Source organism: Lagenorhynchus albirostris, chromosome 19, assembly GCF_949774975.1.
Source record: "Lagenorhynchus albirostris chromosome 19, mLagAlb1.1, whole genome shotgun sequence".
Taxonomy (NCBI): domain Eukaryota; kingdom Metazoa; phylum Chordata; class Mammalia; order Artiodactyla; family Delphinidae; genus Lagenorhynchus; species Lagenorhynchus albirostris.
In genome coordinates this window covers 41,326,443-41,536,391 of record NC_083113.1, presented here as the reverse complement: position 1 = coordinate 41,536,391, position 209,949 = coordinate 41,326,443, and the positions used below count along the sequence as shown (strand labels likewise).

At 49.7% G+C, this 209,949-nt stretch overlaps 15 protein-coding genes, 1 long non-coding RNA gene and 3 other non-coding genes across 61 annotated transcripts; 9 read left to right on the top strand and 10 right to left on the bottom strand.

The window, feature by feature from the left end:
* Positions 1-5,100: 5,100 nt before the first annotated feature.
* Positions 5,101-25,011, bottom strand: SLC9A5 (solute carrier family 9 member A5). Of its 8 annotated transcripts, none has more exons than XM_060129769.1 (17): positions 24,879-25,011; positions 20,840-21,122; positions 19,513-19,676; positions 19,284-19,362; positions 18,789-18,966; positions 17,990-18,210; positions 17,314-17,516; positions 16,997-17,086; positions 16,829-16,899; positions 15,951-16,080; positions 15,376-15,464; positions 15,088-15,214; positions 14,845-14,913; positions 10,880-11,050; positions 10,273-10,342; positions 9,469-9,603; positions 5,101-6,549 (listed from the first exon to the last, which is right to left on the bottom strand). In XM_060129769.1, exons 1-17 carry the CDS (start codon positions 24,885-24,887, stop codon positions 6,077-6,079), a joined length of 2,562 nt encoding a protein of 853 aa, XP_059985752.1. In that variant the 5' UTR covers positions 24,888-25,011; the 3' UTR covers positions 5,101-6,076. The 8 variants fall into 8 exon arrangements, 6 of the variants coding, with proteins under 6 accessions (XP_059985752.1, XP_059985753.1, XP_059985750.1 ...); XM_060129770.1 differs by lacking the exon at positions 24,879-25,011 and adding an exon at positions 24,474-24,666 and having other exon boundaries at positions 20,840-21,142; XM_060129767.1 differs by lacking the exon at positions 24,879-25,011 and adding an exon at positions 23,928-24,205 and having other exon boundaries at positions 20,840-21,142.
* A 666-nt stretch (positions 25,012-25,677) lies between these two features.
* FHOD1 (formin homology 2 domain containing 1) lies at positions 25,678-41,952 on the top strand. Of its 5 annotated transcripts, none has more exons than XM_060129762.1 (24): positions 25,678-25,955; positions 33,965-34,071; positions 34,448-34,719; positions 34,843-34,910; positions 34,988-35,093; positions 35,170-35,264; positions 35,533-35,644; positions 35,730-35,824; positions 35,922-36,065; positions 36,197-36,330; positions 36,460-36,630; positions 36,768-36,791; positions 37,168-37,221; positions 38,087-38,202; positions 38,290-38,882; positions 39,217-39,372; positions 39,579-39,761; positions 39,847-39,966; positions 40,056-40,217; positions 40,545-40,735; positions 40,830-41,022; positions 41,104-41,269; positions 41,344-41,544; positions 41,618-41,952. In XM_060129762.1, exons 1-24 carry the CDS (start codon positions 25,755-25,757, stop codon positions 41,698-41,700), a joined length of 3,747 nt encoding a protein of 1,248 aa, XP_059985745.1. In that variant the 5' UTR covers positions 25,678-25,754; the 3' UTR covers positions 41,701-41,952. The 5 variants fall into 5 exon arrangements, with proteins under 5 accessions (XP_059985745.1, XP_059985747.1, XP_059985744.1 ...); XM_060129764.1 differs by having other exon boundaries at positions 25,679-25,955; positions 34,448-34,512; positions 36,412-36,630; XM_060129761.1 differs by having other exon boundaries at positions 25,679-25,955; positions 36,412-36,630.
* A 110-nt stretch (positions 41,953-42,062) lies between these two features.
* TMEM208 (transmembrane protein 208) lies at positions 42,063-44,955 on the bottom strand. 2 transcript variants are annotated; one of them, XM_060129791.1, is made up of 6 exons: positions 44,820-44,955; positions 44,092-44,187; positions 43,274-43,333; positions 43,056-43,192; positions 42,450-42,534; positions 42,063-42,350 (listed from the first exon to the last, which is right to left on the bottom strand). In XM_060129791.1, exons 1-6 carry the CDS (start codon positions 44,823-44,825, stop codon positions 42,213-42,215), a joined length of 522 nt encoding a protein of 173 aa, XP_059985774.1. In that variant the 5' UTR covers positions 44,826-44,955; the 3' UTR covers positions 42,063-42,212. The 2 variants fall into 2 exon arrangements, with proteins under 2 accessions (XP_059985774.1, XP_059985775.1); XM_060129792.1 differs by lacking the exon at positions 43,274-43,333.
* Positions 44,925-66,465, bottom strand: ELMO3 (engulfment and cell motility 3). Of its 11 annotated transcripts, XR_009536920.1 has the most exons (21): positions 66,097-66,465; positions 65,924-65,964; positions 65,753-65,825; positions 65,519-65,569; positions 65,137-65,306; positions 64,953-65,052; positions 64,699-64,850; positions 64,539-64,617; positions 64,152-64,409; positions 63,931-64,062; positions 63,727-63,828; positions 63,512-63,620; positions 63,267-63,403; positions 63,003-63,166; positions 62,777-62,889; positions 62,577-62,681; positions 62,390-62,472; positions 62,217-62,303; positions 54,545-54,659; positions 45,619-45,677; positions 44,928-45,061 (listed from the first exon to the last, which is right to left on the bottom strand). XR_009536920.1 is itself a non-coding variant. In XM_060129777.1 (20 exons), the coding sequence occupies exons 1-19, from the start codon at positions 66,172-66,174 to the stop codon at positions 54,579-54,581; spliced, it is 2,115 nt and encodes a 704-aa protein (XP_059985760.1). In that variant the 5' UTR covers positions 66,175-66,464; the 3' UTR covers positions 44,925-45,061; positions 54,545-54,578. The 11 variants fall into 11 exon arrangements, 10 of the variants coding, with proteins under 10 accessions (XP_059985760.1, XP_059985761.1, XP_059985759.1 ...); XM_060129777.1 differs by lacking the exon at positions 45,619-45,677 and having other exon boundaries at positions 44,925-45,061; positions 66,097-66,464; XM_060129776.1 differs by lacking the exons at positions 44,928-45,061; positions 45,619-45,677; positions 54,545-54,659 and adding an exon at positions 61,793-62,129 and having other exon boundaries at positions 64,152-64,274; positions 64,359-64,409; positions 66,097-66,460.
* LOC132509151 (uncharacterized) lies at positions 45,012-59,819 on the top strand. Its single transcript, XM_060129793.1, is given in 8 exon segments — positions 45,012-45,067; positions 46,962-47,143; positions 48,206-48,307; positions 56,749-57,048; positions 58,201-58,275; positions 58,277-58,699; positions 58,891-59,108; positions 59,176-59,819. Coding segments are annotated over 7 exon segments (1,383 nt in total). The 5' UTR covers positions 45,012-45,067; positions 46,962-47,110; the 3' UTR covers positions 59,408-59,819.
* Positions 66,466-66,590: 125 nt separating the features above from the next.
* Positions 66,591-73,122, bottom strand: E2F4 (E2F transcription factor 4). Of its 7 annotated transcripts, none has more exons than XM_060129788.1 (10): positions 72,953-73,122; positions 72,427-72,536; positions 72,124-72,285; positions 71,759-71,802; positions 70,989-71,050; positions 70,467-70,764; positions 69,775-69,972; positions 67,876-67,923; positions 67,619-67,663; positions 66,591-67,515 (listed from the first exon to the last, which is right to left on the bottom strand). In XM_060129788.1, the coding sequence occupies exons 1-10, from the start codon at positions 73,085-73,087 to the stop codon at positions 67,400-67,402; spliced, it is 1,218 nt and encodes a 405-aa protein (XP_059985771.1). In that variant the 5' UTR covers positions 73,088-73,122; the 3' UTR covers positions 66,591-67,399. The 7 variants fall into 7 exon arrangements, 6 of the variants coding, with proteins under 6 accessions (XP_059985771.1, XP_059985772.1, XP_059985769.1 ...); XR_009536921.1 differs by having other exon boundaries at positions 67,459-67,515; positions 67,876-69,365; XM_060129789.1 differs by lacking the exon at positions 67,876-67,923.
* Positions 73,123-75,058: 1,936 nt separating this feature from the next.
* EXOC3L1 (exocyst complex component 3 like 1) lies at positions 75,059-80,459 on the top strand. 3 transcript variants are annotated; one of them, XM_060131462.1, is made up of 14 exons: positions 75,059-75,249; positions 75,451-75,597; positions 75,809-75,984; positions 76,066-76,285; positions 76,829-77,441; positions 77,521-77,638; positions 77,774-77,899; positions 77,999-78,099; positions 78,302-78,412; positions 79,158-79,287; positions 79,412-79,534; positions 79,619-79,786; positions 79,863-79,987; positions 80,061-80,459. In XM_060131462.1, exons 1-14 carry the CDS (start codon positions 75,138-75,140, stop codon positions 80,248-80,250), a joined length of 2,460 nt encoding a protein of 819 aa, XP_059987445.1. In that variant the 5' UTR covers positions 75,059-75,137; the 3' UTR covers positions 80,251-80,459. The 3 variants fall into 3 exon arrangements, with proteins under 3 accessions (XP_059987445.1, XP_059987443.1, XP_059987444.1); XM_060131460.1 differs by having other exon boundaries at positions 75,060-75,597; positions 80,061-80,456; XM_060131461.1 differs by having other exon boundaries at positions 75,061-75,597; positions 79,619-79,774; positions 80,061-80,433.
* LOC132509891 (uncharacterized) lies at positions 78,310-80,538 on the bottom strand. 2 transcript variants are annotated; one of them, XR_009537158.1, is made up of 3 exons: positions 80,372-80,538; positions 79,665-79,782; positions 78,310-79,553 (listed from the first exon to the last, which is right to left on the bottom strand). It is a non-coding gene; the product is annotated as an uncharacterized LOC132509891 (long non-coding RNA). The 2 variants fall into 2 exon arrangements; XR_009537159.1 differs by lacking the exon at positions 80,372-80,538 and adding an exon at positions 80,048-80,364.
* Positions 80,539-80,730: 192 nt separating this feature from the next.
* On the top strand, positions 80,731-88,587 carry MATCAP1 (microtubule associated tyrosine carboxypeptidase 1). Its single transcript, XM_060132169.1, has 7 exons — positions 80,731-80,815; positions 83,411-84,036; positions 84,118-84,261; positions 84,543-84,675; positions 85,597-85,902; positions 86,007-86,104; positions 87,126-88,587. Exons 2-7 carry the CDS (start codon positions 83,467-83,469, stop codon positions 87,291-87,293), a joined length of 1,419 nt encoding a protein of 472 aa, XP_059988152.1. The 5' UTR covers positions 80,731-80,815; positions 83,411-83,466; the 3' UTR covers positions 87,294-88,587.
* Positions 88,588-88,967: 380 nt separating this feature from the next.
* Positions 88,968-92,682, bottom strand: NOL3 (nucleolar protein 3). 4 transcript variants are annotated; one of them, XM_060132175.1, is made up of 6 exons: positions 92,289-92,682; positions 91,962-92,023; positions 91,747-91,861; positions 89,677-89,979; positions 89,203-89,526; positions 88,968-89,107 (listed from the first exon to the last, which is right to left on the bottom strand). In XM_060132175.1, the coding sequence occupies exons 4-6, from the start codon at positions 89,969-89,971 to the stop codon at positions 89,100-89,102; spliced, it is 627 nt and encodes a 208-aa protein (XP_059988158.1). In that variant the 5' UTR covers positions 89,972-89,979; positions 91,747-91,861; positions 91,962-92,023; positions 92,289-92,682; the 3' UTR covers positions 88,968-89,099. The 4 variants fall into 4 exon arrangements, with proteins under 4 accessions (XP_059988158.1, XP_059988157.1, XP_059988156.1 ...); XM_060132174.1 differs by lacking the exon at positions 91,962-92,023; XM_060132173.1 differs by lacking the exons at positions 91,747-91,861; positions 91,962-92,023 and having other exon boundaries at positions 92,289-92,680.
* A 346-nt stretch (positions 92,683-93,028) lies between these two features.
* Positions 93,029-98,246, bottom strand: HSF4 (heat shock transcription factor 4). Of its 2 annotated transcripts, none has more exons than XM_060132178.1 (13): positions 97,662-98,246; positions 96,921-97,029; positions 96,704-96,831; positions 96,488-96,612; positions 96,146-96,221; positions 95,939-96,003; positions 95,317-95,413; positions 94,940-95,093; positions 94,591-94,714; positions 93,975-94,080; positions 93,811-93,876; positions 93,614-93,683; positions 93,029-93,339 (listed from the first exon to the last, which is right to left on the bottom strand). In XM_060132178.1, exons 1-13 carry the CDS (start codon positions 97,782-97,784, stop codon positions 93,188-93,190), a joined length of 1,395 nt encoding a protein of 464 aa, XP_059988161.1. In that variant the 5' UTR covers positions 97,785-98,246; the 3' UTR covers positions 93,029-93,187. The 2 variants fall into 2 exon arrangements, with proteins under 2 accessions (XP_059988161.1, XP_059988160.1); XM_060132177.1 differs by having other exon boundaries at positions 94,591-94,818; positions 94,940-95,067.
* A 134-nt stretch (positions 98,247-98,380) lies between these two features.
* FBXL8 (F-box and leucine rich repeat protein 8) lies at positions 98,381-102,600 on the bottom strand. Of its 2 annotated transcripts, none has more exons than XM_060132167.1 (3): positions 102,152-102,600; positions 100,437-100,613; positions 98,381-99,705 (listed from the first exon to the last, which is right to left on the bottom strand). In XM_060132167.1, the coding sequence occupies exons 1-3, from the start codon at positions 102,457-102,459 to the stop codon at positions 98,733-98,735; spliced, it is 1,458 nt and encodes a 485-aa protein (XP_059988150.1). In that variant the 5' UTR covers positions 102,460-102,600; the 3' UTR covers positions 98,381-98,732. The 2 variants fall into 2 exon arrangements, with proteins under 2 accessions (XP_059988150.1, XP_059988151.1); XM_060132168.1 differs by having other exon boundaries at positions 98,381-99,612; positions 102,152-102,597.
* On the top strand, positions 102,291-107,405 carry TRADD (TNFRSF1A associated via death domain). 2 transcript variants are annotated; one of them, XM_060132170.1, is made up of 6 exons: positions 102,320-102,370; positions 103,503-103,533; positions 104,820-104,978; positions 105,872-106,149; positions 106,227-106,434; positions 106,573-107,405. In XM_060132170.1, exons 2-6 carry the CDS (start codon positions 103,512-103,514, stop codon positions 106,881-106,883), a joined length of 978 nt encoding a protein of 325 aa, XP_059988153.1. In that variant the 5' UTR covers positions 102,320-102,370; positions 103,503-103,511; the 3' UTR covers positions 106,884-107,405. The 2 variants fall into 2 exon arrangements, with proteins under 2 accessions (XP_059988154.1, XP_059988153.1); XM_060132171.1 differs by lacking the exon at positions 103,503-103,533 and having other exon boundaries at positions 102,291-102,370.
* A 1,817-nt stretch (positions 107,406-109,222) lies between these two features.
* Positions 109,223-112,580, top strand: B3GNT9 (UDP-GlcNAc:betaGal beta-1,3-N-acetylglucosaminyltransferase 9). Its single transcript, XM_060130562.1, has 2 exons — positions 109,223-109,749; positions 110,087-112,580. Exon 2 carries the CDS (start codon positions 110,113-110,115, stop codon positions 111,319-111,321), a length of 1,209 nt encoding a protein of 402 aa, XP_059986545.1. The 5' UTR covers positions 109,223-109,749; positions 110,087-110,112; the 3' UTR covers positions 111,322-112,580.
* On the bottom strand, positions 112,151-140,425 carry PHAF1 (phagosome assembly factor 1). 3 transcript variants are annotated; one of them, XM_060130558.1, is made up of 16 exons: positions 140,146-140,356; positions 134,322-134,404; positions 130,245-130,328; positions 125,446-125,489; positions 123,536-123,615; positions 123,207-123,301; positions 122,269-122,366; positions 122,067-122,179; positions 118,748-118,881; positions 118,275-118,358; positions 116,061-116,143; positions 115,609-115,652; positions 115,190-115,233; positions 114,980-115,038; positions 114,283-114,355; positions 112,151-113,640 (listed from the first exon to the last, which is right to left on the bottom strand). In XM_060130558.1, exons 1-16 carry the CDS (start codon positions 140,207-140,209, stop codon positions 113,554-113,556), a joined length of 1,269 nt encoding a protein of 422 aa, XP_059986541.1. In that variant the 5' UTR covers positions 140,210-140,356; the 3' UTR covers positions 112,151-113,553. The 3 variants fall into 3 exon arrangements, with proteins under 3 accessions (XP_059986541.1, XP_059986544.1, XP_059986543.1); XM_060130561.1 differs by lacking the exons at positions 125,446-125,489; positions 130,245-130,328 and adding an exon at positions 140,385-140,425 and having other exon boundaries at positions 140,146-140,261; XM_060130560.1 differs by lacking the exon at positions 130,245-130,328.
* LOC132510542 (U6 spliceosomal RNA) lies at positions 116,474-116,580 on the top strand. Its single transcript, XR_009537346.1, has one exon. It is a non-coding gene; the product is annotated as a U6 spliceosomal RNA (small nuclear RNA).
* A 1,494-nt stretch (positions 140,426-141,919) lies between the features above and the next one.
* Positions 141,920-141,992, top strand: TRNAR-CCU (transfer RNA arginine (anticodon CCU)). Its single transcript has one exon. It is a non-coding gene; the product is annotated as a tRNA-Arg (tRNA).
* A 6,325-nt stretch (positions 141,993-148,317) lies between these two features.
* On the bottom strand, positions 148,318-207,958 carry CBFB (core-binding factor subunit beta). Of its 4 annotated transcripts, none has more exons than XM_060130274.1 (6): positions 207,637-207,933; positions 207,322-207,408; positions 202,715-202,831; positions 175,106-175,222; positions 164,822-164,948; positions 148,318-150,705 (listed from the first exon to the last, which is right to left on the bottom strand). In XM_060130274.1, exons 1-6 carry the CDS (start codon positions 207,712-207,714, stop codon positions 150,683-150,685), a joined length of 549 nt encoding a protein of 182 aa, XP_059986257.1. In that variant the 5' UTR covers positions 207,715-207,933; the 3' UTR covers positions 148,318-150,682. The 4 variants fall into 4 exon arrangements, with proteins under 4 accessions (XP_059986257.1, XP_059986256.1, XP_059986255.1 ...); XM_060130273.1 differs by having other exon boundaries at positions 164,853-164,948; XM_060130272.1 differs by lacking the exons at positions 148,318-150,705; positions 164,822-164,948 and adding exons at positions 169,877-174,630; positions 204,716-204,876 and having other exon boundaries at positions 207,637-207,681.
* TRNAW-CCA (transfer RNA tryptophan (anticodon CCA)) lies at positions 188,727-188,799 on the top strand. The gene has a single exon. It is a non-coding gene; the product is annotated as a tRNA-Trp (tRNA).
* Positions 207,959-209,949: the final 1,991 nt, after the last annotated feature.

Genomic DNA, 209,949 nt, shown 5'->3' with positions numbered 1-209,949 from the left:
TACGCTGGTGGGACGCTCACGGGGTGGGCGGAGCGTTGCCTCGTGCTCGCGCTCCCTTGGGCCCAGCCGACCCTGGCGCCCCCCTCCCCCCACCACCCGGGGACTTGCGCGTCCGCTCCCTCGCTCGCCCGCCCGCCCGCCGCGCTCACGCCCGGGGTACGCGCCGAGGGGAACCCCGAACCCGGGAGGCCAGGCAGCCAGAGCCCTCGAACGTACCACACCGCCGCCTCGACGGCGGGTACGGCGCGGCGCCTGGCGTTGACGGGCGCCGCCTCCTGGCCGCGGGGGCGGGAACGACCGCGGCAGAGGACCGGGCGCCACGCCGCACCGCCTCCTGGGGGCCGGAGGACGCAGCCACAGCCCACCCGCCAGGCCCGACGGCAGCCGCCTGAGCCGGCCGGAAAGAGCGAAAACGCGGGCTCTCGCAGCGTCCCCGGCCCATCCACCCCCTTGTCCCCCGCGGGCCCGGACGCCTCAGCTTCACCGCCCTCCCCCGCGCCGCCGCCCAAGACCCCGCTGACTCTGACTTAGCTTCTCAGTTCGCCGGTTGGGGCAGCGACCAACGGCCTTCCCACCGCGCCTGCTCAGCGCGCCGGAAGCGCTCCTCCGCTGGGGAAGGCGGCGTAGGTGCGCGAGGGTGAGTGAGCAAGGGGTCCGCCTGGGGCTGAGGGAAGGGGCTTGCAGGGTGGCGGCGTAGGGGAGGGGGGCGCTTCTGCTCTTGAGTGCACGCAGGATGCGGGGAGCCCTACCACAGCCTCCCTCAGCAAGACAAGGAGCACTCGTTCCTGTCAGCTGGGAGAAGAAAAGTGTGGGCCCAGGGGCCCAGGAGGCCTCTAGGAAGACACCCTAAACCCAGGCCAGCTGCTTGGTGCTGCTGGCAGCCAATAGGGGTATCTTCATGGAGGGTGGGAGGGAGGGGCCCTTCCGTTGCAGACCCCATCTTCCTTCCAGTCCTCAGTCCCAGGCACCAAGAGCCAGGTTCTATTATCCCATGATGGGCTGCTGTTTGGGTTAGAGAGAAGGAGGAGGCAGGGAGGGGGCTCTGTGGTGGGAGCTGACCCAGACCTGCCAGGAATCCACCAATCCGCCAGGGCCAGCCCCACAACTCGCTTGCGCTTGCGTTCCTGCACTTCTTTCATATACACTGCCTCCCCAGCCCCACACCCCTCCCACAAAATCCCACCGAGGAGGCTGAGACTGAGGTCAGGATTCTGGAACCAGAGGACCAGCTCTGCTCTTCCACTTACCTGATGGGTGAGCTCCAGCAACTCAGTTGTCTTTGAGCCTCATCTTTCTCACCTGTAAAAAAAAAAAAGGAAGAAAAAAGAAAAGAAAGTCATTCTTTCCTCCTGGGATTGCCCCGAGAACTAGGAAAGATCCTGTATGTCGAAGGTCTCCTTGCTGCCAGCTCTTGGGCGGTGTTCGTGTCCTGCCCCTCATTTCATCCTCAGTTGGGGGACCCTGAACTGGTGAAAGTCACTTGGACAGTTGACCTGTGAGATCTCTCCCAGCTCTGAGGTGTGAAGTCCCTTTGGTGCATGTGGGCCTGCTGTATCATAACATGCTTAGGCCCTTGGTTCCTTGTGGGGAGAGGGCAGTGGGTGCAGTGGCTTCCCTGGCTCTAAGGTAGTCACCTCCTTCATGAGCCCAGGGAGGCTGCCAGAGGAGGGAACCTGGGCATCAGAAGCAGGCACAGAGGGAACAATAGCCATCCTCCCCTCCCCACCGCTGCCACGTCAGCACCAAGTCCAGGTTCTCAGAGCAGCTGCCCAGGAGCCTTCTTCATGAGGGCATCTGGCTGTGAGTGAGGAGCCTTGGAGTTGTCCTGCTCCATCCCCAACCCCCAGCAGGCCCTCTCATCCCACCCTCCTCTAGCTTCAGCGAGCATCAGGACCAACCTTGGCTCCCTCCCCAGCTGTCCTAGAGCCGCCCCACTGAGTCACTGCCTCCAGCTCCCTCCCTCCCCTTCTGCTGCCCACTGTCTGCCCACCCCCACCCACCAGCCAGGCCCCCTGTGAGCCCTAAGAGCTGGTTGGACCTGCTGGCAGGCACATGTACCCCTCCAGTGCTAAGAGAGACCTCAAGCCACAGGCCATAACTGACCCCAGCACCCCTGAGCGCAGGCAGACAGACTGATTCAGCAGCAGGGCCAGGCCTTGGTTTATTCACTGTACATAGAATGTATGCTGTAAGCTTTGCGAAGGCAGAGACTGTGTTTTATCCACGTCTATACTTCTAGCACCTAGCACAGGGCCTGGAATAAATGTTGAGGGGTGCCTGAGACTGGTTGCACTACCCCTGTCCTCCTGAGGTTCCCCATTTATGAGCCAGGTGTAAACCAGAGTCGCAAATGGAGACGGATTCAGAGGCTCGGTCTGAAAGGGATGCAGAAGAGGCAAAGAGCTGCAGAATGCACAGCCCCAGGATGGCAAAAATACAGATAGAAATGGGGACAAACTGAGCCTAGTGGGGAGCACTGGGGGCTGAGCCTGGAGCCAGCCTGTGCCAATGACCACAGCAGGCTCTGTGGGCTGAGCTTGCAGGACTGAACAATGACTCATGGGGCCCATCTCTGTGGCTCTCCTGGCAGCAAAATCTACTCACAGCAGCCTTTTCCACTGAGATCATAAAATGGGGATAGGCCTCCCTCCCCTGCCCCTTCCCCAGCCTTCCCTCAGCTTTGTATTTCTTACCAACATGACTCAACCAAAAATGAAGTGGGAGCTCTGTGCCTCAAGGAGCCTAGTGATAAGAGATCCACAATCATTGCCCTCTTTCCATCCCAAACCTTGCATACCCTTTTTAGTACTGCCCCAGACAGTTAAGTTGACAGATACCCTAAACCCTCCAGATCTCTCTCACCTCTGGCCTGAATAACTCCAGACTCCTTAGTGTGGTCTTCAAGACCTTCTAGAGGCATCACAGCCTTCCTGACCAGCTCTTACACAGGCCTGGAAAACTCATCTGATCACAAGTCTTGTCTCAAACTGTCTCCTGTACCTGGTATGCCCATGTCCATCTCGCCAGGTCAAAATCCTTCCTCCTTCAAGGCACTGGAGGCTACTTCTGCCATCCTGCCTAGTCAGGTGGTGACTTGCTTGCTCTCCTGTATCCCAGGTGCTTGCCTCCTCCCGGCTGTGGTCACCTGCTTTCTTACCTCAGTCTGCTCATCTCTGACCAACCCTATTTGCCTGGAAGTCCCCCCTTTCTTTTACCCAGCTCCAGGCCCAGGAGCCCCTCTGCACCCCCCTCCCCTACACCATCAGTTGTCTGATGATGGGGATTTTATTTCTAAACCTTTCTAATCTCGTAATTTTTGAAGGATGTGGTGTCTGGACCACCTTCCTCTGGAGACCTGGTTAAGATTACAAATGGCTGGGCTCCCGTAGACCTGCTGAGTCAGAACCTTTGGGGTAGGCCCAGGAATCTGCGTTTGACAAGCTCCCAGTGATACTGAGGTCTGAGAATGGCTGCCTGCCCTCTTCAGCACAAGCACCTTCACATCCCTGGGCTGCTGGAGGAGCCTCCCAACAGGTCTTCCATTTCTAGCCTTTCCTCCTACCAACCCTTCCTCCACGTGGGGTTTCACACATCCTCCACCTGGCACCAGCTACATTCGAGCTCCCTAATGCGCATCACTGCCCACACTCCCCAGATCATAATTCTCCAGACTGGCTTTCTGCCACCTCCAAAACTCAGTGGGGTTACCCCACCCAAGCCTTTGTGTCCCTGGCTGGTCTGTCCCCAGCACATCACCCACTGCTCCTTGCTTTTCACCATGTGTGCTCCAGATATCTTTTATTCACGCTGCTCTTCCCACCTAGAATGCACCCATGCAATTTTGCCCATGTTGTCAGAGCCCCTCCACACACACACACACACTCATGCTCCTCCCAAAGCCCTCCCAGATTTCCTCAAGGCCTCATATGTTCCTTGGCTTGTAGTGTGACACCAATGATGACAAACATAATCCCTTACCATGAGCCAGGCTGTGTACTAGGTTTTTCCATTTCATCAGCTAATCCAGACAGCAACCTTATGAAGTAAGTATGATTGTTACCTCATTTTAGAGATGAAGACACTGAGGCTCAGAGAGAATATGTGACATACCTAAGATAACATAGCCAGTGAGTGAGAGCTGGGACTAACCAGCTGGGCCTTAACACTGCTGACTATAAGCAGTGTGAGGGCAAAGCCTACAAGTCACTCTTCCTTCTCTTCACACCTTCCCCAGGCGTGACACAGAAAAAATGTTGACTAAATTTGTAACCTTTGCAGTGTGTTGGGTCCTTCAGATCTGTAAAGATTACGCACAGGGTGGTGATTACCTAGGGCTAGGCAGAGGGTGAGGAGTGACGGCTGATGGTAGTTTCTTTTGGGGACAATGAAAACATTCTAAACTAAGGCTGTGGTGAGGGTTGCACAACTCTGTGAATATGTTAAAGACCACTGAACTGTACATTTTAAGTGGGTGAATTTTATGGTGTGTGTGTTAGGTGTCAATACAGATAGATACTTTTTTTTTTTTTTTTTTAATTCTCCAGCACAGTGGAAATTGAATCTGGGTCTGCTGTTATCAGGGATTTCTGTCCCTAAATGTTTCTGGACCCCACAGTATCCAATTTGTGTCAGAAACACTCAAGGTAACCAGCTCCCTTGAGATTGTCCTCCCACCCGCCAGGTGCAGAACACTTCTGTTCATTTGTCCTACACCTCCCTCCAGGTGTTTAAGGAAGGCTTGTCCGGTCCCGGTGTGTGGTGGCTGCATCTTTGGGCACCTTGGCACCTGACCTCTGGGGTCTCTTTTCCTACAGGTTGTTCCCATTTTGTGGACTCCCAGTTCTGTGACCCTGTGCCCATACAGCAATCCCCCGGACTGCAGGCATCCTGTAAGGTGACGTATTGGGAAGGAATGGGAGAGGAGGGAGGGAGGGCCATAGGGCCTAACAGTCCTTCCCAGGACCCCAGGACCCCCCTCCCCATTCTCTATCCAGGAAGCCCTGGGGCAGGGAGTTGGCAGTTTCCGTCTCCCTCACCACCGGCCCTCTTGCCTCCTGCCCACACCCCAGAACCCCCAGACACATGGACACAGGACACGCATCCATCCAAGAGATGTTTAATGTATCTTAGGTTCAAAGTACAAAATACAGGGCAGGCGCTAACCCCAGGAAAGTCACCTGCCACCCAGTCAGCCCCTTACCACTGCAGCCAGACATCCCAGCCCCAGAGCAGTGGAGCAGTGGCCCTGGGATACCTGGCTCCTTTCCTGTTTGGGGAATAACAAGGTGACAATGTGGGTGGGAGCCCAGAGACCATCGTCTCCCCTCCTCATAAAACCCAGACCCAAGGATCTGAAAGGTCCAAACTTGGACACAGAGCAGCAGATCCCTCAGAGTAACCCTGGCTAAGAAGCAGCCCTCTTGTGAACCCTGGCCCAGCCCTGTGGCCATAGTCCTGGAAAAGGAGGAACTATTGCCCCAGTGACTGGCAGCAAAGGGAAGGAGATAAAGCAAGGAGTGGAGACAGATTCCCACTGCCCTAAACAAATTGATTATGGGTAGCTGACCCAACAGGGCAGCAAAGCCTGCTGCACCTCCCACCCCATACCCTCTGAGGACCAGCCCCTCGTGGAGCCTTCTGCCAGGGTCCTGTCCTTGCACTGGCGCTAGGGAGGAGATGGAGGGCAGGAAAGGCCAGTGTCAGCTGAGGAATGATGCCCTTGCTTTGGGGGCAAGAACATCTGCGTAGAGTCACCCCATGAGGACCCTCTGGGGAAGGGGCATCAACTACCTGCATCTCTGGGCCTTGCCCCTAGAAGCTCTGGACTGGGTCTTGAGCCAGGGTAAGGGCCTTACTGAAAGGGAAAGTGGCAGGAGTTAGAAGCAGGGAGGGTGGTGAAAAAGGTCCCTGTGAGGACCAGCCCAGGAGACCCTTCTGACCTGCCCCAAGGGAGCCCAGTTGCTACTTCAGTCCAGGGCCCTCTAGCCCCATGTCAGGTTGAGTGGGCTCCTCTGCCCATTGTGCAGGGAAGGTTTCCACAGGGGCTCGGCCCCCTGCTCCTCCTCGAGTCCCTGGGCTACAGCCGGCCACCTCTGTTGAACTGGATGCACCAGTGGGAGTTGGCGGTGCCTGGGCTGAGATGAGTGTGGTCCTCGTGTCCCATGAGGGGCTGCAGCTCCTGCTGCTGGGGGATGTCAGCGCTGCTCTCGCTGTGAGAGCGGCCAGCCTTGGCCAGGCTCGTGGGAAAGGCAAAGCTAGGGCGTAGATCAGAAGGCAGGTTGAGAGGGGCCTGGGGCTCTTCAGTGACCAGTGAGCGGGGAGGCAGGCGGGTCATAGGTGGGGCCTGGGTACAGGGCGGGGATGCCAGGCTCTCCAGGGACGAGATGCTTTGGTTCCAGCCTGTCTGCATGTCCACAGGCACAATCTTGGTGGTCTCTGAGGACACGTAGACTGCCAGGTCCCCCTGCCCACTCTTCCAGGGCAGCTCCTTCTCTGCACAGGTTGGGGAAGGGGGTATGATGCGTGGGCTTGGACACACCTCAAGGCTCCCTGGGGACAGAGTACACATGCACTCATTACCAATCCAGTGGAATCTTTCTCAAGTATAAGCACACTTTCAATAAATCAGTTCACTCCACAGTTGCCACATAACACCCACGTGTGCAGTTTTTTGATGCATGCCTTGCCGCGTGGAAGCGCCACAGCTCGTTTTGCTCCCCATAGTATGCCCAGCACCTAGCACAGGGCTGGGCATATAGCAGTTGCTCAACAAATACCTATTGAACAAGTGAAAATAACTAAAGCAAGAGAAAGCGGGATCAAGGCAAGAAAAAACCCATCTACGATCAGCCCTCACCCAACTTGCAGTGCTAGTCTTAAACCACATCCTGCCAAGCCCCATCCCAGGGTGAGACAGCAGCGGAGTGAGGAAGATCTTGAGGCTTGGCCACTGGGCTCCTTGCCTGAGTTCCCACCACAGCCCTTTGGTGCGACAGAGTCCAGGAGTGTGAGCTCATGTGAACCTAACAACAGGCTAAAGCTGTGCCGGCGAGGGGGATGCCAGAGCACAGGGGACCTGAGAATCCCAGAACTGCTGGCAGCCAGCATGGAAGGCCTGGCCGCTGCATTACAGGAAGTCTGAGGTTCTGAAAGAGGAAACCTGGGAAAGAGCAGCCCTCTGGCCACCTACCACCCCTTGTTCTCCAAAGTCAAGCTCAATGCCTTGTGTATAATAGGTGCTCAGTATGTGTCTGCTCATTGATAAAGTCCTGAGCACTCCAAAACTCTTGACTGAGTATGTTATGAAATGTATTAATTCTGTGATTGAAAGTAAAACTACCTCTCTTGAAAGACTTGGGATGCTGGATTGAATTTTAACAACAACAAAAACTAAACGAAAAACTTCAGTGTTGGGCTTCCGTGGTGGCGCAGTGGTTAAGGATCCACCTGCCAATGCAGGAGACATGGGTTCGAGCCCTGGCCCGGGAAGATCCCACATGCCATGGAGCAACTAAGCCCGTGCGCCACAACTACTGAGCCTGAGCTCTAGAGCCCGCGAGCCACAACTACTGAGCCCACGTGCCACAACTACTGAAGCCTATGCGCCTAGAGCCCGTGCTCCACAACAAGAGAAGCCACGGCAATGAGAAGCCCGCGCACTGCAACGAAGAGTAGCCCCCGCTCACCACAACTAGAGAAAGCCTGTGCACAGCAACGAAGACCCAACACAGCCAAAAATTAATTAATTAATTAATTTTAAAAAAAAACTTCAGTGTTCACCTTTAGAGGATGCTGGGGAACTAACTGTTGGTATGAAAACTGATAAATAAAATGAAAAATTCAAGCATTTATCCATTCTTCCCTATGTGAACTGTACCTCAAAGTAACTAAGTAATTGATGAAGGGAAGTTTTTTTTATAGAAGAATTACTGTTAATCAATGCAGATGAAAAAAGAGACATAGACTATCACCACTGTGCAGCCCCTAATGAAATGCTGGATCTGGCAGTGATCACCAGTGGCTGCCAAGACTGTCTGATGAAAAGTTGACAGGGAACTTGATAATGGACGGATCAAGCCAACAACAGCTAAATCCAGTTATCAACGTTAACCTCACAAAAAGAGAGACACCCAGATGCTTCCTGGTGTGATGAATGCAATAGGAGGTACAGCATCACCACCTATGAAGTATGCTTACCAGATCTGATCTGGATTTAATTATTGGTTTAGAGGAAATATAAGGGTCAGTGAAACATATTAAATGATGCTTTGGGGATGCAATCAGCAAAATCCAGACAAGGAAAGACTGGGGGACAAAGAATCAGGTTATTTCAATAAATCCAGTGGAAGAAAAAAGGTATTGGTGGGGGGAACCTATAAATCAGGGTTTTTCAGACTTGACATTATTGACAGGTTGGAAGAGATACTTTGTTGTAGGGGGGCTGTCCTGTGCATGGTAGGATGTTTACCAGCATCCCTGGCCTCTACCCACTCACTGCAGAGGTAGCCCTCCAGCTGTGACCACCCAAGATGTCTCCAGACAATCCCCTAGAGGGCAAAATCCCTCCACCACTACCCTCTTAAGAATCACCGCTGTAGATTAAAAGAGACTTATCAACAGATTTCATGGGTGGGTCTTGTCTGGATTTTTATTTGAACAAACCTACTGTAAAAAAATATTAAGATAATCAGGGAAACTTGAACACTGACTGGATATCTGATAACAAAGATTTTGGATATGATAATGGTATTGTGGTTATATTTTTAAGAAGAATCTTTATCTTTTAGAGATACATGCTGAAGTATTTTTTGATAAAGTGATAATGATATTTGAGATTTGCTTCAAAAGAATCCAGTGAAGAGAGGGGCATAGTGAGGGGTATGGATGAAATAAGATTGGTTAGGAGTAGATAATTATTGAAGCTGGCTGGTGGATAGATGGGAAGTTTATTTTACTATTCTGTCTATTGTATATTTTGAAATTTTCTATAATATGTTTTTTAAAAGACACCTAGGGTGCTTGAGCCAACTCAGGCTCCTCTCTCAGGTCAGGCTGCCACCCTCAACGGGTCTGTACCTGAGGGCTGGTGTGCTGAGCATGGGTCACAACGGAGCCTGGTGTTAGGTTTGCTTGTCACCTCGTGTTTCTCGCCAGAGAGTAAAGGGAGGCGGCACGGCAGTAAAAAGGCTTTGGGCTTTGAATCGGGTGGGTCAGGTTCAAATTCTGGTTCTGCTGGCTCTGGACAAGTCCCAAATTCCTTTGAGCTCAGTTTCCCCATCTTGGTTGTTGTGAGGATTGAATCAGATCATGTATGTCAGGTGTCTGACATAAAGGAGATGCCCAGTAAATGCTGGTTGGTGAATAAATGAGCGAATAGGAAGAGGTATTGTCTGGAGTAGGGCCATCAGTGAAGGGGGAGGAAACCAGCTGCACAGTTCCAGAGGGAGGTAGGCGGGAGGAAGCCATTACCTGAAACTTTGCCCTCTTGGAGAACCTCACTGGTAGCCCGAGCCACAAAGATGATCCCTTCATCGTCCTCCTTCTCTGTCTCCGAACTGTCGCTGTCCTCCTCCTCCTCAGACTCTACGGTTAATATCACAGCAGCTGGAGAGGGACAAGAGCCGAGTGGGGTTGGCCACCAGCAGCTGCCTCTTGGTACTGCACAACCCCAAGCCGGACCCCCTGTCCACCCAGGTAGAGCCCGCAGTTGGCAGGGACACCTGCTTTGTCCTGTGGCTGTTACAGCACTGGCCTGTGGAGTTGGGTGTTTGAGAGGAAGGGAGGTGGGGCTGCAGAGCTGAAGGAGGCAACAGGGAAAGCCAAGTCCTCAGAGGAAACCATAAGGAGAGTCACACTTTCCAGCTCCCCCATCATCTCTCAGCCCCAGATCCCATCGTCAACTGGAAGCACAAACATCTGGAGGGCTGGAAGGCCCATCAGTGTGCAGCTCATCCAAACTCCTGGTTTTATAGACGGGGACACCAGGGTTCACCCATCCTTCAAGGCCCAGACCAAGCTCCCCCTTTTATGACACCTTCTCCAAGTCCTCAAGGCCTGTAACCTGTAGTTAGCTATCTGATGTCACAGATGTCTAATAACTGCTTAGATATGTTCAGCTTTGAAATCAAGTATGCCCATCTAGTCCCTGAGGGGAAGAGCCCCAGTTTATGGTATTGAATGCTGTACAGAGGAGGTCCTACAGGCTTCTGGCTGATGGGCCCCTGCCCTTTCCCTCCCTATCCCATCCTCAACTCCACCCCACTCCCTGCTTGCCTGTGTCCTGGAAGCCCAGGTCTCGAGGAGGTTTCCCATTTGTAGCCTCCGTGTTAGCCATGCCATCCTTCTAAGGACCAAAAAACAAAAAACCCTAAGCCTCTGGCCCTGGCTCCAAACTCCAACCCTGTCGTCTGGTGGGGTCAACAGGACAGGTCTTCCTGATGCAGCAGGGAAGGGAATCTGTCAATCCCAATGGTTCTACCATCCCTTGACCCCACCCCCACCCCCACCCCCGCAAGTGTGGAGTCTGACATGCCCCAGCAAGGACACTCAGTACGTCAGCTTGGGCTGAATAAGGAGCTCATGGAGTCCCCCCAACGAGGAATCTGCCTTTCTCCTGCCCATTTCACCTCTGGTAGGTGGTCCTGCTGCCTCCCAGCATGTGACCACATGGACAAGAGGCTGATCTCCTTCTGAAGCCCTTGCCTTCCCCTTCTGGGGCTCCAGGAAGATGCAAAAGGGAACCCGAGCTGCTGCAGCCCCCAAGTCCCTGAGAATTATCCATCTAGGGGGGCCCCCTAGGCTGGATTCCAATACTTGGGAGCTCAAAACTGCGTGCCGTCAGCCTGCAGCTGCAGACAGGAGTCCCAGAGAAAGCACATGCCTTCTTGCGGCCGGCCTTGCGGGGTCGTGGCTTGCTCTTGGTGAAGCAGATGTTGTGCTTGGTGGACTTAAAGGACTCCAGCCGCCGCTTCATGTTCTGCTGGAAGACCTCCTTGTCCTGGCGCTCCTGCGCATCCTCAGAGATGAAGTGGCGGCTGCAGCTGGCTTTGTACTGACAATGACAGCCCCGCCCTGCCGTGAGGCTGGGTGTCCTGGCCTCCCACAGGGACCCCAGGCCACAGCCCCATGTTCACCATAGCTCCTGCTGGCCCACTGTTGCCAGAACTAGCCATGGATTGAAAAAACAAAACAAAAAATACAGTAGGGACGCAGCCAGACTCTATACTCTCTATATGCTCAGTTCACTGGGGGAAAACTTTCCTTTATCCCAGAACCTGTTTCCTCAAATTTGGCTTTCCGTATTCCCTACTGCCCTCTCCCAGTTCTCTCTGATCTGACGTGACAAGAGGCAGGGGACCCTGTGTCTTGTCCCTCAGGGCTACTGTGAGGCCAAGGGGGGCATTTCCTTCTTTGCACCTCTGTTTATCTGAGCCTGGTCCACATGCCTGGCCCATTTGCCTCCTTTTAACTACACAGGACTCTCTGTCCAGCTGGAACTCTCCAGCTAGCCAGTTCTCCAGCCACCACCGTGACTCCGCAGGCTGCACTTTGAACTTCCATGACTCCCTCTCTTGATACCTTCGACCCCCTCAGTCCCACGATACCTGAATTGGTGTCCAGTTCAGGACCACCCCCATCTCCTCTTTCCAACTCTTTCTCATAAAGACCAAGCCCACTACACACTCACTTAGACTGTCTCCACCTCTGCCCTTGACTGCCGAGAGGCCTTTTCATTACCTAGTGGTAACCCCCCAAAGTACTGCCCGCATGTTCCCAATCATTTGTCTTGCCTCACATCCCCAGTCTGGTCCCTTTCCTTTGCCTCATATTTCATGCTTCCCTGAGCTGGATCTAAGAGCCCCCTTTAAGTCTCCTCCCAGCTGCCCTCTTCTACACGCTCACACAGAGGTGCCCCTCTCTCCTGGGTATGCGGGGGCCCAGCTCCTTCACAGGGCTTCTCACTCCCCAACCCAGGCCTCCGCTTTGCTTAGCTCACTCCCTGCCTCCAGCAGTTCCCTGCTCTGCTCCCTCCTCCCTCCCGGTCCTCCACTCCTGCATCTTCAATCCTTCCATCGACACTGGCCCCCCTCCCTCTGCTTTTAAGCATGCTCCTGCCCTTACCTCCTTGAAAAAGGCCTTTCCATTGATACCATTGCCTCGCTTTTGCTGCCAGACTTTTACACTTACATTCTGACACTTCCCCTAGTACCCATTCCTTGACTATCAGAGAAACAGCTCCATGTACATGTATAGCTGATTCACTTTGTTATAAAGCAGAAACTAACACACCATTATAAAGCAATTATACTCCAATAAAGATGTTAAAAAAAAATAAAAAAAGAAATGCAAACTAAAAAAAAAAATACAGCTCCAGGGGGGTTTGCCTGATTGCAACTTCAGTGTGCTGCTTTCTCCCTGGTCAGCAGTGCCATGGCCTCTGGTTAGGCAACATCTGTGCAACGTCCAGCCCTCCTTATGCCCCAGGCCTCCGAGACACCATCTGCTACTGCCCCTCCAAGGGCTCCTCCTCTCTCCTCCGCTGGCTCCCCTTCCTTTTCTTACATGTGCATTCCTCAGTGTTGTCCTTGGCCCCCCTCTCTCCCCTCTAAATGCCCTCCCCAGTGAAAGTGTCCTCTCTCAGCGCCAGCTAGCCCAGGGATACATCTGTGTTTCCCAAACATCAGCCATCAGACCAGCTACATGTGAATCCCCTCAGGGGACTTATTAAGAGCAGATTCCTCATCCCATTGCACACTACAGGATCAGACTCTCCAGGAGAAGCCAGGAATATGTATTCTAGCAAGCTCCCTGGGAAATTCTGATGTAGCCAGGCCAGGAAATCTCTGATACAGATTGCTTCCAAATCTTTACCTCCAGCCCGTATCTCTCTCCTAAACTATAATCTTATGTTTCTAACTGCATACTAGATACTTCTGTCTCTCTCTGATGATATTTCTGTGAAGAACATGAGGAATTATGGTGTTCTGGCATAACTAAGTGGATTTAGAACTGGTTGAGTAACCATACCCAAAAAATTCTTGATCAAGGTCAGTCTGGAGGAAAGTCTTTAGTAGCATGCCACAGGGCTCTGTCCTCAGCTCTATCCTGTTCAACATTTGTATGTTGATTTTGATGACTGCAAAGTTAACAGGCTTAGCAAATTTCCCTATGATGTGAATCTGAGGAGATATTTGGTGGCAGACATGGGATCCAAACAATGGAATGATGGACTAAATCAAATAAGATGACATTTAACAGGGATAAGCACAATCTTAATCCAGTTTTTTTTTTTAATTGACTTCACAAGAACTGGTTGGACTGAACCATTGACCAATCTTACACACACACATCCACAGACAGTCAGTCATTATGTACTTCCTGATGTAATACAATAAGAAATACACAGCACACCTATCGAATGTTCCTGAATACAACCGGGCCTCCAGATTTAACTACCAAAAAATACAGTATGTAGAGGAACGTGTTAAACACCACCACTGGAATACAATCAGAATCTGTAAAATGGAACATTCTCTGAGATAATGGATCCAGTTTCTTCAGTAAGTAAATAATGAGAAAAAAAGGAAGACAAAACTATCACCGATTTTTTTTAAAAAATAGAGACATGTTTACTAAATGCAAACTGTGGACTTTATTTGGATCCTGACTTGAACAAACCAGCTGGAAAAAGGTATTTATTGACCACTGGCTGGATATTTGAGGTGAGAAGGAATCACTGTTATTTGTTGTAAGTGATAAGGGTACTATGGCTTTTTTTTTAAAGAATTCTTGCCACCTAGAGATACATATGGAAATAGTTAGAGATGATATGATGTCTGGAGTTTGCTGTAAGATAATAAAGTGTAGCTGGGGCGTAGGGGGGACAGAATGTAACAGAATTGACCATGCATTGAAAATTATTGGAGGTGAGTGGTGGTTAAATGAGTTATTCTCTCTAGTTTTCTGAACGACAGAAATTTTCCGTAAGAAAAAAGTAAACAAAACCAAAAAACAAACAAACAAAAAATCCCACAGGTTGGATGCAACAGGGTTTAGTCATTAACTGAGGAAGACATGGTGGGTTGCCTGACTGTAAGGACAATATGGGGCCTCAGGGTGGTGAGCCAAAGCTGGAGGGATTCTGGGCTGTGGGAAGAGAATGGCAAGTTCCAGAACTAGAAAGGTGAAAGAGCCCCTGTGCCAAACCCAGGCCACAGCAGTGAAAGCTCAGAGTCCTAACCACTAGACTACCAGAGAACTCCAAGAGCCCTCATTTCTGATGACTAAAGAAGACACACCAAGGACAGGAGCTGCTGGCCTGAGGGCAAGGAGGCCTGTGTGGGAGGAAGACGTTTTGAAACCTTTGCAGACTTACTCTGCAGAGCTGCAGAGAGTCAAATCAGGACCAGTGGGAGAAAATTAAAGGAAACCAATCTGTCTCAGCGGTAGAAACAGCCTTGACTGTTAAAGCTGCCAAGAATGGTAACAGCTGGCTTCTCATTTCAAAAAGGTTCAGGGTAATGGCTTGCTGCCCCCTTGTGGGGTTGCAACAGATTCCTTCCTGTATGGGTTGGGCCTTTCCGACCCCAAAGCTTCCTGACCTGCATTGGACTAAACTCACATTACCTAAAACAGATGTCTGCCTCCCCCAGGTTAAGGTAGTCCTGCAGGCGGCTTCCTCAGCACTCCTGTTCTGTGACCCCATCAAGCCCTCTGTATCTCCTGCTCTCCCCTTCCTGGCTGATCACACAGTTCTTTGTGCTCCTCTCCCTTCCGACCACCCAGGTCTAATCCACAGTGGTTCACTCCAGCTTCCCAACTGGCTCTCCCAGCCTCTCAACTCACCCCCTCCAGTTTGATCTGCCCTCTGCTACCAGAGAAGACATTCTTAAACAGCTCTTGTAACAGGCCAACCTTTCTCAAAACAAAAACAAAAAACTAAAGGTTATAACCAACAAGATGAAGCCCACACTCCTCAACTGGGCATCCACAGCTCTCCACAAGCTGGTGCCAGCTGCCTCTTGAGCCTTCCATTGTGGCCTCCCCAGACAATGCTCCCCCTCAGAACTCGGCCCTGCCTGTTCTCACCCTGTAGCGAGGTTTGTAAAGGCCTCCACAGAGCAGGTGGTGCATCACAGCATCCTCACGGTCCCGGCCGCTGCGTACTGTGTCAATCACCTGCAGATCCAGACATGCTCCACTGCCACTCTCCCTCCTGCAGGAGGGAGGAGACACGTGTGCTAGGGACGGGCCAGGAGGCACAGGCCAGGGGAAGGGCAGAAGCAAAGGTGCTCACAAATCTTGCCCAGAAGGGATTCAGAGAGAGGGCGCAATAGAGAGGAGCTTGAGGAAGGGGAAGGGGGCTCAAGGACTTACAGCAGGTTGGTGACAGAGGTCTCTGCCACAGAATTGCGGCTGGGCATAGAGGGCAGAGTGAGCCCGGTGGAGGACAAGACGTGGCCTCCCTGCAGGGGCCAAGTCAGAGGTCAAAATGGCAATCAGATGAAAGGTGGCCCAGACAATCAGAGGGTAATAAAAAGAATAACAATGGTTAACACACTTTGCTCTTTTGAAGTTCCAGGGACTGTGCTAGGCACTTTTTATACTGATTCTACAAAACTCTGACAGAGGTACTTTTACTCGTGCTTTCTTAACAGTTGAAACTGAGGCTCCGAGAGGATAAGTGACTTACCCAGGGTCACAAGCGTGAGATGATAAGAACTGAACCACATCTCCTGACTCCAGAGTCCAGCTGTTTCCCACCTTCCTGTACTGCCTGTTAGACTCTACATGTCAGCATCAGGCCAGGCCCGTTCCTGCAGCTGCCACTTCACAAGACTATGGAGTCTGCTGGGAATTCCCAGCTCCCTGCTCAGGGCCTGCCTGCTTGTCACCGCTTCCTGCCTTGCCCTGCTGGCCACCTGCCCACCCACCATTGTCTGCCGGCCCACCTGGTCCACGAAGCTGATGGCATCCCGGATGTTGAGTCTGTAGTACACATCCCAAATCTGGTCCCGGATGCGGTAGGCTGACCGCCGCATCAACAGCTGACTCAGGTACTTCTTATCAAACTGCTCCCACCTACAGAGGATGCCAGGCCCGGTCCTGAGTGCCATCCCCAAGGCCTGGGCGGCTGGCCCTTCCTCAGACAGGGCAGGGGCACCGCCAGCGCTGGGCCTATGTCTCTTGGTGTGGGCATCAGTCAGGGAGAATCTTGAAGCTGGTCCCTGCCCTTATGGAACTGACAGTGTTGTAGGAAAGCCTGACATTAATGAAGTTATTACATATAACTGTAAAATTACAACCATGGTAAGAACTATAAAGGATAATTATAGAGTATGATAGGGATTTGTCCTAGTCAGGGAGGCCAGGGAAACCTCCCTAAGGACTTGATGCCTGTGGTAAGATCTGAAGGATGAATAGAGGTTAAGTAGGTGAGAGGGAGGCAAAGGAATGTTCTAGTAGAAAGAACAACATGTGCACAGGTCCCAGTGGCCAGGGCCGGGGGAGCATGGTGGGTTCTGAGTTTCGAAAACAGGGTTCATTTCATTGGCAGACAGATAGTCAAAGACACAGCTGAGCACAAAGCGGCTGGTGTCTGGAGGTGCCAGACCATGCAGGGCAGAGCTGCGCAGGCCTCACTGGGGAGCCTTGTCTTATCCTGAGAGTACTGGGACACCAGTACTGCCAGTACTGCCCGAAGGGCTTCAGGAAGAAGTTGCCCAGCCTGAGCCTGACTGTGTCCCTCCTCAGAAGTGTGCACATCCCCCATGCTGCCCTGGCTGGTGAGGCTGCCGCTGCTGAAGGAGCCTCGGGGCAGCTCCCTCACCTGTCCCTCCAGTAGTGATAGCCATGGTGCCCCACAACGTCCTCCACTGCAGCCAGAATGTGGTCAAAAGTCTAGAAGGGGGGTGGGTAGGGGGACCGGATCAGGACTCTGCTCAAAATAGGAGAAGGGAGAGAGGGACAGGTGGAGGGATGGGGTTCTGGTACCCACGTGCTCATGCAGCTCCTGGTTCAGGGTAGGTTTGTGATGCTCACTCCTCTTCACCTTCAGCCACTTGACCAGTGGCTTGATGGTCAGGCCCTACGGACAGGCAGCCAGTGAGCCCTGCCCTGTCCAGTTCCCTGCTGCCTTTCCCTCCTCATAGTTAGGCTTCAGCTTCTGTATCCCCACCTCACTGCACTCAAGGTCTGGGAAGTCAGGCCCCCCTGCCTCCCACAAGAGGAAGAGGAGCCCCTCTCCCATAGGCTCTAAGCCTCCCCCAGGGCCTGCCAGACCCTCTCCCCATCCAGCCTCGTGGGCGCTCCCACCTGCACGATGACTGTGAAGAAGACCACCACAATAGTGGTGGCTACAAAGTAGTCCTTGGCAGGGATCTTGGTCCTGTCCAGGAGGATGACGAGAGCGAAGGCCACAGCCCCCCGCAGGCCCCCATAGGACATCACCACCTGGTCAATCTTGTCCAGAGGGACCAGCCGGAACTGATTCAACACCCACGTCTGCAGGACTACGCCTGCAGCAGGAGGGAGGCCAGTGGGAGCAGGGTGTTGGAGGGCACGCCTGCAGCAGGAGGGAGGCCAGTGGGAGCAGGGTGTTGGAGGGCACGCCTACAGCAGGAGGGAGGCCAGTGGGAGCAGGGTGTTGGAGGGCACGCCTGCAGCAGGAGGGAGGCCAGTGGGAGCAGGGTGTTGGAGGGCACACCTGCAGCAGGAGGGAGGCCAGTGGGAGCAGGGTGTTGGAGGGCACGCCTGCAGCAGGAGGGAGGCCAGTGGGAGCAGGGTGTTGGAGGGCATGCCTGCAGCAGGAGTGGAGGGCACTGGGCATGGATGGCACCAAGTATCTGGGCTAAGGTCTGACAAGGGCTGGGAGGGGTGAGCAATAAGGGGAGGCTTAGAAATTGTTGACAAGGATGTGGACTCAGACTGGGAGATGAGCTGGGAGGGTGGGCAGGAAGGAGGGTGGGAAAGCAGAGGGTGCCGGCAATACCGAGGGCTCGGAAGAACAGGATGAAGAAGAGGGTGCCCAGCACCAGCCCAGAGTCCCAGGCCCACTTGGAAGAGTCCACGGCCGAGATGCCAAGCAGCATGAAGATGATGGTCTCAGCGCAGCTGGCTAGAGTCTTCATTGTGTACTTGACAGCTGTGCGGGACTTATGGGAGATGTTGGCCTCCACGTACTTCTTACAGCCCAGGCCACACATAGTCACCCTGGGAGAGGAATGGAGAGTCAGGGCGAGTGAGGAGGGGCCACAGGAAGCACAGCCCTTGGGGTTTGAGCATGCACAGGAGAGGGTGTTGCCCATCACAGGATGTCAGATTCTCAGAGCCAAAGCCCAGGGAGGCATGGAGACCATCCAAGGGTAGGTAGTGGTGGTCCTGGGATAAAAGGGTCCGAATCTCCAGGCTTCCCTCTCGGTGCCTTCTGGAGGGGGAAGGTGGGAGAAGCGTGCTCTGACTAGCGCACCGTGTGAGGCGCCTTTCAGAGTTCTGTGGCCACCAGAGCCAGTAGCACCAGGCCTCAAAGTCCACTTCCAGCTCAGCCTACACCCCAGAGAGCACTTTAAGCAGAGGAATTTTGGGTTCTGGGGTGCCCAGGACAGCCCTAGAGGCAGGTCCTGGAATGTTACCTGAGGCTTAGTATCTCCCCAGGGGAGTCTGAAGCTCCCACTCCCACAAGGGCTCAGGGAGACCTATGGACTCCTCCGGGTCCTGCTTCTGTGCATGTGAGGGCGACCATCTCCAGTGCCCCCTCCCAGCTGCCTGCCTGCAAGGCCCCCAGGACTCACGCAAGAATGGCGGAGAGCGAGGCCATTTCAGCAGTAAGGTAGGCTGCGTAGGCGAGGAGGAAGACCAGCAGAGGCTCGATGATGCGGACCCGCTTGGTGAAGCGTGTGGTCAGGGCCAGGAGGAAGGCAAAGACTAAGCCCACGGCTGCCCCGCCCAGACTGACCACAAACAAGGAGGCTGGGGGAGGAGTGGGTTGTCAGCATGACCCCTGGCCCGGACCCCACCAGGGCTGACAAGACTGCTGCCTGGCAGGGAGTGGAGGATGATGCCCACTGTGCATGCCCACTGTGCTCCCCAGGGGTCAGGGTCCCAGAGCTAGGATTCCAGGAAAGGCCCTCCTTCTCAGGTTCTCAGGGCCCTATTTCTCCATACATGAGGGAAGGGAATGAGGCAACCCGAGCAGCGTCCTCTGTCCTGACGCGGTGGGGGGCAGGGGCTCAGCAACCCAGGGGAGGCAGACCTCCAGTGCCCGCCAAGAGGGAGGAAATACTGACCGACTCCCTTCAGGTAGTCAGTGGCCTGCACGTTGGCAGAGCCCATCTCCACAAAAGAGTTGCAGACCTTGTACAGCACCTAAGCGAGAAGAGGAGCATCAGGAGCGGCGGGGGGAGGTGGCAGCCTGGACTGCGTGGAGACGGCGAGGCAGGGCCCGGGGAGGAGTGGGGCCTGGTCAGAGCATGGCAGCCTGGGGTCAAGGAACGGCAGCGAGCCAAGCGCTCTCACCACAGTAACTGCATCGTTGAGCAGGGACTCGCCGAAGACGATGATAAAGAGGGTCTCGTTGACGTGCACCTCCTCAAAGACAGCCAACACGGCCACGGGGTCCACTGCTGAGATGAGGCTCCCGAACAGCAGGAAGTCCAGCAAGCCAGCCTGCACTCTAGGGGCTTTCGAGGGACAGATGAGGGACAGCAAGTGGTGAGGTACTGAACTGCCTACAGCAGTCCCTGTGACAAGCCCAGACTCCAGCCCCACTGTTAAAACAAGTAGCCCCAGAGAGGACCTGGGACAGTGAAGAGAGCGTCGGCCTGCAGGTCAGGAGACCTTAGGTCTTGAGCCTAAGGCCTGCCTTTGCCACTTACCAGCTCTGTGATGTTGGCACTGTCATTGTCACATGACTTCTCATAGGCCATGCCTCCTCATGTGCCTGCCTAACAGTACTGCTGCAAAAATCACGCAGGAGATGGCTACGAGAGCTCTATGTAACCTGGAAAGCTAAGGTGACACTGACAGTAAGAACTGCAGCAACAGTAATAATAACCACCAGCAGGTGGAAATTGGCTGCTGACTGGCTTTATTCGGGAGAAGAACGAAAGAGAGTGCTTTCTCCCACACCGGTGGTTCTCAGCCTAAGGAATTCGACACGTCTGAATTATCAACATTCAGGGTTGAATGGATTTGGGGGCCAGGGAATGAGGAAGAAGGGAGCAGGACAGGGCAGCCTGAAGGCAAAGAGCCTCAGGAAAACAGACTTCTGCTCACTTTGGACCTGATACCGAATGAGTTTAAGGGCCTCTATTTCCTCATCCATTAAAGTGGGACAAATTATAACCCCAGCAAGGTTGCTATGAAGAGCCAGTGGGATGAGTAAAGAGAGAACACCCAGTGTAGTGTCTTGCATTCTGTGGATGTATAATATGTATTTATTAAAAATAATAATAAAAACAGAAAACCACCCTGATGTGACCTGGGCAGAGCCCTCACAGGAAAGGTGAGCTGTGCCTCAGGGGAGCCAGGCTGGCAAGTGGCAGTATGGTATCAGGGCAGGAGGCAGTCAGAGTCCCAGCCTTGGCAGCCCACACACAGCTGGGAGCCAGGCCCCTACTCAGCTGTCATCTGCAGAAGCCCAGACTCATCTGGCAGGGACCTAAATGAAGGCTGAAGGCCCATCTGGAGCATTGCCTCACACTCCAGTTGGGAGGGACCTAAGATGGAGCTCTCAGGGCATGGCTGTCATCAACACAGGATCTTCAGAGCTGGAGGAGAAGGGAGTTGGGTGATGAGGCTGGCATAGCCTCCCGCTACCAGTCCAGGTCTTAAGGTCACTCACCCACAAGTCCAGCCTGCTGCAGGCCCCAGAGGGCAGCACCTGTCGTGAAGGCATTCCAGAGTGTGCCCACCACAGCGTAGGTGAGGATGGCGCCCAGGTTGTCAAAGAATAGCCGGCTAGGCATGAAATAGCCCGAGTCCAGCACGATAGGAGGCAACAGGAAGAGGAAGAAGGTGCCTGGCTCCAGCTGGTATTCAGCTTTCTTGGCCACAGCCAAGACAATGCCCCCCAGCACCAGTCCCAGCAATATCAGCAGGCAGCTCTCAGGGACCAGAGACGTCACCTTCCGAGACAAGTGAAACACTACAATGCAAGAAGAGGGCAAGAGGTATCAGCTTATGGGATGCGTGCGCGCGCGCACACACACACACACACAGTGGCCTATAACCTCCCAGTCTTAGAAGTTTATTCAAGGTCAAGACCCCTGACACTGGGACCAAGGAAGAAGAAACATTCAGGACTGCTAGAATCTCCAGCCTCCAGGGCTTCAAATCCCCCACTGCAGCCGAAGTTGTCTGTTTCTTGGTGCTCATGTCATGGTAACCTAGACCTTTGCTTACTTTTTCCACCTCTGGAAATGCCCCCTCCTCTCTACCCTCATCCTTGAAGGACCTCACCTTTCTCTGATCTCCCTTATCCATTGCCATTATTTGAATCTCAGCAAATACTAGGTATATTTTTATGCATAACTCAGCTGTAAAAATCAGGACCTCTGGAGTCAGGCTGCCTGGGTTTAAAGCCTAGCTCTTCTATTTACTAGTTCTGTGACCTTGGAGCAAATAACTTCACCTCTTTGACTTTCAGTTTTCCCATCAGTAAAATGGGGATAAAAACAGTAATGATCTCATAGGATTGTTGTGAGGTTTAAGTAAGGCAGTCTACTCAAAAGCACTTAGCCCAGTGGTTTACAGTAAGCACTCTATAAATGTTACCTATTATTATATTATTGTGCCCTGCCTCTCGAGCTAGACCATAATGCATAACATACCTCCTAGGAGCACTGTAGACCTCCTAGCCCAATGTGCTTTTCATTATATAGGCTCACTAAGGACTCAGTAGTTTAAAAAGCATTAAGTTTAGCAGTCAGAGATCCAGTTCTTCTTCTGGCTCCATTCCTTCCTAATTGTGTGATCTCAGGCAAATTATTTAATTTACCTGAATTTCAATTTCTTCTCCTGTAATATGGGAAAAGATGCCCATCACACAGGGTGAGGATAAAATGATATAGTGTGAATTTTCCTAGCAGAATGTCAGACACATAATAGGATCTCAGCAAATGTTAATTCAATATGACTCTGGGAGAAAATAATGACAGATCTGTCCCTAGGAAAGAAGAGGAGGTTTTCTAGCGCTATTGCCACTCCTACCTTTGCCTCCTAATATAAACTGTTTTGGCTTTCCCTTGGGACCTGAGACCAGACAATCCCCAGACAATCCCTAGAGTGGTGGGTAGTGAGGGAAGCCTCTGCGTTAGGCTGTGTGAGACCCAATGCCAAGACAGTGCCCTTTGGAAGCTGTACCCAGAGAGCCTAGGGCAGTGCCTGGCACATGGTGGGATCTACATAAATATTTAGTGAATAAAAGGAAAAAAAAAAATCTCCTGGTAATGAAGCTGGGGGAAGGTATCTCTGAACATTCTACCCATCTCCCCTGCCCCCATTCCCAAGGATTTTGTTTTGTTTTGTTTTGTTTGATGAGAAAAAGGCTCTCTTCTACCTCCATAGGAGATGTCATCCAAGCTAGAAAAAGCACTATGATTTATGGGGGAAGCTACAGTCATTGCTGTAAACCCTAAATAAGACAGGAACTCTCCAACTGGCAGACTTCTCAGCAAACCCAATTCTTGGCTCCCAAATCTGAGGCTCCTCCCACCTTGCTCTCATTGCTGCCAGGCCCTAAGGTGAGCTCAGCCATAGCTCTTCCCACACTCATCCCTACCTTTGGTCCCCCTTTCCTCTCCTTCAGGGACTTTATTCCATCCTTATCTCCAGAGCATGTATTAATCCCAGTAAAAACCCTTCACAAAAGCTGTTCTCTGACAGCACTAGGCTCCCTGAGGGCATTTCAAGCCCCATTTTCCATTATTAATGGGCTGCCACAGCAGAGTGGAGAGTTCTTCTGTTCCTGCCCAGCCCCCACCCCCAGCTGTGTCCCTGGGGGGAGAAGGGGGCAAATCCTAGACTGTGTGATTCCTACATGAAGACTGTATTGGTGAGACTGGAGTACAGGCTGTGCCTGCATAGATGGGGAGTGAGTAGCAACGGCTCAGCTATAATTAGTCACCCCCACAGCAGAGCCTGCACAACAGGGAGAGGGAGGAGGGTCTGTGGTGGGAGGAGGGACCACTGGCTGCTCAGAAGTGGGGAGGAAGGGGCAGAGGCAAGGAAAAGCAGCTCTATTCAAGGAAAGGAGTCTGAAGCACAACCTTTATTGTGCAGACTGAAGGAGACTGGATGTATGAAAGCATCTAGTGCAGGCAGTGCAGAGTATAAAGCCCCAATAAATGGAAGTTTCTTATATCCTGAGGTGGGAAGAAGGTAGACCTGAATTGGGGCGGGGGGCACAGCTAGGCACAAGAAGGGGGCACCTTTAGGGGAGCAGAGGGGGGATAGAGGAAAAGTGGCAGTTTAGTATCCCAAGAGAATGGACACTTGGCGGTGGCCTCCAGGGAAGGCTGCTTCCTCAGAACCAGGATGCCTGGGTTTGTAGAACACCATCCCCTCAGTGTCCCCACACGTCTTCACTGCTGACAGAAGCTTTTAGGAGGCTGGGGATTGGTGGAGGAGAGCCCAGATCAAAGAGCTTACTTCAAGGAGAAGAGAGGAAAGGGCAAAGGAATCTAGGGATGGGGCTGGAGAGAGCTGGGGCAGCCCTTTGAGAAGGCAAATCCTCAGGGCTCCCACTCGAGGAGAAGGGGAGGAGGGAGATCAACAAGAGGAGGCACAGAAACAATGTGAGAGCCTGGATTTGTGGAATCGGAAGCTAGGTCGGGGCACTCTGCAAGAAGCCGGCCCGGATCTGGGGACTAGGGGTTGGGGGCGGGTCCAATGACGGCCGCCGGCCCTGGCGCACGCACACACGCACTCACCGATTTTAGCCAGGCTGGCCACCAGGATCCAGAGGGCTACCAGGTAGGGCGCCTCCACCTCGTGCCACTGCCAGCGGAAGAGCGCCAACCCTGGGGGAGGCTCACCCGGCGACCCCGGCTCCTGGGTGGGCTCTTCGGTTGCTCCCGCCCCCGCCAGGGGCAGCCAGAGCAGCGGCAGTGCGGCGCGCAGCATCCTGCCGCCTGCCTAGCAGCCCTCCCGGCACCGCACGGCCGCCGGCCCCGCGTCGCCGCCGCCGCCGCCGCCTACCGGCCGCCCCCGCGTCACAGGCACGTGGGGCCCGCTCCCCCCAATCCCGGCTCCGATACCCCCAAGCCAAGTCCGGACTCCGAGACCCTGCCCCGGGCGTCCGTGAGTGCGGACGCCTGCCCCTCCGCTCTAAACCAGTCCCGACTCTGGAAATTCCCCAGTGCAGCCCTTCCCCAAGTCCTGCAACCTATTCCTTCAAGCGCGCTCCCCCAAACTCTCCCAAAACCTCCCCCGACCCGGATTCAGAGCTGTGAGCGGCCACAGCCCTCCAGGGGCACCTCTGCATTCCACCAGCCGGTGGCGACTGTGGCGACGGCCAGCCGCTGGAGTGACCGGGGTCTGCCGGGGGGCGGGGTCCAGGCGGGAGGAGCGCGGCCCCGCCACCGAGAGTGCTGTCAGCAGCCAGCAGCCGGTCCCCGATACCGAGGCCGCGGGCTCCGGCGCTGCCGGGTGCAGACTGGAGGGGCCCCCTTCGGGTCCCCGCCCAGACCAGAGCTGCGCACGCGCACTGGGCCCGTTTTAGAAAGCCGTGAGGGACAACTGTCCCCATCGTCCCCAGAAATCCCAAGGCCCAGATTGGACCCAGCTCATTCCAGGCTGAATAGGAGGCTGTTCCTCTTCATTTACCAAACCGAGGGACAGCCGGCCTCCCTTTCCCTTAAACTACAGTGAACGCTTCTCACCTTTTCCATGCGACAATGAAGGAAACGTATCTTCTTCCCTAAACTATGGAAACCACAGTCTATCGATTCCCTTCAAACTAAGAGGGATCCACCCAACCTCTTCCCCAAACCTGAGGGGGCATTCGGCTTATCTGCCCCAAACTGAAAAGGACCGTTTCCACTTTTCATTCAAGCTGAAGGGCAACCCATCCCCGTCTTCCCTAAAATTGAGGGTAACGTTCTACCTCGCCGCCAAACTGAGTCATCCCATTCTTTTCCCAGAATTAGGGGCACCCTTACCTCTTTTTCCTCCAACTAAAGGTAAATGATCCCACCTCTTCCTTCGAATTGAGTGTAATCTATTTTCACTTCTTGCTCTAGACTGAAAGGGACCCATCTACCTGCTTTCTCCAAATGAGGGAAGCCCATCCACTTCATCCCTCAGCTGAAGGAATCAGGACCTTCTCACCCCTAAACTGAGGGGGACCTGACGGGCCACGATCCGAAGAAACTTGCACCCCACCTTGCCCTGAAGAGAGCGCAGCCTCACCGCCCCCAAGCCCAAAGAAAGCCTCCCCGTGCTCCGCGCGCTCTCGAAGTGGGTGAGGGGCGCGCGAGCTCGGGTTTTCCCCCAGCCTAGCCAGTGAACTAACAGGACCATGATCACGCCCTCTGAGTGGCTGGCTGCAGTCTCCGCCACCGGCAGCGGTTGCCCACCCCTAGCCTCCGGAGACTACTATTGGCTCCACCCCCTTCCTCCGCCCCGCCTCCGCCTGGCTCCGCCCCTCTTCTTCGGCGTCCGGCCCGGTCCCGCCCAGACTGCGAGCTAGTTGAGGAGACGCCGCGGCGCGGCCGGGACCCGCCCGGAGGCGCACTGAGCGAGCCACTAGCGGAGCCATGGCCGGCCAGGAAGACCGCGGGGACGGGGAGCCGGTATCAGTGGTGACCGTGCGGGTGCAGTACCTAGAGGACACCGACCCTTTCGCATGTGCCAACTTCCCGGAGCCGCGCCGGGCCCCCACCTGCAGCCTGGACGGGGCGCTGCCCCTGAGCGCGCAGATACCCGCGCTGCACCACCTGCTGGGGGCGCCGCTCAAGGTAAGGGGAGCCGGAGAAAGGTTGGGGGCGACCGAGGGTTCAGGGTCAGCGCCATGAAAGCCTTTGGGAGCCCCTCGAGGAGAGGCTGGAGCGGGTGCGCTCCTCCGGGAAAGTTTTGGGCTGGGGACCCAAGGTACACGTTGCCCGGCTTGTTGGGAACGCCTCTCAAGTTGAGGGAAGCTGAAGAAGGGAGGATGGGAGCTTGTACTCTGCGGCACCCAGGCTGGCCCTCGAAATGAGGCCCACCTGGGGAGGCGCTCGGGGTCCGCTCGCTGCCAGTCGGCCTGGTTAACTGCTCTGGATAGGGTGGCGTGGGTGTTTGCGCGGTAGCGGACTTAGGAGACGGAGCTGGGGATAGAACAGCTTTCACCTGCTTCAGGTCAGGTGGGGGTGGGACCACGAGGAGGGCGGACCCGGGGCGGGCCGCTGGAGGTGTCTGGAGGCTGGATTGGGTCCAGCCGGACGGAGTGTTGTCCCTGCCTGGTGAGGCCCGGCTGGGGAGTGCCGGTGGAGAAGAGTCTTCATGGGCTGAGGGGAGTTCCCGGGAAGCGGCCTGGCCCGGGACACCCCGAGCGCGGGAGGCTGCACTGGTGGAAGAGCCCTTTGAGTCACCGCCCCCACCATCTCGTACAGCTGCCGCCGCCGGCCGGGAAGCTGGAAGGGAGGGAGCGGGCCGGGCTAATTTTAAACCGCCGGCCCGCCCTCGTTTGCCTGCACCCCAGAACCGACTCGTGCACAGTGCCGGGAGAGGCCCTTTTCCAGATGGCCCGCCCTACCTCCCCTCCTGCTCGCTGCGCTCAGTCCCCCGCAGGCAGCCTTTTCCGGCGCACTCGCAGGCACCCGGTTTCCGGGCCAGAACTCTGGGAGGCACACAATCACCTCCCGGGGTGCCCCGCCAGCCAGGCAGCACCAAGTGGTGAGGAAGAGAAGAGAGAGTTGGTGGAGATGCCCTCCCCTGATCCCAGGCTTAGCTGGGCGCCGAGTTGCGCAAACTTGCCCCCCGGGCCTGGGGTCTCCCCTGGAATGTGCCCCAGGCGCCAGGCCCCCAGCTTACATTCCTAGCGCTGCTGGCCTGCCCCGCCTCCGAGCGCGGGCGGGAGAAGTGCTGAGACTATTGGCCTGGGGAGTGGGGCGTATGAGCAAAGCCCAGGCTTTCAAGGACAAAGATTGAAGATAGCACATTGCCCTCTCCAGAGTTTTGATGCGACCCCTTCTTGTCCTGCCCTGTTCAAAGGGGCAAACTGAAGTGGACCTAAAAGAAGCACCTCCAGCCAGAGGCCACCTCCCATTCACAATGGGCTCTGGGGAGAGAGGGGTGCTGAACTGAGGCCAGGTTCCTGCCTCCAAGCTCCTGGAACTCCTAGTACTGAAATAAGCCTGGAGCACTACAGAGAACATAGTATTCCTCCCACCCCGGACTCGAGGACAGAACTTAGCCCTAACACCCCTCTTCCCAATTAGGGGCAAGTTTGGGAGGTCAGCTACAGGAAAAAGGATCAGAATTACCCCTTGCCTCTCCCCCTCATTTAGGGACCCATCACCACCACCCCTTCAACCAGGGCTCTGCCCTCTGTTCTCTGCTCCCTAGCTGAGAGCTACGGTAATGCGTTAAGTACCCTCCAACTCGGTCCTTCCTGGTCTCCCCACTTTCAGAACTCCCACCTGGTGTGCCTGAGGACTGCCATATCCCCCACAGGCAGACTATGGGGGCCTGCACACTGGGTTACCACTGTGCTTGGAGCCAGGACTCCCTGGGGCTGGCAGCTCTGCCAGGAATGGTCAGATGCACTGTGATGTGCTCATCCCAAATATAAACTGTGACCACAGCCCCAGAATAGAAGGCCAGAGGAAGAAGGGTGAGAGTAGGGCAGGGGCAGGGACATCAGAGAGCTGAAGGAGGGGGAGCAGGGCTCCTCCTTGTAGGAAATGTCAACAGCTGGTCCCTCCCCTAGTCCTATAAGTGGGTGGCCCAGGGGCACAGACATGACTCAGGCCTGCTCCACAGCCCTCTAGAGGGGAGAGGTGGCCCAGAAACCCAGGCATCCCCATCCCAGGCTGTAGAGCAAAATAAGAGGGAGGGGTTCTGTGCTCACTGTTTCATCCCCTGCACAGTTATCCAGCAGGAGAACAGTTCACAGCCAAATGACCTTTGCCTCCCATTCTGGCCACTGACGCCCATCATCCCCCCATACCCTGCCCCTTCCCTGGGAATGTACAGAGGCCCAGCCCACTTTCCCTCTGTGGCTCCACCCACACACACCCCACTGGGCTGTGGCTTGCCTATAGAGTTCCCCTGGGGGCTTCCTTTTTAAATGTTTCAAAGCTCTCGGGTCTGAAAAGGCCTTGCTCATTTCCTCTCAGTCTAGGAGGAAGCTCCTGGCCACAGCTTCTGACTCATCTCCTGGCCCTGGGGGGTGGGATAGGGGGTGTCCTGGCAGTGCCTTGGGTCATGTGTGGTGTCCCCAGGGGAACTCAGGAATATCTGTCTCCCCTCTGTGCCAGAGCCCAGGGACCTGCCCCTGCCCCAGGGGAGAACCTGGCCCTCTGGCCCTGCCTCATTGTTTTACCCAGAGCTGCCCAGTCCCACCCTCCCTGCTACCCTGTCCCACTCTCCCGTGCTACCCCTTTGCCCTTCTGGGCCTGCCTTACGAGCCCCTCCCTGATATCCAAAGGCCCTGCCACATCTGGGATAGCACAGACTCCTTTCTCCCTGGGCTCTGGGCAGAGGGACCTGGGTACTGCTCTGACCCTCATGCAAAGGCCAGATGAGCCCCCTATTCCTAGCAGCAGAGATAGCCCTAGCAATCTGTTCATTACCAGCAACTTTGTTTCCCCAACTGCTGCTAAACATTAGAGTGGAACAGGGATGGTACTTGTTTCCTGACCTTGCCCATCCCTACTCCAGCCTCAGTTTATCCCTAAGGAGCAGTTGTGACAAAGGGGCTAAAGTGTGAACCTGACCTTCTGGGACAGGGACCAACTGGAGGGGTCCCAGAAAATTCTTAAGGGTAAGATGGGGTGCTCTGGTGATGAACTGAGCCCTTTCCTTTTTTGTTGTGGAGATCTCTTTGGGAGACTATAGAAGATTGTGATGTGGGCATGAGTCATGGTCTCCTCCCATCTTTCCCTGGGGCCAGCATGTCCAGTCTGTTCATTCTGGGTTGCAGCCTGGTAAGGGACCCAAACTTAGTCCTGGCAGAAGTACGCACTGTTACCCCAATGTGTATGATGTGTGTGTGTTCATTTGTGTTCCCTTGCTGGAACTAAGAGGACCAGTTTGGGGTAGTTGTACAGTTCAGAAAGCTGAGGGGCGGTCTCCAGCCCTCACTCCACCTCCCCTGCAGGGTTCCCTGGAGCACTTCCAAAGTCCATTGGCCCAGGATCTAGGTCAGTTAGCCCTGGTTCCATTCAGCCTGGGGCAAATTCACAGAATTTCTGAGCCTTGGTTTCCTCACCTGTAAAAGGATTATCAGGAGAATCAAAGGAACCAGGCAGCCCAGTGTGTGACACAGAGGAGGCATAACAAATGTGGGCTTCCCTCCTCAAGACCCATTCATGTCATCTCATTCAGGAAGCCAAGGTCCAGTTGGAGACCCAAGATAAAAGGGAAGGAGGGGGCTTCCCTGGTGGCGCAGTGGTTGAGAGTCCGCCTGCCGATGCAGGGGACACGGGTTCGTGCCCTGGTCCGGGAAGATCCCACATGCCGCGGAGCAGCTGGGCCCATGAGCCATGGCCGCTGAGCCTGCGCATCCGGAGCAACGGGAGAGGCCACAACAGTGAGAAGCCCGCGTACCGCAAAAAAAAAAAAAAAAAAAGGGAAGGAGGGTCATCAGAACACAGGGTCTTACATTTTTAGGAAAGGAGAAGAAAAAGGTAGTTAACAAATTATTTCCTAAAACAAGAGTCCTTCAGCATGTAATTCTGCACTTTTCTCCATCTTCCTTGCCTCTGGCATTCTCACTCGATTATACTGTTATGAAAAATATTGGGTAGTAGGCAACATGGTGTCCTAAGCTTGTAAAACCATATGTAACAAGTTGGTTTGGGCTGCCAGAAAAGGCTAGCCCAAGGAATCAAGAGAAAAGTGGGCTGGGGCAAGATAGGGGTAGGAGATTAAGAGGTACAAGCTACTATATATAAAATAAATAAGCTACAAAGATATATTGTACAGCACAAGGAATATAGCCAATATTTTATAACTATTTTATTTTATTTTATTTTTTTGTTTGTTTTTTGTTTTGTTTTTTTGGCTGTGTTGGGTCTTCGTTTCTATGCGAGGGCTTTCTCTAGTTGTGGCAAGCGGGGTCCACTCTTCATCACGGTGCGCGGGCCTTTCACTGTCGCTTCCTCTCTTGTTGCGGAGCACAGGCTCCAGACGCACAGGCTCAGTAGTTGTGGCTCACAGGCCTAGTTGCCCCGTGGCATGTGGGACCTTCCCAGACCAGGGCTCGAACCCGTGTCCCCTGCATTGGCAGGCAGATTCTCAACCACTGCACCACCAGGGAAGCCCTATAACAATTTTAAATGGAGTATAATTTTTTTTTTCTTTTGGCCATGCTGCGCAGCTTGTGGGATCCTAGTTCCCCGACGACCAGGGGTAGAACTCAGGGTCCAGGTGGTGAAAGCGCGGACCGCCAGGGAATTCCCAAGTATAATCTTTAAAAATTGTGGATCACTATGTTGTACGCCTGAAACTTATACAATATTGTAAATCTACTATACCTCAATAAATATAAACAAATAAATAGAGAAAAGTGGGCTGGAGGCTGAAGCGAGGAGCTGAGCCTGGGAAGAATGAGGGAGAGACTCCACCCCAAGACAAACATCAGAGAAGTGTAGAAGACAAGAACCAGGAGGGAGTCCAACATGTGGGCCTACACTGACCCTGTGCTGACCCCAAGTACTGTCCTCAGGGACTAGGGTTTGGGCTTACGCCAGCCTGGCCCAGTCCCAGGGTGTGAGAAACAAGGCCCAGGGGTTTAGCGCTCAGAAGGGTGACCCCAGGATGGATCTAGAGATTGTCATACAGAGTGAAGTAAGTCAGAAAGAGAAAAACAAATATCGCATATTAACGCATACATGTGGAACCTAGAAAAATGCTACAGATGAACCAGTTTGCAGGGAAGAAATTGAGACACAGATGTAGAGAACAAATGTATGGACACCAAGGGGGGAAAGTGGCAGGGGGTGGTGGTGATGGGATGAATTGGGAGATTGGGATTGACATATATACACTAATATGTATAAAATAGATAACTAATACGAACCTGCTGTAAAAAAAATAAATAAAATTTAAAAATTTTTTTTAAAAAAGGGTGACTCCAGGAAGGGGCCAGTGGTGTGAGGGACAAGCAACACCCAGCTGGCAGGAAGTCTCCGCTCCTTGGAGCTTGCCTGACCCTGCTCCCCGCTCCATCTCCACCCAGGACAGACAGTTAAGAGTGGGGGGCATTGTCCCGGAGGCTTTGGGCTGGCTGTTACCTCTGGACCTCCTCCCCAGAAATGGGGCCCTGGCAGGATAAGACAGGTGAAGTGGCTAGGGAGCCACTGCTACCACAGTGGCCCAAAGGGGCTCATGTGAGGAGGCTGGGGGTGGTAGAGCATTCAGTCTTCAGGACCGTGCCCCAAATGGGTGCAGGTATTCTGGAAGGCGAGGGCCACGCTCAGCTCGCTTGGAATTAGAGCCTGCAAACTGTGCGTGCAGGAGGGGAAGAGTGCTTGCTGGATCTGAGCTTTCTGTGGGTGTGCTTCTCACCTGTGCGTGGCCAGTAGCATATATATACCCTGCCTGACTGTATTCTTGGGTGTGTAAGCCCCTTCCAGGTGGAATCTGCTCACTCCTCCAGTGTTTGCCTTTACAGCACCCCACCCCTCCCCTTTCTTAGCACCCGTGGCAGTTGTGCTTCTACATTTATTTGTGGCCTTTTTCTGAGTCAGACCTGCCTGCCTCCCCAGCGGGGTTGGAAGACAGGGAAGGCAGAGGCAGTATCTTGTTCCCTGCTATGTCCTCAGCACCTAAAACCAGACTGGTTCGTGAATATTTGAATGAACGAGCTATTCTATATGTGTGTGATTTGGGGGGTCTCTGAGGGGGTTTGTGACTTTGGGGGAAGTATGTTTCTCTAGGGTCCCAGAGTCCTCCAGTCCAAGGCAGAAGGAGATGTAACTGTGCCTGGATTGGAGGTGGGGGGTGGGCGGTGGTTGGCTGCTGAGTCACCATGTGGGAAGAGGAATCAGGAGGAATGTGGGGCTGCCCTCAGCTGAGCTGGCCCTGGACAAAGGACCCCAGCCCTGGGGCCTTGCTTCCCCATCTCAGGGCCCATTCCCAGTAGGCCCTGGAGAAGATGACTCTGCTCCCAGGGAGGGGAGAGAGGCCAGGCCTGCCCAAGGGAGGGCAGGCAGCCAAGCAGGAAGTGGGACAGAAAACAGGCTGGAGTGTTTGTCCTATGTCCCACGTCCCATGCAGGAGCCTGGGGGGGTGGGAAGGAGTGGGAGGTGTGGGTGTCACCAAAGGGCCTTACAGGCTGAACTCAGGCTCTCAGGCATGAGCAGGGGTACTAAGCAAAGGAGGGGTAGGGGCAGGAGCTGGACTCCCTTAACCCCAGGGGACCAAGGGCAGCTGGAAGTCCTTGGGCTGGGTCCAGAGCAGGGCAGGGCTGACAGAACATCAGGACAAATGTTGGGGTTGACTTTCCCAGTAAGATGGAGACCAGAAGACACTCTGCCTCTCCAGAGGTGGGCTTTCCCTGGGCCTCTCAAGAAGCACCACCACTCAAGTCAAGGGAACTTTGCTGAGCCGTGCACACTGGCACTGTGCTACATGGTGTAGGCATCGGGGAGTGGCACGGTGCTGCCCTCAGACTCTCCAGAGTCACCTCACTAGGCTTCTCTACAGGCACTTCTCAAGGGGCCAAGAGTCATCCTGGTGGTGGTGATGGTGGTGGTGGTGGTGGTGGTGGTGATGATGATGATGATGATGATGATGGTGGTGGGAAGCCAGCTCAGGGGGGTGGGAGACATGGGCAGCAGACTCATGGGTGGAGCACCTGACTTCTTGTTACGGTGCAGGTTCCAGGGACCCACTGTAGGCTGACTGAGTCAGACCCTAAAACCTGGTGTTTAATAGGCCTCTTGGAGGTCTCTGAGGTCCAGCTAGGACCATGGTGACTGTAGCCCACTTGGGGCAGGGCAAAGACCCTCAGGCTTGGAGGGACTGGGAGCCCTTCTCCTCACTATCTTAACTCGGGGAGACACACGTCCCCCTCTCAGCTGGGTTTGCACCTCCCAGCATTCTTAACACTTTCTCCCTGGGTGTTGAATGTTCACAGCTGCGAACTTCCTTGAAAGCAGGAACTTCCTCCTATTTTCTCTCCATTCCCCTTCCTCATTCATGTTCAGTAGCTCAACAACCATTTAGGGAGCACTTGCTTTGTGCTAAGTGCTGTGATAGGCTCTGCAGATATTGCATGGACAAGACAGACATGGTGCCTGAACCCAGAGAACACACAGTTAGTGGGGAAGGAGACTAGTGTCTAGGATGTGTGGAAGGCCTCAGAGGAGGGTACACACAAGGGCTGGAGGGATTTGCATAGCATTGGCTAGAGGAGTCCAGGAAGGCTTTCCAAAAAAACATTATCTGGGAATTCCTTGGCGGTCCAGTGGTTAGGACTCCAGGCTTTCACTGCCAAGGGCGCGGGTTGTATCCCTGGTCAGGGAACTAAGATCCCACAAGCCGCACGGTGTGGCAAAAAAAAAAAAAAAAGCATTATCTAATCTGAAACCTAAAGAATGGGTAGGTATGAGGCAGGAGAAAAGCTCTTTGAGCCACGTGAGCTTTGCACATAGTAGGCCCATGAGAAATGACTGCTGAAGGAATGCATGGCTGCACTGCAGGCCCTTGTGGTGTGCCTCTGCCAGCACCTTGAGTGGGAGGTAGGAGGTCATGGGGTCTCCATACGTACTCCTGCCACCTCTTCCCCAGCCCTGACAGCTGTTCCCTTTGCCCCCAGCTAGAGGACTGTGCCCTGCAAGTGTCTCCGTCTGGATACTACCTGGACCCTGAGCTGTCCCTAGAAGAGCAACGGGAGATGCTGGAGGGCTTTTTTGAAGAGATCAGGTCAGAGCTGATGGGGCCAGGAAGGCTAGGCTGGCTCCCACCCTTGCCCCCATGCTGGAGGGGCTGGCTCAGGTGTCAGCAGCCAAGACACTTGATCTCTAGCCAGGGCTGTGGGTCTCCTCCTACCACCCCAGGGAACTGTGCCAGGGGAATCCCAAGGCCTGGCTAGTGTTACCTGCTGCCTGGGACCGGGGTGGGGGCTCTCCTACATACCTGAGATGCCTGTGTTCTTCAAACCCTCCTATCTGGACAACCCTTTGGCTTGGAGAAGCATCTGGGGAGAAAGGAGCTGTGGCCAGGTTTTGGCTGCCTTGGTGTGGGTGGAGAGACCCTGAGGAATGGGCTGGGAGCTGCTGACTGGGCTACTTGATTCCAGCAAAGGGCGGAAGCCTACTCTGATCCTGCGGACCCAGCTTTCTCTGAGAGTCAATGCCATCTTAGGTGAGTGTGTGAGGATATCAGCGTCGAGTGCCTCCCCTCCCCGCTGCCCCGGTTGTCTCCGTTTCTTTCAGGCCTGTGCTGGACAGCAGACAGAGCAGATGGGAGATGGGATGTGCGACTCCTCCCATTCCTATCCTGACCTCTTCTTCCAGGGCAGCTGCCAGACTGCGGGTCGGGCTTGCCCAGAGTCAGGGAGTGGAGGAGGAGGTGGGGGGTTCAAGAGTACTAGAAGATGCTTTGATGGGGGGTTGTGGTTGCGTCCCAGTAGAAGGGGGTGGGGGGCTTGTGGTGTGTCCCCTGGAGGTTTCCATGCCCACCTACCTCTTGCAGAAAAGTTGTATGGCTCCAGTGGCCCTGAGCTCCGCCGCTCCCTCTTCTCACTAAAGCAGATCTTCCAGGTGAGGCTCAGAGGTGGGCTGGGGGTGAGCATCCAGGCTGAACCTCCCCCCACTAAACTCCCCCATGGCGCCCGCAGGAGGACAAAGACCTGGTGCCTGAATTCGTGCACTCAGAGGGGCTGAGTTGCCTAATCCATGTGGGCGCTGCTGCCGACCACAACTACCAGAGCTACATCCTCCGAGGTCAGCCTCACCCCTCCCCCATGACCCCTGCCTTCAGTGACCCCTTACTGACCTCTTCTTGTCCCTGTGTCCCCAGCACTAGGCCAGCTGATGCTTTTCGTGGATGGGATGCTGGGGGTGGTGGCCCATAGTGAGACCGTGCAGTGGCTGTACACACTGTGTGCCAGCCTGGTAAGTGGCCCTCCACCCAGCCATGTACCCTTTTCCCACTGCCTCTCTCTGGGCCTCAGTTTCCTCTTCTGCAAAGTGGTCTGGAATGGAGGGGGTCTGTGGCCCCTCTAAGCCTCAAAGTCACTTCAGTACCTGGGCCTAGAGATGGCTCTTTCTGCCTAGACTCTCCTCTCTGGGTCCAGCCCCAGGAGCCCTTCCCCCTCCCCACCAGGAGCCAGCACAGGTCTGGCCCAAGCCCCACTCATGTATGGTGACCCCTTCCCCCCAGTCCCGCTTGGTGGTGAAGACAGCCCTGAAGCTGCTGCTGGTCTTTGTGGAGTACTCTGAGAGCAACGCACCACTCTTCATCCGTGCAGTCAACTCTGTGGCCAGCACCACGGGTCAGAAACTGTCCCTCCCTCCTCCATTGCTCAGGGCCCTCTCTCCTACTTGTTCCCATATGACTGCTCCCTATCTGGGTGACAGGTGCTCTTCCATGGGCCAATTTGGTGTCCATCCTGGAGGAGAAGAATGGCGCTGACCCCGAGTTGCTGGTGTACACCGTCACCCTCATCAACAAGGTGGGATGGGGGAGCCAGGTGCCATTCTGGGCCCCTCAGGCTCTTGACTTCTGCTCTCCATCAGCTTTAGCCTTGCCGTCCTATCCCCACCCTCCAGACTCTGGCAGCGCTCCCGGATCAGGACTCCTTTTACGACGTGACGGATGCACTGGAGCAGCAGGGCATGGAGGCACTGGTCCAGCGCCACTTGGGCACCGCGGGCACTGACGTCGACCTGCGCGCCCAGCTTATGCTCTATGAGGTGGGCTGGGCGGGCTGGGCTGTCAGGGCCTGAAGGCAGGAGAGAGGAGGGGAGGGAGGGAGGCCGTTCTCCAGTGCCCCACCCCACCTACTTGGGCCTCAGTCGCTCCCATCTGGGCTCAACTCTCCTAGAGCACCCTGCGGTTGGAGGATGGGGACATGGAAGAAGCCGTCACAGGTGGGCGGCGCATCACCCGCCGAAAGCCTTCCTCAGAGGAGGGCAAGAGGATCCGCCGATCTCTAGAAGTGCGCTCCCCGGAGCCTGGGTAAGAACGAACTACCTTGGCAGAGGCGGAGGGGTGGAACCGCCAGGAGGAGCTCTGCCTCCTGACAGGCCACATCTCCAGCTCCACAGGCCCCGCCTCACCAGTAGTCTCCACCTCCTCCTCCGCCAGCCCTGCCTTGCCGACCGGCCCCACCTCCAGCCCCGTAGGCCCCGCCCCACCTACAGGCCCCGCCTCCAGCGCCGTGGGCCCTGTCTCTGGCCTCCATACCACCTTGAGCCTCTTTCCTACCATCTCCGTGACGCCCTCACCCAACAGTTCCTGCGAGAGGAGCATCTACAAGTAAGTAGGGAGATGGAGCCTGTCCCGGGAGTCTTTCCTCCAACTGTCCCTCCACTCTGCGCCCCTCCACGGGCCCTCCGCCTCCTCTGCCCAAACTTCTCTGCCCAAACGCGTGCTTTCTTTCTCTTTCTTTCCAGACTTCACCAAACTGCTCCTGTTTGGTAAGTGACTGCCGGGGGGTGGGGTTCGGCTCTGACTGGACCTCCTCCTCCTGCGGCTTCTCTTCTTTCTGGCATTCTGCCTGTTTTGTCAATGTCATCTGTCTCTCTACCCTCTTCTTTCTCTGTCACTGTCTCTGACTCTCCTGTTTTGCTCTGTCTTTGTCTTTTACTGCACCCTGTCCTGTGTCATGTCGGTCTCTGCCCTCCACTTCCAGTTTCCTCACATCATGCCTCCCCCTCTCCCTCCTCTTCCCACTGTGGCTGGGAAGGAACCCCTGATATCACTGCCCAGCTCTGTGTGGGTGTGAGCAACTGGGCTTTGGGGTGAAGCACGTACCACAATTACCATTTCTTCCTCTCATTCCCCCCTACCCAGGGCCCGTGAGAGCCCATCTGTCCCCCAGTTCCCTACTGGGCAGGCCAGGCTGGAGTAAGTACAGAGGCCAGCCTGCCAGGCCTGCCATGTGCTCAGGGCTTCAGCATTGCTTCCCCCAGCAGGGGTCCCATGTGCCTGATGCAGCCAGAGCTGGGGGACTCTCCCAGACTTATGTGTCCTCAGTTACCCAAGGACTAAGCACTAGGAAACAGTTCACTGGGGTCATAGAGGTCCCAGTGCTTTAACAGTTGACACCTTAACAGCTTTGATCAGTGATGAGGACATGGACTCCCAACCTGGAGCCCATTCTCCTGTGTCCTAAGCCCAGGATTAGGGCTGGGAGGGGATCTAGGGTGCTGTGTGGTGCGGAAGTGGAGGAGCAGCCTCCATCTAAGGGAAGGACAGAGACTGAGTGCCGACAGAGGCTGGAGGGACCAAAAGAGAGATGGGATCACCTTTATGACTTCAACATAAACTGAGTGCCTTTCGTTTACCAGGCCCTTTTCTGGGCATAGGCCATAGCTCTCAGAAGCTGCTAGACATGCCAAGGGAGGGACAACCTGGTGTGCCCATTGGGACAGGTATCCCCTCCCCCTGCTCTAAGGGTCCTTGTCTAGAATCAGAACAGTGAACATGAACAGCAGCAAGGTTGCAAGTTAGATGTTAAGTAGAACTTTTCCCCGTATGTTGACCTGGGAATACTGGGTTGGTAGTGACCCTCCCCAGATGTGGAAGACTGAACAGGGGCTGGCCTTGGCGGGGGGGGGGCAGGTCCCGGGTCTGCTCAGCGCATGGACTGTTCCCTGTGTGTCTGTGTGTGCCTGCAATTAGGGGCAGTGCCCAGGGGCCCATTAAGGCATGTGCACCACCCTGGGCTGGGGTGTGTCAGACACCCTCACTGACAAGTCCCTCCCCCCAGAGCCCGGTTCCTGGAGAATGTAGCAGCAGCAGAAACAGAAAAGCAGGCTGTGCTGGCCCAGGGCCAGGCAGAGACATTGGCTGGAGCCATGCACGATGATATCGATGGACACCCAGGTGAGCAGGTGGGTGGGCAGAATCCACCCATGTTGCCCTGTTGCTCCACAGAGGACGTGACACTGACGGCTGTTTCCATTTTTCTAGACACCCAAGAATTACGGGGCTCCCCAGAACCAGCCCCTGCACCCGGAACACCCCAGAGCGCTGCCCCTCAAATCCTGCTCCGTACTCGGCACAGCCTCGAGCCAGAGCCCAAGGAGCCATTGGCCCCACCAAGCCCCAAGGCTGAGCCCATCCGGGAGCTCCCTACCAGCGTACCCAGCCTCTGCATTGGGGACCTGGACTTCTCAGACCTGGGGGAGGATGAAGACCAGGACGTGCTGAACACGGAGTCTGTGGAGGCGGGGAAAGGGGTCCCGCCCCCGCCACCCCCGCTCCCGGGAGGCCCCCCACCTCCTCCGCCGCCACCACCCCCACCCATCAAAAGCTCCTTCCCACCACCACCCCCAGCTGCCGCTCTTCCCCCCTCAGCACCTGATGGCCTAGCCCTTCCCACCAAGAGGAAGACAGTAAAACTCTTCTGGCGGGAGCTAAAGCTGGCTGGGGTCCATGGAGGCTCTGGCAGCCGCTTTGGGCCCTGCCCCACCCTGTGGGCCTCACTAGAGCCTGTCTCGGTGGATACAGCCCGGCTAGAACACCTGTTCGAGTCCCGTGCCAAGGACGTGCTGCCTTCCAAGGTAAACGTGCCCTCGTCTGCAAGGTAACCCTAGGGGAGAGGGGAGGCAATAAGAGCTCAAGCGTCTGAACTGCTGGGGCTGCCACTCATTTCCCACATGGGGAAACCGAGGCAAAGAAAGGAGTAGCGACTTGTCTGAGGTCCTTCAATAAGGATTCAGCCCAACCCTAACTAGCGTCTAAGCCCATCCCAAGGTCTTACACATCCCAGATCCCTGGTTGTGGGGTAATCCCACCATTCAGCCATTCAGAGTGGGGCCTTAGTGTGCCCTCTTAGATTGTTGCCCCAGTTAGACCCTTTCCCAATCTTACACTGTCCTTCCCCCAATTTCAAAGAAAGCTGGTGAGGGCCGCCGCACAGTGACCACCGTGCTGGACCCCAAGCGCAGCAACGCCATCAACATCGGCCTAACCACACTGCCACCTGTGCACGTCATTAAGGCTGCCCTGCTCAACTTTGATGAGTTTGCTGTCAGCAAGGATGGCATTGAGGTAGGGATACCCAGCTAAGGGTGCAGCAAGTCCGGCCCTCTCCTTTGGTCAGTGGGCATTTCCTGTCCCTCCAGTGGTGGGCATGGGCTTGGCATTTCCCCAGATTCTGGGGCTGCCCCAGACGACCTAGGGAGGAGTCAAGACCAATACCTGAGGCCTCAGGCCAGCACTGAGTGGCCTATGTGGGCCGGTGGGTGCATTCTCAGAAGCTACTGACCATGATGCCCACAGAGGAGGAGCGGCAGAAGATCGAGGAGGCCCAGCTGGCCAATCCTGACATACCCCTGGGCCCAGCCGAGAACTTCCTGATGACTCTTGCTTCCATCAGGGGCCTGGCTGCCCGCCTACAACTCTGGGCCTTCAAGCTGGATTATGACAGCATGGAGCGGGTACCTGGGTCATGGGATGGGACAGGCAGTGGGGACAGGTGAGCATGATGACCACGTAGTCTGAGTCCCTGGTCTCCCACACCAGGAAATTGCAGAGCCGCTGTTTGACCTGAAAGTGGGCATGCAACAGCTGGTGCAAAATGCCACCTTCCACTGCATCCTGGCCACCTTGCTGGCTGTGGGCAACTTCCTCAACGGCTCCCAGGTGAGCTGAGAGCACATGAGGTCGGGGCCCGGGGCTCTGGAGCCAGCCAGCCTCAGGCTCAGGCTCAGGCTCAGACGGGGTCCTTTCAGAGCAGCGGCTTTGAGCTGAGCTACCTGGAGAAGGTGTCAGAGGTGAAAGACACGGTGCGCCGACAGTCACTGCTGCATCATCTCTGCTCCCTGGTGCTCCAGACCCGGCCTGATTCCTCCGACCTCTACTCAGAAATTCCTGCCCTGATCCGCTGTGCCAAGGTCAGCACCTGCTGGGCCAGGGCTTGCTTAGGCTACAGGCATGCGCATGGGCTGTGTCCTCTGGCAGAAACTCTTTCTTCTATTGGCATGGCTACACCTACTCTGTCTTTAGGTCTGTTTAGCTGCCACTTATCCCAAGAAACCTTCTCCGTTCTCCACTGCATCAAATGGACTTGTCTGTCTCTTGCATCAGACTGTGAGCTTTTGGAGGGCAGGGGCCGGATCTCGGCTGTGTCCTCAGGACCCAGGCTAGTCAGCCCAGCACAAAGGCAGCTCAGGTGGTGTCTTTCTGTGGGGGGACAGCATGTGTACTCCCTGCTTTTCCAGGTGGACTTCGAGCAGCTGACTGAGAACCTGGGGCAGCTGGAGCGCCGGAGCCGGGCAGCCGAAGAGAGCCTACGGAGCTTGTCCAAGCACGAGCTGGCTCCAGCCCTGCGTGCCCGCCTCACCCACTTCCTGGCCCACTGTACCCGCCGTGTTGCCATGCTGAGGGTCGTGCACCGCCGTGTCTGCAACAGGTGGGGGCGTGGGCCAGAGAGAGGTAGGACTGCTACCACCATCCCTCAAACCCCAAGCAGGACTCACCACTCCTCCCCACCCCAACCTGGCTAGGTTCCACGCCTTCCTGCTGTACCTGGGGTACACAGCGGAGACAGCCCGTGAGGCGCGCGTCATGCAGTTCTGCCACACGCTGCGGGAGTTCGCACTGGAGTATCGGACTTGCCGGGACCGGGTGCTGCAGCAGCAGCAGAAGCGGGCCACGTACCGTGAGCGCAACAAGACCCGGGGACGCATGATCACCGAGGTGGGTGTCCCTTCTGGGTCTTGACTGCCACCCCCATGGTTTTCTTCCTCTACTCCCAACCCACCCCTTTCCTCTCTCCAGACAGAGAAGTTCTCAGGTGTGGCGGCTGGGGAAACCCCCAGCAACCCATCTATCCCAGTGGCTGTGAGCAGTGGGCCAGGAGAGGGTGATGCCGACAGTCATGCCAGCATGAAGAGTCTGCTGGCCAGCAAGCCTGAGGACACCACACATGGCCGCCGCAGCAGAGGTGGGACCTACGGCCGCTGGGGGCAGTGGGCTCTGGGGCTGCTTTGGCCTCACCTCCCTATCTGGCTCCCTCAGGCATGGTCCAGAGCAGCTCCCCAGTCATGCCCACAGCAGTGGGGCCCTGCACTGTACCCCCAGAAGAACCTCCAGGCTCCAGTTTACCCAGTGACACTTCAGATGAGATCATGGACCTGCTGGTGCAGTCAGTGACCAAGAGCAGTCCTCGTGCCTCAGCTGCTCGGGAACGCAAACGTTCCCGTGGCAACCGCAAGTCTTGTGAGTATTCCCCACACACCCACTGCCCACCTTAACTCCATCAACCCCCTCCAACCCTGCTCTGTCCTTGCAGTGAGACGGACGTTGAAGAGCGGGCTCGGAGAGGACCTGGTACAGGCGCTAGGACTGAGCAAGGGTCCTGGCCTGGAAGTGTGAAGGTGCTGCCTCCAGGATACCTATCTATCTATCTGGGCCCCAGCCTGCAGTGCAGGAGACTATGGTGAGGAGGGACCAGAGCACAATTCTGGGCCTCTTCTCTACTCGAGGGCCAGTGGGTGCATTCTCAGAAGAGAGAATGGTCCGTGGCCAGTGCCGTGAGCAGTATTAGCTGTGTGTGCCTGTGTGAGTGTGCGTGTGCATGTATGAGCTCCCTGGACACGTGGAGCATAATAAAGTTTTCCTAGCCAATCCAAGAGCCTTTTCCTTCTTTCTAAGTACCCACCACACTGTGCCTGTAGCAGAAGGAAAATACCAAAGGACTGGCTGTTCCTGCCTTATCTCTATCACCCACACAGCCATTATCCACATTGTAAGCCATTTATTCACCAATCCTATACCTTAGACTGCCTTTGGCCCTTGGACTAGGCCCTCATTGCTCCTGGCATGGGGGCCATGTAGCCTGATAGAGCCACCCGGGGCCCAGAAACCTGTAGCCACAACGTCAGTGGCTATAACCGCTTCATCTGCCGCCGCTCCTGTCGGCGCTGCCGTTTCTCGTTGTGCTCTGGTGCTGGGGCGCCACTGTCTGCTGTAAACCAAGGGCCCAGTACATTGACCCACAGGAGGTAAAGGGCTCTCCCCGGCGCCTAGGAGAGAAAAGGGAGCTTGAAGCCAGGTGCAGGAAATGAAAGAAGAGAAGGGGTAGATGCCCCAGCTCCTCGCTGGGAGGCCCACGACCCACGTACCAGAAGCCAGAAGGACCAGATGTAGAGGGAGAAGCAGCTGAGCACCTGCACAATAGCTGTCAGTAGGATCACATCTTTAAGGTGCCTGTGGATAGAAGGGAGGCTGCAAGGGCCAAAAATAGTGGACGGGGAATTCCCTGGCGGTCCAGTGGTTAGGCCTCCATGCTTTCACTGCTGAGAGCCCAGGTTCAATCCCTGGTCTGGGAACTAAGATCCCACAAGCCGCACAGAACAGCCAAAAAAAAAAAATTTTTTTTAAATTAAAAAAACAGGGGCTTCCCTGGTGGTGCAGTGGTTGAGAGTCCGCCTGCCGATGCAGGGGACGCGGGTTCGTGCCCCGGTCCGGGAAGATCCCACATGCCGCGGAGCGGCTGGGCCCGTGAGCCATGGCCGCTGAGCCTGCGCATCTGGAGCCTGTGCTCGGCAACGGGAGAGGCCACAACAGTGAGAGACCCGCGTACCGCAAAAAAAATAAAATAAAAACAAAAATAATAGGTGGGCCCTAGTTCAACTCCCTTCCACCCTTCCACAGGTAGCTGTGGGTCTTGGGCCCCAGCACCCCAGCCCTGGCGCCGCTCACCTGGGCTGACAGCGGGGGACACTCACTCTGCCATGCCCTGCTCCATGTTGAGATCCATTCCACCATCCATCAGGGCCCCATCATCAGAGAAGGCTGCCCTTGCCATCGAGCTCATAGAGTGGTAGCTGGCTCCGTATACTGCCAGACTAAAGCCCAGGGCCATCTGCCGAACAAGAATGGGGGTATCAAAGGCCAGCCACTGACCCTATGTGCTTACCCACTTCCCAGGATGCAGGACACTTACCCAGGCCCAAAATGAAGCAGATGAGTAGAAGAAGACCAGGGTGACAAGACAGTAAATGGCCTGTAAGCAGACACAGGATCAGGCTGTGATCAAAAGCTTACTAGGGACTTCCCTGGTGGCGCAGTGGTTAGGAATCCGCCTGCCAATGCAGGGGACACTGGTTCGATCCCTGGTCCGGGAGGATCCCACATGCTGTGGAGCAACTAGGCCCATACACCACAACTACTGAAGCCCACGTGCCTAGAGCCCGTGCTCCACAAGAGGAGCCACCGCAACGAAAAGCCCGCGCACAGCAACGAAGAGTAGCCCCCACTCGCTGCAACTAGAGAAAGCCCATGCACAGCAACAAGGACCCAATGCAGCCATAAATAAATAAATAAATAATAAAAATTTTAATTTTTAATGAAAAAGAAATCTAAAAAGCTTACTAAACCATGGACCTCCCTCGACTCTGACCAAGATATTAGGCCAGGTGATGAAAGAAGACAAGTCGTTTCTTATACGGTTGGGGGAAGAGGTCTGCTTCCTGAATACCCAGACTCCCCTCCGACATTTCAGCCCAGGAAAGAAGCCCCTGTGTATTTAGGATGGGAAGGGCTCTCCAGTCAATCTGAGACTCACACCCTCATTTCGTTTTTGGTTTTTTGTTTTGACTATTCAGCACTTTCTCTGTGCCACGATCCTTTCTCATTTACTTTTAGTTGGAGTTTTCTTCTGGAGCTTTAGCTGTCATACACTGCCACCACTCCACCCCACCAAACAGAGCTGAGGGCTATGGAACATTGGGTGGGCACAGAAGCAAGGAGGGAGGCACTTACATTGGCCCCCAGTATGATTCGCAGGTAGAACTTCAAGGTCTCTTTGTTCTCCTCAAATATCTGCTTCTTCCCTCTCGTGCCCACTTTGCCCTTGGGCTGCAAAGAGATGACGAGATGCTGTCAGAACCCTCATCAGCCAGGGTCTTCCTTATCCTCCCCACCATTCCGGTTAGCTACAGAGTTTCATCTGCACCTCAGCCGAGTCTCCGCGGTGCTCAAAGCTAGCACAATTCTTGGGATGTCCACCCCTCCTCCAAACCATCCTGCTTAGGGCTGACAGCATCTTTCCAGCACACCCAGCAATGACCGCCTCCTGCTCGGGCTGGGAACAATCCAACACTAGGCTGGTATCTCCTGAATCCTCTGATAAGGCCCAGTTTTGGGCTGACAAACCCTTCAGAGGGGATCCCTGAGGGGGCTTGAATGGCGACCCTCTCCGGCCTCTGCTAGAGTAAACCAGATCTGGGCTAACGCCTACCCCGCCTCAAGCCCCTCAGATCTCCAGCTAGGCCTGACACTGTCTGGTACCGACGCCCACCCCTCTCCGGCACCAGCACTGGTACGTTCCTGCGCCTCTCCACTCCCCCGCTTAATCTAGTACGGTCCAGCCACCGGATGGCACCTCCCTCTGGCCGACCCACTGCCCTTGATGTCCTTCCTCTGTTTTCAGTCTCCCGGCCCCCGAGAGTGCCTTGTCTTGCGGACCCCGCCCTACTCGCCCTCCTTACCGCCATGGTGCGACGCAAATACCCAGCCGGGGAAAGATGGGAGGGCGACCGAAACAGCACTCAGTTGGTACATCTGCTGCACAGGCACTTCCGGTGCAGACCCAAATCGTAAGCAACTGGGACGGAAGTGGGAAATCCACCTCCTTCCCAAGCTCCGCCCGCCAGAGTCGGTGGGACTTCACTTCCCAGAAAGCCTTGCGCGGGGGCGGAGGCGGCAGGGATGCGATGGCTGAATCTCTGCCCTGGAGGTGAGAGGAGGCCGCCCTCAGGCCTAGCTCGGGACAGGCCCCGCCCTCGGGGTCCCAGGCTGTGGGGAGCGGCTGTCAGACAGCTCGCCTTGGCCCCGCCCGTCTGGCGGAAACAACCAGCCCGGGAGATCCAAGGACCTGCTGGCTATGGGTAACGGCCCCGCCTTTGGGCCACCCCATCCCCTTACCTTGGGCGACCATCCTCTCCTTCCCCATCGGCCCCAAGAGATGGCCGCTCTGTCACCTCAGCGAGGACAGGGCCTCTGCCTACCCTGCATCTCTTGAGATGGCCGCCCCTCCCCCTCAGCTCTGGAAGATGTCCGCTCCATCCCATCATCCCCGAAGGTTAAACCGATCTTATCCCCATTGGCCCCTTGGAATGGTCGCTCTATTCCCTCCTCCCCGAGAGAAGGCTGCCCCTTCCCCTGGCGGTGGAAAACAGACTGCCCCCTCCCATCAACTTCGGGCATGGTCTCTGAGTTCCCTCACCGGGGACAGGCCTGCTCCCCGCTCCCTCGACCCCTAGTGATGGCCATCCCTGCTTCCTTCACCCCATGGGATGTTTGCTCCCTCTCCTTAGCCTGGAGCAAGACCACTCTGCCGCTGTTATCTAGAGAGAGATGATAAATTTTGTCCCCAGTGGCCTCTTGGGATGGTCTCTTCATCCCTTTTCCCCTGAGAGCTGGCAACCCCCTCCCTCAGCCCAAGGGAGACAGGCCACCCTTTCCCCAACAGCCCTTGGAATGGTGCTCCTTTCCCTTAGCAAATACAGGACTGCTCCAACCCCAGTGAGCCCCCTGCGATGGCATCCTTTCCCCCTTTGGCCCCGGAGGATATCTGTTCCATCCCCATAGGTCTCAGAGATGACCAGTCATATCTCTAGTAGCTCCTTGGGATGGGGTTCGTTGGGTGGCCACTCCACCCTTATCACTGTTTCTTCTGGTCCCTCTAGAAAGGCCTCCCCGCTTCTCAGCTCAAAGAATCATGCTTCCTCCCCTCAGGGAGGACAGGTTTGTTGCCCTCCCTTTGCTCCTTGGATTGACTGCCGAGCCCCAGAAGACAGGATGGCCACTATCTTACCTCGGCTCAGTCAGGTTTTCCTGCCTCCCCTTGGGGATAGGGGCGTGATCAGTCCCAGTCCCCATCGGTGTTCTCTTGCCCATGCCTAGCCTCCCTGGTCCAGAGGCTGTTCTCCCGTCATTCTCCTCTCAGTAATGATCTGCTTTATCTTCCCACCCCTTCCTTGAGCAAACCTTTGGTGAAAATAGAGGTAAAAGACTGTCCATCCTTACTTAATGCAATCCAGTAAGTATTGACTGAGTACCTTCTGTGTACTAGGATCAGAGAAGGAAAGAAGAGATCAGAGTGGGCTGGGGAAAAGGTCCACATAGGCAAAAGGAAATAAGGAAATAGACATGCTGTGTTTGTAGGACAGTGAGGAGACTGGATTGTGGAAGCTCTGGAATCAGGGGTCCAGTCAGGCATGGAGGCCTGGCAGTGCTGACCCAGGAGAAGAGATTTTGTCTTGAGGGGACTGGGAAACCCTGAAGGTTTTCATCAGAGTGCACTGAGACTGAAGCTGTGTTTTAGGAAAATTAACCTTGTTGCATTGTGAGGAATGATTAGCAAGGATGAGCCTGGATGCAGGGAGATCAGGTGGGAAATTGTGGAAGGAATGAAGGCGGGGTGATGAAGATCTGGGCTACTAAGGTGGTAAGTTTTCAAAGGCAGAAATATTAGTAACAGCAATCCAGGAACCATTTATGGACAACGTACTAGATGTGAAGCATATTATATCTATTAAATATATATATATATAAATTATATTATGTATATATAATTTAATCCCCATCATAAGACTATGATCTAGATTTTTAATATCCCCATTTTACAGGTGTGGAAACTGAGGCTCAGAGAGTTCAAGTACCTTGCCTGAGGTCACACAGCTAGGAATCTGTGGAGCTGGGATTTGAATGAGTCTAAGTTAGCCTGGCCTAAAGCCTGTGCTTTACACCTATATCTGAGAGCAAGGGACAGAAGAGCATGAAGAGTACACAGTATTATCAGGATCATCAGGTGAGATGCACTGTTGGCATTGAAGCTCAGGGGCTGGAAAGTTGGGAGGAGGGGCTGCTTTGGACTGAGGTTGAGATGAAGGTGATGGTAAAACATTTGGATGAAGAATCCTGTGGAGAGTTGGCAATACTAAACTAGCACATTAATGATAAAACAATATGTCCATATTGAATTGCTGGTTATTCCTATAGAGGTAACTGTTAAAGCCATGCAAATGAATTTATTATCCTAGAAAGTAACAGACTGAAAGGCCCAGGTCTGAACCCTGGGAGCCACAGAAGAATCCAGAAACAGGGCAGTTGGAGTGGTGAGTGGAGCCCTAGAAAACACAGCATCACAGAAGTCAAGGAGGGAAGATTCCAGAAGAAAAGAATAGTTAATATCAGATAATTCCTGGTCTCACAGGCAACTCCCTTCCCCAGTCCCTAATAGGGCCTCCACTCCCACGCACCCCCAGCCTCACAGAGCGTAGGTGGAGTGAGAGTCTAAGCCTACCAGGCTGTTAAGATTTTCTTGCTGAGAATCTTAACAGTCAGCTGAGTAGCCTAGTTGGCAGTGAAGAAGATGGGAAAAGAGTGCGGTCCCAGTGTAACTTCCTGAAGATCAGAGAAGGAACACCTGACTTGCTGTGTTCTAGATCCTATGCAAGACGCTTTACCATGTTATTTAATTGTCACAACAACCCATTTAAATCTCACTACAATTGTCTTTTTATAGATAAGGAACATAAGGCTCGGAGAGGTCACTTGAGAGAATAAGGATCTAAACTAGGTTTATCTGGTCCCAATGCCCAGGTTCTTTTTACCAACTTGAGCAGGAAGTTTGATTTTTATCAGTCAGAGCAAACCTGCATCCAGGTGGTGCTTTGTTTGGAGGTTTGTTCCCAGTAAAGATACCTGGCGGCTGGAGAGGGGAAGTGAAGACTCCATGAAGCTTAGGATCCAAGATGAACTAGAAGCCAGTGCTCTAGTCCCCTCTGACCTACTGTGCTATCAGCTGGAGAAGGTTCCAAAGGCCCCCACCAGCACTAACAGCCCCCAATGCCCATTCTTTTTCCCTCAGATGCTCACATATATTCTGAGCTTCCTGCCTCTGTCAGATCAGAAAGAGGCCTCCCTCGTGAGTCGGGCTTGGTGCTGTGCAGCCCAGAATGCCCTTCGGGAGGTAAGGTACCCGCCCTCACCTGGCCCATTCTCACTTCAGCTTGCTCCTGGCCCTGCTCATGCATCATTCATCCACTCATTCCTGCATACTTATTCATACATGGTTGGCTCTGGGTACAGTGCTGGGGCTCTACAGATGAATAAAACTCCCCTGAGAAGCTCCTAGTCCAGTGAAGGAGAAACACAAATATGTGAGTGATCGTGATGTCGTGTGCTCGGTGCTGTGACACTGGAATGAAGGGTGCCATGGGGACATGAAGAAGGACATCGAAGGAGACTGGCAGCCTCAGGGAAGGCTTCCTGAAGGAATAGGATGAGGATGAAGGTTGGTCTTCCAGAACTCATATCAGCACAGGTGAAGGCACCAAAATGTGAAATAGGTCTGGAAACGACCACACAGGTTCCCTATGACTGGAACTTAGGTGTGTGTGTGTGAGAAGTGGTGGGAGATGAGGCTAGAAAGGGGTCAGACAGCAAGAGAGGTGCCAGGTGGCGTTGCTGGGACTTTCTCCTGGTTATCACCGTGGGACCTTTAAAGAAATATGAGGCAGGGGAGTGACATGTGGTGATTTGTGTCTTAGACATCTGCAGTGCAGAGTGGACTGAGAGGGCGAGTCGGAGTGCAGGGAGACAGCCCACTAGGAGGTGAATGCAGGCATCTGTGCTCGTTTGAAGGGCAGCAATGATAGCTCTTTGTTTCAATTTTGACTTCTTTGATTATCACTGAGGTTAAACAGTTTTCTCATGAGCTGACCATTTACATTTCCCTCTTTTGTGTATTTGTGTTCCTTGTCCATTTAACTATTGGGGTCTTAGTATTTTTCTTATCCATTTGTATGAACTTTTTATAATTAAAGAGATTAACCTTTTACATATTTATTGAAATACATTCCTAATATATTTGCCTTTTAATTTGATTTGTAGATACGTGTTTGTTTATGAGGTTAAATTTCTAGGTTGTTGATTCTGAACTTCTTTTCTTTCTTATTTCTTCCATTGCTTTAGAGATCCTTTGCCTCTCTTCAGAGATCTGATAAATATATACTTATATTTTGTCTTTCTTTTTAATTAGAATTTACTTTTTAGATCAGTTTTAGGCTCACAGCAAAATTGTTTCTTGTGTTTTATGGTTTGAATTTTTATATTAATTATATTTTTTATTGGTGTAATTTATTTTGATTTATGCTCTAAGGTAAGGAGCTAAACTGATTAGTTTTCAAATAGCCCAAATACCATTTATGTATAATGAGTTGGAAGCCTCGTCTGTCATATATTAAATGTGTGTGTTTAAGTAGGGTCTGTTGTTGAGTTCTCTCTCCAGTGTCATTGAGCTTAGTGTCTAAAGGAATTTGATTTGAACTTGTTGAAAATTTGAAGTATAAGACATCTAAATGGTGAGATCCAGTTGGCAGTTGGGTTTCTGAGAGAGGAATTCAAGAGAAGGGTCTAGGTAATAAATATATATGTGGGTGTCATTAAAGAACAGGTGGGCGTTTAAGCCATGGATCTGAGTCCCTTCCCCTAGGGACAGCGCGAGGAGCCCTGAAGAGCAGGCCACAGAGAACGCCCCCAGCGGACACCAGTCCAAAGGCACGGAGAGGAGGAGGGGCCTACAGAGGGGGCTGAGGAGATCCCAGCGAGAGGAGGACACACAAGTCAAAGGTGAAGAGCATTTCAAGTGTTGAGTGGATGAGTAACAGTGTCAAATCCCACAAAGAGTCCAGAAAATAAAGAACAGATAGTGTCCGTGATGTTTGACATACAGGGTGGTCACCAATGGCTTCAGTAACATTTGGCATCTGGGGAAAAAGGCCAGGTAGGTTGAAGAGTGAATGAGAGAAGAAAGGATATGTAGAGGATGACCTCACTTGCAAGAAATTTCCCCATGAAAAGAAGAAAATAAATAGAATTGTAAAGAGAAGTTGAGGTGGGCTAAACAAAGGATTTTAACTGGGAGAAATCGCTAATGTGTTTATGTGCTGAAGGAGTCACTAGTGAGTGTAGGGAGGAGAGAGGTCAGGAATGGCAGCCACCACCTGAGGTGGCAGCCAGACAGGCTTCAGTGAACAAGGCTTGGTCTTGGGTAGGATGGAGAGGATGTCACCTCTCCTGAGGAAGTGAAGGGGTGGGGGTGGCAATGTGAAGCTGTTTGCTGAGGCAGTTCCTTAAAGGCTGGTGGGTTCTTTGTGTGGTGACCGTGGAGGCCAGGTTGTCTTAGGGGAGTAAGTAGGAGGCAGAGGCCAGGGCCTCAGCAGAGGTTTGGAATATTCACACAGCAGGAGGAAGATGGGAAGTTACCAGAGACACAGGGAGGGGCCTCACTCACTCAGGTGGTGATACTGCCTGTCTGTGCCCAGCACTCTGCTGAGCCCTAGGAGTGCAGGGCTGGGGCTGACACAGCACCCAGAGTTGATAGTGAGAGGGAGACAGCACAAGCCAAAAGGAGGGGGTAGGGTGCTGCACTCAAAATCGTATGAGGCTCACCAAGGTTGCAGAGAGAAGATTCACGAAAGACTTCATGGAGAAGGGGATGTTTGGGCTAAATCTCCAGGGAGGAATAAATGCTTGCTAAATAGACAAGTCGGAGTAGGTGAGGGGTCAGACCCACCCACCCCACCCACCCCTGCCAAAAATAAACAGAAAACAGCTGAACCCAGCCAGGGGAGCATGAGACAATAGAAGGGCTTGAGTGCCAGTCAGGAAGCTCAGTCTCCATGCTGTGCAGTGGTGAACCATCAAAGGGCCTGAAGAGTGTCGTCAATTGCCTTTTGTAAGGACCACCCTGGTGACAATACCAAGGATAGACTGGAGCCAGGGAGACTGGAGGCCCGGACCCTGATCAGGAGGAAACTGCTTAATATATTTCTGACAGACAATAAGGACACCTGAACTAAGGCAGAGCAATGAGGGGGGAGCAGAGGGACATATCACAATGTATCAAAGAGATGGAATGGAAAGGACTTTCATCACTGTGGATGTGAGGGAGCGGTCTAGGATGACTCCCAGATTTCTGACTTAGGTGATGTGGTAGAGGGCACTGAGAGTTTAGGAAAAGGGCCAGAGACCAGCAATAAGACAGTAAACTCAGATTTGGGCATATTGCATCCTTGAATCTGGAGAGAGGTCCATCAGATCATGGCTCCCAGTATCTGGTGCTCAGGAAGAAGGTGTGGAAAACAAAGTAGTTGGAATGGGATGAAGTCTGCTGGGTGCACGTGGAGGGAAACTGTGTGTGTGTGTGTGTGTGTGTGTGTGTGTGTGTGCGCGCGCGCGCGCGTGTGTGCGTGTGTGTGTGCGTGTGTTAGAATGGAACAACCCATGGATAACCCACTGGTCTACGGACTGGGTCTTTCTCTTCTTTGGTGACCCTGAATGGAAAGCAGCCTAGAAGGTAGGAGAGCCAAGAGGGCAGAGTCTCAGAACCCCCAGTGGGAGAGAGCATCAGGGGAGACTGGCCATCCATAGCAGGCAGCATGGCATGGCAGAGAGGACACTTGTGGGAAGTCTTCAGGGGAGCCCCCAGATGCTGGTGACCTTGCCAGAGAGGAGCTGTTGTTGGGAATGAGTGATTCTGTGGGGACAGTGGTGGAGGGGTAAGTGGGCAAAGCCATGGTAAAGAGGTGGCCACAGTGGGTGTGGGCGCCCATGTGCTTCCAAGAAGCTTGACAGTGGAGGGGAGGGGGTGAAAGGTGAGATGAGGGGATGCAGGATCAAGGGAGGCCTTTGCTAAGACTCCGGGGTGTTTGTGGACTCTGGGGAACGAGCAGTGGAAAGGCAGGGTTCTCAGAGGAGAGGGTGGGGGACAGGCTCAGTAGGCCGGGAGAAGGGGGTCACCCTGAACCAAAGAGCAGGAGAGGGAAGGAGGTTAGGATGGGTCCTGCCAGGGGTGGGCTGGTGGATGTGAACAGGGAAAAGGGAGGGCCTTCCCACCTAAGGGGCTTTGGTTTCTTTTTGAAATGGTCAGGTCATCTCGGAGAAGGCTGGAGTGAGGGGAGGGAGCTACAGTAGCGTCAGGGGCTGGAGAAGATAGTGGGCTTGGAGGGAAGTCTGAGGGGAGTGAGAAGAGACGGGGAGGCAGTGAGGAGGTGGGAGTGGGCAGGCCAGTGCTGACAGTGCAGGCACGAGGGGAGGCCACGGCTTCCTCAGGCAGAATTCTGTATCCCCAGCACACACCCAGAGGAGGCAGCGGTCTCATCATCCCTGGCCAGGCAGGGGGCAAGGAGAATGGGCACAGACAGCAGCATGACGGGCAGGGCCACAAGGACCCTGAGGAGAGGTAATCCGGGGGAGGCCTCTTGGAGTCCAGCAAAGAAGGAGAGCATAGAAGAAGCCAAGTGGGCAGTCAGTCCCTGGGGATAAAGGTGAGATTGGTATAGGAGTAAGGGAGGGAGGAAAAGGAGGAGACCAGGGTCAGAGTTTGGGATCGTAGAGTCTACCATTTTAGCACTGGGGCTTCTCCAGCTAACTCGGAACTCCAGATAGAACATTGACAAAGACCCGTTTGGTGCCTCTGCAAAACTCAGTCCCCCACTCCACCCCCAGGGCTGGGAGTGCTGGGAAGCCAGGCCACAGATACCTAAGCATCTAGGGCCCTGCCGGCACCATGTCCCAGAGACCAATCTGCGGAACCCTGTTGGCAGGAACCATCTCCCAGGGCTCAGCAGCTTGATAAGGAGGTGGAGCCCCAGCTAGTAGGTGCTACAGAAGATTCTGGCTGACCAAGGCCAAGCTGGGGCCTATATGGCTCCAGGCCAGGCTAGGATACTAGACTTGGCGACTTCTTATTCTCCCTGACCTGCCCCCACTTAATTCCATTTTTTCTCAAATAAGAAGGTAGACAAAGGCAGCACCCCAACAATACACCCAGGCTCTGTCCGTACCGGGGCGGGGGTGCTCTTTGCCTGCCACTGGGTTGGTCACTGAAGAACTCAGGACGGCTCCCACCCCCTGCGGCCTTCTCCTGCCCAAGGCGTCTATAACGCCTCTGGAAATGACCCCCAAGGTCTGACTCCTCTCTGGAGACCAAAGCCCCTGGGCACCAGGGCATATCTTTTCTCAAAGGGCTTCTGGAAAACAGGCGTGTTAACTTTGGATTCCTGTGCCAGCAGACAGGAGGGCCACGTCTCCGTCACATGGCTTTTCAAGTCTGCACACAGGCCTGCCATCTCAGCTCAGGACTTCAGTAGTTATGACAGAGTCCTGGCCTCTCACAGTCAAGGGACATGTATTGCTTTTAGCAAGTTTAGGGCATTTTCCAAATGATTTCGCATTTACTCTTAAGATGCCGGCATTGGAAAGGGAGGAGCCCAGGGGGCTAGTCGGCCCCTCTGTGATGGGGCGGCTGAAGCTGGAGCAGGTACCTGTGTAGTCCTCCCTTAGGCCTTTAGAAGCATCTTCCTAGGGCCTGGGAAGGGGGACTTTCCTACACTGGGGCCAAGGACCAGAACCCAGAAGCCTGCTGCTCTGCCCCCACAGATGATAATTATCCCTAACAGGCTGCTCCTGGGCTCCAGTATTTGAGTCCCAGGTAGACCACCTCGGTGATGGCTTAGAGGCTTCCTCCTCCCCACCAAGAAAAACAGTGGGGAGCAAGGAGGCAGTCTAAAATCTCACCCTGGCCCCATAGCTGGAAGTCCTTTAGGCCAGGCCCTGCCCCATTATTGGGTAGCTTTTGCTGCCACCTGCCAGCCCTGTACTTGGACGCTGGGCTGTTCATCTACCTTGTTCACAGGAAGGCAGTTGGGAGAGGGAAGAACTTTCCTGGTAGCCAGGGCTCAGGAAGACAGGGAAAGAAGGAAGACTGGAGGCTGCTGGAGCTGGGGCCTGCGGGGGTGGCATGTGACTACTGGGGGCAGGTGCTGCCTGGCAACCAGCACCGCTCTGCACTCCCCCAGCCAGAGTTCATTCTACTCATCATCAGATTGGCTCATCTGTCGTCACTGCAGGGCTTTGAAAGGGCTGGAGGCACGCTTTACCTTTCCTTTCTAGAACCGTTTCTCCCTGATCTTTTCGGTACCCTCCCGAACCTCACACACTGAGATCTTCCCCAGCTCTCCTTAAATCTGAGAGAGGGACCCAGGTCCTCGGAGTCCCCACTACCCCACTGTCTCCCAGTGTCCACGCGGGGAATCTGTGGGGAGAGCTCCTCTCATCCATACTGACCACAGGGTCTGAAATGGGAACCTGGTTTGACACCCTGATTCCCGTGAAATTCGCCCGGCGCTGGTCTCCCTCTTACCGTACGCTCCTCCTTCCCGTGAGGACAGCCATAGTCAGCTGCTTCTCTCTGGGGCAGAAGCCAGGCTGATTCTCCACACCTGGGAATGAGTTCCGTGCGTCTTCCTGGGAGAATCCTGTTGATAAGTATCTTATCAACAGGAGTGCGTATTAGGCGTCATTTCTACCTTTCTGGTTCCTTTTTGATGATGTTCTGTGGGGAACAAGCAGGGAATGTCAGCTTGTTCTTGCCGTTACTCACAGGACAGGTTTTTTGGGGAGCTTGCTTGTGAAAACAAGAGCCTTTGAGTACCACTTGCCTGCAACCTGGGCATTGGTCAGGGGTAGAGAAATGGGGCTAGGATTTTAGAAGCCAAGTCCTCTTCTCCCTCCCCCCACAGACCAGTTCCACACATTCCTGTAGCTACTGTCCTTTGGCTCCTTCTGGCACAAGATCAGGGAAGGTTCCACGAAAACATCTCCCTCACTGGGGGCTCCCCAAACTCGTAAACAAGCCAGCTTTTTCCCACAACAACTTAGCCCTGAGCTTGCCTCCCGGCCCCACCCAACTCCGACTGTGTGCTCCCCGCGCTCGCTCCCCTGTTCCTCTACGGCAAGGCCAACTCAGCTTCCTCCCTGCCTCTGAAATTCATCCTATGAACTCCTGCCCACAGAAACGGGACGCTTCTCCCTCCTTACCTGGACAGATACGACAGACCCTCTAAAGATGAGCCCCAGGGCTCACAAGCACGTCTTGAACTCTCGAGCCTGAAGGGCCTACACTTGTGAGCGCGCCCACGCCCCCACGCATGCGCACACCACACTCAGTGAATGCGCACGTTTTCACTCACACACAAAACCCATTTTTGCAAACATTCATGTGGCTGAGACACTGAATGTGTGTGGCCACCAGGGGACCTTGGCCTCACTGCCTGTCCCAGATCTCTGGCATCTGGGCCACGGGGGATTGTGCTGAGCAACACCTGCGTACCTTCTTCCCGCCCTCAGCTGTTCCGAGGGCTATTTATATGCTCTCGCGAAAGTGGGGGAGGCTGACTGCTTAGCTAAGGCCAAGCTGAGGACCTGGATTTGGAGCCGAGTCCATGGGTCTCAGGGCCACCTTCTGCAAGTCCCAATAGTTGAGGTCCAGCATACTTTGTCCTCCTGCTGCCGGGGGGCTTCTCTGGCTCTCCTCCAGGTCCCCCCCAGCCCTCCTGTACTCAGCATGCTAAGTCCCCACTCTGGCCCAGGCCCTCCATAGGCATTCAGTCCCGTCCGTCACTAACCTTCCTGTCCTCCCCTCGTAGTCATCCCCTTGGACCTCCAGTGGGACCCATCCTCCCAGCTTCCACTTCCCAACAGCACCCCCTCAAGCACACATGACACCAGACACCACAGTGGGTCCCCATTGTAGAAAACCCCTTCCCTGACCTGCCCTCAAATTCTGGCCAGTGAATTGCCCCCAGACCCGATGGCCAGCACACTCTTGAGACCAGAGGGTTAACCCCAGGCCCGCTGCTGTCCCATAGGCCAACGTAAGGTACAACATCCCCGTGTCCTCTGCTTCCCTTCCGACCGTCAAGAGCCTGGGTCTCAGGGGCATCTGCTGCATCAGCCTGACCAACCTGGATGGCTCGCCGGCTTCACACCAGGTGCTGCAGTCTGTTGCCTACCACCTGGGCCTGCACTTGCAGAGCTTGTGCCTTGGGCAGCCCCACAGAGGCCTCCTTCGTGGCCCTGATCCTGGGCTGCCCGGCCCTGCGTTTCCTTGACCTCAGTGGCTGCAACAGCCTTTTCACGTCAGGCATGCTGCTAGCTCAGCCCAAGACAGCACAGCGGGTCCAGCAGGCACTGAGCGGCCTCCGTGAGCTCAGTCTGGCTAGCCTGCGGGACCTGACTGATCTCAGCTTCAACCGGCTCAGCAGTTGAGTTCTCAGCCTGGAGCGCCTCTCCTTGGCCTGCTGCCACCTCACCTTCGAGCCAGGCCCAGCCCAGGGCTCCATCGGCCCCCAGGATTCCTCCCCTTCCCAACTCTCCTTCCGCAACCTGCTGCAATTCATGAAGGAGCAGGCTGGTAGGCTGCACGCCCTGGGCCTGAGTGGCACTGGCTTGCCACCCGAGGCCCTGCAGGCCCTGGGCCAAGTGGCTGGGCTGCAGCTGCAGGAGCTGAGCCTGCACAGCTGCCGGGACCTCTCCACAGAGGCTGTGGCCACCCTTTGCCACCAGCAACCAGGCCTTACCTTCCTGGACCTCAGCGGCTGCTCAGAACTGGCTGACGGGGCACTCTTGGCTGTGAGCCGGGGCCTGCGGCGCCTGTGGCCCCTGTGGCACCTGAGCCTGAGGAAGCTGCAGCGGCTGACGGATGCAAGATACTCAGCCCTAAGGGGCCTGCGGGAGCTGCAGAGCCTCGACATGGCCGAGTGCTGCCTGGTGAGAGGGCGGGAATCGGCCCAGGCCCTGGGCTTGGTGTGCGGAGCTCCACACCCACTGGCCTCCCTCAGCCTGGCCTACTGCTCCTCACTCAAGGTGAGCATCCCATCCCCTTCCTTCCTTCCTTCCTCACCAGGACCAGGGATTGGGGGAACTGGGAGCGTGGCGCCAGGGAGGCGCCCAGTGTTTGTGTCCAAGGAGTAGTTAGAGCTGAACTGGGGACACAGTCGGGAAGAGGAAAGGAGCCTAGACAGACAGGGCTGCTGCCAGCACTCCTCCCCGCAGCCCCACAGTGGGTCCAGGTAGAGGGAGGTCCAGGAGACCAGGGGGCCCAGCCCACAAGGTGGCACATACCTCACGAGCCAAGTGATTGGTGACCACTGCAGTCTGGGAAGGGGAGTGAGGGTGGGTGTTCTGGGGGCCAGGAAGGCTGATGAAAGGGGTGACAGAACCGAGCCCTGCGGGGAAGGAGTACCGAGGTTACACAGCAGTCATGGTTCAGGCAGGGCCCGAGGGAGGTAACGTGACGTGGGAGCAGAAGGGTCATTTCTTGACTGAAGCCAGTTCCTTCAATAGGGCTCAGCCCTGTCCCTCTGGGTGGCGTCCCTGTCTTCCTGCAGTGTCAGTCTCTTCCTCTTTAGCAGATTATTACTTCAATCTAGCACTGTGCCCAGAGCATTGCCCACCTGAAAAGCATCTCAGCCTTTTCTTCCAAGTGCCCCTCTTCCCCTGCCCTACTCCATCCTCACGCCTTCACCACTGTGCGTCTCTCAGCTGCTCTCTCTGGGGCCCCGCCTTCCCGTGTCTCTGCATCCCTCTACAAAGCAGCTTCCTCTGTTCTGCCCTTAGTTCCTGCTCCTGGTGGTGGCAGCCCTACCCACCCTGTGACCTCACAGTCCTAGAGGGAGCATATTTGATTGGCTTAGCGAGAATCAGATGTCCACCACTGGTTCTGGGAGCACAGGCAGGGTGAACACCTTAGAAACTTTCACCTGCATCCTTCCTGCCCCAGCCAATCTAGGCATTTGCTTTTCTCCTGGTTTCCCACCACTGCAGCCCACCAGGTCCACTCCGACACTCACCAGCACAGGGATATTGTTGCTTCCTTCCGTGGACCCTGTGGCAGCTTCCTGTTGCCTGTGGGGCTGGAACCTTGGGCAGAACCTTCCTAGTGACCCCCGCCAAGCCCGGTGACACAGGCACAAGCCACCACTCCATTGCCCTCTCCCTCTTCCACTTCCCTCCTAGGACGCCTCAGTGCTCTCCCTGATGCCAGCGCTGGGCCCAAGCCTCAGGGTGCTAGACTTATCCTCCTGCGTGGCCCCTCACCAACCGGACCGTGCAGGCCATCTGCACCTACCTCACCCACCTGTCAGTCCCGCACCTGGCCTGGTGCAAGGAGCTCCGTGACCGGGGGCTTCTGGGCTTGGGGCAACCAAGTGAGGAGACTCTGCAGGGGCCGCAGGTGTGGGACCCTCGAGGTCATGGCGGGCGGGGCGGTCCCTGGGCTCAGCTGCCCTCCTGCCCCTCCTGCGCCTGTCTCTGGGAGCAACTGAAGGCCAAACTCAGGAGGAATCTGGGAAGCAGGGGTTTCCTCTCACAGCCACCCCGAGAGCTGGGCATCGGGCCTCCAGCCGCAAAAGGACCCTTCTCCCTGGCCATAGGGCCCGCCCTACTCACGCTGCAGGCCCTACGGGACTTGGACCTCACAGCCTGCAGCAAGCTGACTGATGCCAGTTTGACCAAGGTGTGGGGCTGGGGATGTGGATAGGCTGAAGGCCCTGCGGCTGAAACCAGCGGTCAGGGCCAACCCACTTTTTGCCTGGAAAAAGTCATTTCTCATTGGCTTCTGCTGCCCGTAGCCATTCCTCTGGCTGGGGGTGGGGGAAGCTGGAAGGGCTCCAGCACCACACCACCCGCCCCCCGCCATCCTCGCAGGTGCTCCAGGTCCCCCAGCTGAGGCGGCTGTCACTGAGCCTGTTGCCAGCACTCACAGACAAGGGCTTGCTGGCTGCGGCCAGAGGCTGCCCCAGCGTGGAGCGCTTGGTGCTGAGTCACTGCAGCCGCCTCAGCGACGAGGGCTGGGTCCAGGCAGCCGGCTCCCGGCCAAGGCTGCAGCACCTCAACCTGTCCAGGTGCAGTCAGCGCTCGGAGCAGTGAGTGTGTCCGGTGCTGCACAGTGTAGGGGCTGGGCTGGGGCCCCGTGCCGGGTCAACCCTGCGGAACGCTGGGTTCCACTGGGCAGGCGTGCAAGCAGCTCCGGATGGCAGATGTGGCCATGTGTCCTGGCATTAGCATGGCTTCTGTCAGGCGCTTCCAAGCCCAACTGCCTGAGGTGACCTGCGTCCAGTCCCGCTTCGTGGGAGAGGCTGACCTGACCCTAACACTCCGAGGCCAGGTCAGTAACCAGCCCTGTGGCTCAGCCTCTGTCACCTCCAGAGGCCTGGCCTCTTGACCTGGAGTTTGACTCAGTGCCTCCCACCTCCCTCTGCTACATGCCCCAGAGCCCCTTCCCCAAGCTAAAAACCCCTTTTCTAGGACTAAGGGTGGGACTGTATCAGGGCAGCCCAAGGGGCTTCCTGCCCCAGTCTGCCCCACAGCCCAGCAGGAACCTTTTCCAGCTACATGTCGCTGCCACAGGCCCCTGGAAATGCCAGCTCCTGCTCTCCTGTCCAGGCCTGGGTCCAGAGGCCAGGCCCACAGGTGGGCTGGGTCTGGTGTTGGGAGGAACAGACCCTGTGCCTCTGGCCCTGCCCCTTCTCACACTAGGGCCTGTACTGTTCCCCACAGCTCTCCCAGCCCCCTACCAGCACTGAGCTTTAGCAGCCAAGCCACAGTCTTTGTTGTATACCCAACAAGATTAAAAATTCCAGATCTCACCTCCTTGTCCGAAGTTCTCAAAGGGCCCCTTCCCTCCCCACCTCAGATGAAGCAGCCCAGCCCAGGGACAATGTGTAGGAAATGCCAGAGGGACAGTTTCTTCCTCACACCTGGCCCAAAGCCCTACAGGTGCCCCCAGCAGGTCCTAGCTTCTTCCCCACATGGTGGGAGACTCCAGAGGCCTCTCCCCAGCACAAGCCCCAGGACATGTCCTGCAGCAAAGGCATGTCTGTGTACCCTCATCCCAGCCAGATCCCAGGAGCAGTGATTAAGGCTGCCTGAGTCAGTGAGGCTGTTTTCAGCACACACAAGACACTAAAGAGGATAGCATCTCTGGGTAGGAAGGGTCATTAGAGGTCTAGTCCAACCTCCTAAACAGAGACAGAAGCTATAAGCTTAGCCTGGGAGGTCAAGGAAAGACTCAAGTCAGTGAAAAAAGAGGAGGGAGGGAAGGAGACAATTAGGCAGAAGGGACCAGGGAGGTGCACATGGGCAGGCCAGAGCTGGCGCCGGGTGTAGGGGTAGTCCCAGTCCCATGGCAGGCAGGGAGGATGCCAGCTTGGACCGAGCATCCTTGGTCCACATGCTTGTGACTCTGTAAGCCACAAGCACTCTGTTGAAAGGGCTAAACCACAACGCATCTGCAACCCATCTCGATTCTGTTCAATCATGGTACCGTGACCATTATCCACGGTCAACAGGGAGACACCGAAGAATACAGGGGAGACAGTGTGTGTGTGAGTGTGTAATCAGATCGGCTTCCTGTTTGAGAAAGCAGTGTGGTAGTTGGTATTGAGAAGATTGGAAGGGCGAGACAGGAGGCAGGAAGTCAGGAGGTTCCTGCCAAGATGATGGTGGCCTGTAACAAGGGACTGGAGACACTGAGAAGGAAGAATTGATGGTATTAGGAGACTTAACTGCACTTGGGCTCCCCATTTGCACCTTGAACTCAACAGGGACTATTCTAAGTGCGGTGGGAAGTCTGAATGCAGGAGTGGGCATGTGGGGCCCTGAATGCCCAAGTCAGAAGCATAGCTAGAGAGAGGGAACAAGTACTCCCCCAGAACATTCTTCAAAGGAGGTGTCGTATCATCAGTTTTTAGGTAACATGGTGATGGTTAATGCTTAAAAAACATATTTTGAGGAGGCACTGGGAAAGAGAGGTAGTGAGAGGCATGGAGGAGGTCAGAGGGTGGTGGCTGGCAGCTTCCAGCCTGCCCGTGGGTCCTGTGGGTGGGTGTGCTCCTCTTTGCCTCAGAGGCTTGGGGTCTGTGACCATAGCCTCCGAGCTTCACCTCCAGCTGGCCTGTCTGTGGCCCCCACCCCACCCATGCTGCTGCAGTTGGGTTTTAATCAGAATGCAGGCTTGCTGCACTAAATTCCCCCTTGTCAGAATCAGCCTACATCCTCCCACTGGCCTGGGGGACATCTTTTGGAACCTTGAGTTTGCCCTTCAGCACAAAGCATACCCAACTTCACATCTCTCCCTTCACGCCTCTCAACAGGAGGCCGTCACGACCCACAAATGACGCAGGGGAAGGGCCAAGCAGGGTTGAGGACTGAGCTCAGACTGTCAGGAGTCTTCTTCTGGAAACATGGCTCCCAGACTAGGCCCCTGTTAATGGCGCCCAGAAAGGCATCCACTTGGGGAAATGCCTCCTGCCCTACCACCTCACCCTCAGCTGGCTGGCAGCCCCAGACCTCTCTCAGCTGGTGCCCCCAGACTACAGGCCGTCCTTCTTTGCAGGCCTAGCACTGAGGGAGGCTGAGGACTCACGCTGGAGAAAGGTAACAGGGCCAGCCGGTCCCCACCGTCCTTCGGAACACCAGCCCCTCAACTGTAGCTGCCCAGGTTTGTGGCCCCAAGCTGTGGCCCTGGCCTGATGCCCTCATCTTATCTGCCAGCTAAGCTTGAAGGCAGGCTTAGCCTGCAGGGTTCAGAGCTGGCTCAACACATGTCTAAGAGCCAAGCAGACTTTATTTCTGCTGCAGCCTCTGCTGGTCAGGGTGCCTGTGCTTCTCCCCCCTCCACCCTTTGTGGCCACCACAGTGGCAGCAGCTGTGGCCCTTGGCCAACCTCACTGTCAAGGTTCAGCGATGCTGCAGTCGTAGCAGAAGTTGAAGTTGGTGGGGGGTGGGGGAACGGGGGGTGGCTGCTCAGGGATGGGCACATTTTCCAGCTCCAGCAACCGCAGCTTGGTTTCCATGGTCAGCAGCTGCTCCAGGTCCAGCCGTGTCTGCTCACTGCCCATGGGACTGCCCAGCAGGGCGCTCAGCCCATCTGTCCACAGGTGGAACTGGGGATGGGGCCATCTCCATGAGGGCCTTCCCGTCTCTTCCCCTGCCCGTCTGCCCGACTCTGCTCAGCCTGCCCGGACACTCACCTCCCGTTTGGATGGGGCAACGAAGTTGAGGTATGCCTCCTCCTCCCCGTGGTCATAGCTGACTGAGAAAGCCAACTCACAGACGTCCTGGGGAAGCAAGGGAGCCAGGAGCACTAAGCAGGGGGCACGGCAGGAGCGGGCGGGAAGGAGCCCCTGGTCCCCACTGCACTCACCTTGTTCTGCTTTCCCGAGCCCTTCTCCCGGACGTGGGGGCAGTCCTTCCCTGTCAGCAGTGCCCTGATGTCGGCCACAGGGACTGCAGGAAGAAGGTAGGGCTGACCACTGGGACCCCAGGCGGTCCCGGGGTGGGGCGGCGGTCTGGGAAGAGCAGGTGTCTGACCCCTACCCTGCCCTCCTTACGCTGCTCAGGCAGGCTCTCGGGGGTGGGCGGGCCGACGCCCTCCTCCACATCCCCATACTGCAGCACCTTGTGGTTGGGGGACAGGCAGCAGAACCACAGCTTGTCTGTGGGCAGAAAGGGTAAGAGGGAAGGAGTGACGAGAGGGACACGCCCTGACCCCAGCCCAGCCGCTCTCCAGCCCCACTGCCCAAGCAATGACCCTGGCGCCGTCGGCTGCTGATCTTGCGGAAGAGTGTCCCCTCGCAGAGGCGGAGCAAACGCTGCTGGCGGATCAGGCCCATGAGCTCTGGCTTCAGCTTCTCCCGCAGCTCCCTGGGGGAGGGGGGGAGGGGGCTCGCTGAACAGGACCACCTGGGCCTGAGTGAGGCCCAGGGGGCAGCAGGGAAGGTGGGGGCTAGGACTGGGACCCATCCCCACCAACTCACAGAATGGGAGGGGCCAGTGTGCCTTCCTGATGCAGCCGCTCTGTCTGCCGCAGGCGCAGGACCTCCCCGTAGGTGAGCGCGTTCACCTTGGTTCGGAAGAGCTCCAGGGAGCTGGGCTTCAGGGCCAGCGTGCGGGCCAGCTGCTCCCGCACCACTTGCGTGACCTGGGGCCACCCCAAGCTTAGCTCAGGGCCTGAGTTCTGGGCCCCGACCCAGAACAATCCCCCGCCCTGGCCCAGGTTTCCCTGTTCCCACCCTACGCACCTTGTCAAAGTCTTCCTGAGTGGCCCGCATCTCCTTCCAGGTCTTATTCAGCAGCTGGATGCTCACACAGAAGAGCTCATGGAAGCTCTGGTCTTGGCCAAAGAACATGGGTGAAAAGTCCTGGGCAGTTTCGGAGCCTGGAGCGGGGGGGCAGGAGGGGCTCAGGGAGAAAGTGTGTGCAGCCCCTGGCCCTCTCTGCCCTTCCGTCCCCCGTTCCTGGACATGCTGTGCCCAGTACCACTCACAGGGCTCCCCGACATGGAGCAGTTCACACAGCAGCACAGTCAGCTGGATGCTGCTCCGGGCAAAGGGACACTCGTGCTTGTCCTCACGGCTGCTGTTCTCCAACACAAACTGGGGTGGTGGGAGCACAGGACGGGGTGGGGAGTCACGACTGAGGCTGTGGAGACCCCCCGCCTAGGTGGCAACCTGCCGTATCCCACCCCACCCTGTCACTGACCCGGCTGTAGGCGCTGGGCGCGTGTCTGGAGAAGTAGAGCATGTTGTCCAGGGCCAGCAGGCCAGGGGGCACGCGCTCCAGGTCCTGCGCAGGGTTGCTGTTCTGGGGGAAGGGGGAGAGGCAGCTGAGGAAGGGCCCAGCCCTCTGGAACAACAGCAGCCCTGGGTTGAGGCAAGGGCAGGGAGCTGGATAGGGGTCACTCACAGAGAAGCCCAGTTTGCGGAACTCGCGGGCACAGAGGGAACGGCGACGGTCAGCACTCAGCCCAGTGCCCAGGGACTCCCCCTCCGGTTCAAAGGCAGCCTGACGCAGGGCCTGCAGCTGCTCCCGCTGCTCCTGGGGTCGTTGTTGGAGTGGTGTTAAGATTGAAGATTCAAGGCCAAGCTCCAGCCGTCCCCAGCCTCGTGTGCCCCAAAGGCACCTACCTGGCTGTAGGGGTCCAGTGGCGTCCGCATGCGTGGCTCCAGCAGCCCCAGCGTAAGGGCCTGCAGTACGTACAAGTGGTGAGCCATCTCGTCGCCCAGGGGCGCTGCGCTATGGATGATGTGCTGGAGAACAGCCAGTTCACGGGTGTGAGTGTGGGCCACGAGGAGAGGAGCGGGGAAGGGTCTGCCTGGCCTGGTCCTTCCTACCTTGTAGATGAACTGGCGAAGGTTTCTCTGCCACAGGTAGTCAAGCATGTGCTGAGGTGGGTGGGAAGGGGACTCAGGTGATTTAGCCCCACCATGAGCACCCATCCTGCAGGCCCACTGTGGAGCACACTGCCCACCAGCTCCTCCCCCCACCAATCCAGCCACTGGTTGGACACCCACCTTACGTTCAGCAGCGCTGGCCCCCTGCAGCAAAGCTGTCAGCAGTGCCATGGCCTTGGTTTGCAGCTGCTGGTTCATCCTGAGACAGGAAGAGGGCTCAGCCGGCCATCCAAGGTCCAGCCCCGCTCCACTCATCTGCACCCCACCTCCAGACACTTACACCTGTAGGTGCACCAGCAGCCTATCCAGTGGCACCTCACTCTTGACCAGCTGGCCCAGGGCAGGGCTGCTCAAGGTCACACTCTCCAGCAACCCCAGGGCCAGGGGCTGCACAGATGCATCCATGAGGTTCATGTTCACATAGCACACCACCTTTAGAGGAGCAGGGGTTGTCACCACCTCAGCACCATGGAAGGCCAGACCCTGACACCACTCCACTGCCCCCACCTGTTACCCCTAGAAAAGCCCACCCACCTTCCTAACAAAGGGGATGCTGAGCGTCTCCCAGGACACCACACCATGCTCCATGAGCTCCAAGAAGGCCCTCAGTGCGAGGGCCAGCACCTCTCCTAGGCTGGGGAGACATGTGGGGCTGAGAGGACCAGACCAGGAGGCCCAGCCCCACCATGTCCACCACCCACCACAGCCCTGGGCTCACTCGTCCCCATCCTCAATGATGGAGCCTAGTCTCTGAAGCCCATCACGGCTGATGACTTCCCGGGTGAAGGTCATGTCTGGGGCCAGCAGAACGAGGTGCTGAAGGGCTTCCCGGCGCCCTTCACAACTCTCGCTCTGCAGCCCACGCAACAACCGCTCAGCCTCAAGGTCCTGCCAGGGGTGGGAGCAAGAACAGAGGTGAGGAGGTAAGGAGTGGGAACTGGGGATGTGGGGACTTGGGTGTCCACTAGGTGGGGCACTACTGGGCTGGAGCTGGGGTTAGGGCTGGGGCCTCCAGACCTAGGGCCCAGGTGCCAGTGGCGGGCAGAGAAGAGGCATAGCAGAGGGGCACAGAATGAGGGCATGGTCAGGAGGGACATTACTGGGGCAGTACTGAGGCACAGGATGCTGCCATTCTTGATCTCCGTGCGGTTCTGGAAAAGATGGCAGAAAATGAAGAGAAGTCAAGAAGGGCTCTGAGGATTGGTTAATTGGGGTTGTCAATAAGGGAGTGAAAAGAAAGATCAGGTTCCAGAGAGTGGGATGATGACTCTGAGTCAGAGCCAGGTGGGTTAAAGGGGTCACAGAGTGGAATGTGGGGCGGGGAGGGGACTCACGTTCTCAGTGATGTATCTCCTGTGCCCATCAGCAAACTGTAGGGCATAGCGCTCAGAGTGAGGCAAGCTCCACCTGCGGGCAGCAGAGGCTCAGCGAGGCGGGTAGGGGGCGCCCTCTCCCTCCTGCCCTCCCACCAGCCACCCGGCACGCCCCGGCAGACCCGCACTCACGCGTCGCACACCTCCTTCAGCACAGCGGCCAGGGGTTTTGCCTACAAGTGGAACAGTCACTCACCGGATGGGAGTGGGAGTTGGGGAGGAGCCTGGGGGGGGGCTATTCGAGGGGAAAGGGGCAACCCGGAGGTAGGTGGTGGGGTGGACGGAGGCCAGACAGTCCGGGTGACCTGGTCCAGCTGGATGAGCTGCGGGATGGCGTCGCGCATCTGGACGGCGATCTTCACTACATTCCGCGGGGGCACCATAGTCTACCCGAGGTGGGGGCCTCTGTACTTTCCAGATGTGCAACTTCCCGCCGAGGGCACACCTGGTCTGAGGCCCCTGAGGACGAAGGTGTTCCTCTGCCCGAGACTTGGTTCCCGTGGCCCGCACTCACAGCCCAGGCTCCCACTCCCGACAAGGCGCCGCGGCCTTCCCAAGGGAGCCAGAGCGGAGGCTAGTTCCGGGTTGGAGTCCCGGGGGTAGGAGGGTAGGAGGGTGCCTGCCCCGCCCCGCCCCGCAGAGGCGGCCCCGCCCCGCCCCAAGGTGCGGCAGGTGGGGGTGGGGAGGGCGGGCTGTCAGCACCGCCACACCTTTTCCAGAAAGTTGACCCGCCCGTTCCCACCACCAATCCAGCACAGTCCCAGGGAGGATCCCTGAAAGAACCAGATCAAAGACAGCCTTAGGCATGGTCTTTATTCATTTGGACACTGTACAAATATTACAATTTCCTTTTGTTGCAAAAAGTATAAAAATAATCTTTATATAGGAATCCATTCGTTACTGCAAATCTTTCTAAATCTCTGCAAATGGCTCTAAATGAGGATAAATGAATAAACAAGAGGGGGACTGTGGGGCAGAGGGAGGCCGGGCCAATCCTCAGGGACTCTCCCGACCAGATTCCTAGCTAGAGATCTCCATTCCTCCTGTTAGCAACCTGCCCGCCCCAACAGGTTCTCAGGGCCAAGGGTCCAGCAAAAAGGGAGCACACGAGCGGTACAGAAGGAGCTGTGTGATCCGCGTGGGGAGAAGTGAAGGAGGCTAGGCTAGGTGCTGGCAAGTGCCCAGCCCCACCCCATGCTTCCTCCTGGAGGGGGAGGGGCTGGCAAGTACAGGGCAGTGGGGCTGGACGTGCTGCCCTAAGGAGGGTGATGGAGGGTCCTTGGATCTGTGCCACTGGGTGGCAGCTGAAACTGAACTCTGGGAGGGCCGGGGGAGGCTACCAGGTAGGGGAAGGCTTCCAAAAAGGAGTGGCAAACACTTTGGCTCCACAGTGGAGAGGGCTAAGCCCCTTTCCCCTGCTCTCCCAGCACAGAACAGGTGTTGGTGCAGGAGTGGGACTTGTGGCCAGAACTGTGCAGTGAGGGAAGGCTGGGGAAGCCAGGAGTCTACGGCTCTCAAGCTGTGTAGGGGTGGGGTGGGGGGAGGTCCCCAGGCAGCCCCCAGGTTAGACAGTCTGTGTCCCAGCCACAAAGGGCATGCCCCTGTCAGTCAGAGGTTGAGAACAGGCACATCAAAGAGGTCACAGACACCTTCACTCTCATCCAGGTTGTAGATGTAATCGTGGTCTCCAGGGGGTGGAGAAAGGCGGAGGAGGGGTGCAAACACTGCAGAGAGCAACAGGCTGAGGCCCCAGGGCCAAGACCCCACCCAGCAGCCACCCAAACCCTGCCCACACACACTCACCCCCCACCTGCCTGGGCCACCTACCTTCTGAGGACATCAGCTCCTCCAAGAGCTCTGAGCTCATGCACTCTGGGGATGGAGGGAGAGCTCAGTTACATTCTGGCTCCTGCCTCTCCACCCACCAAAGCCCATGAAGGGGACCACCCAGCCACCATCAGGAACTTTACCCTTTGCCCAGGTACCGGGCACAATCATAAGGTCCTCAGAAGGGCAAGAAAACGGCCCTAACACCCAATGAGCTGTGCCCCTCACCCCAGCCCCAGGGAAGAACACAGCCCTACCTCGAGTGGGATCAAAGATTTCTGACAGCTCTTTGGGGAGCTCCAGAACTGAAAGACAAGAAAGCCATGCTCAAGGGCACAGAGATCCAGCCTGGTCCCACTCTAGCCCCCACTTCCCCAGATCCTTTATCACCCACCCAGGGGCTCCACACAGCTGAGATGTAGGCCCTGCACCAGACCAAGCCGGCACTGTCTGCAAGTCTCCCCTACCAGACCTGAATTCCTCGGTGCCAAAGGACCACTGTAGGTAATCGGTACAGCCCTTCTAACTCAGTGGTTTGGCAGAAGGGCAGCACACCCTCTCCATTTCTAAGCTCAGAGTACATACCCTGTCTGATGGAGGATACTCTGTCTGATGCAGGATGCCCTGTCTGACAGAGGATGTCCTGTCCATCCCTGCCCTTGCTAAGCACCTACTTGGTGCCAGGCTCAGAGACCACAGCCCAGGCCAGTCACCTGGCAGAGGAGGAGGCACTCTTAAATAGGGGATAGTGCTACAGGGTGATGACACTGCTACAAAGGTCTAACCAGGAGGACACACATGGGAAACAGAGGAAAGGAGTGCTGGAGCTGGATCACGAGGGATTTCATATGCCAGGTTTAGGGGCTCTGGTTTTATCCAGCAGACCTTTGGGAGCTGTTAAAGGTAATTTTGTAAACAGAGAAATGCCAGTCAGGCTGTATTTCAAACAGATTTTTGTCAGTCGGGGTGAAGAAGATGCTGAAGAACTTAGGATAGAGGTGGCTGGCAGTGATCCTGAGTGTTAGGATACATGAGGCCATCCATGGGGGATGTCTGCAAGAGAACTCACTAAGCTGATGTGGGGTGGGGAGCAGGACAAGGAGGGAGGAGGAGATAGAGCTGGAGTTGACCCCAGGTGTCAGGCCTGGGTGACTAGGGCCAGTGGTCGGGTATGCACAAAGGTGGAAATCCAAGTTTCAGTTGAGGACACATGGGAATGAAGTGCCCACTGGATGTGCAGAGGAAGGCACGTGGACACAAGAGGTAAAGTTCAGGCAAAAGGATGGAGGCTGGGATTCATCTACCCAGAACTGGGGCCCTCCACAGGTTTGGAATGAGCCAGAGATCTGGGAAACCAGATTTAAAGGCATGCCAGGGAGAGGTCAGAAGAAGAAGCCAATTAAGGGAGAAGAACCAAGAGCTGACACCATTAATGCCAAAGGAGAAAAAAGAGCATCAACACAGAGCAGGAGAGCACCAGAGCAAATTGGCCAGAAACCTGCTGGAGCTGGCTGTCAGAGCTGGGCAACTTATCAAGAGTAGCACTGGTGTAGCATGGGGTGGGGGTTTGGGGTCCGCAACCCAAAGGCTGACTAGGAGACCAGGGTATGGAGTAGAATGGAGATGACTTTATCAAGGAGTCCAAACACAGAGGATATAGGGAAGAAGAAAGAGAGAGACACAGGCGATGAAGTGTCATTTAACGAGGAGAGACTTAGCAGTGCTTGAGGGCCGAGGAGAATGAGTCCTGGAAAAAGCAAACACTCAAGTCACAAGATGGAGAGGAGACACCCGGCAGATGACACCACCTCTCCTAAGAACATACTGCCCACCTTTGGAGCCTGAGGGCCATACCACAGCCCGTTCCCCAGGAGAGCATTCACACCTTCCTTGAGACCAGGGTCCAAGGGGTGGCAGGCAGGGCTTGAGGGAGGGCCAGGGAGTTCTGTGTCAGCCCAGGAAGGGGGCAAAGGGGCACCAGCACCAAGCCAGAGGCCAGGCTCCTCACCTTGGCTGGCAGAGCTCTGGTTGATGGCAGGGGGCTGGCCAGCTTTGGCTGAGGAGATAGGAGAGTTGGGTTCCAAGCCCAACTCTGTTTCTGACCTAGGACTGTCTGAGGCTGGGTTCTCACTGCTGCCAAGGGGACAAGTACTCACCACCTGTGGGGTCTGCCTTGATGGGCTCAAAGGAGGTAGAAGGGTTGGGTCCGGATGAACTGCTATTGCTGCTGCTGCTGCTGCTGCTGTCCAACAGGGCAGAGGACTGCAGCGGCCGGGTGTCCAGTGCTGTCAGGCCTAGCGGGAGGGAGCTGAGCTCACCACCGTCCTTGTTATCGGTTCCAGGGATAGCACTCACTGCAACCACATCCCCCAAACCCAGTCACTTGGGGACAGGAAGCAGGGTATTGAAGCTGGCCCTGCTAGAAGCCACAGCCAGGATGATTAGCACCCTAGTTACTAGGCCCAAGGAAAGTTAGGCACTGCCCATCACTCCCAAAAAGGTAACGTGAAAATCAGTCACTGAAGGAGACAAGGGCATGAAGCCTGCAGGAGGGAGACTCACGGACATGGCCCCTGTGACCACACTTCAAGAGGGGCTGCCAGGGCAACTGTGACACTGGCAGATCTGGGGGAAAACTGCCACCACTAATGCCCCTTCACACAGTCAGAACTTCCCTGTTAACAAGGGCTATTCGCTGCACTAGCAAGGAGAGGCCTGCGGGATGGGGGAGCAGGAGAAAGAACACCACAGGGTCCCTTCCACTCTGAGTACAGCATTCCATCACACAGAGGTATTGCCTCTTGGGCCCCAGAAATCACCCCATCACCACCACGCCATTGTGCCTCACCTGTGAGCTCAGCGGCTGGACCGGCCACCCCCTGGGCTTCGGTGCTGCCGGGAACAGGGTTGGGGGTGGTCACCTGGGGACTGCTTGGGCGTGAGGCATCCTGGGGCGGGACCAGAGCAGGCTTGGGCAGAGGCGGAGGGGTAGAGACAGCAGGTGGGCTCTGGAGCAGATCTTCGGGTGGCGGCACAGGCACCGCCACAGGTGGTGAGCTCCATGCCTCCTTGTTCACCAGCAGCACCTCGATGGGGCCACTTATGCTCTTCAGGTGAATCTGGTACTTCTTCTGCCCATTGAGGCCCTACCGGTGAGGGTGTGGGGTGGAGGACAGGTGGAATTGGAAGCAGGCCCGGCTCCTGCCTGACCCTGGGCAAGGGCCAGTGTCCTCTCCCACCCTAGGCTGCCCGTTCTCCTAGATAACCTCAAACCCCAGGCCTCCCCCTACCTGCCCCACCCGAGACTTATCGGGCTCCACAGCCAGCACCCGCCCTCAACCAACCCCACATGGCTGGGCTGAGCACCCACCTCTGGGATGGGCACCTCCAGGCTGGTGCCCGATGGGGCCCGGATGGCAAGGAGGGTGTCTCCTAGGATGACAAGGAGGATGGATCAAGGCCCACGGGATCAATCTGAACTGAGAATGGAGTGCCTATCCCTTAGAGTAAGGAAGGAGATCATGGTCTCTGAGGGGCTGGACAGTAGGCTGGGGCAGAGAACTAAAGGTTTTCTCCTCCTAAGAGCCCAGGGGTCAGCAATCAGAAAATCTGGGTTCAGACACATAGAGCAAAAGATTGCTGGCCATGGGCACCTCACTTGATTGACGGGGCTGCTCCCCAAGCGTAGATGTTCTAGCCAAGGCCAACATCCCTTCCCCTGAACCAGACTGGGAGAGGCAAGATGAACAAGAAACAGTTCCTGTACCTACAAGGCAACTAAACTAACTGTAGATTGGAAGTGGGCACCGTTGCCCCCTGCATACAAGCATACATGAACATGCAAACACACGTTCTCCCTTGTATGCTTCTGTCACACGTGAGAAGCCAAACCTAGGGGACGATGCAGGTAGGGATTGACCCAGGGACCCAGCCCAGGATTCTTGTACCCTCTCAGTATGGTTAACCTCCATAGGGTCCCAGTGACCCTCAAACCCAGGACTTACCCTGTCTGGTTCTTCTTTGGGTGGGCCCCAGGAACCCTCTTAAGAGACAGAAATCTCTTGGGCACTGAGTCCACTGCTCAGGGCTGTGGCTCAACCCATCCCCACCCCCATCTCCCCCTACCCAGGCTCTGCTCACCAGCAAAGCATCTGCAGATGTCCTCATGAGTCACGTAGGCCAAGGTGTGGGGGTTAAGGAGAACGGCTGATGCCCTGCCCGTGGCGACAGATGGCTGACCACAGAGAAGACCCAGCTCTCCAGCAGAGGTCTGACATATACGCTCTCAAAGAAAGTCCTGAGGCCTGGGGTCTACATGGGGAGGGATCACAGTCCAAGACTGGTGGGCGAGAGGCTCTGAGGAGGGAGCCTGAGGCTGGAACCTGGCCAGGAGCTGTAGGACCACCCTCCCAAGAGGGATAGGGACTAGTGGACCACAAGCAAACCCAGCTGGACTAGAGGGCCCCTCGCCCACTCCCCTGGAGCAGGAACTGCCAGGAGGATATCAGCTGTTCTGCACATCCTCTGTGACGTTCCGGATGCTCTGCTGCACCCACACCTTGTGCTGGTCTAGTTCTTGCTCTCGCTGCTGCAGCTCCTCGATCTCTGCCTTGAGCTCAATCAGCTTGTCCGCGATCTCCCGGGTATTGCAGCCAGGCCCCACGCCCCTGAGCCCGGGGAGTGGAGCTGAGAGGGGCTGCCAGGAACTCTGGGTCCCACGGCCCCTGCTCTCTCTTGCACCCTCCACCCCACACCCCTGACGCTTCTGGGTAGGAGATCCCGTTGCCCTCCCTGGTGCCCCCACTCACTTCCACTGGATGCTATTCTTGGATTTTTTCTCGATCAGCCCGATACCTTCCAGCACGTTAGTAATGTCATAAATCCGCCGCTTCTGGCGAACAGCTAGGGTGTCAGCTGCCTGGCAAGCAGAAGAGAGTGGGGAATGCTCAGCCCCACTCTCAGGTGAGACTTAGTCTGGAGTAGTCTGAAAAGGGGGTGGCCTTGATTCCAACCCTCCTCCCAGGCACTACAGCAGCTCGGGACTGTGGGGCGGGAAGAGGCCTGGCGCCGCCTGAGCTGATGTTCTGATGCTCTTCTCCCCACACCTGCCGGGGAGGGCCACGAGGACCAACACCTGCAGCCCCAAGCCTGGCACATAGCTGACGCCCAATGGCCTCGGCCGAATGAATGAAACAGCTCCCGGCCTCCCTCCTGTGAGAAAGCACATGGATGGCGGCCTGTTCTGAGGGCTCAGCTGGGCCGCCCCGGGGGTTCCCGCTACCGGCCCAGGCCTGGTCCACCATCCCCCCAGTCGCCCCTTAGCCCGGGCCTCACCAGCTTGAGGTCAAGCACGCCGTCCTTTGCCTCCTGCAGAAGCGACACGAACTTGGTAGTGAGAAGTCCCAAACTCTTCTCGTGCCGGCTTGGGGTGCCCGGGGGCGGCGGCGCCTGTGGCCCGGCCTCCGCCATAGCGCCCTCCCGCCACCTCCCCTCAGCCAGGCCAGGCCAGGCCGGCGCCGCCGCCACTTCCGCTTCCGTTCCTGGCCTCCAGGCCGCCGGCGCCAGCATCGCTGCTTCCGCTTCCGCTCCGCACCCTCCCAGGGAATCCAGCACAATTCATCTCTGCGAACACAGCCGAAAAACTTCGGGGACCATCAACAATTGTCCAACCGCCGAAGAGGACGAAAATAACCCCAGGATCCCCGGAGACCAGCGTTGTTAAGGAAGGATGTGGAGGAAGTCTTTGGGCAGCCCCGGCAGCAGGGAAGGAGGAGCCACTGGAACCTTACGGGCTGGCCAACCTGCCCCAACTCCACTAACTCTACCCCAACCCTCATCTCAGGAGAGGAGACTGTGCTGCCTGATGAACCCAGTGTGTTTCCCCAAACCTGCTCCTAAAGGCTGCCACACTGTCTTGGGATCACCCATCCTATTGCTGTCCTTCACTTCCTGCCAAACAGCAAGCACTAACTACATCTAGCTTGTCCACTTGTCTCCATCCCCACTCTCTTTCCCTGACCCCAGCCTCATCTTTCTCTTATCTCCACACTGCAGTGCTCAGAGGCCATGGGATTATAACCACTTTTCAACCAGTGCAAACATGTTTACCTATGTGTAAATATATGTAAAGCGCTTAGAGCTGTTCCTGGCATGTGGGAGGACTGTGTGTTTGCTAGTATCATTTCGTTATTTTTAACATTGTCATTATTTATTATTGTTTACTTTAGGTCAAGTTGTTTGGGAAACAGGGATGTGCCTGCAAGAAGTTTACTGAGAAGCCACAGTTGTAAAGGAGTAAGACAGGCAGAATCGGGCAGAGAGGAGAATTAAACTGCTATGCAGTTAAAATAGAGGCCTCAGAGACTTCCCTGGCTGTCCAGTGGTTAAGACTTCGCCTTGCAATGCAGGGGGTGTGGGTTCGATCCCTGGTCAGGGAGCTAAGATCCCACATGCCTCACGGCCAAAATACCAAAACGTAAAACAGAAGCAATATTGTAACAAATTCAATAGAGACTTTAAAAATGGTCCACATCAAAAAACTCTTGGGCTTCCCTGGTGGCGCAGTGGTTTAGAGTCCGCCTCCCGATGCAGGGGACGCGGGTTCGTGCCCCGGTCCGGGACCGTGAGCCATGGCCGCTGAGCCTGCGCATCCGGAGCTTGTGCTCTGCAATGGGAGAGGCCACAACAGTGAGAGGCCCGCGTACCGCAAAAATAAATAAATAAATAAAATAAGCAAATTTATTTTTTTAAAAAATCTTTAAAACAGAGAACTTGGCCCATCCTACTCGGAGCTCTGAAACTGGGGTGACTCTTCCAAGGCCTTCCAAGGCAAGGGTACCTGGCCTTTATACCCTAACATTGACTGAGAGACTCAGCTGTGAGACCTCAGCAGCCTACATTTCTGGCAGCTGGGGGAACAAGTATCTTTGTCCTGAAGGGTGGATTCGGGTAGTAGCCAGTGTCCACTACATTATTACTACCTAGTAGTCCCTTCCATGGCTCCCTTTAACTCCCAAGACAAACATAGCTTTCATAGCCCTTCCACCCGTCTCTGCGATCACCTACCACACACCGTCTTCACGACAGCTTGTCATCTCTTGCTCCTGTGCAGAGGCACACCCACCTCTGAAGGGCCCGTCAACACAGTTGTCACACTGTGATGTTGCCTACACCCATATTTGCACACCTCGCTCTCCATCCAGGTTGGGGCCATCTAGTTCATGTCTGTATCCTGAGCACAACAGATCCTGCATAGGCTGCTCAAGTCTCAATGATCACAGGGAGTACACCCCCCCTCCCCGCGAGGAAGTGGCGCCCAGCCCTCCCCACTCTGTCCCACAGTGCAGATGCTCTTTCCTGTTGGGAATAAAGTACCAGAGACTCAGCTTCCTTCCTTTCTGCATGTGGCCTTGGAGAGGGCGGGACCTTGGAGGGAGGAGGGAGCTCCTGGGCAGAGAGGTGGGACAGAGGCTTCCTTGGGGAGAGGAAGTCTCTTGCTGCATGCTGAGGTGTGGGTCTCATGAGCCAGTGGTGGGAGTACCCAGCTCTGCCAAGAAGGCCAGGGGAGAGGGCCATCCTCAAGGCCAAGGCTATCTGTGGAGGAGGGAGAACTGGACGCCTGGCCAAGCCTGGTGAGTTCCATATCAAACTGTCCTCTGCAACTCAGAGCAGGAGCGGTGTCCAGTGGAGGCCCATGCCTACCCTGTTTCACTTGCATCTGAGGGGCAAAACTGAGAAACCCGGCAGGCAAAGGTGTCTCAGGTTCCTTCCCATCACACCCACCTCCCTCTCATTTCCGGAGGGGGCTGGGCAAGAACCTTCCTCCTTCTCAGTGGGGCCTAGACAGAGGCTGCAGCTCAGAGGCGCTCCCACTCTACTTGCTCTAACCTGGACCTTCGCCCCTATTCCTACCTCCGCTCCGGCTCCACCAGCCATGGACTCAGCAGCCAGGGACAAAATGCAGCCCGCACTTCCCCCTGGTATGAGCCCTTCTGGGTGGGCTGAGGGGGGGATGGTGGCAAGAAAGATGGGGATGGTGGGGTTGGTCCTCCCTGCCAGGTCTGGCTGGAGCTCTATAGGGAGGGCAGGGAGAGGAGTGGACTGCCCTGGGGGACAGGCCGAGGGATAGGAAGGGGAGCAGATTTGGCAGCCACTTCCTGCAGGCCCTGCCCAACTGACGCGGCTGCCCAGGCTCTTCCTGCCCAGGGCCTGAGTGGCCGGAGCAGGAGAGGGCGGAGCAGCTGGCCCGGGGTGCAGCACTCAAGTGGGCCTCGGGCATCTTCTACCGGCCAGAGCAGCTGGCCAGGCTCGGCCAGTACCGTAGCCGCGAGGTGCAGCGTACCTGTTCCCTGGAAGCACGCATCAAGGTGGGCATCAGGCAGGAGGCAGGAGTGCTGAGGGCGGGCTGCAGGACTGGCCAGGCCTCACTGGCTGCCTCTCTCCCACAGTCGGTGGTGCAGTCATACCTGGAGGGTGTGAAGACCGGTGTGCGGCAGCTGGCCTGGGCCCTTGAGGCGGTGCAGGGAGCCCGCGAAGCCCTGGGCCAGGCTCATGGGTTGCTCTGGGGTATGGCTGAGGCTGCACAGACCCTAGAACCCCTGCGGGAGCAGGTTGTGCAACACAAGCAACTGCAGGCCATGTCTCAGCTGCTGCCCCGGCTGCGAGCTGGTGAGTGTGTAGGGCCCTAGGCCGCAGTCCTCCGACAGGTAGTCGACAAACACCATCACTGATCAAGGGCCTGGGGCGCCAGTGGGAGATTGCATGGATGGACACGTGGGCGACCTCCCAGACAGTAACTCAGGCTTCAAATGGCATATGAAGAAAGGGTGCATATTAGTTCATTCTGGGGTTCCCAAGCATGGGATGTCTGAGTCAGGACTGACACCAAGTGGCTCTGGCCAACCTGGCTGTTAATTTACTAAACTATTTCCCTAACGGGGTGGATGAATAGCCACTTGTATGTTCCCCGCAGTTCCTCCCTGCCTTCCCTCCAAGATCGCTGACTTCCTCATGTTCCATCAGCTCAAGGGTTTACCCCTGGCCCACCATGTAGGCCCTTCCCTGGGTCCTTTCAGATTGACCAATGCTCTACTGTACTGATAATTAAATATTTTACACATCACCCCAGCCCCAGGGCCTCAGCATCTACTGCTATACCCACTGCACAGGTGGGAAGGCTGAGACCCAGGGCTGCCTCTTCTCCCTGCTTAGTGCCTGCTGCATTGGCCCACACACAGACCCTGATTGATGCCCAGCGACTCTTGGAGGCATATGTGAGCCTTCGGGAACTGGAGCAGCTACAAGAGGAGACGTGGGCACCTCTCGGGGGCCTGGAGTTGCCAGTGTTCGAGGGGCTGGGCCCTCTGGCTGAGGCTCTGGGCCAGGCTGTGGAGGCGGCTGCAGGGGCTGCAGGGCGGCTGGCACGGGAGGATCCAGCCCTGCTGGTGGCTGCTATGCGTGTGGCCGAAGTGGACGCTGGGCGCACAACCTCCCTGGAGCAGGCTGCCCGGGACTGGCGGCAGCGCTGTCTGCGGGCACTACAGGAGGGCTTGGAGCAGATCCACTTTGGGACACCTCTGCAGCCTGGGCCAGGGGCACTAGCAGAGTGGCTGGAGGCTCTGCGGGTGGCTCTACCAGCAGAGTTGGCCGCGGCTGAGGCACTGGTAGCACCCTGCTGCCCACCACACTACAACGTGGTCCGGCTGTGGGCCCACACCCTGCACAGCGGCCTGCGCCGCTGCCTGCAGCAACTCCTGGAAGGGCCTCAGCTGGAAGCTGCCGATGCCTTCACCTTGCTGCATTGGGCACTGCATGTGTACCTGGGGTCAGTGTCCCTGGGGCAATGGGAAGTGGGTTCATCAAAGGCTGGAGGCTCAATGTAACACTGGGCTACCCATGTCTAGGCCAGAAATGATGGGGAGCCTGGAATTAGGGCCCGAGGCTGATGTGTCTGATCTGGAGCCCCTCCTGACCCTGGAGAACATCGAGCAGTTGGAGGCAATATTTGTGGCCAAAGTCCAGGTGAGTAGTTGGGGCCTGGGTTCAGAGCAGCTCTGCGACCAGCTGTGGGCCTGTATCTGTGGAGTCGCATGTCCACCTGTCTCTAGCAGTGTCAGTGCCCTGCTACATACTGCTGCACCTTGCCCCTTTCCCCAGGCAAGTGTGGCCCAGTGGCTGCAGAAGGCACTGGACGGGGATGTAGCTGAGTGGGGCCGAGAGCAGGAGCCTGACACAGACCCATCTGGCTTCTACCACTCACCAATGCCAGCCATCGTGCTGCAGGTGGGTGAAAAGTGGCAAGGCAGGGGGGCAGCTCTCATAGGGAAAGGGAAAGAGGGCAGGACTAGGACTCTGCTGATGGCTGCCCATCCCTGCCTGTAGATCCTGGAAGAGAACATTCGCGTGACCAGAATGGTCAGTGAGTCACTGCAGCGGCGGGTGCATGGCATGGCACTGTCAGAACTGAGCGCATTCCTAAGGAGGTCTGCCAAGGCACTGACCCACTCCCAACCCCTGGCCCTGATCCTGGGGCAGCGCTAAGGGGCTCTGAGTGATAAGACACACCTGTGGAAAAGGGCTCCTTCAAAACAGGGCCTTGGGTATCTTGGAGGTGGGGCCAGAGTACCAAGGACTGGGGTTGCACAGAGTGACAGCAGATACAGGAGCCGCCTCTGCCCTTTGCAGCTTCAGTGATGCTCTGATCCGATTCTCCCGAGACCACCTCAGGGGGGAAGCAACGGCCCCTCATTACGTGCCCTACCTACTGGCCACCCTCAACCACCAATCAGCACTCAGGTACCAGGAGGCCCCCGCTGAACCCCACCTTCACTAACCCCTGACTGAACACCTATTAGGTATGGACCCAGCTCACACTAGGCCTTTCGGAATTTTGGACTCACATAGCCCTGGGGTTCCTATCCTAGTTCTACTAATTACTAGCTGTGTGACCTTGGGCCAGTTACCTAATCTTTCTGAATCTTGCTTTTGTCATCAGTAGTATATGGGTAATAATGGACATTCTGAGAATCACATGAGATAACATAAAATGTACCTACCACAGTACCTGGCACATAGTGTCAATTATTCATTCATTCAACAAATATTTATCAAGGCCCTACTCTGTGCCAGGTTATGCCTGGCATTACAGCTGTGAACGAAACAAAAACATTCCCTTCCTCTTGGGTCTCATGTTCTTTGGGGTGGGGGCAGAGAGGACAAACAAATTAACGATGATTTTGACTCCCTCCTGACTGGGATTAACTCTCTCCCCTTACTGAAACAGAAACTGAAAGACATGACTTGCCCAAGGTCACACCGCGAATTAGAGGCAGGTGCAGCTGGCCTATGTCCCTTCTAGTTCGCTGAGCCCACCACTCCCATCCTCAATCCGTGGCCCAGACTTTCAGAAGTGCAGGGAGCCGCCCTTCTTGCCCCCTCACGGAACACACTTGCGGCACTAGGTGGCGCCCGAGTGGCTAGACAACGGAGGGCCTCTCGGGCCTTGGCCTTGGTCCTGAAGCCGTACTTTTGGTCGGTCCAGCTCCTCCGTGTCCGTCCTGCAGCCCGACTGGGTGGCTCCAGGGGCCTTGGCTCCGGTGGAGGCAGCGCTGGACGAGTTGCAGAGGAGGATCTGCCGCCTGGTGTTGGAGGCGCTGCTGGCGGAGCTACAGGTGAGGCTTCAGACGGAGATGGGGGTGGGAGAAGGAGATACAGCGTATGCATGGGGGGGGGGTCTCTGCGGGGAATGCCGGATCTGAATCGTCCCTCCAGCCGCGTCTCTGACCTCCGCTCCAGCCCCTATTCGCTGCTCTGCCCTCTCGCCGGTGGCTATCGAGCCCAGAGCTGCTGGATGACGTGTGCGAGCGGACCGCGAGCTTCTGCCAGGACTTCCGACACGTGCGGGATCCTGCGGTCCAGGTGCGTTTGCGGGGGAAGGCTGGGGAGGGGGGAAAGCGCCCATGGGAAAAGCGTCCTGGAACCATTTGATCGTGCTCCCCGCAGCTGCTGCTGGCTGAGGCGGAGCGTACCGTGGTGCTGCAGTACCTACGTGCGCTGATGCAAGGCCGCCTAGTGTGCCGCGGTGCTGACGAGCGGACCCAGGCGGCCGAGCGCCTGCGGCACGATGCCGCCCAGCTTCGGGAGCTTTTCCTCGGTTTGGTGAGAATCTGGGTGAGCAGATGGGCGGGAGTCTCAGTGGTTGGGTAGGGGCCGAGGGCTGGAGAGAGACCAACCCCGACGTGTTCAGGGCCTGGAGGAGAGCGTTCAGTGCGCGCCAGTGCTGCTCGCCTTGAGGGAGCTGCTGAACCTCCGCGACCCCACGCTGCTTGGTCTCGAGGTGGCAGGCTTGCGGCAACAATTTCCCGACGTGAGGTGCGAAGACCGGCCGGGAAGGGAGGAGGGACCCGGGGGGGCTGGGCGGGGCTTACGCACCTGTACTCCATAGCGAGGATCACGTCTCCGCCCTCTTGGACCTGCGCGGGGACGTGTCCCGAGAGCAGCGCCTGGCCGCACTCAGCTCTCTGCAGGCCGGCCCGCAGCCCTCGCCCCCAGCGGGTGGACGCGCACTCTTCAGCCTCGTGCCAGCACCTGCACCCCCGCTGTCCTCCTGCCTCCCCTCGGGGTCCTGTGCCTGACCCTCGGCTGCCCCCAGAATAAAGCCACGGCCCCCGTACGCCTGAATTGTGTGCGTTGGAGAAGCGGGGATAGAAATAAAAGTCCCCGCGAAGGTCAGGGGTTCCAAGTGCAGTGACATACCTAAGGTATCCTGTCTCTAGTTCTGAAATACGTCTGCGCCCCACCTATCCCGGCATCAGACCTGTATATGGGCTGCTTTCCAAGCACCCGGGTTCCCGCCGCTGTATGCGGACTACATCCCCACGTGTCCGTGCGCCAGCAGCGAGCTCGCGTCTCCCGCGCGACTGCTGAGTCCAACTATGGAGGCGGAGGGGGCGGGCTTAAGACAACACCCCACCCAGGGGCGTGACCCGATGGTGGACCCCCTCCGGCTCTGCCTGGCCCCACCCCCAGCCATGTCCTCGGGCGCTTGAGGCCGCGGAGATTGACGTGAATCCGCGCGCCTTCGTCTGAGCGTGCGCGCGCCCGAGTGCGTGCGTCACCAGTGTCGGCTCCCGAGGGCTGGGAAGCCGGCGGCCGGGGTTGCGGAGTGGGAACGGCGGCGGCGAGAAGAGAATTGAACAGGTGGGGGCGCGGCACGCGGACGGAATCCCCCCACCCCCGAGAGGCCGAGAAGGCGTTCGACGCGACCCCTCCTCATCCACCAGGGAACCCCGCTCCATTGTCCTCCGGCCCCGCCCTCCATTGGGCACTCCCTTTGCCCCATCCCCCTCCTCTTATTGGCTGGAGGTCACGCCCCTCCTCGATCTCCCAGTCCCCATTGGCTCCTCTTCCACGTTATCCTCTCCCGGAGTTTCTTATTGGCTCAGGCCACACCCTCTCATTTATCACCAGACTCCGCCTTCAGCCTGGGCTCCTCCCACAACCATCTTTCATTCAGTCTGCATCTAGAGCTGGCTACTTTGGTCATGGGGGTGAATCGGACCCGTCCCTGCCCTCAGGGAGTTCAGGGGATGATGGGGGGACACGGACCTAGGCTCCAACAGTGACAGCCTAGGATGATAAAGAAGCCGCCTGGGCACTGGGAACCTCTAAGACGCTGGGAAGGCTTCCCGGAGGAAGTGAGGCCTAAACCAAGTCCTGAAGAATGGTTAAGGAGTTTGCCACGGGGAGACATTGGGAGGGCATTCTTGGCAGAAGGACCTGAGACATGAAAGAAACAGGCATATTCTGGTAATTGCAAAGAGGTAGGTCAAATGAAAGAAGTGGAGATGAAGGGGATTAGTACAAGCAGAGGCCCCAGAGACCAGTGAGGAATCCAGAAAAGTGTATAGTTAGTTCAGGGGAGGGAAGCCTGAGGCCTGAAATCTTTTCTAGCAGCTTGTCACTAGGCAGAGTGCCGGGAGGAGGGGGAGGGGATCAGAACTAGATGGGGAAGCAAAGTGCAGGGATGATTCCAGTTCTGAGAAGGACAAAGGCTCTTGGTTTCATTCCTTTATTAAGCAACTGTTCTGGGGACACAGCTGTGAACACTTAAAAGGAGAAAACAGATAAGCTCACTTGTACTGTACTTCAGATGGTGATAACTGCATCATAGGACAATATTGTGGAGAAGGGGAGGTTGTGGTGGAGAGTGTCTAGGGTAGGTTTATTTTATAGAGGGTGTGTTAGGGAAGCTTTTCTAAAAAGATATTTGTACAGAAATCTGAGGAAAGTGAGAGTGACCCCTGCAGTTATATGAGGGGAAAGCACTCCAGACGGGGGACATGTTCAGTTAGACATTCAAGTAAAGATGTTGAACGGAGAACTGGCAACACTAGTCTGAAGTTCATGGAAGAAGTTTGGGCTGACATATTTAAAACCATGAGAGTGGATGAGATCACCTAGGGAGTGAGCATAAACGGAGAAGAGGAGAGAATTTTCCAAGTTCTGGACATTATAGTGTCAAGAGGTCAGAAAGATAGGGATTACCAGCAAGTAAGACCAAGAACAAACAGCCAGTGAGGTGGGAGAACCATGTTCCAGTGTATTTGGGAACCAAGTGGAGAACATGGCCAAGCCAAGATGAAGTCATTAAATTTGTCAAATTCTGCTGATCAATACGAAGATCATTGGTGACCTTGGTCAGATCAGTTTTGATAGAGAGTGGGGGACAAAAGCCCCCACTTGAAGCGAAATTGAAGAGAGAACAGGAAAGAAGGGATTGGAGACTGAGTATAGACGACTTGAGGTGTTGTGTTGCCCTAGGAAACCGCTGGAGGGAGATGCAGTGGAGCTGGAAGTGTGTGGGGTCAAGTGAGGGTTTTGTTTTGTTTTTTAAGATGGAGAAATAACAACATGTGTTTATACTGATGGGAAGAATCCAGTAGAGAGGAAGAGATTGATGGTGCAGGAGATGTAGGAAAGGAGAGGAATGCTGGAATTATGTCCCTGAGCAGGCAGGAGAGTTTGGAGGCTGGAGCCTTCAGTCAGTCTCTGGGGAGAGACTGGGTTGGACTGAGCCCTGGTACAGAGTCAGGGGTGAGTGTCCTGACACTGGCCTTGGATGACCACTAGAAAGATGACTCTAGGGGACAGACCAGGGATTGGCTTGGATTTGCTGAAGTTTCCCTCTGCTCACCAAAAGCTGATTCTAATTTGGATTTGAGCAGATGGCCCCGGGAGAGAGAGCATTCCAGGTGGAGGGACTAGCATAAGCAAGGGGCCTGCAGGCATTCAAACTGACTGAGGCCCAATCCCAATGAGCTGGAGGAAGTGGATGCAGCCAGGAGGGAGGGGCGGGATGAGACTGAGAAAATGCCGTAGGTAGAAGGCAGGTAGAAGGTAGTGAGACCCCCTCACCTGTCATCCTGGCAGCTGAGGCTACACTGTACCAAACTCCCAGTCTGGGTGGGCGCTGAGCACAGGGATTAGAAGAATCATGAATAGGGGCTTAGGCCTTGCTCTCAGAAGCTCACAGTCTAAGGGGATTTGAGTAACCACCATCTAGCTGGGTGTATGAGACTCTTCCTCCTGCTTTCCCCCAGTCCGGCTTGCTTGGGTGAGCCTGCTGGAGGGGATGGACACTAGGGTGGAGGTGAGGGGTCAGGTTAGAACCTGGCGTCAGGTCCTGGGCCCACCAAAGGCCCAGCAAGGGCAGTGTGGATGGAGCACAAGGCCTGCTGGTCCTCAGGCCACACCCACTCATGCTGGTCTCCACATGCCTTTCTGTGTCTCCAGAAGTCGACCGTGTGGGGAGTTGGAGTGACCCAGCTGGATGTGACCACCAGGACAGAATGGTGCTGGACTCAGGGGCTCAGGTGTATGAGCAGGCACCCCCCAGCCCGCCATCCAGTCCCTCATCCTTGGGCCACAGGCTGAGGCCCTCAGACCGAGATGGGACAGCACTGTACCCCTGGCCTCGGTCCCTGGCCTTGCCCCTGGCTCTCTCAGTCCGCTCAGCCCTGCGGCCCCGGCCTGAGCCGCAGCCCTTCTCAGAGCTGCACTTGGGCCACCGTGGCCACATGCGTCGCAGTGAGAGCACCTACACCGTAAACAGTATTGGCCGGCGGGGGGGCAGCACCCAGGGTCGGGCGCCACCTGGACAGGGACGGGACCCAGGTGGGGGCACCCTGCGGCCTGCGGCCTCCCTGCCTCACATTGCTAAGACTCGCAAGGGTGCAGGCCGTGGTGCCAGCAAGAGCCCCTGCATGTTGGTGGCCCTGCGGCCAACCAACATGGACCGTGAGCGGGACAAGTTCTTCCAGTCCCATTACACCTACAACCCACAGTTCGAGTATCAGGAGCCCATGCCTACGGCTGTGCTGGGGAAGTACAGTGAGGCCTCTGGACAGTTCCTCCATCAGGTCAGTCCAGACTGCCCACCTCACCCTGGCCCTACCACCTGAGAGGCCTGGCCTGACCTGCCACTGTGGCCCTTTGTGCAGGCGGTTGGCATCATTGAGGCTGTCCTGGAGAAGTTTGGTACCTATGAACGCTTTGAGGCTGCGACTGGGGGCCAGCTGCTGACCAAGTGCCAGATCTGGTCCATTGTGCGCAAATACATGCAGAAGGAGGGCTGCGCTGGGGAGGTGAGTTCGCCCTGCCTGCGAGGCCCCCTTTCCACATGCTCCAAACCAGGCTGCTGAGTGGGCAATGCCAGGCCCAGCTCGACACTGATGGAGCTAGTGACCTCGGGCAAGCCCTGCCCCTGCCCCTGCCCCGGTAAGGTGGGAGCTGGCTCCAGGCAGTGGTGGGGAAGGGTAGGTGTTGTGGCCAAGTGTCCAGCCTGGCTGCCTTGTGGCATCAGTGGGCCCACCTGCACACTGGTCCCTGGGCTGGTGGCCATGGCTCAGGGCTCTGCCGCCTGCAGGTTGTGGTGCAGCTGAGTGAGGACCTGCTGTCCCAGGCAGTGATGATGGTGGAGAACAGCCGACCAACATTGGCCATCAACCTGACTGGAGCCCGCCAGTATTGGTTGGAGGGCATGCTGCGGCACGAGATAGGTCAGGGTGTGGGTAGGCGGGTGGGCGGGTAGGGGTGAGAGGGGGCTGGGACAAGGGGGGGCAGTGAGGGTCTCCAGTAACCCCACCCCCTCTCTTTCTTCCCCTTCCCTCCGGAGGATGGGCCCCTTCCCTTCAGGAGCAGCTACCTCCTTCCTCTGGCTCACAGACATAGGCCAGAACATGCCAGCCCACTCTCTGGGCTCACCCTCATTTCTTGTTCCTTCTGGGTATCTTTTCCTCCCTCTACTTCCTCTATGATTTCCCTTGACAGTGGGGCAAGACTGCTGAGGCCCAGACAGGCCAGAGGGAGAGCCCTAAGGGTCCCACAAGCCCAGGCAACATGCAGGCCCTCCCCGGTGGGTGGAAGTTCAGATCCTGGGAATGGAATTAGCTGAAAACACACAGAGCTGGGTTTAGGAGGGGTTAGGGCCAGCCTGGAAAAGCGAGCATGGGACACTAATTACTATTCTTTTCTGTCTGTCCCTCCTCATCAAGAATCCTGTTGCTCTGGGCAAAAGATGGTTTTTGCTGGGGACATCAGCATGATATGGGCATGCAGGATGTGGGGCTGGGGTAGTGTGTGAGTTCCTGCACCTCTCTGGGGGTTGGGGGGCAGTGTGAGTTTGGGAGAGTTTGTGTGGGTGTGTGTAGCCCTGGACGGGTGAGGGAGGGTTCATGTATGTGAGACTCTGGATCCTTGGGTGTGAGTTCACCTGAGGAGAGTCTTCATGCTGCCTGGGGTTGGGTGAGTTTGAGTTTGGGGTGGAGGGGACTTGTGTAAGAGCCTGAGTTTAGAGGCATAAGGATATGTGAGTCGCTGGCTAGAGTCGCTGCCCAGCTGGGCAGACCAGGACCCAGGCTGGGCAGGAGGGTCCCTTGGATGTGCGGCCCAGCGCAGCCTCTCCCTCGCCCACCCCACAGGTACCCACTACCTGCGGGGCGTGAACAACGCGCGGCAGCCGTGGCACAGCGCCGAGGGCCGGCTGCAGTATGGGCTGCGGCCAGCGAACCCCACCGAGGAGGGCCTGGCCAGCCTGCACAGTGTGCTGTTCCGCAAGCAGCCCTTCCTGTGGCGCGCCGCGTTGCTCTACTACACCATCCACCGCGCCGCGCACATGTCCTTCCGCCAGCTGTTCCAGGACCTGGCGCGCTACGTGCAGGACGCCGACGTGCGCTGGGAGTACTGCGTGCGCGCCAAGCGCGGCCAGACTGACACCTCGCTGCCCGGTGGGCGCCTGTGCAGTGGGGAGTGTCCTGATCTGTGGCAGGGGTGCGGGGGGGGTTCAGGTGGGGCTTTGGGCCTAGGGCTCACGGCCCTCCCGTGTCCACAGGCTGCTTCAGCAAGGATCAGGTGTACCTGGATGGCATCGTGCGCATTCTGCGGCATCGCCAGACCATCGATTTCCCGCTGCTGACCTCGCTGGGCAAGGTGAGGGACCACGGGCCTTCGAGGGCCCAGCCAGCTCTCCCCATCACTGCGGTATTCCCTGAGCCTCTGATTGGAACTCAACTGAGGACTGGGTGCCAGGCCTCTCTGATGGGGGGAGCGTGGGTGGAGGTGAGCACAGGAGGTGAAATGACAGTCTGGCAGCCAATATAGGTGCTTGAGCCAGCCCACAGGTGTGTGTGTAGACACTGCACTTCAAAGGAGGTGAGAGCATTCCAGGCCAAGGGAGCAGTCAGGAAGGCCTGGGGAAGGAGGCTGGAGAAATGGCCAGGGAACAAGTCCTTGGTGCTGGGTATTTGTGCCAGGCTGAGGAAGTCGAATTTCATCCAAAGCAATGGGGAATCCTAGGAGCTTTGAGCAGAAGAGTGGCACAGATGGTTTGCCTTAGAAGGCTCCCTCTGTCATATGGGAGGAGAGGCCTAGGGAAGGGAGTGCAGGGGGAAAAGGAGGAGGCCTTTCCAATCACTTCTGCAGACTCGACGGTGGTCTGGCATAACCCAGCAGTGGCCGTGCAGATGGAGGGGAAGCAGCAAGCTGGAGAGATCTTCAGAGTGGATCTTTTTAACTCAGTGGCCACTCTGAGTGGGAGGGTGACAGATACTACGCGCCCACCTGGAATGTGACCTAGGGGGCTGCGAGGAGGGTGGGGATGGCATAGGCTGGCACCCAGTAATGCTGGATATGCGGAGTCTGAGGTGCCTGAAGGATATCCTGGGGAAGGCGTTCAGAAGGCAATTGGATACCCAGGTTTGGAGGTGAGGGGGGAAGCTGGACTGGAGACAGGAGTGAGGTTGTAGGACGTAGATGATAAAACAAGGTGTTGAGAGAAAGAGCAAACACCCAGGACTGAGCCTCAGGGTACATAACATTGGGAGTGGATCAGGAGGGGAGAGGGAGGAGTTGCAGGAGCAAAGGGCTATGGGCCATTGCAAGAGAGCTGGGACCAGCTGCCTGAAAGCCAGGGCACCCTGCCTACTCCTGAGGCCCAGCTTTCTTCCTGCAGGTGTCCTATGAGGATGTAGATCACCTTCGGCCCCATGGGGTGCTGGACAAAACCCGGGTGCCCCACTTCATGCAGGACTTAGCACGCTACCGGCAGCAGCTGGAGCACATCATGACCACCAACCGGCTGGATGAGGCAGAGCTGGGCCGCCTGCTGCCTGATGACTGATACTGCTTGAGGGCTACAGGCAGGGGCCCTGGAAAGAGGGCTCCAGATCAGCCCCCAGAACATGAAGCTGGCTGCTCTGTGCTTCCACAGCCTGCGTGTTTCTTGGGGAATGGGGAGGGCAGAAGCATTTCAGGAGGGAGGAGAGGCAACAGCAGAGAGTTTGTGCCCCTTGCTAGCCTCCTGGGACCCTGAAGGCCAACAGCAGCATGTCAGGCAAACTAAATCTGCCCTCCTGTCTCCAGCTGCCTTTTGAGCAGAGGAAAAGCCTGGGGGCAGGAGGGAAGCTGGATGGGGATGAGGGGGTGGCTTGGGAGTAGAAACTTGTTCTTGCACGAGATGGCTTTGGGTGTCTGCATACTCCAGTCCTTTCCTCCCCACCTGGCCCCTTGGTGCTCCTTCAGCTTTCATGCTGTCTACCTCTCACTGGGTCCTGGTGGGGATCTCCCTTCTTCTGGGGGTGACTGCCTGAGCCTGAGGTCCTGGCTTTCACACAGACTCAAGGAGCAGGGATCCTGGTAGTAGAGACCCAGCTGGGCTGGGGTGTGCTTTCCAGCATTTTGCCTCTCCCACTGTCATGTATTTATTCCTTATTTATGTGCTCTACTTACTGGGGCTGGGACGCAGCAGTTTCTGAAGGTTTGATGGAGGGAATAGGGCTCCTCTGGAAGGCACCAATTGTTCCTAGCTACACACACACACCCACACCCACACACCCACACACACCCACACACACCCACACCCACCCACACACACACACACACACACACACACACACACACACACACACACACACACACACACACACACACACACACACACACACACACACACACACACACACACACACACACACACACCCCTACCTTGCGAATCAAGCTAAGAGCTCACCTGGCCCTGCCTTCATCCCCTGCACTGGCCTCTACTGTCCCTGTCTTTGCCCACACCCTCACAGCTGGTCTCTGGCAGAGGTTGGCATAGCCTGGCAGCAGCCACAATTAAGCCTGAGGGGCAGGCCCCTCGTTCCTAGTTCTGAGCCCCTCCTAGACCAGGAGAGGTGCCAAGATAACTGTTGCTTCCAGTTTCATCTCAGACTCAGCTGTGTGAGGTTGACCCTGTCCTACTCCCTCCCTTGGCCTTAGTTTTCCCATCTGAAAACTTGGAAACACAGCTGCAAAGTCCTTATTCATTTAGTCAGTGAATATGTATAGAGCGCCTTCTGTGTGCCAGTTAACTGGTCACAACCCTCCCTGAGCTCCCAGTCCTGAGAGAAGCCAATTAAAACAATTACAATGAACTGTGTGGGCTCTGCCTACTTGAGATCCCTTTCTCTTTCTAGTCTCACTTCCCAAGGTGGTGAGCTCTAGCCTTCTCTAAGTGGAAAGAAGTACCCTTTTCCTGGCTCTTTGTGCCAGGCCTAGGGGCTTTCATGAGGTGGGGCTGGTGACTACACATGTCCCCAAATGGTTCACGAGGATAAAAGGGCTGTGGAGCAGGGCCCAAGGGTCTGGCCCTTGTCCCACTGGGGACTCTCCAGGGGTACAGCTTGGGCTATTGAGGATGGAAAGGGGTTGAGGACTGGGCCGTGGGCACAGGGCTGCCCAGGTCATTGGGACTTAGAGGTACAAATCCACACCCTAGTTCCTGGGCAAAGAGCCAGAATCACAGAGTCCAAGCTGACCCTCCAGAGTTTATTCACTTTCAGTGGTACTGGGACAGAGGGAGGCTTCGTGGCATCTGACCCCGGCAGGGCAGGATCCTAGATCCCATCCTGCTAGGGCGAGGAGCGGCCTGTCAGCTTTAAGGCTTTCAGGAATCTAGAGATGACGGAAGGGGTGTGGTCAGTCAGGTGGACCCCCCCCCCTCCGCCCCCCAGGCCACGCCCTCCCACCAGGTTTGGTCGGCCTCACACCTTCAGATTCGTCCCCAGCCTCTAGGTCGGGCTCCGGCTCCAGGTCGGGCTCCGGCTCCAGGTCGGGCTTTGGTTCCGTCCCTGGCTCTGGTTCAGGATCCATTTGGGGTTCCAACTCCGGCTCAGCCCCTTCAGAGGTCTCAGCTTCTAGCTCTGGCTCAGTTTCCTCGAGGGTTCCGGATTGCGCTGCCTCCGAGTCCTCAGGACCCCGCGCCTCATCGCAATCTGAAGCTCTGGGCAGCCAGGGGCATGCGGTCCCTGAGCCAGCTGCCTCAGGAGTCCAGTGGCCTGGGCATGGAGGGTCGTAGCTTCGTTCTCGGTAGCCTACGGCGGAGGTGGGAGTGCCTCAGATTCATTTTACCCCTCTGAGGTTTCCCCTGCACACATGCGGGTCTTTGGGGAAGACCTCAACTCCTTGCTCCCACGCCACGCCCCCTCCTCTGACCTAGGCCCCGCCCTCGCGCGCGCTCTCACCCGTGCCCACGTGCTGCCAGTCCCAGGCGGGGTCGGGCGCGCGCACGGTTCGCTGGGCGCAGCTCAGCAGCTCCTGGCAGGCGGCTTCGCCCTTGCTTTGCACCAGCAGCAGCAGGCGGCGTACCCTGCGCTCGGCATCAGGCAGCGCGTCCAACGCCTCGTATTCGGGCCCGGTGAGCACGCCCCGTGCCAGCAGCGCATCCAGCAGCAGCCCCGAGTCCGACTGCAGCGTCTCTACCAGGCGTTTCCGCTCGCGATCGATCGTCTCTGATGGCCTCTCCTGCGTGTTGCCCATGGTGGGGGCTGCATGGGAGGTGGGGGGAGAGAGAGAGTGGGGGCCGGAGCTCCCCTGACCTTGACCTCTCTCCCAGGGCCCCAGTGAACACCCGTGACTGGGGTCTCTACTCTGACGGCTCTCCCCAAGCATGTCCTCCCTCCTGAGCCCCTGCCACCTGCAGATCCTGCGATCCATTCAGACCCAGTTTATCCAAACTAACTTCTCTTTCCCAACCTGCTTCCCCAACTTAACAGGCAGAAAGACCTACAACTGATCCTGATACCCCCACACCCAGCTTGCAGTCAAGTTCTTCCCAGTCTGTCCAATATTTCTGTCAACCTCACCACTTACTTAGTCTAGCCTTTCACTTCCATCCTAGACCCTGCAGAGCCCCGAATCCCCCCACTCCCAGATCCTGAAGTGCTAAGAGCCTCCGCTGCTTCTCTCACCCACCGGAGGAAGTCCAGGCCCCTTATCCTGAGGTCCATCCTTCCAGGACAGGCCCTGCCCCTGCACCACCTCACCAATGCCACCACCATGTTGTAACCCCAAAGTGGTCTCATGGTCTCTCCTGGTTCTAATACCTGAGCAGGGATACCTGAATTCTCTTGAGTCTTAGCTCTGACCAAGATCTCCCGACATCACCTGAGACCAAACTGTCTCCCTGCTGCCCTGGGAGTGATTTACAGCCATCATCTTTAAGTACCCAGGGCCCAACTCACAAAAGCTACCAGCAAACATTGAATTTTCACTGTTTTCCTCCATAGATCCTCCCATTTTGAGAGGCTGTCTCTTCCAAACAGCAGGTGTTAGGCAGACATTAATCTGCTTTGTTCATTTATTGACAACCAAGGACAATGGCCCATCTCCTCTTGGGTGGCCTGACCCAGGCAGCAAGGCCCCTGGCATTACGGGCAATTAGGTCAGGCCCTGGACCACTCCCCCTCTCAGCCCATCTCCGCTGGCCTTGGCTTTGTCCACAAAACACCCTCCTGGATCTCGTCCTCCCTTTGGGGTCCCTCCTTTACCTCCTTACCTGGTTCTAGGTCTAGGATTTGGTCCTAGCCCCCATCCTGCTTCCCAGGTCTCACTACCTGGTGTCATGCTATGCCTCCCTGGTCATTTCACCCCTCCTAGCCATACTGAAGTGTCAGCCCTTCCCCCAGGCCATGAGCAGAGACCAGGACTACCCTTTACCCCTCTCTCTCCCTTCATGTCCCATCAGGGACAAATGCTGCTCCTCCACTTCTCAGTGAGATATCAGCATCTCCCTCAACCCCTCCATGGTCACCTCATCTCCTGTAACAGTCTCTCTGAGTACCGCTCACTCCTATCCCATCACCCCCACAGAACAGTGACTTTGACAACTCTCTGGGGTAGGGCTTTTGTCCCCATTTTACAGATAAGGGGACAGGCACAGAGAGATCGAGTGGCAGGAGTGGAATCTGACTTGCTCCAGCCTGAACTACAAGGTCTCCTGCCAAGCAAAATGTCAGCCGTAACTACCTGTCCCCCACACCCCCACAGCTTATCAGAGAGAATCCAGACTATCTGTTCACTTCCCACCCCCTGGACAGCCAGGCTTTCCCCCACTTCCCTCCACCACTCAGTACTGGCACTTCCCAAACTTCACAGATGCTGTTGCCTAGGCCTGGAATGCCCTTTCCTCCCTTCGTGCTGTGGATCCATCCTCCAAGACTCAAATGTCCCCTCATCCACCCCAATGCCTGAGTGTCCTACAAGCAGACTGGTTCCTTCTCCTCTGTACCCCAGTGAACAACATACAGCCTCACCACTAGGCTGACATCACTGCACTGTGTACTGTGGCTCCTCTGCCCTCTTCACTTGAGGCTTCCCAAGCCTGTCCCCCCAATCGAGTGCAGGAAGGGAGGGAGGACAGAATCCACTCTGTACAGGTGCAGAGAGGGAGGAGGAAGATTAGACCGGCCCCTCCTTCTCTCTCACGCCTCCCCAAGTTCTTTTCATGTTAGCCTCCTCCTTCCGTTACCCCGAGTCCTGTCCTCTGTCCTGTCTGGGGTGCAGAGACACCAGCTGGTACGGGTCCTCACCCTGAAACTCAATGCTTAGGAAGTGAATACCGAAGTTATCTCCTTCAGTGCTCACAGCCCAGATCCTTCCCGGAGCACCAGGCAGCTCCAGTTACGAGGCGTGGACGGGGTCTCTGTCGCCCTCCCCACCTCGCTCCCCGCGCGTCCTTTTGCTAGGGAGCGAAGGTGGTGGAAAACTGCGGGAGCCTTTGCGCACGTGCGAACCCTTAACTCCCCTCCACCCAGCCCCAGAGCTAGAGTCCTGCCGAGGGGCGGGGCTCACAGACCTCCTTCGGGTGCGGCTGGTTTTGGTGGGGCGCGGATTTTGCCCAAACTCAGTTTCTCTTCCCTACCGCAGCCGGGGGTCCGGGGAGCTCCCGGTCCGTGCGCTCCCGGCGGCCCCACTCACTGGTCGAGCCTTGGCTGGGGAGGAGATGACGAGGCAGAAAGGGCCGGGCGCGGTGGAGATGGAAGCAGCAGCTGCGGCGGGGGCGGGCCGGCCAGGGCTGCCGGGAACACGGAGGGGGTGGGGAAAGGGGGCCATTCTTCCCGGGACGCGGGGAGGCAGGCCGCAGAGGCCGCGTACCGCCTGGGCTCGTACACGTAGTCTGCTTTCCCTCTTCACCCCGGGCGCGCCGGATGAGTCAGGGAGGGGACAGTTAAGCCCGCGGCCCCAAGTACCCCGGCAATTCCCAGGCGTTTTACACCCATCTTTGCCTGTCACAGACAAGGCTCAGAGGAGACCAGCTTACCCAGGCTAACAGAACGGATGCACTGCGGTGCTGGGTGTGACCCCAAAAGTCCCCGCTTCCCGGAGGTCGCAGTGGCCACGCGCCAGCCCTGGATTCGGACCCGGAGGATGGGGCCTAAGCAGGAGAACTAGGGGCAGGCTCCCCAAGCACCTCCACCCTTCAAGGGTTCCTCGATTAAAGCCCTAGGATCTGGACGCTGCTACGAATGCCAAGTCGCCCCCCACCCATGACTTCTGTGCTCCATGGTCGGTAGAGAAAAGAGACCAGAAACACAGAAAAAAACGCAGTTTTATGCAGGGCTCGGTATTGGAGAGGGGCTGCCAAGGTAGGAGGGGCTTCACTCAGCCTCCAGCAGGGGCTCAAGGAAGCCGAGCCGGGCGTGCTGCCGGCCAGCCCACCCCTCAGCCAGGCTGGTTTCAGAGTGGAGGGGGCTCTCAGGGGGAGGGGTTGGCCCCTGGGCTCAGGTAGGAGGCGCGGCTCTCAGGGGCGCTGTAAATGGTTAAAGCTCCCGGCAGGCTGAGGGCTGGGCCTCCCAAAGCGGCTTGGACATCCAGCAGGAGTGGTGTCCCCAGCATGGAGTCCTTCCCTAGGAGGAGTGGGGCTGTGCTCAGCGGGGAGAAACGGTCGCTTCCTTTCTTCAGGGAAGGAGAGCTTCACTCGCCTTGCCCTCCGGTTAGGATGAAACATCCACTCTCAACCCCCCACTCTCTTCCAGCGGCTCAAGCAGCTTAAGCAGTACTCTGCAGAGCAGCCTGCCTCCGGGGATTTCCCTCCAAGACACCAACTGCCCCGCCCACGCAATCATGGTAGCTCAGGCCCCTATGGGCCTCCCCCAGGTCCTAAGTCACCACAATTATTACCTGGCCCTGGAGAATTTAACCCCTTGACCGCCAGCTCAGTCTCACCCTTCTCTGGAACCAAGGGCTGCAACTGCATGAGAGAACCCCAGGAAGCAGCTGGGGAGGGAGCTGGGGCTTTGGCTGAGGGAGAACAGCTGTGGACCAAAGGGCTTGGCCGAACAACTCTGAACCCCCTGCCCTCCCCACCCCCATCTTACCAGGGACAGCTCCATGTCTAAGTCCATGAGAGTCCACTCCCGCCCCTGGAGGCTGGTGCCCAGCACCTAGGGGGAGCTCTGGGTCAGTGGTGTCCTCCCCAGGCTGCACAAGCAGCTGGACCCCACCAAGCCCCATGCCTCTGCCCTGCTGAAGGTGTACTCACATCTAGGGGCCCTGCAGGCTCCACACCTTCAGGGGGGGCCCGAAGCAGCATTGGAGGCAACAGACTCTCCGGGCTCCGGGCTCCTCTCTCCAGGTCCAGAGGCCCCCTGTGCACAGAAAACTGCCGTTGGCCTGCAGTGCCCAACCCCACCCCCCATTAGGTTCCCAAGGAACCTGAATACATCAGGATCTAAATCTGACAACATATAGAAAATGCTGGAAGACGATCCCCCCACACACACGTAGAGGGGCACACAGAGTGCCTCTGCCTCCTACTTTTGGCCTGAGGTTTGGGTTGTGTCCCCTCCCTATGCAATTATCAACATCAGTGGTTCTTAAACTGTTGCGTACTTTACAATCTTTACAAGCACCCCAGTGGTTGCATTTAAAATGCAGATTCCTGAGCCCTACCACTGACATGTTTCCACTTTCTAGGGGCCTCTGAAGCTGGTACTCCTTAGAGCAGCTCTCAGAAATCAGGTGAGACCTTGGTGCCCAACCGACCAGCCAGCCACCAAGGGGCAGAGAAGGCTGGGAAGTCTGGGGGCTAGTTAGTGCTGATCTAGCTGCAGAAGTGGCCCACAGGGCTTACAGTCAAAAATGGTCTCTCTGCTCACCTGTCAGGAACCTCCCTGGGGCCTCTTGGTTCAGGCTGCTGGGCACTCCTGGGCCCCTCGGGGCTAAGGCTCCCTTTCCCTTCCAGGATGGCCTGCACCACAGCCACAGGCAGCGGTGGGGGTGCTGTCACGCAGAAGTCACACTCGTTTGGGGCCAGGGCCAGCCCGGCCTCGCCTTCCCCCCCTGGGCTGGCTGGCTCTTCTTTGAGCAGTGCCAGGCCCTTCTCCCTGCACCAGAGAAAAGCTTCAGCCAGACCCTGGCACTGCCCTCTCCCCCATCCCCACAGCCATCTGGGCTGCCAGGCCCTCAGCCACAGGCTCCCCAGAGGGCAGCCCCTGTCCCTCTTACCTCCTGCCACCACTGGAGGGAGAAAGCCTGGTTCCTTCAGGGGATGGAGAGTCTTCCGGAATGTCAGAGATGATGGGGCCCCTGGCCCTGTGAGGGCTGCTGAGGCCCAGGGTGGTCTCTGGGAGAGGCTGTAAGTAGAAGATGAGGCCCAGCCCTTCACCTCAAGCCACAGGGTGAGCCAGAACCCAACCAGTACCACATGGGCTAGATCTAAGGGGGAAGGTTTGAGGGAGGAAGCTGGGCCCATGCTGGGGAGCCTGGGTCTGGTGGGAGGGAAAGCTGGCCTCCATCTTCTCTTCTTTTTGGGGAATGTGGAAAGGGAACAGGCTCTCCATAAACCAAGCTGTGCTCTAGAGAAGAGAGAAGCAAAAACCTACCGATTGGATAAAGTAGGGGTCCTGCAGGAGGGCACCAGGTAGGGGGCAGGCGTTGAATTTGGCTGGTGTTGGGCACCCCTCATCCAGCATCAGGGACCTGTGCAGGGTGGCCAGGGCACAGGCAGGGGGCTGGGTAGGTTCATCTCCCATGCCCCTCAGCCTGCACCACCTCCCTCCCACAGGCCCCAGCAGCCAAGTCAGCAGAGCTGAGGCCTGTTGCCAGGGCATCAGTCACATGCTAGAGGCAGAAGGGGCTCCCCCCAGAGATGGGGGCCCTTTGGGGGTAGAGAAGGGAGGGAGGGAGTGTGGTTTGAGACCCAGACCCTCTACTGTTGGGATGCTTTGGGGTGAGGGGTAAGGGGATGATGGGGTGGAAATATGGGGTTAAGGTCCTGGAACTGAGGGGTCTGAGAGTGGGGGTTTTGGTGGTAGAGTTGGGGGTAGAGGGGGAAAGCCCTGGAAGGGGGCCCTTGGGGGGATGGCCATTGGGTGAGGAAGACTGTAATGCAGGGGAAAAGAATGAGGATTCCAGGTGAAGGGGCTTCTGGAGGAGAAGGAGTCCTGCCTGGGTTTCTGTGAGGGTCCTGGAAGGGGTGGGGGCATCCCTGGGTTTCTCACTCACAGCTTTCTCTTAGTTCCTGCGCTGCTGGACCCCGCCTGAAGTGGCCCAAAGAGGCACTGGATCAGCTGAAGAGAAAGCAAAGGGTTAACTCATACTTTGGACCTTGCCTCCCACCCTAACGAGGCACTCCAGGTGGCTTCCAGGACTGGGGGGCGGGTGGTACGTTGAGGAGTGACAGAGAGAAGTGGGGTGGGGGGAGAGGAACACCTTGCCAATGACCCGGTGCTGCTGACCGTGGCTCTGCCGCAGCGTCACCACCTCCCTCCACAAGATCTCGTTCTGCCTGGGGGAAAGGCGTGGGGGGGTGCTGAGGCATCTGAGAGTTCGCCCGGTCACCACCCCCCACAGAATGGCAGGCCTGAACCGGCGCCCACTCGGATGATCACCCGTCCATAGACAACAGACTTCCTCAGCTCGGCCCATTGGTCTCGATGGAGGCGCCAAGGCATGAGAGAGGAAGGAGCTGCCTAGAAACGCTTGGAAGCCAGTGCCCCCTCGCCCAGACCCTCCCTTCCCCCTCCCCATCCTCCTCCGCCCCCTCCCCCGCACTGCCTGAGCTCCCGCAGCCGCGCCTCGGTGCTCTCCTGCACTCCCCGAAAAGCCTGCACCTCGCCCAGAAGCCGGCCCAGGTCCTCAGGGCGCCAGCGGCCGTCGTCGCCGCGCAGCGCAGGCACCTGCAGGTGGGAGGCACCCTCAAGTCAGAGTCGCAGGAAACAGCTGTCCCACCTCCACCCCGGTTTGCTGGTTCCTGCAGGCCGCCCCCACCTTACGCCGCACGCGTTCCAGTAATTGCTCTCGGCCGCGCACGAAGCTCGGGTGCTGGAACTCGACGTGGTCCCGTTCCGGCCTCAGCAGGCCACCCTGCTCGATGCTCACCACCTTCCGAAAACCGTCTAGGGAGTAGGGCGTGGGGGCGTAAATTGCCCCGCCCCCCCGCACCAAGTCACCCACGCCCGCGTCCCGCCCGGCCCTAGGGACTCACACATGTTGAGTTGCCGCACAAAGCTCGCCATGTTGCTGTGCTTGAAGTACTGGGGCAGCACTTCCTTGGCAAAGCGGCTCTGGTCGCTGACGAGGAAACTGGTCCCGCTCTGTGGAGAACGCCGCCCGCCCACCCACCGTGCGGGCGGAGACCAGACGACACCGTGAGCGGTGCCCGCCCACGGCGAAGCCAGCGCTCTGGCGCGCGCGCATACACACTCGCACTCACTCTGGGGACCGAGGCTACCATTCGTGGGGACGTGGGACGAGGCCAGGCCAGAACCAGCTCTGGCCTAGCCTGGGGCGACCACAATCTCTATCTCAGCCCACCCAGACTCCGTACTCGGTTCTCTGAAAGTAAGAGCAGAGGGCAAACCTGGGTTCCAGCCCCGGACGGCTCCAAGACCCGCGATGTGACTCTGAGCTAGAACCAGGCCCAGCCCTTCCCTTCTCCTGGCCTCTCTGTGTTCCAATCTGTCTGATGGGCACGGTGGGAACTAAATGACCTGGAAGATCCTTCGGGTTCTAGGTCTCCTCCAGAAGTCTCCTACCCTGTCCTCTGCCCGGAGGAAGTCGCCTCACCTCCATCTCGAATACCCCCTCCAAGCCGTCGCATACCCTGGACGGCTGAATCAAGGGACCCTCAGCCCCGTCCCAGGCAGGGACAGGGTGAGCGTGGACGTTCACTGACGTGGAGGAATCCCGGGGACCACTGAGGAAGTCGAAAGGCCCCAGCCCTCACCGGGCTCCAGCGGATCAGGTGGTCGGTGCCCGGGTCGCCCACCAGCGCCCACAGCTTGCCAAGGAAGGCTGGCACGGGACTAGGGCCCGGCTCCGTGGGCAGCGCGGCTGGCGCTTCCTGCATGGCGCAGTCCCGGCCCCGTTTAACGCTTGGGCCCGGCCGCCGCTGGCTTGTCAAAGCCGCGGAAAGTGCTGCGTTTGCCGCCCGCTCCGCCCTACTCCGCCTCCCGGCGCCGGGTCAGGTGGGGGCCACGTGCGAACCAGCGGGGCGGGGCTCTGACCGCGGCCTCAGCACTGGCAGTATGTGCGTGGGGGCGGGGTGCGGTAGGGAGGTAGACCTGCGTTCGAGTCCCACCCCTCTCTCAGGCCCGCTGTTTCCTCCTTTGTTCTTCGGGAGAATCCAGCGTACACAGCGTGGTGTGGGCTGGGAAAGTCCTATAAGGCGATGGCGTGGGCATAGTGAAGCCTCGGTTAGAGGGGCAGAAAGGAGCGAGCTTGAGAGCGGGAGGGTGGGGGAAGGAGAAGCTGGCCCCCTCCCGCCGAACCCTGGGGCGTTGTCATTCGGAAGATGCGAGTGCCCCGACACTGACCCCCGCAGCCGCACCAGTGGAAGTAAACCGTGAGGTCTCGAACTCTCCCACCCCTGCCCGGACCCCTCCTCCGGCATCTGCTGGTTCTCCTCCCTCACCCTTCAGAGCGGACCCGGCCTTTCACAGGACGTAGAGATACTGCTTGATTTATTTCACACTCAACCCTGAGGCATGCTTTGAACCAGTGCCCTCCCTCCTCCCACGCCGGGGCCGCCGAGCAACGTTTGCAGAGGACTGGGGTTGGAGGAGGGTGATCCCCGTAGGGCGGGGACAGTGGGTGTCTGCAGATGTTGACAGCAACGAGTGGACTCAGGTTGCTCCGGGCTGGTACTGACGCCATCCCACAGCCCCCAATTCTCAAGAGGGACAAGAGACAACAGAGTCCTAAAGGAGCGGACTAGCAGCTGACGCGCCCCGGGGCAAACCCACGCAGCATCTCAGAGGCCACACGTCCGCAGGGAGGGGAAAGAGGGTTTGTCGCCTCACGCCACAAGCGTGGGCCGCCAGGGATGCGGCTCCCGCGTCAGCTTGAGCGTGTAGCTGCGCAGGCGCGGGCAGTGCGTGCGGAAGGCATGCAGCACGGAGGGTCGCACCACGCAGAAGCAGTGCACTTCGCGCAGGCCCACGCAGCGCTCTGCCAGCTCCTCCAGCGCGGCGTCCAGCTCGGCAGAGGCGGCAGCGCGCACCTCGAGCGCGCGCAAGGTTGCGGCGTAGTGGCGCGCTGCGAAGCGCACCGGGCCTACGGTGTCCCCAGAGAGGCTGAGGCGCAGCGCAGCCACGGGCACAGCAGGCTGCAGGACGCGTGTCACGCTCTCGGCAGGCAGAGCCGGCTCCAGCTCCAGCTCTACGGCCAGTCCAGGGTGGCGGCGGCTCAGCTCGGCCCAGGCTTCATTAGGCAGGGGCGACGCGCGTGCGTCTTCGGGACATGCGCACCGCAGGGCCAGGAGCTCAAAAGGTGCGCGGTCTGGCGCCGCCAGTGCCTCGAGCGCGGTGCGCGACAGGCTGGCCAGGTGCAGGCCGAGGGCGCGCAGGCAGGGGCAGGCCTCTAGTAGCTCCAGCACGGAGCCTGGCCCCACGCTGCCCACCAGCGTACTGTTATCCAGGAAAAGGCTGCAGAGCTCCGGGCAGCCGTGTGCCACCTGCAGCACCAGCGCGTCGTCCAGTGTGAAGGGCAAGCGCCTTAGGTCGAGGTGGCGCAGCGCGCGGGCGGCCCTACAGAGGGCGTGCACGGCGTCCAGGACGTCGCGACCCGAGTCGAAGAGCCGCTTTTCTCCGCGGCACTCCAGGCACAGGCCTCGCAGCTCGGGGTTACGGCCAGCCAGTGCGGTCAGCAACTCTATGGCCGCCAGGCGGCTCGGCTCCCTGGACGGCACAAATTCCAGACGTAGATTCTGAACGTGGTCCAGGCAAGCGGACAGGTACTGCGGCTGCATGCCTTCTAGCTCACAGTCGCAACTTGGGGGTAGAGTGGTGGAGAAAAGGCATCAGCCGGCCGAGTCCCCGCGACCTAGAGAGAGGCCTCTAACCCACCCCTCAGCCTGGGTTCCAGCTACCATCCCCACTTCCTGCCCCCTCCCCACATACCTCCCTGTCCCGACCATGCCTGGTCGCTCCAAGGTGATGCTAGAAGGGAACTCCCATCCTATCCATTTAGAAGACTTCAGATGCATCTGCCGCTGGTTGAAACCTTGCCACGGAGAGCCAATGATATTTTAAGAACAGGGCTTTCTCAGCGGTCTTTAAGGAGGGGGGGCGTGGCCTCTGGATTGCCAGGTTCACATTTGCCTCTGCTACTTCTCAGCTGAGTAAGGAAGTGATTAAATCTCTCTGCCTCAATTTTCTATCTGTGCAACGGAGATAATAATACCACCTATCTACCACATAAAGTTTTAGTGAGGATTAAATCAATTAATATGTGTAAGGCACTTAGAACAATGGTTGGTACACAGTTGGTGGCCAATAAATGTTAGAAATTATTACACTTTGGGGGGGGGCCCGTGCATGTGGAATCTTAGTTCCCTGACCAGGGATCGAACTCACGCCCCCTGAATTGGAAATGCCCAGTCAACCACTGGACCGCTGGAAGTCCTGATTACGCTTTTTAATATGGGGAGAGTCACTGTATCTCCCCAAGCCCTGACTCCACCGAGCCAGGGAGAAGGCGGGAGGGGGAGGAGCCTGCTCACCTGATGTTCGTGTTGTGCCACACAGTGCTGCAGGTGGCAGCGGCAGCCCAAGCTCTGCAAACCCTCGCGGCAGCGGCGCGGTCCCGCAGGGGCAGGTGACGGAAAATGAGTGCCAGCACCTCCTCCGGCAGTTGTTCTCCAGGCTCCGCCATGGCCGGGAGCAGGGTGGGGGTTCCGCTGCAGGAAGGCCAAAGTGTTGAGGGAAACACCTGGAGCCTACGTGTAGAAATGCTTGTGGCCCAGGAGCTGCTATGTAATTTGCAGAGCCCAGTGCAAAATGAAAATGTGGGTCTCTTTGTTCAAAACATTATTAAGGGTTTCAAGACAGTGACAGCAGAGCATTTAACCAAGTTATTAAACCAAGCCTGGGGCCCTGTGCAGTGCACAGGTCTCAGACCCATGAAGTCTGCCCTGGATGCCGAGGATCTCTGATTCTCCTTTAAACTACGTTCTCACTTGTTGAGCAAATTCACGTTTTATGCTATATTAGAAAGAACTCAACCACGACCGGTGCACCACGTTGATAAAGCCGAATACCGGATTTGGGATGATGCTATGGGATCTTTCTTCTAGTTACCAAAGTTTTCTCTGAGCAAGTTGGAAGGCGGATGCACAGGCTCTGACTCCAGACAACCACGTCCTCCCCCCAGCTCAGAGGGCCCAGACTAGTCTCACAGGGGTCACTGAACTGCTTGCCTCCCAATTTCGACCCTGAGTACTAGGGGAGGACTAAGCCCAAGCACCGAGGACCATTGAAATGAGGCATTCTCAAAGGGCGCGGGGCATCAGAATCACTTGGACACTTGTTCACACTACAGATTCCACGGCCCCACCTACTAAGTTAGGCTCTCCGAAAAGAGTAGGGCCCAGGAATCTGAATTTCAACAAGCGCCGGTGGATTCTACAGGTCCCAAGTTGAGAAACCCGGACCTAGCCCCCGCCAGTCACTAGAGAGTAACGATAGGGTTAATAGGGCGGGAGCATTAGGGAAAACTTTTAATTGGCAGAGACCACAAGCCAATCAGAAAGCAGGGACGCGGGTGGGGCACAACCGAATCCGCCCAGAGAAGGGAGGCTCTTTCGTCCACCTCGCAGGGGGAGGTGTCCCGAGAGCTTCCAAGAGAAGGCCGGCGGGGCGGAGAAAGTCTTGGGTTTCTGGGACCTGAGGAACCCTGGGTTCAAGTTCCGATCCTGAACGCCAAGCAGCCCAGGCTCCCGTTGGGCGGCTTAGGTTCAGCTGGAATTCGGCAGACCCACCTCAGAGAGAGCGCGCGCGGTCTTTGTTGGAAAATGTGCGTCCTCTTTGAAGTTGCCAATTTTAGTTTAAGGTCCTTAAAGGTTTTCGTACCCAACGTTTCACGCCACTGGCCACTTTTCTATTTTCTAGGCTAACGGTCCCTGCTGGAATTTGCGCCTCGCGTATCCTGGGGCTTCTGATACCCTCCACCAGGCCTGAACTTGGGACCCACCGGCACCCCGTTCAGAGTGTCAGGGAGTATCAGAGATCAGAGATCTTCGAGCTCTACCACACAGAAGGCACCAGAAACGTCTGGTCCTCAAGGGGCACCTACTTGTTGATCCATCCGTTGTCCGCTGGAGGAAGAGGAGCAGCTCTCACCCTGGGCCCCTCCGGCCTCGTAAGAACCACAAGTCCTCGAAGTCCCTTGCCGCAGGCTGTTCTCCCTGCTGTTTAACCTCAGGCGCCAGTTTCTTACCTGCTCAGCGGACCAGATGGGTTTTGCCCAGAGACTGGGGACTGGCGGCGGAGGACAGTGGTGGGAAGGAACCGCGGGGAGCCCGAGGGGCGGGACGCCGGGACAGAAGGGGCGGCTCGCACTGGGGCGCCGCCCCTGCGCTCCGCGCACACCCGGAAGCAGCGCGAATCCAGTGGAGCCGGGCGGGCGTGGGAATCCGGGACGAGCCGAGGCGGCCAGGTTAGTGCAGAGGGTGGGTGGGCTTCCCAGTGCCGGCAGGAGCCGAGGTGGATCCTGGCTCGGAAGCATGGGCGCGGCGCGGTTGTCATCCGCGGCTGCTCGGGTCAGGTGGTGGTGGTGGCCTATTGGGCTGTTTCCGTGGGAGGAGGGAGAGAGGGTACGGACCTTGGTCCCCGAAAGTTCCTTGTCCCAGTTAGGGGATTTCAAGGGGCGGCAGGACCCTGTGGGTGAGAGGACGGGGTGGGGCTGTTTCTGAACAGATATTTGAGCAGAAACCCTTTGCCCTCCCCGGCCAGTAGCAAGAGCAGAACTCCAGAACGAGGGAGGCCGGGGAGCTCCCCTCGAGAGCTCGGGAGCGGCCCAGCTGAGTAGGATGCTGGGACTCTCAGCCTGTCAGTCCTTGAGGGGCCACGCCCGCCAGCAGGCCGTCACCGTCCACCCGGCCAGAGGTGGGGCTACCGGGGGACTGTTAGGCCGTGTTAATAGAACGCTGCACCGGCTGGCTCCCGGTCATAGGGGCATATTTTCTTGAGTCGGTACCCAGCTAAGAGTTCCTGGAACCCAGCCCGGCCCCGCCCGCAGAGAGGCGGACTCTGGGTGGGTGGGGCGCGGGGCTTCCCGAGGAGGGGCTTCTTTGGAAGGACACGTAGAAAGGAGTTCCCAAGGGCGCGAAACGAGCCAAGGGCCCCGGCCGCTTCTCAAAGGTTGTCTGTCCTTCTCGACCTTTAGCCTGGCAGGCCTGTTTGACTTCTGTTTGACTTCTCCCATTTGTCCAGTCGTAGTGAGTGTGAGGGAGCTTCCCCCTCCTCCAGGTTTTCAATGTCTCGCAGGTAGGCCTGCTGGGGAGACTACCACCCTTACTTACCCACCCCTTCGGGCGGGACTGCATCTACGGGGTTTACATAAAGTAGAATATTGCTAAATACAGTGAAAATAAAAATCACACCAAGTCTCCCCCTTCCCCAACAGAGGTAAACAATGGTAACTTCCTGTTAATTTCCAGACTATGGTTTTGGGTAAACACACAAGTATTAATATGTCTTCTACCAAAAGATTATGGGGGGGTGCTCAAAAGGTACATCCCTGTGCTCAGACGCAGGGTAGGGTTATCAAGTATCATTTTTCTTGCCAGGTCTGGGTGATGCTGGAGCGCCCCTTCCCAGGTACTGTCCCAGCTTTGGCTCTCACGTTAGGGTCTGGGGGCAGATCTGAAACACAGAATAAACAGAAATGATTTAGTTCACATAATGGAAAAGTCCAAGATGGGACACAGTGTGGCTAGGAGTGCACTTCTTCATCTCTTGGCTCTGTAGCCTCCTGCGCCAGTTTCATTCTCAGTCAGGCTCTTCCCAAGCAGTGGCAGAGGAGAACTACCCTTCCTTCTCGCTCAGCTTCAAGATAGGAAGGGAAACTTATGCCTCTTTCCTATTGATCCAGCCAAATTTGCAGGTTGATTTTGATTGGTCCAACTTGAATCCTATGCCCAACTCTGAACAAATCATTTCAGGAAGGCGAATGGAATATGCAGATTGGCTAGGCCTGTTTCACTTGCCCAGGCCTGGAGCTAGGGAGTGGAGTTAGCCCTTCCAACAGGCATGTGGATTGAGACAAGGGAAGAGGGAAGGCCCCAGAGGTCAGTCAGGATTGCGGGAGGGAATCTGGGCAGGCGCAAACTACCGGTGTCCTTTGAAGTGAAGCCTGGAGATATAGTAGGAATTCAGGTCAGAAAATCAAAGTGGGGGCTGTGGTCCCACAGGGATCCTGGGAGCTCAAATTTAAGCTGAGGGCATACCATACCAGCACATGGGTCTGGTTGTGCTGTGGGGCATGGGCACCATCCAGGATAAGGATGTCTCCAGTCAGCTTTGAAAAGAGAGACACTCGGGCTTCCCTGGTGGCGCAGTGGTTGGGGGTCCGCCTGCCAATGCAGGGGACGCGGGCTCGTGCCCCGGTTCGGGAGGATCCCGCATGCCGCAGAGCGGCTGGGCCCGTGGGCCATGGCTGCTGGGCCTGCGCGTCCGGAGCCTGTGCTCCGCGAGGGGAGGGGCCACAACAGTGAGAGGCCCGCGTACCGCAAAAAAAAAAAAAAAAAAAAAAAAAAAAAGAGAGAGAGACACCCTGGCCTGAGGAGGGAGCAGAACTTGTTGTTTCTGCTGCAACATTGTCCCTCTCCTCTTCCATCCCTGTGACCCTGGGCTCTTTCTCTGAGAAGACAGTGGAGAGACAGTCCTCACTGAAAACCTTGGCTGGGCTGGGCTGGTTTGGGCTGGGCTGTGCAGAGCCAGAAGCACAAGGGGCTGCCTGTGGGATGATGAACTTACCCTCATAAGTATGCCAGCTGGGTGGGGACGGCTGGATGTCAGCTGAGGGGACAGCTCGGCCACGTGGGACTGGACAGTTGTCTCCAGAGCTGGGTTGGGGTGATCTGAATGCGTATCTCTGTCCCCAGGAGGCAAGATGGCGGCTGGGCCAAATGGGCTCGAGGAGTGGGTGGGCAGTGCCTACCTATTTGTGGAGTCCTCGCTGGACAAGGTGGTCTTGTCGGATGCCTACGCTCACCCGCAGCAGAAAGTGGCGGTGTACAGGGCTCTGCGGACTGCCCTGGCAGGTGCGTGAGTGGGCGGGCACTTGGAGAGGAAAGGCCGGCCTGGGGCCTTTTGTGGGCGGGGCCAGGGACTGAGACCTCACCTCTTCAACTCTGTGGGCCTGCGCTTAACCACCACTTTAAGCAAAAGATTCGTTAGGGAAGGGAGGAGGAGGACGCCTGGTTGTGTAGGGTCTGTCTTCTCTGTGTATGCATGTGTGCCCTCGGGTGTAGACTTGTGTCTCTTGTGTCTCTGTATGATCTATGTGTGCACTAACGTGCCCCTGCTCCATGCCCCCCACTCCCCGGATCAGCCCGCTCACTGCTGTCTACTAATCGCGCCTCTCTCTTCTTTTCCTCTCTCACTGCAGCACTCCTTGCCCAAGACCCCCTCCCCAGTACCTACCTTTCGGGTCCCCTTTTCCCATCTCAGGGCAGAGGCCACTGGAGGTTGAAGCCAATAGGGGGATCTGGCTCCGGCCTCAGAGCGACGAGAGCCTCTCTCCTTCCAGGGCGGGGGGAGCCATACTAGGAGGCCGAAAACCTGAGACCTCTCGCCCCCTGTTCCGCCAGCCACCTACCCAGAGGGCTTGGCTGCCCAGGGCAAATGCCCCTTTCTACCCTGCAAAGTCTCTTGCACGTCCTTTTTGCCCACCCTCATTTGGGGCTTCAGGATTGGGGATAGAGTAGCACACACTCCATCCTAGGGTGCTCCCTGTGATAGGTCCTGGCCTTTATTCTGGGTTGTTGCTGTTTGCATCCCAATTTGCTTCCCAGCTGGGAGCTCTGGCGTATAGCCGCGCCCCTAGGTCTGGGGATGGGGAGGGCGTCTTACCTGGGGCTTCATCCGTCCTCCGGCCTCTTGGAGAATGGCCCCGCAGGGGGACCACATGCCACCTGACTGCCTGCCTTCGCAGAGAGTGGCGGGAGCCCCGACGTGCTGCAGATGCTCAAGATCCACCGCAGCGATCCGCAGCTGATCGTGCAGTTGCGTTTCAGCGGGCGCCAGGCCTGCGGCCGCTTCCTCCGCACCTACCGCGAGGGGGCACTGCGCGCCGCGCTGCAAGGGTGCTTGGCGGCGGAGCTGACCCTGCACTCCGTGCCGCTGCAACTGGAGCTGCGCGCCGGCGCGGAGCAGCTAGATGCCTTGCTGACCGACGAGGAGCGCTGTTTGAATTGCATCTTCGCCCAGAAGGTGCGGCCGGGCTGGGGCCAGGGTGGGGTGGGGATTCGCGGCTAAGACCCCCACCGACGCCGCACTCCCCTCCCTAGCCCGACCGGCTCCGGGATGAGGAACTAACAGAGTTGGAGGATGCGCTCAGGAATCTGACGTGCGGCTCGGGGGGCCAAGGGGGCGACGTGGAGGGCGCTCCGGCCCCCTCGCAGTCTCTGGCACCCTCTCCGTCGGAGGAGAAGCCACCGCCGCCGCCGCCGCCGCCGCCGTCTGGCCAGACTTTTCTGTTCCATGGTCAGCCCGTAGGTGAGACTCCCGGAGAGAAGCAGAGGCAGCATCCTCGGGAGGATGGAGTTTGGGGAGGGGTGAGGTCTGCGCGGGATAGTCGCGGGGCGGAAATGGAAGGGTGTCCCGAGCTCACTCCGCTTCCCACTTCCCCTGCAGTGAACCGGCCGCTGAGCCTGCAGGACCAACAGACGTTCGCGCGCTCAGTGGGCCTCAAGTGGCGCAAGGTGGGGCGCTCCTTGCAGCGCGGCTGTCGTGCATTGCGGGACCCGGCGCTTGACTCACTGGCCTATGAATACGAGCGTGAAGGGCTGTATGAGCAGGCCTTCCAGCTGCTGCGGCGCTTCGTGCAGGCCGAGGGCCGCCGCGCCACGCTGCAGCGCCTGGTGGAGGCGCTCGAGGAGAACGAACTCACCAGCCTGGCAGAGGACTTGCTGGGCCTCGCAAATCCCCATGGCGGCCTGGCCTAGCCTGGGTACCAGAGAAAGGGGCAGTCGGCCAGTTGCCCAGCCAGGGTTTGGAGCACCTGGGTGACTGTAGGGTCCCTTCTAATGCTACTGCTGACCTCCTGTCCACCCACGGGACTCTGACGCCATACTTACAACCAGATATGGCTGCCCTCTCCAGGAGTCAGACAAGCACCCACAGTGTCTGCTGGGGTGCCACTGGGGGTTCTGTTCTAGATACTAGGATAGAGACAGAGCGTATGGGTGACCTGTTGCAAAAGGTCGACCTCACCTTTTCCCACCGCAGAAGAGGGGCTTTCAGCCAGACCTTACCTCTTCATTCATAGAACAATTCATTACTATTCATTAATTCAATATAATTCATTAAGGACCTGCTGTATCCTAGGCATCATCCTGGGTGCTGCAAATACCGTGGTGAACAAAACACACGAATCCTGCCTGTCCCCAGTTCACACTCAGTCTGAGACTCTGAATATTAAGAAACAGTAATAAAATACTACCAGTTTTTTGATGTGAAAAATACAAGGAGTTGTGGGAGCAACTGAGCAGGGGCCTAACCCAGGTTAGGGGTTAGGCTTCCTGGGAGAGAAATGACTGTGAATGTTGTGGGTGGTGGAATGAGAGAAGGGCAATATTCTGGGCATGGTCAGCCTCAGGTGAGGTCTTGAGGAAGGTGAGAGGAAGGGATTTAGAACAGAAGGTTTAGAGTGGCTGGATCTAGGGGTGGGTGGATTTGCAGAGACCCATTGGTGAGTGGGGGAGGCAGAGAGCATGGGGTCAGGTAAGCCAATTTACAGAGTTTGGATTTTATCTGGAGGCTAGTGAGAGGCCTTTAAAAGGTTTTGGCAGTTAAGGCTGGGAGGCTGGTGAGGATGCAGAGAGAGAGAAAAGACAGTGCCCCAGGCTGGGGCAGTTAGCAGCAGAGATGGAGGGAAGGGATGAACATTGAGTTAGGACAGAGGACAACAGGCCTGGTGACACTGAATGAGGGAGGTGGGAGAGGACTCCAGAGTTTCTGCCTTTGCCAGTTGGAGGGAAGGTGGAGCTGCCTGCTGAGATAGGGGCCCTGGGGGAGGTGAAATGCTTGCTCTGTTTGGGACAAGTTGGGCATGATGTTCCTGTAGAACATCCAGGGAGAGAGTCCAAGGATAGCTGGATCTATAGTTTTGAGTTCAGGAGAGTGTCGAGGCCCAGGATTCAGAAATGTACAGGTGGGAGTGGGTGGGGTGGCCCAGGGGGAGGTCCTGAAGGTCACCAACCAGAAAAAAGAGCAACCCAAATTGGAAGGAGGAAAACCAGATTTGGAAGCCAGGGGAATACCCACCTGCTGTGATGGAGGCTGCAAATCTGTCAAAGCTGCGGAGTGTCCACTGGAGTCGGGGAAAAGGTTACTAGGTGGGGGCTGTTTCTGGGACATGGTGTGGACAGCCTGAAACCAGAACACAGGAGAGATGGGAGGTGAGGCAGCAGAGACAGCCGGAGTAGAGGACTCCTGAGAAGTCTGTGACCGGGAGAGTGAGGCTCAGGTCGGAGGGTTTATTTTGTAAGGGAGAATATTGGTGGGAAGAAGTCAGAAGGCGCAGTCACAGCCACTGGAAAGAGGATGGCACTGGGTAGCAGTGCTGGTTCTCACAGTCTGCCCTCATAAACTCTTGGGTGGGGCGGGGCGGGGTGGGGTGGGTGTTGTCTACTCCAGGCCCCACTGCATGGCTGGGACCTGGAGGCTCTGAGTTCCAGGAAGAGAGAGGTGGCAGCCAGAGCTGGGCAAGGCCTGGGCCCCAATCTCCAGAGCGCCTCTCTGCCCGCCTGTGTCCACATCAAACCCTTTGCTCACTGGTCTACTTCAGGAGTCCCCCAAGCTAAACCAATCCCTGCCAGCCCTACCTGGCCTGCAGTGGGCCCAGGCTTGGTTATTTCTTCCTGCAGGAGGTGATGATGGCCTGGGGCACTAGGGACTAAAGAACTCAGAACTGCCTCTGGAGAGACAGACTGAAGTGCTCACCTGTGAAGTTAAAGCAGACAGGGTTGGCCCCCCTCTCCTGCATCCAAGTGGATGGATAGGGAGAGGGGCAAGGGAGGACAGAGGAAAGAGTCTTGGACTGAATTCCAGAAGATCTGGGACAGTGCTCTTACCTTCTGCCTGTATGATCCTGGGCAAGTCACTTAACTCCCTGAGGGGCAGCGTCCCCATCTGGGCATAATCAATGACAGCTGCTGCCAGGGTTGTGAGAATTGCACACGCAGTTTTGTTGGTCCTTGTGTGCGTGGTGTGTCTGCTGGTGGGCATGGCAGAGCCAGGAGAAAGGAGGCAGCCATGTATCCGGGGCACTTTTTGGACCCTGTCTTGCGGAACCAGGGCTCCTGGAAAGCTGAGGAGAGGCACTTCCAAGGATGGCCTGGGAGGGGTCGATGCCAAGCCCTCCTGCGCTGGGGCTCCTGCCCAGCCCAGGCCCTTTCTGCTCCGGAGAGGCAGGGGTAGGGAAACTAACCAGAAAGGTTAGTGCTTCTTCCCGTCCCCCGGAAAGGCAGAATTGGGAAGTCTGAGCCTGCACGGAGACCAGAACTCACCTCTTTGAGCTTCCCAGAGAGAGCTGACCGTGAGGATCCCTCTCAGAGATTAGTCTCCACTCGGAGACAGCGCTCCGGCAGCGCCAGGGCGGAGCTGACTGAGCTCCAGATGTCCGGGCGCACACAGCTGTAGGGTCACGTGGCAGCGGCCCCGGCCCCCCTTCCTGCCAACGTTGCATTTGGCCCAGGCCCCGTCCATGGCCGCCCTTGGGACCCCGCGCTGAGCCCCGGAGGCCCCGGCATCCGGGGCCACGCCGCTCCCAAGGGCCGAACGTGTATCAGGATCCCAAGGACCTCCGTGGTGGGTAGGGATGAGTAGAAGGGATTCAGCCTCAACGCGGGAAGAGGGTGGGGCCGAGGCTCCGCGTCTCCCTGATCTGGCTCTGGGGCACCGTGCTAGGCCGGAGCTGAGAGGGTGGGAGTCGGCTATTAGGAGGAACTTCTTGCCCTTTCAGGGTGCCCATCCCGGTGGGGGGTCAGGGCCCAAAGTAGGAGGACAACGGAGGGGGATGAACAGCCGGCAGCTGGAGACCCCAGGCGTGTGGCCTCCCGCGCCCTACCCCCGGGGAGGGCGGGGCCGGAGCCCCTGCCGGCTGCTGGCTTCCTTGTCTTGAGCCCCTGACTGAGTCTCTCCGCAGGGGCCGCGGGCGCCTGCCAGGCGGACATGAGGCGGAGGCTGCGCCTACGCGGAGAAGCGTCGCTCACGCTGCTCCTCGGCGCCGCCCTCGGCCTCCTGCTCTATGCGCAGCGCGATGGCGCGGCCCCGACGACGAACGCGCCGCGAGCTCAAGGGAGGGCGGCGCCGGGGCCCACCCCGGGGCTCCGTGTATTTCAGGCGCCGGACGCGGGCGCAGCCCCGCCGGCCTACGAAGAGGATACGCCGGAGCCGCCCACGCCCACGGGACCTTTTGACTTTGGCCGCTATCTTCGAGCCAAGGACCAGCGGCGCTTCCCTCTCCTCATTAACCAGCCGCACAAGTGCCGAGGAAATGGCGCACCCCCCGGCGGACCCGACCTGCTCATCGCCGTCAAGTCGGTGGCTGCGGACTTCGAGCGGCGCCAAGCAGTGCGCCAGACGTGGGGGGCTGAGGGTCGCGTGCAGGGGGCGCTAGTGCGCCGGGTGTTTTTGCTGGGCGTGCCCCGGGGCGCGGGCACAGACGGGGCAGACGCGGAGGGGGCGGGCACTCGAACGCACTGGAGCGCCCTGCTGCGTGCTGAGAGCCGTGCGTACGCGGACATCCTGCTCTGGGCCTTCGACGACACTTTCTTCAACCTAACGCTCAAGGAGATCCATTTTCTGGCCTGGGCCTCCGCCTACTGCCCCGACGTGCGCTTCGTCTTTAAGGGCGACGCCGACGTGTTTGTGCACGTGGGAAACCTGCTGGAGTTCCTGGCACCAAGGGACCCGGAGCAGGACCTGCTTGCAGGTGACGTGATAGTGCAGGCGCGGCCAATCCGCGTGCGGGCCAGCAAGTACTACATCCCTGAGGCTGTGTACGGCCTGCCCGCCTACCCGGCCTACGCAGGCGGTGGCGGCTTCGTTCTCTCGGGGGCCACGCTGCGCCGCCTGGCCGGTGCCTGCGCGCAGGTTGAGCTTTTCCCCATTGACGACGTCTTTTTGGGCATGTGTCTACAGCGCCTGCGTCTCACGCCTGAGCCTCACCCTGCTTTCCGCACCTTTGGCATCCCTCGACCTTCAGCCGCTCCGCACCTCCGCACCTTCGACCCCTGCTTTTACCGCGAGCTGGTTGTAGTGCACGGGCTCTCGGCTGCTGACATATGGCTTATGTGGCACTTGCTGCACCGGCCACACGGGCCAGCCTGTGCGCGTCCATGGCCTGTCGCTGCGGGTCCCTTCCAGTGGGGCCCCTAGCCACCTGTCACAGCTCTAAGCCCCCCTCATTCAGACCCAGGAGGTAAGTGGGAGGTAGCTTGAAGGGTAGGTTTCCCAGGCGGATTAGTGCTGTGTATGTGGTTCTTCCCCAGAAAGGGGCATCCAGGTGTCTTCCTCCAGAAGGTCCCAGGGAGTGAAGATTGAGGTTGGTTCCTGCTGACACACCCTATTGGGAGGTGATCTGGAACCAATCTAATGGTGGCCCTTTGAGACAGCCAGGGCTGAGGTGGTGGAGAACCAGGCTCTTTGCCAAGCAGGTGAACGTGCTTGGTCCTCCTAGTAGGGATGTGGGTGGGGGTGGGGGTGGCAGAGGCTCATGGAATCTGACCATACTTCTTAGTTTGGAACCCCTAGAGTGAGGCCAACAAATGCAGATGTTTCTCAAGGCTGGACCCCACAGGGATGGGTAGGGGCCTGGCCTCAGTCCTCATGGAACCGGCAGCCATTCTGCCACAACTCAATCTGAAAGTAGGCGTTTTGCTTCCTATTTGCCCCTTCAAACTGCATTCTTAGCCACGTCTAGGTCTTTAGATCTGCTTTCCTGGGGCCAAGCCCTCCTGAGCCCTGGGCTAGCTGGAACATTAGGGATGGAGACACACAGGGACTGAGCGCATTGTCCTACCTAGTCTTCCCCCATATCCAGCTACCCACCTACACCCACACAACTGTGCCATTCTCTCACTGGAGCCTGTGCTACCCCCTTCAGAGGAGCCAAGGAACCTTTTTCTAAGAGGACTCCTCCAGCTGTAAGTTTCCCCATATTCTTCAACCACCCCCTTTCTCAAAAAAATCAACGCCTCCACGCTCATTTTAGTATAAACATCCCAGCAACAGCACATGGGGAGCTGTCGTGGAGGGCATAGGTCTTTATTGGAGGAGGGGTATGGGCAGGGCATGAGGAAGGTTCCCCCATGCTAGGAAGATGGGAACAGTCCTGGCTGCCCCACAGTGGGATGTGTGAGAGTCTCTGGCCAGGCCACAGTCCACACGGGAAGACACCAGTCACAAAGTCATGGGAACGCCACACAAGCCTGGCTGTAGGCCCAGGCACCACACAGGCGCCCAGGGCAGGTCCCCTGCACATTCATTGTTAAACTATACAGGATGAGGCTGTACATGAGTTAATTACAAAAGAGTCATATTTACAAAAATCTGTACACACATTTGAAAAACTCACAAAATTGTCATCTATGTATCACAAGTTGCTAGACCAAAATATTAAAAATGGGATAAAATTATACATTTCTCTTCTCAATTCTTTTCAAAAGGATTAATATTTTTAAAGCACATATGCTACTTTCCTTAGCAAGTCCCACGAAGAGACTGAGCAGCCCAGCCCTCCATGAGCCCCAGGGGCCTTGAGCCGCGAATGGGCCCGGCCAGGGGACACTGCCCAGAGCTGAGGCAGGGGGGCCAAGCCCACAGTGCAGAACAGAATGCTGAAACACAAAAAAAGAAGGAAGATGTCTTTGGCTAAAACTTTGGCATTAAAACAAAGAGGCAAACAGGATGGAAACATGCAGCCCTGCCAGCCAGGTTGGGGCAGAGTAGGGGAACAGGCGGCCTTGAAGGCTGGCTCCAAGAGGGGTGGGAACCAGGCCTGGGCACGTACCTTGATGGTAGAAAGTTGTGTTTCAACCAGTTGGGTGTGCCTACTGGGCCTGGCAGGGAGCACGTGCAAGAAAGAAACAGGGAAGGGCAAGTGGGCCACCTTGGCCACAGCCAGCTCATCAAGTAACTAAAGTGGATGTAGTGCAAAAGTTGCAACCAAGTACTACGGACATGCTACCTGCTTGCCTTAAGGGTCATGTGGCAATGTTGGGCCAAAGGCAGGACCCTGTCCTTGTCTGGGTGCCTGTGTCCTCAGCCAGAGAAAGAGCCCCAAGTTTTCCCAATGTGTCAGGGACAGGGGAGACAGAACCCTGTCTCCTTACACGTTAGTCGAGAGCTCCTGGGTCCAGGTATCAAGGCTCAGAGTTTGTGCTTCTCTTTGCAGTCTGTGTCCCCTGTTGGCACCAGCAGGCTGAGATCGCACAGAAGAATATTTGGGCCTCTCACCCCATGGCAGAGCACCCAGCCTGAGCCCCACCTCAAAATATCACAACAGCCCTTCCACACTGGCAAGGTGTCCAAGAAAACCCACAGGGTGGCCTGCTGAACAGGATGCGATACACAGTTCCATGGGGCAGAGGGGCATGGGTGGTGATGTTCCTAGGGGAGTTCCACGGTTCTCAGGTGGGCACCAGGCCTGGGGGGGCCATAAAGGGTCACTGAGGCAATGTGGTTGTTCTGCATGACCTGTTATGAGAAGAGGACAGCGAATCAAGGGGGAGGAGTTGAAGGGATGTAAGCAGAGCAGGCAATCAGACCCACAAAAACCGGCAGTGGCATCAGTCCTGTGCTGTGACTGAAGAGAAGGGACTTGAGGCAGCTCCTGTGCACAGGGGCTGGAGGTTGTGTGTGCAACCCACCTGCACACGGGGCTGGACTGACCCCTCAACACCCCCCAACTCATGCTAAGGGGGTCATCTCTGCTCCTGTGTCTGCCTGTTTCTCTGGGATATATAAACTTCACCACACCCATTTGTCCAGTCCTTTTGGAACTGCTAGAGGTCTGCTGAAGGTATGGCATCCAGATGGGAAAACAGGGGCAGCCCATTCTTCTCCCAAGCCAGTGGGGCCTCTATAGCCACTCATCCCACAGCACGTTCATTCACATGGCATTTAAAGGCCCCCAACACACCCGGACTGAGCCCCACTTGCTCTGTGGTTACCTTTCCTATTGTACTCACATTTTCAAATATAAATGTGGTATCCCCATTTCCTCTCATCTTGTTGGATTAACCTGCCCAGCAGGGCCCTCAGGCCCTCCCCAATCTCCCTCTCAATCACTTGCCTGTCCTCGCCATGACCACCGGCCACTCAACCCCCAGGGCTTACCTCAAAGATCATCCGCTGAAGACCAAAGCAGAACGTGGAGCCAAATGGGTTGGTGTTGTTTGGGGAGGAGGACCTGAGGCCGGGGAAGCCACAGTTAGAGGGGCAGACAGAGGCCAAGGCCAGGCAGGGCATCCAGTTCCTTTTGGGATGGGGGCTATTAGCCAGTGGTCCCTCATGGCTGTGAGTGTTTCCCACACAGGCCCTTGAGGTCCTAGGCATAGTGATGGGCCTCATTCAAGCACCAAATCCTACATAGTCCAGCTGGCACAGAAAGTTAACATGCAGTTGGACTGGAGTGGTGCAAAGTCAGGAGGGAGAGGGAACGTCAGGCAGGATGCAACCAGGTATTGGGCTGTGAACTAAAGCAGGTTGCAGCTTTGATAGGGAAAAGGGGGCCCAGGGCAGCTAGTCAAAACTGCCTCCCTTTCTGAATAACTAGAGGCAAAAAGGTTCCCATACCTGGAGATAGGTGGGAGAGGGGGGAGCTATCCCAAGGGGCAGCCTCTCTGGTGTGAGTAAACATGCAGAACAGCTGGCCTAGTCCTAACACGCAGGGTTGCAGCAGGAAGCATGTTTGTGGCAACATCAGAAGTTTGTCGTTTCTGTCATTAAGCCATACCCACTGCTAGGGCTCCCTGGGCCTTCTGGGCTGTGAGGACCCGGATGGGGTGATCAGAGGCAGCAACCTCCCGCTCACCTGTGCAGGACAACAGGCTTCTCCACAGGGTGGCCCAGGAGGTCCTGGATGTTGTCCCACTGTAAGAGGGATGCGGGTGACAGGGATTAGCAGGGACCCGACCCTACCCGTGACAAATGGCTGGCCCAAAGGACATGGGAACCCAGACTGCTGGCAGACTCATGCCTACCTCATTTTCAGACTGCATCAGGTGGGAAAATAGGAGCTTACCTTGCTGTAGGTCGTGCATGTTTCTGTCTGACCATCTGTGTTTTCTGAAAAGACAACACAGGGTGGTTGGTATCTGGCCTGGCCCGGATTCAGTTCCACACCTGCTCAGGTAGATGTCTCAGCCCACCTGTGACCCCAGCCCTAGCCACCCTATGCACTGGGATTGAAGTTTGGAAACCAGCAATCCCATGGTCACAGGATAAGACCTTGAGGGCCTCCAGGAGACTACAGACGAAGAACACTGTGGCCCCCAGAACACAGAGCCCAACCCAGAGGAGCTGAGGCTATGGGCAGGAGCAGGTGGGCAAAGACGCCACAAACCCAACCACTGCCACCCTCTCTGCGTGGATCAATCTCTTCTCATCATGAGAGATTGATTCTAAAATCCTTTCCTTACCCTGAGGACACTGACTACTCACCTCTCTTTACGGTTAGTGGGATCTTGAACTCACAGCGGTGATAACTAGAGAAAGAAGGCAGATGGGTAAAGGCTGAACCCCTTGGGAGGCCTTGACCACCCCCACATCTCAACTCTGCACCCCAGGAAAAACAGGATCAAGCACACTTGCCCAAAGCCCTGGCTCTGGGCCTGACACAGTGTTCCCTGGGAGAGGCCAGATCTGGGCACTGGAGTCAAACCAAAAAGGGCACAGCTTGGGGGCTCTGAAGACCCTATCACCTCAGATAAGAGGCCAAGCTTTCTGAATCTATTTCCCTATTTGTAAAATGGGCATAAATGGAGAGATATAAGGAAATGGGTACTATACCAGGAACAGAGCCAACACTCAGGAAATGTTTGCTTTCCATGAAATAGCAAACATCCAAAGCCACAAGCTCTCTTTCCTGGAGGGGCAGGTACAGGTATACTCACATATTAAAATTATAATGTCCAGGGTAATTGGTGTGTAGGACAAATTTCTTCACTTTGTGTGTATTCGCATCAAAGAGGATGTCCTGGGATAGAAAACAAGGATGCCCAAGTGGGGAAAGTTACTGAGGCAGGGCAGGGGGCTTTCGAGGGCATGTCCAACTTAGAGACACCCACTCCACAATGGGGATGCCCTTGGGGAACAGCTTTCTCCCAAATAACAATCAAGGGGACAGCTGAGGCTGAGTGCGAAGGGATGACGACATACACCGAACCATCTATAGGCCTCGTCATTCCAAACCTTGTACCAGTAGGCCCAAAAGGCACAAGGGACTACAGCTCCCACTGCTTGGGAACTCAAACACGGTCAGGGATATCTTTCCTGACCAAAAACACCTGATAAAAAATGTAACCGAGTGCTTGCTTCAGCAGCACATATACTAAAGTTGGAACGATACAGAGAAGATTAGCATGGCCCCTGCACAAGGATGACATGCAAATTCGTAAAGTGTTCCATATTTTTTAAAAGATGTTAAAAAGGGCTTCCCTGGTGGCGCAGTGGTTGAGAGTCCGCCTGCCAATGCAGGGGACACGGGTTCGTACCCCGGTCCGGGAAGATCCCACATGCCGCGGAGCGGCTGGGACTGTGAGCCATGGCCACTGAGCCTGTGCGTCTGGAGCCTGTGCTCCGCAACAGGAGAGGCCACAACAGTGAGAGGCCCGCGTACCGCAAAAAAAAAAAAAAAAAAAAAAAAGTAACCAAGCACAGATTTTGGCTTACAGGCTAACAAGAAGATTCAGGGGCCACCTGACTCTCAAGGGACTCAAGGCACCTGGCTATTCTGAATGCCATGACCTGCCAGACCCTTCTGGCTTCCACAGGCCCTCTCTGTGGGAGTCAGCAACCCTTGGAACTGAAGTAAAGGCTAGCCTCTAGCCAGGACTCAGACCTGGATTTGACACTGCCTATCAAACACCTCTTCGTACCCCGCCACACCCTTCTCAGGTTCACATCCTGTCAGCTGTTCTGCCTGAGACCCCAGGGTTACCCCTGACTCCAGCCCTCCACCAATAGCCACACCATGTCCCATCAGGGCTGGTCCATTCGCTCCATCTTCCCTGACACCTATCATCACTGGCCCTTGAACTCAAAAAGAGGTTCAGCTTGGGACTTCCCTGGTGGCGCAGTGGTTAAGACTCCACGCTCCCAATGCAGGGGGCCCGGGTTCGATCCCTGGTCAGGGAACTAGATCTCACATGCATGCTGCAACTAAGAAGCCCGCCTGCCACAACTAAGGAGCCGGTGAGCCCCAACTAAGAAGCACACGTGCTGCAACTAAAGGAGCTGGCGAGCTGCAACTATGGAGTCTGCCTGCTGCAGCTAAGACCCAGTGCAACCAAATAAATAAATAAAATAAACATTAAAAAAAAAAAAAGAGGTTCAGCTTACAACAGTGCCATTCCCTCCTGCCACCATCCTACCCTCAAGAGTTTATGATCCCATTGCCTCTCCCCTGCTACTCCCGGCTCCTCTTTGGTCTTTTCCACACTGGCAGACCCAGTCCTCCTCCTTTCTCCCTCTCTGGAGTGTACCATTTCTTTGCTGCTTCAGGGTCCCAGGCCCTAGAAAGCTGAAAGGTTAGAAAACCCAATATCCAGGATAGCCCTGCCCTCTGAGCTCTATCCTGCTGGTGCAGTTTTCTTTACACTATCATTTCTCTCACACACACATCTACCAGCTGGACTGTCAGCACTGATGGCCACAGCTCCATTCAGCACCGTACGTCCAGAGCACAGGGCCGCAGCAATGCCTCTGGGGCGATCCCCTAAAAATACACGAGCACACTCCCAGACTTTAAGCCTTTTTTGTCTACTTGTTTTTTGGCTCCAGAAGAGGGTCCTATGCTCTACAAAACAGCAGTTCCCAAAATATCTTAACCTGAATGACTCCTGCAGCCTCTACTTGTGGAGCATGTTTCTCTCAGAAAAGAAATGAAGACATACCAGAGAACCCAGTGTTTCTCAACAATGGTGGTGACAGGAAAGGTCTACTTTGGGGGTACCAATGCCAATGCAAGACGACCCTGGTAAAGCCAGCTAGGGCGAGGTTTCCTGCAGCCAGGCATGGTGAAAGCTGCATGTATGCACACAGGTATGCCCAGGGGCACTGCACACTCCCACAGAAATGGAACGCTTCTCTAAGGAATCACAACTTACCACTCCGAGAGTGAAGTAGTTAAAAAAGTAGTCATTGCACTTCGATGGAACTTGCTTATGAGGAGAAGGAGAATGAATCTTCATCTGTTGGGGAAAAAATAACAATGAATTAAAATCCAACCCCTTAATACATTTAATTCTTGGATTAAATGAGTCTACAAATTGTGTTTCTTGTATAACGTTAATCTGTTGGGGAAGCAAGAGTGTGGGAGTCCCACATGCTCGTGCCAAACAACCCAGCCAGCTTTGGTTGACTATAGACTGCGCCTTGGTCTCCAAGGAAAGGCACAACAATCTGACCAACAGGGGTCGGAAAAGAGCTTTCAATTTACTTTTCCATCAGCTTTAATACAGCAGGTCCTATGGGAAAACAGCAGTTTACATTTACTCAGTATTAAGTTAAAGTTGATTAAAAAAAAGAGAGAGAGAGAGAGAGACACCACCTATTCACTTTATAAACACATTTTCCCTACCTTGTCTTCTGACTTGTAGAAGACCTTGTGTGGAGAGCCAAGCATGCTAAGAACATCTTGGCAGGAATCGCCAAAATACACTGAGCGTTCAAATACCCGCATCTTGGCATCTGCTAATAAGCCGGGTCCACAACCTGGAGAGAACAAGGTACAGGTGGTCAAGTTCCCAGTTAGCGCCTATGACCCTGCAGCCCAGGGTCCCGGGAGCCCTAGAGAGGCCAGTGGCTGCACGCTGCATTATCAGGTTTGGCTGAGGGGAAAGACTGCATGTAAGCTGAAGTACCAGGTCACCAGGACCTGAGATGCTAGAAGAGATCACTATCTACTCAAAATAATGCGAGAGATTCACTCAATCCCACAAAAGTGATACAGAGCTCTAGAAAAGTCATTCACTGACTCAGCAAATACTCAGTCATTGACACCATGGGCTAGGACACTTTGCTAGATGCTGAGGAAACAATGGCGAGCAAAATAGGTGCAGTCTCTGCCCACACTGGGGCTTATGGCATGAAGATTCCAATCAGACCATCACAACTGTGGTACAATAAACAGCAGCACAGGTGCTACGGAAATATATAAATGGGTGCTATTATCGCTTGCCACTTTCCAGGTCCTGACAAGATACAAGGATTTACGTTAAGAAGTACTTCTCGGGGGGCTTCCCTGGTGGCGCAGTGGTTGAGAGTCTGCCTGCCGATGCAGGGGACGCAGGTTTGTGCCCCGGTCCGGGAGGATCCCACATGCCGTGAAGCGGCTGGGCCCATGAGCCGTGGCCGCTGAGCCTGCGCGTCTGGGGCCTGTGCTCTGCAATGGGAGAGGCCACAGCAGTGAGAGGCCTGCGTACCAAAAAAAAAAAAAAAAAAAAAAAAAAAAAAGTACTTCTTGGGGCTTCTCTTGTGGCGCAGTGGTTAAGAATCTGCCTGCCAATGCAGGGGACATGGGTTCAAGCCCTGATCCGGGAAAATCCCACATGCCACGGAGCAACTAAGGCCGTGCGCCACAACTACTGAGCCTGTGCTCTAGAGCCCACAAGCCACAACTACTAAGCCCATGTGCTGCATCTATTGAAGCCTGTGCTCTAGAGCCTGTGCTCCACAGCGAGAAGCCACCGCAATGAGAAGCCTGTACACTGCAACTAGAGAAAGCCCGCATGCAGCAATGAAGACCCAACACAACCAAAAATAATAAATAAAAATAAAATATATTAAAAAAAAAAAGTACTTCTCAATGGTAACCCCCAACCTGAGACTGGACCTGAAGATCACTCTATAAAAGAGCCAAGAGCAAAGCACACACTAACTTTTAACTCCCTAATTCTACAAACACCAGACCCACTAACACTCAAAAGAGACAAACCAGGCAAGTGGGAGAAAGAAAAAAACCTGATTTGCCAGAAGTTTCTTTGTTGGGAAGAATCTTTCAACCCTGACTTTGCCTAATACATTTCAGAAATGGTTCTACTTAAACACACACATACACAGAAGTGGTTGTGGAATAGCAACAGACACACCAAGAGTAAAATTTCCCCCATTCTGTGGATGAGAAGACAAAGTGTTTTGCTCAAAATTATAAAAGGAAGCCAAGAAACCAAGGACTGCAATTCCTGGTACCATGATAACCACCACCATCACCTTACTCTACACAGGGCTTTATAGCTGACAAAGCTCTTTCTTGTATAACAATCCATTTGTTATATACAGAAGACTTCAGGGATCCAAACTCTGAAACAAAGAGGTACTGAGTTCTCCAACTAACCCAAGAGTCTTAAGTCACAGCACATATAAACTGAGTGGCAAAATAAGAGCTGTTTCAAATCCCACTCCTGACACATACACACACACAGCTTGTGTACATTAACTAGGTCCTGGGAAAAACCACGGTCTACATTAACCTCTGTCTGTAAATCCTGCACTTAGGCAAGCCTGGGTGACCTATGGAACCCACCAAAAGTCCTGTCAAGGTGGACTGTGTGCCCATGTCTCCAAGTACCAGATACTTGTGAATGTCCAGGTAGGGCTACAGGGGAGACACCCTTTACAGGTGAGCCTCCTCTCTTGTCTCACTCTACCTGAAGCCTCCTCAGGTAAATTACTCTTAGTTCTTTTTAGGAGACTATTTTAGTTTCTGATTCCCTGGAATGAGTCATCCTATAAATTATTGTGGGGATCAAGACAATTGGATGGACTTTCCATGTTAAAAGCATCACTGTAGGGGCTTCCCTGGTGGTGCAGTGGTTCAGAGTCTGCCTGCTGATGCAGGGGACACGGGTTCGTGCCCCGGTCCGGGAAGATCCCACATGCCGTGGATCAACTGAGCCTGTGCTCCACAACTACTGAGCCTGCACTCTAGAGCCCAGGAGCCACAACTACTGAAGCCCGTGTGCCTAGAGCCCGTGCTCCACAACAAAAGAAGACACTGCAACGAGAGGCCCATGCACCGCAAGAATAGACCCCGATCACCGCAACTAGAGAAAGGCTGTGTCCAGTAATGAAAACCCAACGCAGCCAAAAAATAAATAAATTTATTAAAAAAAATTATATATATAATTAATTATTAAAAAAAGAGAAGAAAAGAAAAGAAATTTCTAACCTGGAGGCTGTGAACTGTCTAATTGTTCAGGGGAGTGAGTTCACAGTTTATATACCAGACTCTAAACGGTTGAGAACGGATGCCCCAGAGACTGATGCAAGACCCCAGCTTACAAACAAACACTGGCTAGAATGTGAACTCCATTAAGGCACAGCCCCATCATGGAGCTCAAAGTCTCCAGGCCATCTTTATGGAGGCAAACTACACACAGGAGGATCTCGGTACCACTAAGTATAATCCAAAGATCCGAAGGAGTTGAGATTGTCCACACAAGAAAATACAAGATAAGGCGTGAATCCTGGAGAGACCAGCTACTGAAGGCAGCAACTCTTTTTGTTCACAGTCAACAAAACTGAGCAGGGTATGGCTATACCACAATTCAACAAACTCCTCTTGCCAGTCTACTCTGAGAAATTAGCACAAAGGGTGGAAAACGAGACAACATACAACACTGAGCCCATAAGATATATCTCCAGGACGTAGGAACCACTGCAAAGCTACATAAGTACACAGAGGCTGATGTACCTGCCGAGGGAAGAAGTTTTACTGCCATTTATTAAGATTTGCTCAAAATAAGACTGTCTTGTCCCTTCACAAATTTAAATGAAAACTTTTAACCATAAACATCAGCACCATTTGTCTTCTACCAACTATCCTAAGGACGTGGGATTTTAGACTATCACAACAAGGATATAACGGAGAATCCACCACCCCAAAGCCAGTAACTGACCTGCGGCAAGTAGGCGAAGTCGTAAACCTGAGGGTCCAGTTCCATCTCGAAGAACATCTACACTCTCAGCGTACACATTGCCCAAGAAACAGCTCAGGGGCATCGCGGGAGCCCTGGGGGAAGGCACAGTGAGCAGAGGCTTTGCCCTCCCTCCCAGGGAGCCCATGGCCTTAGCATGAAGCTTGTGCTCCCCTACACGTACTTGGTATCCTGTAGGCTGTTTCCACTGTAGATGTACATTCGTTTCACAGTTGCTCCGTGGGGTATCTGGAGAGAAGCCAGACCATGGGCAAAATTGGGCTGCAAACACAAGACAAATATTTTAATAAAAGCACACTGTGGGCCATCCGACTCAGGCTCTGGCACTTTCCTGACACTCATGGCCTTCAAGAACTGGCCAGGTCACGTTAAAAGTTCCTTAAAAGTAAGGAATTTAGAATAGGAATATCTCAGTTTCAGATAGAACTCTGCTACTGGTACTGCCTTACCTGGTACAAATTTTCTGTATCTATTTCCTCATCTATAAAAATGGGTATGGTTACCTACAGTGTAGAAAGATGGGACTGTGGTTTCTGAGAAACTTTGAAGTTTGCTTGTTGTATTTATCAAGATTAAAACTCTTGATATTAAAAAAAAACTGGCCAGGTCAAAGCACACAGTCCAACCTGTCTCCAGGTCAATAAATTCACCTAATCATGCAAGTTCATCTTTAATTTTACTTAGCTTTTCATTCCTTCATCAGGGAGAAAATGCAGAAATGCCTCCTTTAATAAAATGTAAAACTTACAAAAAGCTATCATTTCATAACACTAAGGATGCTGTTGCCTAAGGATGAATTCTCTCAAATTCCAGGCCATTAAGAAAAACTGTGGATTTGGAGTTTTAAAGCACACGACGTGGATTTACCTCTGCAAAGTGAGCTCGACCTCACTCTTCAGTTGAAAGCGCCCTCTTCCTGGGAATGCCAGCCTGGGCTTTGTTCTATCAGCTTCCCCCACTGTACCCCCCATTGGCCTCCGAAGACCTCAGAGATCAGGAATCCAAGGAAAGAGCACCTATCCAGCCTCCTCCAATGGTACTCTGCTGACCCATGTCACCTGGGCACCGGGCAATAAATATCAGGGAAAGAGAAAGGCTAACCTCGTACTTGGGAGCCTCAGTCCATGAATCTAGCTGAAAAGAGAAAGACAGTCCTCTGAAGTTGAGGTGGAAGAGCTGCTCAGCGGAGTTGTACACTGTGGGAGTGGGGAGAAGAAATGGCATGGTTGAATGGCATCAGAAGTTGTGAACACAAACCAGCCTGGCAGGGAGTAATGGCTGGCAACACCTTCCTTGTGTCTCATTTCTGAACTGACCTACTAGACTGAAAACAAGAGGAAAGAGCTTTCCTTCACACCCAAGTACCAATCCCCAAATCCGACAGGAACATGGCTACAGATGACCAGAGGAATCAAATGGACTTGGCTTACCTCCAGGATGGGTCGCACCAAAAGACTGGTCAATCTGCTCAATGGTGGGAGCTATGGCTTGAGAATTGAAATGCACACCACTGAAAAACAGAGATACTTTTTAATACCAGGCTTTGCAAGATGGGCTCACAGATCATTAGAGATGGTGGCTGGAAGAGTTACGCTTAAAACACAGGCGAGTGAGTCTACTATTGTATCAAAATAAAAGTTTAACTATAGAACTTTTAAATGAGACAATAAATGAGGTCATAAATAGTCAATTCTCCTGAGGTTGATACAGAGAATTAGTCCTCTAGGACCTCCCAAGACATTTGTGGCCACCAGGCCAGTTCAGAAGGAAATCAATCTGGCCTCAGCCCCATGGCATTTGGACTTGGATAAAGAGTACTCAGAAATAGACATTGTTAATGTGTTTTCCCAGGATGCATACTAGTAGTTTGGCTTGAAAAGGAGCTTTCTTAAAAAGGGATGAATGTCTTAAAAGGGTACAGCCAAGCTAGGCAGCTTGTTTTCCTAACAAGCAGAAGAACCAGCACTCATGGATTGGGTGAACGGGTATGTGGATGGGGAGGAATGGATCCCAAGCAAAGGAAAAATACCTGGGAGGGGGGTGGGCTTGGGAGCAAAGAGAGGCGAATGATTTCAGATAATGAGCATGAAGATAAATCATTTACAATTTTAAGGAAAATGTTTAAGGTTAAGAATACTTTAAAAAAAATTAATTATCACTTATGGAACACCTCTGCTTTTTAAAATATTTATTTTATTGAAGTATAGTTGATTTACAATGTTCTGTTAATTTCTGCTGTACAGCAAAGTGATTCAATTATATATACATTCTTTTTCATAGTCTTTCCATTATGGTTTATTACAGGATGCCGAAAATAGTTTCCCATGCTATACAGTAGGACCTTGTTGTCTATCTATTCTATATATAATAGCTTGCATCTGGAACCGCTGTTTTTAACGAGGCACTGTGCTATATGCTTTACCAGTATTATCTCATGTCATCTTCCTAACCCAGCAACCTGATTATTGGTTTCATTTCTCTGATGAGAAAACAAACTCAAAGAGCTTAAGTGACTTGCCCAATTTCACAGAGTAATAAAATGAAGAAGTCATAACCCAAACCCAGGGAAGCCTGACTCTAGAACCCTCACTCTTACCCACCACTGTCTCTTAAGAGGGCAGGTCTCAAGTGCAGACCCTGAGGTACAGAAGGCCCCAACAAGACTAAAAGACAATCAGAATCTGCAGGGGTCAGTGCTATTATGCATTTGCTTTATCCACTTCTCTGCTGGCAAACACTGCTTGAGTCAGCCCAGGAACTGATCCCTTACACACCCTCAGAGAAGGTAAGCCTGTTAAGGAAGCTTACTGAACGGAATATTCTAGATGCCAGCACAGCGCCTTACCATAATGGAGGTTCAAATATTTGTGCATCATACAGGCACAAATACATCCCATTTTCATTCTAAAAAGCAGATTTTGGCCCCCCAAATAGTAATCCTTTTGGCATTCTCTTTAGCATAGGCCTTGAAGTCAGATGTATCTGGTTTGTCCCACCTCTGTTGGTAATGAACACATAAAGAGGTGCCAAAAGAGGCCATGCAGGGAAGGGTAGCTATGACCCAGGGGACAGTCACAAACCTCTGAACTGAGGTCCTGCTTTGTTGTGGGATTAAATAAGTTGTCACATATGTGAAGTGTTTTACACACAGTGTGTTCTTAATGAGGTTTCCTTCTCTTCCTCAGGAAACTGAGTAGACTTGGAGGCTGCACGAGGAAATCATGGCACCAGGCTGTAATCCCAGAACTGCTGCACATGGGAATCCTTTACTAACTTAATATGGGTAGTAGATAAAGCCCTTGTGTACCAAGCCTATGACACATACCGGGAGAAAACTTACCAATATTTTAACTTTACTTTAGTCAAGTCATATACTTCAATCACCTAAAAACAAAAAGCAAATGTTTAAGAGCTGTTAGTGCTCTGCAGTTGAAAAAGATTAATTAGAAAGACATTTATAGAGTAGTGAAGAAAAAAAATTATCACTAGTTGAAATTCTCCTGAAGCACTGCACATTACGTTTTTTTTAATATATAAATTTATTTATTTTATTTATTTTATTTTTGACTGTGTTGGGTCTTCGTTGCTGCATGCGGGCTCTTCTCTGGTTGTGGCGCACAGGCTTCTCATTGTGGTGGCTTCTCTTGTTGGGAGCATGGGCTCTAGGCACGCGGGCTTCAGTTGTTGTGGCACATGGGCTCAGTAGTTGTGGCTTGCAGGCTCTAGAGCGCAGGCTCAGTAGTTGTGGTGCATGGGCTTAGTTGCTCTGTGGCATGTGGGATCTTCCTGGACCAGGGATCGAACCCGTGTCTCCTGCATTGGCAGGCGGATTCTTTTGTTTTTGTTTAATTAAATTTATTTATTTGTTTTGTTTGTTTATGGCTGTGTTGGGTCTTTGTTGTTGCACACGGGCTTTCTCTAGTTGCAGCAAGCAGGGGCTACTCTTCGTTGCGGCACATGGGCTTCTCATTGCAGTGCTTCTCTTCTTGTGGAGCACGGGGTCTAGGTGCGCTGGCTTCAGTAGTTGTGGCTCATGGGCTCTAGAGTGCAGGTTCAGTAGTTGTGGCACACAGGCTTAGCTGCTCTGCGGCATGTGGGATCTTCCCGGACCAAGGCTCAAACCCGTGTCCCCTGCATTGGCAGGCGGATTCTTAACCACTGCCCCACCAGGGAAGCCCCTGTTCTTATTTTTAACTCTGGAAGAAAAACCCATACCACACACACAGCATAAACTCACCCTACCCCTCTTTCTAGTGGATTGTTCAACAGATGTCCATGGACGTTCTGCATCAGGTTTTTAGATATCATCTAGTGCTGGGTCACATAAAAGATTGTACATACCATGCTACAGGACAGTAAAACCCTTCACAGAAACAAATTCATGCAGTTTGTGAAGGCTGTAACCTGTAAGGGGGATACTGAGCCCCCTTCCTTTTATTATATACTTTGCTGCATTATAAAAACCCAAATCAAGTCCCTTTCAAAAATAGCTTCAAAATACTGTGGTTTACAAAAACAAAAAAAGATGGAGGGAGAGGTCTATCCTACTAGAAAACAAGTCATATTACATTAGCTTAGGTCAAGTGTGACAATATTCAGCTATATCCCTAACGAAGAGCATCTGGTCAAACCTGGAGAACCTCAGGACCCTTGTGAAGTTTCAAAAGGTTCAGCCTCAGATGAAATGTCAAGAACTCAGGAATGAGACAAAGGAAAAGGTATCGAACTCTCAGCCACTAGCGATGCCAAGTAATGAGCGTTGTGAAGTCTTTTATGACAATGGCGTCAAGGGCTAGGCAGGCAGTAGCATAGCTGGCTGAGGCCTAGAGCACCATCTGGTATCCTACAGCTGGGAGGTTTGGCCCCCATTGAAGAAGCACAAGCAGAGCTGGTTCAACGTCTGTTTGCCCTGACAATCAGGGCTTCATCCTGGGAAGGGGTGTGGGACACTGGGTACAGGAGCATCTGGCATTGTCACAGGAACAGAGACATAACAGGCAGTTCATTCTTGGTCAGACTTGTCTCTAACTTTGTTTGAGAATCATAACTGAACCACAAATTGGGCACCTCTTCACTATAAGGTGCAGCTATTCTGATCCTACCTGCTGCTAAGAATCACTCCCTCTGCTGGGCTGTTGTAGCACTTCAATCTACCCTTTCCTACACTATTAGTATATGCTGCTCACTGGTACCGCTATTAGCATATGCTGTTCCCTGGTACCACTGAGTTAAGCCCCTTGAGGTCTGGCTGATTAGTTTGCACAGAGGAGGTATACAACACATGTCAGGGAGTCAGCTGGGTATGAAGATAGCTAAGGGCAATATGAAGCTCAAAAATATGAAAAGTGGTGCCAAGAGAGGTCATGCAAGGGCAGGGGAATAGCTGTGATTCATGACACTACCTTCAGAAAGCCTGGGCATGGCAGTGTATTATGCCACACTGGTATGCCATTTTACTGAGGTCGGGGTCCCATGCTGGCAGAGGCCTCAACCCTCAGCCAGAATCCCTGCTTGTATAGCAGAGGCAAGCACTCTGCCTCTTTGAGTGCTACTACTATGGCTGGCTAACGATCCCCCAAGGGCTGCCCATCGCTCACCCTGTGGGCCTCCAGGATATTCTTGCTGTGACACTATCATTCACCTGCCAACAGCCCACACCAACACTTATGGCGTGGCACCTGTGACACGAAGGACTCCAAGACAGTCAGCACTCTGGGTCCCTTGCCAGAATCAACAAGCAGATTTTGACCTATGGAGCTTGCTGGGCCATAGGGACAAGTAGCTGGGGAAATCTGAAGTCCATGGTTTTCCACCCTCTGGGCTGGAAAAGACCTTGATTTCCCTAGAAGAGAAGACATGGCAGCACCCAAGATAGGAAAGGAAAAGACATGTGGCTGTAAAGATTGTGACTTGTGAAGACTCATTCCATAATGCTCTCTCATAGATAGGGAGTGAGAGGATGGGGAAACTGCAGGACATAGCATTGGGGAGAAGCAGCTTCTGAAGCCCTTGGATGGAGGGGCAGGCAGATGGGTGAGGTGAGACTTGGTACCAACCAAGGCACCTGAGGGATTACTTCCTCAGTTTCCAGAGGCTCAGGCAGGGCCCCAGCCCCTCTTTCTTCATAGGGATCCCACAGAAGGCAGAGAGAAGGTTCTATTCTATCTCTTTTCCCATTCCTCACTTTTCTGCATAGTATGCTTACACTATTTTCTTCAGCTTTTATCACATCTATTTCCCATACTCATCAACAAACCTAAGCCATTTCTATTCCCAGTGGCCAGTTACTGCACTCTGGTAACATAGGGTTAAAAGCTTGGTGTCAGCTAGACCACTTACCCTGTCCCTCTGTTATTTCATTGGTAAGAAGTACCACTTACAGGCTTGTTAAGATTAAATTAGGAAATGCATGGGAAACACTCAGCCATGTGCCTAACGTATACTAAGTGCTCACTAAATATATAATATTGTCCTCACCATGCTGTAACTCTATGGTACGCTGCCTATCTATCGCCCACTGTTGTCTATTTAGGTTGCTTCTGGCTTTTCATTACTATGAAAAGCCCTGCTGTAAATATCTGGCATTACTACCCTCCCCATAATCTTTTTGGGTTATGTTTCCTAAAGTGGATTTACCAAGTTAAAAACAAATGACTCTTTGTAAAGGTGTTTCCAGATTAATTTCCCCTAATTTGTGAAGAAGCCACACTGAAGACCACCTTCTACCCTTTGCCAGTGTGGAACTTCTGGTCAGTAAAGACAGGATGACTGAGCCTACAAGAGGAGGCAAGGGTGTTGTGGGGATAAGAATGTTCACATCAAACTTTCCTTTTGGAAAACCGTCATAAATGAGGAATTCTTATTCCATGTACAGATCATTTTTCCATGTTGTCTTCCAAGCCTTTTGGAAAGACAACTCTATATGTAACCTAACCAGGACGATGGCTCTGGCATGCCACTGCCCTGAGCCACTTCAACCTTATGACTCTGAGGCATGAGTCTGATGTCACATGACTAACCTTTCATGTCCAGGCATTTGTAAATAGTGTATTAAAAACATCGTGGACTGAAACAGGTGTTAGTAAACTGCACTTGACTGCCAATTAAGACAACCCTACATACCAGCAAGTTGTTTGTTTACATTTCCTTTTTTTTTTTGCAGTATGCGGGCCTTTCACTGCTGCGGCCTCTCCCGCTGCGGAGCACAGGCTCCAGACGCACAGGCCCAGCGGCCATGGCTCACGGGCTCAGCTGCTCCACGGCACGTGGGATCCTCCCGGACTGGGGCACGAACCCGCGCCCCCTACATTGGCAGGCGGACCCCCAACCACCGTGCCACCAGGGAAGCCCTACATTTCTTTTTAAAGGGGCTCAAGAATCAACTCAGTGCTGGTGGTGTTAAGGTCCAAGCTTCAGCATTTTAGGAAGAACAGTTTCCATTTTTCATATTCCCAGTCTTATTGTTTGACCCAAGAATGAAGCAAAACAACAAGATATAAAAACCTTACTAGGGCTTCCCTGGTGGCGCAGTGGTTGAGAGTCTGCCTGCCAATGCAGGGGACACGGGTTCATGCCCCAGTTCGGGAAGATCCCACATGCCGCGGAGCAACTAAGCCCGTGCGCCACAACTACTGAGCCTGCGCTCCAGAGCCCACGAGCCACAACTACTGAGCCCACGTGCCTAGAGCCTGTGCTCTGCAACAAGAGAAGCCACCGCAATGAGAAGCCTACGCACCGCAAGGAAGAAGAGTCCCCACTCACCGCAACTAGAGAAAGCCCGCACGCAGCAATGAAGACCCAACGCAGCCAAAAATAAATAAATAAAATAAATGCCAAATACTTAGCTCCTCTCATTTTCCTATTCAACATAAAAGCCCCCTCCCCACAGCCCAAATCTTCAACACTCTTTCCCCTTCACCTCTGCAGCCTGGGGCTGGAGTCCTTCCCAGCCTCTTTCCAACCATCCCAATCCACCCCCAGCTTCTCTCTTTTTAGGGGAACAGGCACAGCTTCAGTCCCCTATATTGTGGTTGTCTCTAAAACACAAAAGTCTACTCCCACTTATGAGTTTCAGAAACATCCCACAACGTCACACGTTAATCAGCCTGACGTGAAACTTTACTCGTCATTTATAGTTACCTTAAGTCTCTGATTGAAAGCATCAAACAGTAGTTTGATCCCGTCCTGAGTCAGGTTAAGGATGAGGTCATGGCTTAGAGGAGACTACAAAAAAACAAAATAATAAATAAATACACACTCTGAACATGTAGTATTCTCACCAGCACCCACTGAAACCTTATAACATAAATGCAGTGTACAGGGAATATCTAAGTGTAGACAGCTGACAGGTTTGGAAGCCAGAAACTGGTTTGTGAACGCAGTGTCCTCTACTTCCAGCCTTTGAGTTATTACCTGGGGGAAAAGGCCAAAATTATGTGAGTATACAGGCCATTTTCTTTCAAGGGTCCCGGGTCCACATTGTAGCATGGGTTTACTGCTGTCAAACCTACAGAGTAGTTGATGAGGAATAAAAGCCTTGTAAAAGGCCTCGCCAGGATCCAAACTCAGCAAGTAATGGTGAATGCATGTTAGCTGAACCTATGTCCGTTCACTCCCAGGCTGTCTGTACCACCCACAGGAAAACACATTTTATTCTTTGACTGTTTTATGCCAGATTCCAGGACAAAGAAGTACCTTGTGATCTGATTATGTATGAGATGACACTTTTACTCCTCCCTCCCTCCCCGCACCATCCCGTATCAGAAAGTGAAAAGCCCAAGTCTAATACCTAAGGAGTCATATTTCTACATTTGCCCCTTCTGAGTCCTGAGGGGAGGGGAGCAGCAGCAAAGCAGTGGACAGAGCTGGCCTTCTGTCTTGGTGAGCTGGTGACCTTAAGTGACTCTCTAAACTTCTCTGAGCTCTAGTTTCTTCATGGGAATACCATCATCCCTTCCCCTCCAGGGTTGTTATGAGGACATAGATAGTAGATCAGAAAGCACCAAGCTCAGCACTCAGCATACAGTACTCTTTCCTAGAGTCTGCCCCACCTGCCTGCTTCTATGCCAATGCAATCAATTCAAAGTCTGAAGACTCTCCATATGCCTGAACCAGGCTGCCCAGAAGTAGAAGAAAAACACCACCATCCAAACCCCTGCCCCTTCTTGAAACTGGCACACAGCTGTCAAAAGGGCTTAGACAAGTTTCTTTATAGAGCTTCTCAAGGTAGGCCCAGTAAATGAAAGTATGCCTGTGAGAGACAGAGATATGGGCTGGAAGGCCAGGTGCCACTGCTGGTGTGGGCCTTACTGGAAAAATTCTCTAGAAAGAGCTTTCTGAGATTAGCTCAGATTGTCTGCTCCCCTCCACCCCACTGAGCTTCACAAGACAGCAGGCCCAGGTGGCACCATTATGCCTGGCAAACACTAGAAGAAAGAATGTTGTAATTTTCCAGTAGCTCTGTATGAATGTCTAAACCATTAGGTGTCAAGCACGATAATGGAATAATGAACCCTGACCTTAGGTCACTTACTCTCAACCCAGAATACACAGTTCTATTTCTGAGAGGGCTAGTCCATGGTGGTAAGCAGGATGAAGCAAGATTTTAGCATCTTTCAAGATCCTTGCTTGGAGTATCTGAATTTTCTTACACGCTCCCAACATCTGATCATTTTTTTCCCTGCCATTGTTACAATTCAGGACATAACTAAGCAATTTTCAAAAGCAAGCAATTTTCAAAAGCAAGCAAATCATCCTCACAATTAATGTTTTATTAGTACTTTATATCTACAGAACCAAAATGCATATGTACTATGTGGTGTTTAAGCAGGTACTTTCCAGTTCAGTAAAGCTGTCTCTGCTAGTTGTTAACATCTCTTCCCTGTAAGAAAGATGGGACCTACTTGATATGCACATTTAATTTCCAAGGTGTGATTTGCTAGAGACAAGATATTTCTGAAATGTTTAATGGGGCCAAATGATTTTCTGCACATGATGGGAAGCAAAGACACAAATGGGAAAGGAAGGGAAGGACGGCAGAAGAGGACAGGATCCACATTTAAGAAGCACCATATGAGAGACTATTTCCTCTTGATCCTCATCAAAAGATTATTCTATTATAAGGAAACCATATCCACTTTACAGAAGGAGAACCAGTCGGGTTATTAACTTGCTACAGTCGGACAACCAAGAAATGGGGAAAAGCATAGATCTGAACCAAGGTCTGGATTTAAAAACCTATGATTCCGGGGGCTTCCCTGGTGGCGCAGTGGTTGGGAATCCACCTGCCAATACAGGAGACACAGTTTTGAGCCCTGGCCCGGGAAGATCCCACATGCCGCGGAACAATTAAGCCCGTGAGCCACAACTAGTGAGCCTGTGTGCCACAACTACTGAAGCCCGTGCACCTAGAGCCTGTGCTCCGCAACAAGAGAAGCCACCGCAATGAAGAGTAGTCCCTGCTCGCTGCAACTAGAGAAAAGCCCCGCATGCAGCAACAAAGACCCAATGCAGCCAAAAGTAAATAAATAAATAGAACAAACAAAAAAACCCCCAAAACCCTATGATTCCAGCTGCTTAGAAGACACTGGGGGAAATTAGCTTAATTAATGTTAAAAGTTAAAACTACTATTTGTACCCAAAGACTGGAATGACAGACAACAAGGTAGTGATATATGAAATATACTTCATTTAAAATAATTGGTTAAGAAAGTTTAAAGCCTACTTTCTAATGTATCTAATCTTGGGTGCTTAAATCTGATTTAACTAAATGTACTGGTGGCTATAAGTTCAAGAAGTAAGCCCATTATCCCTGTTTTGATGGCTGCTACCTGTCCTGAGTAAGTCCCTCATGGTCTAACACTGAAAGTCAAATAAGGTTAGGGATGATCTGAGTGCAAAAAAGAGGAAGTCACCATTCTTCATTTAATAAATGAGAAACCATTTTGGCATTGTGGCTCCACGAACCTCTGCCCAAGTTCTGTGTTTTGTGGTAGGCACAAGAATATCCAAGCACTTGCTTGGAGATTAAGCATTCCCTGTCTCAGAAGGACCCCTCACATGGGCCTCACTAGGCTGGCAGAGGGGTACAGTACTATGAAATATAATGTTTGGGTATAGGTAACAGGCTCAACTCTGACACTAAGCCAAACTGGGAAGCCTCACAGAAATCTCACCCACCTCTAATCCACAACATTCTTCATGTCAAAAAGAAGCTGTCAGTTGCTTTAGGATCAGAAACTAATTGAAACAAATGGAAATAAAATCATCATTTTGGTACTTAAAGGGTCTCAGAAAAGGCACTGAGAACATCTTATAGCCTGTGTAGGATCAAAACTATTCCCTGAGGTTTATGACACACAGGGCACCACAAAGGTTGCTCCATAGTGTCTGTGTCCAGAAGAACTACGGATTCCAGTGAGTTCAACAGAAGGGAGACTGCATTTTTAGAGATAAGAAGAATCTTATTTCTAAAGGTCTATAAAAATGTTTCTAACTTTACTTATAAAACCTAATAAAAGAAATCCTGATGTTCAAAAAGTTCTGCTCCAGTGCCAACCTAAAATATAGTATACTCTTTCTGGAAACTGAAAAGGTCCTTGTAGGTACATATAACATTATACTATAGGGGTTAATTCTGGGCACAACATTAATAGAGACTACCATAAATCAGACCAAAAAAAAAAAAAAAAAAAGTAAAACATGTCCATTAACTTGGAGCCAATGTTTTGTAATTTCCGTATATCAGATCATTCTCAGTAAAGGGGTGAGCTATACCTGCTTTTTTTCAAGTCTGGGATGCTGTGCTAGCTAGAAATCTGTACTGCAACAATCCTGAACACAAACCAAAGCAATCAACAAAGCAGAAAAGACTAAACATGAAAGTGGAAGGCAAGCACCCTAGAAGACCAGACAATCCCTGAGGTGACCTCCCACTGAAAAAGCCCCTTTTAAGAGCCAGTAGGTAAGTCAAACATAATAAAAAAACCAAGTTTGGTTATTACGGCTTGTCTAAGCTTGGCAGCACTAGATTATCAAAACCACAAGTTTCAGAATCAAAGAAAATGTACTTGGTAACTGACTAGTGTTGAAGACTCTCCCATTCAAATGCATTGACCTAGGAATTCCTGCCAGTCAGTATCTCCCAGAGCATCAGCTTCCAGAAATGATTCACTGAGTAGGGATGCTATTTCAGTAAACAAATCAGCCACCACTCACCTGTTCACTGTAGAGAACCTGGACATTTTTTATGATGCGACAGTGCTTCTGAAGAATGGCTACTGCCTGAGCCAGAGGCATTCCTGAAATAAAGCAAGGACACCTGTGTGGTTACTTGGGCTATCCATTTACTGGCATCTATCACTGTACTAGGCATTAGTCCCTGTAGTAAAGCCTGGGGTGGGAGCAGACGCCACTAAAGTCTATGGACATATTGAGTAAATAAACGTTCAATAAGCAGTAAGAGCTAGAGAATAAAGTTAATGGCAAGCACTAAGGGAATAATTGGATTGTATAAGGGGAGGGAGTAAATATAAAAGACTTCCTGGAAATGGGGACTTCCATGTTGATCCCAAGCAGGCAAAGGGCTTAGAGAAAGCAAGTCAGCTGGAACCAAAGAATAGAGTAAGAAATGCATTGACTGCATGACTCTGGAGGCCAAGGTTCTGATTCTCACTCTGCCATGATTACATATAACCTAGGCAGGTCCTTCCTCTCTTCCTTTCTGATATCTGTCTCCTCTTTTAGTCTGCAGGAGCATATGATTTGTAAGGGCTCATTTAAAAAGTGAAAAAAATATCACACAATTACCAGAATCAACTTATTTTATGAAGGATTTCAATGGATTCTCACTTATCAACCCACAAACATCCTCTAAATCTTAACACTTGATTTTTTAACTTGTGGGCCATTTTAAACAAATTTACATATGCCCCCAGTTTAAGAAATCCAGATCCCAATGACATCTCAAAGATTCCAGGGACTCATGGGGAACAGCAAAAAGTATGTTCTCACAGAGTGCATTATATTTCAAACAAGAAGAAACTCAGAGACAATCCAAAAACAAAGCTTCATGAGTGCAAGGACAGTGTCTGTGTTATTCACCACTCTCTGGATCCCCAGCACTGGGGACCCATACAGTGGCTGTTGAATAAACATTTGTTTAGTGGGACTGAAGGATTATGGGCTAGGTAATAAGAGAAAGGAAGAAGGACCACCATATGACCTTGGGGCAGCACAGTGGCTCACATTCAAGATCAGTTTACCTCTGATTCCAGGAGAGATGTGCAGAAAAGAGCTCACACACAAAGAATTATAAAGTTAAAAAATGTGTGACCCATCTACATTTAAACAATGATCTAATCCTGCCTTCATTCAATGGTCCATTCTATGGTTTGAAGAAAGTTGGAGGGAACCACACCTTAAGGTACTTCCCAGCCTTCTATAGCATAGAGCCTGGCACACAGTAGAGACTTAAATGTTTGTTGAGAATATGAACAAGTTGATGCACCATTCAGCTTCGCCATTCCTGAAATGGAGGAGCATCTATGCTGTCTCTCCCATAGGGAATGGGCAAACATCCATGTAGGCAAGACAGATAACCTCAGGTGCTGAGAAAGAGAAGGCCACATGGCACAAACCAGTTTCTTGAGGGACGGTTCTTTTGCACCTAACCACATCAAATTCCTGGCCTTGGAATCTTTGGGTCCTGAGGCTTCCAGGGAGTAACCCACCTGGAGCAGACAAAGCAGCCACCAACGACCAGTTGTCACACAGCTGCTGGTAAAGGAAGGCTACAAAAGGTCTCTAAAGGGAACCAACCATGTATATGGCAAAGAAACCCGAGCACCATTCTAGCTCTAAGAGTTACCTAACCCCCCCAAAGGGTGTGGAGTATATGGTCAGTCTACACATCCTACACCTTACTCATTATTTGCCTGCTTATAACCCTCCAGTGGTTTCACAATCCAGGGGGATAAAACCCAAACAACATGCCATCACCTAACAGCCCTGAATATTCTGGACCTTGGCCACCTCCTCTACTCTTTCCACTGCTCACCAAGCCTCCCTTTGTTCCTAGCACACATCAAGCTCTTGGCCACTTTAGGCTTTTGCACTAACTCAACTCTGCTGAAATGTTCTTCCCATAGCTGGTTCTTCTCACTCTTCAGGTCTTGGCTCACACTTCACTTCCCTGACTGCCTTATCTAATGAAGCCTCCCATTCCATTTATTTATCTGTAAGAGTCTCCCCTACATGCCTCCTTGAGGACAGAGACAATGTCTGTCTTACGGCTGTATCCTCAGCACTCAATCACCATGCCCACCACACAACAGTAAGTGGTTCTATGTACCTGTCGAGCTCTGAATGAGTGAAATAAAGCAATTAGGTACAATAAACAGATCCTGTAGGCCCTTAGGACCACCCTCTCCCTCTGAGAATTCTCATCCTGTCTCCATCAATACCACTCTTTCCTGCTGTTCCTCCAACTTTCCCAAGTCTCTATGATGGGCAGTATTTCCTTCTGCCCATCCCTCACTCACCCAACCAACTAGTTTCTGACTTACATCTCAATCTGTTTTCTGTATATATCAAAAGGCAAATAGGGACTTCCCTGGTGGTCCAGTGGTTAAGATTCCACACTCCCAATGCAGGGGGCCCAGGTTTGATCCCTGGCCAGGGAACTAGATCCCGCATGCCGCAACTAAAGATCCCACGTGGCACAACTAAGACCTGGTGCAGCCAAATAAATAAATAAATATTTTAAATAAATAAATAAACCTTTAAAAAAAGGCAAATGAAGAGTTGACAGATTAAAAGTGACTTTTTAATCTTCTCTTCAATCTGGCCTCTCCTTTGTATTCTGGATCTCATCTCTAACACAGCCACTCAAGCCAGAAACCTCTAGATTCCTCTTCCTTACCCATATCTCCAAATCTAGTCACCAAACTTTCTTCCTAAACCCATGCCCACAACACTTTACTAATAGACATCCTTTTTTCCACTGAACAGAGACTCTTTGATAGTGTCCCAGGCAGCTAACTACAAATAGGGAATCTGGGGATCTGATCTTCTTCCACTAGTACATCATGCTCTAATTAAAATACCAAGTTGCTTGCAGCTCCCCACACCATCTATCTTTCCCATTTTTTTTTTTTTAAAACTTGACTGGAAGATTTATGTCTATGGAAGTGTAGTTGAAAAATCTGGCAGTAGACTTCTGATAGGGCCTTCCTGGTGCTCACTGGCTCCAGGAATGGTATTGGTTCCTACAGATTAATAGGAAGCCTTCTCTGAACTCCCAGGTCAGGTCAAGTCTCTTCTCCCCTTCCACAGCACCCTATACAACCTCTACCTCATTATAATAAAATGAACTATTTCTGTACGCCTTCCCTCCCACTAGACTAAGCTCTTCAGGGCTTATGCCCACTTCTTACTCAATTTTCAACGATTATAAGCAGAGTCCACAGAATGACCCTTCAATAGAGTAAGCCCCTAGTCTCTCTGGAACAAGGTAATCTCAGAGAAGACCATTCTCCAGTGACCCTTTAAATCTACCTTGCTTGGGCATTTTCAAGATTAATTTTTAAAAATTTTTTTTATTGGAGTATAGGTGATATAAAATGTTGTGTTAGTTTCTGCTGTACAGCAAAGTGAATCAGTTATACATATACATATGTCCACTCTTTTTTAGATTCTTTTCCCATATAGGTCATTACAGAGTACTGAGAAGAGTTCCCTGTTCCCTGTGCTATACAGTAGGTCCTTGTTAGTTATCAATTTTTTTCAAGATTAATTTAAAAACGAATTTAGAGATATGTCTCCATACCAATACATCCTGCAAGTCTCATTGAAAACATTTCAAGTTTGCACTGCCTTTACTCCACCATTGGTCAACCCATGGGTGGCACTCTCAGAGATTCCTCTCTGCCTAGGCTTTCCTGTCTCTGTGTTGTTGGCATTTCCCTAATCTCCCAAGAGTACACAAAGGCCAGGAAGGCAGCCAAAAAGCTGGATGCAGCTCCTCACCGTGCCAGGCGGATGATGGCAAGGGCTAGATATATCTGCATTTGCACAGATTCCAAAAAGAAACCTGGAGGCAAAGATGAGCCCATACTCAGGACAGAGCAGTGAGAAGCAGAAAATCCCTGTTAGGCTTCTTTTTCTCCTCTCTGCCTTTCCGAGCCTGTTCTTCATCTGGCAAATGGAGGTCACCTTACAGGGTTGTGGTGACTTTAGTCTAGCCTAAGAATGTAATTCTAAAGCACAGATCCACTTACTAGACCTATCCCTACCTATCAGCCTCAAGTGCAGTTTAAATGTGTTGAGGGCTGGGAAGAAGATTGAGAAAGAGGGAAAAATTACTTTTTTATAAAAAGCTTGGGGAAGTTAAATGACCACCATCTCTCAGGCAGACACAATTCAAAAATACGAATTTTTTTTTTTGGTCATGCTGAGCGGCTTGTGGGATCTTAGTTCCCCGAGGAACTAAGCTTTCACTCAAAGTTCAAGTCCGGGCCCAATGTACAAAAATGCTCTTTTCACTGTTTGTGGTTGCTACTTAGACAGCCTAAAAGAACTACCCAAATCCTTAATTCCTAGAAACTGGCAAAGTTAGGAGTAGGGGTTAAGGTATCAAAGCAACAGTTGACAGAAAAAGCCTTACTCTCCCACCCAATTTTTTGGAAATCTCAAATGATATCCTAATCACTACTTTTGACCCAGAGACTGCACTACAGAGATCCACAACCTGGTCACACCATCAAGCACAGTTTGAAGCTACAGTTACAGTTTTCACTCCACCCTGTGAAGTCTTGGTATGAGCATAAGCTGTGGTTAGAGGAGGTTCTTTCCTAACTAGAAGTCAAACAGCATCAGCATGACAAATGGGCCTGGCGGCAAAGATATTATTATTAGCCTCTCAATCAAGTTCTTGGTGCTTCACAAGAAGCTGCAGTGTTGCGAGAAGGTGACTGAAAATTCTCAATAAAACTGGCTCCTACAACCCAGAGGAGGATTGTTGTTCAGTTCACGGAGACACTGAGCACCAGCAGAGTCCTACCAGCAAATCTGTTCTGCAGTTTCTCAACTACCCTATCTCCATAGACATGAGTCTTCCAGATTCAAGGATAAGCTATAGCCCAATGGAGCAGCTGCCTCAGTCCAGTAGCCCAAATTAATGTGACAAAAGTTCAGCCCTGCACAAACAAACAGCACAGACACCCACTCCCCACCCCCTCCTTCCTAGTGCTGGAACATAAAAGTAAACACCCTCTGGGGTTACCGAATGCAAATGATTGTACACATAAAGGTAGTGACGTTGAGGAAAGGGAAAAAATGGGCCAAAACTCACAAAATGGCCAACCTGCATTTTCTACAAGCTAAATGTTACTTTCCCCAACTCCTATTTCATTCAACCTTTAACTCTCTCGGCTAAGGTCTGGGTTTAGATTACACCACACATCAACCACATAAAAACGAGAAGGAAGCTAGTCAGAATTTCCTTTAACACACACAAACTCTCCTTAACTCCCTTGACCAGATCCCCGACATCTGACGATGAGAACAGTGCCTGGGTTTCTCCTAGAGGCTACCCACAGCCCAGAAAAGCAAAGGGAGACAGACCACTGTGGCGGTGTTTAAGGGTGTCAGTCACTTCTTAGTTATTTGGTCTGTAAAATGGGGATAGAAATAACAGGAGTAGCAACCCCGGCGGCATACTTGAGATAATTATGCAGAGGAGAATGGGGCCTGGCCCTGAGTCAATGTTTGGGGCGTGTCAGCCATTGTTATTGTTATTATTACTGAAGCACTGCCCCAGGAGGGGCCCCGCTGAGGCCTGATGCAAGGGCGTCAGGGCCTGGCAGAGCGGTACGCTGCCGGGTCGGGGCGGTCGGAGCGGGCATCTAGTGGCTGGAGCTCCAAAGAGCCGAGGAGCCGCGGGCGCAGGGGAGTAAGGAGCAGAGCCCAGAGGTGGGAAGGGCCAGAAAGGAAGGAAGGAAGGATCAGCGAGTAGGGTCGTGAGGGAGGACCCCATACTCACCCAGAGCGAATTCCCATTGCTCATTTCCCAGAGAGCGCTCGGGCACTACCTCCAGATCCAGCATTGGTTCGGCTCGCCGGGGCGGCCTCTCTGCGGCAGTGCGGACGGGACCGGAGCTGAAGAAACAAAGCAGCAGGTGACCCACCGCCCCCGCCGACCCGCGGCAGCCCTGTTCTCCACCTCTACCCGGTCGCCAACGCTACCGGCCCAACACCACACCTCACCTGACCTCACCTCACCTCACCGGCAACAGCCTTCAGCAGCGGCGGCAGCAGGAGCGTCTGCGGCAAAAGTGGCGTGCGGGGCCGTAAAGTGTGGCAGAGGCGGGGCGAAGGCGGGATTTCAATCGCGGGGGCGGAGCTAAGGCGGAGTCACTCAGGCGCAAACTCCGGATAGGCTGCTGCGACAGTCCGGGCGAAGGCAGAGAGAGGCCTCAGAGTACCATCCGGAAGTGCTGGCGCTCTTGGAACGAGAAGCACCGTACTCTGTGAACCTCTACATCTGCACACCACACCGCACACGTTTCACACAAGGATGTCTGAACCACGCAATACATGCATGTGACATGGCTGTACAGCACCTGTCTGCCGTCTCTGCATGTACGGCCCACTCACAGTCACTGGGCGCAAAAGGCGAGTTCCGAGGGCGCACCACCTGAGGTCCAGCGGGGAGGGAGGACACGGAGTCTCAAAGCCCAAGACGCGCCAGCGCCCTGGCACTCTCGGTTGGTGCCGAGACTGACAGCGGCCGCAGCTGCCTCTAGTTGTTCAGGAATGATTCCTTCTCGCTGCGGCCCCTGGGGCTCGGGTCGAACTCAAAGCAAACGAGGAGTGGGCTCGAGCATGTGTGTAGGGGCGGGGCGGGGGGCAGTTGAGGGAGAGGACTAAGGTAGAGGGGAGGAGCTAAGCCCGAGCTCCTGGTTGAGTACCTTCAGCTGTGCGCAGCCCCCAGGGCAGCAGCTCGGACTCCGCCAGAGACGACTTTACCGCCAACGCTGTGTGGTTTTGACCAAACCGCTGGTACTCTTTGTGCCTCAGTTGCCTCATTTACAAGTCGGGAGTAGGGGGTCTTTTAACCTGTTCATCCTGAGCTATTGGCCCGTGCCCTGGGACACTCTAAAACTGAAAGACAACCAGGCTTCTTCTGGAGCTGACCCTTGGTGAATGCAGCCTCTGGATTCTCACAACCACCCTGAGATGCAAGATTGGTTATAATCTCACTTTACAGGCAGGAAAAAAAATGAGGCCCAGATTGGCTAAAGGCCTTGTGGACCTAGGCGGTAGAACTCAAATTCTTTGCATTACATTGCCCCGGGAGAAAGGTTTTCAGCAGGGGAGAGAGTGACATGCTAAATTCTTAAACTGGCTTGATAGGAGTGTAACATGGAAGGCTCTATCAAAACTTGGCTACTGCTACTGGCAGTGGTTAAGAATCCGCCTGCCAATGCAGGGGACACGGGTTTGATCCCTGGTCCAGGAAGATCCCACATGCCTCAGAGCAACTAAGCCCGTGCGCCACAACTACTGAGCCTGTGCTCTAGAGCTCGTGAGCCACAACTACTGAGCCCACGAGCCACAACTACTGAAGCCCTCGCACCTAGAGCTGGTGCTCCATGACGAGAAGCCACTGCAATGAGAAGTCCGCGCACCGCAATGAAGAGTAGCCCCGCTCGCCGCAACTAGAGAAAGCCAGCGCACAGCAAAGAAGACCCAGCGCAGCCAAAAATAAATAAATAAATAAATTTAAAAAACAAACAGACAAACATGGAGGGACTTCCCTGGTGGTCCAGTGGGTAAGACTTTGTGCTCCTGATGGAGGGGGCCCAGGTTCGATCCCTGGTTGGGGAACTAGATCCCACATGCATGTGGCAACTAAGAAGTCTGCATGCCACAACTAAGAGCCCGTATGCCACAACTAAGACCCAGTGCAGCCAAAATAAATAAATAAATATTGAAAGACAAATACGGAGAAGGATGTCCATTTGCAGAATCCTATGCCAAAATAATAAAACTAAGTCACTGAGATGTCCACCAGTAGGAAAGTGGCTAACTAAACTCTGATATATATGTATAATAGGATCCATTTTTTAAAATGAAGTATATCTCTATGTGCTGATGTGGAAGGAGCTCCAAGAGAAAAAAGCCAGGTGCAAAATTGTATAGTATGACCCATTTTTTTCCTGTAAAATCAGAAATAAAAGAAACATTGGCCTTAGGGCTTCCCTGGCAGTCCAGTGGTTAAGACTCCTCCATGCTTCCATTGCAGGGGGCACGGGTTCCATCCCTGGTGGGGGAACTAAGATTCTGTATACTGTGTGCATGGTGCGGCCAAAAAAATAAATAAATAAAATAGAACATTGGCCATACCGTAAAAGGGAGAACATTTCTTGAAAGATAAACAAAAAATTATCAATAATACCGAATACAGGGAAAGAGGCAGGGGCCAGTGATCAGGGGGACATTTACCTCTTACAATGCATGGCAAGAGTTAAAGATGTGTTGTTGGGCAGCTGGCCTGGAGAAAAACATAAGGTTGGTGGGGAGTAATCTTAGTCAATTTGGAATGTCTGAATTTAACTCAAATCCAACTAGACTAGGAATGGTTCTTCTATTTAAAAAACACTTGGAGGGACTTATTTCTGGTGGACAACGAAGGGTATAAGAGAGGAAGGAGAAAGAGAAAGCCACACACTATGGATAACAACGTGATGATGGAATAAAATCCGTATTTTATGGCAAGACAAGAAAAATTTAAACATAAAATTTGGGCCTCCTCCCTCCCCTTTAGTGTGTGTTATGCACCTGCATTAACCAGACCTCCTTAGGAGATAACATTCCTTCTTAATCTCATCAACTCCTTGAGATAACCTTTCTTCTTAATCTTGTAAGGGGCCATGATGACCCATGACCCACTACTCACCTGGTATGCATGATCTGGATTGTGTAAACTGTCAATAGTATGTCATTTAATGTATAGCCCACTGTCTCAAAAACTTATATAACTGTGCTTTGACCTCTAACGGGTGGAAGAGTTCTCAGGGCTTTCTGAGAGGCAGTTCCCATGTTATAATCCTCAATTTGGCTTGAATAATATTTTCTATTTCTTTCTTGAATCGACTGATTAATTTTTTCATCAACAGTGAAAAGGAGTTTTAGTTTGGAAAACCCAAGAAAGAGGAAGAACAAGGTTGGGGATGCCCCTAAGAATCTCCTTACTGGGATAATAGACAGGTTTCTGTGCACAATGTCAGTCAACAACAAATGGTTATATTAGCTCATTGTGCTGTCCCAAGCCATTGACATAAGTGTGATCCACCCAGGTTTTTGTCAGGGGTAGGAGTGACAGCTTTGGGATGGTAGTCTGGGAGGAGGCCCGAGTCCAGAGCCTGATACACAGAGCAGAAGCAGGAGGTGTCTCAGGGGAGTAGGACCACTTGGGAGAATGTCAGCAACTGCTGTTCCCCCAAACTGAGGGTGCGGATGTTCAGAAATATTGAACTGGATGTTGGTGAACTGCTAAGACCTTCAGGGGAGCACAGGTAGTCATCGAGGTGGTCCAAGTCAGATATGCAGGGACAGCCTCAGGTCAGGGTATAGTGAGTGATTAAGTACATGGACTGGGAATTTGAATCCCAGTTCTGTCCTTTAAGAGTTTTATGCCTTGGGCAAGTTACTTAATTTCTCCATGCCTTAGTTTTCCTCATTTGTAAAATGACCATAACTTCACAGATTTGTTAGGAGGACTGCAATTGTAAGAGTGTCTGAGTTATGGTAAAAGCTTTGTGTGTAACTACAAATTAAAAAAAAAAATCTAGTAGTGGGCCTTCCCTGGTGGTCCAGTGGTTAAGACTCCACACTTCCACTGCCGGGGGCACGGGTTTGATCCCTGGTTGGGGAACTAAGATCCTGCATGCCGTGCGGCATGGCCAAAAAAAGAAATAAATTTTTTTAAAATGGTTTTTTAAAAAACCTACAGAGCTGTTAATTAAAAAAAAAAAATCTAGTACTGACAGAGAACTGATGGAATCCATTGGCAGGATCTACAGATTGGATGTAGACGATGACAGAGAAAAAGAGTCAGGGATAAAAACACAGGTTTCCAGGGCTTCCCTGGTGGCGCAGTGTTTGGGGGTCCGCCTGCCGATGCAGGGGACGCGGGTTCGTGCCCTGGTCCAGGAAGATCCCACATGCCGCAGAGCGGCTGGGCTCGTGGGCCATAGCTGCTGGGCCTGCGCGTCCGGAGCCTGTGCTCCGCCTGTGCTCCGCGACAGGGGAGGCCGCAGTGGTGAGAGGCCCGCGTACCGCAAAAAAACAACAACAACAAAAAAACCCCACAGGTTTCCAGCTTTGGGTAGCTGGATGGATGGTGGTGTCAAGATAGGAAAGTAGCTGGGGGAACTGACACTGGAGGCTGGAAGGATGCTAATCCTTTTGTTAAAACTGTCACATGTGGTAATTTAGGAGGCAGGAAATGTACCAAGTTTGAAGCCCTAGCTGAAGAGCTTGGAAAGCAGAATCTTAGTACCATGATTACTAATTGCTTGTATTTATCAAGGTAAAAAACAAAAAACAAAAAACCAGGGATGGGGCCATGGGTCATGGAAAGCGATGAATTGGGGAGTCTCTCCCAATCAGTCTTACAAAGAACACTCCCCTCTCAGAGTAGGGGGCCTTCAAATGTTCTCCCTAATGACATTTCATAACTGTCATTTCATAAAAGACCAATGACTTGATTCTTCCCTTTCTGAATGGAAGTGTTTCCTGCAGTTTTCCTGTCCCTATTTCACCACTGTATATTGGCTGTGTGGGCAGATAACCACATATCACAGAATTTTAGTTCAATACCTGATCAGCTGGGACTTTTAGGTTGTCTCCCATGGTAGATATATTTTGTTGAGGGCAAGAGAGTAAAATTAAATATTTAATAATTCAAAGGGTGGCCTGTGATAGTCATTGGAGCTATTCACAAATATTCTCTTTCCTGGGCAAAAGGTAGGATTGTGGTTTTCTGCCCAGATGCAGCTGGGCATGGCCTTGTGATTTGCTAGGTCCAATGAAATGTAAACAGAAGTCTCATGTGTCAATTTCAGGTGACAGTTTTAAAAGTGCCCCTTTCATTACACTATTTTCTTGGCTCTGTCACATGGCTGGCAATGTTCCAGTGATGGCTCTGTCAGCCTAGGTCAATCACTGATGGGTATTTAACAAATAAGAGATAAGTTTTTAAGCCAATAAAATTTGGGGGGTTTTAGGCAACACAACCAGCCTATCCAGGTAAGAGAAACAGGGGAAAATTGCCAGTTATGTCTCCTGTACTTTTTTCTCCAGCTTGAAGTGTTTCCATGCCCACTAAACTACCCTTAATCTCCCTACTGGGTCACCATATGATCAGTGGGACTGACTTGCTGCTTCTAGTCTTGTTCTATCAACCAAAATGAGCTTTATCAACCACCCATTCCCTCAAACTCCCAACCCCTCAGTGGCTTCCTGCTTGCCCTAGGGAATTGTCCAGACACTTGAACATGGCTGGAAAAGTCCATCCAGCACTGCTTGTGACCCTCACCCAGGCCCCTGCTGACCCTTTCAGAGGTAAAATCATCATACTTTGTTTTAATCTCTTTTTTTAAACAGTGATAGTAAGCCTCAATTTTTTTTTTTAACATTTTTCCTTTTGGTTGTATGATCTGTCCTTTGCCCACTTACAATCCTAATATCGATGTAAGCCAATACTTGCAATTTAAAATTTTCTACTAGCCACATTAAAAAGGAAAAAGGTAGTTAATTTTAATGTATTTTATTTAACCCAATATAACCCAGTATATAAAAATATTTTAACATGTAAGCAAAATTAAATCTATTTTTTTCTTTTGTATTAGATTTTGATATTTAGTATTTTACACTAACAGTGCATCTCAACCTGGACACAAAATTTTCAAAGGCTAACATGGAATGTAGTCCTCCCAAAACAAAGTTTTAACAGAAAAATATTTAACACTGCCTCAGTTTTTAAATTAAAACATAAATTCAGTTTCTTGGTTTTACTAGCCACATTTCAAGTGCTCGACAGCCACACATGGCTAGTACCTACCATACATGGATATACATGATTTCTCTAACAAAATATTTCTCCCTGTATCTTATCTTCTCACATTTTCAAATGTTTCTGAAACCTGAAAAAGGCCAATAATGACTTTAAGTTGCTTATTCTGGCCAAAAGCTGAGAATTGACTAATACAGTGACTTTTAGAGTTATCTTGTATTTAAACGAACTAAACTGCCATTTCCACCCATGATTCTACTCTACAAATTGTAATTTTCTAGACTCGGAACATCTTTGAAATGCCATATCTGTATATATGGTGGTGATGCAGGAAAGGGAATTGATGCTACCAGGAGAATCACGCCTTGAAATATGCCTGCAAATGACTGAAATCTTACCTTTAAAGAATGTTTGGGAGATCAAAACGCCAATGTTGTTGTTTTTTGTTTTGGCTGTGCCACACAGCCTGTGGGATCTTAGATCCCTGATCAGGGATCGAACCCGCACCCCCTGCATTGGAAGCGCTGAGTCCTAACAAATGCACTGCCAGGGAAGTCCCCCAGTGTTGTCTTGTAAGTACTCAGTTACATATATAAATATGGCAAAATGGCTGTGGTGGTTTTAAAAATATGTCCATAAACTCTCTGACACCTCCCCCCTTCAAGATGAAGCTTAGTAACTCCTCCCTTTCACTGTGGGCCTAACCCAGCAACTCACTTCTAACATAATGAAATATGGCAGCCCAAGATTAGGTTATTAAGATGTGGCTTTGGACTTCCCTGCTGGCGCAGTGGTTAGGAATCCGCCTGCCAATGCAGGGGACACGGGTTACAGCCCTGGTCCAGGAAGATCCCACATGCCATGGAGCAACTAAGCTCGTGTGCCACGACTACTGAGCCTGCACTCTAGAGCCTGCGAGCCACAACTACTGAGTCCACGTGCCGCAACTACTGAAGCCCGTGCACCTAGAGCCCGAGTTCCGAAACAAGAGAAGCTACTGCAATGAGAAGCCCGCGCACCACAACGGAGAAGCCCCGCTCGCCACAACTAGAGGAAGTCCACATGCAGCAACAAAGACCCAACACAGCCAAAAAAAAAAAAAAAAAAAGATGTGGCTTTCATCTTAGGCATGCACTCTTCCTTGGATCACTTGCTCTGGGAAAGCCAGCTGCCAAGTCATGAGCTGCCCTATGGAGACACCCACATGCCAAGGAAGGACTTCTTCATCCCCAGCACCTAGGAATCAAGGGCTTACACCCAATGGCCTGTGAGAAACTGAGGCCAGTCAATGGCCACGAGTGGGCTTGGAAGGGGATCCTTCAGCCACAAGTAAGCCTTGAGATGACGATAGCTCAGGTTGACAATCTGACTCTAACTTCAGGAGAGACCCTCGATCAGACCACTGGGCTTAGCTTCTTCCAGATTTCTGACCCACAGAAACTGTGGGATGATGTTTACTGTTTTAAGCTGCTAAATTTGGGGGCAATGTGTTATGTAGCAATGGATAATCCACACAATGGCTTATAGCTCGAAAAAGCTCCCCAGTGCCAAATGAGGCATACATCAAGTAAGACATTTCTTTTTCCAGGTAGCCCCAAACTAACATATCCAAATACCTGTTTCTAGAGGTGATATACTTATTGAAACCATGATGCTACTGCACAAATAATTTTTGAAATTAACCCTCAGAGTATGAATCTTATTCTTTGGAATTTTGCTTCATGGTACCAATTCAGCATTTAAAGGTATTTGTTATTTGCAATAAGTCTGGTAGTGAATAAGTATATTTTTCCTTATGGATCAAGCTTAGGACATACTTCTAGAGTAAAAGGCTTAATTTTCTGATGTAGGAAAATGCCAAGCAAAGTCCTAAGAATGTCTGAAATGACACCAGCACAATCAACTTGAGTGTATATTCCTAAAATGAATAGTTTGAAAGATGGTAGTTATTTGGATGTGTAATTTTTGGAATTCTTCCTCCCCTCCAAGGTCACTACTCTGTAGTCATACCTCATAGGATGGGTAAATCAAGGCAGATTTTTTGAAAACTATAATACCCACTGCGAAATTAGTATTCTTTGTGTTATATAAAGATTTTCTTTGGAATTAACAGAAATGACCACTAGATGCCACTGCTGTTGGTGGTGGTTTTTATTTTAAGGTTAAGAAGCAGAATGCAAGAACAGCTCAGAAACAAAATCAATTTTTATGTTATAATGAACACCAGAACAGAAATTGTTGGATTATGTTAATAAAGAGCCAAAACCCAGAAGTTCACTACACAGAAGTTTATTGTGAAAGTAAATTAAACATACAAACACACAATATGGCTAATGGTGGCAAAAGCAATCTGGTAGCTTAAGGCAAGTTTTAATGAGGATGAATTTAGAAAAGATGATGCAATGATGTAATTTTGTTTAAATATAGATTATGGAAAAATATCAAATTGTACCAATAACTTAAAAAAAAGCAGTTTTCAAAGCCTGCACTTTTGGAGAAAAAGGGCTCATGATCTTAATGCCAGCATTAAGACAGATGGAAGCAGCACAATGCTAAATGACAGTATGTACAGAAGGATGGCAACATGAACATTTAGTAACATTTGATCTTAGTTACTGGTGGACTGAAAGCCCTTAGCTAGAAACAATAGAGAAAAATGTGCCATCATCATGTTATTAGAAAAGAAAAAATTTAAGTGCAGAAGTCAAAAACCAAGGAGCTCTGTGATAAAGTAACCTTAAAACAGCACTGTAAGGACCACTTAAAAGGTGATTCCCTCAGGGGAAATTAGGGCACTGAGTGTGTAAACATGTGAGCTGCACAACACCAAATACCAACCAAATTCATTCATAGTACTTAGTTACACAAGATCAGCATGGTCTTTTATGATGCATTATTGTTTATAACAATTTAAACACACTCCTTTACCATGCATGACTTCAAATATATAACAAATATTTTTATTCTGAGATACAGGATATGTTTATGAATTATAAGACCTATATACAATGAAAGTCACACCTCCCTTATCAGTCAAGTATACATATATGTTTTAAATGCAATAACCTTATTCAGACTTCAGTTCATTTTCTGAATTGACCATGTCAGTTTTTCAAACTCTTTAAAATAATGCCATTCTATTTTGATAAAATACATTTTTGCAAAAATTCAGAAATGTAGTAACATTTAATTATGACCAAAAATGACCATGAAAAATATTTGTAAGGAGGTACCACATGACTTAGCACTTTTTTCCAGTCTTGTATTAAAAAAAAAAAAAAGTTGCAATCAATTTGATAGTGAGCCTATTTCAAAAATATTCTTCTACTAATTCATCTCAAAAGGTTCTATTAATAGTCCTTTTGGAAAATACCATATATATAACCTGTGAATTTTTTTCCAGAATAATTAATGGAAGAAAATGTATCCTCTGCACAGATGTACATTTTCTAAGACTAATCTTTCATCACCTAGAATTGTTTTTACAAAAGCATGCATTATAAAATACACATAAAAGCAGCTATCTTAAACATGATTTTAATACAACATTACCTTTGTAGCTGATTCATCACTGTCTCCAGTTTAATATGCTGTTACATACATGAAGAAGCTCCAGTATCCCTTTTCTGATTGACTTTAAAAAAAAAAATCCCTGAATAAAACAGAAGCCAGCCTGTGACTTCTTTAGGCATTTCAGTAGAATATTATCATATATGGAGAATATCTCCACACAAACTCATGAATACAGAACAGAATCTAAAACAGATCTGGGGCAGACCAGAGTTAATACCAATTAAAATTTATGTTAAGGAAAGAAAAGGAACTGATTATCAACATTTAAAAGGATACTGCAACTTTAACAACTGTAAACTTTGTGTTAGAAGGTGTGGCAGACAGCTCTATGCTACTAGGTTTTTAGCTTGTAAATAATGCAAACCATCAGCAGTTTTAAAATGCCATAGACTATAAAAACACAGAAGGAAACAGGGGAAACAAAACAAAAAAACCAAGAACATTTATCTAAAATGAAGCTGTATAACCAACACATCTAAAATAAAAAAAAAAAAATAGAGCAACTGATTAGGGGAAAAAACCCTCTGATAAAAATTTTAATTTCTTGACCTGTTCTAAAATGACATGAACTTTTAAATTAAAATGGTGGAAAAAAAGAGCTTTACAAGTGGATAGTTTCAACTCACTAAAATAATGTCAACAAGGTAAGCTTGCATAGAAGAAAATTTCAAATAATTACTGGCTACATGCATACAAAATTAGAAATGCAGGTATTATATCATAGTGCAAAACCATGGCAGTTGTGATGTCTTGTTACTGCCTAAGGTTGAGAAATAGACCGTAGTACCTCCAGTTATCACAGTTTCTGGTCAATTATTTCTGCCGACTAGAAATGAATATGTAAAGACGGGGCGGGGGGCACATCTTTTGTGCCACTAATTAGCGAAGTTTGAGGTCATCACCACCACCTAAACTGGATCCAGGACTAGGGTCTTGTTGTCTTCTTGCCTGCAATGACAAAATCATAATTTAGGGTTAAAACGTGTTTTGAAAATCAAAGTGCTAATAAATAAATGTTACAGTAGCACATAAGAAAAGTTTGCAACTAAAAAAATTTTCAGCCAGTATCTCCACATGTAAGAAGAAAAAGAACAATTTAGATTATGTATGAAATATTTTGTTAAAGTTTCCTTAAAATCCAAGAATAAAAAATCTCATTATATTCAAAAGAGCATTATCAAAATATGTACTGTGGATAAAAGAGCAACAAACCTACATTTATAGCTTTGGGAATAAAGGGTTTAACTTGAACACATGATCCAATCACCTTAGAAGCAAACTTTCCCATTTTCCCTTTTAATACTAGCTGACATTTTACACACTACTATATATAAAATAGATAACAAACAAGAACCTACTGTATAGCACAGGGAACTATACTCAGTATTTTGTAATAACCTATAAGGGAAAAGTATACATATCTATCTATCTATCTATATCTATCTATCTATATATATATCTGAATCACTGTGCTGCACACCTGATATTAACACATTGTAAATCAACTATACTTCTGCATGTACTTGTCCAGTTTTCCCAGCACCATTTATTGAAGAGGCTGTCTTGTCTCCATTGTATATTCTTGCCTCCTCTGTCATAGATAGGTGACCACAGGTGGGTGGGTTTACCTCTGGGCTTTCTTACCTGTTCCACTGATCTATATTTCTGTTTTTGTGCCAGTACCATATTGTCTTGATTACTGTAGCTTTGTGGTATAGTCTGAAGCCAGGGAGCCTGATTCCTCCAGCTCCATTTTTCTTTCTCAAGATTGCTTTGGCTATTTGGGGTCTTTTGTGTTTCCATATAAATTGTATAATTTTTTTGTTCTAATTCTGTGGAAAATGCCATTGGTAATTTGATAGGGATTGCACTGAACCTGTAGATTGCTTTGGGTAGTATAGTCATTTTCACAATATTGATTCTTCCAATCCAGGAGCATGGTATATTTCTCCACCTGTTTATATCATCTTTGATTTCTTCATCAGTGTTTTATAGTTTTCTGAGTACAGGTCTTTTGCCTTCTCAGGTAGGTTTATTCCTAGGTATTTTATTCTTTTCGTTGTGATGGTAAATGGGATTGTTTCCTTAATTTCTCTTTCTGATCTTTTGTTATTAGTGTATAGGAATGCCAGAGATTTCTGTGCATTAATTTTGTATCCTGCAACCTTACCAAATTCATTGATTAGTTCTAGTAGTTTTCTGGTGGCATCTTTAGGATTTTCTATGTATAGTATCATGTCATTAGCAAACAGTGACAGTTTTATTTCCTCTTCTCCAATTTGTATTCCTTTTATTTCTTTTTCTTCTCTGATTGCTGTGGCTAGGACTTCCAATACTATGTTGAATAATAGTGGTGAGAGTGGATATCCTTGTCTTGTTCCTGATTTTAGAGGAAAAGCTTTCAGTTTTTCACCAGTGAGAATGATGTTTGCTGTGGGTTTGTCATCTACGGCCTGTATTACGTTGAGGTACGTTCCCTCTATGCCCACTTTCTGGAGAGTTTTTATCATAAATAGGTGTTGAATTTTGTCAAAAGTTTTTCTGCATCTATTGAGATGATCATATGGTTTTTATTCTTCAATTTGTTAATATGGTGTATCACATTGATTGTTTTGTGTATATTGAAGAATCCTTGCATCCCTGGGATAAATCCCACTTGATCATGTTGTATGATCTTTTTAATGTGTTGTTGGATTCTGTTTGCTAGTATTTTGAGGAAATTAGAACACTCCCTAACACCATACACAAAAATAAACTCAAAATGGATTAAAGTCCTAAATGTAAGGCCAGACACTAAAACTCTTAGAGGAAAACATAGGAAAAAACATCCTTTGACATAAATCACAGCAAGATCTTTTATGACCCACTGCCTAGTGTAATGAAAATAAAAACAAAAATAAGTGAATGGGACCTAATTAAACTTAAAAGCTTTTGAACAGCAAAGGAAACCATAAACAAGACAAAAGACAATCCACAGAATGGGAGAAAATATTTGCAAACGAATCAATGAACAAAGGATTAATCTCCAAAATATATAAACAGCTCATGCATCTCAGTATCAAAAAAACAAACAACCCAATCAAAAAATGGGCAGAAGACCTAAATAGACATTTCAGCAAAGAAGACATACAGATGGCCAAGAAACAATGAAAAGATGCTCACCAGCACTATTAGAGAAATGCAAATCAAAACTACAATGAGGTATCACCTCACACCAGTCAGAATGGTCATCATCAGAAAATCTACAAACAATAAATGCTAGAGAGGTTGCAGAGAAAAGGGAACCCTCTTGCACTGTTGGTGGGAATGTAAATTGATACAGCCACTGTGGAGAACAGTATGTTGGTTCCTTAAAAAGCTTAAAATAGAATTACCATATGACCCAGCAATCCCACTACTGGGCATATACCCAGAGAAAACCATAATTCAAAAAGACACATATAGGGCTTCCCTGGTGGCGCAGTGGTTAAGAATCTGCCTGCCCATGCAGGGGACATGGGTTCGAGCCCTGGTCTGGGAAGATCCCACATGCTGTGTAGCAACTAAGCCCATGCACCACAACTACTGAGCTTGTGCTCTAGAGCCCGCGGGCCACAACTACTGAGCTCGCGTGCCACAACTACTGAAGCCCGCACGCCTAGAGCCTGTGCTCCGCAACAAGAGAAGCCACCGCAATGAGAAGCCCGCATACCGCAACAAAGAGTAGCCCTTGCTCGCCACACTAGAGAAAGCCTGCGTGAGCAACCAAGACCCAACACAGCCAAAAAAAAAAAAAGACACATATACCCCGATGTTCATTGCAGCACTATTTATAATAGCCAGGACATGGAAACAAACTAAATGTCCACCAACAGATGAATGGATAAAGAAGATGTGGTACATATATACAATGGAATATTACTCAGCCATAAAAAGAAATGAAATTGGGTCATTTGTAGAGATGTGGATGGACATAGGGTCTGTCATACAGAGTGAAGCAAGACAGAAAGAGAAAAACAAATATCATATATTAATGCATATATGTGGAATCTAGAAAAATGGTACAGATGAACCTATTTGCAGGGTAGGAATAGAGAGGCAGATGTAGAGAACGGACGTGTGGACACAGGGTGGGAAGGGGAGGGTGGGATGAATTGGGAGATTAGGTTTGACATAAATACACTACCAGGTGTAAAACAGATAGCTGCTGGGAACCTGCTGTATAGCACAGGGAGCTCAGCTTGGTGCTCTGTGATGGCCTAGTTGGGTGGCATGGTGGGGGGAAAGGAGGTACAGGAGGGAGGGGATGTGTGTATGCACATGGTTGATTCACTTTGCTGTGCAGCAGAAATTAACGCAACGTTGTAAAGCAATTATACTCCAATAAAAAAAAATTATTGTGAGACAACCAGAAAAAAAAAAGTTAACAAAGGAATTCCAATACCAGATTAGGAAACTGATAGTTACCAAATGTTATTTTTTCCAATAAACAAGTTGTATTTTATATTAAGACATTTAAAAAATAAATTTAACACCAATAATAGCAAAAAAAATCAACTATACTTCAATAAAATATATATAAATGAATAAATAAAAATTAAAAAAATAGCTGACATTTATTGTGCACCAACTATATGCTGGGCACTGTTCTAAGCAATTTCCATGGACGAACCAATTTAATCCCTGCCAACTACCTATAACATAGGTGCTATTGTTTATCCATTTTACAGATAAAGAAACTGAGTCACACAGAAGTATATGGCCTATAAATTATGTGACTGAAAAATGTAATACTAAATTTCATGTCTCAATGAATTCCATCTCTGCCAACTGGATTTTAACTAGGAATCTCTATCTCAAGAAATAAAATTCAGAATTACTATGGATAAAGTATTGTCTCAAAAGCAAAAACGGAAGTATATTAGAATCTTTGGTGCACTTATATATTCAGAAGTATCTTTACAACAATACTTAACAATTAAGAGGCTTGACAATCATAAACATTGAGGATTTCAAGTTTCACTGTAGAATAAACATTTCTGTTTAAACGATGGCAAATTACTTAATAGAGAACATCTAAGAACAAACATACTGTGCATGACACTCTCTACTAATATAAAGTTTTAAAAGAACATAGTGCCCCCCTTTGATCCACACATAATATTTACTTTCAGTCTCTTTCACAAATTCCAATGCATCTTTCTTCTATAAGTGTTCTCTAGTGACTACAAATGTCAGTCAAGCACAAACATCTGTTTGTATACAGAATCTAGTTCCCTCAGCAACAGTTTTCCTATGTTAGATAAAGGCTACTCCATTTTACCAGTTATTATTTAGGGCAAAAACCCCTTAGCATCTCTCACACCCAACAGCAAATTCTGACATCTCTACATTTAAATATGTCCTGAATCTGACCACTTCTGACTGACTCTACCACTCTTACCCTAGTCCAAGCCACCATCATCTTTCATGTGGATCTTGTTTTAGCCACCTCTGTTATATGCCAGCAACTGGGACTAACTGCAATTACCTGTGCAATCCTTAGCTAAATGGAATTATGTATTATTATCACCAATTGATTGTCCATTATCTGTCAGTTTTTGGAAACAAATTTAACCAAAAATAGAAATGTTCTGATTTCAATGGTTAAGATCTAAAACAATTAGAGAAAGAGCATCCTTGACCTTCAAAGAAACAGCTTAACAAGTCACACCTGTACTGTAAAATCATGTTTAGTCAGAAGCTCCAGTTATATCATCATTTCTCAAGACGGTTAATGTTGTTTAGACAGAAATGACACAGCTTTATTAACTTTCAAACAAATCATATAAAACCCAACACTAACTTCCGTGGTCTTTCTTATAAACTGTGATATATTTCTCTAGCAAATCTTAACTATTTATTAGCAGACTGCATGCTGACTAAATTTTAGCACATTCCTTTCATTTAACTAGTCAGGTTAATGTTATGCTGCATGGGTACAGACTGAAAGAGCTATGGAATGCATATGCATTAGGAAAACAATTTATGTTCCATACAGAATCAATGTTAAATGTAATGTAAGGACTGATCAATTCTGCAAAATTAGAGATGGTGATATAAGCATCTGGTTTCAGTCAATGAAGGTTAGAAAGGGGCTGAGCAATGAAGAAACACTGAGAAAAATCAATCCTAATTATACATTTATAAATTACTACTAACCTACCAGTAATACTTTGTGAAAAGAATATTTCAGCTTTTGTCTTGGGATAAGAGTAATATTCAAATTTTAATAATGGGATGACTCCAAATAAGTGACAAAAAAACAGTCATCAGCAGGAGTTCTCCCTACTGGTCAGGGCTGTGCAGAGGTTGCCATGGGTTTATTTGTTTAAAATATATTTTTGGTAAAAGCATGGAAAGAAAAGTTGTTTTGCTATTTACTTGTGTTTTTCATTTCTATTTACATTGTAAAGAAGGAATGAGGAAGATGTAAACGAAGACACTATGAAGGAGAATCAAAGATTAAAAAAAATAAGGGAAGTCTGAAAGAGTATGAATGAGAACAGAAGAGGGAAGAATGAGAGAGCTGGGAGACTGGGAGGAAATTTAATGCTAGAGAGGAAGATGTATGGGCTGTCATATGAAGGAGACAAATACAGAAACATTTAGGTTAATGAAATAGCTTCCACAGGACTGGAATTCAACAACTGGATGCGCTGCCTTGGGAAGCAGTGCTTTCTACTGTAGCAGTTTTCTAATGGAGGTTGGATGTTTCAGAATGAATTCTATGAGTCACAAACTAGACTAGATGATGGCAAAGAAACTCTCTGAACTTGGTTATTCTAAAAACATAAAGTCCATAATTTCTAGTTTCTTTCTCCCCAGTCAATCCACATAGGTCCTTGATTTTAACTTTTTATTAACAGTTATTTCAGAATAGGGTTTTAATATAAAGGAGACACCCATGAGCCTGTTCAGAATACAAATCTGTTTTTAATATTTGTAAGTATTAAAATCTAGAAATTTGGGCTTCCCTGGTGGCGCAGTGGTTGGGAGTCAGCCTGCCGGTGCAGGGGGCACGGGTTCGTGCCCTGGTCCGGGAGGATCCCACATGCCGCGGAGCGGCTGGGTCCATGGGCCATGGCCACTGGGCCTGCGCGTCCGGAGCCTGTGCTCCGCAGCAGGAGAGGCCGCAGCGGTGAGAGGCCTGCGAACTGCAAAAAAAAAAAAAAAAAAAAAAAAAAAAAAATCTATAAATTTTACTACAGACCCCTCACTACCAGTCACTCCTATCACTCCTATTTTCTTTCTTTCAGTATACCATCACCCAGAAACATGGCAAATCCAGTTTCTAGATGGCAGTCATAGGATGTGTTCGAAATGAAGAGACAAAGAATATTCACCGAATACTGGAGCTTTCCCTACTGGTCTGGGCTGTGCAGAAGTAGCCAAGAGCAGGGCTACCCAAATGAAAATGAATAAAACCTGGTTGATTTCCATTCTTTTATTATCAAGATCATCAAACTGCAGAAAACTCTTCATGAGAAAATGCCCTAATAACTAAAAATAGATCCAATTTATTGAGTGTATACTATATCCAGATAATGTGCAAATCACTTTATGTTTGACACTTGGCTAAAAGTCAGAACATGGCATGACAGAATTTTAGAGCAGCACAGTACTTTATAGAGATCTAGTTCAACTCTCACATTACAGATGATAGGCCCGAGACCAAGAATGTTAAATGATTCCTCCAAGGTTTCAGAGTTAGGTGGTGGCAGTGAGAACACAAACTCACAACTCTAAAAAGATGAACCTTTAACTTCCAATTAGCATTAATGTCAGCCTCCTAATCACTGATATTTCTCCTGACTGCTAAGGCTGGAAGAGACACAAAGTAGAAATTTTAAGTCCTAATATGAGAGAAAGGAATGCAATTTCTCCAAACTCATTAAAAATGTAAAAACAAGGTGAGCAGACAATCATAACCTGTCAGATTAGTAGACTGCAAGAGCTCGTCTAACAGGCACATCAAAAAATACAGTTCGGGGGCTTCCCTGGTGGCGCAGTGGTTGCGAGTCCCCCTACCGATGCAGGGGACGCGGGTTTGTGCCCCGGTCCGGAGAATCCTACGTGCCGCAGAGCGGCTGGGCCCATGGGCCATGGCCGCTGGGCCTGCACGTCCGGAGCCTATGCTCCGCAGCGGGAGAGGCCCGCGTACCGCAGGGAAAAAAAAAAAAATACAGTTCTTACAAAGTATACAACTTCAGGAAAACTTTAAATATAAGGTGGCATTTTAAAATAAAAGAGATAGTGGAAATAACTGACATCTCCTGGCTTGGATTAGGGTGGCTCTACCAAGTTAGCAATGTGAGCTTATACAAGCCTCTTATCCTCTTCCAGCCTCAGTTCCTCAAAATTGAGATACATCTTACAAGAGCATTTAAGAATCAAGTGTAAAACAAATATTGCAGCATATACTGCCTGGCACATAGTAAGCATTCATGCTGTTGCTATCACAACAAAGCTGCTCCTAACTTCCCAATTTATCTGTATGAACTTACCAAATGTTAAAAAAATCTGCATCCTGCAGATAAGAGTAACTTTTACAGGCTAAAATAAAGTTAAAACAAAATAAATTTTAATAAAACCTACATCTCTTATGATAGAGACCAAACCAAGACCCTGTTTTTCTCTTAGTATGGGAGCAGCAGAGCTAGAATCCTTGTCCTCGTTAATCCTCTTCCAATTCTCATTCTTTTTTGTTTTGTTTTGTTTTAAAATTTTATATTTTAATAGGATTTTCTTTTTTATAAATTTATTTATTTATTTTTAGCTGAGTTGGGTCTTCATTGCTCCGCACGGGCTTTCTCTAGTTGTGGAGAGCAGGGGCTACTCTTCGTTGGGGTGCGTGGGCTTCTCATTGTGGTGGCTTCTCTTGTTGCAGAGCAAGGGCTCTAGGTGCACAGGCTTCAGTAGTTGTGGCATGTGGGCTCAAGAGTTATAGCACACGGGCTTAGCTGCTCCGCGGCATGTGGGATCTTCCCGGACCAGGGCTCGAACCCATGTCCCCTGCATTGGCAGGAGGATTCTTAACCACTGCACCACCAGGGAAGCCCTCTCATTCTTTTTTTTTTTTCGATTCTCATTCTTAGTCTGAGTTCATATTCTCGGTTCACTTTCATCTACTGCCTATACCTAAAACACACCTCAGGAAGGCCCAGAAGAGACAGACATTTATGTTCATTTGTCCTTACATAAAAATAAGTGTTGGTAGAGTTAAGTGATATGAAAACTGAAGTCTGTGGGAATTTAAATAAATAGAGGCTGTGATTCTTTTTCTTGGACCACACAGAATCGAAGGCTCCAAAAACATACAAAACACAAATATAAAAACCACAGTCTTTCGCTTGTTTTTATTTCCAAATAGTCTCCACATAAAATTCTCATATGATTTACTGAACTTTACTTTTAAAACTGCCTATAGCAGAAAAAGCAATAATTATTTACCCATTCTCTGACATTAAAGATAACAATTTATTTGCTAACGCTTTTATAACCCAATCAAATGAAAGCATTTTCTAGGTAATGACAGAGAGAAAATCTCTTTCAGCACCCTGTCACCTTGCAGCTGAATTAAGAGCCAACAGTACTGTACCACAGTTTTAGGTTAAGAGGCCAATGAAGCTGAAGGCAGTCCCTAGACACACCGAGAGTGTGTAGGAGCTGCTATAAAACAGATGACAGAGGTATCTTTCCAACTTATTTATGACAAAAGCACTCAGTCTGTACCTTATTAGCCTCAATCTTCCTTCACAAAATCCCAAAGTAAGGTACTGGAATTACAGTTATAGAGATGTGTAACCTGAAGGACTGCCATGGATAACAGGTCAACAGTTTTAAATAATGGTAAGATTCTCAGGTAAAAAGGCACTGGGCCACTTCTATGTGGCAACAGATATCAATGGGCAGACAGGCACTTTACAGAAGAAATGTCTGTGATTTTTTTTTTAAAGTCTACTTTTTATTAAAGTACAGAAGAGTGTACAAATCATATATATGAGTGATGAATTTTCAGGAAGTGAACACACCCATGTAACTAGCCTCCAGATCAAGAAATATCACCAAATGTGGGAAGTTCCCTCTTTGTACCCCCTCCTTGTCACTACCCAACCCCAAGAGAAGCCAGAAAAGTTTAAGATCCTTTACTATTGTTAAAAAACAAAGAAAGAAAGAAACAAACACCAGGATATAAAATAGCTTGGCAACATATCTTTGACTTTCAGAGTCTACAGTTAGGATATGCCTGCCTTTATTGCCACTCCAGATATGTTGTGAGCCAAGGTGCATAGAAAGAGAGGATGAAGGAACTAGCTTCCAATGAGTTCCATTTTAAATGTCAGATACTGAGTTAGGCAGCACCCTGGGAGGTAGGGTGTTAGCTCCATTTTACAGATGAGGGTCAAGAGGATAAGCAACTTTCCCAATGTCACATGGCAACAAGTAGAGCTAGGACTCAAAACCAGGGCAATTTATTAGCAGCCTCATCCTCATCTACTACCTCAAAGGTTCTCAAGTTACATTCTGCCAGTTACTGGGTTCCCTGGACACATTCCAGGGACTCTAGAGGGGGACCAGAATAATCCCTACCCCTGCTTCACCCAGAGCAGCGCCCCTTTAAGCTATTTTATACATTAAGGTTCTGTATAAATTTCAAATGAAGACAGGATTTCACATTTTTAAAAACTGCCTATACGTCAGAGAAAACAGATAGCAAGTTCTAGAATCTTCTGTTTTCATCATTCTGTGTTAACACTAGCAACAATTTTTCTCTTCTTGATAGGTAACAGATGCACATGATACAAAATTCAAAAGGTATAAAAGATAAACAATGAAAAGTAATCACTCAAGGAGTTTTAGAACTGATTTCAGGTTAAAAGACACTGGGGAAAACCAAAACCACTTGGAGTTCTGCTTCCCACTGTGAGTAACCTTAATCAGATACACATATTAAATGTTCATGAGCACCACTGTTACACAAGTTTAGCATGTCAGGGCTAGAGGCCTCAGAGGTTATCCAAACAGGGGTAGGACATCCGTAAGCCTCTGTGCTGCCAGGATCTTAAGCCTCCAAGGACCACTTACTGGGTTACTGCCACCCAAGAGTTACCACTGCTCCTTGGCCCTTGTCTAGTCAGTCATCAGGACCACCCAGTAGAACCATTATTATTCTTTTCTTCCTCAGTTTTTTCTTTTCCAGGCAAAATGGTTACTAACTTCTTCTGGTTCTGGCAGATTTTATTTTTCAACTTAATCATCTTTATGGGTGATGTGCAAATTCTTTTCCCAGTGCTGGGCTGTATTTGTGGAGAACTTCTGCTTAGGAAGATGGTTTAAGTCTTCACCCTCCCTTTCATTAACCAACTATTTGAAAAGACATCAAGTCAATTAATTTTCTCAGAGTCTCAGTTTCTTCAAATGTAATAAGAATTTTACCCAGGTGAGTGTAAGAAAACCATTTTTTATAAAATTGTTACTTTTTAAAAAACAAAATTAAAAACAAACAAATAAAAACAATGTTCAATTATATTTTGTAAGACCCCCTTATAGATGTTTGAATTACACGGGAAAAAATGCAACATTTTCCCCCAATGTTCTCCTTTTAGGAAAAAGGAGGTAAACTACAAGAAATAAGCTGACATTAGGAATCTGTCATGATTTTTTTTTTTAAAGAGAAGCAAAATACACATGCACAAAGTGCCAAAAGACATGCATACCCAAAACTCCCCTAAGAGACTGCCAGTGCAAGCTCTGGGGTCAGATTCCAGCCCAATTTTCCAGATAACAGTTCTCTATGAGAACTTTTAAAATTACTGCCATAAGGGACTATGGATCTTAAATCATTGATGAAAATCTAACCATCTTCTCTATGCTCTAGGTCATAATGCAGGAAAAGTGCCCTGAAACACTTTAGAGAACTAAAACAATGTTCTTGTTAGCCAGATAATTCAATTAACTTGAACCAGCACTGTGGTAGAGCTTTTAGTGCTAAAGTACTTTAGAGCTATTATTTACTGAAGGCATACACATATCAAGCACCATACTAAGTGCCGTATAAGCACTTTCCCATTTAATTCTCACAACAATTTCTGTGAGAAAACGCACTTAAGAGAGGTTAGCAATTAATGCACCAGGAATCTCAACTACGCCTGACTACAAAGCCCATGTGCTCAATCACTGACATGAAACTCACTAGAAACTATCTGAGCAACAAATTATCTGACACCTTTATCAACAGACTATATTTTTGTTCATACACAAATACAAACATATGCACATATAAACTCACACACCAAAATGTTTTTCTTCAAGTAACATTATTTATAATAATCAAATTAACATTTTAGAGAAGACAATTCTTAGCCTCAACTAATCTATAGTTTTATTTAAAGCAAATCATATTAAAAAAACTCCTAATTGTTCCATTAATTGTCAAATAGTTATTCTTCAAATATAATGTAGCTGAACAGCACTTTTTATAAAACAATTCTTATATTCATTTAAAGCCATGTTAGCTTGCTTTAGAAAGATTGACCAATCATGTTCTCTGACATGACAAGATCTCTTTTTCCTTCACTTCTTTGCATACACTGTTCCTTCTGTCCAGAATGCTTTCCCCAGCTTGTGTAGCTGGCAAACTCACATTCTTCCTTCAAATCCCTGCAAGTATATTCTCCTGTGAATCCCCCAGGCAGAGGCAGATGTAAGTGCTCCTTCCTCTGCACTGCCACTGTTCCCCTTTAAGTACAGGTGCTGCTAAAGCAGACTGCAATTATCTGTTTATACATCTATTTTCCCTCAAGACTAATAGATGTTCAAGGACAGAAACCATGCATTTTCATCTATGTATTTCCCGGTCCCTAATGCAGAATCTAGCACAACACAGTTGGAGTTCATTACTTAATAAATTACCTAGTTAATATAAACCAACAAATTGTAAACATTTAAAAATCTTTCCAGAGACCATTAACATGTATTATTCTACTTTAACGTACAGGCTCTAGTTTTCAGACAGGCAGAGTAGGAGCTATTTTTTGAAGCTCTCCATTTGACAACTAAATGCAATGTACAAAACACTGTGGTGGGTAATGTGGAGGTCAAAAAATCAGGGGCCCCACTTCACTGGTGATCACACTACGGTAGAGTACAGACAACTTTATAATTGTTTTAACATCCTGTTCAATAAGAACAATGATAGAAATGAGAAGTGCTCTGGAAACGACAAAGTAGAAGGGCTAATTATGATTAAGAAGATTGGAGGGCTTCTCTGGTGGCACAGTGGTTGAGAGTCCGCCTGCCGATGCAGGGGACATGGGTTCGTGCCCTGGTCCGGGAAGATCCCACATGCCGCGGAGCGGCTGGGCCAGTGAGACATGGCTGCTGAGCCTGTGTGTCCAGAGCCTGTGCTCCACAATGGGAGAGGCCACAACAGTGAGAGGCCTGCATACCGCAAAAAAAAAAAAAAAAAAAAAAATATATATATATATATATATATATAAAAAAATATATATGAAATAATACCAATAATATCAGCTGACACCTAGTCAGTGCCACATTCTCTAAAAGTGCTTTCACATGTATTTACTCATTTAATCCTTACAATGACCCTATGAGATAGGCACAATTAGCCCTATTTTATAGATGAGGAAACTCAGGCACGGAAAGGTGAAATAATTTGTCAGAGGTGATAAAGTGCCAGAGCCAGATTCAGATCTTGCCATCTGGCTCTAGAGTCTGGGCTCTTAACCACCGTCTTTGTGCACGCGCACACACACACACACACACACTTTTTTTTTTTTTTGTGCGGTACGCGGGCCTCTCACTGTTGTGGCCTCTCCCGTTGCGGAGCACAGGCTCCGGACGCGCAGGCTCAGCGGCCGTGGCTCACGGGCCCAGCCGCTCCGCGGCATGTGGCATCTTCCCGGACAGGGGCACGAACCCGTGTCCCCTGCATTGGCAGGTGGACTCTCAACCACTGCGCCACCAGGGAAGCCCCACACACACTTTTATATTAATTTAAATAGTGTATGTATAATTTAGTGAATGAAAAAACAACATTTTCTCTACTATGTAACAATGACTTAAAAAAATTTTTTAACGTGGAAAAACTACCGACATAAAAATTACCATCTTAACCACCTTTAAGTGTACAGTTCAGTAGTGTTAAGTAAGCACATTCACACTGTTGTGCAACCTATCTCCAGAACTCTTTTTAATGCCTGGAAGTTATTCTATTTCGTTGATAGTCATATAAAATTTAAACACTGGACAAGACTAAATTTGAGTGTTTAAGACTGAAGTAGACATGGATAATAAAACTATAAAAAGACACAAGGAAGTGATTACTATAAAAACTGAGAAAATTATTACTTTTGAAGGGAGGGAAAAGGTCATAATTAGATGTTCACATGGGGGGGCTACTGGGGTAACTGTCACATTTTTATTTTTTTTTTTACCTGGATGGTTATAAGGGTGTTATTAGCCTTCTAATAATTAAGCTACATATTTTTTGATGTAGATTTGGTGTGTACTTTACCATAAAAAGGTTAAAAGAAAAACAGTCTAGGTTAATTCCATTCTTTGAGTAGTTTGAAAATAAATTTTCCTCTAGTGAAGAGACTATACAAATGACTGAAAATTATGTTACAAAATCAAGACAAATATTTATAGAAAAGTGGGAAATAATGTTACTCCCAGAGAGTTTAATAATGTTCTAAAAATATGTATCCTATGATAACGTAAAGTAATTTTTACATATAATCTGAAAGATAATTAAGAAAAAAGAGGTAAGATATTTGGATCAATCAATTAATAGAAAATATACCTTATTATAGTAAATATTTTTTTTGAGGACCAATAAATGAGGAATTCATGTACAACCTTAAAATTAAGACTAACTTTCTTTATAGCAATTACATTTAATAAACACAAAGTCACAGAGTACAACTTTTAAAAAATGAAAGACATTGAACTACTAACTATTTAAAATCATTATGCACAAACATGACAAATAGAGCCTGAGAGTTTTGGGGAAAGTACTAACCAGTTACTGCCAGCAGCTGTGAAACTCTCACCTCCATTTCCTCCCGATGAGACCTGTCTCTATCTTCAAATTCACGTGTCCTTCTCCGGGCCTCTTCAAAGGCCTGTTGTGCTAATGCATCCTCCTGCTGTCATAAGAATATATGAAATAGATATTTTAATTTTGATTTATAATAAAAAAAATTGGGGGGTGTCTTACTTTTTGAAAGAAATGAACAGCAGAGTACTTCTCAAACATCAAAGCCATAAAAAAAGTCAGAGCAACTTCTAAAAGAAAACTTCAGTATTTTCATGTTCTATTATAACACCTTGGAAATAGTAATCGTGTTCAGTCATATTCTAACAACTGAAAATGCTCTTCCCTTTCTGTCCTTACCTCATCCTCTTCACCAAAGTAAAATCCTGATCAAGTCAATATTTAAAACATAGAAGTATAAGGAAAAAGAAATTATTAAATACTTCTACAGTGTGGGGATAAGACAGGCCAGGCGCTCTAAGAATGACACTAAAGCCAGAAATATAAAAGAGAATATTAACATAATCGACTGTACAAATGTTAGAAACTTCTAGACAACAAAAAGAAAATTCCATGGGATATTATCAACAAAAATTTATTTGTAACATATAACATATCTATCCTAATCCTTTCCCAACTAATGGATAAAGATCTGAAGGAAACCCAGATACTTCAAACTTCTTGTGTCTAAAAGGTAACCAATTTAAACTTTCCCTTTACACTTCTTTAGTCTGGATGGTGGCACTACTCACTCATTTTGGTCAAGAACCAGAGCTGCCTTTGACACTTCACTCTCCCCATCTCCATAGAGCCAATCAACCACCAAATCCTATCCATCTGACCTCCTATTTTTTGAATCTTTAGGCTCCTTTTCATTCCTACATTTTCCTAGTTCAGGATCCTAAGATCTTTCACCCAAATTACTGCAAAGTCTCTTCCTGTTTCCATTCTGTCATCCCCCAATCCAAAACACAGCCATCAGAGCGTGCCTTCTAAAGCACAATCTGACCACAATACTCCCCAACTTAAGGCTCCCTCATTGTCTACAGCACAGGATGCTCAAGTGTGTGATTTGCAGTCACGCACTTCTCAACACTAGGATTTTCAATGGCACACTTGAAGAAACTAAAATATCAAAAACAATGCCAAAAATGTCAATATTCACTGTCCTAGTTTCATTACAGCAAGGGGTGGCCAGGTAACTATGTTCTAGCCAATGATATAGAAGTGTAAGTCAATGAATGGGCCTTCTGAGAAAGTCATTTAAGAGACATGTCACCTTTCCTTCTTCCTGGGAACCGATGCAATGACCAGCGATACAGCAACCATCTTGCAAACATAATACTGGGGATGTTGCCACACACTGAGCATAGTACAGCAGGAAAATGAAAAGAGCCACAGCCCCTGATAATATAATTGCCTGAACTGCATACTGTTAATATCTTATTCTGTGTGATAAATCCTTTATTTGGCTCTGTTAGTAGGGTTGTTTGATACTTGCAATTTTCACTGACACAAGGTCTACAACTTAAACAAAAGTGAAAGGTGTGATCAAGTCTCCATTCTTATGTTGCATTTACTAGCTCTGTGACCCAGGGCAAGGTATTTCATTTTCTAAGCCTCAGTAAACTCACATGTAAAATGCACGTAGTAGTAATACTTACGTCTCAAGATTAAATGAGATAACGTATAAAAATGCTTAAGTGCACTACCTGACAACATTCAATAAATGCTATTATTTTATAAGCATTTGTGAACATGTAAAATTTACACGTGACTAAACATTACTATAAATAGCAACTGTATTCTCAGAATGTACTACATAAGCCAGAGGCACCTGCAAAAGAACACTGTTCCCAAATGCCAAGGACTTTCTCTTATTTGATTAGATATCAACCAGGACAGGTCTGCTGTTAACAGGATATCCCTTCTGTCCTGTGCATTCATTCACTTTTTCATTTATTCCACAAATATTCCGTGAGTCTTTATTACGCCCAAGTCACTGTGCTGGGTGCCATGCATACAATGTGTGGGAGCAAATGGTGCTTTTCCTTATAGTTTCTGGTCTAGAGGGGCAGGTGGACAATGAACAAATAATTACAAAAATCAATATATAATTATCAGTGTGACTTAGTAAAGGATTACAAGATGAAATGAGAGCATATAACACAAGATGTAATCTAACTCCCTAAGGAAGTTATTAGCCACTCATGTGTATCTAGCAATGATCATAGATTTTTACCTTATTAAAATTTAAAAAAGTATTATTACTAATATTTGAAGTAAAATAAGCTAAGAGAGATTTGGTAGCTCTCTATTCTCTAATTCCAGCTTCTATCTTGGTCTTTTCTAGTAAGATGTGAAATGTATGTGCAATGAAGAGTCTGCACTTTAAATGGTTAAATCTGAAAGATGATCAGTGATCCAGTGTTATCCTGATCCTTTCCTGTTGCGAACTTAAGTAACACCTCCCTTTCAAGGACAGCATAAAGGGTACTTACTGATAAAACTATACACTCACCCATAAAGTGTGTGCTCAAATGGATAGGGACAAATAACCCTATCCAGACTCAGGTGGTGGGAGGCTTTCAGCACTCCAGTCCCCACCAGCTACTTGTTATACTAGTCTGTTACTCCACGGTCTATACCACATTCTGCACAAAGTAGTCAGGTGGGGTCATCATAAAAGGTGGCTGGGTGTTTGTGAAACCCATGTGGTAAATAAAGACCTAGCAGTGCTCTCATAGAGCATATATATACACTATTCTTAACCATTCTTGCTACACTGATTTTGTCTTTATTGTATTGCTAAATTTACAATTTTATTTATTTTACAGTTTGGTAATACTTACCTTTCTGTGCAATGAATTTAAAAACTAGAAGTATATATTTAATGAAAAATTAAGAATCAAATTCGTTTTCAAGAAAGCTGATGATGAATGCATAATTTGTACAAAATAACGACATTTCCTATTCTCTGTGGGGACCAAAATGATATCACTGATCACATGAAAACCAAAACAAATAAATCTGCTGAAGAAGCATCAACATATACTTCAAAGGCGACAATTTAACATGTGCAGCTGCAAACGGTACATTTAACACCATTCTGTAAAACATAACTTTTTATTTACATCAAACGACTCTTCTAAATTTTCACTCACATTCTCATCAACATACAAAAAGCAAAGCTGTTCATATGTTGGCTTTGCTGACAGAAAAACCCTGCAAAAAGCTAAAGGATACCAATTTTACATCAGTGTCATTAGGTACTTCAAATAGAAAATCTGTTCAACCCAATACGGTTCAATTTTTCTCATCATATTATAGAATCAAAATAGAACTTTTGGAAGGTCATTATATTGAAGGTGAAACATATTTTTGTGACTGCTAATTTAAAAAGTACAAAAATGAAGATAAAGTTATTGGTTCTTAAACTGATAATACAAATACAAATGTTGGTGGAGCAAACATTTAAACACCGTATAAGAAATAACATTCTCAGTGAATTTTTAAAACTATGAAATAGAAATTTACTAGTAATTAGTTGTGGTACACATGAAATTCATAATTGTTATCCAAACAATTCTTATCCAAAGTACTGAGGTATTCTACCAATCATTTAGACATTAGAGTTGCATAAATTACAAATATATTTATGTATCCATAGTTAAAGTGACTGAACTATAAAATTTGTGACAAAGCTGATGCTGAATACAAATAAATTCACATGACATTATACAGGCACTTTGGATTTTAGAAATTTGAGCCTTTGAAGAACTTCTGTGAAATCAACCTAGTTCCTAAAATGGCATTGATCTTTTTTTTTTTTGTAAATGAGTCCTCAGTTATATTTTGTTCAAAATTAGTTGGAAATCTCTGATTAAAGTATTCAATGGTGAAGCATCAAAATTTTCAGTTTTTCAAGCTTTTAGAGAATTGCAATTATTGAAAATCAAACATATAAAGACAACACTGAAATTTATCCTACAAATTACAGAAAATAAAGAAATGAAAGTATAATCAGCAAACATGATTCAATTTTGAGTTTATACAATTATACTCAGAAATATCTTCATTCGTGGGAAACTCTTAAAACATTTTATTGAACTATTTACACGTACAAAAAAGTACACATATTTTAAGGCTGTGTTGTCCAATACTGTAGCCACTAGCCACGCGTGACTACTGCATACTTGAAATGTTGCTAATTTGAGTCTGTAAGTGGAAAATACACACTGGATTTCAAATACTTGTTACCAAAACAGGTAAATATCCCAATAAATATTTATATGGATTTTATGTTCAAATGATAATATTTTGGATATACTGGGATAAATAAAATATAAAAATTAATAATTTTCAAACCTTTTTAAATGTGGCTTTTAAAAAATTTTAATTTACATAATGTGGCTCACATTTGAATTTTACTGGACAGCACTGTCCTAAAAGATAGCTTGATGAATCTTCAGAAACTGAACTTTCCATGTAATTAAAAGCCATATGAAGAGACAGAACAGCACCAGCATCTCAGAGGTCGTCTTCTCCTCCATTCCAGGAACTACCCTCCTCTCCCAAGGATAAACCACTATCCTTCCTTTTAACAACATGTATTATTAGTTTTACCTATTTTTGTACTTTTATATAAATGTATTCATATAGCATGTGCTTTTCTAATACACTCAATGTATTTGTGAAATTCACCCATATTGGTATGCTAGTTGTAGTTTTTCATTTTCATTGTATTTCTCTGTATGACCATGCAATTTATCCATTTGACTGTTAGTGGGCATTTGGGCAGTTTATAGTTTCTGGCTATTAATCAATAATGCCTCTACAATGTCCTAGTACTTATCTTTTGATGAATATATGTATTCATTCCCATTGCATACCATGCCTCAGGACAGAACTGCTGGATCATAGGTATACACATGTGCAGTTTTAGTATTTATTGCCAAATGTTGTGTCAACTTTATGTAATCAAACACCACACCAACTGTTGTTCCGCATCCTTGCCAACGTTTGTCAAAGGTACTCTGAACAAAGGCAAAAAGACAATACCTGTGAAAATATTTCAGTTGAAATACTTATACAATTTAATTTTAAAAAATGTAATTGTGACTATCCTCTGTTTATCTCTTAGCCTACCAGGTACCTGAGCATCTGTTGGAGAGTTTTGTTCTCACATGGCAGAGAGAGAGATTGAGCAAGCTTAGCTCCCTTGTGCATGTCTTATCAGGACACTAATCCTATCATATCAGGGCCCTACTCTTAGGACTCATTTAACCTTAACAGACCCCATAAAGGTCCTATCTCCAAATACAGTCATATTGGAAGTTGGGGGTTCAAAATATGAATTTTGGGGGAACACAAACATGCCGTCCACAATAGCTGGTAAGTGGTGGGGCCAGGAATCACAATTACATGACCATGAAGCGCCTACTCCTAACTTCTATACTTCATTGCCTCTTTACATATACTATCTTCCAGAAGACTGGGGGATGGGGAAAGCTCCAGAGAAGTGCTGACTGTTGACTGAATGGTTGGTATCCCCTGCTTTAAAATTTTTATATTATGTAAGACCTATTATTATATTAGTTTACTATGACAACAGATGGTACTTACTTTATAGTGATAAAGCCCTATTTGTGGACCAGGGCAACAAAGCAGAGAAATTTTCAGTATGGAAAATACTGTGGGCTAAACTTTAAATTTTTACCTATCACTTTAATAAAATATTTCAGTTTTAGAAGTCAACTCAATCTGAAATTCACCCTTACATAAATTCAATCTGCTGTATCACTTCTTACAGAAACAGCCTTCTAAACTGCCAATTATTTACTATTTTTCTGAAGGAATTAGGTATTCCTTATCCCTGTGGAAATCAAGGTAGCAGAGATTCTTTCTTAAGAATTTTAACTTTGAACCTGAATTTTTTACTAGGAAGGTTTAATTTTTTGATCTCTTAAGAAGAAAATTCCTACATTTCTATATATGGTGAGCAAAATGGGAATAACAGAAATAACAAAAAGAGAGCTCCTTTTTATTCTTCCCATTATTTTAACTTTATTAAGAGGATTAATATTAAACAACTGAAAAAATTAACACCCGCTAATAATCAGATACTCTGACATGTTCTTTCAGCATTTTGAATATGTCATCACACTATCTTCTGGCCTCCATAATTTCAAAAGACAAGTCAACTCTTAATCTTATTGTGGCTCCCTTGTGTGTAATGAGGCCTATTTCTTGCTGCTTTTAAGATTCTCTTTGTTTTTCAACAGTTTGGCTATGATGTACCTAGTTGTGGATTTCTTTCTGCTTACCCTACTTGGAGTTCATTAAACTTCTTGGACATGGACATGAATATTTTTCATCAAATTTAGAAGTTTTCGGCCATTATTTCTTAAAACATATTTTCTGCCCCTTTCTTTCTCTCCTTATCGCCTGGGACTTTCATTACGTATATGTTGGTCTGTGTGCTGGTGTCCTACAATCTCTGATACTGTTCATTTTTCTTTGTTCTTTCTTCTTTCTGTTCTTGAGACTGGATAATCTCTATTAATCTATGTTCAAGTTCACTAATTCTTCTGCCAGCTTAAATCTGTTGAGTCTGTGAATTTTTCATTTCAGTTATTGTTACTTTTCAATTCTAGAATTTCTACTTGATTCTTTTTAAAAATTTAGATCTCTTTATTAATATTCTGTCTTTCATGAGTCACTGTCATAATTGTCCTTCAATTCTTTAAAGGAAGAAATTTTCCTTTAGCTCTTTGAACACACTGAAAAAGAATTGCTTTTAACTCTTTTGTCACTAAGAACCATCATTTGAGGCAGGGTATCTACTGCCTGCTTTTTCCCCTGAGTATCAGTCACACTTTTGTACTTATTTGCATGTCTTATAATTTCCTGTTAAAAACTGGATATTTTAGATAATATACTGTAGCAACTCTGAATTCTGACCCCTGCCTCCAGCCTGTTGTTACTGTTTTCTGTTTGTCTACTTAGTGACTTGCCTAGCTGTGTGGAGTCTGTTTCCCCAGCAGTGTGCAGCCTCTGATGTCACTGCTTAATTTTTTTTCTTTTTAAGCCTTGCTTTCTAGGGGGTTGCCCCTGGGTCAGCATAACCTAGTGGTCAGCCAGTGATTGGTCAGAGGTTTTGCTTAAACACCTTGAGTCAGAAGGCTTCTAATCCTTTGCCATGGGATCTGTGTGTGGCTTACTTTCAAAGTGCAGGGAGTTTATCAGTCTACCCTGTATTCAGCCAGGGACTAGCAGCTTTCAAGGGCTCTCTCTGTCCTCTCTTGAACAGGTGTAGCCTTGCACATGTACATAGCCTTTTGGACCATGAGAGGTTAAGTGTGATCTCAATAAGGCTTACTTTAGCTATCTCTTTCCCTAGATTTCCCTGATAAATTTCTGGCTAGTCTGCCATTTTGTTGCTTCCTGAAACATTAGTTTTCTCCAATTGTTTGCCACAGAGACTGCTATTGTTTTCAATAACAGCCCTGGATATGTATTTTTCCAAGTGCTACTCTAAATAAAGTCAGCTCCCTCTGAGAGGACAGCAGAGCTGCCAGTCCTCATGGCTCTAACCTGCTCAGGGTAGAACTTGAGGAACCACAGAGCTAAGGGAGATGGGAGCAGCTCCCGACAAAAATGCCAGACTCTCACTGTTCTTACTGAAATTCACTAGCTTTGTTTGAATAAATGCCTCTCAATATATGTCCTGTGGTTAATTTCCAGAGACCTTAAATGGGTTTTTGTTTGTTTGTTTACAATTTTGTTAAGTTTAATCACTGCTTTTTGGAGAGAGAATCTGCCAAGCTCCTCACTCAGCCATTTCAAAAGTGCTGCTCCTACATTTTATTTTAAACTGGGTGTCCCCCCCATAATGTGCTATGGATCCAGAACAAATATTAAACAGAACCATCTACTACACTTTGAAGTGCCCCACTAAGCACATAGTGGTAATCCAGTGCAATTTAGAACCACTGAAGGAAAAACCTTCCCCAAACCAGGACCAATATTTGGGTCTCAATCTCTTCAGAATTCATCAATATTATGAGAACATGAGACTTTCTATACTTACTCTTTTTAAAAAGTACTTCCTAACTGTATTTGATAACAACAAACTGTATATAAAAAGAGACAAGGAAGGCGGGGAGGACCATGGATGGAAGTGTGTGTGTGTGTGTGTGTGTGTGTGTGTGTGTGTGTGTGTGTGTGTGTGTGTGTGTGTGTGTGTGTGTGTGTGTGTGTGTGTGTGTGTGTGTGTGTGTGTGTGTGTGTGTGTACTGGGCGGGGGGGTCAAGAATGGAGAGAGGGTCAAAAAAGAGGGTCAAAAATTAGGGCTTCCCTGGTGGCGCACTGGTTGAAAGTCCGCCTACCGATGCAGGGGACACAGGTTCGTGCCCTGGTCCGGGAAGATCCCACATGCTGCGGAGCGGCTGGGCCCGTGAGCCATGGCCGCTGAGCCTGCGCGTCCGGAGCCTGTGCTCCGCAACGGGAGAGGCCACAACAGTGAGAGGCCCGCGTACCGCAGGAAAAAAAAAAAAATTAGAGAAAGGGCCTTCCCTCATCCCCCCATCAGAGTTGGCACCCAGGGGAGGGTTCTTGAGGGAGCTGTGAGGGTCCACAGACGTGCCTCAGCCTATGAGATGGTAGAAGATCCAGCATCCAAAAGTGACCCAGTGACTGGCCCAGCTGAGCTCTGACCACTTGTGGACAGTGTATGCCATGCTGTAGCCCTGCTCCTCTGTGGTATCGTCCACATCAACGTCAAACAGGGAGCCCAGGTAGGCCAGGTGGAAGATGGCCAGGGCCCCAAAGAGCAGATTTAAGGCTCGCACCCCCAAGCCCAAACGATGCTGGTGTGAACAGTCTGGTGGGCACCTTTTCGACAAGACACAGGCACTGAGGATCCGAGCCAGGCGCTTTCGGAGGATGTGCTCCACATAAGTGATAAATGCCAGGGACAGCAGCACCGCAGCCAGGTGGAAGCTAAAGCCGTGCAGGAGGGCGCTGGTTGCATAGGTGACCAGCACGGCTGAAAAGGTCCCGAGGTGGAGAGCATTCTTGAAAACATAGTTATTTAGCCAACAAGACATGGGCAGGTTCCAGCTTGTGACAACTTCCACCATGGACCGGGGCAGCTCCACATTCAGTGGCTTAGAGACCGTCAGGTCCCATTCCAGGTGACCCTTCTCCTCGGTGAAGCCAGCCCCCGCCAATGTGGCTGTGGCCTCAGATAGAAAGCCCACAAAATAGTTGCTGAAGTGGAAGGAGACAGCACTCTCGTAGGCTCGCAGCCACTTGTGAAGGAGGTGGTCACCATCAAGGGGAATGAAGTAGGGGAAGAGGTAGGGGCCCACACAGGTGGACAGCACAAGGCACAGCAGGGCCAGCACCAGGCTCTGGGCCACCTTCTGCAGCCACTGGCGGCTCAGCGGGAGTCCTTGGACAGCCTGTAGGTAGCTGTGGAAGGATATCCAGGGCCCAAAGACGATGGTGCCCACAAAGTAGAGGTAGCCCATGAACTCCACGGGCGAGGGCACCACACCCACCTCGCCCCGGTCCAGATCGAAGCCCAGAGACACTGCCTTCATGGCCACAATCATCTGGGCCCCTCGCATCTTGTGCCACGTCACAGTGTCCACCATGTGCATCTCACCCATGAGTAGGTAGATGAGGATGGTGACGGAGAGGAAGACGCCACGATGGGAGGAATGTCGGCAGAGGAACAGCACGAGGTAGCACAGAAGGCAGAGCAGCATGACCCAAACCATGTGCAGCTGGAAGAAGTGGTAGAGGCTGAAGAACCCACCTGCCACGGTGCTTGCATGCTTCAGGTAGGATGGCAACCCAAGCCTCCCGAGGAGGCGGCAGGCGAGGCAGATGGCAAGGAGCAGCCAGATCTGGTCAAGGCCCTGCTGGGCAGTAGGCAGGAGACAGCCCTGTAGGAGCTGCTGGAAAAATTCCTGGCGGCTGAAGGTGGCCATTGTGGACCCCCACGGATGGATGAACAGATGGATAGACTTGGCAGTAAAGAAGCTGCGGTCCAGGGGCCCAGGGACACACCACCGCCACCACTGTCGCCGCCTCCTCCGGGCAGCCTCCCCCGCAAGCTGCAAGGCCGGGACCAGCTGAGGCTCCCAGGGCAGCACTGTATACTTACTCTTAAAGACTGGGTAAAATAGATCTCCAGACAAAGGCAAGATTAGGGGTAAATAAAGGGACCACAGTCAGTAAAGCCTGAAGTCACCCTACCTGGGCTCGCTCCTCATCAAACTCCAGGCAGCCCATACCATCCAGTCTCTGGAGATCAATCCAACCTTTCCAGATAACACAGACTCCATTCAGAATCATGGGAGCCTTCAAATATACCTAAGACACAGAGAGAAGGATGAAAACCAATGATAAGCCATCAGACACATAAAAAACAAAGGATAAACTTACTTATGAAAACTGGTTTTTTTTGGGGGGGAAAAAATAAATTATAAAATTAAGAATTGTAGGAAAGTATACAAAGCATAGCCTCTGACCATATTCTATAAATTAAGTTAATCTGGTTTACCAGGATTTTATTTCTAGTCACAATTTTTCCAGATTATTTATTTATTTATTTATTTATTTTTGCGGTACGCGGGCCTCTCACTGTTGTGGCCTCTCCCGTTGTGGAGCACAGGCTCCGGACGCGCAGGCTCAGCGGCCATGGCTCACGGGCCCAGCCGCTCCGCGGCGTGTGGGATCTTTCCGGATTGGGGCACAAACCCGCGTCCCCTGCATCGGCAGGCGGACTCTCAACCACTGCGCCATCAGAGAAGCCCCAGATTATTTTTAAAAGGAAGTTTTACAGATTTTGTAAAAACCGCAGTAAGGTGATACTTGAAGTGACATTGTTTCTTTTGCAGCTGAAGCTAGGACAATCAGGTACTTTGCTTTAATTTTTGAATCTTGAGTAGGAAGACATAAAGATGTAAATCAACTGGAATTCACTAGCCCCTGAAGAGAGCACGCACTGTTTCTCCCTGTTTGGATACCTGGAGCCACCCAAGGTCAGGTTCTTCATATTTCCTTTCCGTTTTATAAGCTACCTCATAGATTCCTGGTAAGTAATGCTGTTTTTCTTTCTTTTTCTTTTTTTACTTAAGTTAGCCAGAGTTGATTTCTACCACTTTTAGCCAAAGAACCTTAACTGATACAACATTTATTTATGCATACTAAACATAAGAGAATTCTTTTGTTTCAAGTATATAACCCTCGAGCAAAAGTCACTTTAGGTATGATTTCCAAATTTAAATCACTTTCATTTTTGATCACCAAATTAATTTTCATATTGCCTCTAAATATATTTGTTCTCAAGAGCAATTAAGGATCCATCAAGAAAGGACAGGTGCTAATGCTATCATCTTGAGGTGAGTATTTTACTGTGATACAGTAAGAAAATATACAAGAGAAGAAAAGAGAAATTTGTTAGTTCTTACAATCTCCCTCATCATAACAACATTTTATTCTGATAAGTACTTCGAAAAAAAAAAACCCAACCTTGTTATTTTAGGTCTTCTCTACCTCATTTAACACAGGCTTCTGAATAAAAATCAGCATAGTTTTTTTTTTTATCATTTACTGCCTTAACAAGATCTTTTAAATGCAGAGGATGCAGGACTTCAATGAGTTTTCAAAATTCCAAGTTATCCAATATATCTTTATAAATAAGGTTCTTCATCTGCTTACATCAAATATATTTTCTTCGGATAATCTCAGTGCTTTTGTGAGCTAAAATTAGCATTATTTATTACCTATAATTATATAGTCAGTAAGGCAGTTTCTCATTTTGAGGAAAAAGCTGGAAGCATCAACTTTTTCTTTACTCAATTCAGCAGTTTCTTCAACAAAAAAAAATCATGAGGCATTCTTGTTTTACAGAGGTTTAATAAAAATAACTTATTAAATTATTAATTATGTCAGTAATTAAAAATATGCAACAAAAATGACTACTGAGACACCTGTAAAATAAAACCTAGAGGACTGGGCTTCCTTGGTGGAGCAGTGGTTGAGAGTCTGCCTGCCGATGCAGGGGACACGGGTTCGTGCCCCAGTCCGGGAAGATCCCACACACCGCGGAGCGGCTGGGCCCGTGAGCCATGGCCGCTGAGCCTGCGCGTCCGGAGCCTGTGCTCCGCAACGGGAGAGGCCACGACGGTGAGAGGCCCGCGTACCATAAAAAAAACCCAAAAAACAAAAACCTAGAGGACTTATGCCTTCTTAGTGCATATTTAAGCCATTCCCCTCCACTAGTAAACACAACTGATTTTCCTGTTAAGGGTCCCAATAAACCATGCTGAATCAATTTCTACTGATATTGGAAAAAAAGCCAAAAACATAAGGTTCCATTTCTCCTCCCATTTGGACCAAGGGAAACAGTCTACAGTTATAGCTGAAACCGTTTAACCACACATTTCCTTCTGTTCTGATAAGTGCTCATTCCCTTCCACATTGTGAATTTAAAACTCCACTGGTATGCACCTAAGTTGAACAAGTAACTGTGACGACCTCATATTCGATACCTCACTAAACCTAAAATAACCCTCTGAATTGCCTATTAATATAACTTGACTTACCACATCTACTAATCAAGATTCCCACTTTTTCCAACAGAGGAGGGGGTGCTACACAATCAGGAGCACAGCATCTCAGTTATCAATCTACCTCATTATTTTAAATTCTCACACTAAACAAAGAGACAATCCTCATCTAATAGCAGAGAAAGGTCAACTTCATGATCAGATTCTATAATCTGCATCAATGATTTACATCTTTTAGATTCAAAGATTCCATAATCTAGCTTATTCATATTACCTTCCATAGTCAAAAAATATTTTCCTTACGAAATTACTAAGCTCGTAAACAGCTGATTTATCACTTCTTTATAAAAGTTTTCTCATGACTAAGAAAACCACTGATCTGCTTTGGAAAATTCCTAAATGGGTTCAGAAAATGGCTACAGTTCATAAGCAAGGCTAGTGCCTGGAACTGTAATTTAAAATATTTAGATGATCCTGTGATTTATTTAGATTGTTCACATTTAAATAAACACAGTTTTATGTGTAGACCTTCAAAGTAAATGCTTGGCACTTTCGTACATTCATGAATACCAAACCTTGAAGTACGAAGAAAAACTCTCTTACTTTGGCATTTTGTAATGTAATTTAATAATGTCATTTAAACATTCAGACATTTTTCACTGAAAATAATGATGGTTTATTTCAAACTGTGAAAAGAAAATGTATTAGAATATGACCTAGGGTTTAAACCCACTGTCCTAGAACAATTAAATGTTTTATATAAAATGAATTCTATAAAGCCTTTAAAATGGGTAAATATTCAGCTAATCACACACAAAAATAACAAAATAGATTGCTTATCTTTCCAAAAGTAAAATATCAGAGGATGTGTTTAAGACTTCACAGAAAGTTAAAAGTGACTGCAGCCTTACATTTTGTGTTCTTTTGGAAATAAGGTAAAAGTATTGCACAATTTTTTAATCAGCTCAATCTCTAAGTTTCAGCATTTGTGATGTTATTTCAATCCAAATTACACAATCACTTTTCTTTCACATTTGTAGCTTTAAATTCCACATCACTGTAGCAGCAGAACTTCAGCAAAAACATGTACGCACCAACTGTGGCATTATCCATACAATGGGATACCATTCAGCCATAAAAAGGAATAAAGTAGTGATACACGCTACAACATGGATGAACCTTGAAAACATTATGCTAAGTGAAAGAAACCAGAAAAAGGCCACATACTATATGATTCCATTTATATGAAACATCCAGAATAGGTAAATATAGAGACAGAAAGGATATCAGTGGTTCCCAGGGGCTGAGGGGAGGGGGGAATGAGGAGTGACTGTTAGTAAGTACAGGATTTCTTTTTAGGGTGATGAAAATGTTTTGGAATGACAGAGTGGTGACAGCTGCACAATTCTGTGAATATACTAAAAATCCCTGGATTTTTAGTTAATTTAGTGAAGGATGAATTTTATGGTCTATGAATTTTATCTCAATAGAGCTATTATAAAAAATATTTGCAATAAGTTTTATCTGTTACATAGGTGACATCTATAAGATATGTATATGGAGATTTTTGAGCAGGCAGTTGCATATAGGATTCTAGCACTCTGTGAAGAGATATGGGCTGATGATATGAATCTGGCAGCCATCAACAACACAGTGGTATTTATTTAAATCCAGGGGAAAGGAAGAGATTACTCAAGCAGTAAGTAGAAGGAGAAAAGAGGGGGACCCATGAAGAACCCTAAGGAAATTCAACTTTCAGATGTATTCTCTCAGAAGAGAATAATCCAGCAGAGCAGCCTATGAACTGCCAGCGAAGAAACAGGAAAACATGCAAAGAGCCTAGTGGCTAAAGGTTAAGTTAAAGGCCCCCAAGTAAAAATTTCCCCTTTGTTGGCTGCAAGATTTTAAAGCATTACGTTACAGTACCTTAGGTCACTCATAACTTTTAGCAATGTTCTTATATAAGGCAGGAGTTCTTAGTCTGGAGTTCAGAAAACCCACATGAGTTTGGGTTTATGGATAAGTTTCAAGAAGACCAGAAACCTCCCAAAATTCTGTGTAAAAATGTATGTTCGTGTCCATGTGCATTTTTCTAAGCAAGTCCAATGCTTTCACCAAATTCTCAAAAGGGTGTACAAGGGGGAAAGGATTCAACTATGACAGTAAAAATGCAATTCTTCCCTTTCCCCTCATAGACACCAAGGTCTTTGTATCACCAAGCTTGAGAGATGATAAATACCCTTCATTTAGTAAAGGGACCAAACCGCTTAAGCAGCTAAACATTAGTTACCCTGGGTTTTGAAATGTGCCAGAGGAAGGATAAGAGAGAACTTAGTTTCCTATTTATCAACCTGTACAAAATAGTTCTATCTCTGAGTCTGGAGTCTCTTATTCTGAGAGGATATAAATTTGGAATAAACCGTGGCATTTTCAATTGCCCTTTCTTCTACAATACTATAATGGATGTTCAGTGTTTCTAGCTCCTAGGTAGCTGGACTGAGAATAGAAATTGAGGGTACAAAGGGATAGCAGAAAGAGTTCCCTTTATTGAGTGGTTCTGAAGAAGATAATTTCAAGATAATTAAAACAGAATAATTGTAAATTTGCAAAGACTCCCATGCACACTGGTACTGAGCCATAACATCAAGATACACAGAAACCAAGTGTCAAAGCTATTGATAAAAGCAAGCAGCAGATACTTCACCCTCAAAAAACCCATTTCAATTGGAAAGAATATTTCATTTCCTTATAGTAAACTATTAGAGCTCAAATAATTGTGACTCTAGCCAATAAACTTAGATATTAGGGAAAACAGTAGAGGAAATGATCAGTACCCCTTAGGCCCTTAAGACATACCTAAATAATGATTAATAGAAGAACAGAAATACACCTGGAATTTAGAAATGTTTTTCTTGTAGCTTTCCTATAATTTCAATTTGAAAGGATTCACCTACTCAACAGATGTATATTACCTGTCATTTTGTACGTGGTATTATCATAAGGGCAGAGGGGAATACATGATGATTTTTTTTAAAATTGTATCCCACCACCCCAAAAAAGATTCCAACACCAGTTAAAGTCTTTAATAAGGAAGAGTGGAATGCATACAAAAAGAACTGTAAGAATTAAAACTGAATTCACCCATTACATTTAAGTAGGACTCACTTAACTCCTGAGGTTAATGGAATGTTCCATTGACAGTAATAAAATTCTAAGGAGCTGGATCCAGCAGCTTTGCAACCTCTTTTTAAAGACCACAGTTCTAACAAAGTTGCATATAAACATGACCAGGATATAATATCTGAAGATTATCTACCTGAAAAATCTAAAATATTCAACTGAAAAACCAAGTGAATTAATGAGTTCAATAAAGTGCCTGGTTATAAAAAAAAAAACCAACAACTTTCCTGTATTACAACAGTAACTATTTAGAAAATAAAATTAAAAAAACAAACCTTATTTTAAAATAGCATTGGGATTTCCCTGGTGGCGCAGTGGTTAAGAATCCGCCTGCTAATGCAGGGGACACAGGTTCGAGCCCTGGTCCAGGAAGATCCCACATGCCGTGGAGCAACTAAGCCTGTGCGCCACAACTACTGAGCCTACGCTCTAGAGCCCGCAAGCCACAACTACTGGGCCTGTGTGCCACAGCTACTGAAGCCCGCGCACCTAGAGCCCGTGCTCCGCAACAAGAGAAGCCACCACGATGAGAAGCCCGCACATCGTAATGAAGAGTAGCCCCTGCTCGCCGCAACTAGAGAAAAACTGCATGCAGCAAGAAGACCCAATGCAGCCAAAAATAAATAAATTTATATTTTAAAAAATAGCATTAAAAGTATCTACTAAGAATAAATTTAATACGAAACAGGTAGGCTCTATAAGAAGAAAATACCTAATTTTTGAAACACAGAAAGAGACTTGAAAAACTAGTGAGATGTTATGTTCTCTAATGGTAAGACTACAAATGCCAATTTATCCCAAAGTAACCCTTATTTTAACGAAATTCCAGTAAAATCTCAAAATAACGTTTTCTGGAATTTACAAAGTCTGTAATTCACACAAAAGAATCAGACTATCCAAGAGAATAAAAGAAAGTATTTTTCTGCTCTTTCAGCTGTGACAACGCAAGCAGTACATATGCAGTAGTGCTGTGGCAGCCAGAAACAACTTGATGGAATAAACAAAAAAATTAAAAAACAAAACCACATATACAAGTACTTAATAAATGAAAAGGGTAACATTTCAAATCAATGGTAAAAGGGTATTTTACTTAACCAGTGGAGATGGGAAAACTGACTACCATTAAAAAAAAAAGTTTGAAAAAAAATAAAATGGCTAAATTAATAAAATAAAACTAGGTAACTATTTCTAAACTAAAGGTTAAAATTTTAAAAATTAGGGACTTCCCTGGTGGTTGACTGGGTAAGACTCTGCGCTCCCAATGCAGGGGGCCCAGGTTTGATCCCTGGTCAGGAAACTAGATCCTGCGTGCTTGTGGCAACTAAGCGTCCGCATGCCGCGACGAAGCTCCCATGTGCCGCAACTAAGACCCGGCGTAACGTACATACATAAATATTTTTTAAAAATTTTTTTAAATTAAAAATCTTAATAATGTGTATGAGAAGAGATACCAGGTTCTACCACATTGTCAGAGGGAGCGTGAACTGGCTAACAATTCTGGGAAGGCATTTTTTGGCAACAGTGTGAATTTTCCTCTTACAAACAGCTCGTGTGGCTCGATATCAAAAACAACAAACAACCCAATAAAAAAATGGGCAGAAGACCTAAATAGACATTTCTCCAAAGAAGACATACAGATGGCCAAGAGACACATGAAAAGATGCTCAACATTGCTTATTATTAGAGAAATGCAAATCAAAATTACCATCAGATATCGCCTCACACCAGTCAGAATGGCCATCATTAAAAAGTGTCTACAAACAATAAATGCTGGAGAGGGTGTGGAGAAAACGGTAAATTGGTACAGGCACTATGGAGAACAGTATGGAGGTTCCTTAAAAAACTAAAAACAGAGCTACCATATGATCCAGCAATCCCACTCCTGGACATATATCCGGAGAAAAATAGGGTTCAAAAGGATACATGTACCCCAATGTTCATTGTAGCACTGTTTACAATAGCCAAGACATGGAAACAACCTAAAGGTCCATCAATGGATGAATGGATAAAGAAGACGTGGTACAATATATACAATGTAATATTACTCAGCCATTGAAAAGAATGAAATAATGCCATTTGCAGCAACATGGATGGACCTGGAGATTATCATACTAAGTGAAGTCAGACAGAGAAAGACAAATATCATATGATATCACTTATATATGCAGAATCTAAAAAAAAAGTGATACAAATGAACTTATTTGCAAAACAGACTCACAGACTCACAGCTTTAGAGAACAAACTTATGGTTACCAGGGGAGAAGCGTGGTGGGGAGGGATAGATTGGGAGTTTGGGATTGACATGTACACACTACTATATCTACTACAGATAACCAGCAAGGACCTAGTGTATAGCACAGGGAACTCTGCTCAATATTCTGTAATAACCTAAACGGGAAAAGAATTTGAAAAAGAATAGATACACGTATATGTAAAACTGAATCACTTTGCCGTACACCTGAAACTAACACAACATTGTTAATCAACTATGCTCCAATATAAAAATAAAAAAGTTTTTTAAAGTGTGAAATTTCCTTTGACCCAGCAATGTCATGCCTATGAACGTATCCTAACATTTAATCAAAGATGTACACAGAGTATTTGATTACAAGGCTGTTCACTCTTAAGGGTTTTTTAATAATGGCAAAAGGTTACAAATAACCTAGATGCTCAACATCTTGTTGTTTAATGTTGAATCAATAATATATATTAAACAAGGTGTCTTTAAACAGAAACATACATAAAAAAGATTATGTATTAACTGGCTGAGAAGGATGTTGTGACCAGAGGCTTGCAGGAACCTAACTCTGTATCTTCCGTGGAAGAAGTTGTTCGGTGTTCATTAATTCCACGTCTGCAGGGACTTTAGAGAAGATAACTACCATAAATTAGGAGAATCAACCATAATTATTTTTTAAAGGAAAGGAATATTATCACTATGCTTAACCCCAAGACAGCATGGGAAGAGTAAAAACTAAATGTACTTTAGAATCAGATAAAACCTGATTTAAATCCTGGTTCTAACAGTGTATTTGAGACAAATCATTTAAGATTGCTAATAAGCCTCAGATTCCTCACATACAAAATCAAGGCTAAATAATACCTCTTTCATAGCTGATAGTAAAAATTAGTTAAGCCAATGTACATACACTTATGAAACATACAGAGCACCATAGAAACTGAATGCTTACACACAATACTTCCACCAAAGTTTTACACAGTGATTTCTCTCCAAGGGAAAGAAGCCATTTTTTTTGAGACAATGAACAGTTGATCACACCAATGAATCAGCAGATAAGCAATAATACTGGGATGGCCACAGGCACCCAGGAAAACAAGATATTCCACAAAGGAAGTATGCACCCTGCCTTTTAGTTGTAATCATTTCTGTAGTCTATTTAACAGATTCCTTTAGAAGATACTTGGTTCTGACTCATTCTCCTTTAGTCACATGTTCCTCCTCATTTAGAAATGCATAGTCAGCTGCTTGCCTGTTGGATAATCATTACAGACAGTCATTCAATCTCACTTGCCTCTGAATCATAACTGGGTTGCATGTTAAGTGTAAAAAATAGCTTCTTCTATAGTGATTTAATGTAATTTACCAATCTACTTCTTACAGTTCAAAACAGAAAACAGTACTTCTTGCAGAAATCGTAACATGGATTAACACAGAATGTGCCTGGAACTTAAAAGATTAAGCAAGCAAACGTGTGCACGCGCGTGCATGCACACATGCAGACAGACGCACACTCAATAAATGGATGTGTTAACCAAACCCATCCTAAAAGGCATATGGAAAATGAATTAAAATATGTAAAAGTAAAGAAAAAAAAAGGCATAGGGACCTGAATAGCCAAAACAATCTTAAAAGAACAAAACTGGAGGATTCACACTTCCCAATTTCAAAACTTACTGTAAAGATTCATTAATGAAAACAGTATAAAAAAAAACAGCATAGTATTGGCATAAAGACATATAGACCAATGGACTAGAGTAAAACACCCAGAAATAAACCCTCACATAGGTGGTCAAATGATTTTTGACAAGGGTGCCCAGACCATTCAATGGGGAAAGGACATTCAATGGTGTAAGGCGATATCTGATTGTAGCTTTTTTTTTTTTTTTTGCTGTACGTGGGCCTCTCACTGTTGTGGCCTCTCCTGTTGCGGAGCACAAGCCCCGGACGCGCAGGCTCAGAGGCCATGGCTCACGGGCCCAGCCGCTCTGCGGCATGTGGGATCTTCCCGGACCGCGGCACGAACCCGTGTCCCCTGCATCAGCAGGCGGACTCTCAACCACTGTGCCACCAGGGAAGCCCTGATTGTAGTTTTGATTTGCATTTCTCTTCAATGGGGAAGAATAAAGTTGGACCCTTACCTAACACTATCTACAAAAATTACTTCAAGATGTACCAAAGACCTAAATGTAAGACCTAAAACTATAAAACTCTTAGAAGCAAGGATAAAAGCTTCACGACACTGGATTTAACAATGATTTCTTGGGGATGACACCAAAGAAACAGGTAACAACAACAAAAATAGACAAACTGGACTTTATTAAAATTTTAAAAATTTGTACATCAAAAGACACTATCGGGGCTTCCCTGGGGAAGGGGGGACACGTGTTCGAGCCCTGGTCTGGGAAGATCCCATATGCCGCGGAGCAGCTAAGCCCGTGCGCCACAACTACTGAGCCTGCACTCCAGATCCCGCAAGCCACAACTCCTGAAGCCCGGGCACTTAGAGCCCATGCTCTGCAACAAGAGAAGCTACCACAATGAGAAGCCCACACGCCACAATGAAGAGTAGACCCTGCTCACCGCAACTAGAGAAAGCCCGCACACGGCAACAAAGACCCAACACAGCCATAAATAAATAAATAAATACAATTTTTTTAAAAAAGGACACATGCACCCCAATGTTCATTGCAGTACTATTTACAATAGCCAGGTCATGGAAGCAACCTAAATGCCCATCGACAGATGAATGGATAAAGAAGATGTGGTACGTATATACAATGGAATATTACTCAGCCATAAAAAGGAACGAAATTGGGTCATTTGTAGAGATGTGGATGGACCTAGAGACTGTCATACAGAGTGAAGTAAGTCAGAAAGAGAAAAACAAATATCATATGTTAACGTATATATGTGGAACCTAGAAAAATGGTACAGATGAACTGGTTTGCAGGGCAGAAATAGAGACATAGATGTAGAGAACAAATGTATGGACACCAAGGGGGGAAAGTGGTGGTGGGGTGGTGGTGGTGGTGCAATGAATTGGGAGATTGGGATTGACATATATACACTAATGTGTATAAAATGGATAACTAATAAGAACCTGTTGTATAAAAAAATAAAATTCTAAGAAAAAAAGAAAAGTTACATGATATAAGACTTAAAAGAAAAAAAAAAGAATATAGCTTCTGGGGACAACATGTGGCAATTCCTCAAAAAATTAAGAAGAGAATTACCATATGATCCAGCAATTCCACTTCTGGGTATATACCTACAAGAACTGAAAGCAGGGTCTCTTAAGACATATTTGCACACCCATGTCCGTAACAGCAGCATTTACAATAGCTAAAACATGGAAACAACCCACATGTCCACTGACGAATGAATAGATAAGCAAAATGTGGTCTATATTATTATTCAGCCTTTGTTTTTCGTTTTCTTTTTGTTTGTTTGTTTGTTTTTGCGGTACATGGGCCTCTCACTGTTGTGTGTGGCCTCTCCCGTTGCAGAGCACAGGCTCTGGACGCGCAGGCTCAGTGGCCATGGCTCACGGGCCCAGCCGCTCCGCGGCATGTGGGATCCTCCCAGACTGGGGCATGAACCCGTGTCCCCTGCATCAGCAGGCGGACTCCCAACCACTGTGCCACCAGGGAAGCCCTCAGCCTTTTAAAGAAGGAAGTTCTGCAATATGCTACAATATGGTGAATCTCCAGACATTATACTAAATGAAATATGCCAGTCATAAAAAGACAAATACTGTATGATTCCACTTATAAGAGGTACTTAGAGTAGTCAAAACCACAGAGAAAGAAGAATGGTGGCTGCCAGGAACAAAGGGGAAGGGGGAGTCGAGGAATGGGGAGTTACTGTTTAATGGGTATAGAGTTTGTTTTATAAAATAAAAAGAGTTATGGGAAAACTCATGTAAAAAGGAGGCAGTTCATGGTGAACCTAGAATCAGAAAATATATAGCAGCCCACTTCCTCTGATCATTATTTCCTCCAGACCTCCAGCATACTGTGAACAATGGCTCACATTGTGCCAGATGCCCCAAATCCAGAATGAGCCCTAGGTTTTCCATAACCTACTCATGACTCGGCTCACAAACTTCCCCAGAGGCTTTTAAAATTCGCCAGGAAGCTGAATCCAGAAGTAACACTGAGATTTTGTTCAGCTTATCTCCTAGGAACTTTCATGTTGAACTGACATTATAGTCCTTTATTTACATTGCCATGAAGTTTGTGCTTGCTATATTCAGTTTTTCAAAATTAAACAAATCACTGTTTAGAAATACATCCATAGCAACAAGATGATAAAGAAAAGCAAGGAAGTAAATATATTAATCAAGGTAGTGAGAAGTTTTTGTGGAGGGGGGAATAGGACTGTGAAGTTTTTTAAGGCATCACTATCCAACATAAATATAATGGGAACCACAAATGCAACTCACATATATAAATGTAAATTTTCTAGCAGCCATGTTTAAAACACTAAAAAGAAACAGGTAAAATTAATCCCAGTAATGTTACTTAACCAAATATATCTAAAATATTATTTCAACGTGTAATCAATATAAAAATTATTGAGATATCTTACATGCTTCTTTTTTTTGTACCAAGTTTTCAAAATTCACTGTGTACTTTTCCACATACAGCACGTGTCAACTAGACTAGCCACGTTTTAAGTGCTCAATAGTCACATGTGGGGACTTCCCTGGTGGTGGAGTGGTTAAGACTCCACGCTCCCAATGCAGGGGCCCCGAGTTTGATCCCTGGCCAGGGAACTAGATCCCACATTCATGCCACAACTAAGGAGTCTACCTGCCACAATTAAAAGAGCCCATGTGCTACAACTAAGGAACCAGTGAGCTGCAACTAAGGAGCCCACCTGCTGCAAACTAAGACTTGGCGCAACCAAATAAATAAATGTTTAAAAAAATAATAATATTGCTAAAAAAAAAAGCCACATGTGGCTAGTGGCTACCTACTAGACATCACATGGATGTTCCTTTTATTATTATTCCTAAAACCGTAATATGTTTTTTTAAAATTAATTATTTATTTTTGGCTGCATTGGGTCTTCCTTACTGCGCGCGGGCTACTCATCATTGCGGTGCGCGGGCTTCTCACTGTGGTAGCTTCTCTTGTTGCGGAGCACGGGATCTAGGCGTGCAGGCTTCAGTAGTTGTGGCATGCGGGCTCAGTAGTTGTGGCTCACGGGCTCTAGAGCGCAGGCTCAGTAGTTGTGGCGCGCGGGCTTAGTTGCTCCACGGCATGTGGGATCTTCCCAGACTAGGGCTCAAACTCATGTCCCCTGCACTGGCAGGTGGATTCTCAACCACTGCTCCACCTGGGAAGTCCCCATACATATGTTTTTATCTACTCTTTCATAAGATCACTTAACAAATGAAAACATGACTAGCTTTTAAGGGGAAAATGCATTAAATAACAAACATTTAAAAAGTAAAATATGCAGAAATAGCCCACCTAATTTGGGACATTTTATAAGGTATTTTAAGTGACAATAAAAATCACTGTATTAAATTTTACAACACAAAAAGTATGCTGAAATATTATACTGGTTTTATTGTACAGTCCCACAGAGTTAATGTCATGTGTTGCAAATTTTCACTAAACATCATTTTTCAGAAGAATGCTCCACCTAGATACACTGATGGTCCATTGTCTGGAAGAGCCATTCCTTCTGTGAGCCATCTGAGAAGATGCTCACGCACCAACAACATTCATACTCTGAGATATACATGGTTTTGTTAAGTAGAAAAAACCTTAGATTTTTAGTCTAGTCTAAACTTTGGTAATCTGTAATATGATTTATATTCTTACACAAAACTGTCCTTCATGGAGATATATTTAAAATTCCTGGGAATTCCCTGGTGGTCCAGTGGGTAGGGCTCTGTGTTCCAAATGCAGGGGGCCTAGGTTCAATCCCTGGTCGGGGAGCTAGATTCCACATGCATGTGCAACTAGGAGTCTGCATGCCGCAACTGAAAGCTCCACATGCCACGACTGGGAGTCTGCATGCCACAGCTAAGAAGTCCGAATGCCGCAACTAAGAGTCTGCATGTCACAACTAAGAAGTCCGCATGCCACAACTAAAAATCTCGCATGCCACAATGAAGTTCCCATGTGCCGCAACTAGGGCCACTGCAACTAAGACTTGGTGCAGCCAAAATAAATAAATAAATAATAACAACAACAACAAAAATTCCTGCTGGCTTTCTCACTGTATACAAAAGTAATGTTAGCATAAGCATCACAAACCACCATCAACTATAACACTGTGAGGCCCTGAATGCTATTTCTGGATTCTCTGCAACTCCAAGCCTCTACTTGTAACTCACTTTGCTTAAAGAAGTCCCTATCCCACCCCAAAACAGCTCCATATAGCTCCCTTCATTTCTTAACTCTCTCTTACCGGTACTTTTTCACTCAGGTTTAACAAGCATTACCACTTTAGGTTTATAAAAATTCTTTACAGCTCTCAAAACTTTTCCAAGTCCTATCTGACGTTTACAACCATCCAATAAGAAGAAAAAGTTTAAAAGAAGAAATTAAAACTGAGAGATTAAATAATTCACTTGCAGAAGGTCACAGAGCCAGTAAGTGGTACAAGCTAACACCCAAAACTCATAACTCTATACATTCACCCAAACCACAGGTGCATTAATGGACTGCATTATTAATGTTTCCTAAGTATTTCAGGACACGTAAAAATAGATTATTTCCCTAAAAATAAATAGAGACTGGACAGTCAATTTCATGGTTAAATCCTTAACTGTCTAGAACAATAAATGACATGAACTCTTCACATGACTTCAGAATATATTATATGAATATCCCACCCCCAACCCAAAATAGACAGCTTACTAGTTCTGCCATCTTCATTCTGTGATTCAAAGTAAACAGTGCGTTTTAAAAAATACGTTTATTTATTTACCTGGCTGCACTGGGTCTTAGTTGTGGCACACGGGTTCTCTAGTTGTGGTGCACGGGCTCTAGAGCGTGCAGACTCTAGAGCGCGCAGACTCTAGAGCGCGCAGACTCTAGAGCGCGCGGGCTTAGTTGCCCCAGCATGTGGGATCTTAGTTCCCTGACCAGGGATTGAACCCGCGTCCCCCGCACTGGAAGGCATTTTTAAGAGAGTCCTAAAATGTTCTGACCCAAGAGGTACAATTTCAAGAGAAAAACATACAAAATTAAGTTATAAAATTCTTTGTTCCTTAACTAAGACCAAAAAAAGGTAATGAAATAAAAGAGGCAGATGCTATTTATTGTAATCCATTCTGAGTCAACTCTGTTAAGAATTATTTCTAAAAGTATTACAGCTGACTTTACCAAATTATTAACACAAAAAATTGATTATGTGTAGTTTTCCAGCAGCTTATCATCACAAATATCATTGGCACTCTGTTAGAAAAACAATTCAAGAAAAGTTAAAGGTTGAAAGGAAAAAGATGGAAGTTAAAGGTTGTTCTGAAGTCATCAAATGAGGTCGAAAATGACCATATTAAAATATTCACTTTAAAAGGAAGAATAACTTGGTGGGCCAAAATATTCAATAACTTTGGAAAGTGGTATGTGGAGTTTCTAGCCACTTACCTAATGATTATTAGCAGCAGTGTGGTAAACTGCAAACAACACAGACTCTTGGGTAAAAGACCTGGGTCTCGATCCTGGCTCTACCTAGGAAACAGATTACATGACTACTAAAGATTTATTTAGCCTCTCTAGGCCCCAGTTTCCTCAGCTGTAAAGTCAAGTTATCATTAAATGTGTTCCAATATCAAATAAAAGACTTCACTATAGCGCAGGATTAAGAGAAGTAGTAATGTATATATCATCTAGTACTAGTGGTGGTGATCACCATAAAAGCTAGTTTGTAGATTGTCAAAATGTATTTTAAATGGTCGAGTTCTGAAAACGTTCTGAATTTGATAGTGGTGATGCACATTGTGAATATATTAAAAACCACTGAATTGTACAGATGGATGAGATGGTGAACTCTATGTTACATGAACTTTACTGCAATTAAAAAAAGAAACAATGGGGCTTCCGTGGTGGTGCAGTGGTTGAGAGTCCGCCTGCCGATTCAGGGGACACGGGTTCGTGCCCCGGTACGGGAAGATCCCACATGCCGCGGAGCGGCTGGGCCCGTGAGACATGGCCGCTGAGCCTGCGCATCCGGAGCCTGTGCTCCGCAACGGGAGGGGCCACGACAGTGAGAGGCCCGCGTACGGGGGGGAAAAAAAAAAAAGAAAAGAAAAAATGGCCCAGCAGCAATGTTCTGGATAGCAAAGGGATGGCAAGCCAGGACTGAAAAGCTGGAATAAGCAACACCCTCAAAAAATTTAGAAGGGTTTTCCCAAAGGGCCATTATTTAAAACAATACTCTGCAAGTGAGGCCAGACACTTATTAAAAATTATCATTTGGGCTTCCCTGGTGGCGCAGTGGTTGAGAGTCCACCTGTCGATGCAGGGGACACGGGTTCATGCCCTGGTCCAGGAAGATCCCACATGCCGCGGAGCGGCTGGGCCTGTGAGCCATGGCCGCTAAGCGTGCGCATCCGGAGCCTGTGCTCTGCAACGGGAGAGGCCACAACAGTGAGAGGCCCACGAACCACACACACACACACACACACACACACAAAAATATATATATATATATATATAATTTAATATGGGCATAATATTTTATTTATTTGAAAACATCTAAATTCTCCTAATGGAAATGCTGCAGTCACATGTTCCTAGGCTACCCTTTTGTTTTTGTTTTTTGGGGGCTGCGTTGGGTCTTCATTGCTGCGCGCAGGCTCTTCCTAGCTGTGGTGAGCTGGGGCTGTTCTTCCTTGCGGTACGAGGGCTTCCCATTGCAGTGGTTTCTCTTGTTGCAGAGCACGGGCTCTAGGTGCGTGGGCTTCAGGAGTTGTGGCCTGCGGGCTCATTAGCTGTGGCACGCGGGCTCTAGAGGGCAGGCTCAGTAGTTGTGGTGCACAGGCGTAGTTGCTCCGTGGCATGTGGGATCTTCCCAGACCAGGGCTCAAACCTGTGTCCCCAGCATTGGCAGGCGGATTCTTAACCACTGTGCCACCAGGGAAGCCCTACCTTTTTTTTTTTTTTGAAGTACGTGGGCCTCTCACTGCTGTGGCCTCTCCCGTTGCGGAGCACAGGCTCCGGACGCGCAGGCTCAGCGGCCATGGCTCACTGGCCCAGCCGCTCCATGGCATGTGGGATCCTCCCAGACCGGGGCACGAACCCGCGTCCCCTGCATCGGCAGGCGGACTCTCAACCACTGCGCCACCAGGGAAGCCCTACCCTTTTGTTTTAATCTGAAGATTAATCTGCCTTCATATCTAAAGTTTTAAAACACAGAAGGGCTTAGTATTGACTGTATACATGGAAGAAAAGTTTTCCCCTGTAAAAACAACCTGCCAACCATTCCCAGACTTGACCCTTTCCTGCTGAGGACACACAGTACAGCACAGCAAAGTATCAGAGTCCTAAAAGCACAGTTACACTGCCAAAAGGCACATTTTAAGTGTTATTTTAAATTCTTGGTTCCTAAATACACATCAATTTGAGAAGGCCCAGCCTAAATTGAAAAGCTCATAGTAGATAATAATTTCCAACTATTTACATTGTATACTTTCATAAAAGAAGGTAACAATAATTAAACTCCCCACCAAATCACTGTCTATAACATGAAGAACACAGCTAGCTAGTCTGTGGCTTCTAATATTCTGTAGAAAACTAAGTATCAAAGAAGTGATATCAAATAAATAAAGTCTCTAAGTCTGCTCAAGCTAAATAGCATTAAAATTTACAAATGCTTTCTTCTCAGTAAAAAGGAGATCATAAAAGTATCAATCTATGTTATCTATGTAGCAATTAAAACAGCACCTGGCACATAGCCAGTGCTACAGAACTGTTTGCTATTATTATTCTAATTCTTAAATGAGGAAATTAGAGTACACAGGAGCAAAGGGAGTCCCATATATTCAGACGTAGTTAATAAACGTTTTCTGCCCACCAAAACGCCTTTACTAGAATGCCCAAAGTTTTCTGTAGGAGAGAAAAAGATTTTTCATATGATTGCCATGTGTACAGTATTGACTGACTACTGTTTCCTACATTTGCAAAGATTTCCTAGATGGATGAAGACACGTGTGCTCGTTAGGTACATCGATGTCCATATTTCTCATCTTTTTATTCTAAAAATTAACACTGATAATCATTTTGTTGCTTCTTTCTTATACAAAGGTATCTATTTCTGATTTTTCTATTCTTTGATAGTAAATAACAGTAAGATCAGAAAGATATAGATATTTTAATGTCAGATAAAAAAGTATCCTACAATAAGATATGCAGAAAATTCAAAGATAAAAAGTAAATGCTATATCAAATAGAAAAATTTTTACTTTAAAATTTAAATATACACAGAAAAAAATAAGAACAGCAATATAACAAAACATTAACAATGGTTTTCTAAGAGGTAGGTTATGGATGATTTTTATATCTTTTCTAAAAGTGTGTTTTCCAAATTTTCCTTATTTCTTTTGTCAGGAAAAAGGTTATTTTAAAACACTACATTGAGGGACTTCCCTGGTGGTGCAGTGGTTAAGAATGCCAATGCAGGGGACACGGGTTCTATCCCTGGTCTGGGAAGATCCCACATGCCGCAGAGCAACTAAGCCCATGAACCACAACTACTGAGCCCACGTGCCGCAACTACTGAAGCCTGCGCACCTAGAGCCGGTGCTCCACAACAAGAGAAGCCACCACAAAGAGAAGCCGGCGCACCACAATAAAGAGTAGCCCTTGCTTGCCGCAACTAGAGAAAGCCTGCGCGCAGCAACAAAGACCCAACGCAGCCAAAAATAAAATAAATAAATTTATATATATATAAAAAACCCATTACATTGAAACAACACAGATGAACCTTAAAGACATTATGCTAAGGGGAATAAGTCAGTCACAACAGGACAAATACCATATGATTCCACTTATAAGAGGTACCTCAAGGAATCAAATTCACAAAGACAGAAGTAGAATGGCAGTTGCCAGGGGCTGGGGGCATGGGAAAGGAGAATGGAGAATTATGGTTAATGGGTACAGAGTTTCAGTTTGAGGAAGATGACAAAAGTTCTGGAGATGGACGGTGGTGACGGTTACACAACAGTTTTAATATACTTAACGATACTGAACTGTACAGTTAAAAACAGTTAAAATGGTAAATTTTTTGTGACGTGTATTTTACCATAATAAACAAAATAAAAACACAAGCTCAAAAAAACCAACCAAACAAACAAACAAACCCAAACATGGAGGTCCAGTGGTTAAGACTCTGCTTCCAATGCAGAAGGCATGGGTTCGATCCCTGGTTGGGGAACTAATATCCTACGTGCCGCACAACGCGGCAATCAATCAATCAATCAATAAAGACTTAAAGAAAAATACATCAAGCTCTTGAAGGAACTACCATTAATTTCAAGATTATCAACATTATGAGCCAGGCAGCATTAAAGTTTACAAATGAGAGAAAGTTAAGAGAGGCACAACAGAAGCCAAAATTACACTTACATTATAGCAGTTTTGACAGAATCTGTATTTATATTTCCTAATACAATGTTTTTTTAAATAAATATTTTATTTTTTATTTTAAAAAATATTTATTTATTTGGTTGTGCCGGGTCTTAGTTGCAGCATGCGGGATCTAGTTCCCTGGTCAGGGATCAAACCGGGGCCCCCTGCATTGGGAGCGCAGAGTCTTAACCACTGGACCACCAGCGAAGTCCCCTAATACAATGTTTTATATGCAGTCAAGGCTATCTCTACTTTAAAACAGACTCATAATAAAACTTCAATTGCAAAAATATCGATAAAGAACTTGTATTTAATACATAAAAAATGCTTACATCTCAATAACTTGATATCAAAAAATGGGCAAAAGTTTTGAACAGACACTGCCAAAGATACACAAATGGCACACGAGCACATAAAACATGCTCAACGTCATTAGTCACTAGGTAGATGCAAATTAAAACCAAAATGAGATACCACTACAAACTCACTAAAATGTCTAAAATTAAAAAGACCGACAGTACAAAGTGTTAGTAAAGACGTGAAGTAACTGAAACTTTCGTACATGGCTAGTTGGAATGTGAAACTGTACAGCCACTTTGGAGAGCAGTTTGACAGTTCCTTAAAAAGGTATACTCATGAAACAACCCAGTAATTTCAGTCCTATATATCTACCCAAGAGAAATGAAAACAAATGTCTACATAAAAGACTCGTATATAAATGTTCAAAGCAGCAGAGTAGCCAAAACAAGGGGAAATAACTCAAATGGCCATCAACTGGTAAATGGATAAACAAAGTGTTACAAGTCCAAACAGTGGAATACTACTCAGTAATAAAAAGGAATGGACTACTATACACACAATACAGATGAATTTCAAGAGCAAGTTGCTAAGTACAAAAGACTACATACTGTATGATTCCATTTATATGAAATTCCAGAAAAGACAAAATAGTATGTAACAGAAAGGAGATAGTGGTTACCTGAAATGACACTGCCTGCAAAGGGGCATGAGGGAACTTTCTGAGGTTATGGAAATATTCTGTATCTTTATTGTGGTAGTAATCACACCAACGACTGTACACATTTGTCACTGAATTATATACCTTAAATAGGTGAATTCTGTTGTATATAAATTATATCTCAATAATGACAATTGAAAAAAAAATTACAAAAGAAAATGAGAAGCAGTAAAGCTGGGATACAGCAGCCCTTCTCAAAAACTGATTTCTTTAGTTGAACATTTCAATAGTCTTTATCCTTGCAGTGTTTGAATTAATCATTCAAAAATACTGGGGTAGGAAACAGAAGCAAAAAGGGAAAGAATTAAGGATGTTTCTCTCAGACATATTTTCTGACATCTCTAACTTGAAATATATAATTGAGATATGGCCAAGACTAAAATGTTATCTTTACATTAAAAGGTAAATCTAGGCAAATAATGCAATTCAAGAAAAGGGGAAGAGATCAGTGCTGTATATCAATTATATCTCAAAAAACCTGGGAGAAAAAAGAGAGGGAAAAAAAAAGAGTACATCATCTTCAAATACTTCAGAGGTACATTTACCATATATGAAAATTAATGTAACTCTAACTGGAAGGTACTATGATATTCTCATTTTTAAACATTATTATTTCTTCATGAAGTCAGTCAACTCTTCTTGGATTTAAAAATTGTTGAAATAGGGCTTCCCTGGTGGCTCAGTGGTTAAGAATCCGCCTGCCAATGCAGGGGACACGGGTTTGAGCCCTGGTCCGGGAAGATCCCACATGCCGCGGAGAAACTAAGCCCATGTACCACAACTACTGAGCCTGCGCTCTAGAGCCCGCAAGCCACAACTACTGAGCCCGTGTGCCACAACTACTGAAGCCCACGCGTCTAGAGCCCGTGCTCCACAAGAGAAGCCACTGCAATGAGAAGCCCGTGCACCGCTACAAAGAGTAGCCCCCTCTCCACAACTAGAGAAAGCCCATGCACAGCAACGAAGACCCAATGCAGCCAAAAATAAATAAAATAAATTTATTTTAAAAAATTATTGAAATAAAACTTTTCTAAAAGCCCAGATTACTTATTTCAATGCACTGAACTGTTGATAACTAAGTGCTGGAAAATATACTTCATGTTTTAGTTGAATTGAAATACTTAAAGTCTAGATCTGACAAGTTAGTTGTAAAGTTGCCTCAATTTCTCTTGGGGAAACCACATTCCGAAGCGTTACCACAGATATCTTTTATTTGGAGTGACTGGGCTGTATAAGGAGGAGAGGGAACTTGCTGCTGAGCCTGAATACGGATTTCTCAAAGCTAACATTAAGGAGTCCTCTAAACTCTGCCAAATTGTGGATGGTACATAAACAGACACAATATTTATTTTGGGACAAAGATCCTGCAAGCAAGTAAGCAAAACACTCCAGAAGCAGCAGTCACAGACCTTTGAAGACATTTAAAACAAGAGTTTGTCCTCATGCATTAAATCAAATGCTGTTAAATTTTGCTTTGTTATTTTATGCTGATGAAAATGAATGATAAAAGATTTTCATTTTAAGTATAAATGTTCAGAAAGGACAAAAAAAGTAAAACACATAACATCAAAAATGTTTAAAAGTACCTACTCTAACGCCATACACATTATAATTACTCCCAATGTCTGCTATTAACATTACCTGACTATCAATTAAAATCATAAGGTATAAATAGCAATGCAACAACCATATAAAGTTTAACTGCTTTTTCTGGGACCACACAGTATATTCTAGATATATCTAGATAAAACTAGATAGTGTATTCAATTTCCATAGAAAAAATGGTAAACAATAGCACTATAAAGTTCATTTGTTCAGTTTATAAAGTTTTCATATGCTTCATGCTCACAAACTAGGATCATGTAGTAAGCATAAACAATCATTAATTTAAAAACCTAAGGAGGCTTTCAAAAACACAATGCATACAGAAACCATTACTCTGACCACTCAAGACTAATAACTTATGGTCAACCATAATTATCTGCATTTGTTTGAAATAAAAATCAATTGGAAATAAATTCTAAGAGGAAAGATCAAATGAATTGGGTGTTGCTTGGTCTACAAAAATTTAACATAAGAATGATTTCAATTCTATCTGTTGCATCCCTTGTCTTCTGACAGCTAAATTAGAGGAAAGCAGTTTAAGTTAAGGAAGAATTATAAACATTTTGGCTGTTTAGGTTTATAAAATACCAGGATGGACCACTTGGGAAAGATGCAGTCTCCCAACATAGTAGAGCTACCTGAAGTGAAGCTGACCTAAGGTACTCTACAGCACTAAAACTCCTTGATTATCTATAATCTCACCCTACAAACCCATCAAATAGCCTAACTTTGGATAGGGCTTTACAATTTAAAAGGCATTTTCACATATTCTGGTACGTCATTTAATCCTCACATGAGGTATATGAATAGGGAAGACATTCTGATTCCCATTTACAGGTAAGGAAACCAGTTATGATTGTCTTTTGACTCATATCCAGAGCTCTTTCCACTATACTGTATTATTTTAAACCTCTTCTAAGAAAGACCCTTATTAAGAGTCAGTGTAGACAACTCACTAGATACCTGGGTGCAAAAGTTTCAAATATATTTGAAAGACAGATTATAAAATTGTGTGCTCTGACTTGATGGTCAGTTATCCATTAACAGACCTTCCTTACTGAAGACCCTTGGTTTGAAAATATTCCTACAAACACAAAGGTAGAAAGAATGAATAAAAGGACTGGTTTTGCTAAGACCACTTTCTTAGATCATAAAGCCATATTTCAAATGAAAGAGACTATGGAGCTTCTGTTTCCTATTAGCATTCTAATTTTTTTCTGAATTCATCAAATTTAAGTGAACGTTGTGGTAGCCAGCCTCCAAGATGGCCCCAATGACCCCAGCCTCCTCTCATGTTTGTGAATAAACCACCCCCCTCCCTGTTGAGTGTGGGCTAGACTTAGTGACTCACTTCTAATGAACAGGAGAAGACACAAGTGATCAGAGAATAGGTCATAAAAAGCAGGGTGACCTCATTCTTTTTCTCTCTATGGAGAGGAACATGTGACTAGGAACTGAAGCCACTGACCAAAAGTGATGAGTGAGCTTGGAAGGGGATTCTTTAGCTCCAGCCAAGCCCTCAGAGACTGCACAGCCCCAAGAGCTTGACTGCAATGTCCTAGGAGACCCTAAGCCAGAACCACCCAGCCAAGCCACTCCCAGATTCCTGTAAAAGGGCACGAGGGGACTGAAACATTATCTGGATTGTGGGTGGTGTTTACATGGGTGTGCACATTTGTTAAAACTCAAATTATACACTTAAAGTGGGTGCATTTTTTGGTAAGTAAACTATACTTCAATAAAGTTGATTTTAAAAAAAAAGCCACCGAACTCTTGAGATAAGCAAAGGGTCACTTATGAAAAAGCAGTGCCATAACTTAAGAAGTTAAGGGTGGGTGGTGAGAAAACAGAAGCTGCAACAAGCTACCACCACAAACTCACATATCCTAAACTGCTCCTCAAAATTGCTCCACCCACAGCTTTTCTCATCTCAGATGACAGTAATCCCATACTCCCAGCTGCTCTAACCAGAAAGTTAAGAGTCATTCTTTTTTTTTTTAAATTTATTTATTTATTTATTTATGGCTGCGCTGGGTCTTCATTGCTGCGCGCAGGCTTTCTCTGGTTGCGGTGAGTGGGGGCTACTCTTTGTTGCAGTGCCCAGGCTTCTCATTGCAGTGGCTTCTCTTGTTGTGGAGCACGGGCTCTAGGTGCGTGGGCTTCAGTAGTTGCAGCACGCAGGCTCAGTAGTTACGGCGCACGAGCTTAGCTGCTATGCAGCATGTGGGATCTTCCCGGACCAGGGCTCAAACCCGTGTCTCCCGCATTAGCAGGCGGATTCTTAACCACTGCGCCACCAGGGAAGCCCCTGGAGTCATTCTTGACTCTCACACCTTACATCCAATCCATAAGCAAATCCTGTTGGCTCTACCTCAAAATATATCCAGACTATGACTACTTCTCACCACTTCATTGCTACCAGCCTAGTCTCTCACCAAGACTAAAGCAATAGCCCAACTGGTCCCCCTGCTTCACTCTTGCCCCCTAAACCTGTTGTTAACCCAGCAGCTAGAGTGATCCTTTCAAAACTTAAGGCAGATCATATCACTGATGTGCTCAAAAAGCAGAAACTACTTCCCACTCCACTCAGAATAAAGTCCACGTTGTTGCATGGTCTCCCACAGTCACATAAACCGGCTCCTTGACATCTCCCTCATCTCTTCTCCTACTCCTCTCCTCCTCACTCAGTCTACTCCAGCCATACCGGCCCGCTTGTTGTTTAACAAACACACTGTGCAAGCTCCCAGTCTAGGGCCTTTACAAGGCTGTGTCCTCTGTATGGAACATCTTTCCTTCAGATATCTGCATGGCTCATCATTCCCTAACCTCCTTCGGGTCTCTGCTCAAATATGACCTTCTCTACCCAGACTATCCTATTTAAAATTACGGACATTCCTGTTCATTGATAACCCTTATTTTACTCTAATTTTCCTTTTTTTCCAGAGCACTTACCACTCTGTAACATATTACATACCTTATGTACTATGCATATTGCCCACTACTCCATTCCTTCCATAAAACAACCTCTAGGGCAGGATCTTTGTTTTGTTCACTGATGCATCTCAAGTGCCCAGGACAGTGTTCACTCAGTATACATAACAGGTGTTCAACAAAGAACTTCTGAATGAATTTTTGAGTAACTGTGTCAGGTACTGAGCTAAGCACTTTATATACACTATTTCATTTAATCACTACGGCCACCCTGGGAGATATGTATTAAACTCACGTTATAATTGAGGACCATAAAGATAAAATAACTTGTCCAAAGTTATAGAGTAATAAATGAAGTAGTATACAAAGCCAGGACTTAATTATACCTAACTTGAAAGGCTTAACCACTCATCTTCTCAAAGCTGGGTTTGAATGGGAAGAGAACTAAGCTGCCTTAGGATGTAACAAGGTCAAGAGTATGTGGAAGAAGAGACACTGATTTTGGATCCAATATAAGGAGCAGAGGCAAATAATTAACATTTAGGGAAATTCCTTCAATTTGCTTTGCTTCTAGTCCTATGGGCACAGAAATAAACGTTAATGGTTATCAGAAAGACATCATAAAAAAGGAGGACGAGAAATAAGAGACCCTGTAGCCTGAGCTCTATGGATGAGAAAACATGGGTTATCTTTTCTCTAAATTCACTGGAGTACTTATTTATCCCAGTGGTATAGAGTGATATACTAGCAGGGTTTTTTTTTTTCATTAAATTTTTTTTCCCCTAGATTCTACTGGCGTAGTACAAGTGTTGGTAAAATTATATTTGAGAAATATATCATCTATGCACAAACATTTACAGATTTAAATCTGAGGGAAAGATACAGATTTCTGCCAGCATTACCATCCCTGGAATACAGCCACGTTCATTTGTTTACGTATTGTCTATGGCTCCTTTCACACTGTAACAGCGAACCTGAGTAGTTGCAACAGAGAACATACGCCTGCAAAACTGAAAATATTTTCTCTCTGGCCCTTTACAGAAAAAAAATTATAAAACAAGTATTAAAATATAAGTTTCTTACATCAGTTCTAGCACTCTTCCTGATATATTTGAAAACAAAACCTCTAAATTCTAGAATAAGCCATCTAACGTTTTTGTTCTTGTTGATCGTATAACTGAAAACATCTCAATGGCTTAAGTCCAAAGATAATGTGGTCTTGTACTCCCTTGATGGCGCAGTGGTTAAGAATCCGCCTGCCAATGCAGGGGACACAGGTTGAAGCCCTGGTCCGGGAAGATCCCACGTGCCGCAGAGCAACTAAGCTCGTGCGCCACAACTACTGAGCCTATGCTCTAGGGCCCATGTGCCACAACTACTGAGCCCACGTGCCACAGCTACTGAAGCCCGTGTGCCTAGAGCCCGTGCTCCACAACAAGAGAAGCCTGCGCACTGCAACAAAGAGTAGCTCCCGCTCGCCACAACTAGAGAAAGCCCATGTGCAGCAACGAAGACCCAACACAGCTAAAATCAATCAATCAATCAATAAAATTTATTTTTAAAAATAATAAATAAATAAAATTAAAGAACACAAAAAAACCCCTCTTCATTGTATATATACAAAATAAGAAAATCCTTTTCGCAGGGGGGGTGGTGGTGGGATGAATTGGGAGATTGGGATTGACATATATACACTAATATGTATAAAATAGATAACAATAAGAACCTGCTGTATAAAAAATAAAATAAAATTCAAAAATTCAATCAATCAATAAAAAGAAAATCCTTTTCCTAATACAGTTCAATACAAAAATCTTTTAAGTTCCTCAAAGGACTATTTAGATGTTCCTTATGTTTTGCAAATAAAGTGATAGGTTATACTATTCACGATGACACTTAGAAAAGTAATTTAGCAAGTTAATAAAAATAGGTATAGAAATACACTGCAAAGGAAACAGGAGAAATACTGAGTACAAAATGAGGTCAAAAATTTTTCTTTAAATATTTTATTTCAAGAAGTCAATTTCCACATTAAAAGATGAACCAATCCAAGATATTATTCATTAACATTTCATCAAAATCATAAACACATTTAACTTAGATTTTAATATGGCTCTCAGCTTAAACATTTCCAACTACATTTTCCATATATTCAACCTAAACTTCCAACATAATAATTTTAAGACATTTATGTTTCCCAGAAGCTTTTCCTCAAAACAAAAAAATTATTTCCAAGTTAACATCTTCACATTGTTTTTCTCAAAATTAAATTTGCTATATTAACAGAAGTAGAAAGCTACCCATAAACTATTTCCAAATATTATTAAATTTTAAGCCTACAGAGGCTTTTCCCATTTTTCTCTAAATTTCATTTTTTTTTTACAACACTATAGTCACACACATTTTAGTAGAACAAAAAATTTCTTGTCAACACTTCAAAGGAATTAAGTTTCAAATGTTACATGTAAGAAAGCACACTACTCTCTTTAAGGGCTAGAACTTTCTATGGCAAATGATATAAACATGAAATTAGCAATAAAATTATATAAAAAATTTGATTTTTAAAAATTGTATTATATCTTTATAATACGGAATGAAAACAAATCTGATCATATGCCTGAATAATCAGACATGTGATCTCTTTATTAAAATGTAAATCCAGATAATCTCTAATAATAAAACAATCCACAGTATTTCAAATTGCAAAGACATGTTTCCTACCTTGCCTGCTTCTCTTTCTAAGTCGACATACTCTCGGCTAGGTGTTTGTCGCTGTTCTCCCTGCCAGCTGGCCGGAAAAAACTGGAGAGACAGATTGGTTCCTGTGGCCACAAAAGCCTTTTAGAAAAATCAATACAAACAGGATCAGGAGCAGGACATTACATAAATTATGCAGGCAGTCATTTATTTTTACATCAGTTTCTGTCTTAAGCCAGGCAGCACCAAGATTACTTAAAAGTAAAAAAACATGCACTCATCATTTTTCTTAAGTATTAAGTTACAAACATCTGATTCCATTTTGAGGACATTTGCCATTGGCTGCTTAAATATAAAATCAGACATGGAATCAATACTTTCTTTCAGGTCATTTTTTGCTGACGTTAGTATAGTGCACTGCTAATGTCTAACCAGAAGCCACCATCACTGTATTTAAAAACCTGTATTTTTAAATGTGAAAATCACTGAAGAGCTGAATATTTTGAATTTTGGAGCATACCACAATTTAAAGTTGTGCAAATGAGACATTTTAATTTTTCCTGATTTCTCTTGCTCAAAGAAACACTATGCTCCAAAACCCATGTTAAAAATGCACTTGGAGATGACTGGAAGTGAAAATATCTCCACAATATATCACATTGGGAGGAGCTCATTATCATGAATAAACTAACCAAATATCACTTCAAGTGCTTTTTAATAACCAAAATTTATAAGATGAAGACAATATCCTCCATTATGGTTTTTAGCAGAATTCTCTCTCAGAGACAAAAATTCTAGTTTCAGGAAAGGCTCAGCTTAAAAAATACAGACCTTTTCATCCCCATAGGTGTCTATTTTATCCAGTTTCCCAAATTCCAGTCACTTGCACAGTGAATACAAATAAATGTTAATACCTTCCTACTGAAAAGAAAAATGCACCTGGGACTGTCTCTCCTCTGATAAACCATACACTAGCATGTGATGTGACTACTTCTCATCTCTTTAAAACCTTGGATGATTAAAAAAATATGCATTTTCTAAAACCCGACTTTAGGAGAACTGATTCTGACAATACAAAAGAGTATTCATCTAATATTTATAAAAGATTTGGATGGCACAGCTCAACAGACAGAACAATCTAAAACCATTTCAATACAGTCTCATTCTGTGTAGCCCCTGAGCAATTTATATTTCCCCCAAGTAAAAAATGGAAATAACCATGTCCCTCTTCCCCAGGGAAAATATGAAAGAAATAAGTAAAAAGCATTGGAAAAAAAATTTTTTTCATCATCTAAATGTAAACTCTTCTTTGTTGAAATCAGAGAACTTTTTGTTTGTTTTATTTTACTAACTAAAGTTCTTAAGCATAATTTGTTTCCAAGAATAGTCTTCATCTGAAAGCAACGGGTTCACATTTTTGGGCAATTTGTTTAAAGCATTAGTTGATTCAGCTATCCGCTAGTTCCCCTGATGATTAAGGGCTTAGATTCTTTAGAGATAAAAATTACAGTACTTCCTATGATTGGTACTAGTAGGTACAACTGTCAACCTAACTGCTAAATCTCTATAGACATCTTTAATGGCATTTCCCTAATCACTGGGATACCTTTTCTTGTGGTAAATGTTTTATATGAATAGAGGCTGAACAAACATCAATATTACAATATTAATCTTAAAAAAAAAATTTGCCCACTATTAGCATAAGTTTAAAAAACAACCATTGAACTGAAATGAATAATAGTTCAAATGAAAACAGACACTAGGTGGCAAACTGCCTAGGCTGTGTGACCTGAGGCAAATTACTTAACTCTGAACCTCAGTTTCCAGTATTTGTAAAGTGCTTAGAACAGTACCAAGTAAATGCTACACGTATTTGCTAAATACAATGAGAAGTAATTTTGAGCTGAAGAAGACAGCCAACCTTGTCAGTCTCAGATAATGAAATTCTCAGGGCAGATAAGAGATTCTGCCCATGAATGAATACCCTCCGTCAAAATCCCGCAGCCATGTTTCTTCAGTATTCACCTAGTTACAAATCCTTCTGCCACCAGTGTATCCCAAATCAGCTCTGTGTTAGGTGAAGACATTCTGCAGCTCTTATTACCTCACCTCCTGCCTGAAGGCCAACCTCAGAAGAGATTTCCTGCTTCATCACTTCATGTCCATTATCTCATCAACATCCCTCTCTGAGACAGGAGAAATGGTAAAAACAGATCACTCTAAAATACCATTTCCCAAATTTATCTGACCACAGAACTCTTTATTTTATTTTTTTTACTGGAACACCTACATATACCTAGGAGTTGGGAAAACTCTGTTTGAAAACACAAAGATGTCACAGTGGTAAAAGTGTCTGTATGGAGGATTTCTAGAATGTCCTGACTATACTTTACAGGTTTCATTAAACTGTAAAATAGCACACCTGTGCCAGTCCAACATACCTTTTATTCTTCCATCTTCAGGATTAAAAATACATAGTTTTTACTGCTTTCACAGTAGTCACCATACCTCTCATAAGTATTTTTTTCTTTTATTAATCATTAGTGTTGAAGATATCTCTAACACTCCTACTACAAGAGCTTATATAAGGAATAAATCAGGTTTTACCAAATAAATTCTACCCCTCACCCATAATCACTTTTATTTCATGCTATGATATGGAGTCTGGATAAGTTTTATAACTAAGAAGAGATGAGCATCACAGCCTTACACTGTTTTGCATCTAAATACAAAATAAATCATTCATTAACCTCACTGATAAAGTTAAGGAGATGTTCATAATAAAAAGAATAAAAGAGAGGGGAGAAAGTGTTGGATATAGTTTTGGGAACTACGCATATTTTTATCATACATGGCTGCTGTCAAAATAGAAGCAAAAAAATGCCTTTTCCACGCCTATTTTCCACCACCAAGTAAGTAAAAACCAGTCTGTTTATAAGTCATAAGATATATTTTGGGCATTAAGCGAAATAACCTCTAAATTCAAATAATCAAGTACTTATGATGCAAAAGACACTGTGCAAAACCCATACAGAGGGGGCATATACGGAATTAATGTGGTCTCCATCCTCTAGAAGCTAAAAATCTCTCAATTTAAATATGGCTAACATTGAATTAAAGAGGGGGAAACTAGAAAGGGAGGGAAATGTGAAATTCCTTCCAAAAATAAAGTTACTTCCAAAACATCCATGGGTTGGGTATACCATCCACCTATTCCAAAAGGAAATTCAGACAAAGGATGATATAATCACTGAGCCAACTAATGAATGATTCTTCTACCACTCAGTGCCAAAACCAGAAAGTATTTGTCCTATACATTTGAATCATATAACTATTACAAACACTCAAAAAAGTGGGCTAAAATCTAGACACTTTCTTTTATAATGTGCAATAATGACCAAATATTCTAGAGTTCCTAATAAATTTGGCCAGTATCTTCTCATGATCTGTAATACAATTCTAAAAAGCCTTCATTTTAAGCATCAAAATATTTTTTTAAAATAAACGATTTCAGTGATGAAAAGGGAGAATTTTATGTGAATTATGTCTCAATACCAATAAATAGATTCTCTACTGTACAAGGAATGGGAGAAGCAAATGTTTCAATATGTCTTCCTATTGTTAACCTAAATTCAAACTGCTTCCATACCTTCAAGTGTGTGCAGATGCAATGGTCCAAGTCATGGAGCTGATAATCAGATTCCATTATACAGTGCTACAACTTTTTTAAAAATTAATAATCAACCTCTTCTCTTTAGTTTTTTCCTATGCACTTCTGGGCTTCATCATTCTCTCTTCATTAGCACCTCCAGTAGGACAAACCAAAAGGAGATGAGGGGAACTAGGACACTTGAATTTTTTTCAACATTAGGCTTCATGGAGGTAAGGCACCAAATCCACCACCTAAAACAGGGCCTCGGATCAACACTGGGTTTTGCAAATCCATGCAATTCTTTAGTAACTTCAGGCCTAAACGAGATACGTTTTTTAGGTTTGGGGAAAAAACAAAAAAACACCAAATGGTTTCTTTCTGATTCTCCTGAAGCTTAACATTCTAAGAAAAGAAGATGGCACGTTCTTGAGGGCTTTTTTCCCCCTCTATTAGAACAACAGATAACTGGATTTACTCTCAGATTTATTCTCAGCTATACTGAAAATAAGACAGTTTCACATATAGGTTTACGAAAAATCTAGCGTCTAAGACACAAACTATCGCCCAAGAATCAGAACCTTGAACGAAGCCCAATTTTTTCCGTAAGGGTGTTTTCTTCCTACTAATAACCGACCCTTTAATCGGTGTCACAGCCTATACAACGACCTTTCCTTGTTTAGTTGGGCTCCGGTTTGAGTTCCACTCGCGGCAAAGTGTTTGTCGAGTCGTGTCTGGGAAACATAATCCACCCGCCGAGAACCACAGGGAAGAGTCTCCCCGCGAGGACGCGGCCCGCCAGTGTCTGGTTTCGCATTTTGAATCCCGAGTAGGAAGTGAGACGGCGCCCGCTCAGTTCCGGGAGCCGCGCCGTCCGCGGCGCCGTCCGGAACCGGCCTGGGCCGCGGCGGCCCCCGCGCAACAAGTGACCCGCGCGCGGCTTGCTCCCCTGTGCCCCCGGCCCCCGGCCCCGCCGACTTACGATTTCCGAGCGGCCGTCACGGCAGGCGTTCTGGAAGCGCGCCTGGCGCTCCTCGTGGGGCCGGTCCCTGAAGCCCGTGTACTTAATCTGCAAGGCAGAGACGGCCCGAAATCAGAAGCCAAATCCGCGATGCCGCCCGCCCCGCGCGGCACCGATAAGGGCAACCAGAGTCTGCGGGCAGATGGCTGCCCGGGCGAGACTGCCCCTCCGCAGGCGCGCCGGCGCGGGGTTCCCGGGAGCCGCGCCGCCCAAACTTTTCTCCGCCCGGGCCCGCTCGGGGCGCGCCGCGGCCTCCCCGCCGCCCGCCTGCCTCACCTCACATTCGCGGCTCAGCTTCCTGAAGAACTCTTCGTTCTCGAACTTGCTTCTCTGGTCGGGCACGACGCGCGGCATCTTCCCGCCCTGAGGCTGCGCCGGCCGGCCGGGCTCCGGGCTTCCGCGGGCACCCGCTGGCCGGCTCTGCGCTGACCGACTGACCGCGCACCCGCGGCGCCCTGACTCTCGCTTCTCTTTGTTTCAGGCGCCCGCCCGCGTGGGCTCCCGCGCCGGGAGTCTGAGGTGCCGCCGCCCGCTCGAGCCCAGCCCACGCCGCCGCCGCCGCCGCCGCCGCCGCCTCAGCAGTTGCCTACCGCCCGCGCGGACCCAGCACTCGCCGCCTCCGGCCGCCGCCGCCGCCGCCGCCACTTCCTCTCACCGCCCACCTCGCTAGCCCGCCCGCCCCGCCCCCGTCGGCCCCACCCCTCCTCCTCGCGCGCCCGCCCGCCCCAAACTCCAGCAAACAAAACGCACCATTCACAACTCCGCGCCGCGCATGCGCTGCCCGTCCGCCCTCGGCGCCGCTGGGCTGCAGCGAAGCGGAGCTCCTCCCGCGGGGCGGCCCTCTTCCCCTGGACCGCCCGCGGGCCACTTGGTGTGGAATCGTCCGGTGGGGATCTGCTCGGCTCTTGGAGACAGGGAGCGGCCCGTTAGGGTTCTTCCTTTCCACTGGAACTTTTGGGCTCCACAGCAGCGCGGAGTAACCCCAAAATGTCACGTGAACGCGAGGAAACTTAAGTCCTTGGAGACTTTGCGTCCGAGAACCGACCGGGAGGGGTGTAGGCTGTGCACATCAAAGACTAAAGGTGGAAAGAGACCAGAGAATCCATCTGAATCCGCATAATGGTGGAAAGGTCGGAGCTGTTGGAGTCAGAAGGGCCTCAAGTGGGATCTTACTCAACTCCCCTGCCTGCTGGCTGAGGCCCTTAGATAGGCACTGGACCGCGCTAAGCCTCAGTTTGCGTTTTTCCAAAATGCAGGCTCTCACAAGCTCGCAGTGTTAGCATGAGAGCCTTTATGCAATTCTAGCAGATAATGAGCACTCAATAAATTTAAGTTTCTGAAGAACAAGCTGACTTATATAACCCAATACCAGTTCATATATTTACACAAATGTGCAACAAGATCCACAAGTTCTAGGGAAGTCATTTAGCCCAAGCTGGAGAGAGCCTGATATGGGATTCATGGCAGAGCTTGACTCAAAGTTGGTCTTCAATAAATTCTGATCCTTAAAATCTCAGCTTGTCAAAAACTCAGTCCAAGTATGGCAAATAGGTGCCAACTCTGATTGACAGTAGCTGGACTTATTGCAAAGGATTGTGAGGATACACTTAAGTTCACAGGAATTAGTGCCAAGGGCAGTTGGCAATGTCTGCCTGAATGCAGGATTTGGCAGACTTTCCCACCCCTTTCTAGTGCAATCCAATCTCGTTTTTACGGATATGGAACTCAGCTAGGATGATGGAGTATCCTGGTTTTAGCAGTGAAAGTCCCATGTCCCAGGAAACCACTCAGTCCCCGGCAAACTGGATTGGTTGTTCACCCTGAGGTCCAGTTAGTGACTGATTGCCCGAGGTCAGGGAGAGAGTTTTCAGCAAAATCAAACCTGTAGGCTGGTGGTTTTAACAAACACACTCTTTCTGAATAGCAAACATAGAATCAACTCCTTCTAAGGGCATGCTGCCTGGCCTACACCTAGCCAGTGTGAATGTATGTCTGTACACAAACAGAAAGGGTATACATAGTTATGGATGTCACCAACCACTGTTGTTGGGCCTCCAGCTATCCCAGAATCTTTCCCTCAGGTGTCTTTCAATTGCAAGTGACTGAAAACCAATTCAAAAAAACTTAAAGCTAAAAAGTTGTCAGTTTTACTTTAAGTAAACAAATCACAGAGAGGGACTCTTGGTTTCTCCATTGCTTCTCACTGCTAATTCTCTCAGCATCTCTTCGATGGCATTCATTTCCTGACAAAGGATGGGAGCAGCCACTTCTCCATCTCCAAAGTCTCCATCTCCCAGATTGGCCCAGTCTGGGTCACATACTCTCCCCTCTGCCAAAATCACCATTTCCAGGCAGATGTGATGACACTGGCCAACTTCAGTCACATGCTCTCCCATTGCGGATTGGGGGCCTGAGATTGGCAGCTTCAGAGAGAAGCTGATGGTTGAAAGAAGGGAATAGCAGTTTTCCCAAAAGGAGGGAGTCAGAGTAGTACATGGTGGGCCCACTGAACAGTTTGTATCAGCTACATCTGGCAAAAGGTGCCATTTTAGTTTCACTGCCTAAAGATTCTGGTGAAACTGAAGGGGG

Coding starts and splice junctions, on each gene's coding strand:
- SLC9A5 (XM_060129767.1), bottom strand. CDS start 24,120: ATGCTGCGCGCCGCACTGCCGCTGCTCTGGCTGCCCCTGGCGGGGGCG. Junction 18,967..19,283: donor TGACTACCTGAAGGGAGTCG/GTCAGTATTTCC, acceptor CTCCTCCCCCAG/CCTCCTTGTTTGTGGTCAGT. Junction 15,215..15,375: donor ACCTCTGTCACCAACCTGCT/GTAAGTCCTTGA, acceptor TCCCTCCTGCAG/GAGGGAGAGTGGCAGTGGAG.
- B3GNT9 (XM_060130562.1), top strand. CDS start 110,113: ATGAGGCGGAGGCTGCGCCTACGCGGAGAAGCGTCGCTCACGCTGCTC.
- FBXL8 (XM_060132167.1), bottom strand. CDS start 102,459: ATGACAACCGCGCCGCGCCCATGCTTCCGAGCCAGGATCCACCTCGGC. Junction 100,614..102,151: donor CCATCTGGTCCGCTGAGCAG/GTAAGAAACTGG, acceptor GCCTTCCTGCAG/CGGAACCCCCACCCTGCTCC. Junction 99,706..100,436: donor TGGCACAACACGAACATCAG/GTGAGCAGGCTC, acceptor TCTACCCCCAAG/TTGCGACTGTGAGCTAGAAG.
- MATCAP1 (XM_060132169.1), top strand. CDS start 83,467: ATGGTGCTGGACTCAGGGGCTCAGGTGTATGAGCAGGCACCCCCCAGC. Junction 84,676..85,596: donor CATGCTGCGGCACGAGATAG/GTCAGGGTGTGG, acceptor CCCACCCCACAG/GTACCCACTACCTGCGGGGC. Junction 85,903..86,006: donor GACTGACACCTCGCTGCCCG/GTGGGCGCCTGT, acceptor CCGTGTCCACAG/GCTGCTTCAGCAAGGATCAG.
- CBFB (XM_060130270.1), bottom strand. CDS start 207,714: ATGCCGCGCGTCGTGCCCGACCAGAGAAGCAAGTTCGAGAACGAAGAG. Junction 207,409..207,636: donor AGCTGAGCCGCGAATGTGAG/GTGAGGCAGGCG, acceptor TCTGCCTTGCAG/ATTAAGTACACGGGCTTCAG. Junction 202,832..207,321: donor GTGACGGCCGCTCGGAAATC/GTAAGTCGGCGG, acceptor TTTTTCTAAAAG/GCTTTTGTGGCCACAGGAAC.
- E2F4 (XM_060129784.1), bottom strand. CDS start 73,087: ATGGCGGAGGCCGGGCCACAGGCGCCGCCGCCCCCGGGCACCCCAAGC. Junction 72,537..72,952: donor GCGTGCTTGACCTCAAGCTG/GTGAGGCCCGGG, acceptor TCTGCTTGCCAG/GCAGCTGACACCCTAGCTGT. Junction 69,675..69,774: donor CAAGGCAGACCCCACAGGTG/GTGAGTACTTGT, acceptor CTATCTCCTCAG/CCAAAGCTGGCCAGCCCCCT.
- ELMO3 (XM_060129773.1), bottom strand. CDS start 66,174: ATGGTGCCCCCGCGGAATGTAGTGAAGATCGCCGTCCAGATGCGCGAC. Junction 65,053..65,136: donor ATCATTGAGGATGGGGACGA/GTGAGCCCAGGG, acceptor ATGTCTCCCCAG/CCTAGGAGAGGTGCTGGCCC. Junction 62,682..62,776: donor CAGCAGCCGACGGCGCCAGG/GTCATTGCTTGG, acceptor TTCTGCCCACAG/ACAAGCTGTGGTTCTGCTGC.
- TMEM208 (XM_060129791.1), bottom strand. Junction 43,193..43,273: donor CTGCTTCATTTTGGGCCTGG/GTAAGTGTCCTG, acceptor CTTGTTCGGCAG/ATGGCCCTGGGCTTTAGTCT. Junction 42,351..42,449: donor TCTGGTCCTTCTGGCTTCTG/GTACGTGGGTCG, acceptor TTTCTCTCCTAG/GCGCCGGGGAGAGCCCTTTA.
- HSF4 (XM_060132177.1), bottom strand. CDS start 97,784: ATGCAGGAAGCGCCAGCCGCGCTGCCCACGGAGCCGGGCCCTAGTCCC. Junction 96,832..96,920: donor TGTGCGGCAACTCAACATGT/GTGAGTCCCTAG, acceptor CCTACTCCCTAG/ACGGTTTTCGGAAGGTGGTG. Junction 96,004..96,145: donor AGCACCGGGTCATTGGCAAG/GTGTTCCTCTCC, acceptor CTTTCTCTTCAG/CTGATCCAGTGCCTCTTTGG.
- PHAF1 (XM_060130558.1), bottom strand. CDS start 140,209: ATGCTGGATCTGGAGGTAGTGCCCGAGCGCTCTCTGGGAAATGAGCAA. Junction 123,302..123,535: donor TGGTGCGACCCATCCTGGAG/GTAAGCCAAGTC, acceptor CCACTCCCACAG/TGTACAACTCCGCTGAGCAG. Junction 116,144..118,274: donor ACTACTTCACTCTCGGAGTG/GTAAGTTGTGAT, acceptor TTTCTATCCCAG/GACATCCTCTTTGATGCGAA.
- TRADD (XM_060132170.1), top strand. CDS start 103,512: ATGCTGGAGCGCCCCTTCCCAG. Junction 104,979..105,871: donor TCTGCGGACTGCCCTGGCAG/GTGCGTGAGTGG, acceptor CTGCCTTCGCAG/AGAGTGGCGGGAGCCCCGAC. Junction 106,435..106,572: donor GTTCCATGGTCAGCCCGTAG/GTGAGACTCCCG, acceptor CTTCCCCTGCAG/TGAACCGGCCGCTGAGCCTG.
- FHOD1 (XM_060129761.1), top strand. CDS start 25,755: ATGGCCGGCCAGGAAGACCGCGGGGACGGGGAGCCGGTATCAGTGGTG. Junction 36,331..36,411: donor GTGCGCTCCCCGGAGCCTGG/GTAAGAACGAAC, acceptor CCACATCTCCAG/CTCCACAGGCCCCGCCTCAC. Junction 41,545..41,617: donor CCGTGGCAACCGCAAGTCTT/GTGAGTATTCCC, acceptor CTGTCCTTGCAG/TGAGACGGACGTTGAAGAGC.
- EXOC3L1 (XM_060131460.1), top strand. CDS start 75,138: ATGAGCCAGTGGTGGGAGTACCCAGCTCTGCCAAGAAGGCCAGGGGAG. Junction 77,442..77,520: donor GCACTGCATGTGTACCTGGG/GTCAGTGTCCCT, acceptor ACCCATGTCTAG/GCCAGAAATGATGGGGAGCC. Junction 77,900..77,998: donor TGCCAGCCATCGTGCTGCAG/GTGGGTGAAAAG, acceptor CCCTGCCTGTAG/ATCCTGGAAGAGAACATTCG.
- NOL3 (XM_060132175.1), bottom strand. CDS start 89,971: ATGGGCAACACGCAGGAGAGGCCATCAGAGACGATCGATCGCGAGCGG. Junction 89,527..89,676: donor CTGGCAGCACGTGGGCACGG/GTGAGAGCGCGC, acceptor CCTCCGCCGTAG/GCTACCGAGAACGAAGCTAC.